Source organism: Myotis nattereri (genome assembly GCF_964212035.1).
Source record: "Myotis nattereri genome assembly, chromosome: 8".
NCBI lineage: Eukaryota > Metazoa > Chordata > Mammalia > Chiroptera > Vespertilionidae > Myotis > Myotis nattereri.
Window position 1 is genome coordinate 70,444,923 of NC_138083.1, and position 287,430 is coordinate 70,732,352.

At 48.5% G+C, this 287,430-nt stretch overlaps 5 protein-coding genes across 13 annotated transcripts; 3 read left to right on the plus strand and 2 right to left on the minus strand.

Annotated features, from left to right (window-relative positions):
• The first annotated feature begins 396 nt into the window (after positions 1–396).
• FITM2 (fat storage inducing transmembrane protein 2) lies at positions 397–12,678 on the plus strand. Of its 3 annotated transcripts, none has more exons than XM_081096673.1 (3): positions 397–644; positions 2,577–3,226; positions 3,594–6,019. In XM_081096673.1, exons 1-2 carry the CDS (start codon positions 472–474, stop codon positions 3,190–3,192), a joined length of 789 nt encoding a protein of 262 aa, XP_080952799.1. In that variant the 5' UTR covers positions 397–471; the 3' UTR covers positions 3,193–3,226; positions 3,594–6,019. The 3 variants fall into 3 exon arrangements, with proteins under 3 accessions (XP_080952799.1, XP_080952800.1, XP_080952798.1); XM_081096674.1 differs by lacking the exon at positions 3,594–6,019 and adding an exon at positions 12,329–12,678 and having other exon boundaries at positions 422–644; XM_081096672.1 differs by having other exon boundaries at positions 422–644; positions 2,577–6,019.
• Positions 12,679–13,661: 983 nt separating this feature from the next.
• On the minus strand, positions 13,662–52,045 carry GDAP1L1 (ganglioside induced differentiation associated protein 1 like 1). Of its 6 annotated transcripts, XM_081096669.1 has the most exons (8): positions 51,983–52,045; positions 47,604–47,797; positions 43,966–44,151; positions 27,201–27,393; positions 25,954–26,127; positions 21,177–21,274; positions 20,275–20,389; positions 13,662–15,084 (listed from the first exon to the last, which is right to left on the minus strand). In XM_081096669.1, the coding sequence occupies exons 3-8, from the start codon at positions 43,969–43,971 to the stop codon at positions 14,741–14,743; spliced, it is 930 nt and encodes a 309-aa protein (XP_080952795.1). In that variant the 5' UTR covers positions 43,972–44,151; positions 47,604–47,797; positions 51,983–52,045; the 3' UTR covers positions 13,662–14,740. The 6 variants fall into 6 exon arrangements, 4 of the variants coding, with proteins under 4 accessions (XP_080952795.1, XP_080952793.1, XP_080952794.1 ...); XR_013996282.1 differs by lacking the exons at positions 43,966–44,151; positions 47,604–47,797; positions 51,983–52,045 and adding an exon at positions 33,714–34,010 and having other exon boundaries at positions 13,662–14,328; positions 14,427–15,084; XR_013996283.1 differs by lacking the exons at positions 43,966–44,151; positions 47,604–47,797; positions 51,983–52,045 and adding an exon at positions 33,753–34,007 and having other exon boundaries at positions 13,662–14,328; positions 14,427–15,084.
• A 180-nt stretch (positions 52,046–52,225) lies between these two features.
• On the plus strand, positions 52,226–63,422 carry OSER1 (oxidative stress responsive serine rich 1). The gene is made up of 4 exons (XM_081096671.1): positions 52,226–52,354; positions 55,867–55,982; positions 59,078–59,191; positions 62,220–63,422. Exons 2-4 carry the CDS (start codon positions 55,906–55,908, stop codon positions 62,905–62,907), a joined length of 879 nt encoding a protein of 292 aa, XP_080952797.1. The 5' UTR covers positions 52,226–52,354; positions 55,867–55,905; the 3' UTR covers positions 62,908–63,422.
• Positions 63,423–69,310: 5,888 nt separating this feature from the next.
• On the plus strand, positions 69,311–130,181 carry JPH2 (junctophilin 2; the record flags this gene model as incomplete). Its single annotated transcript, XM_081096463.1, has 6 exons — positions 69,311–69,689; positions 90,078–90,864; positions 124,340–124,458; positions 125,638–126,353; positions 127,130–127,224; positions 128,495–130,181. The coding sequence occupies 5 exons, from the start codon at positions 69,311–69,313 to the stop codon at positions 127,208–127,210; spliced, it is 2,082 nt and encodes a 693-aa protein (XP_080952589.1). The 3' UTR covers positions 127,211–127,224; positions 128,495–130,181.
• An 11,241-nt stretch (positions 130,182–141,422) lies between these two features.
• Positions 141,423–257,843, minus strand: TOX2 (TOX high mobility group box family member 2; the record flags this gene model as incomplete). 2 transcript variants are annotated; one of them, XM_081097520.1, is made up of 9 exons in its annotated part: positions 141,423–142,355; positions 143,735–143,862; positions 144,557–144,952; positions 145,743–145,823; positions 146,253–146,480; positions 147,866–148,105; positions 180,323–180,568; positions 212,942–213,007; positions 257,790–257,843. In XM_081097520.1, 8 exons carry the CDS (start codon positions 212,978–212,980, stop codon positions 142,319–142,321), a joined length of 1,395 nt encoding a protein of 464 aa, XP_080953646.1. In that variant the 3' UTR covers positions 141,423–142,318. The 2 variants fall into 2 exon arrangements, with proteins under 2 accessions (XP_080953646.1, XP_080953647.1); XM_081097521.1 differs by lacking the exon at positions 257,790–257,843 and adding an exon at positions 235,781–235,906.
• Between the last annotated feature and the right edge of the window lie 29,587 nt (positions 257,844–287,430).

Below are 287,430 nucleotides of genomic sequence, written 5' to 3' on the forward strand. Positions count from 1 at the left end.
AGCTAACTTTTGGGAAGGACTATTCTCCTCTTGTCTCGCCATTTTACAGGAGGCTCGGGTGGAGGGGGTGCCTCGCGTCTGCAGGAGAGACTAACTGGTGCTGTGGCCGCCGTTCTAATTCCCACAGAGCGATATTTATTCTTCCCACCTCCAGCAAATACTCCCACGGGCGCCTTTTCCCCAGACCAGAGCAGGACGCGGAGGCCGGGGTTCGAACCTGCACAGTCGGAGCGTGTCGCCCGGAGCAGGACAGAGGGAAGCGAGAGGCGGGGAGCCCGGAGCTAGGAGACCGGCGCGCTCTGATGCCGCCAACGGCCGAGAAGGGGAGCGCGCGGGCGCGAGCGCTCCTCGGGGGCGGGGCCCGCGGGCTGTGCGCATGCGCCCGGGGGAGGCGGTGTTCTTGACTAGGGTCAGGGCGAGACGGTGGCCGAGAGCGCACAGGGCGGCGGACGGTGGCCGACGAGGTCCGGCATGGAGCACGTAGAGCGCTGCGCGTGGTTCCTCAGGGGGACGCTGGTGCGAGCTGCCGTGCGGCGCTACCTGCCCTGGGTGCTGGTGGCCTCCATGCTGGCGGGCTCCCTTCTCAAGGAGCTCTCCCCGCTGCCCGAGAGCTACCTCAGCAACAAGCGCAACGTCCTCAACGTGTGAGTGCGCCCTGGGTCCTCCTGCCCCCGCCATAGCCGCCCAGCTGTCGCCTCGTCCAGAGCTGGGGGCTAGCTGCTCTGATGGCCGGGTCAGTGGAAGGGGAAGTCCTCCCGATCGCGAGAGCATCTGCACGCGTGTCGCGGCCGGCGGACCCCGGCACAGCTAGTGTCACCAGCAGCTCGGCGTGCACACCCAGTCCGGACAGCCTGGGCGGGTGACGAGCAGGGTGGTGTGTGACCATGTGTATGCAGGGGCGCAGGGCGGGGAGCGGGTGAACCCGCCGAGGTCGCTGCTCCCCCGCCTCCCCTTGCAGTCAGGAGTTGGCCCCTGGCCTGGGGAGATGCCCCCTCCCTGCTGCCTGCCGGTGTCAGTCCCCATGCCGCCACCCTGACCCCCGTCCCCCCGGCGTCTGACAGTTCCATCACCGCCGGTGAAAGACCCGCCCCCGCTCCGCTTGGAGAGCCGGGTCCCAGCCTAGGACGGAGCCCGCCCTGCAAGGTAGCCTCGGAGGCGTGGAGCCCTCCAGGCTCTGCCCTTTCCCCTGGATCTCCTTGGACTTTCCCAGCCACTCAAAGTTCATGGCAGGGACCCAGGAAAGCCATCCAGCTGGGCTCTTCCAGATATCGCCTTCACGGCACCCACTCACTGCTTTTGATTTCTTTCTTTTTTAAACTCCTGGACTGTTGCACAAAAACACTACGGCAGGAGGTAAACGCTGAACGCTGACATTTCTTCCTGGCGCTGGGGCCCTAGATTCTTTAGAATTACAGTGTCAGCAGCGTCTCTCCAAATCAACCCGACCTCAGTTATCGACTTAAAACCCTGCCTGGTTTCTGTCCCCAGCAGCCTGGTCAAAAGCCTGCCAGGTGTTGGCTCTGGCAAGATCTGTGCGTATTCGTCTCAGGGGAAACGTTTAGGAGAGGCCCTGGGTGGTGTCTCAGACACCTTTGGAACCCAGGGCAGGGTTGCCCTGTCCTTGGCCGCCTTCCTTCCTCACCCATGTGGAGGCTGCACTAAGACTAGGTGATGAGAGTGGTAGTCGCCCCACATCTCTTGCCGCTGGTCCCCGGGTCAGCCACCTTTGCCAGCACAGGGGAGGCAGAGGAGGCAGCTGCTGCTTTATCCGGCCTGGGAGAGTGGGAGCCCAGCAGCCTGGCAGACAAGGCCCTGTTGTTTGCCAGTAGCCATGGATCCTGGCGTTTTGTACCAAGCTTCTGTGCTAATTCACGGAAAGGAACCAGGGAGTCATAGGCTCGGGAAGGGATTTTAAAAATCACTGGGTTCCCTCAGTGCTATTTGATAGCTGAGGAAACAGGCCTAGAGAAGTGTGGCAATAAGGCACGTCAGAGTCAGGATTTGAGTCTGATCTTCTAGTGTGAAGTCAGGCTCTTTTCCGAGATGGTTTTCTGCCACACAGGAAGGAACCCTGGTGTAGAAAAAGCATGGGCTTTGGGACTGGCCAAACCTTGCTTTCATCTGCGCTTGTGGGTTGAGTATGACCCTGGGCCAGTTTTTCAACTTTTCTGAGTCTCAGATTCTTTAGCTCTAAAATGGGGAAACTGATACCTTCCTCCCAGGGAGTGTGCGTGTTCTGTGGGAAAGTGAGGTGGGTGAAAGCTCTCGGCCTATGGTAGATGCTCAGTTACTACTACCTTCCTGAACAAATAGCATAGTGCTTAAGGTCACAGACCCTGGGTTTGAATCCCAGCTCCGTGACTTGTGGTCTCCACGTTAGGCATGGTACCTCTCTGGGCCTGTTTTCTTGTCTGTAAATGGGAATACTAATAGTCCCTACCATATGCAGTTGTTAAGGACTAAATAGTTAATACATTTAACATATTTAGTAAGTTGTCATCTGTCGCTTTGGGTTGTGACATTGTTTCCTCTCTGCCATGTGCCCTCTCTTCACTTCCACTCTCCTCCTCTGCCAGGTATTTTGTCAAAGTGGCCTGGGGCTGGACCTTCTGTCTCCTCCTGCCTTTCATTGCCCTCACCAACTATCACCTGACAGGCAAGGCTGGCCTGGTCCTGCGGCGGTTGAGCACCCTGCTTGTGGGCACGGCCATCTGGTACGTCTGCACGGTCATCTTCTCCAGTGTTGAACACTACACGGGCAGCTGCTACCAGTCCCCAGCCCTGGAGGGGCTCAGAAAGGAGCACCAGAATAAGCAGCAGTGCCACCAGGAAGGGGGCTTTTGGCACGGCTTTGACATCTCGGGCCACTCCTTCCTGCTGACCTTCTGTGCCCTCATGATTGTGGAGGAGATGGCTGTGCTGCATGAGGTGAAGACGGACAGAAGCCACAGCCTCCACACCGCCATCACCGGCCTGGTCGTCGCCCTGGGCTTCCTGACCCTCATTTGGGTGTGGATGTTTCTGTGCACTGCTGTTTATTTCCACAACCTGTCCCAGAAAGTATTTGGCACCCTGTTCGGTTTGCTGGGCTGGTATGGGACATATGGGTTTTGGTATCTGAAGTCTTTTTCCCCAGGACTTCCTCCCCAGACCTCTCGTTTGAATTTGAAGCAAGACAGTTATAAGAAATAAAAGAGAAACAAAAGGAGTGACAGCAGGACAATGGGTAATATATTTTTTCATTTATTTTTCTTAATTATTTGGCTAAATTATTGATCCTACATCAGAGAGGAAGCTTACCAGGCAGTTTTGGTGGGTGATGGTGGAGTCTGGGAAGTGAGTTCACCCTCCAGACTGTTCTTGGCGACATCACTGTGTGTCACAAGTGCCACCATTTCCAGTTAGGCACTTTTTGTCCCTGGCAAGACTTGACCTTAATCTGGACTGTCCCTTTTGTCCCTGGAGGGCACTTAGGCTCAGTGAGAGTGCAGAATCAGGAAAGCCTCCTTTGTGTGGCTGAAGGGGAGGCCCGGGCCTCAGGACTCCTCTGCTGCCATTGTTCTCTCCCTGATTCTGGTTTCCTTTTGTTTTAGTGGCTGTTGATGCTGTTATTTGACAATATTTCCCTCGGGTCAAAGTAACCAACTGTTGCCTGAAAGACAGTGGTTTTAATATTTGTTTCATCTGTGGAATGTTAAATATTACAACTGGCTTGTGATTAGCTATCAAAACACTTAAACTGGAGTGCCTCTCCAAGTGAATATTGGATGCTTTTCATATAATGAACGGAGAGAATCTTCTGTCATGTTGTCTACTATATATATTGGTGTTTGAAGCAATAAGGTTAACTTTTCTTTATTTTGAGTGACTGCTTTATAGTTTTTAATAACAACTCTGCATTTGTTCTTTGTTGACAAAACTCCTGAAAATAACTCAAACTCCACTGCTGCACTTTGGCACATGTGTGTAGATTGCTTTGAGGGTTTTTTTTTTTAGAACACTAACTTTTTATAAACCAAACTCTTGGCTTTATGGTAATAAATTCTACCTTGTGAGGCTCTTTTCTCTGTTAAGAATAAAACCAGGAAGTAGACATTTTAATAACAACTTGATCAATTTTAAGCCAAGTCAGAGTAATTTTACAAAATGTGTAATTGCACTGAAACTTTCCTGATCACATGTCATTGGTATATAAACTGACCTATGCTTCAGAGACATATGTATGTTGATCATTTGCTGTGGCCTAAAGCATTTTTACCTTTTGGATATGATTATGATAAGCCAGAAGTGAAGGGATATGTCTTCCATTGCCTTTGATGGCAAGAAACTAAGCTGTTTGCACAGATGTCCTTATCAAATGTTGGCATGACTTTGGTTCCACCCTCCTCTTATCTGGGCCTATTCTATTGGTCTTGGAACCCCCTTTTATGTCCCCTTTGCAGCCCTTCTCAATTTCCCACCTTGTGATTCTGTGGTCTTGATTGTGAGAATGCTGGGAAGGTACAGTTACACCCTCTTCCCCTCCCCCAGGCTGTCTCCTTAAGCCTTTTAGACTGAACCCCTTGCATATTGGATAATCATCTTTGAAGCTTCTTTGATCCCCCCATTCCCTCCCAGTTAATAGCATACAGATAAGCACTGCACTCACTGGCTTAACTCAAGTTCAGGTGTTAGAAGCTTGAGCTCTGGAAAACCTTCAGGGTACGTTGTATTTCATATAATGATTTATTTAAAATAGGAAGTTCGTATCCCCTGTGTATCCAGTTGAGCTGCAAGTTACCTTGTATCAATCAAAATGTGAGGTGGCCCGGGGCTGGTGTGGCTCCGTGGTTGAGTATCAACCTATGTACCAGGAGGTCAGGGTTTGATTCCCCATCAGGGCACATGCCCAAGTTTCAGGCTTGATCCTCAGTGTGGGATGTGCAAGAGGCAGCCAGTTGATGATTCTCTCTCACCATTGATGTTTCTACCTCTCCCTCTCCTTTCCTCTCTGAAACCAATTAAAAAAAAAGATGATTATTAAAAAAAAAAAGTGAGGTATGTTACCTTGTACCCGAAGAAGGTAACAGAAACACTGGCAATGAAATTTTGGAGGTGTCACCCTGGTGATTTGGGGACATTGGTAAAGGGCAGTGGCCCCAGAAGATTAGTTTTGCTCTGTGGAGTGGGAGTGGGGTGGAAGTGGGGATGGGGTAGGTAGCAGGATCTTGTGGAAGGGATTGAAATCTCTCCAAAGTTTCATGCTCAGCACCAAAAGGCAACAGGCACAAGGTGACTCCAGAAGTTCATTTGTCACACTTAAATCTCTAGACATTTTTCTCGTCTGGGTCTGAGTCAAGCTCAGCATTCAATAACTCTGCATAAAGTATCCATTACTGAGCCTTGCACATTGATTAGTCTTCCACTGCTTCCTGCTCATTCTTAGCACCCTTGCCTTTTTCTTGGGAGCATGCCCTCTGTCCCTATGTGAGACTGTTTGGTGCAGCTGAGTTTGGGCTTAGGCAAACGAGATGTGGGTTCAACTCTTGATACCACTGCTGAATGCCATCTGACCATGGGCAAGCCTCATTTTCCTGGTGTAATACAGAGCTGATGCTGTTAGGATTCAGGGAAATGATGCGTGTAAAATGCCCAGCACATGTATAGTCCCCTAACCCTTTTTCTTGATTAAGCCCTTTAAAATTTTTTGGCTCCTCCAGAGAAGGCAGGGAAACTAATATCTTTTGAGTGCCATTTGGGGGTCTGTGTCTCCTGTTGAAATAGGCTTGTATTGTCTTTTGAAAAGTGTGTTGTCCCCAGGCGCTGAACAAGAGGCTTTTGAGGGCATCTGTGATCCCAGAGTACCGCCATGCTTGTTTTGCCTTTCCACATGGAGGTTCATTCACCGACGCCTCGTTTTCCACATGCATCTGTCATAGTCTGAGTACCAGATTGTATTTAGAGAATGGCTCTTGCCACTGTTATATACACACAGACCGTATGTGTAAACAAGCAAATTAAGTAAACTGGAGATAATGAACTACCGCATTCCAGCTTCTGCGTGTTCTTTTCCAATACCCTCAAGGAAGTCTGCAACCAGTAAAGCTCAGCCCACTTTATGAAAGTGGCATTAATTCTTTGTTGAGCTACTCATTGTACATAGAGTATTTCATGGCTGTAGTTAATTTTATTTTTTTTCTCCTAAGTCCTGTAAACTAAATATGTGTTCAGTCATGTATTTAGCGTGATTTACTCCTTCCCTCCCCCATATCCGTGTCTTGGAGTCCTGGCCTCTGGATCAGCCAGATGTGGGAGCAGTTTTCTTGGCAGGAGAAGAGGTAAGCCTCATGGAAATAACACCAAAGAGCATTTACAAAGTTCACTCAAATGAGGTCATCTTTGAACGTGCCTCAGAGCCTGGAGACCTAGATGCGGGTGAAGGCTATTTGTGCCTTTTCGTGCCCACTCATTTGCCAGCCTGACCTACTTGGGCAACCCCAGGTAGTGTCTGTCGAAAGCTCAATGGCTCCAGGATTAGAATCTCCTCACACAGCAACTTTCCTGTTCACGTTCTTTCAGCAGCAATGAACCCTTCTTGAGTTCATACTGTGAGCCAGGAGCTGGGAAGGATGGTAGATTCCCTCCCTCTTGGACTTTGTGGTCCGAAGTCAGTCCCTTTGGAGCCTAAGGTGTGTGCTGGGGTTGCAAAGGTAAATTAGATACACCCATTCCTTCAAGGAATTTTCACCATAAAGTGTCTGAGTGCTGGTTAAGGTCAGGGCATGGGAACATAAAGCAATGGACAACCAGCTGCGCTGGGAAATGAGGGAATGTTTTCACAGAACCTAACAATTCTTTTGGGTCTTGAAGGATGAGGAGGTGTTCAAGCAGTTAGACAGAGAAGGGCTTCCAAGGAAGTAAGAACAGCATGCCCAAGGACACAGCTATGCTGCCATAATTTTCACTCAGATGTCCCTTCTCAAGAAACCTAACTCTCCCATCATTTTCAAAAGCCACGGAGATGGAAGGAAGGCAGACTGACAGGACTGTTTGAGCCGGCTCCCACCACTGCTTTTTCGGATTTTCTGTGTGACCTTGAATCAATGACTCAACATCTCTGGGTCTCCATTTCCGTAGCTAATAAATGATGATAGTGGACTAAACAACCTCACCAACTCTCCTACTCTATTCTGTTTCTCTGTGCTGTTTGATGACAAGTTCTTCCAAGCTGGTTATGACTTTTATTTTAGGAAACAACGTGAAAAGAAACTCCCACTCAGAGCTGAGGTGGCAGCTGGTTTCCTGGGTGAGTGACGGAGGAGCGGCCCTCTAGATGCACTTATCACAGCCCCCCCTTTTCTCTGCATTGGCAGCCTGTTGTCGTTCAGACCTTTGCATGGGTTCATACGGGGTTTCTGGACATGGGAAGCTGAACCTAGTTCCCAGAGGGGTGACCTACAGAAGTCCTTTTAAAAAGTCTCCAAAATCAAACCATTTTTCATAGCTATTAAGGAGAAGGTAGTTTCTGTTAAGAGAAACCCTGTGCAGTATAGTCATCTTCAGAAATTGTCCCCTCTGGCAAGTTTTAAAGTTGAACACACAGCACAGAAAACAGGTGCTCTCATACCGTGGGGTGTGGTGGTAAATTGGTACAACCTGTTTAAATGATAACCTAGTAGTAGCCAAACTTGAACTGTGTAGACCCAACAGTCTCAGTCTAGGATTTGGGCTATGGAAATGCTTGTAGAAGTGGACAAAGATAAGCTGCAAAGTTCTTATGCAGCTCTGTTACAGTGAAAAATTGTCAGCTCAAATGCCAATCAGTTAAATAAATTATGGTAACTCTGTATTAGCAATATAATGCAGTCACCACAAAGAATAAATGTTATATTTAGTGTGGAATCTGCTGGCAGGAAGACTTGGTTTTGTGCTGACTGTAACTCACAGCTGTGTGCCCTCAAACAAGTTAGTCTCTGAGCCTCTGTAAATGGGGATGATAGTGCCTCACCTCTTTCAACATTCACTGCCCCAGTAATTGAGGAGCTTCAAGTAAACCAGGCACTGCGCTAGGCACCCCATTCATTTGAAGAGACATGGTGCTTTCCGGGGGTTTACACTCTAGTTGGGCACAGACAATAAAATGAGCAACTCCAAACAGGGTGCTGGGCTCAGAAGTAGAGTGCCCCCCAACTGCCCTAACATTGTCACAGCTCAGGCAGATGATTTACACAAAGCTCTTAGACAAACGTAGGAGTGGGGGAGGTTGGCATGGACTCAAGCCAGACTGCCTGGGTTCTAATTCTGGCTCTGCCATACACACTGGCTGTGTCACCTTCAACAGTTCCTTAACATCTAGGCCTTGGTTTCCTCATCTGTAAAATGGGGTAATATAGTACCTACCTCATATAGCTGTTGTGAGGACTAATTGAATTGATATTTGTAAAGTCTTAGACTAGGACCTAGTATATATGAGGTGCTATATAAATGTCTTTCAAGTGCACAGTAAGTCCCTAATGTGCCCTCATTACTGTAACCACTTTAAAATCGGGACAGAGGAAACCCCATTCCTGTAGGTGTTTCCATTTTGATCCACTCAGAGGTAGTTAAAATGTAGTCAATGAATGGGGAAGGCCATGTCCCAGTGATCTAGCATGGGAACGGAGTCTCTAAGGCAGCATTCTAGTTTCCAGATTAACTAGAGGGTGAGGGAGAGCAAGAGACAAGTTTTCCAGGAGAGCTAAAAGGAAAGGATAGTCGTGTATCCATGGGGTCCTTTTGGCCAAAGTAAAGCATTCCCCTTATTTACCCCCCGTTTGAGGTGCTGTCCATTCACAGGCAATCCAAGGGCTGCCTGGTCTTGGTTTCCAGGCTGCATATTTTGGGGAGACTGACTGGAAGCCTTATCATGGAGCCTTGTTACTTCCCCTGTCTTCTCTGCTTTGGCTGCTTGGGGAATGTGTGTCTGAGTGCTCAGGAGGTAAGTAGGTAGGGGTGCCTGGGAGTCACCCTGATTAGCATCTTAATTACTGGAGCAAAGTTATTCAGGCCTTGCCCTACCAGGCTGCTGTGGCCCATTTCCCAACCACTCCTTTCATCCCTTCTTGCCTCTGCTTGCATTGACTGAGCATGCTGTCTTTGCCAGGTATCCCTGTGCAGCTGGGGACTGAGGCAGGGGTGAGTGGGTGGGGTATAAACGGACTCTCATCTGGAGTTTTAGAGGCATTGCACTTGAACAAGTAGATTGCATCCAAATCCTGCCTACCAACTCCTCAGCTGTGTGATCTTAGGCAAGTAACTTAGCTTCTCCGGGCTTGTTACTCATCTATGAAAGGGGGATAATTCTTTCTACCTCACTAGTCTTTAACTGGCTTAATGAAATCATAGATGGGACAATATATATTTTTTCAATCTTTATTTCTTAATTGATTAAAGTATTACATATGTGACCTCATCCCCTCATAACCACCCCCCCCCAGGAAAATAATTTATAAGCTTTAAAATATTGGGCAACTATGAGGGCTGCTTATTGAGATTTATCTTTACCTAATGAATCTCTCTCTCATAAGCCTGGGCACTGTAACTCCATCAGGTGGTACAATTTTTTCGGATGTGGTTTCTATATAAAAGCAAATCGGCATCATCTCTGACACTTAGCATTCAGCTCTTGGTCTGGAAAATGTTATCCTATCAGTGGGGGCCACCAAAAGCCCTTAGCTCTACTCGGCAGGGCAGATATGCAGTAAGCAGCATATCTTCACTTTCTTACAGTGCATGTCAGCTTTTCTGTTCTCTGTCACCATCTAGTCCAGCAGTCGCCAAACGGTGGTCTGCGGATCACTGGCGGTCCGTGAGGTCTGAAAGGTTGGCAACCACTGGTTTAAGGAAACCTTTGGAGCAGCAGTCGCCAACCGGTGGTCCGTGGACCACTGGCGGTCCGGGAAGTCTGGAAGATTGGCCACTGCTGATCTAGTCTGTAGAGACCTGGATTATCCTGACGTCCCCCTAAGGAAACACTGATCCACCACATTGACGACATCTTGCTGTACCCGGTGAGCAGGAGATAGCAGGTGCACCAGATGCTTTAGGAAGACCCAGGCATGTCAGAGGGTGGTATATGAACCCCATGGACATTCAGAAGCCTGGCACCTGGTGAAGTTTCTAGGGACCTAGAGGTTAGGAAACGCCAGGTTATCCCTTCCAAGTAAAAGGCAAGTTGCTGGTCCCTAAGAAAAAAGCACAACTGGTAGCCCTCTTTGGATTTGGGAGGGAATGTACATGCAATTGTGTGCTGCTCCAACCCATTCACTGAGTAACCCATACATAGGACAGCCAATTTTGAATGGGTCCCCAAGCAGATTTAGGCCGCAGTGCAAGATGCTCTGCCAATTGAGCCACATGACCCAGTTGATCCAATGGTGTTTAAGTTGTCTGTGATATTTAAAATTTACATTTCCTTTTAGCCCCCAGAAGCCCTAATAGGAAAATCTCTGCCCATCCCTAGAACTTGGAACAAAGTCATGTCTTCTTCTACAAATAACAATTATTCCTTTAAAATATAGTGTCTGGCTTGCTACTGGGCTGTGGTAGAGACCTAATACCTGACCATGAGACACCAAATGACTATGCAAACTGAACTGCCCATCGTGGACTGGGTGTCATCTGATCCATCAAGTTATAAAGCTAGACATGTACTGCAGCATTCTATCAAGTGAGACTGTCACCTATTCCTACCACACTGCCACCTCTTCCTCAGTCAATACCTAAGGCCCCATAACAAATACCCTGTGATCAATTGATGGAGGAAGAGAAAGCTCAGGCCTGGAACCAATTGGAAGTGGATGGTTGCAGCACTATAGGAAGGCCTGAAAGATACTGGAGAAGGGAAATCCTTTCAGTGAACAGAACTTCAGGCAATACAGTCAGCCCTCCATATCTGCTGGTTTTGCACCTGCAGATTCAACCAACTAGGGATCTAAATATTTGGGGGGAAATGTTACTTTAAAAAATTGATTTTAGAGAAGGAGAGGGAGAGGGAGAGAGAGAGAGAGAGAGAGAGAGAGAGAGAGAGAGAGAGAGGGAATCACTGACTTGTTCCACTTATTTATGCGTTCATTGGTTGCTTTTTATATGTGCCCTGACTAGAGATCGAACCTGCAACCTTGGTATATCAGGACAATGCTCTAACCAACTGAGCTACTTGGCCAGGGCACACTGTTGTTGATATGTACTGTGTAGTTAAGCCTACGATGGCTACATCTGTACTGAACACATACAGACTTTTTTTCTTTTCATTATTCTCTAAACAATACAGTACAACAACTATTCATATACCATTTACATTGTATTAGGTGTTATAAGTAATCTAGAGATGATTTAAAGCAGACAAGAGTGTAGGTTATATGCAAATACTATGCCATTTTATATAATTACGAGCATGCATGGATTTTGGTATCCGTGGGGGGTCCTGAAACCAATCCCCCACAAATAATGAGGGACAACTCTACATATGGTTGTCTATCTAGATGGAGATAGAAGTTCAGAAATATGGATCTACACATATTCATGGGATGGATAGTTCAACTGTATGATCAGGATTGGAGGATTGGTAATAAGGAAGTCTGTGAGAGAAGGTACGTAGATGGATCTTTAACAGTGAATACAGAAGAAGAGGATAATTGTATTTTATGCAAATATTCCCCCTAAGAAACCCACTTCAGAGGAGACTCTCAATAAATAGGTGAACCAGATGACTTGTTCTGTAGATGTCAGTCTTTCCTTTCCCCAGTAACCCCCCTGTCCCATCACTTGTGGGGTGCCTCACATGGGACAGGTTTTGCTCAACAGGCTCACATATGAAATGGCCAGTAATTGAGCTAGAGGTTATATGCGGACACAATAACATGGACTTCTCTTATCAAGACTGATTGAGCTAAAACCACCATTGAGGGCCCACCTTGCATGAATTCCCGATATGGCACCATTCCCCACCTAGTGGCAGGTTGATTACATTGACCTCTTCCATCACGCAGGGAGCAGCAATTTGTATATTCTGTATATGGGTTTGCCTTCTTTGACCACATGCACAGACACCTTGGTTCCAGTCTTGATATTCCATACAATACTGCTTCTGACCAAAGAGGTGACATTACAGCGAAATAAATGTAGCAGTGTGATTATACCTATGGAATTTTCTGGTCTTATCTAGAAGTAACAGACTTATAGAAAATTGAGATGGCCTAATGAAGACTCCCTTATAGGGCCAGCTGGAAGACACTGCAATGTTGGGACGCTGTCTACAGGACACATCATATACTTTGTACCAACCATAATGCTGTTTCTCCACATGCAGGAAACACGGGTCCAGCAATGCTGAGGTGGAAATACTTTCACTATTGCACAAAATAACCCATTCACAAAAATGTTGCTTTCCATCCCTGAAACTTTGGACTTTGATGGCTAAATATTATAGTTCTTAAGGAAGGAATGCTTCTATTAAGGAAAACATTGATTGCCACTCAGTTGTTTTGAGCTCCTCGTACCATTGCAACTATAAGCAAAGAAGTAGGTTACTCTACTAGCTGGCATGATTGGCCTGATCACCAAGAGTAAATTGGATTGCTGCTACAGTGGTGGCATGGAAGACTACATGGGAACTAGAAGATTCTCTGGGTGCCCCGTTATACTTCCACACCCAACAGCAAAAGATTAATAGAAGACTACAACAGCCCAAGTCTGAATCATTTCACCAGTAAAATACCCTAAACATGAGGTCCAGGCTGGGGGCAAACAAAAAAACCCCAAAACATAGAATAGCTAGTGGAAAAAAAGAGAAATTATAAATATCAACAATGGCCTTGGTATCAGTTACAGAAATGAGGGCTGAAGCAACTATGAGTGTTTTCTTTTTTGTTTGTCATATACGTATATATATTGCATACAAGGATTACTGGTGATGGTTAAATTGATGTTTTAATCTATATATTACAGTATATTGAGGGGTGCCTGTGATCTCTGGGACTAGAGGTGGACCAAAAAGGGACTCTGACATCATCCAGAGTGATGTTACTGACTGGTGGGGCTTTGTGGGTCTCATTTTTAGAGAGAAGTTGTATCCTCATTTCAGGAGAGCATTGGTCCCGTTAGAATTAAGCATGATGTTATTGTCTTTGAGTGGAGTTTAATTATGAGTGGGAGGGTCTGTGTGGATGTTTAAGTAGCCAAGGGGTGGACAGTGTTAGATAATGCCTCAAGTATCTAAATGCTTGCCCTGTCTCGGCCCTGGCTATTTTTTTCTTTTCATCTTGATGGAAAAAAATTCTTTTACATTTTAATAAAATAAATAAAACTATGCCTTATGTTCCACAAATTATACCTCTGGTTTAATGATCTTGGGGCATTTGAATACATTTTACTCTGGGAAATTGTGAGGACATGTGCCCTGGGAGTCCCCTGACAGTCCATGTACATAAGCAAATGGCTGTGAGCATGCTCTGTAAACTGTGAAGCACTGTCCAAGTGAGGTGGGTTTATGTCAAGAGCAGAACTTTGCAAAGTCTATCCAGGAGCCATCCCTACACTCATCAACTTGAAACCTGAACTCACGGATGCTGAATCTTGTGTCTCCACCCCTCTGATCCCAGCCTTTGGAAATGAGAGCTAGATGAACAACACAGGTTTACAAATGAAAAGCAACTGCTTCTCCTGGATGCTTTATTGGGGGCTTTCAGTGGTTTCTAAGCATGAATGGCAGTGACACTCAGACCTTCTCCCAACATGCAAAAGGCACAGGAAAGTGAGACAGGACCAGGGTGGGCAGCATAGGTGAGGAGATCCCCCTGCGTGGCATGGTGGGGCATGCGAGGCACCCCATAAGTGATGGGACAGGTGGGCATTAAAGGAGATGGCTTTGGCAGAGGCTAGGAGAGGGACTTGAGGTTCATCTACCTCCAGACCCACCCCTGCACTCGGGCCGGACTGACCTTCTAAGACTGTGAACTTGGCTTTTGCTGAAAGTCCACCTCACATGATGGGAAAAATCAGCTCCAGGTGGGAAGAGGATGATGGATGCTGCCTTCAGGGATTACTGGTAGAGTGCCAAACCAAACTCACTGGCCACAGCAGGAGGGGAATGAGGGTGTGCTCATGGTGTCCGTCCTAGTCCTGGTTTGGTGGTTGGGTGCCACTGCCTTGGCTTGAGCCACTGCTGTCTCAGTCCATGTCCAGGAGAAGAATGAAGTCCCTTCCGATCTTCACGGGCCTCCCATGGAGTCTCCGGGTCTCTAGCCCCACCCAGAGGTACCACTTAGAAGAGTTGAGTCTTGATGTTGGCTTTGTCCTGTGGAAAGTTCCCTGGGCAAGAGGGAAGGGGAGGCGAGGGGTCAGGCCCTCGGAGCCCCCAGCACCTCCCAGAATCTGGGCCCTGATGGGTGAAATGGCCTGGGACTCACCTCAGATCCTACCCAGTCCCCACAGTTCCATCTCGAGACCTTGAATCAAAAGAAAAGGCATCCGTGCTTTGTTTCTGTTCTCTCTCTCACTCTTTCTCTCCGTTAGTAGAGCCGTGGCTTCAACTCACGGCATTGGCAACGTCTACTTCTAAACTATGGAATGTTTTCACACCGACAATAGAATTACTCCGAACAAGGGGTGGGGAAGGGGCTGTTCAAGTGTTCATGAGACAGTGCATTACTGAGAGCTCATTGGGAATCACACAGCACAGAGACAGTGACAGTCAGACACCAAGCCTAGGCCTGGCTCAGCTCTAGATGTATTTTTTCTTGAGGTACCAGTAGGCAAAATAGCCCATCCCGCCCAGGGAGCCCATGAGGAAGGAGGCCCCAAAGAAAGATGGCGGTTTCCGCTTGACCAGCCGGAATGCATTGGGGATGACGGCCGATAGCAGGGTGGTATGAATGTCGCCGAGAACTTTCCGGAAGGCAAAGCGCTTCTGGACCCTCTCAAAGAAGGACTGCAGGTTGGGCCGGCTGCCGTCCTCCCAGTATTTCTTGGACAGTCCCAGGAACTTGAGGCGGTGCAGGGTGGCTCCCAGAAGGACGTCGGCGAGAGTGAAGGCACAGCCGCAGAGCCACAGCTCACATTTCTGTCCTAGAGTGGAAGAGAGAGGAGATGGGGGCAGGAGGGATCAGCTTTTCAACCCCATGCACTCGCTCCTCTCTCCTTGACTCCTTTGATGTTTGTCCACCTGCCATGCATGGTGTTTCCCCAGGGTCATTCACTCCTATACAACTTTAATGATTTTGCCACATCCTTTTACTATCCCTATCAATTTTTTCTTTAAATCAACTGAATTTTTAAGTGCAAGCACTGAGCTTTGTGGCTTCAAGATTTAGATACTGGGAAAGAGGAGAAACCACTGAAGCAGCATGAGAAGGAGTGGCCTGGGAGGTGGGAGAGGCCCACGAGTGTGTAGCGTCGTGGAAGCCAAGATGAGAAAGTGTTCCAAGGAGAAGGGAATACTCAGCTGTGTTCAGAGGCTGTGGAGAGGTCAAGTAAGAGGAGGCCTGAGAATGGAGATTATACTTGGCAGCTGGGGACCTTGACAAGAGCAGCTGGAGTAGATGCTGACAGTGAAAGGCTGGTTGGAAGGAGTTCAAGTGAGAAAGGGAGGAGAAGAATTGGAGACGGTAAGCAAAGATCACTCATTCAAGGGATTTTGCTGTAATGGAGAGGATACACTAATAATTTGACACAGGTCAAGAGTGTTTTTGTAAGTTGGGAGGAAAAGCTAGCATGTGGACCTACTCTCCTCCCTTCTCCTTGCTGCTCTGTGCCCCTAAAGAATGACTCTGGTTCCAGGGGGTGCCGCCAATGGGGAGCAGGGGCAGGAGGGAGGACAGTGGTGAGAGTGAGGTCAGAGTCTTACATCCCTCGGTTTCCTCTCTGCAGGTCACTGTCGACTGGCTGCGTCCCTAGAATGAAAGCTACAGCTTCTGTCAGGTGGCCCTCTCTATGCAGTCTGTCTGTCCAGTTCCTGAAACTGCTCCCACCTCTCACGACCTCAGGCCCAGGATACCACGCTTTTCCTTGTGGTTTCCCTAAATCCTGCCCACATATTTATAAACAGACCCTATAATAAGCCTCCTCGATTACCAATTTGGGGTCACCCTGTGTCCTATGGGGTCCTGCCTGGACCACACGCCTTCTGTCCTTTCATGGACTTTGCATCATTGGTCCTGCATCCTTCTCCTTTCACTGGGTCCTTTCTGCCATCCTGAAAACACACCTTGTATCTACTATAAAAGAAAAAATCCCTCCCTTTGCCCCGCACACTTCTTCAGCCCCCACCCCATTTCTCTATTCCCTTCTACAGACAAACTTCTCAAGAGTTGTCTCCACTTGACCACACTTCCTCCCACACACTCTTCAGTCTTTTGTCACGAGTTCAGTGAAACTGCTCTTGGTAGGGTCACCACCAAAGCCATGGGACCCAATCCAGGGGCGCTTTGCTATCCTTGGTGTACTCAGCCTCTCAGACCCCTTATGGGAGCCCATGACACAGGCTCCTCCTACCTCACTGGCCACTCCATGTCAGTCGGTTTTGCCTGTCCCTCTGCCCCTACGCCTCTCTGAATGTGAGGGAACCTCAGGGCAGGCATGGAGTTTTAAAGTGTCCACAGATTGATTCTCCTCCCCAGGACTACGGGCCGTATTTCAGGACTTGTACTAAGGAAGGGAGTGTGGCAGAAGTGACAGTGACTCCCAATGGTAGGTCACGAAGGAACTGTGGCTTCCGCTGCTTCTCCCTCCCACGGGCCACTTGTTCAGGAGAAAGCCAGCTGCCGTGCTGCAAAGAAACCCAAGCAGCCCCATTGAGATGCCCACGTGGTGAGGAGCCGAGGCCTTCTGCCAATGGTAGGACACGAAGGAACTGTGAGCAGCCCCATCGAGATGCCCACGTGGTGAGGAGCTGAGGCCTCCTGCCAATAGCCAGTGGGGAACTGAGACATCTAGTTAGGAACCCTGAGAACGAGCCATCTTGGAAGCCAATCCTCCAGCTCAAATGACCAGAGCCCCAACCAACAGCTTGACTACAGCCTGCATTACAACATCCTTAATTAGACCACCCAGCTAAGCTGCTCCAAAATTCCTGCCCCGTGTGTGATATAAGAAGTGCTTTCTGCTTAAGCTACTAAGTCCAGAAGCAATTTGTTATGCAGCAGTAGATAACTAATACAGCAGTTCTTGATCCCCCTCTTTGTCTCCACTCTCTCCTAAATGAAATCATTCAATTCTGTGGCTTTAAGCACCACATATATCCTAAAGACTTATACATCTTTATCTCTAAATTCTGACTTCTCCTTTTAAAATGATACCAGAATATCCAATGGCTTATGTGATACCCCCTTGTGTGTCTAAAAGGCATCTCAAACTTACTGTGTCTCAAAGTGAACACTTGGTCCCCCTTGTCCATATCAGGACTCAGTAGCTGGCTCTACTATGGGTCTTAAGTATGACATTACAATACCTCTGCCCCACCCAGAGAGAAGTGGAGGTTTGGAGGTGCCCTGGTAGGTGACTGAGCACCAGAGACCATGTGGGCCCAGCCAGTCTGACCTTTAAAACTGATAGCCACCCCCCTGGGCCTCTGCTGCCTCCCTCAGCCTGGAGGGACACAAGGACTGCCCACACCTCTCCATCTCAAACAACCCCATTCATCTGGCTATCGGGCAGTGCGATGCTGCCTGCTCTTGGAAGACCTCAGGACAAAAACAGAAAGCGAGGGCAGGAGGCTCACAGGCTAGGACCACCTGAGGAATGTGTCTACAGCTATTCCCCAGGACCGTCAACTCTGGCCTCCATCTAGGTCACACTCCATGTCTCCCTTGATCATAACAGCAGCTAATATTGGCAGACACTTTTAATGCCATGTGCCAGGCAATGTGCTGAGCCCCTTACATGCATTTTCTCACTCATCCTCACAACACCCCTGTGAAGTAGGTGCTCATTTAACACCCTTTTACAGAACAGAAGAGGAGCCAGAACTAGTGCTTAAGAATGACTCAAGGAGGCAGTGTTTGAATCCAGCCTCCACCACTTCTATCTGTGTAACCTTGGGAGATTATTGAACCTCTCTGTGCCTTAATTTTTTCATCTGTTAAATGGGGTTACTCATATTACATACCTCCTAGAGTTATTATGGGATTAAATAAGTTGAAATATGTGAAACACTTAAAACAGTGCCTGGCACACAGTAAGTGTTGTTAAATACATAAATCATTATGGGCTGAATTGTGTCCCTCCAGAATTCATATGTTGAAGTTTTAACCCCCCAGGGTCTCAGACAGTGACTGTATTTGGAGAAAGAGTCTATAAAGAAGTAAGTTTGCCCTGGCTGGGTAGCTCAATTGGTTAGAGCGTCATCCCGATATGCCAAGGTTGTGAGTTCAAACCCGGGTCAGGGCACATACAAGTATCAACCAGTGAATGCGTAAGTAAGTGGAACAACAAATTGAGATTTCTCTCTTTCTTTCTCTCTCTCCCCTCTTCCTCTCTCTCCCTCAAATCAATAAATAAAAACAAAATAAAGAAGTAAATTAAAATGAGGCTGTTAGGGTGGGTCCTAGTCCAATCTGGCTGGGGTCCTCATAAGAGGAGGACATTTTGCTGTGCAGACACCAGGGGCACAGAGGAAAGACCATGTGAAGACACAGCAAGATGCAGCCATCCGTAAGCCCAGGAGAGAGGCCTCAAAAGAAACCGAACCCCAGAAGAAACCAACACCTTGATCTTAGACTTCTAGCTCCAGTTCGTGAGAAAATAAGTAGGTCTGTTGTTTAAGCCATCCAGTCTGTGGTATTTTGTGATGGCAGTCCTAGCGAATTAATGGATAAATATATGAAATACACCTGAGAATTAAGGTCACCCAGTGAGAATGGCAGAGCTGGGGCTTTGCCCCTAAGCACTCTTCTGTACTGGCTCCCTCAGCACCCTCTCTGACAGAACTGAAAAAGTTCCTCCTGGAGGGATGTATTATTTTCCTCTCTTAGCCATACCATACTTTTTTCTAGAGGGGATTTAAGGCAGCTGGCTTCATTACACACGACAATGTCCCTGTTGAGGACTTTAGGGACCTGTGTGTGCTTTGTGCTCAAGGCCTCAGTTGTGAGATGCTGGAAGAACACTGGACCCATTAAGAAGGAACCTGTGCTTGCCCTAACTATGCTGTTTAAAAGCTGTGTGCAAGTCACCCTGAACAAGTCACTTCATTTCTCTGAGCATTAGTTTTCTCATCTGGAGAATGTACACGTCTTTAGCTGTCATATGTTCTTAAACTACTATGCTCCTGGCACTTTACTGTGTGCTTTTAGGTTTCACAAGAGTCCAGCTAGGTGGGGTTAACGTAAGTTGCATTTTTATCATCCCATTTTACAGATGAGGAGACTGAGGCTCCAATAGGGAAAATAACCTGTCCAAGTCACACAGTACAGGCAGCAAAGCTGGAACTCTAACTCAAACCTGTCCGACTCTCAACTTATCTTCTAGGTCACTGTGCTCCTAGTAGAAGTGTGTGTGTGTGTGTGTGTGTGTGTGTGTGTGTGTAGCTATAATTGTAGCAGCACCTATTGCACAGGCTCCATAAATTGCATAGTTGAATAGAGAAGACTAAGTCTGTCTAAAAGAAAGCAACGGGAAGGTCCAGAATAAAATCTGAAGAAGAGATGTGGCAAAGAGATGTTATGTAAGAGGAAAAAGGAGAGGGTGGATAGGGTCCTCCAGGCTGGAAGTACTGCGGGAGCAAAGGTATGGAGGTGGGAATGAAGCTGGTCTGCTCAGGATCCAGAGAAGAGAGCCACTTGAGAACAGAAAGAGTCAAGGTCAGAGAGTCTGGGCAAGCCTGGATGTCTGGCTGCAGCACAAAGAAGCCATAATATTCATATCTGATCAGGGGAAAAATCACCATCACTATCACCATCACCATCATATCTTCACCAACCTTTATTAAATACCTACTGTGTGCTAAGTGATCTAAGCACTCTACATGTATTATTTTATATAATTTCTCATCATCTCTCTTAGGTAGGTCTTATTATTATCCTCAGTTTACATGTGGAAACTGAGATCCAGGGAGGTGAAGTACCTGAACCATGGTCACTCAACAGTAAGTAGCCAAGCTAAGACTTAAACCTAGGTCTGCCTGACTCCATGACCCATGATCCTAGCCCTGGGAGGGGGTCCTCTGAGATCTTTGGGGAAAAAAAAGCTGGTCTGGTCAAGGTCAGGGTGGGGAAGAGTGGATGGGCAGCAGCACCCACCTTACCCAGGGCTGGTACCCACCCTCATTCTCAAGTTTCCTCTTCTCCAGCTCGGCTTCTATCTGGTCCAGCACCATGGCCAGCTCCCCAAGGATCTTCTTCAGGTAACTCACATCATCATGCTCCAGGATCTTGGCCTAGGAGCAGGGTAGGCAGGAGCCAGAGAAGCTGAGTTGGCCTCAATAGAGCTGGGATGACCAGCTCTGCAAATCCAATCTCCAAATATCCCCTCAAGAGTATAGGATGCCCACTGTTATCATAGCACCCTCAGCTGGAGCTCACAATATTCCTGTAAGCTTGGCTGTCCTGCCCAGATCCCTTTCATGGGCTGGTACTCTCATACACCAGCTGCTATGAAGGTTGGTTGATAGTGGCTCATAGCTGACCCTTCTCCAGAGAATTGCTCTTGGCCAATGAGGAGGTGCCCAGAAATACTTGGAAGGTTATCCCACACCCTCTCAACCCTTCAACCCCCCGCCAGGCAATCTGTAGCCAATGGCTGATTGATATAAGGGTATAAAAGGCTGGCCCCTGGCCTCAAGGGGGATGGACCTTGTGGTGCCATTTGTGCTCCAGAGCTCCCTGTGGAAATAGATGAACTTGGTCCTTTCCTCTTTCCATCCCTCCCATCCTTCTGGGTTCTCCTCAGAACACTCCCTCAGTACCCAAGAACCTCTGTCCAGTGCAGGCTCTGCTATTAAGAACACACCCAACACATGAGGAAACCGAGGCTCCAGGAGGGAGTGGCTTGCCCAAGGTCAAATAGCCAGTAAATGACAGAGGAGACAGGACTGGAAAAGCAAACAACGGATTTCCCATTTCATGTCACCAACGATCCTCCACCTAGGACCAGCTTCTCCCAGTTGTCCTTTTCCATGGAAAAGATGGTGGGAAAGAGGAATGAGCAGGGCCGGAGGCACTCACCATGAGCTTCTTCTGTTTAGAAAGATAGGGCTCGGAGAGCTGGGGCTCCTCTTCATGGTCCAATTTCATGAGGTCCGTGGTGGCGTTGGCTAAATGTCCTGGGAAAGAACAGGAAAGGTCCTGTCCTTCTGCTACTCAGTGTACCCCATCCCTTCCCCCACAGACTTGGAATAGGTCCCATGCACACATTGGTCTGGGAAGTAACAATATCAACAGCCAACACTTGGTAGGCACAACGGGCTGCAACATAGGGATGGGTGAGATGCCAACCTGCCGGAGGCTCAGGATAGTGGGAGAGACAGACATCTAAAGAAACCCCTATAAAACAGCATGGTCAATCTGTAATGAAGAGTGGACAGAATGCTGTGGGACCCACAGAGCCGCCTGCCTGGGGGACAGGCGTCAAGAAACCTCACTGAGGAGGCCACTCTATTCTTGGGGATGATCAGGAGTTTGTCAGGCATGAATATAATGCTAAACTTGGAAAAACTCCTACTTTAGTGTGTCCCCCAAACCCTTTCGGTAGTGAGGAAACAGGTTCTGAGGGGCTAAATAATGTTCCACACACACGAATAACAAGCATGTTTTGAACATGGGTCTGCCTGATTCTTGGTCTAGTGTTTATTCATTGAACCCCCACAAGGAAAAACTTGTTTATTTCAAGAAAAACTGTAAGAGACTTTTGGTGTCTTGAAACTTCCACCTATGGTGAGGCAACCTCCCCGAAGATTTAGGGACTCGATGACCCAACTTTCCTTGGAAAACTGACCTTGATGCCAAAAAGGCAAGGGTGAAAGAAAGTAGGTCAATGATGGGAATTCAAGCCAGCATCTTGAGAATTATCCTTAATGGGAGAAAGGTAGTGTCCTATAATCTAACTTTGAAAATTTTTAACTTTGAAAGTGTTAACTATGAATTATGGGTTTTACAAGAGGAGGTGGAAATATTAAGTGGGATAAGATCTTGGGTTCTGTTCCCTTATTGGGGCAGGATTCTCTGGAATTCTTGGTTAATAAGTCTTGGACATGGTTGATCAAGCACGAGATGGCACCTCAATCCTGCTCTGCCCCCTCCCCTGGGCCCCAACTCAATTTGGACATCCTGGCCCAACCAATCTCATCATCTTCCCTGCATTCTCCCCAGACTGCAGCATCCCCACACACACTAAGCAAAGCCAGATGCCTAAGGATTGTCCTCAATCCCTCCATCTCCCTCCTCCCCACACCAAATCAGCCTAGGTCCTATTGATTCTTCACCTTAATATTTTTCATACTTACCTTCTCCCTTTCAACCTTTTCACTATCCCTGTTCATCTTTTGCTTGGATGATTATGATTTACCCCTGTCACCTGCACTTTCTCCACTCTAAGCCCTTTCCCACTCTGGCAGAGACATCTTCCTCAAAACACATTTGATCATGCCACTCCCTACTTAAAACCCGTCCCAGGCTCCTCACTGCCCTCAGATAATGTCCAAGCTCCTCAACTGGTCTTAAAAGACCCAGCAGGATCCACTTCTTCTCCCCACATTGACTCCATCTTTCACTGAGCTCCCCCAACTGTCCCTATCTCCAGACAGTAATATTTTAGCCACTCTACTAGTAAATACTTAACATTTCCTGAATGTGCTTGACCATTTCAAACCTCCAGGCCATTGCTCACATTCTTCTTCCTCCCAGAATAGTCTTCTGTATTCCTGAAAATCCCCTTCCAGATACAGCATAAGAACACCTCTTCCATGAAGCCTTTCCTGATCTTCTAGGAAAACTGATCACTCAGTGCCTTAGCCATCCAGTGTACATGGTGCAGGTTTCTGCCAGAGAATGCAGACACACTACTCAGAGCTGCCACGCACAATTCCATTCACGCTGTCGTCTATGAGAAAAGTGCCCCCTGGATTGTGCAGTGTACAACCTGTTCTGCTGCACATGGAGATTTGATGCTCATGTACTTATCTCTGGATGTTTGTGTCTCCCACTAGAATCTGAGCTTCTGGAAAGACGTGGCTATGTCAGATTTATCTCTGTTCTCTTAAAACCCAGTACAGACCTGGCACAGAAAGTGCTCAGTGAATGTTGAATGAATAAAGGAATGAATGAATGAATGAATGAAATGTTTAAGTAAACAGATACAAAAGTTGTTAAATTTCTGACTTCTGAGATTTCTCCATTCACTACCCTATCTCCTGGCCTGATAAAAACCCAATAAACACATTCCCAGATCTTTCCACTTTGGGGCTATATTAAGCCTCATTGATGTTTTATGAATTTGAAGGTCAAGTACAGCATCTTCTCTCTTGCTAGTCACTGGGGTTGCCCTATGGCTCTCTTCAGACACCAGGGAAACAGACCAGGCCAAGGGAAGACCTTGGACTTTTGTATCCTGTGAGGTCTCTCCACCCCTCTCCAGCTGGGCTGGAGCCCTGGGATCCTTTCAGCCTCTTCAAAGGAGGAAGCAGGCTTGGCCTGCTCTGGACCCCCCACTGCCTTCCAGGTACCTCCAAATGGCCCAGAGTAGGAAGGGGGAGCATCTCCAGCCTCCAGAAACACTTAGGGACTACCTCTGTCTAGTCCAGGCCACTATCATTGCTCACCTAGCTGACAGGACCTCCTGACTGCTCTGCCCATTCTCAGTTGGGTGATCTTCGTAAAATGCAGATCCAATCATGTCACTTCCCACCACTGTTTCTCCACTCACTGCTCTTTGGATAAAATTCCAGTTCTGCCAGACCTGCTCCCCAGACTCACACTATCACCCTTGGGCTATACTGCAACCACATTGAATTTCCTTCGGTCCCCAGAACACACCATGCCCTCTCCTACCCTTGAATCTGAAAGGACCCTCCTTCTCCTTCCCCTTTTAACTTATCCCTGGATGTGGGTCATCCCTGGACATTGCTGCATTTCAGAATCCTCCATGACCCCAGGGGTTGGGATGGGCATCTTCTATGTTCCCACAGCCTCCTTATCAAACAGTTTGGTTCTGAACAGATTATGCATACATATTTGTTTAAAAATTCTAACAACATTAAAGAATGTTGTGTGAAGAGTAAATCTCTCATTCTGTAGTCCCTTATTTCCACTCCCCCAAAGCAAGCACTACTGGCAGCTTCTCATGCATCCTTCCAGAAATACTCCTTGCTTTGCAAGCACTTGTGCATCTAATTTAACCTCTTTCTAAATATGCTAAATAGCACACTGATGTTTTTTTCCCCTTCACTTTTTTTTTTTTTGGTAATATATTTTGTTGATTTTTTACAGAGAGGAAGGGAGAGAGATAGAGAGCTAGAAACATCGATGAGAGAGAAACATCGATCAGCTGCCTCCCGCACATCTCCTACTGGGGATGTGCCCGCAACCCAGGTACATGCCCTTGACCGGAATCGAACCTGGGACCCTTCAGTCTGCAGGCCGAATTTCCATCCACTGAGCCAAACCGGTTTCGGCTCCCCTTCACTTATTTTCCCTACTCTCTAATACATCTTAGCATTCTATATGCTTCTTTATTTTTTTAAACAGCTGCACAGTATTCTATTGTGTGAGAGGTCTAGAATTTATTTACCCAGTTCCCAACTCATGGACAACTGGGTTACTTCCATCCTCTTGCGAGCACTTCCTGTGCTGCAATGAATATCCATGTACATACTTCTTGGCGCACACACCCAAATGTAACTGCAGGATAATCTCCAAGATCTGGTCCTTTCTATGTTTGATATAAAGGGTTAGACTGTCCTGGAGAAGTTGTTCAAATTTACTTATCCCACACTAAGGAGTCCAGGAAGGGTATAATTACCTGGTCATTTGTCTTCCTGCTTCCATGGAACTGTGACCCTGGGATGATAGACGCTATGTCTGTCCTCATCTGTCCCAAGCCCCCGGCCCAGGGTTTGGGTAATAAAAAAACCTCATAAATATTTTTGATTGAATGGGGATGGGACAATATAGATAAATCCTGAATCTTGTTCAAAGATGAGCTTGGGTTCCACAATCTTCCCCCTTCCCATCTTTAAACATTAAACTTATTCCTTTCAGAGGGGGTGACCATTTACCGGGCACCTATCATCTACTTCGAATTATCATGCTTTGTCTGTCTGTAGGACCCCATGGTTTCTGCAAAGAGCCTGGACAAAAGTCTGTAAACACTTGTTGATGGGTACTCTGATTTAATCTAACCCCCATTTACTGGATGCTGGAAACAAAAGGATGAACTAGGCCATGGGCACGTCCAGGCTACCAGCACATGGGTGATGCTTGAATTAGAAATCAGAAACCCTATAGGGGGCCTTGCCATATCTGGGCAGCCTTCCTTGGTGGTGCCAACACTGATGTCACTCAATGCTGGGCCACCAACCATAGCCCTGACCTCCCTGGGCCCCAACCCTAGGTGTCTGGGGCTGGGACTCCTGTGGGGAGGTGCCCAATTCCCATGAACAAGACAGGATTCTAGGGAGATAAACAGCCTTGTAGCCTCTGTATGGGATGGCAGGACAAGAGTAGGGGCAGGAGATGTGAGAGGCAGAGACTGCAAGAAAGGGAGAGACACTCAGTGTAATGCAGGGCGAATGAGATGGAAGGCCAGAGAGATGTAGAGAAAACGAATGAGAGAGAGAGACCCAGAGAGATTAACTGAGACAGAAAGGGACAGAGAGAGGAGAGAAGGAGGGAAAAGGAGAGTAAGATACGCCAGTGAGAGCAAGAGGAGAAGGGCTCCCATTGAAAGGGAGCAGGCGGGCAAGGAAGGGGGTGAGCAAGGGGCTGGTGCACCTGCCCCGGCACTCACTGCGGATCTCAGCCGTGGCGTACTTGGGGATCATGGAGTCGGTGGTGAGCTCGGGGTGCAGGATGCAGCCGTGTGTGTAGGCATCCATGGGCAGTGAGTCCAGCAGCTCGCGGTACTGCAGCACCCGTGCGTGCTGTGGGCTGCCCGCCTCGGGCATCAGGGCTACCACGTGCTCTGCGAGACACAGCCGGGGCTGGACCAGCGGCATGAGGCCTGATTCGGCCACCTGCCCCTGATTCAGAGAGGCCAACCTCTGGCACCCCAACTTCCAACCCCAGCATCCTGGAAATCCAAAATGTTGTGGCCCAGAGGTCCCCGGCCCACACCCTTTCCCGGACTCCTTGAGATACAGTCCTCATCCAGTTGACAGGGGATCCCAGTGGTCCGGCCCACCACCCCTCCTCGCTGGAGACCTCCAAGCTGTCCTCTGAGGGGCAGGCGGGAGCCTGGGCTCCTTCCTGCCAGCCTTCAACAGAAGCTGGAAACTTGGACGTTTAAAATGCAACTCTCTTTGATTTTTATTGTTAATGCTCGAGGATATTTTTCCATTGACTTTTAGAGAGAGTAGAAGAGAGAGGGAAAGCACATCGATTAGAACTCCTTGATTTTTAAATGTTGGCAACTAATTCATATTCTTTTTAAACTGTGCATGTCTGGTCCCTGATCCCCTCTCAGCTGCTGTTTGCAGCTTCCACTGTGGGCTGTGAGCTCCCAAACCGAAGCAAGGCCAGAGGGAGGGAGGGAGGGAAGGGGACATAGGATTGTATGGGGTTCTGGAGTGTCAGCCCTATTCTTGTCTGCAAGGTTCTGGGATATCTGGGCCCATGTCTGTGGGCTTCCTGGAGTCCACGGCCCTGACTATGCTTATAGGTTTCAGGGGGCTGGGCCTGCTGGTGCCCTGGCATCCTTGGAAGATCTCTACCCTGACTGTGGGGACTGTTCATGCCCGAGGGGATCCCAAGGGTCTGTGGCCATGCTTGTGATTCTAGAATTTTTGAGGAAGGAAGCTATAGCCCCAGAGCTTCAAGGGGGAGGGTGTCTGGACCATGCCCTTTCTCTGTAGTAGTACCAGAGTGGGGGCGTTGTGGAGATCTGTGGCTATGCAGTTCCTAGGGGTATCTGAGCCCGTGATTCATCTTGAGGGAGACTGAGCCTTGCCCATGGCTCCAGTGGGTTTCCGAAGGCTTTCCAAGGCTCTGGGGCCCCATCTGAACCTGCAGGGCCTCTGGTGGGGGCGGCAGCCATACCTCCTGTGAAGGTGCGCTCCACATAGTCGATGATCTGGTCGTAGTCACTGATGATGTTGTCGCGATGGATGATGACGGGCACCTCCTCACCCAGGTTGAGCCGCATGAACCAGGGCTCCTTATGCTCACTCTGAGGCAGGCTCACATCCCGCTCCTCACAGGCCAGGCCCTTCTCTGCAATCACCAGCCGCACCTGCAGGGGCCAGGGTCAGAGCGGGGAAGGCAGGTGGACACACAGGGAAACTCTGCCCAGGTGGGATTGGGCATGTGGGGAGGGAGGTCAGAGGTCACACACAGGAGGGGACACTGTTTCTTCCAGGCCATTCTTGGGCCCCTGGGTAGGGGGGCTATCTCCCAGGGGCCTAGGGCCTGGTGGTTATGGGGCTGGGTTTCACAGCTGGGCATACCTGGGGATAAAATTCCTGGCTCTGCTATGTTTGAGCAGATTCCTTAAACTTTCTGAGCTTCAGTCTCCCTATTTGTGAAATGGAAGTATTAATAGTACCAATCCAGTGTCTGGTGTATAGATGGCACTCAATTCCCAATTATCATTATCATGATTGGACTCTCAGCCTGGTCTCCAGGGGAGGAGTCGGTCAGGAAATTTGCAGAAATTCTTATCGTCAGCAGCTAAATTTTTCAAATTATTTGAGGGGAAATAATGAGGAAAAAAAGAACTTGCCAACATCTACCGAGCCCTTTACTGTCCCCAAATACCTTCCCATCTGGTTGCTGGATGCTCACAGTAGCCTCCCAGAAGAGGGCAGAGCAGGGACTATCTCCTTATTTTTACTGATAAGAAAACTAAAGGCCAGAGAGAGTAAGTAACTTACCCAAAGTCACACAGCAATTTAGTGGCAGACCTAAACCTGCGAGCAATGGTTCTTGACCCTCCAGACCAGCGCTCTCTGCCCTGGGGGCTCCTTCCAGGGAATCCTGGATCTGCACCCTCCTTAGCTTTCCTCCTATGTCTCCAGAGGGTCCCAGACAAACATTTGAGCTGGTAGAAGCTAATGGAGAGCCTTGAAGTAGGGGCATGTCCTAACCCAGCCCAAAATTTCTGAGCTGGAAAACAGCAATCACCTCCTCCAAATGTCCCCTTCCTGTTGACTGAGACTCAGAAAGAAGGCTGGACTTACCCAAGGGCCCCCCCCCACCCCCGCAAAAAGATGGCAAGTGCCTCCACCCCTCCTGAGCATCAGTGTCCCACAGCCAATAGGAAGCTCTGGGAACTGGGCATCCCCAGCCTCCCTCCCTGATGTCCGGAGTTAAAGACCCAGAAGACACAGCATGGGGTCATGTTCAGAAGGTTGGGCTGGGTGCCACACTGTGTCAATTCAAATCCCTATAGCACTTACTTGCTGAACTTGGCTTTACAAATAGCTTTACATCTGTGTGCCTCAGTTTCCTCACCTGACCAATGGGAGTCCCAATGGCAATTCCCTCAGAGGACTGTTGTGAGAATTAGATAATTAGTTCCTGTGGAACAGTGCCTGGCATACAGTAGAGGTAATGTATCTTAGCTACTTGCATTGGACTAGGTTTTGAAGGCAGACAGACATGGACTTAAAACCTGGTTCTGTTGTTTATTTGCTGTGTGACTTTGGGCAAGTCACTGTACCCCTCTGATCAGTTTCTGTGAAATGAGGAATTTAATCCACTTCCAGGCTGGCTCAAGGTGGAGATGTGGGTAAAGTCCCAGACAGGAGGTTAATACATGGTTTTTAACATCGCTGATGTCACACACATATACACACATATGCACACGCGCGTGCGCACACACACACACACACACACACCACAACCCCTGGTTGATGTCTTAGAGTGCTTCATGCCCCATGCTCACAGCTAACATGAACACCCCTTTCTGTTTAGTGGACTGTGGGGAGGGAGAGGTAATTGGCACCGAAACTCACAACACTCACTCACAAATTCATTTGCTGCCTTAGCCAGAGCAGGTCCTGCAGATGGCACTGGGAGGCAGGCTCTCAAATCCTCACCCTGGCTCTGCCATGTCAATGCTGTGTGACCTTAGAGCTATCACTGCCCCTTCCTGAGCCGCCTCTTTCTCATTAGTAAAACGAGGGGCTGCAGCCCTGCAGGGAGCTGACACTACATTCAGACCACGCAGGAGACAGGCCGTGGGAGGGAACTGCTGGGTCTGTCTGAGAAGGGGAGGAATCGTGGCAGAGAGTGAGCACCCGGGGGTGTATCTGTTGGGTCTGGGTGTGTTAGTGTGTGTGCCTGAGCGTGAGTAGCAACTGTGTGAATGAGCAAATGTGTGTGTGTGTCTGTGTGTGCATATGTGTGCATGAGTGTATATGGATGAGTGTACCAGTAAGTGTGAGTCTTCAAGTATTATATGAACACGTGTGCATTAGTGTGGACAGGAGTGAGTATGCATGAGTGATAATGCCTATGTATGTGTACATTTGAGCTCATGGGCAGTGACTGCCCTGGAGAAGCCCCAGAGTGGTTGAGGCTGGAGTTTGGCTGAAGCCAAACCGCCCCGTTCCCTTCTGGCCTATCCTGGCATCCTCCTGCCTCAGAGGTCAGGCTCCGCCCAGTCATCCAGCCTCAGGGCCAAGCTGGGGCCTCTGAATGGATGGAAACAGAACCCAAACCAAGCCTTTGCCCTTGGCAAGTCCAGACATTTGGCCTCTGTCCTGGCAGGGTATCTGTCCTGCCCTGGGATTCCAGTGAGGGTGCCAGGTGGGGCTGCTGCCTGGGGAGGGGACTATCTTTAGAGGTGTAACAGTCCTGCTTGGAGCTGCCTCAGGTCACATGGGCAAGCGGCCAAGGAGACTTTCTCCTTTAGCTGAGTTGAAGGCCAGAGCCCATGCGCCATCCTGCAGGGGAGGGGAGGCAGGAGGAAGCCAGGCCCAGGGGAAGGGCATGCAGTCGCCAAGGCCATCTGCCATCTCTGCCTCCTGGGGGCCGGAGCAGACTTAGGTGGTCACCACTCAGTGTGACCAGACATCAGCCATCTCTGGGCAAATTCTCTTCACTGTCATGGTCGGGCACTGTCCCCCCTCACCAAGCCCTTGTTTCTGAGGCAACTGTGATGGGTTGAATTGGTGTCTCTTCCCAGGCATTTAGTTGCTGTGTGATTTTGCAAAAGACAGAGTCTCTGAGCCTTAGTTTATTTATCTCAAATACCTTGGTTTTAAATTAATAAAATTTATATTTTAAAGCAGTTTTAGGTTGACAGAATCAAATACCTTAAAAAAAAAAAACACCTATGGCTTATAAATTCATCACTTTCCAACACTTATTTATCAAGTGCCTACTCTGTGCCAGGTCTTGTTCTAAGTATGGGAGACTCAGCAGTGAACAAGGATGTCTGTCCTCAGGAAGCTGACATTCTAGTGAGAGAATACAGATAAACAGTTAATATGACAGAATATGTTAAAAGATGGTGAGTGCAACAGAAAAAAGAAAAAATACATCAGGGTAAGAATTGGGGATGTCAGGGTACAAGGGAGACAGGTGATCATTTTAAATAGGGTAATCCATTGGGGCAGCCTCTTTGAGAAGGTGACCTTTGAGCAAAGGTTTGAGTGAAGTGAGGCAGTGATCCACACAGGGATCTGGGGAAGACTGTTCCAGGCAGAGGGACAGACAGTGCAAAGGCCCTGGGGTGGGAGCATGTCTGCAGTGTTTGAAAAGGATGTGTGGGAGGAGGCCAGTGTGGCTGGAGCAGGGTGGACGGGGAAGAGGACAGAAAGGACCATGCACAGGGGCTTATAATTGAGACTCCCAGACCCAGGGTTCTAGGAATAAACTTAGAGAGTCCTTGAACTAGGATGGAAATATTACATGTTTATTTTCAGTAATCTCAAACTGACATTTAGCTTTTTCTTCAGTTATGAGTGTAGGCGATAAAGCATGGTAGTGTTAGCATGCCTGGAATATTGTCAGCCCTAGGAGTCAGATATCTTCATAACTTCACAGTTGTGCCAGTTACACTTATCACGACTTCAGTATCACAGCTGCTATCAGTCCTGCCACTAGACTGTGTTATATAATGGGTTAATATAGAAACATGTCATTACATAACAAATTTGTTTTAAAAATATGTCAATAGCTGCACTTCAATACAATTGGTTTCCCTTCTAACCCAATGATCCTGTGTATATAATTTTATTCAGTTAAAAGCATTATTCTGAGAAAGGTCCAGGGGCTTCCCCTGACTGATGAGGGGTCCATGACCCAAGCAAAGTTAGGATCCTACAGTAGGGCCTGAGGCCATGATGAGGACTCGGGCTTTTTCCCGGAGGGACCTGGGGAGCCACTACAACAGTGGTTCTCAACCTTGGCTGCACATTAGAGTCGCCTGGGAATCTTTTTAAAATCCTGATTTCTGGATTCTAATGTGCAGCCAAGGTTGAGAACCACTGCACTACAAGCTTCTGAGCAGAAGAGTGAGATTGCAGTTTTCACCTGTGGGCCTCCTGCGGTGGGGTAAATGGTCAAGTGCAGCAATATGGACATAGCTGGGGGTCAGTGCCCGAGAGCTTGAAAGGCAAAGGTAGAGGTCATTTACTTTCCTGCTGCCACATCTGGGAGGGGGCTTCTGGGAGACCTGCTCCATCTTGGGTGTCAGGACTGGCCCACGGCAGGACCCAGACCTGGGCCTATTACTCCTGGCAGGGGCTCCCCACAAGTAAATCTAAGACAAGGGCAAACTCTGAGAGGATGAGGACAATCTTGAACCAGGCTCTCATACCATCCCTCTGTCTCCCATCCAGTTCCCACCACTGGGACCTGGCTCCCAAGGTTCCGGGTGGGAGGAGATTCTAACATCTGGAGATCAGGCTGATTCATCTCCAAACCCCCAACAACCTGCACAGAGACTGGCACACAGTAGGTGTTCACCATGCATGTATAAAACTTATGGACGAGTCCCAGTGGGACCTTGGTTAATGTGACCTCTCCTGTACCTAGTACTTTATCGACATCCTAACACCTATTAGTAACAGAGCCTGACTCCACGCCAGGCACTGCTGTCAGCACTTTTTGTGCATCATCTCATTTCACCATCAAAATAGCCCTCTGATGAAGGTACTGCCATTAGCTCCATTTTACAGATTATAAAACTGAGGCTTTGGAGAGACAAGCGACCTGTCCAAAGTCCCATAGCAAGTTCTGAGGACGATGGTAATCCCACTAGAGATTGTCTGGCCTCAGAGTCTATATACCCTAAACTGGGATCACTCCCACGGAAGACCGTGGACCTACAATAGGGCCTGAAGCCATGATGAGGACGCAGGCTTTTTCCCGGAGGGACCTGGGGAGCCACTACAAGCTTCTGAGTAGAATGGTGAGATTGCAGTTTTCACCTGTGGGCTTCATCAGCATCACCTGGCAGCTTGTTAGACATGCGGTACATTGGGTCCCACGCCAGAACTACTGAGTCAGAATCTCTGGGGTGGGACCCAGCAGTCTGTGCTTTAACCAGGGTCATGCAGTGATTCCAATGCACGACCAAGTTTGAGCAGTGCCATTCTAGAACAGTAGTCACACTGCCTCTTCAACAAACCTCTCAGCAACCCCTAGAGGGGTTGGAATTAAAGTAGCTATCATTATTACCCCATTTTCCAGTATATAAAACTGAGCCTTGACCAACACCCAAACCCAAATCTTTTGGTTCCAAGGCCCTTTTTCTTTATAGAATCCGTTTCTCCATCTGGGAAATGAGTGAATGGAACAAAAGGATCTTCCAGGGACAGGCAATGGGGCCTAAATGCTGGGCCCTGACCATGGTGCTGAATCCATGCCCCACAAACACGACAACACGACGGTTACCCTGGGTTAGGAATTACGCCCCTAGAGGCACTCCTGTCTTACAGGCGCAGTGCTGGGCCCTCACCCCCACTCCCCCGAAAGCGGGAACCCCAATAACTCAGCACCAGGCTGTATTACCAACTGCCCCCTAGGTCCCCTGAGTCTGAGAAGTGGTCGAGAGGCTATCTGTGCCTTTAAGAACAAAACACAGCTCATCTGGACTGGTCTAAGAAGATGTGTTAACTCCTTCCTTCTCAAGCAAGGGGCTGGGGATGGGTGGCTACAGACAGATCCCCCAACCCCCAGTCAGAGGAAGGCCCCAAACCGTGCAGAGGGCAGAGAAACTGAAACTTGAAGGGCCTGTAGTGTCTAGGACAGCAGCTGGGAGGCCTGGCCTGCGATGGGACTACCCGGCTGGAGGCTGGACCCCAGGAAGTGCTCCTCCTCCCTCCCGCAGCCGCCCCTCCAGCAGGCGGCCTTCCCAGCAGTGCCCATTCCCTTCCCCTTGCCTTTGTCTCTCTTCTCCATCCTCGAACAGATCTGGCCTTTCTGGGAGGGGAATAGGATGGATATTCCTAGAATAGGGGTCGGTGCTCCTGTCCTCTGGCCTGGAAACCCCAGATTCCACCCTCCGGTCTTACACCAGGTCCCCAGGCCCCTTAACCCCTCCCCCCAAGCCTCCGAGCCACCAGGCGCATCCAGTTCCTCTGCTTGCTCTGGCTATACCTTCTGGGAGCTGAAGGACTGGGTCCAGTGGTACAGTACCAGGCTCTCCTTGGGCCAATGGGCGGGGCTGGCCGCTTGGGGAGCGTCGGGGGCCTCCGCAGGCTTGGCTGCATCGCTCTCGAGCGCCGAGATGGGCCACCAGCTGCAGTTGGTGGGGGTCAGGTTGTTGGGGGTCGCCATGACAGCCGGGATCAGAGGGAGGAAGGAAGGAGGCTCCGGCAGCAGCAGCGCGTCTCTCTCTTGCTCAGCATCACATGGCCTCGTGGAGCCGGCCCCTCTCCTTCGCTCCCTCCCTCCCTCTCCGTGAATGTCATCACTCACCGGGCGGTGGGGGAGGCGCTAGGGGGATCCCGGGAGCTCCTTCCCTCCTCCTTGCCGTGGCCCGCCCCTGGCCCAAGAGAGACAAGCTACCATTGCTCTCCATCAGGCTCGCGGAAGGGTGCTTGGGGCCCGGGGGAAGGAAGCCATGCCGCCCAGGTAGCTCCTATCTGGTCAGTCCCCTGCTGATAATTCCACCATTGTAAACAAATTCTGCCTCGATCTTCTAAGAAGAAAATATTTCTTTAGGAGTACTGGTGTTATAGAGATTCGTTCTTTTTATAAATTGTCTGGAAATAGTTTGTCTCTCTTTGAAGCTGTTACTTTCTAACTTTTCTCCTGAAGGACCTCTAAGAGCAGAAGAAGAGAACAAACTATGGTTTATTGTGCATCCCGGCACTGTTCTAAAGGCTTTACAACCATCTACCCATCTAGCCCTCACAATAATCTGATTAGCCTCATTTTACAGAGGAGGAAACTGAGGTACAAAGAAGCTAAATGACCTTGCCCAAGGTCACCTAGCTAGTAAGTGGTGGAGTTGAGATTCTAACTCAGGCTATCTGGTTCCCAAGTCTTAGCCAATACGCTCTTAGCCATAAGACCATGAGAACATATTAATATAAACAGCAGCACAGCAAGCAGTTATCAACCCACATACTTTATATGCATCATCTCATTTCATCTGCACAATAATCACTTTTCCCAGATGAAGAAGGGGAAGCTCAGAGATGTCAATCATTGGCCTAAGGTCACATCTTCACCCCAGGAGACTGAGGCACAACCAGAGGAGCCCAAAGAAACAGAGGTTATCCTAAACATTCATGAGAACTTTACATAAAGTTCCTTAATATCCTCTTCTTCCCTTACTATAAATATTGTTGTAATTTATTTACCATTGAGCAAATAGATGCACCAGAAAAATAAGCTTCTAAGTTTCCAACCCCTCCCCCAAGTCATACTACCAAGGACCCCTGGCCACATCACCCACCAGGCAGAGAAGCATGGCTCTTGAGGAATCAGTGGTGTTCCTTCCGCCCATTAACAAAAGTTCTGTGGCTCATGGGTTTCTCTTTTTTCTTTGGCTGCCAAGGAAACTTGGAGCTACATTTTCTGCTAAGTCCCAGTCACCACATTAAGCCAACCTCGTTTAGAAAATTCTCTTTTTCAAAGTGTCTTGTTCAGTTTTATTGTGCAAAGAAGGATATACTGTGTCTTGAGGGAAAATTCAAATGTCTGTGAATTCAGGGGAATAAGGCTTTAGAATTTGATCAAGGTGGAAAATCTGGCCCCTGTCTGTGTCTTCCACCTGATGTATCCAGGGAGCCAGACTCAGCATCACACTCAGTGTGTGTTCATACCCTCAACAAATATTAATTGTGCACCCACCATGTACTAGGCACTTCAATGACACAAGAGATATAGTGATAAATAGACGCTGGTCTGCTCATTGTTTTTCCCTAGCAATATATTTTGGAAAGAGTTTCTTATCAGCACAGGTCTACCCCATACTTTAAAAGATCCAACACTGTATAGATGCACCATAATAAATTGAACAACTTCTACTGATGGACATATATAGCTGTTTCTAATCCTTTGTTATTAAAAACAATGCTGCAGTGAACGTCTTTATTCATATGTATTTGTGCACATATTTGAGAATAATCTGTATGATAAATTCTTAGAAATGGAATTGCTGGATCAAAGAATATGTCTTTGCCAAAGTTCCTTCAGAAGAGGCTGTCCCAATTTATACTCCCACTAACAGTCTATAAAAGTGCCCATTGCCCTACACCCTTGCCAACACAACCTATATTAAACATTTTAAAAACTCTATGGGTGAAGAATGGTATCTCACAGTTTTTATTTGCTTTTTGCCTTATTATAAAAAACATTTTCAGCCCTGGCCAGTTTTCTAAGTGGTTAGACTATAGGCCCATGGACCGAAGGGTTATGGGTTTGATTCCTGGTCAAGCGCACGTACCTTGGTTGCAGGTTCCCCAGTCCCAGCAGGGGGCTGTGCAGGAGGCAACCAATTGATGTGTCTCTCTCATGTCAATGTTTCTGTCTCTGCCCCCTTCCCCCGCTCCTTCCTCCCTTCCACTCTCTAGAAATCAATGGGAAAAATATCCTCGGGTAAGGCTAAAAAAATTTTTAAAAAATATATTTTATTGATATTTTACAGCAGCCGTGGGCAAACTACGGCCCGTGGGCCGGATCCGGCCGTTTGAAATGAATAAAACTATTGAAAAAAAAGACCGTACCCTTTTATGTAATGATGTTTACTTTGAATTTATATTAGTTCACACAAACACTCCATCCATGCTTTTGTTCCGACCCTCCGGTCCAGTTTAAGAACCCATTGTGGCCCTCGAGTCAAAAAGTTTGCCCACCCCTGTTTTACAGAGAGGAAGGGAGAGGGATAGTTAGAAACATCGATGAGAGAGAAACATCGATCAGCTGCCTCCTGCACACTCCCCACTGGGGATGTGCCCGCAACCAAGGCACATGCCCTTGACCGGAATCGAACCCGGGACCCTTGAGTCCGCAGGCCGATGCTCTATCCACTGAGCCAAACAGGTTAGGGCAAGGCTAAAATTTTTAAAAAATATTTTCAAACACATGAAACAGTAAACAAAAATAGCTCAATGAGCACCCATCATCTAGATATCATCATTCTAAAAACTTGCCAAATGTTTAATTTGGGGGAGAGGGTTTGAAGTATTTTGAAATAAAGTATAGGCATCATGATATTTCACTCACTAACAACTTCAGTATTACTTTATACTTAACACAGGTCATTTTCTTACATAAATCAACACATTTTTCACATTAAAAAAATAATAATAAGGCCCTAATACCTAGCTCATAATTAAATTTATCCAGTTATACCAGAAATGAATGTCTTCATTGCTGGTTTCAACCAAGATCCAATCAAGGACCATATGGTAAATTCTGTTGTTACACCTTACATCCTAGAATGGTCCTCACTCTTTTTAATTTTTTTCCCCATAACCTTGACTCATGAAGAGACTGGTCAGCTGTCTTGTACAATGCTTCACTTTAGGGAGCATTGGTTGGTCATTGTGGTATGTCCTTTAACTTGTCATACTATCAGCCTTGTATTTCCTATAAACTAGTACTTAGATTTAAAGGATAGATTAGACTCAGGTTAAACATTTTGGGGGCCAGAATTTAATACTTGATAGGCTGTGCTGTGTGCTTCATTTTGCCTCACTTCAGGAGGTCCATAATATCTTGTTGTTCCACTATTTTTTTTTAAATATATTTTATTGATTTTTCACAGAGAGGAAGGGAGAGAGATAGAGAGTTAGAAACATCGATGAGAGAGAAACATCGATCAGCTGCCTCCTGCACATCTCCCACTGGGGATATGCCCGCAACCCAGGTACATGCCCTTGACCGGAATCGAACCCGGGACCCTTCAGTCCGCAGGCCGACGCTCTATCCACTGAGCCAAACCGGTTTCGGCTGTTGTTCCACTATTAACGATGCCAAGTTTGATTACTGGGTTATGGTGGTGACCACATCTCTCCATGTTAAATGTTTATTTCTCCTCTCCCCATCAGAACCTTGTGGGTATCCAGTTCCTCATCAATTGATGGTCCTTGACTGAACCAATTATCAGGGATTGTAAAACGATTTTCTAATTTTGTCTTTTCATTTGCATTTATCGGTTGGCATTCTCTATTTGAATTTCATTAATTATGAATGAAGCTGACCATCCTTTTAAATGCTTAAAAGCCATTTACATTTCTTTCCCAGCAAATTGTCTGGGTTTCCGTGGGACCTGGGCAATTATAACACAGCATGATGAGTGCTGACTGGGGTGAGGACAGGGGTTGTGGCAGAGCTGGGAAGGAACATCCAGCTTGCCCTGCCTCCTCAGGTGCTGACGTGCCGTCAAGGCTTTCAGGTGCAGTGGCTCTCCGTATGGGTTTCTCTGAAGCAGATCCTGAGACAAGAATTCAAAGACAAGCAATTTGGGAGAGAAGGGAAATCCCGGGAAATGAGACAGGAAAGGCAGCCAAGGAAGGTGTGTTGTCAAGCAAGTTAGCACTGTGAGCAGCTGGAGCTTAATCACACAGGGAAATTCTGAGGCTGGTATAAAACACCTTGGCATTATCCCACCTGAGGAGGAAGAGAGCTGGGGAATTTATATACCCAGTTGTCAGTCATTGCTCTAGGAGTGCTCCCAGGAATGTTAACTCCCCAGCAGTTCAGGCTTGTCCTGCAGTTGGCAGAATGGGTTCCAGTGACCACAAAAAGCCCCCTGGCAATAAATACGGGTGCTAGCAGCTGGGGGTTAGCTTGTGTGCACTGAAATGGTAAAAGTGTGTGTGTGTGGGGGGGGGGGGGGAGATTTGGGGAGAAACCAGTAGGGCATCTGTTCAGGGGCCTCCAAGCGGAGATGCTAAGGATGAAGAGGAATTAGCTAAATGAAGAGAAGATGGGAAAGGGATGCATGCTCCAGGCAGAGAAAGCAGGTGAAAAGGGCCAGAGGTGAGAGTGTGGATGGTATATTTGAGGGACTGACAGCTATTCATCTGGCTGGAGGCAGAGGTGAGAGATGAGGCTGAGTGGTGATGCCAGGCCTGTTAAGCCACCTTTAGGAGTTATCACATGTTGAGGGTACTGGGAAGTTTTAATCAAGGAAATAACATCCAGTTTGGGTGCCAGAAATCTTAAACGGCCTGAAGTACTTATACTGACAGTCCCATGTATTAATTCACACTGGGAGCTAAATGTTCCTTCTCAGTGATGGGATTGTTCATGCCCTTTTTCCATGGCAACTAGGGATGGACTTGCCACCAAGAGGTTGCCATTGAATGTGAACTCGGGAGCCTCAAGGAAATATTTCACTTAGGTCCACTACTGGTAGATTATAATATACGCCACTATCCTATATAATAAAAGGCCAGGGACCATAAGCATAATGACCGAAACGACTGCTCAACCAGTCACCATGAGGTGCATTGACCACCTCTCAGTCCCTCCCTCCCCTGCCACCCCGAAGGCTCCCATCACAGCATGGCAAACAGGGAACCACAGCGAACACGAAGGGGGGGAGGGAGAAGGCGGGGGTGGTGGTGGGGCAGGACTGGGGACTGGTGAGCGGCAGCAGGGGGTGGCGAGCGGCGAGGCGGTGGCGGCGAGCATCGTGGGGAAGTGGCAGCGAGCGGCATGGGGCAGTGGACATGGCCCTGACCACAGGCTAGGCCTAGGGACTCTATGTGCACACGATTTTGTGTGCTGGGCCTCTAGTCTATAATAATAAAAGAGTAATATGCTAATTAGACCAGACAGCCGAATGACCTTCTGGACAAAGCTGTGGCAGTAGGGGCCAAGGCAGAGGCGATTAGGGGCGATCAGGCAGGCAGGCAGAGTGGTTAGGAGCCAGCGGTCCCGGATTGCAAGAGGGATGTCTGACTGCCGGTTTAGACCTGATCCCACAGGGATTCCTGTGGGATCGGGCCTAAACTAGCAGTTGGATATCCCCCGAGGGGCCCTGGATTGCGAGAGGGTGCAGGCTGGGCTGAGGGACCCCCCTCACACCCCATGCACAAATTTCGTGCATCAAGCCTCTAGTAATATAGTAATAGCCATGAGGGTTTTCCTGTGAAGCACTTTACAATCATTATTTGAGGTGATATTTTTATTATCCTGATAACACAGATTAGGAAACTGATGTTCAGATGGATGAAGTTATCATTGGCCCGAAGTCAAGAGCTAACAAACACCCAAGTCTATAGACAACAGAATTCTAAGTGTCCAGACAGATAAATGAGAGTATATTCATTCCATTAAACAATTTATATCCACTGAGAAAAATTACAATTAAAAGATTACAATTAAAAACAGGTTATCCTATATAATAAAACTCTAAAATGCAAATCGACCAAACAGTGGAACCACTGGTCACTATGACATGTACTGACCACCAGGGGGCAGACGTTCAATGCAGGAGCTGCCCCCTGGTGGTCAGTGTGCTCCCACAGGGGGAGTGCTGCTTAGTCAGAGGCCGGGCTCATGGCTGGTGAGTGCAGCAATGCTAAGGACTCCTTGGGGGATGTCCGCCTGCTGTCTTAGGCCCACTACTCCCCGACCCCCCCAGGAGCAGGCCTAAGCTGGCAGGTGGACATCCCCCAAGGAGTCCTGGACGGCAAGAGAGGGCATAGGCCGGGCTGAGGGACCCCCCACCCCCCAGTGCATGAATGTTATGTACCGGGCTTCTAGTAATAATTTACTCTAAAAGTCCTCTTTAGCTTAGGTTACTATAATAGTTAAAATATAAAAGGCTATCAAAAAAGTATGTGCAATTAAATTTTTAAATATTATAGAAGGATAGTCAATAAAGTAGTTATGTAGTTAGACTGGGGTGGGTATAGACAGGAGTAAAAGGGAAATTCTGAGTGATTTTTTAAAATTGGATTTTCTGGTTTTTCTAGTATTGTGAACTGAATTATAGCCCCACAAAATCCATATGTTTTAGTCCTAAACCTAAATGTGACAGTATTTGGATATAGAGCCTTTAAGGAGGTGATTATGGTTAAATTGGGTCATAAGGTTGGGGCCTTAATCCAACAGGACTGGTGTCTTTATCAGAGGAAGAGACACCAGAGATCTCTCTTCTCAATCAAGCACCAAGGAAAAGCCATGTGATGACATAGTGAGAAGGCAGTCATCTGCAAACCAGAAGAGGTCTCACCAGAAACCAACCCTGGTGCGACCTTGATCTTGAATTCCAGGTTCTAGAACTGTGAGGACAATACATCTGTTACTTAAGCCACCCAATTTGTGGTATTTTGATATGGCAGACCAAGCAGACTAACACACCCAGATAGAAGTGCATTATTTCTATCTTAAAAAAATATTCAAAATTGTTAAAAAAGGGATACTGCTTGATTTCTGTCTTATATTATTAGGGACAAGCTGGCCCTGGTCTTTGAACTACAGGAAAAAGGGAAGGAATTAACATGGTCTGAGTGTCCTTTAGCCAGATCCTTTACAGAAATCCCACAAGAAGAGTATAAATTCCACACCTGACAGATGGGAAACTGAGGCTCAAAAACACTAAACGCTTGACCCCAAATCACCAGCCAGGAGGCAGCGGAGCTGGGAATGGGGTCCAGATCTACCTGATCCTGATTCACCCGAGCTCTTTCTCCTCACGCCACTGCCCCCATATGCAGATGCTGAAATGGTCAGACACAGATGGGGTGCGTGTGGGTGACATCCTTCAGCCTGGACGGACACTCAGGAGACTTTGCTTCCAAGTTCTGAGCAGAGAGATGGCTCTCCTGGGAGTTAGAAGGTGCCTGAAGGAATTCTTTGTGAAAAATCCTACTGGCTAATGCATCTAATTTCTACATCTATTACATCAGGGCCTGCCGACTGAGGAAGCTACAGAGACCAGAGAAATGCTATAAACATGAGGCAGACCAGGTATGAACCCACAGGATGTGGTGGAGACTGTGAAGACCAGAGCATGAGTTCCACTCTACAGGGACAGCTGCTCCTGGCTATAGCCAATAGCTATTCTGGATTTTCAAAAACCTGGGAATCCAAATATTTGTTTTGAAATTGCTCATTTTAAAATTTGTTGATAAATTTTTAAGAATCAGGCGTAACAAAATATATTTGTGGGTTGCATCTAAGCCTTTACATTGTCCGTTTGTAGTTTCTGCTTTAGATGATTGCTGTCACAATCCTGGAGGCAGTATGCTAGTTAACACAGCCCTGTAACTCATAAACTGCGCAATCACAGCAGCTTTACGCAGAAGCTGATTTTTCAATCACATAAAGTCCAATTAGCAGCATGGGGGGGAGGAGCAGGGAGTTCTGTCACTCTGCCCATGTGGCATCCAAGATCACCAAGGCACTGATATCCAATGGTCACTGAAATCCAAAGGGCAGATAATGAAGAAAGAGAGCAGAGGACCATGGAAGCACTCCTCCTCCTGCCCACCTTCCCTCAGTCAGAATTCAGTCCTGTGGCTGCCCCCCTAAAGCCTAATCGGAGCTGGGAAACATAGTGCCTGGCCTGTGCAGCCCCTTTCCAACAACTCTATCCTATGGACTGGGGACACAGATATCTGGGGGATGGTTACCCATCTCTTCCTCATGTAGTTACTATCATCTCCATTTTGCAGATGAAGAAACAAATCTCAGCTAAGTGAGCTATGAGAAGTTATGCAGTCAGGAGCGCTGTCTGAGACCAATCCAGGGACATTTTCTCTATCTCAGTGTTTCCCAAACTTGCCATCTCATAAGAATCAGCTACATCACTTGTTGCACATACAGATTCCTGAACCTTGCCCCAGACCTTGAATCCGAGTCAAGGAAGACTATGGTAACCTGTATTTCCAACAAGAATCCCAGATGATTCTTATAGCAGGCTCTACACCAGGGGCTACAGCTTAGACCAGCCGTGGGCAAACTACAGCCCACGGGCCGGATCCGGCCCGTTTGAAATGAATAAAAGTAATAAAAAAAAAAAAAGACCGTATCCTTTTATGTAATGATGTTTACTTTGAATTTATATTAGTTCACACAAACACTCCATCCATGCTTTTGTTCCGGCCCTCCGGTCCAGTTTAAGAACCCATTGTGGCCCTCGAGTCAAAAAGTTTGCCCACCCCTGGCTTAGACTCCTCTGGGGAGCTTTGTGAATGCTAATCTCTTGGTCCCAACCCTAGAAATGCTGACACTGACATTTTGTAAAACTTCCAGGTGACAGGTGACTGTGATGTGCAGCCCAGACTCAGAACCACTGCCTCTGCTCCCACACCACACTGGATGGTTGTCAGAGCCACCTGAAAGAGCTTTTCAAACTAAAGCAACTAGAGAGAAAGAGCGAGACAGAGAGGAAGAGGGGGAGAGAGGAGTATCAAGGGGAGAGAAATATATACAGAGAGATACATGAGTGGGTATTAGCAGTAAAAAAAAAAAAAACCTCTTCAAAAGATTCTAATGTGCAGTCTGGGTGGAGACCTACTGAAGAAATGGATCAGAAGATTCTTAATCAGTATGTTTGGATAAATCTAACTTTCCGTATTTTTAAAGCATCCCAAGGAATTGTGATACCAATCCCTAAGGCTCTGCTACTCCAAGTGTGGTCTAAAGTATCAGCACACTGCCCTGGCCAGTTTTGCTCAATGGTTAGTGTTTGCCCTTGGACTGAAGGTCAATGGTTCAATTCCTGGTCAAGGGCACAAATCTCAGTTGCAGTTTCGTGCCCCAGGGGTGCATGCAGAAGGCAACCAATCGGTGTGTCTGTCATATCAATGTTTTTCTCCCTCCTCCTCCTCCCTCCCTCCCTTCCACTCTGAAAATCAATGGAAAGAATATCCTCGGGTGAGGAAGGGAGGGAGGGAGGGAGGAAAGAAAGAAGAAAGAAGAAAGAGGGAGGGAGGGAGGGAGGGAGGGAGGGAGGGAGGGAGGGAGGGAGGAAGGAAAGAAAGAAGAAAGAGGGAGGGAGGGAGGGAGGGAGGGAGGGAGGAAAGAAAGAAAGAAGAAGAAAGAGGGAGGGAGGGAGGGAGGGAGGGAGGGAGGGAGGGAGGGAGGGAGGAAGGAAAGAAAGAAGAAGAAAGAGGGAGGGAGGGAGGGAGGGAGGGAGGGAGGGAGGGAGAGAGAGAGAGAGAGAGAGAGAGAGAGAGAGAGAGAGAGAGAGAGAGAGAGAAAGAGCACATCACTAGGAACTAGTAAGAAATGCAGAATCTCAGTCCTGCTGAATCAGAATCCACAGTCCAACAAGACCCCTGAAGATCAGCACACAGCTTAATATGAGGTGTTGATCTAAGGCACACAGGCTCTTTCTGGGAGGACAGCAGACCAGGTCTTCCAGTCAGGGCTGGCTTATCTGTTCTCCCTCCCCACCCACCTCCTGAAGCTGTAGAACCCTTTCAAGTGTTACCAGCATAGTCTGTCCTCAAAGGTTTGGGCTTCACTGTCCCCATGCTGTGGCCATCTGTTCACGGATATTTTGTTGGAAGGTCTGAGCACGTGCACTGTGTGATGAATCAACAGGGAGCTTGCAGGCCCTTCCTGCCAGGGAAGGACAGCACAGACGACTGGGTGCTTCACCTGAAGATGTAAAGATCTGTAGGTTGAACAGGCAGACTTGCTTTATGAATTTCTGGGGCCAATCAGAGGAAGTTAGGGGGAGGGAGGTTACAGTTTACTGTGCCAATCAGTCATGAAGGCAGTTTGGTTAGACACAAACTATTGTTCATGCACAATTTCTGTGTTGGTCTCTACTAGTTTAAAAGCTCAGTGAGGTCAGTGGCTGAACTACCTTTGGAGTTCATATTATACGGTCTAGCATACTATAGCACCTGCCCAGTAAATATGTTTACTTAAACAGCCGAAATGCCCATTAAGCCCTTGTCTCTCACTGGTAATTTTTGTGCACTGTAGGATAATTAGGCATCTTTTTGTGCTCTTTAAAGTATTTCTGTCAGGTGTTCAAGTTCTTCTTGTTTTTCTTCTTGTTTTCTCAAGTTCTAATTCCTGCACATTTCTTGTAATGGCAAAACAACTAAAGTATCTCAAATGGCCAAGGAAAAGGGGTTTGTTAAATAATCCAGGAGCTCTCTCCCACCAAAGTCCACCAGTCCACCAATTAAGAACCTCTTATCTGAACAGATTCCACTAAGACATCAACAGTATGGTTTCTGAGTGGGTGGAGTTATGGGTATTCTCTATGAATTACTTTTGTTTGGCTGTATCATCTGACTTTTTCCTCCTGTTCTGAGCATCTATTACTTTTGAGTAGGAAAAACTAACCAATAGGAAGTGGATTGTTTCTAAACGCTATTTTAAATCTCTAAACCATTGTAGCCAGCTTTATATAATTGGGAATATTTTTGAGAAACACGCAAGTTGAAAAACAGAGGGAATGTTTCCAATTACCAGTTAGCAAGGAAGTTGAGGCCCAAAGTAGTAAAGTGATTTATCTGTCTCAGGGTACACAGCCAGGCAGGAGCAGAACTCAGGCCCTGACTTGCAGACTGGTGTTCCTTCCTTCTATCACTCCCTTCCCTTTCCACTGGGAACCCCTTACTGCTTTCTCTTTCACTAAGTCAGCAGTGCAGGGGTTATCTCAGCCATTAATGGCCTCACAGATTGTACACTCCATTCCATTGTCATGATTTGTGTGCATTCTAGAGAGTGGAGATCCACTAGACCAGGCAGGCAGCCTCCACATATGCCTTTGCCTACTGGAAAACCATAGCACAGATCCAATGCACACAACTGCTGGCAGAAGTCCTGTTCCTGGGACCAGGGCAGGAGCTGTATGCCCACTTGCGAATCTATTATTGGGTGATCTGCAAAGGCTGCAGGTAAGCCCAGGCCATTTTGGCCAAATGGGACATTTTCTTGGGAGTATCCAGTTATTACTGACAGGTCCTCCACGGACACTTCCTCCAGGCTGGCTCTGGCTTGCTCTGAGCTAAATGAAAGGAGGGAGGCCACTTCTCCAGGAGTCCTTGCCATGTTGAGCAGGGCTCAGGACTGGGCTCCACCTTTTTTCCATTTGACAGGACACATTGGAGGGTGTTCGAACATATTCATGCTGCACCTGAGCCTATGCCAGCAGCTCGGGGCTTCACAGAAGCCCCCAGGGCTTGGCTCAGCTGTGCCAGCCTGGGAAATTCACAGGGTAAATAGACCACAGGTTTCACAGAGAGAAATGAGAATGAGGATTTCTTTCTGGTGTTAGGGAGATGAGTCCATGGTGGGTGTTGTAGGCCAGTGCAAGAACATTTTCTTTGGAGCAGTGGCCTGTGGTCAGGAGTATCTCTGGGCTGTGATGATGATTCTTAGAGGTGGCTCCTGGGTCTTGGTGTCCACTGGGAGAACGTGCTTTGTAAGGGCAATAGAGCAATTCTGAAGGCCAGAGGATGGAGACCTAAACCTGAAGTACTGATGACTTCTTAAGGTCTATATTGAGGATTATTTTCTATACCTATCAGGGAAAAACCAGCAGGCATGTACATAATTAAATCTTAAGAATAGACTGCATAGTGATAATCAAAGACATAGATTTTTTAAAAATCTTTAATGGTTTTTCAAAAACAAAAATAATACATGTTCATTATAACAAATGTAAATAATACATAAAGTAAGAAGTAAAAGTAAGCCTATTCTCCAGAAGAGGTACAAAGTAAAATAAGGTATCATTTTTCAAATGACCAGATTGGCAAGTTTAAAAAGAATGGCAATATCCAGCACTGACAAGGTGTGGGCCAGGGTTTGCCAACTCCAGCATTACTAACACAATTTTTTGTTGTGAGGGGACTTTCTTACTTTAAGATGTTTAGTGACAAGTAAATATATCCCCAGACACTATCAAATGTCTACCCCAAACACCACTGGTGTGAGTGGAATCTGACATTTGATATATCTATTAAATATTAAAATTTGTGTCACCAGCAACTTTACTTCAAAATACACTTATAGAAGTAGAAACTTGTTTAACAAGCATTTTCATGCGTCACTGATAACGTTTAAAAAAATTAGTAATGATCCTAATGACATCTGTTCCTAGACTATATACATGCTCAGATATAGAAAAAAAATTAAATAGCTCTGATGTATAGAGCTCTTCAAGATAAAACGGTTAAGGGTGGAGGGGAAGGGGAGGAAAGGTGCTGAACAATTTCATTTTTGTGAAATCTAAAGAATAAAGTTGTATGAGCAAGTGCATGTGTATTGAAAAATATATATGTAGATACTTATACACATATATTTTTTTAAATACTCACCTGAGGATGTTTTATTGATTTTTTTATTTTGAGAGAGAGAAACATCAATCATTTGCCTCCTGCATGTGCCCTGACTGGGGATCAAACCTTCAACCTAGGTATGTAACCTAACTGGGAATCGAACCCACAACCTTTTTAGTGTATGGGATGACCCTCCAACCAACTGAGCCATCCAGCCAGGGCGGGGTGTGTGTGTGTAATATTTTTTTAAAGCCTGGCAGGAGGTGTACTAATCCCCAAACACTGGTGATCTATCTGTGCAGCAGGATGGAGGGCTACAGGCAGGTAGCATATGGAATTTTCCATTTCTACCTTAAATATTTCAGCATCACTTGTATCATTTTACAACAAGGACATTGTAAAATAATATAGATAAAAATACGAAGTAGAAAAGACAAAAAAGAGAAAAGGAAAGAAGCCCTCATTCGAGTCCTGCCTTCCCTCTCTTGGGATAAGTAAACTTGGCTTCAGGGGTTCCTCATGCTGCACACTTTAAAGTTCTCAAGGCAGCTTCATATGCACCACCTCATCAGATCCTCAAAGCAATTCTCCTAAGTTGGCAGAGAGGGGTAGTTATTTCCATCTTGCAAATGAGCAAACTGAGACTCAGAGAGTGCAGTGACTTGTCCAAGGGCCAACCAGCAGAGTGGGTGGCCCAGGAGAAAGCAAGTGGGAGCCCAGCCACACAGTAACAGGAGCACCCCAAAGTAACAGGAGCAGGTCCAGACACACAGGCTCTTATAACCAGGGGCCTAACATGCTTGCCCTGCTAAATCACTCCTACCTGTGGTTCCAACTCCTTTAACTTCTCTTCGGTTCTTATTCCTTCAACCAAAGCTGGTATTCATCTCTCAAAATAATTCTCATCCTTCTGGCTCTCCTTTGCTGAAGGCACCATGCTTTGGGAAGAGCAGGGATTTGAGATCTGACTCTGTCACTCCTCAGTTCAGGAAGTGGCTTCACCTCTCTGGGCTTCAGCTGTAAAATGGAGATAAACATAATAAACTCTGAGTTGTTTTAAGGGTCAAAGAAATCATGTGTGTGAATGCATTTTATAAATTATAAAAGACTTATAAACATTAGTTAATTTTTCCCGGCCAGAGTGGCTCAGTGGTTTTTAACCTGGAGTTTAGGTCAAGAACTAAAGGGGTAAAAAGAACAGCTCACCCTAATCTAATAAACATATCTGTGGCATACACACAAATATTTGTTTAAAGCTTTTCACTTTTAATTGACATTTAACATACACACAGAAAAAGGTGCATATTCGATGTGTACAGCTTGTGAACTGAACACACTATGAGCAACATCAGATCAAGAAAGAGAATGTTACCAGCACCCCTGAAGCCCTGCTCAATACTCCCTTCCAGTCCTTACCATTTACCCATTTTCTTCTGTAGCTTTACTGCTAGATTTATATTTTGGCCTTAACACCTTCCTGATGTCATCATACAGATTAAAGTTCAAATGAATGAACATTTGAGAGAAGGCAAGACCCTGGGTCTTTAAGTTTTGAAAACTCACTGTCAAGGGCCTTATCACAATGAAGGAAAGAGAATCTGTAATCCTGGGCTCCCTCTGCAAGTGATCAGTAACTATCAAGAAAAGCCTCCCATCCTCCTGGAGCGCTGAGACTAGGACTGAAGTTGCTGCAGACTTAATCCAAACCAGTGCAGAGGGATGTGGCCAAGTCATCTGTCAAGCATTCCAAAGTCCTCCTTCATTCCCCACTCTGACCCAACATTTCAGAAAGGCAAGTATCAAATAGCAGACAGCTTTGGGGCTATGTAGAGAATGCCAGTTAAGTGCAGTTAATCTCTCCCCCAACTTTCACCAATTTGTCCCCCCTCCCCACCAAAAAAAAAGAGAATGTTCTAGTAAAAGGCCCTGCTGCTAAAATCACTGTCAAAGGAGTCGAGATCCCAGTATGGTTCTAAAAAGCCAATAGGCAACTGTAAGTATTTGCTGAGATGACTGACTTACTGATGGATTCACTCCCTCATTCAATACATATGGTGGCAGACCGACCCTGTGCCAGGTACCAGGGACACAAGATGCAGCTCCTGAGATGATGAAGGAAGTGTGAAGTACTATGGATGCACACAGTGTGGGGGCATTTAACCTACACCGAGAGAATAGGAGCTGAGGAAGGGAAAGTTGAGAAAAATGTAACAGATAATTCTTGCCCTCCAGGGGCTTAGAATCCAAATGGAGACACAAGAAATGTATGGGCACCTGGGCACATGTATGGCTCAATGGTTTGAGCATCTATCCATGCACCAAGAGGTCACCAGTTCGATTCCAGGTCAGGGCACATGCCCGGGGTTGTGGGTTCATTCCTGGTATGAGCCATGCAGGACTGCCTCAGTTCCAATTCTAGCTCCACCACTTAATTGCTGTGTAATCTCAGGCAAGTTACTTTACTTCGGTTTCCTCATTTGGAAGAGAATTGTACTAGTAATCTCATAGGATTGTTGTGATTAGAATGACATCTCTGACACAAAGTATGAGCTATAAAAGTACTATCTTTTACTATTATTTTCCATTTTAAAGCTGTTCTGCCCAGCCAGTGTTGCTCAATGGTTGAGCATCAACCTATGAACCAGGAGATCATGGTTTGATTCTGGGTTAGGGCACATGCCTGGGTTTCTGGTTAGATCCCCAGTAGGGGGCAAGCAGGAAGCAGCTGATTAATGATTCTTCCTCATCATTGTTTTCTCTCTCATCATTGAGGTTTCTATCTTTCTCTCTCCCTCTCCCTCTCCCTTCATCTCTGAAATCAATGAAAAATTATGTATATAAATTTAATATAAAAATTGTATATAAAATTATATATAAAAATTATATATGTTGTTTTTCATCTGCTCCTTGTCAGCTAGGTTCAGTAGTTACATGAGAAATAGGCAACAATACCCATTCAGTTGCTCAAACTAGAAAGCAAATTGTCAGCCCACTTTCTCCCACTGCTCCTTCTGCACACAATCTCTCACCAAAGCCTGATCTATACAAGTTTCAATCGGTTCACTTGTTCTCCATTCCCACCGCCACCTGCTCTTGAGAGCACTGCCATCTCAGGCCTGGATCACTGTGCCATCCAGGTGGAAACCAGAGTAATCTTTCTAAAATAACACGGTCCTTCCTCTTCTCATCCACAGCTCCCATGGTTCCTAGAATAAATCCCTTGGCGTGGCCTTTAAGACCCTTCCTAACCTGATTCCTACTTTCATTTGCACTTCAAATTCCTTGTGTCCAAAACTGAACTCTCTGCCCAAACCGGCTGGCTTCCTGGATTTCCCGCTTTAGTGAATGGTGCCACCTACTGACCTCCCAAGGGATCCTGCCTTCCAAATACACCGAGTAATAAACCACATTCTCAAAAAACATCTAACTTCATGGAGATATGCTTATATGAAGCACTTTAAAACATTTGGGGCTTTAGTATTTGATGCCATAATGGGTAGAAGTTAAGGTAAACTGAAGAATTCACCAAAATTACATTTAGCATTTACTAACCTCCAGGAATTCATTAATCTAGACCAGCGGTTCTCAACCTGTGGGTCGCGACCCCTTTGGGGGTCGAACAACCCTTTCACAGGGGTCGCCTAAGACCATTGGAAAACACATAAATAGTTACATAGTTTTTGTGATTAATCACTATGCTTTAATTATGTTCAATTTGTAACAATGAAATTGGGGGTCACCACAATGAGGAACTGTATTAAAGGGTCGCGGCATTAGGAAGGTTGAGAACCACTGATCTAGACACAGTCTTTGCCCTCAAGGATATGTTTTAGCTGAAGAAATATTTTGAAATGATAGTTTAAAACACATATTTCATCTTGATGCAGGTCACTTGGCAACTCCTGGGGGGAAAAAAATGTCCATTTTCCTTTTCTACTCCTTTCTAAGAGATGTTGAGAGGCAGGCGTTCAAGAGATGAAATCCCAGTCACTTACTAGCACTGTGCGACACAGGCCAAGGGGAGCAAGAACAAGTTCTCTAACCTCTGGGCGTCCCAGTCATCCTCCGCTGTAACAGGTGTAAAACCGCAGGTGGAGAACGTGTACACAGCTGCTGCACCGCAGAGGGCCGCCATGATTATTACCGCCGTCAGGTTTTATGGTGGAACTTTACCATGAACAGGTAGCTATTCTTTCGTGCCCTATCCGTGGGGCCTCTGGTGTGAACAGGAGACTTCTAAACGTTTCACCGAGGCCGCATGACATGCTTTGTGTGTGACCGCCTTATACAATATCCTGTTGATTCCACTCCCTGACGTGGGTCGGGCGCTCCAAGGTCTGTCCAGTTAGGTGACGGCATCTAAGTACTGGGGAATGGAGGTGGGAGGGTCCAGTTGGGGTTCAGGCAACAGCTCCCACCCTAGGCTGAGCCGAAACCACCTTGACCCAAGTCTGTTGAGGAAAGCCATTCTTTCCCACGAAGCTCAGAGAAGCGGAGACGTGGAGCTGGTGGGTGAGGGAGGGGAGGAGGCACAGCCAGAACAGCAGGCTCAGTCCCAGTGATGGCGGGGCCGCCAGCTGTTGCCCAGCTCACCCCTTCCCCGCCTGCCATCGGGGCAACCATCAGAATCATCAAAGTGGAAAAAATCCCTAAAATATCACCTATCTGGGTGGACTGCCTAAAACGTTGCTAAACATTTAGTGCATTTCTCTGCGAAGGGTCTATTATTTCTCACCAGGTTCGGAAAGGAGTCCATGCCTGAGAAAAACGACACTGGCTGTTAAGATTCTTCACTTAAGAATCTTGGAGAAACTGAGGCGGAGAGAGGTGAAAGCGGTCGCTCCAGTCAAACAACAGGGGCGCTAAAGCGAAGGCTTTTCAGTGGCAATTCCGGCCTCCATGCCTGGCCTTGCCCCCCGGTCTGGCACCGCCTCGCTTCTCCGCAAGCCCTGAAAGACCCCCAGGAGGTGTGGTGCCCCCGAGTCCTGGAGACGTTGCAGGCGGTCCAGATTCTAACACCCAGGGGACGGGCTAGGGCCTAGCCCGCTGGGCGCTCCGAGGGGCTCTGGAGCCGTGAAGACGCCCACCCTGGCCTCACCCCAAGGAATCCCGTTGCCTTGGTGGCTCAGCTAGAGCTCCAAGCACAGTGAGCCCCGCGAAGTGGAGGCTGCTTCGCGACTGTGGAGAGCAGCGCCTACTCACGCGCCCGAGGAGGAGGAGGAAGACGCGCCCCGCGAGCCGGTCCAGAGCGAACCCACTGCGCACGGAGGAGGGAGCAAAGAGAATAACAGGAAATGACGCAAGCGCACGTGCTTCCGAGAGGGCCGGTGCGAGGCGTCTGAGAGGCTCGGCCGCCGCTCCGCACCTGCGCAGTCGCCGCCTGCCGCGCTGCCGAGTCACGGAGGCGGGAGGAGCATAAATAGAGGGCGGGGCGCGTGCCCGAGTGACGCAGGCGCAGTGCGACTCGGAGGCGCGGGCCGCCCCCTCCGCGGGTTTGGATCCGGGTCAGTCGGGCTCCGTGATCCGGGACGGACTAGCTGAACCGACGGGACTGGGTAACCAGAGTGCGAGAAGGTGAGAGTCCTGACAGGGAGGGGTCGCGGCACCGCCCCTCGGCCCCCTGGCCCAACCCGGCCGCGGGCGATTTCCTCGGGCCCGTCCGCCTCCTGTCGCGTCGCGCCCGGGCGGGCACTGACGGCGGGGCCGGGCCGGGCCGGGCCGGGCTTGGGCGTCTTCGCCACCTCCTCGGGTGCTGCGGCCTGGCCCTGCCCAGCTCCGCTCTATCGCCCCTTCCCGCCTTCCTGTTCTCTCGTTGCCCCTGCCCGGTCTTGCTCCTCCGCCTTCTCCCGCTGGGCGGTAGCTTCCCCTTTTCACCCTCCTCGGCCGCCCTTTGCCCCTTCCCGCCCTTTCCCGCTCGTTTCTGAGCCCCAGTCTCGTTGGCTGCCTCTTTGCCTCCTCCTGCATCCCTGGCGCCTTCGCCCAACTGAAATCTCTCATTCTGGACGGGGGAGTGTCCCGGAGGGGCCGCCTCCCAGCAGGAGACCCCAGGCAGCCAGACCTGGGGGCTTCTGGACAACTCCCCGCTCACCGAGCCCCACTGGGCTCTGACCTTTTCTCCCGATCGTTCCCAGCTGCGACCCCTCCAGATTCTGGGTGAAAAGAACAACATTGTGCTCTGGCTCTAGCAAGAAGAGCGTGTGTCGGGGTTGAAGTGGGTGTGGAGAGAGAGGGGTGACTGTGTTTCATCTCGGGGGGCGGGGGGGGGGCGATGGTTTCAACCTCGTCTTGTTGGCGACTTAGAGACTCGCTGGACGGGGCTTTCTTTCCCCGACTCCGTGCTTGCTTCCGGGGGGGGGGCCGGGCAAGTTCCTAAATCTTGAACATTGTGATGACGCGCTGACGCGCGGATCGTTTATTCTCCCCCAGGTCTCTCCTAGGCTCGAGGTTGAAAGAGGTTTTGGTGAAAACGGCAAGATAGAAATAAGATTGTGACACATGCTATTGGTTGAAAGTCAGAGAAAACCAGAAATTTTGATGGAGGAACTTAGGAGGATTTTGCTTGTCATTTTTGAAAGGTTGCGGGAAACCGGAGGCATAAATTGCCCTGTGTGATTTGACTTAGAGCAATACAAAGTAACTTCGAATAGGCCTTTAACAGTGTGATCTTTTGGGAGACTGTTCAAGAAATCAGCGCTGTGAAAACGGCAAGGAAGTCTCCCGCAAGTTTAATGTGAATTGTGTTCCCCGGAGTTTGTCCCAGAGCTCTTGATGTGAGTGAATAGGAAGGTCGGAATACCGAGGAGCATAATAAGCCTTTTGTGAATTACACACAGGCTCTGATTTAGCGCTTAAGATCGTGCTGGGTTAATACAACCGAGAGAAAAGGTGAGTACTCAAAGATGCTGAAGTCTGAAAATAATTGAGATGGAACTTCGTTCCTAAACGTTTCCTCTGCAGCCAGTTTTTATTTTGGTCTGTTTTGGCTTTTAACTTTGAGTGTGTCAACAAGAATGTTAACTAAGTTTGTGTTAACGTCTAGATTTTAGAGGTCACCTGCAGTGCTCTTAAATCAGCGCTGTATAATTAAAAGTTACCTATTCGGGTATAGAGCTTCTTAACACCGTCTTCGGGCAGGAACACAGGCAGGGGCTTCCCGGCCCTGGTCTGTGTCAAGTCCCCCCGTGTACCCCTAGTCCAGCCCAGTGCTTGCGCCCATGGTAAGAGTTCTGTATTTGTGGGGGGAGGGAACTTCCGCCTGCAGAGTTCAGCCGTGTGCATCTAGAAGTGATGTACTGATTTCCAGCGAGGCGGGAGAGGGTTAGTGTGGGGTCTGCAGGGCTGACTCAGATGACTTAACTCTATAAAGGCCACTCCTCCGAGTGAGCATTTGACTGACTGGTTATAAAGTAATTGAGGAAAACTGTAAGTCAAGCTTTACTGTAGTTCTGCCCGCAGGATGAATTTGTTTACAACATACGATAGCACTCTTTCAGATGCGGTGGGCTTTAAAATTATTAGAATGTGGTCTTTGCTCACCCCCCTTCCTAGGTATGTAGGACATTAGTGTGGGAGGAGGGGGGGCGGGGAGGATCCTCTACATCTAGAAGATTAGAAACCAGTTAAGTATAGAATTGATAATGTTCATACACTGGTTAAATAAACCAGCAAAATATATGTGGGAATGTATTTAAATTTTTTGTCTTGAGAAGTTGAGGTGGAAGCTAGCTGAGTTCTTTTGAGACTGTTTTCAGTGTTCAATGTTTCATTCCCTGGAGAGAGCTGACTAAAATATCTTCCTCTACCTAAATAAAGGAAACGAGTTGTCTTGATTCCTTGCTTCATTGGTACTACATGGTCACATTATGTCTAACATATTACAACACACTCTGACCTTTGGAATATTGGAGGTCTCACAATGCATCAAGCCCACCCTGAGAAATGAGCAGAGAGGGACTCAGAGGATCCAGGGCTCTACAGGGAGGCACTGCTCTCTGGGAGCCCCCAGGGGGGTGGGGGGAGGGTAAGGGGTAGCAAGCAGGTTAGGAATAAAGAAAGAAGAGGTAGAGTGACTCCTTCGCTTCAAAAATTCCCCATTTTCTGTTTTTTGTTTGTTTTAATGTTTTTCAGATTCTCTGTGACATTACAGATACTAGTTGAAAAAATAACTAGTATCTTTTACCAAGTGAAAAAATAATTGGGAAACTAGATTCAAAGAATTTATTAACATACTTCAGTGGTGTTTCTTGTTGCTTTGGTTGGTTCCCCTTTCCCTTTTCTTTGTTTAAATGTAATAATCGGGGTGGAAAGAAAAAACTTGATTATTTGTTTTGTATTTTTTGGCTTTAAAAAATTGAACATCACTTAAATGTTCATCTATAGAACAGTAATTTCTCTTTTTTCTTCCTACCTCTTTTTTGAGGGGTTAAGTTCTTTATATTTTTTTGAATTGTAAGTATAATTCATTTTTTATCTTTTATAATAAAATATTCGAAGCTGTTTAAAAAAATGAAGGTATCAACCTTATAGGTTAACTGTGGAATAATCAGTAAATATGTTTGTAATTCTGCTTTGATATTCATATCCAGTTTGATATCTGGATATGAATAATGATATTCAGGTCAGGATTGCTTTAGAGAAATGCTGCCATGTATCATGAAGTTATACTTAACTAGAATTTTTAGGGTAAGACTAGATAAATAGTAGCATTTTAAAGAATCAGAATGCTATTCGTTTGGCTTTTCCCTTTTATTTCTGATGCAAAGGTTATTTTGTCTATAGGTTTCTAGACCTCTACAAATGGAGAGATTTTCCTCCCTTTAAAAAAGTATATTTAAACAGATTTTAGGTGATATTGTTTCCAAAACTGTGTAATAGGATATTGGCATCAAGTATTTGGGCATTTTAAATTCTATCTTAATAAATTCAAGAAATCATCTAACACTGAAACTTCTTTTTAGAAATAGAAATTTGTTCCCCTCTCCTCTAACAAACAGTAATAGTATCAGGAATAAAGATTTTAACAAAATATATACTTCTGAACCCACCTGTTGTCACTGTGCTCATTTTATTTTGATTTTCTTTTTTAGTGTAAGCGGGAACATCATAGTAGTGTAAAAAGTTTCACAATGAAATCCGAAGCCAAGGATGGAGAGGAGGAGAGTCTACAAACTGCTTTCAAGAAATTAAGAGTGGATGCATCAGGGTAATTATATATATATAATATGTTATTTGGGAATTATTCACTAGACTTAAATAGCCTTTTTTCTGAAGAGCTTTTTCTCTACTAAAATTTCTCATTATTTGTAGAAGATATAAATGTTAATAATGTGACATTCTACCAAATTTGCACAGCATTGTATTTCTTGTAAAAGAAACTCTTCCGTTAAATTTTGAAAAGTTGTAGTTCATTTGTACTCTAAGGTTCCGTGGTTTGATTTTCCTTAACTTTGAGGAGTGCTTTCCCCCTCTTTTTTAATCAAACATTATCAAGCGATGTCCCATTAAGGATTTTCTCGTATATCTCTAAGGAATCACAGTATTTTTCACTAAAAGTGAATTACCTCAATAGAAATCTCTGCAGACATTGTCGATTTCATGGGCTCTATTGCTGAGATTATCACTATGGAAACCTATTCATTAGGGTTCTGTCACAGAGATCAATAATCTTGGACCCTTTGGCCAAAATAATTAGAGCACCTACAGACCAGCTGCTGTCTGAATGTTAAAATTTCACCCTTTGCAAAATGTTTTGTGCAGTATTCTTCTCATCCCCATTCTTTGCCCCAGGCCAGAAGAAACATCAGATTTTTAATGGATTTAAGAATATTTATTTTCATGAATGGAAACCAAACACTGGAAACTCAAGAGTACAAAACTCCACAACAAGTAATAATAATAATCACTAAAAATTATATCACTATGTCCTGGACACTAGCCTGAGTACTTTACATACATTATTTAGTCCTCACTACCAACTTAGAAGATAGTTATTACTGTTATTCCAGTTTACAGACAAGCCACAGATGATTTAAGCTACTTCTTAAAGGTCACATCGGTAAGAGACCTAGACAGTTTGTCTCCAGAACCTGTGCTCTTAACCATTCCTTTATATGGTACCTTGAAGACAACTTGGAAGAAATGCATGCAATACCTGGCAGATAGTAAAAATTAAATAGATGTTGTTATAGCTGTCTGCTTATTGCTAACACTCTTTTGGCCTACCAAATGAGATTTATACTAATAGACTGATTTATGCTAAATATACTAATTGTGTAATAGCTGTTACAGGTGCTCACATTTGCTTCCATACTTCAAATAAGTATCTCTCTCTTCCCAGTGGTTTTTTCAGTATTGTGGTCATTTTGCCATGAAAGTTGATTGGCACTTTATAAGCCATTTTGGGAAATGGAAACAAAGCAGACAAACAGTTCCAGATTGTGGTCATAGTGTATGCTTTCATGATTTTGGGTACAGTAAAAAAAAAGTTTAAAGCAGGAAAATACTAGGAATGCTGCATATTATATGTATACATACAAAATTTCTTAGTATATGCATTTATATAAATAACTCTTGATATACAGATTCTTTTCCTGGTATTTTAAGAAGTTGGGTCCTAGCTGATTTGGCTCAGTTGATAGAGCGCTGGCCTGCAGACTGAAGGATCCCGGGTTCGAGTGTGGTCAAGGGCACATGCCCAGATTGTGGGCTCCATCCCCAGTAGGGGATGTGCAGAAGGCAGCGGATCAATGATTCTCTCTCATCATTGATGTTTCTATCTATCTCTCCCTCTCCCTTCCTCTCTGAAATCAATAAAAATACATTAAAAAAAAAGTTGGAGCATAAAATTAAGCTGTTTCACTACTCTTAAAAATTACTTGGAATGTTACAAAAACCTTTCAAAATATCTGTATAATATATGACCAAATATTATATATTTGTAGCATGTGATCTGCTTTGAGTACAATTATAGAAAGAGAAGTAGCAGTGAAGAGCATTTGAGAAAACTGAACAAATAAGAGTAGAAGGGGTGAGTCATTACCATGAGTAAGCAGAATAAGACTTGTATAATGTATCATACATCTCTACTTGTTTCGTATTGTTGCTGACTTACAAATGGGACATCTGAGGTACTGACTCATAAACTAACCAAGCTTGCCTGGAATTTAGCGCAATCCTGTTAAGCAGGTTTTGATTTCTAGTGGTATTTGTCTTATCAAGACAAATCTCTATATATTTATTATAAAACAACATAATCCTTTTTATCTGACTATAAAATAATACATGCATATTATAGACAAGTTCACAAAAATAAAAAAGGAAGTAAACACATAGTCACTGTTAATATATAGACTATATATAACACCATATACTTTTTGTACACAGTTGAGATCATAATGTATGTATAGGTGCTTATCCCTGCTGTTTCCTCTTAATATTATGAGCATTCTCTCATGTTATTAAAAGGTCTTTATACACTTAATTTTTAATACATTTCTAATATTCCATCGCATAAATCTGCCATAATTCATATAATGCAGTATTTTCTGTTATTGGATATTTAAGTTATTTTTAGTACTTTATATTTTTAATTATATTTCAGTGGACATCTTTTTATTTTACTTTAGTAGGTTTTATATTTCTAAAGGGTTTTTATTAGTACCACAACATGTGAGGTAGGAGCCGTGTGTGTGTGTATGTGTGTTTTGAAAGGTCTGAAAGGATTCATACCAAAATGTTAATGTTGCTAATCTCCAGGTTGTGAGATTATAGATAATTATTTTTTCTCTCTTTTAAATTTTTTCATCTTCTTTACTGGAAACCCATATTGTGTAATTTCAAACTGCCAAGATTTAACTCAGTAAATATTTCAAGTTTATTAGTTTTAAAAATTAGAATATTTTTCTAACAGTTGTATAATATTTGAAAATGTATTCATTTTCAAGTTAGATTGAGTCTCCTAAAGCTTTTGCTCCTAAACTTAGTTTCCAGCTCTGGTTGCACACATAAAATAAGTGGTCAGTGTCATTAGCATTCTCCCTGGACATAAGGCCTGATCTGCCCCAGATAAACAGCCTAAAGTCTATTTTTATCCTGCTGCTGGCTATACTTAAGAATCATTCTTTGGCTTGTGATTTTGCAACAGTGGGCTTTTAAGGGATCCTCTAAATTTGGTTCCAAAGGAAAATTTGCACTAAAAGCTGAATAATTTTTGAGAAACTCAAACTAGAAAGAAAAGTTTTGCTTGGGTTGGTGAGAACAATAAGTGCTGTAGCTGTAAATTTTGTTTCTTTTCTTTAGGTCCATAGCATCTCTGTCTGTTGGAGAAGGCCCAAGTGTCAGAGCATCAGTCAGAACAGCAGCAGATGATACCAAACCTAAAACCACATGTGCATCTAAAGACAGTTGGCACGGGTAAGAGCTGCCTCTTGCAGATGATTTTTAACTCAATACCTTAAAATATTACTGGATTTTCTTTCCCATGTATCCAGAAATGGGTATGTATGATACGGAACCCAAGACTCAATGTTTAGAGAAGACCCATTCTTCCCAATTATGGATGTGCTGAGATTTGCTCTATGTTCTGGTACACAGTCAATTTCTATAAATGTTCTATGTTGTTTGAGAATGAGTTTTTCTCTAATCATTCTTGAGTTCCTTGTATGTCCATTAAATTAAGCTTTTAATTATTATTTAAAATAGACAGTGTTATTTGAATTTTTTAAATTTTTTTGTCAGCTTGACCTATCAATTATTGAGAAGTATGTTGAAATCTCTATGGGTATCCACTTGTCTGGTTTCCCCTTACGCTCTATATTTTTGCTTTATGTATTCTGAGGCTGTTTTGTAGGATCATACAGCCTACATTCGTGACAGTTTAGAATGTTTTCTTTGTGGTGAATTGAGACATCATATAGTGACATTCTTAATCCCTCATATTGGCTTTTGTCTTAAAGTCTATTTTGTCTGGAATTAATAGAGCTAATACAGTTGTCTTTTAGTTAGTATTGCCTAGTGTATCTTTTTCTAGTATTTTCAATCATTCTGTGTTTTAAAATTTTAGGTGTGTCTCACAAATATATATGACTTGTTTTATTTAATCTGATAATTTTTTAACTGCTTAAACTCATTTACATTGATTTTACTTTATGCTATTTATTGTCTTTATTTTTTATTTCCTTTTCTCATCTTTAAAAAAATTGTTTGAAATGGGTTTGTTTTTCCCCCTACCATTGTCCCTTCTATTGGTTTGGAGATTGTATACTTTGTTTCTATTATTTTAGTAGTTAGCCTTGAAATTTTACCATACATGCTTATTAACAAAGACAATAGTTAGTATTTGAACCCTTTTTCTTAAAACCCATTTACTCTGATCTGACTTCCATGATCTAGTTGCCCCGTATTTTAGTTCTATCACTTTTTAGACTTACAAATTAGGTTTTATTTAACGTCATTATTATTTAAATAGACAGTGTTTATTTTGATTTATCTCATTTACACTTTATTTGCTCTTACCATTCTTGCATCTCACACCTTCCATAGGATCACTTTTTTTCTTCCTAAAGTACTTTCTTCAGAGGTTCCTTTAGTGAAGGTCTTATTGGCAAATAGGGCCTCTGTGTTATAGAACTCCATATAGAATAAATTTAATGCCTCTGGAGTTGTATAACATCATGTTCTATTGGTAAATATATTTTGTTTTGATTTATCTGAAAATGGCTTTACTTAATTCTTGTTCTTTGAAGATATACCTGAGTTGATATATACCTAAAATCATATTCTAGATTGATAGTTATTTTCTCTTAGTTCTTGTCTTCTGGCTTCCATGTTGACATTGAAAAGCCTTCTTTTCATCTAATTGTTCTTTTGGAAATAATCTGTCTAGTCTCAGGCAGCTCTTCGGCAGTTCCTGTTGGGTTTGGTATTCTATAGTTTGCTCTAGTGTATCTGTCATTTGCTTTCTATATCTATAGATTCCCTTTCATCAATTTAAAAAATTTACCAGCTGTTATCTCTTTAAAAATCATTCTCTTTCCTTTTCTATAATCTTTCTTTCAGAGATTCCAGATTTCTTAGTCTTACATCTCTTAACTGTTACTTTTTTCCAGCTCTCCACATCTCTGTGCTGCCTTCTTGGTCAGGGGTCAGCAAACTTTTTTTTTGTAAAGGGCCAAATAGCAAATATTTTAGGTTTTGCCAAGCGAGAAGTGAGATCTGAGGATATTATGTAGATACTTACATAAGTGAGAAAACTCCTGCCCTACCTGCCTGATGTGGACTATCTTGACTGGTGGACACACTTTGTGTTCTGCTGCTGAGAGTCTCAGGATGAAATGACTAGACTTGTGGGATGGCTGGGTTGGGGGCAATCCCAGGGTCAGTTTTATTTCCTGCCCTAGTGGTACTCAGATTCTAGTATGTCTTTCTCTCTTCCATAGGGAGCCTGGCACAGGCCAGACGCTCAAACTGAGATTCTGCTTCTCAGTGCCCAGTGATTGCCGACAGCAGAGCCCTAACATGTAAATAGTAGCCAGCATGGACCCTAAGCAGAGGTGTGGCATGTCTGATGTCTTTTGGCCGGGAAGGCAGGCATGGGGAGTGACGGGGAGAATGGCCAAAGAGGGAGGGACACCTCACCCTGGTCTCTGTGGCTCACAGTGCTGGCCCACAGGCTGTAATTTGCTGACCCCTGTTATAAATAATTTAGATATATCTTCTAATTTAGTATTTCTTTCCCTAACTGTATATATTCTGCTTAGCCCATCCATTTAGTTTAATTTCAAATGTAAAGTTTATTTCTTAAAGTTCTATTTGGTTCTGTTTTCAAACTTGCTTGGCAATTTTGTCTCCTTTTTGCTTTGCTTGGTTCTTTTGTTTATTAAATTTTTTTTTAAGTTATGTAGTTTATCTAATATGTCCCAATATCTGAAAACTTCAGGTGTCTAAATCTGTCAGCTGTTAATCAGTGATAGAAATGAACCCTAAACCTGCTGCTCTGTTTAGAGATCATGCCATAATGGCCATTTGTAGCATTAGCCTCACAGTGATACTGAAGCTGCTGAATTCAAGGCATAGAAACATTTAGTTTTTACACCCTACAGTTGTCTATGCAGGGTGCTTCTCTAAACCTGTTGGGTCACAGGTTCCTGAGCCAAGGGTTGGGACAGGGTGGGTGTTCTGCACTAAATGTTTGGCTCAAGAAATGCAGGTAAAAACTACCCTTTACCTCTCCTGTTTTTATAAATGGCTAATATGGAGATGTTGACGTTTTTGAGACACAGAGACATAGGCAGCTTAAAAGGGAGGTGGGCACATCCCTTTGGGGAAAACTTATGACCTCTTAGACTCATAAGTCTGAGAGGGGGCAGATTTCCAACTGTCTTAAAGCATTTGTTTAGGAGAGCTCTGTATCCCAACATCTTGTACATTTTTTCCCTCTTAGCTCAACACGGAAGTCTTCACGAGGAGCAATGAGAACCCAACGTCGTCGACGATCTAAATCTCCTGTCCTTCATCCCCCAAAGTTTATACATTGCAGTACAATAGCATCTTCTTCCAGCAGCCAGCTCAAGCACAAAGGCCAGACTGACTCCCCTGATGCCAGCAGTGGGCTGGGAATTTCAACCCCTAAAGACTTCAGTGCAGGAGAATGCTCTACTTCTCTCGATACTAATCACACAGGGGCAGTTGTTGAGCCTTTGAGAACTTCGGTTCCAAGGCTGCCGTCAGAGAGTAAGAAGGAAGACTCCTCTGATGCTACTCAAGTCTCCCAAGCAAGTCTCAAGGCCAATGAACTCTCTGACTTTCAATCTGTTTCCAAGCTAAACCAGGGCCAGCCATGTGCATGCCTAGGCAAGGAGTGCCAGTGTAAGAGGTGGCATGATATGGAGGTGTATTCCTTTTCAGGCTTGCAGAATGTCCCTCCCTTGGCCCCAGAACGAAGATCCACGCTTGAGGACTATTCTCAGTCGCTTCACACCAGAACTCTGTCTGGCTCCCCGCGTTCCTGTTCTGAGCAAGCTCGAGTCTATGTGGATGATGTGACCATTGAGGACCTGTCAGGCTACATGGAATATTACTTGTATATTCCCAAGAAAATGTCCCACATGGCAGAAATGATGTACACCTGATAGCAAGAACCAGCTAATATGCTTTAAACCAATGAAGGGCTGTCAGAGAGAGGTAGTTAATGGCAGACCTGGCAGCCACTTTGTGTGAGAAGACACCTCCTGCTCACTGTGCTTGCAATAAAAACTTTACCTGGCATCTCAGTTCATATTCATTCTTTAAACTTACTCTCGGAGTTCTTACATACCTACAAACTGATCAAAGAAAAAGTCCTTTCACTTAGTGATGTTCCTGGGGGATGAAGAAGCTATAATTACGTGACTGGTAGCAGTGGGTACATGGTAAAAGCATTTTTCAAATCTGTGAAAGATTTTGTGGCCAAGGAAATGAAATGTGGTTTTGTAACTGGACTGAACATTTGTTATGCAGTAATTGCCAGCTCAGAATATTAGAACTTCTATGACTGATTTAAGCCATCTCTGATTTAATGCAAAATTTATTGTCTTTACAAGTTTCTTATGTTATTAAGCCAGAGATCCAGAGTTTAGATTTAATATGAATAAACTAGCTGGCCTACCCTGTGTTGTTTGAGAGAATCATTAGCCATCACTAAGCAAACCCTGCTGGTGGTGGTCATCCTGAGGCGTGTTACATGACGTCTCTCATGGAAGAAGCAGCTTGGAATGGGCTGCTTCAGTTGGAGTGGGGGGATGTAATATTTGAAACTTGTATGTGTCTTCTCTGTCTCTCACATTTTAATATATATGGCATGTTTCAGTCCCTTGTAATGTAGATCTCATACTTCAGTTTCAAACGCTCTGGATGGATATTATCTTTGCTCTGCCTTCCTACCCCAGGAACCCCTAAGAGAATTTTATACATGCCATATCCTGTGTTTCTGGTCAGTCATCCCAAAATGCCCTCTAAAGTTTGGTTAAAAAAAAAAAAATCCTCAATTTCAGCTGGAGGATGAATCCCTATCTTTTTCATGTAGTCCCAAAGTGATTTTTACATATGCCACCTAACTTTTGATTCAGACCATCCTAAGCATGCCCATTGAATGTAGTGAAAATTTGTCTAGCCATTTTAACACCATGTTAACAAAAAGTTTGTTTTACGTAGATTACAAAGTAAGGTTTACTCTTTACTAAAACATCCCACTGTCTGCGGGGTTGATTCATGACTGGAGTTTGGGCTTACAAATAGGTGGACTTGTACTTGGGAGAAGTGGGGAGGGTATTTACTGGAAAAGCCCTGAACTTTAGTGAAAGACTCCTGCTAGTTACTAGTTTAGTGTGGATTGAATAGTATCTGAAGGCTGTGTGCATCAAGCAAGGCAGCAGAAGGCCTTCCATCACAGCCCTAGGGACTGTAACAGGTACTGGTCTCATAATGCTAACAGAAGGTGCTTGTTCATACAGCAAGCATTCCGCTAGGCCACTCATGCTGCCTGCTCTCAGCGGCCGCCCCCTGGGACTCGGGGGCTCCGGTGGGGCTGAGAGGACTGGTTACTGCCATCTTGTGGCTATGGGTGCCACCATCTTTGTGACAGAGTGATGGTTAATTTGCATATTACCCTTTTATTAGGATACTAGAGGCCCAGTGCACAAAATTCATACATGGGTAGAGTCCCTAGTGGCTGCCAGCTGCTGGCCAGGGCCTTCCCCCAGCTACCAGCTGCTGGCTGGGCCTGCCTGCGTTCTGCACCACCCCTTGGTGGTCAGCACACATCATAGCGAGTGATCGAACTCCTGGTTGGTTCAACTCCTGAGGAGACACTTTGCATATTAGGTTTTTATATATATAGACTCTAAATTGGAAAACAATTTTTCCAAAAAAAAGTATTTAATGAGGAGAGTTGCATTGTTTTACATTTTTGCAAATCCCTGTAATGTTTGGCTTAATTGAAGACAGCTAGATTCTCATGTCTGCTTCTGCATTTAGTCTCTTGTGACATTGCCTGCCATGTGACCTGGAAAACCACCTGTGAGACAAAGAGTTTGAAAAAATAATGTTAATTTTATATATGTCACCTAACTTTTAATGACAATAGCTTTGGCCTTGCAGATCCTCTGAAAGAGTAGATTCCCAGACCACACTTTTAATTTTTTTAAAAGTATATTTTATTGATTTTTTACAGAGAGGAAGGGAGAGAGATAGTTAGAAACATCGATCAGCTGCCTCCTGCACATCTCCTACTGGGGATGTGCCCGCAACCCAGGTAACATGCCCTTGACCAGCATTGAACCTGGGACCTTCCAGTCCGCAGGCCAAGGCTCTATCCACAGCCAAACCGGTTAGGGCAGGATGCTTATATTTAAACTATGAGACTGAAGGAGATCACCTCGGAAGCAAATGTAGATAATCAGCTCAAGGACCAAGCTCTGGGACATTCTCAGGGTATAGAGGGCAGGGGAATGAGGAGGAACCAGCAAAAAACTGAGTAGTATCAGCAGGAATAGAACCAAGAGAGGAGTTCTAGAGGTCAAATGAAAAAGCATTTTAAGAAGGGAGCTGTCAGCTGCCAAATGCTAAGGAGAAAGAGAGATTAGGGGCAAGGGCATACAAAGATGAGCCAGAGTGCCAGGCACAGAGTAGGTGTTCATGCATTGTTTTGGAATGAAGATAATCCTTGCTTCAAAACACCTCCCAGGTGGGGGGAGGAGCCAGCATGGGAAGTTACCTAACCAGCCAGGAGCCTTGTCTGGGGAGATGAGGCTTCTTCAGCCGAGTCTTCAGCGCTGAGAACTCAGGTGGGTTTCCATGTGCAGTCCTCTCTGTTCTGGATTTTCAGTTCCCTTCTCTCCATTATAAAGGCTTGGACTCAGGAGGAGATAAGGAACCAGTCAGCAGTCACGCTTAAGTTGAGAAGGAAACACAGGACACAGTGACTACCCCATCTGACCAAAGAACCACAGAGCAAGAAAAGACCCGGGAAAAAGAGGAATGAGGTAGATACTTTTTAAAACAGTTTAAATTCACTCCAAGTTTTAGTAAATTCCATTTGGTGGAAAGAACTTCCTTTTCCTAAGGAAAAGCTGTTTTAACGCACCTCTGGCCACAAGAGGTCTCCCTTTCCCTGAACCTTATGGGTTTAAAGGGCAGGGCCAGAAAGTGATGGCGGGGTCAAGAAGCTCAACCTGGTCCCGGTAAGGCCAGCAGCAAATTTGGCAAAGAATTTACTTAAATTTTTAAGAAGTCAAAGTGTCCCTTTAACAGTAACATAGTTTATCAGTTTAAAAATGAAAAACCACAGGGTAATGTTGAGTGAACACATACTGGGAAGAGTAAGGAGTACTTCACTGTACTTAATATTTAGGGAGTGATCGCTCCCCTCTGGTGACTATTTTATTAAGCGTAATAGTTTGAAAAGTAACATCAGGTGGAGATAATATTAATAATACCTAAAGTTTATTAGTTGTGTAGTGTGTTTTCAGTCTTTTTAAAATAGTATTGTCATATAATCTTTACCCAGCCATATAAGGTAGATACTTTAGCCTTAATATTAATAACCCTTTGAGAAAGGTACTTTTGCAGGTGAAGAATTTGTGGCTTACAGAAATTAACAATTGGTTCAAGGTCACACAGCTTGGGATTTGAACAGAAGTCTAACTCCACAATTATTTACCCCAAGTGTTAGATAGGACAAGGGTCTCAAGGTTTGGGCCATTCTTACTAAATGTTATTTCTTGCTAAATGTTAAAATGCAGCATAGTATTTTGCAGATGTAACAGTAAACAGGATGAGGTGATGAGAACTTCAAGGGGATGAAAGTAGCCAACTGCAAAAAACCCCACACAAACATCAAAAAACAACATGAAAGTCACCAAATAGTGTCTCTAAGCAATGGCTAACCCTCCCTTCCAGGAGACAGAGCTTTGGTTATAACTCCTCATCTTCTTGCTGCAAGTAAATAAAACTACCTTGGGACAACCATGTCTCATTTTTGACTAAAGTACCCCAAAGCAGTGAACCCCTTGAGTTTGGTAACATACATAGCCTATGTTAAGTAAGTAGATTCATGAATATGTAAGTGTTATATTAAGAAACAGTTTCTTAATTTGACATTACAGTGGTTCTTAACAAGGAATGAGAGTCAGATTTGTCTGATCTTTTAAAAAGAATTTAACTGTCCTGGCCTCCACCCAGGACAATTGAATTCAGTAGGTTGGGGGTGGGGGGAGGGGTCTGGAATCTGTTTGTGTCTTTTGAGTTATACTGGTGACTGTTATGTGTACAGGCCCTTGGTAGGGAACCACTGTAGGGAGCTGCATGGGGGAGCTGGCTAAATTTATGTAGGTGAACAGTCCTCTAGGACACAGCAGCCAGGCAGCCTTAGAACAGTACTGTGGTGATTTGCTCAGCATTTAACTACAAAAGGCTTCCAGTGTAAGATGTCCTTTCCCCTCCCTTGGAGAGCAGAGCTAGAAAGAAAGGGGGGATTCTCCAGGGACTTAGGTGAGAAGTGGCAAGAGCAGAACTCTCTGGGGACAGCATTGAGGTGTTGTTCTTAGCGAAGTGTGCACGCAGGCTGTCAGTCAGCCTGGCCAGGTGGTGAGACAAAACCCAGATGATACAAGTCTTTATCTATTGCTACTCGCTGTCAGCTTGGCAAACAGCCAGTGATAGTGCGTGCGGAGGCTGGGTGTTTCTACTTGGGGGTGAAACGTGGACACGAAAGGGGCCCTTCAAGGCAGGGGGGCTGTGAACGATGAAGGAGCCAAGTCTTAAGAACTAGGAATCAGCTGGGAGGAAGAAAACATTTTCTATCCGTTTCTGAAATGAACAAACTTCTGCCGTGATTTTAAGTGGCCTAAGTCATTCTGCAATTTGGGTATGATAAGTTTGAAATCAGATAATCGTGTAATGTTCTCAGAGACTTCCTGTGCTTGCTTTCTTAATGGTCTCTATCCTCCCCTCCCCCCCCTCTCTCCCCCCCCCTCCCCCACGCCCCCCCCCCCCCCCCACACACACAGAGCTTCCTGTTCTTGGTGGTTCCCACCTTCCTCGGAGTTACTCCATGCTCCTGTTAACCCTGGGCTCAGTTGGGATTTCCAGTCATTAGCCCCGGCCACAGCTTCATGTCATGGAGATTTATGTGTCCCTTTCGCTGGAGCTTGGGAACCTGACCTGCCCCAGGAACTTTATCAAGTCTGGCTTCACCGGCTCTTAGGACACCAGAGCAGAAGAACTTGGAAAGAGAATTAAACAAAAAAAAAAATATCATGATCCTTGAGTGTTTCTGAGATGAACTCCTTCTAACACAACTGGCAACTCTGTCTCAGAGATGGAGGACAGACAGACTCCTCGCCCTTCAGAGGAGGTATTTACCCCGCAGGAGAGAGAACGGGAGTGATCCGAGCCTTTGCGCTGGTTCCCCCCGGGTTTTCTCAGAGTTCCTGGGTGGGGGGAATTCGGGTTGTGCATGAGCTCTGGACCCAGTCCTGCTGCAGCTCCAGACTCCGCTTCTAGACCCTCACTTCTCTGCTTTCAAAAGCATCTGTGAAACCAGGCCCCATTCCTTTCTCTGTAGTCACTAGATTCCTTTTTTGGGGTTGGCAGTGGTGCCGTAGCCCCAGGACCTGTGCGGGCATGTGAGTGGCGGTGGGGCTGAGATTTGCTCTGGGGGGTTCTGAGTGTGCCAGCACAGGGTGTTCTGCGAGTCTCCCTCCCCTCCCTTCCCAGTTCCTCCGCCCGCTCGCTCCCACAGACTCTGGGAACCCTGAGGTGGAAGAGAGCTCTTACCCAGGGGAAGAGGAGCCATCAGATCGCCCCAGCTGCCTACACTTTGTTCTCAGCTTCCCTTCCTCATCCCTCCAGCCCCTCCCAGGGTCTGAAGCACCAGCCCCATCTGAAACACCCCTCCCACTTTGAAGGAGGCTGGGCTGGCCAGGGGGTTATTTTGGGAGCAGCTTCTGAGATCCAATGGCCTTGTTAGGGCAACACTGACCTTTCTGTCCCGGGAGGAGGGCAGGATTGGACAGGGGCGGGGCAGCCTCGAGGAGATCGACAGCCCCGCACACCCCACACCCACGGGTGGAGGAGAAGGGGCCAGCGGGCTGCAGGAATTCAGCCTGGGGGCTGGGACGGTCACCGAGGGGAATTTCCCTCTTTGAGACGGACTGGGGACCCCGCCACCCCACCCTTTCGCTGTGCTTCTTAAAGGGATCACAGCGTTTTTCCTTTGACTCCATGGAAGCCAGACTCGGGATGCTCTGTGGAGGCTCTGAATCTCTCCTTCCTGCTTCCTTCCCAACTGGCAGCCTTCCTCTGGCTGACTGAGGGGGCCTCCCAGGCATGGCACTGACCAGCCCACCCAGTGCTGACTTGGCTCCTGGGCTCACTCAGCCTCTGGTGGCATCTTGCTTTCCCCCTGCTGGGGTGCGGCGGTGGTGAGTGGGGGCACCCCCATCGCCCTCGACCCCCAAGCTGGAGGGCAGTCAGGTTGTCGGGGGCTATGATGAGATGAGTGGGGGCCGCTTTGACTTTGACGACGGCGGGGCGTACTGTGGAGGCTGGGAGAATGGAAAGGCCCACGGGCACGGGCTGTGCACAGGCCCCAAGGGCCAGGGCGAGTACGCGGGCTCCTGGAACTTTGGCTTTGAAGTGGCGGGCGTCTACACCTGGCCCAGCGGCAACACCTTCGAGGGATACTGGAGCCAGGGCAAACGGCATGGGCTGGGCATAGAGACCAAGGGACGCTGGCTCTACAAGGGCGAGTGGACACACGGCTTCAAGGGACGCTATGGAACCCGGCAGAGCAGCAGCAGCGGAGCCAAGTACGAGGGCACCTGGAACAACGGCCTGCAGGACGGCTACGGCACCGAGACCTATGCAGACGGAGGTGAGCCCAGCCGGGGCCTGCAGGGGGGGTAGGGCCCAGGTGGTGAGGAGCACTGGTGGAGGCGGAGGCAAGGGGCACGATGACACAGAAGCAGAGGGGCCAGGGAGTTATTTACCATGTGACTTCAGGCAAACTACCTCTCCAGGACCCACTCTCTTGTTAGGAAAGGTGGGGCCAATCAAGGCCTATGGAGAGGACTGGCAGGAGTGCTTAGGAAAGGCCTGCCATATAAACACACACCCAGCACACATTCATTAAGATGTAACTGCTGCTGTTCACATGCTAGGTTTGCCATCCACTGCGGAATAGACTCTAGCTTGTACTCTAGGAGAATCGGGGTCTCGGCTCAACTTTGCCAAGAAAATGATTTTCAAGGAATAGATCATAAAACATTCATTCATTCATCCACCCACCCGTCCATGCATGCAGTCTTTTGTTCGGTGCATATTTCTGTGATACTTCCTATTGGCAAGCCTTGTAAAGGGACATAAAGAGGAATAAGAGACAGCCCAAGGCTTCAAAGATAGGCTTGTAGACAAACCATTATATACAAGTATGTACAGAGTGCTGTGGCAGTAAAGAGAAGGATGCTTTAGAAGAGGGGACGTGTGAGTTGGATCTTGATGGGGAAATTGCATTTGTGAGGGCGGGAGTGGGAGAGAGAGAGAGAAAAATAAGTAAAAAGCTCAGAAGCAGGAGAGAACTCAGTGGGTTCAGGAAATGGAGAGGAATTTTCTGTGGCAAAACAGCCCTGGGAATTGGCAGAATAGATATCATTACCTCCTCCACTGGGGGTAACTTTGAACATATCACTTATCTGAGCCTCAGTTTCCTCATCCATAAAATGGGGTATTTTCAAACAAGCACTCAAAATGTAGTCAGTGGACAGGTAGCATCAGAAATAAATGCAAATTCAGGGGTCCCCCCTAGACCTGCTAAATCGGAATCTGAGGGTCAACCCAGACATCTATTTTAAGCTCATCCAGCAATTCTTACGCACGTTAAAGCGTAAGGAGTATTGCTTTAAAACGGGGGCTTGCAAACTTTAGAAAGCAGGCCAAACTGGCCTGCTGCCTGCTTTTTGCAGCCTGGGAGCTGACAGTAATTTTACATTTTGAAATGTTTGGGGGAGAAATATCAAAAGAACAACACTGTTTGTGAAAATGATATGAAAGTCCCTACATGACATCCTCAATTTTGTCTCTTGGCTCAAAAGCCGAAAAGATTTACTATTCGACGACAGGAAAAGTTTGCTGGCTCCCGCTGTAAGTGTTCATTCAGGGTCCTTCCAGCCCAGGGTCATTCTAGGCCTCCCTCACGTGCCCTGTTGGGGAGAGGCGCTGACACAGATAACTCAAAGCTATGGCTCATTGAATAAAACACATATTTGGCGCCAGAGGACACTGGAGCCGGGGGCAGGAAGGACATAGTCAGCCCAGGGTTTGCTCAAGCTGAGGCCCTTGGGCATGTAGAGAGAGTGGTCCCCGGTGCAGGATGGGCTGACTGGGCTGCCAGTCGGTGGGTATCTGGCGAGGGCCCACCCTCGAAAGTGTCTGGATGTTAACGAGGTTATATCCCTGGAGTTTCTATGTGTGCCATGGCGGTGGCACAGCACTGGCTGGAACTGGACAGCACTGCGGACAAATTCTGGTACCACACTTCCTAATTCAGTGACCGTGAGCTGTTGCTGAACTTCTGCAATTCAGTGCAATGCAATTCACTAGGTGTTTGTGCCCAGTACTATGCTAAGCACTAGGGACAAGCAGAGAGCAGGCCTCGATTTCTCTGGCTGTAAGATGGAGATAACCCTTGTGTGCTTGCCAGGTACCAATTCCTTTGCAAAGTGGTGCACAGTGCATGGGTGTCAAATGTTTCTTCTCTTTCCTCTTGCGAACCAAGGTGTGTGTGATTGGGGCCTGGATGTGAGTCACGGGGACACATATTTTGGGGAAGCTATAGGTTGATCTCCTGATATGTCTAAAGGGAGTGTGTGTGGGGGGGGGGGGAGGGGGGGCTCATTTATTCATGCAACCAATATTATAGAGCATCATCTATATGCCAGGCACCATCCTACACAAGTTCCGGGGGCTGGGGCAGTGAACAAGCAAAGTCCTCAGGAGCTTCCTGTCTCATGAAGACAGAAATAAACTGGAAAACACATGTAATTTCCAGAAGTTGCGAGTGTTATGAGAAAAAAAGCAAAGAAGGAAGAGGGTGATGTTTTGGATAGGGTAGTCTGAGAAGCAGGATGGAGAGTTCTAGAGTGAAGACTTCCCCTTGCAAAGGCCCTGAGGCAGGACTGGGCTTGGGGTGCGTGAGGAACAGCAAGAGCGCCAGGGTGTCAGGAACAGAGGGACCGAGGGGAGCAGGCAGCGGCGGCCGGGAGATGTGGGCATGGGCCAGATCAAGGAGGCTTTGCAGGGGCCTGGGTATGATCCGAGGTGTAGTCAGGTGACAAGAAGACCTGGTCCAGCCTCTTTCCCTAATGAGAGAACCCCACTTTCAGGCAGCCTAGAAACCTCACAGATCCTCTCTCCCAAGCCACACACGAGGTGCAACTCTCCAAAATTAGATGTGGCCACTGCTTTGGAAAATCTCTTTAATCAACCTGTCATCGGTTCCCCGAGGGTTTGTTAAGGACCTGCCCTTTGCCCCATTCTGGTAGCGCTGGGTGGAATGTGGACAATTAAGATCCTGTGCTTAGGAAGGTTGGGAGTCGGGTAGCCCTGGGTTATTACACATCCTGTCTCCATCACATTCTTTAATCTCTTAGAGCCTTAGTTTCCTCATCCATAAAATGAGTTTATCCTAATCTCTACTAAGACTTCTCATGGGATAAATGGGCACTCAATAAATGGTAGCTGCTGCCCTGGTTGGTTTTCTCAGTGGTTAGAGTGTCAGCCTGCAGACTGAAGGGTCCACGGGTTTGATTCCTGGTTAAGGGCACATACCTCAGTTGCAGGCTCAATCCCCAGCCCAGACCGGGGTGTGTGTGGGAGGTAACCAATCAATGTGTCTCTTTCACATCAATGTTTCTCTTCTCTCTCTCTCTCTCTCTCTCTCTCTCTCTCTCTCTCTCTCTCTCTCTTTCCCTCCTCCCTCCCCTCCACGCTCTCTAAAAACAAATCAATGAAAAAAAATATTCTCGGGTGAGGAATAAAAAATAAATAAATAAATGGTAGTTGCTATTATTACTATTAACTATCATTAATTCATTTACTAAAAATGTATTGAGTGATTTTTATTTAGCCAGCACTACACTACACTGGGTGGTGGGGGTAGAGTAGAGAAATTAACAGAATGAAAAAGGTACCTGCCTTCCAGAGACTCTAACATGAAATTTTACTAAGTGCGTTGACTACCAGGCAGGGGAGTACCCACCGGGGACTAAGGGAGCCAGAGGCAGGCAGCTAACCAGGCAGGCATTCAGGGAGGCTTCCTGGAGTAAGTGGCAAGCCAGGCTCCTATGAATGGAGTCAGCCAGGTGACAAGGGTGGAGGACGAGTGCTCCAGGTGGAGAGGAAGGGTACAAAGCCAGGAGGTCCAAAACTTGCTGTCCAGCCGGAGACTGAGATGAAACTTGCATCTTCTCCTAAGTTCTGAGATGTCGTGATCAAAGGGACCATGTGCCCCCTTTCCTCCACTCCCCACCTTACCTGGCAGTCAAATGGTATAGGTGCCTGCTGTAAACCGAAGAAAACTGCACTCTTCCAAAATGGAGGTGTCAATCCATTAACAGGTGGCACAGTGGGTCATGACCTGCATTTTTTCTAAGGAAAGAATAGAATAGAAAGCATCACAGTGTTTCATAGAGAATAAGATAAAGCATTGTTTCCTAAAATATTTGTTCAGTTGGAGACATAGTGTGTGTGTATGTATGTGTGTGTGTGTGAAGTGAATTAGTTATGCAAATAATAATAATAATAAAACCTTGAGAGTATTTGCTTAGGAAGTTTTTAATATTCAGTATTTTTGGAAGTGTCAATGAAGTACTGATGGGGTGGTCATAATAATCTGGCTGGTCATAATAATCTGGCCACTCAGTGTATAAATGTCTACGTTTATGTGTGTATTATAATAGCAACTTTATTTCTTACTAAACTTTTGTATTGTGGTCAGAAAGTTTGAAAATCATGATTCTAAAGTGTCTCTCTGGCTGGAGGGTAAGCCCTCCCGTTGTCTGGTGGGAAGGGGACGGTGGTACAGGCACAGGGGCTCTGGCCCCTAAACCTGCTGTAAGCCTCTTGGCACCCTCCCCCTGCCTATAGCCCTTTACTCCCCTGGCCATATATAGCCAAACTAAAAATAGCTGCTGACTTACGGTAAAACTCCAAAGCAAGCATAGCCTGGGCCCTCCAGTAGTACACTGCGGGGTGCCTGGCTGTTCCCAGAGACCCACAGACTTCAGGACTAGAAGGGCCTTCAGTGAGCGATGGTTTCTGAGGTTGTGGACCGGGGCCCCAAGCCTTGGCCTCAGAGACCTATAAATGCCCTAAAGCTGAGGCGAGATGTATGCAATGCAAGATGTGTGCATACGTGCATGGACTATCTGTGTTCCTCTGGGAGGTGTTTCCTCAGAAAGCCTCAGATTCTCAAAATAATCCGGTGCTCAAACAGGTTATTAAACAAAGTTCCCCAACTATTGATCTAACTCAATAATCCCCTCGCCCAACTGTGCAGTGGAAAAACCAGCTTTTCCATAAAGCTATTAATAATAATAGTAATAATAACAATAATAGTTAACACTTGGGAAGTGTGGACAATGTGCGGGGTGCTGTTCTTGGCATGTGGCACATGTGTTACTTAAACTCTCACAGCAACCTTACGGGGAGGTGCTAATATCACTCCTATCTTATTTTACCTTATTTTATGAGAAAAGTTAAAATAATTGGTTTAATTGGCCAGGAAAAGAAAAGACTAAGGGATGAGTTATCTTCCGTAGTAGATGAAAGGTTTTAATTTTTTTATTTATTTTGTTTTCAGGTAAGACCATTTGTTGAAAAAACTATATTTTCTCTGTTTCTTGTATTAAAAAAATATTTTTTAAATTTCCATCCCCCCACCCCCACCCCTCTTTTTTGGCAACCATCAGCTTGTTCTCTATGTCTATGGGCCTACTTCTGTTTTGTTTTGTTTATTCATTTTTTTAATGTTCCACATATAAGTGGGGTCGTACGGTATTTGTCTTCCTCTGACTTATTCCACTTAATATAATGCTCTTAGGATCTATCCATGTTGTTGAAAATGGCAAGATTTCATTCTTTTGGTGGCTGAATAACATCCCATTGTATATATTCACCAATCTTCTTTATCCATCCATTTATTTGTGGGCATCTAGGTTGCTTCCATATCTTAACTATCACTAATAATGCTGCAATGAACTAGGGGTGCATATTAGTATTATTTTCAAATTAGTATTTCTGTCTTCTTCCTATGAATACCCAGAAGAGGAATTGCTAGCGTATGGCTGCTCTGTTTTTAATTTTTTGAGGACTCTCCATACCGTTTTCTATAGTGACTGCATTACCCCTATTTTATAGATGAGGAAACTTAGACACAGATTATTTTAAGTATTCTCACTCACAGCCCTCTAGCTAACAAGAGACAGAGGTAGAATTTGATAATACCTGATAATATTTCATAATATAAGTATTTTAACGAATGAAAAATGACTACAGAAAAGAATCAGGACGAGCAGTGCCAAATGAACATGTGGGGCCCCTTCTACCAAATCAGTAAGAACTTCAGATGGCGACAGCAGAGCATTAAACACGTGCAGGGCCCTCTAAGCTCAGGGCCCCATGCAGCTGCCCAGGAAACATGAGTGAAGCTCAGGCTCTGTGCTAAGAACCTTCCATGCATTATATGATTTAGGCTTCTTAACAACTCTCTCATTGACTACACTAGCAGCTTTGAAATGTTCATGATTGCAACCCACTGTGGGGTATGTACTTCATATTTTGATCCTATGCGCACGCACACAAGTGTAAAATGTTCATCATAAGACATCATAAGATCATCCCTTTCTCAATGCAGTACTTGCTATTTTCTTTTACTCGATCCTATTGATAGAGAACTATTATTCTATCTTGCTGAGAGAATTAAATGATGCCCGGATATATGTAAAAGCATTTAGAACAGCGTTTGCCATCTGTTTAGCACTTTTATTATTATTACATGCTGGAAAAATTATATTTATGTGTTTAACTATGACAACTGGGTCAAAAACCCAAGCTTCTATGTTCTAAATATGTTCAATTTTTTTCTCCTCCCCAAAGTGGATAATTTCAACTCATTTTAGCCCAGCTGACTCTGGACATAGAAGCTAAATGAATTTGCCAGGATTAAGTCCTAAGCAGTGATGCCTGGTGTCACATTATCTAGGCCTGTGATATGTGTTCCTTGAATCAGCCTCCATATTTATTTATTTAATTACTCCCCAAAGAAATATTTTTTCTATTGATCTATTTGTCCATCTTTATGCCAATATCACGCTGCCTTGGTTACTGGAACCTTATAGTAAACTTGAAATCAGAGTAAATCCTCCAACTTTGCTCTTCTTGTTCAAGATTGTTTGGGTTAGTCTAGGTTAGTTCCATTTCTATTTCCATTATAAAACCAGTTCATAGAGTTCTATTACAAAGTTTTCCGAGAATTTTACTAAAAATGCATTTGATCTATGCATCAGTTTGGAGAGCATGGTTATCTTAACAGCAATGAGTCTTCCAGTCCATGGACATGGTATATATCCCTATTTATTCAGGTCTTTAATTCACTCCGCAATGTTTTGCAGTTTTCAGTGTCTTGCATATCTTTTGTTAAATAAAATTAAGTATTTTTTATGATGTAGTAAATGGCATTTTAAATTTCATTTTTCTAGTTGTTCACTGCTAAGTTATAAAAACAATTAATTTTGTATATTGGCTTTGGATCCTTTTACCTTGCTAAATTAATTCTTCATTCTAATAGTTTTTTTGTTGTTTGTTTTTGACTTTCAGATTTAAGAAAAACATCTTTTAATTGAAAATTTTTTGATTGCTATTAAACATCATGTGTAGTAGTCCTAAGAGAGTCTGATAGTACTAAAGGGAGACACATGGTCCTTAAGCACTTGGGGCTTAGAGTAGCCAGATCTGAGTTCAAATTCCAGCTGTGGCACTTTTTAATTCTATGAACCTGTGGACATTGTGTAACCTTTCTGAGCTTCCATTTCCTTTTCCCCATTAAGGATGTCAAACTCCTTCTTAACATATGATTGAAACAATGAAATGAGATGATACATAGAGAACCTAGCATAATACTTATCACATAGGAATACTGAGACATATATTCTCCTTTCTGTATTTCTGTGTACAATCCAAAGGGTGAACTAATTCAGGATGGCCTGCAAAATTAGCTTTTGACTTTGGAGCAGTTAATAAGCCACGACTTTGATTCACTTAGTTCTGCCTTGAGTCCTGCCAATGTAGATGAAATCCATGCCAGGCATGGTTCCATTTCGAATGTAGAATCAGCATAATTTAACCTCATCTTGAAAATCTCATGCCTCAGTTCACAGCCAGGCGTCAGTGTGACAGCCGGCTGAGTTGCAGTCATGCCAGCTCCCTGGCATTATCTGGGACCCCGGGGGGAGCAGAGTGGACCCTCAGCAAGACAGGGAAATGGGCGTAATTACTCTTTCCCCTCTGTGGCCTTGTTTTCTGTGATGCATGTGTCCAACTGGCCAAGTCCCCCATCCAAGGCTGGTCTCCTGGGATTTGCTGAGTTTCCAGGGCCTGCTAATTCCATGTCCCCAGCAGCTGTTGCCTGGACCAGCCCTTGCTGAAACACCCTTGCAAAGAATGTGGAGTCTCATTTTCTGAGGGCCCTGGCGAGGGTGGGGTGCGGGGTGCAGGGCTTTCTTCCTGCCATAGATCAGAGTGTTGTCCTGTTGTCTCCTATCCTTCCTAAGCAGGTGAGCAGTTAAGCCTGGTCTCGAGTGCAGCATCCAGGGCCCCTACTCACTCCTGTGTAACTGAGAGTTGAGGGTCTAGACCTAGCTGACAGAATCCATAGAGCGACCCCAGGGCAGTGAGAACTCCAGCACCCCTCCTCCTGCCATTCGCGTAGTGAGCACCCTGAGTCTGGGAGTATTCAAGCACATGCTGCTGAGGGCTCAGAGTGGGGGTCACTCACCGAGGCCTGCAGGAAATGCTGTTTGGCATGCACAATCGTTTCTATTCCTTTTATTTTTTAATGACATTAGAATCCTTTATGGATACCATCTTCACAAAGTGATCAACTCTCACAGCATCAATGATAAGACAACCTGACAATATGGCCCTTGATGAAATGTATAGGGAAGGATGCAACATCACCCATATCACATCCCTGCCAGGAAGAGTGGAGTGGGGACAGTTCATGCAGGGACCTGCAGGCCACTGTAAGAATCTGGCTTCTACTCTGAGAAAAGTGGGGGCTCTAAAAGCGACATGATCTGCCTTGGTTTAAAGGGATTCCTTTGGCTACTGTTACCTATACTAATAAAAGGGTAATATGCTAATTAGACCAGGAGACCTTCCAGGAGACCTTCTGACAAAGCCATGGTGGCGGGGCCAAGGCAGAGGCGGTTGGGGTGACCAGAACAGGAGGGAAGGGCAGTTGGGGGTGAGCAGACCGGCAAGGGGGGGCAGTTGGAGGCAATCAGGCAGGCAGGCAGGTGAGCAGTTAGGAGCCAGTGGTCCCAGATTGCAAGAGGGATGTCCTGTGGGATCAAACCTAAACCGGCAGTCAGACATCCCCCGAGAGGTTCCAGATTGGAAAGGGTGCAGGCTGGGCTGAGGGACATCCCCCCCCGCCCCGAACCCCACCCCATGCACAAATTTCGTGCACCGGGCCACTAGTGTGTGTGTATATATAAATATACACTGAGTGGCCAGATTATTATGACCGGCCAGATTATTATGACCACCCCATCAGTACAATGAAGTGAATTAGTTATGCAAATAATAATAATAAAACCTTGAGAGTATTTGCTTAGGAAGTTTTCAATATTCAGTATTTTTGGAAGTGTCAATGAAGTACTGATAGGGTGGTCATAATAATCTGCCAGTCATAATAATCTGGCCACTCAGTGTGTATATATTTCATAGAGGAAGGGAGAGGGAGAGAGAGGGAAACATCAATGATGAGAGAGAATCATTGCGCGGCTGCTGCCTCCTCATGCCCCACACTGGGGGTTGAGCCCACAACCCAGGCATCTGCCCTGACTGGGAATCGAACCGTGACCTCCTGGTTCAGAGGTGGATGCTTACCACTGAGCCATGCTGGCCGGGCTTGGCTACTGTTTTGAGAAACTGGGAGAGAGGAGGTGGTGCAAGAAGGGTAGAAGCAGGGAGACCTATTAGTGAGTTTAGGCAATAAAACAGATGAGAAGCAACAGTGGCTTGGACCCCCATCTCATCACAGCAAGGGCAGAGAGAAGTGGTTGAACTCTGGATCTTTGTGGAGGTAGAGCCCATAGGTTTTGCTGACTGGATGGGAAGCAAGAGGAAGAGAAGTCAAGGATGGTTCCATGGCTCTGGCCTGAGCCACAGAAGGGCAGTGTTGCCCTGAACTGAGATGGGATGAGGGTTCGAATAGGGAAGGTCAGGAGCTCAGTGTTGGACACCGATGCCTGTTGGACATGCTAGGCTGTGGGACTGTTACAGGAAAAACAGCTCAGTCTACATGCTCACCCAAAGGGACCATTCAGCTCACTCACAAACCATGCCGTGAAGTACAAATCCAGTAAGAAGACCAAGGTGGACCCACCCACACCCTAGAAAGGAATCTAAGACATTTAGAGTGAACAAGAACCATTCAACAAGTGTTCATTGAGTGCCTAGTATGTGCTAGGCAGTGTTCTCAGTGACAGGGATAGTGGTAGAGTGGGGAACAGCTAACTTTTTAGTCTATTTGTTATTCGTATAGACTTGTGAATGAGAGGGAAAAAAACCCAGAAGGAACTAAATTCTTAACAGCGATTACCCCTGGAGAAATGATATATTATTTTTAGTACTCTTCTATTGTTAGAATTTTATGCAAAAAGCATATATGACTTTTATAATTTTAAAAAGTGCCTTTCCTCCCAACATATAAATGACATTAATATACAGACATTCAGGATATAAAAAGCATTTGGGGGCTCTAAGCAGAATTCTCTAGAATGTAGGCTCAGATCCCATAAGATTGCCCTTTGTTCTTCTCTCCACTGTGGGATTCAGCTCTTCAAAGCAAGGAAGATGGAAGAACAATCAAGGCAGGAGATCTGTTCTTTAGTCCCAGCTGAGCCTGGCTGGTGGTCTTGGAAAAGTCCCTCTACTTCCCTGTGCCCTAGCTTCATCCTCTGTATAATGAGAGGCTGAACTGCACTTACTTCTAAGGGTAAGTGGATTTTCTTTCATATGCAACACCAGCTAACTGACTGTGTCTGCCTAGAGATGTGGCGAGGGGAGACAGCACGACCACATTAGGAGGGTCCAGCACTGAGATCAAGTAGCAACGTCTGTTGTGGACAGAGCCTGGGGAAGAGGTGGCCCATGTGGCAGATTACGTGTTGCCTTGGACTAGATGGTCTCCAAGGTCCACTTCAGCAGTGACCTTGGGATGGAGACACCCTCACTTACTGCCAAGCTGAGGTTGTGTATGAACATGTTGCCTATTTGCAGATATCAGGAACATGACAGTCTGCATTAGACACAGGTGCCGGTGCCAGCTCCTACCAGCTCATGAGAGCCCACTGTTAAATTTCCAAGACTCGTGCAAGCTGGCTGATCAACCATTGGTAGCTTGACTGGCAATGATGGGAATATTTCTATGATGGAAATTGGCTAAGGTTACAAATCAGGGTTGTTTATTTTTCCCAAAGAGCTGTCTTACCAGTGTACCACTGAACACTGTGCTAATATGAAACGCCCTTTATTCCTTCCCACCCAGATTTAGGGCGTCCAGCCATCCCCAAATCCGTTGCCTTGGAACTGTCCTGCTTTTATATTGAAAGTCTCACCCTGGAGGAGACAGCTCAGTCTCAGGCAAACTGGGATGACTGGTCACCTGCAATTCTTTCCCATGAAGCGAAGATAGCCCACATTTTAGAGCCTGCAATATCGCTGGAGGCACTACTCACAGCCACCGCAGAGTGGGCTTGCTAGGCTTGCGTTGCCCGGCAGAGAAATGAACTGGGGTTGACTGGGTGCCAGGAGGGCCACACTGTGCCAGGCAGAAGGCACATCACGTGCAAAGCTTTGGGGGTGGGATGGAGTCTGTTGTGTTTAAGAAAAAGCTGGAGCACAGAGACTGAGAAAGAAAGTGGGATAAGATGAGGGTGCGAAGGTGGCAGGGCCCAGGTCATGCGGGCTTCATGGGTCACAGTGAGGAGTGTGATGTCATCCTTACGGTAGGTGTTGCAGGACACCCGCAGAGCCCAGTCAGGACCAGGGTCCTCATTCCCTTGGCTGCTGATGGCTCAGAGCTGGACACTGCCCTCTGTCAAAGAGCGGTGCCTCCCTCTGGGGCAACCCAGCTAATGACTGGTTGATACCAGAATACAAAGACCCAGCCTTCTTGCTTTGATTTGGGGCAACTCTGAAGGGCCAGCTCCAGAGAGCCTCATGGGATCAGCTGACGCCTTGGTAGTAACTGTTCAAGTTCTTCTACTGTTGATTCCTGCTTCCTTCCTTACAGCTGTTTGATCTGAGAGCGCTCACCACAGAATCACCCCCACTCAATCTTAGTCTCAGAATGTGTTTTCTAGGACCCACGACAATCCTCCTCAAGGGGCTGGGAAGCCATTGCAGGGTTTTAAGTGGGGTAACCAGATTAGATCTGCATCTTATAAAGGCGATGAGGCTGGTGGAGATAAGGGTGGATTGAATTACGCGCCAGGAAAGGCAGGAGACCAGGGAAGATGCTATTGTAATCAAGCAGGAAGGACTGGTGAGGCCTGGACTAGATGGATGTGTGGGAATAAAGAGAAGTGGAGGGGTTACAAGGATATTCACAATCGGGTCTGTTTCCAAAGCCCAGGCAATTTCCATTATTCTTTGCTGCCCCCAAATATGTCCCAGGCTTGACTTGCTTTCTCTGGAGTGCCAGGTCCACGGTCTTTATCAAGGTGGATTAGAGCCAAGCTCGGATCGGCCCTCTAACCTCAGGAGGACCTGTATGGGTGACTATGGCATGGACAGGTATGTTCACCACAATGTACATTCCTGGTTTACCTGGTCTGATTTTGCTGTGCCAGGACAGGAGCCACTGACCCTTGAACTCTCTGGTGCGCACCCTCCATTGTAAACCCCAGGTGAAATCTGTTGATGCTTCCACGGTCCTGCCCAGTGATCTTGGGCTCACATCTGAGACATCATGAGAGGACGTGCAGAAGGACCAGGGATGGCTACTAGATGAAATAGGCAAGATATAGGCAGGATAGTTGCCACAGGAAGTAAGAAGTGATGAATGTCTGAAGCAATGAGACCGTGGTGGGAGACGGTGGCTTGGGGGGTGTCCTAAGGGAGGTGGCTTTGAAACTGGGCTTTGGCAGATTTAGGAAGACAAAGCTGAAAAGGTAAATGGGGTCGAGGTCAGGAAGACACTGGGCTGTTGGGTAAGGACTTCCATAGGCAGTGGAGACCCCTGGAGAAGAGCTAGTCCTGATTCCTTTCTCTCCATCTCTGTTCAGTCCTCCGGGGACACTGACCTTTGGACCTCACACAGTTTTCTAGAAATAGGCAGGTGTCACTGGCCAGAAGGGACGGTGTTCTGTGCCCATTCTCTATTTGGAGGCAGAGTCCCTGGTCTGGCCACTTGTCTCTTCTCTGTCTCAAAGCGAACTCTGGATTTCCTAGACTTCCTTTGGGTTTCTGAAATGGCCAGGCTTTCTTCGGAGCTGAGGTTTGACTTGCAAGGGATGTTCTCAGCTTTGCAGTGGTGCAGAGGCGAACGCACTGACCAAGTCCCTTGTCTGTGACCACCACCCACTGCCACACCTACGTGATCATGAGCAAGCCATTTAATTCTTAGTTTCAATGTTTCCAACTCTAGAATCCTAACCCATATCTGTTAGGATGTACAGGGGTGGGCAAAGGTGGGTTTACAGTTGTGAATACACGAAACAGAATTTATTCTTGTATTATTGATTAATTATTGTATTATTTTTCATACAAACAACTATAAACCTGTTTTTGCCCAACCCTGTATATTTTTTGGCCTGCAGGCAGCAAAAACTAACTCTCAAAGACTTAAACCAGCACTTTCCATAGAAATATAATGTACGTAGGCTATGTCTATAATTTTAAATTTTCAAGTAGTCAGATTAAAAAAGGTAAAATTAATTTTGATAATATATTTTATTTAATATCCAAAATATTATCATTGCTAAATATTATCATTATAATATATAATTATTAGTGAGATATTTGACATTCTTTTTTGTACTAATTCTTTGAAATTCAGTGCTCAGTAAACACGTGTGTCTAGTGACTACCATATTGGACAACACAAAGTTAAACAATAAGGATATTTATAATCTCACATAAACAAAAATCCAGAGGTAGAGGTTAATGGAAGATCAACAGCATCAACAAGGACTCAGGTTCCTGCCACCTTTTGCTCTGCCACCCGTACAGTGTCACTGTTGTTCTCAGCTACCTCCCCTCATGGCTCCCAAATGGCTGCCACTGCTCTGGGGTCATCTTCACACACAACAACATCCAGCAGCAGAAAAGGGCATGTTTCCCTATATATTTGTCTTTATAAGAACTCTTTCCTGTCTCCCTCTCGCCACCCACCCAGCCGACTTTCCCTCAGGTCTCAATGCCAGATTTCATCACATGGTCATATCTGATCCAATCGTTGGCAAGGTGGGTAGGCCTGAATGTCTGGTTCAGAGCAATCAGGATTTACCCCTGGATTGGGGACCTTTATCTGGGTCCCATGGAGGAGACCTGGAGCCTGGAACAGAGTGGAGGTTCTATCAGCAAAGAAGGGAGAGTTGCAGTTGGGTAACCCACAGTATTGGCACGATACCTGCTCCCCTGTCCTCCCCAGGTTGAGCTGATGGAGTTTCTCCCTACCTGGCATTCGTATGTCATCTACAATGTCCAGTTTCTGTCGGTTTCTTTAGAGTGGAGTGAGAAGTTAAAGGCACTTGCTGAACAATGTCAGTGTAGGAAATGTCTAGATTTTTATAATTTCATTCCCAACCTTTTATAATTATTAATACTGAATTTGACGGCGATATTTTAGGGACTGTCCTTCATGGACACCCAAAAGCATTCAGTTTGTTTTCAGAGAAATAAAACCCTCTTTTTATTTAAAACCATTTTTAAAAATTCTAAGCTCTTAGGCTTAGATATAACTATTAGTGAATCACAGAACTTCCATAATGAGCACAGCTGACTTGGGAACAGTCTTAAATAAACATGCAACTCCATGTGGTTTCAGAAGTGTCAGTTCAGGACTATTAGAACATGGCCTGCCCGCCAGCACATCGGGGGCTAAGGGCATCAGTTAGCAGGTTTTACAGAAGGAACAGAGCATGTTGGTTAATTGGAGATTAGTGGAGAGGTTTCACAGCTCTACTCCAAGCGGCACATTAGAATCCCTTAAGGTGCTTTTAAAAACTCCAGTATCCACATCAATTCAACCATAATCTCTGGCTTGGCGACTGGGTCTTGTACTACAGATGTGGATTCCACAAACTACGCTGTAACGTGTGTGTTTAGGGGATGTGGAGGCAGGTCTTACTGATGAACAAACTCCCAAATTTTCTTCTTCCCAAGGATGGAGGCACGTGGGTCTCCCTCAGTCAGGGGTGTGCCCAAACCAGCGACCGCTGGGCCTTTCAAGGCCCAAGGCTGCTTTCTTACAAACAAGCAGACCAAGGCAGAAAATGGGGGCCGGTCTCATTCCCTCCCTTTGATTTCTCTCTGTCCTCCCTGGGTCCTTTTCATCTTTCCAGTTAATCCTTTCTGGGCCAGCATCTCTAAGCAAAGACTCTGACCTGTCAAAAAGCTGGCCTTTAATCTTGGCCAGTGTGGCTCAGTTGATTGGGCATCGTCCCATGCACTGAAAGGTCACTGGTTCAATTCGCAGTTGGGACACATGCCCAGGTTTCGGGCCGGTAGGGAGCATGCAGGAGACAGCCTATCGATGCTTCACTCTCACATTGTTTCTCTCTCCCCCTCTCCCTTCCCCTCTCTGAAATCAAATAAAAAATTAATAAAAATATTTCTTAAAAAGCTAGCCTTTATTGAGCACTTACTTTGTTCTAGCTGCTTCCCATATAGTTCAATTAATCTTTGATCAACCAACCCTCCATACTCCATTGCCGAGTCCCAGCCCGTCACCTCTCTGGACCACTGCTGTGGCTGCCTAATGTTTATTTCTGTGCTGGTTGGTTAAATGTAGTCTACCCCTGGCACTAGACTCCAAGCCCCTGAAGGCAGGGACCATTTCAATTTATTTACTGCTGTAGCCCCGGCACCTAGCACCAAGATTGCAGTATCCACAGCAAATAGTTGTTGAATTCAAAGGAATAAATGAAGTAGATCTCATTACCTCCAATTTAGGACAAAACAAGGCTCCGCAGGTTTAAATAAATTATGCCTATTTTAAAACTATTCAGTGTCAGAGTGAAAGTTAAAACTTGGGTCATTCTCCACTAAACCAGAAGGGCACTTGTGAGAGAAGGCGATATGCAGGTTTTATTAAGTTCAGGAGCCTGGCCTGAGGGACTGGACTGTATGTACCATAGTTATGGCCCTCACTAGCCTTTTATAAGTATCCCTGTAGCGCCCAGAGTTTGAGCTGCTGAGCCTCAAGCCCTGAACAAGGGTGGCAGTCACTGCCAATCACTACTGAGCACTTACCATGTACTGAGTCGTGAGGAAAAGAAGATGTGGTCCCTGCCCCTGAGAGAACATAGGGTGGCAATCAGGAGAGATACAGATTCATCAGGTGTTGGCTGAGGGCTTCCTGGGGCCTAGTAACTAAATGTGCTAGATGCTGGGATCATAGCGGATTACCTAGACAAGGCGCCCTCTCTCTTGGAAGCCAAAGTCTGGTAGGAAAGGCTAAAGGTGAACAAATGATCACAATAAGTTCTAACTGCAACTGGGGAAAGTGCCAAGAAGTACGAGTGACACGACACCACGTGGCAGTACTCAGGGAGTGGAGTTCAAGAAATCTTCCTTGGGTGAAGTCACATTTAAGCCAAGGCTTGAAATATCAATAGAGTTGGCCAGGGGAGGAGGGAGGCGAAGAGCACGCCAAGAAGAGGAAGGAAAGCATGTGCAAAGGCCCTGAGGCAGGAAGGTGAGTGTGACTAGAGAGCTGTTCGAGATGAGTCAGTTCAGGTGGGCAGCCGCAGCCCATGCCAGGCCACGTAGGCTGCCGAGAACCTTGCTCCTGACCCTGAGGGCAGTGGGAAGCCCTGCAGTGTTTACAAGGCCAAGTGAGGGGCCAGCCCTAAGGGGATCAGGAGGCACTTCCTTCCACAGAGGGCCTCTGTCAGCCAGAAAACCGCGCAGGGTCCCCCTTCTCTCCCTCTTCCAATGCGTTCTTCCTGTCCCCCAGAGAGCACTGCCCTGTCTTAGAGAGAGTCAGGCTGCGATGGCCCTAGCACTTGGCTTTTCCAATCCTTCCCAGAGAGCCGTCACTCCCAGCCTCCCCTGGGTGTCTGTGCCTCTTGACACTTGCTTGTAAGTTTCCTAATATAGTCAGGCTGTTTCCTCCGCAACTGGTGGCCAAGAGCTGCTCTTCTGTTGCAATCTTAGTTTTTCCTGGGCTTAAAGGGACCATGGCAGCCCACCTCATGCCAAATTTAAGCTAAAGGTAGTAGGGCTGACTTAATTTCACAAACTTGTCCAGCCCAGAGATTAGATGTCTTCTCTCTTTCCCCAGTTTACCACCTTCTCTGCTCTATTCTTGTTCACTTTTCCTTCCCCCCACTCCCCCAACCCTTTCTTCCGAGACAACTCAAAGGCACACAGCTAGACGTGGGTGTGAGTTTTGGTTCTGGTGGGTTAATTAGCTGTGTCATCCTGGGGGAGTCTCATAGGAATCATTAAATACCTCTGCAGTCATTTTCACAGAGCTCTTTTCTGATGGATAGAGCAGAAAGGAGAGAATAAACAGTTATAGAATGCATGTTGTTCATTATTCATTCACTCATTCAACAAATATTCACCGAATACCCATTTGGTACTGTCCAGACACTGAGGACAGAAAAGAGTGAGTCCATGTCCCTATGGAACTTACATCGCAGTGTGCCTGGTCACTGAAGGGACGGGAGCCCTGATGTCCCTCTTACCTCGGGCTGCTCCTGCCCACTTACAGAGGGGTTGCAAGTACCAGGGTCCCTCTCCGACAAGTTAAAGCCGAATTTCTGGTGGTGAGGCCCAGGGGGTCTGTATTTTATTTTCAGAACTTCTAAAGTGGGAGTCAGGATTCAGAACCATGGGCTCAGAGCATGAGCTCTGGGTGTCAGAAGACTTGGGTTTGGATCTACCTTCTTAGCTCTCAGACTACCAACCTCCTCTCCTATAAACCAGCATCATTCTGGGACCCACCTCACCGGACCCTGAGGGGTTTAAGTGAGCTCTTGACACTGTGCATGGTCCTGATGGGGTTCTTGGCGAAAGGCTCAGGCAGGGAGGAGTGGGGGCTTGAGCTGGAGCTGCCTGTGCTGCGGGTGACCAGGCAGCGTGGAGTCATGTGGACACACTGTCCTTCCCCTCCAGAGTCACAGCGCCCCAATTTCTAGAAGCCAACGTTAGGATCAACCTCAGTGAGCTTCATGGCCAACCATGCCATTGGCCAAAGGGCAATGGAGGCCTTAAGAAGAGAAGAGAGTTGCTCAGTGTCACACAATGAGATGGAGTTTCTGTACAGGTTCAGACAATCGGTCAGCAAATATTTGTGGAGCACCTTTCTGTGCCAGGCACTGTTCCAGGTGCTGGGGATACATCGGAGAACAAAACAGGAGAGAGCCCTGCCCTCACGGAGCTTCCATTCTAGCAGGAAGAGAAAGACAATAAATATAGTAAGCCCGTCATATGGCACATTAAAAGGTAATACACACAATAGAAAAAAAAGTAAAAAGAGATTGGGGATGTCTGGGTGCTTGTGGGGGTGCAGGCAGATTGCCATCAGGATAGGGCTCATTGAGCAAAAGACTTGACAGTTATCTGGAAGAAAAGAGACCCAGACACAGGGAACAACCTATGCAAAGGCCTCACTGGGAGCATGCCTGTTCAGCTGACTGGCTGTTCAGTTATCCAGACACCCGGGGCAGAAGGATCTAATGAGGAGAAGGCCATTTGGGATTATTTGGTTAACCAGGGGGAAAGTATAGGCATGTGTTTAAAACAAAAGCTCTGGATTCCCTGCCCCCAATTCAGTGAATCTTGTGTCAGGTACTGTTCTATATGCTGGAGGCATGAAGATGAAGGCAGAGAACTGGCTCTCAGTGGTGCTGTTGGGGAGAGACGGTGGACAGTGTGTGTGGGTGGGGGGAGATGATGAGTTGGTGGTGGCTGAGTCACACCCGGGGCCTTCCATCTCCAGGCTAACATGTGGAGCTAGAGAGGGGATATAGAAGATATACAGAGAGTATATAGGGGGATATATAGAAGATGTATTTGGGGCAGAGGGAGTCAGCAGGACATAGATGACAGTTATAAAAACCCGATGGCTCAATCACCCAGGGAGGATGGGGAGAAGGTTTTGAGAGCCCTGGGGAGCACAGCACATAAGGGTGGTGGAGGAGTAAGAAGATATTTTGTCCGCTTTGTATTGACCTGTTCATACAATTCAGGTGACCTCACACACTAGCACAGCTTTGCAGAATCACGTTATTACACCCGTACCTTTTCTTTCTGAGTTTTTCAGCAATCTTAGCTCATTTAAACCTCAACCCTATGAATTAAGGGGCAATTATCTCTGTTTGACAGATGAGGAAGTTGAGGCACAGAGAGGTTAGGTCGCTTGCCAAAGGTTGCACTGCTAGTAATGGCCGGGGCCGCATTTGGACCCAGCAGCCTGGTTTCTGTTGTCTGTGCTCCTAACTACTACTCTGTGCTGCCTCTTTGCACATGGTGGCCCACTCACAGTCGTATTCCCAGGAACACACGTGCTCACTCATGGACACGCAAGGTCTCCTTGACACACCACTATCCTGCATCCACATGGTCTTACACGGTCTCAGTTTCACTAATACCCACAACCTCACATGCTCATTTATCCTGGAGTATCTCCTCATATTGTGCTTTGTACTCAGATGGCTTGAACACCCAGAACCTCTCACACACCCATGATGGCACCTCCATAGAACCTTGGGCACTCACCCCACTGTAGATACACTGCATTGCACACTTATGATCTCATATAGTTACATGGCCTTGCACAAATACACACTCTCCCATGCTCTCCAACAGTCACATGCTTTCCGACATTCACATGACTGCAAACTCACTGTCGTATTCATTCATGAACTCTGACATTCACATCACCTTGCACACTACCATGACCATGCACACACATTTAACCTCACACACTGACAGAGCCTTGCGTGCTGCACAACTTTGCACTCTGACCCTCTAACAGTCTTGCACCCTCACTCAACTTTGCCTTTCCTTGCACTCAAGACCTCGAATGCTCTCATAAGCTTATGTTACATCATTATGACAGATGCACGTGATCTTGGTCACCTTCTGTGCACGCACTGCCTTGCACATTCATGATTGTTCATGTTCCCGCTACCTTGCACACCCCCACAAGTGTAAATATTCACAATACTGTACAAACCCAATGTCTTGCCTACTCACTCTTGAACCATCATTCTCTTGTGTGCAATTTGAAATCTGCGCACACATTTAAATTCACACACACAGTCTCACCTGCTCATACAACTTCACACTTAAAATTGACTGCTAACCTCAACCTTGCTCTATTTTGCAGACTAAAAACTTTGGCGTGTTCCCACCAACAGAAATATCCGCACCATGCAAACCCCTTCTGGCTTGCCCATTCATGTTCTCGCACATTTGTTTAAGCTCACTCCAGGGCCTCACCTGCTCACACAACTTTGCACTTTGACGCTTTTATTCTCCCAACCTCACTCTATCTCGCACACTTGTGACCTTGTCGTGTTCACCAATGAAACTATTCATACCACTGCACAAACTCCTTGTGGCTTGTCCGCTCGTTCTTGCACACGCGTGTAACCTCACACCCTCAGAGCCTGGCCTGTTTTCATGACTTCGAACGCCTTGCCCCTCCCGCCCTGGCACACCCAGGCCACTGTGCACTCGCAGGGGCCCCATCCTGCCGCTCCACTGACTCGCCCTCTCGCCCTCTCCCCGCCCGCAGGGACTTACCAAGGCCAGTTCACCAACGGCATGCGCCACGGCTACGGCGTGCGCCAGAGCGTGCCTTACGGGATGGCCGTGGTGGTGCGCTCGCCGCTGCGCACGTCGCTGTCGTCCCTGCGCAGCGAGCACAGCAACGGCACGGTGGCCCCCGACTCGCCCGCCTCGCCGGCCTCGGACGGCCCGCCGCTGCCCTCGCCCGCCATCCCGCGCGGCGGCTTCGCGCTCAGCCTGCTGGCCAACGCCGAGGCGGCGGCGCGGGCGCCCAAGGGCGGCCTGTTCCAGCGGGGCGCGCTGCTGGGCAAGCTGCGGCGGGCCGAGTCGCGCGCGTCCCTGGGCAGCCAGCGCAGCCGCGTCAGCTTCCTCAAGAGCGACCTCAGCTCCGGCGCCAGCGACGCCGCCTCCACCGCCAGCCTGGGCGAGGGCGTGGAGGTCGCCGACGAGGCCGCGCCCTTCGAGGCCGACATCGACGCCACCACCACCGAGACCTACATGGGCGAGTGGAAGAACGACAAGCGCTCGGGCTTCGGCGTCAGCGAGCGCTCCAGCGGCCTCCGCTACGAGGGCGAGTGGCTGGACAACCTGCGCCACGGCTACGGCTGCACCACGCTGCCCGACGGCCACCGCGAGGAGGGCAAGTACCGCCACAACGTGCTGGTCAAAGGCACCAAGCGCCGCGTGCTGCCGCTCAAGAGCAACAAGGTTCGCCAGAAGGTGGAGCACAGCATGGAGGGCGCCCAGCGCGCCGCCGCCATCGCGCGCCAGAAGGCCGAGATCGCCGCCTCCAGGTAGGACCCCGCGTGGGCACCCCTGGGATGGGCCCACTTGAGGAAAGGGGTCCTGGGACCGGGCCACCTAGGAGGCCATGTGTCCACAATGCTTCTGCCCCCGCCCCCCCCCCCTTTTTTTAACCGTCAGAACATCTTCCAGGATCTTTAGAGAGTTCATTGGAGGCGCTTCGGATCTGGTGTCACCTGTTCTCCTTCAACTACTCCCATCCACCCATTTACCAACCCCTCCATACACTTAATCCTGCCATTCACCCAACCTTTCTAATATTCACCTGAACAACCGATCTTCACCAAACGATCCACCCTACCACCCACCCACTCCACTTTCTGTTTATCAATCCAACTACCCAGTCACCTACCCATCCACCCGACCACCCAGATACCCATCCAATCACCCAGTCACCCATCTGTTCACCCAACCCCTCCATTCACTCAGCCTCTCCATCCATCCTACTCAACCTCTCCAACATCCATCTGAACAATTACCCATCCACTCAACCATTTCTTCATCCACCCATCCAACTTTCCGTCTCTTTACCTACCCAACCATCCAGCCACCCCACCATCTACACACCCATCCAAATATCCAGACACCTTTCAACCATCCATCCATCTCCTCATGTACAATGACCCACATTCACTCAACTGCTTCCATCTACAAGGCACCCATCCTAATATCCAACCATGTTTCCATCCACTGAAACAACATCCACTTCCACTCACCCAGTCATCCATCCATCCATCCATCCATCCATCCATCCATCCATCCAACCACCTCCATCTCCCAACCATACTTCCATCCAACCATCTATCCATACTTCCATTTACTCAACCACTCTCACCTACCCATATGCCAGCCCTGCCTTCATCCATCCTCCTTGCATCCATATTCTAATATCTTTATGTCTTCTCATTGTACTTCAGAAAAAGTTCTAATGTTGTCTTCAAATATTTATAGCATCTACTGTGTGCATGGCACTATTTTAAATGGTTTACGAATATTGACTCATTCTGTTTCCTTCAGGACCTTGTAAGATCGATATTATTTTTATTTCCATTTTACAAATGAGCCAAATGAGAGTTAAGGTGACTTGTGGCAAATCATCCATGTAGTAAGTGGCCCTTCATAATTGAGTTCCTACTTTCCTATTCAGCCTCCTTTTCTACCGTTCTTGACCTGGACCTGGATTTTTTCTCTGTGCTGGTCATGCTGGCCTTTTATCAGTCTTCTTTAGTTCTCCTGCCAGAGGGCTTTGGTTCTTCTGGTCCCTCTGTCTGGATGGCTCGTCTTTCCTCTTGCCCCTTAATTCCTACTTTTTCAGAGCTCAGGTCAAACCTGAACCACTTAGAGAGCTGATGGTGCTCAGTCCCTGTCACAGATCGACTATTACTCAGCCACATGGACATCTTCTTAGAATGTCTCTCAGCAACGTTATGCTGCTTAGGTACTTGTTTTTATCCTACCACTTAATAGAGGGGTCCCTATGCACCAGTCATCGTTCTGAGGTCTTTATGGATATAAATTCATTCTATTTATAACAGCTCTTGATGAGGTAGGTACTGTTGTTATTACCTTTTTGCAAACATGAAGTGAGCTGCAGGGACAGCAGTGGGTGTGGCAAGACAATCATAAAGGTACTTGCCTGTCCAGTGCCTGTAGCAATCCTGCCGGTGGCTCTACATGGACTGGGCTGGATGGAGGCTGTGACACTGTGGTCTTTAGAGTAAAGCAAACCTAGGGTCAAATCTTGGCATTACATTTTTTAGCTCAGAGACTTGGCAAATCAGTTTGCCCGTCTGAGCTTCGTTTCCCCATCCGTGGCACCGCTGCTTCTCAGTTGTGTGTTCTTGGACAAATCAGTTTTCTTCTTCAACCTCAATTGTGTCATCTAGTCAAATGGGGTTGGTCTAAGGGTTGAGAAAGATGGGTGCAGGTCCAGTGGCTGGTTCACATCCTGTAGTGGGATGAGTTCCTTGGTAAGCCGACTTCAAGATGGAGATTAGTGTTCTGGAAGTTTCTGCGGAGTGCTCTGAGGATCAACACTTGTGGAGAAGAGAGGGAAGCAGGATTGGGCAGAGGGAGATGGGGCAGTCCCCACAAAGGCCTGTGCCAACCACACGGCCGTGCTGCAGTGGAGATGATCTTCATAGTCAAGTTGAGGTGAAGGAGCTGGATCTTTACATCCTCTCTGCTGGATGCAGGCAGCCCTCTGGAAAGGGGCATGACCTGGGGCCGGACGGTTCTCTTCAGCCAAGGGCAATCCCTGGACAGGGCTGACAGCCGGCAGCACTCTGAGCAGCTGGGGGTGGGGTGTAGAAATAATGTCAGTCCTGAAGGGGGAGCGGAGTGGCACGTGACAGTATCCTTTACCGTCTAGACACGTAGCAAAGGCTCAATAAGCCTTATTTGTCATGGTTGTCATTCTGTGGGAACTGAGACCCTGAGAAGGAATGCAATATGCTCAAGACCACCTGGCAAGCCAGTGGGAGAACCAGGGCTTCAGCCCCTAGCTTTCTGATTCCAAGCTCTCCCCAGCACATCTTAGTATCGCTAAACTTTGTAAACTTTTAATTGTTGTGAACGTGTGAGCAGTTAGTAACACTGAGACAGAAAGAAGGCATGGGTAATGTTCATAAGGCTTCTTGGTTAGGGGCAGGGCCAGGCTGATGACCAGGGTGATCATATAATTTGTTGTTTAAAATTGGACACTTTTATGAGTTAAAGGGGGCACTTTTAAAAAATGAAACTTACATATTAGAATAATTTTAGATTAAATAATTTTAGAAAAGTTGCAAAGATAGTACAGAAAGTTCCCATATGCCCTCTGCCTGGTTTCCCCTAATGTTAACTTCTTACATGACCACAATACATTTGTCAAAGCCAGTTTGTTCGTTACTAGTAACTAAACTCCAGACTTTGCTTGAATTTTGCTAGCTCCCCACTAGTGTCCTTTTTCTGTCCCAGGACCCCATATTGCATATAGCTTTCAAGTCTTCTGAGTGTCCTCTGGTCTGTGACAATTTCTCCGTCTTTCCTGTTTTTCTTGTCCTTGACGGTTTCAAGGAATATTGGTCAGGTATTTTGAGAATGTCCCTCAATTCAATGCGGTTCTCATAATTAGGCTGGGGTTATAGATTTGGGGGAAGAAGACCACAGAAATAAAGTGCCCTTCTCGTCACATCATATCAGGAGCACATGATCGCGACATGACTTATCACGGAAGATGTTGACCTTGATCACTTGGTTAAGGTGGTGCCTGCCAGGTTTCTCTGCTGTAAGTTACCATTGCCTCCTTGCCGTTCTCTGTTCTTTGGAATACATTAAGTTCAGCCCCTACTTGAGGAGGAGAAGGTTCTGGAATGAAGCTCCAGACGGAGGAGCATCAATATGTATTATTTGGAATTCTTCCGTAGGGAAGACTTGCCCCTTCTTCCAAATGGGACATTTTATTTATTTATTTTTTATTCATCTTTATTGTTGAAAGTATTACATATGTCCCCCTCTTCTTCCATTGACCCCTTCTGGCCTGCACCGCCCCCCACCCCAGGCCTTCACCACGCTGTTGCCTGTGTTCATGGGTTATGCATATGTACATGTAAGTTCTTTGGTTCATCTCTTCCCACCCCCACCTTCCCTTTGAGATTTGACAGTCTGTTCCATGCTTCTACGTCTCTGGATCTATTTTGTTCATCCGTTTATTTTGTTCTTTAGATTCCACACATGAGTGAGATCATGTGACACTTGTCTTTCTCTGACTGGCTTTATTTCACTTAGCATAACACTATCCAGGTCCAAATGGGACATTTTAAATTATTGTACTAAGTGCATATAGTTATGACAGGCATAAGCAAGGACTGTCCTGGGACATGGCAGAGCTTAGAGTAGGTAAGAGTGTAGGCTCTTGACTCGAAAGGCCATGAGTTGGAATTCTGGCCCCTGCACTGAAGAGCTGTGTGACCTTGCCAAGCTGCCTCACCACTCTGAGCCCTGGATTCTCGTTCCTCCTAGTGCTGTTTTGAGGAGTAGATGAGCTAATGCCTGTAAAATCCTGGCACAGAGCAGCCAGCGCTGAAAGCAGTCATTGTCATCATCTAACATGTTTGATTTAAAGTTGAGGAAAAGAAGCTTGGGGACAAGGAAGGATTTCCCCAAGCTCTCACCTGTTGGGGCAAACTCTTGCCCCTCCCTGCCCCTCTGCTTTCCCTGCCCTTCTGCCCTCGGATGTGAAGGTGTTGAGCCCCCTCTGTGAAGGCTGCCAGGCCCAAGAATGAGAAGGTGGTATCCAGCTCCCTCCACACGGTGCTGCCAGGAGGAAGTGCAGGGACATTTGGATTCCTCTTGTGTCTGAGTAACTTGTCCTGTGTGCCATGCGGGGTGGAGAAGGGGGGAGAAGGGGCTGGGGGGAGGTGGGGAGGACGATGACTATTGCCTGGCTCAGTTTAAGCTCAGAAGAAATTTCCAATTAAGGAAACCTTTGGGATAGGAGGAAAAGCAGGGTTGTCTCCCTCCTGGGGGCGTTGGTGAGGAATCGGCCACAGAGGAACAGAAAGCTTACCCTGCAGCCACAAGCCTCCTGGGCCCTGGCAGGCGGGGGCGAGGGTGGGGGGTTGGGGGGATGGGAGTTCTCTCCATTGTAATGTCAGGCTCCTTGTCCCGGGCCTACCTGGAACTTGTCAGCTCAGAGTCTAGGATTAAGATAGCTTTCCCAGAGGGAAGGAAGGAAACTGGGATGTCTCTTCCCCCTAAAATGGGCTTGAAGAAGATTCTAGACCTGCACTGTCCACCTGCCATAGGTGGCTGTTGAGCTCTTGAAATGTGGCCGCTCTGGATGGAGATGCGCTTAAGATAAGCCCTGGAAATTCCCAAGTTCAAGTGTGAAACAGGCACTGGGGTCCACAGACTTAGTAAGAAAAGAATGTAAAGTAACCCATGAATCATTTTTTTATATTGATAACATGTTGAAATGGTTCTATTTTAAATATATTGGATTAGATAAAACATTGTTATAATTAATTGCACCTGTCTCTTTTTTACTTTTGAATGTAGCTACTAGAAGCTTTTTAAATGACATGTGTGACTCACATTATATTTTTATTGGACAGTGTTTTTGCTCTAGACCAGGGGTGGGGGACATCCAGCCTGTGGGCCATATAAGGCCTGTGAAATCATTTGGCCTGGCCCTGCCCAGGCATTAGGGGTGAGTTAATTAAATGTTTGACCAAATATAGCAGGCTAATTTTTAAATCGATACTTTTGTATGGCCTGCAAATGATGTTATAAATATCCACATGGCCCTTGGCAGAAAAAAGGTTCCCCATCCCTGCTCTAGACCCACTCAGGCCCCTAGGAGCTAGTCCAACCCCCTCACTGACCAGATGGGGAAACTGAGGCCTGGAAAGGGATGAAAGGAACCCTAGCCACTACGTGGCCAGTAGGGAACTAAGCCTCCTGCTTCTATTTTGTGGTGAAGAACCCTTTCTGTAATACCTTTTAAGGTCATAAATACTGGGCCTGGGAGGGAAGCTGGGATGTTTGGGAAGGTGTCTAAACTTTTCTGGTTGTCATGCCAACGCCCTGATGAATGGCTCTCATCTGGAAGGAGCACAGTGAGTGGTTAACAGTGAGGCTTTGGGTCTGCCTCTCACTTACCATATCTTGCCTTCTCTCCAGACTTCTATGCTGTCATCTCTGGAAAGAGAATAATGATCTCTACTTTGAAGTGTTTTCACAGGAGTTAAATCAGAGACTGTGTGTAAAACCCTCAGCACAGGGCTGGGAGCAGAAAGTGCTCAATAAATGTGAACTGCTATTGTCATTGTCTGGTTTTCTTGTTCTTGTGTCCCAGAAGCAGAGGCAGGGGCTGGCCTGCAGGGGTTCTCAGCTGCCCCAGGGAGTGAGGTTCGGAACATCAATGTTTGTTCCAGGGTGGCCTCAGTGTGGCCCTGAAGACAGGGCATCCTGAACTGGTCTGTATTCTGCATCTCCACCTCCACACCTCCATCTCCTCCCCAGGCCAGCCCTGGGAATTCCCAAGTTTAGTGCAGGGTTAGAGCTGGCTTTGTGAGTTACTGAGAAAGGAATTTCTCAGGTGAGCAGGAGCCCCTATGGTACAGTAGCTAAGAGCTTGGACTGTGGAGTTGAACAGACCCAGGTTTGAATCTGGTTTCAACTTCCTGTAAGCTGTGTGACCGTAAGCCAGTAACCTCACCTCTCTGGATCCCATTTTCTTCTTTATTCCTCAAATAGGAATTAGATTAATTCTTCCTTCAAAGTATGGCTACAGAGTAAAAGAACGAGCCCATTAAAGGGCCTGTGCTTTGAAGGCGTGCAGGGAGGTAGAAGCTGTTCCTATGAATCATGTATTGTTCTGTACTCATCGAAGTGTCTCCCCTGAGAAGGAAATCACGCGAGGGAAGGCCTGTCTTCTCTCATAGTCCCTGCAACTGTTTTCCAAACTGGCATCTTCTGCACAATTTCAGGTTTTTTTAAATCCATGCACCACCTCTACTTACCATTTGTTCCTACTTACCATTTTAGTCTCTGCCTTTAATTCAAATTACTTAAGAACATATGCATTTATTGAAAAGGAAGACTTTTGAGTCATTGGTCAAAGTGGGAGACCCATACTTGGGAAATTCGGAAAAGAGAACGCTATTATTCAAGTCTGAGGATAAACTCTTAGTGCCAGAGGTGCTGAGCCCGAAGTCTGCTCTCCTTTTGCTCAAAAGCAACATTGGCAAGAGATCGGCAGGTGTGAAATACCTGTGGGCACCTGACCGAGGTTTGTCCTTGACTCACAAGAAGAATGGACCTGGTACGGTTTCAGGCTCAGACTTTGCACTGCCGGCTTCCGTTTCCCTCACCACCAAGGTACGCAGACCACCCAGGGGGAAGAGGGCCTGACCCTGGGCCAGGTCTGAGGGGAGGGTCTTGGTAATTGCCTGAGTTCGAGCCTGTTTATTTAGTTTTATTTCATAAATACCCATATAGTCTTTATTTCTGGGTTCCAGGCAGGATTCTATTTACCTTACATATAATAACTTACAAACAGCAACCCTGAGGAAGGTTCTCTTATTCCCATTTTACAGATGAGGAAACTGAGGCACAGGCAGCTTAAGTATCTCAATCGAGTAATGGCAGAGCTGGGAGTTGAGACCCCAGAACCAGGAGACCTGGTTCTAGAATGCTCTGGACCAGTGTGACCTTTGGACAGCATCTTGGTGGGTGAAAGGGAGGCATGAGCAGAGTGATTAACTGCCCCAGGGGTGGTCTGGCAAAGGACCCTGAAGGTGGTGGATGACGCTGGTTCAGAACTTGCCAATTGGAGAAGAGGGAGAGAAAGGTCAAACCAGGTAGAGGCATGGAGGTAGGAATGTGTGTGGTGTATTTTGGGAGCAGCGAGTCATTGGGGTACTGGCGTGTATGGGGAAAGAGATTAGAGATGAGGCTGGGAAGGCAGCCTGGGGCCAGGTAGGGACGGGCTTTGAGTGCCAGGTTAAGGAGCTTCAGATTTATTATGTGGCGGGCACCATTTGAGTGCTTAGCTGAATACTCTTATCTAATTCTAACTGCAGCATATAGGGATTTTGCTTTTAACATGGCCTGAATCACACAGCTAGTAAATGCTAGAACTGAGATTCTGGCCCCAGTGGCCACCATTCACTGCCCATGCCCATAGAGGCAAAAGTTTGCCCTTGCTCGCTCTCTCTCTTTCTGGCTCTTGTCCTGAGATTCCTGAATATGGGGCTCTATTGAGGGGATAAAACTCCCTTGAAATGTTGGACAGACACCCCACCCCAGACTCCTGCCATCCATCACATCCCTCCTTCTAGAATTACCAGATGGACAGAATCCCTTTGATCCCAGAGACTGGAGGCCCCGGGTGAATGGAATGTCCTGAGTTGCCAGAACCAGACTCTCGTGACATACACGAGGCAACTGTGACTCCATGGACAGCCTCTGAGCTGAATGGTCTGGGGAGAGAGAGAAGAGCTTGCCTGGGTCTCTGGAAAAATACAGGGACAACGTGTTTAGGGGAGCCAGGCCTTCCAAGCTTGGGGAGTGGAGAACCAGAGGAAAGACCCTGAGAGCTCCCATCAGCCCTCAGAAAAAGCTGGTCAGAGTGGAAATGCACCTTCGGGAAGATGCAGCCCAATGTGCTCATTTCACAGGTGGAGAAACTGAGGCCTGGAAAGGAACGGTGACTCAGGGTCAGAGAAGAGGAGGAGTGTGGCCAGAAGGCTCTTGTGAGACCTCAGTTGGCTTCTGGGTCACATTGAAAAAATCAGCTAGGCAGGGGACAGGGCTCTGGGAGGCCGGGAGGAATGTTTTTATCTCTCCCGGTCCCAGCACTCTATGAAGTGTGCTTACGATCCAGCTCCAGAACCTTTCCAGCTTGATGTTTTCAGCCTAAACAGCAGAGTTAGAAAACAGACAGGCAATAGCCTGCAATTAGAGAGAAAAACGCCCCTTTCCTCCAATGCAAGGGTTTCCCTACGTCTCAGTGAAAGGTCCAACGCCTGAAGCCGGTGCTTGGTCCCAACCAGTGTCAGGGACTCAGGGGTCAACGCCAGAACAGCCCAGACAGAGGTGTTAGACTAACAGTCATCATGAGAATGGCAGTGGCTGCCGCAGGGTACGGGCTTGAGGGCTCAGACTCAGAGTCAGGTTGCCTGGTTCCTTCTAGTCCTGGACACTTGCTGCCTGTGGTGGCAAGTGACTTTCCCCGGAACCCTCTGTACCTCCATTTCTTCATCTCAAAGATGTGGATCACACAAGAACCCACCTTATGGGGCATATGAAAGGATCAAGTGCTTCGGACAATGCCAGCACAGCTCAGTGCCCCGTTCTCACTACTGAGTGCCAGGCTCTGTGCCAATTCCCTATATTGCATCATCTCATGTAATCCTCACGAGGGAGGTGCCATCCTCTCTAATAAAAGAGAAACATGGTAATTAGCCGTACCTCCGCTACCCTTCCCATTGGCTAATCAGGGCGATATGCAAATTAACTGCCAGCCAAGATGACGGCCGGCAGCCAGGCAGCTTAAAGCGAACATGAGGCTTGCTTGCTTCAGTGATGGAGGACTCCATCGTTCCCCGCCTGCTGCTGCCGGCCTCTGAGCTTGCAGTTTGAAACATTGTTACAAATATAGAAGCTAAACAAAACCCCAGAAACCTGCTTTCAGCCAGCCGGGATCTCAGAGCTGGAGTTGAAACAGTGTTTCGATTATAGAACCCAAAAAAACCAGATACCTGCTTTCAGCAGCCGAGGCCTAAGTGCTGGAGCCAAGCCTCAGAGCTAAAGCTGGCCCAGAATAAAAAAAAAAAAAAAAAAAAAAAAAGGAGTGGTTGGGAGCTTTAGTCATCCCCAGCCTGAAAACAGCCCTCAGCCCCTCACCCAGACTGGCCAGGCACCCCAGTGGGGACCCCCACCCTGAAGGGTGTGTGACTAGCTGCAAACAGCCATCATCTCCTCATACAGACTGGCCAGGCATCCCAGTGGGGACCCCCACCCTGATCCAGGACACCCTTCAGCGCAAACCAGCTGGCCCCCACCCGTGCACCAGGCCTCTATCCTATATAGTAAAAGGGTAATATACCTCCCAGCACCAGGATCAGCGTGACAGGGGGCAGCGCCCAAACCCCCTGATCGCCCTGCGGCTCTGTGTGTGAAAGAGGGCGGGGCCACAACCTCCCTATCCGCCCTGCTCTGTTCGTGACAGGGGAAGGCACCCCAACCCCCTGATCAGCCCTGCTCTGTGACTGATGGAGGGAGCTCCCCAACCCCCTGATCGCCCTGCAGCTCTGTGTGTGATAGGGTGCGGCGCCCCAACCCCCTGATCGGCCCTGCTCTGTGTGTGACAGGGTGCGGTGCCCCAACCCCCTGATTGGCCCTGCTCTGTGCATGACAGGGGGTGGCATCGCAACCTCCCCATCGACACTGCCTTGAGTGTGACGGGGCGGTGCCCCAACCCCCCAATCGGCCCTACCCTGAGCGTGACTGAGGCCGGCATCGCAACCTCCTGATCCGCCCTGCTCTGTGCATGACAGGGGGCAACACCCCAACTCCCCAATCAGCCCTGCTCTGAGCCCGACCAGGGGCTGCACCTAGAGATTGGGCCTGCCCTCTGCTACCCGGGAGTGGGCCTAAGCCAGCAGGTCGTTATCTCCCGAGGGGTCCCAGACTACAAGAGGGCACAGGCTGGGCTGAGGGACCCCCTCTCCCCCCCTGAGTGCACAAATTTTTGTGCACCGGGCCTCTATTATATTAACCCATTTCACAGATGAGGAAACTGGCACAGCAAGGTTTCACATTCCCTGTTGGAAGGGAAGTCTTTGAGCTCTAGTGTTTCATGCTACTCTCCTGCCTCGACCTTGGCGCGTGGCCATACTCTTTTGTATGCCAGAGCTGTTGAGAGCTTAGGCTGGGGAGGTGGAGAAATAGAGGTACAGACCCCGCTCTGTTGCTCGCTGGCTGTGTGTCCTTGATCCACTCTGAGCCTCACTCTCCTCGTCTATAGAATGGGGGCAGTAACAGCTTGCCTCCCAGATTATGGTGAGGACTAAATGAGATAATGTGTGTAGAGGACTTTGCACGGTCTTGATGCTCAGTGGGTGCTGGATAAGGAGAGGCCTTGGCCAGTTTTATCATCATTCTCCTTACCCCGAGACTCAGTGGCTCAGAGAGGCCAGCAGGCTCCTCCTCCAAGCTTCATCTTCCCCCAGTGCTATCTGTTTTGTGCCCCTGGGTTTCCAAAGCCCAGTCTAACTTCCACCTGACTTCCTAAGTTCATACCAGTGAGTCTGTGCCATTGAGAGAGGAGTTAAAAATAAAGCCCAGCCTTCAACTCCTTCAAGTAAACACCAGCTCTCTAAAAATAGCTCCCTTGCCACAGGTCTCTCTCTGGAGCCAGGCTGGCCCGAGGGATGGAACTTGGAGAGGCTGTTGTCACAGCCAGGTAGGCCCCAGGCCAAGCGTCCACATCACCCCACCTGGCCTCGGAGCCTCTGGTCCTGAGGGGACCCAAGTGCCCCTTATTGTCTCCAGCCTCTTTTCTGTCTCTCCTGCCACCAGCCCCTCTCACCACACCACACTCAGGGCCCCTCCTCCTGCCCTATACTCTTCTCCTCACAGACGCTGGAGTGAGCTTTCCCGCATGTAAGCCTGGCCATGCCACTCCAGTGAGCAAAACTGTCATGGGTCTTCAGTTGGGTTTCCCTGAAAGCAGAGCCTGAGACAAGGATTTGGGTGCAGGTAAGTTGAGTGGGAGGTGATGCCAGGAAGGAGGAGGCGAGAGGAAGTGAGTGGGTAGAGTGACGCAGGGAAGAAGGAAAAGCCCATATAAATGTCTGTTATTGAGTCGTCACTGAAGGCCAGAGACTGGGACCTCATACAGAACACCTCCAGATTGTGCGCCTGTGGGGTGGGGGGTGGGTGGGCAAAGCATTACCCATTGGCTCAGTCCCCCCTTCTCTGAAGATTCCTCCTGGGGGCATAAGCCCCCGGTGCTTAGAGATGTGCTTGTACTCGGGGCCTCACACAGCATCAGAGCAGGCTCTGGGCACAAACCGGAAAGTGCCAGGGGGAGGAACTTCAGCCATAGTCCCGTCAAAGGGCCATTTTCTTTTCTGCCCATCATGCTTTTTCCTGGCTCTTTATCTTGCTAATTCCATCTTGTTCATCAGGCCTCACCCGGCTCAAATGTTCTCCAGGGAAGCTCTGAGCTCCCATCTAGTCTGGGTTCCCTGGCACCCTGTGTGCTCCTGCCTCAACGGCCACCTCCTGCCCTGTCTGTACTTACACTGTTTTCCTGTTTGGTTGTTCACTACATGAAGCTAGGGGCCCTGTTTGCCATGTTCACTGCTAGGTGCCAGCACCCAGCACATATGTGAGGCTCAGGGAACATGGTGAGCGACTAGTATGAGGTCTCAACCATCTCATAATAGGAGGCACCTTCCACTGGACTCATTTAAGCCTTCAAACACATTCAGCAAATATTTGTTGAGCACCTGCTATATGCCAGGTCATGTTCTAGGCTCTTAGGGAAGAAAACCGAAAGATCCTGGCCTGTGTGGAATTTACATTCTGTTTGGGGAGATAGCATAGCAGACATAATAAATTACAGAGCAAATTGCCTTTATTTTTTTAAAAATTTATTGATTTGAGAGAGAGAGAGAGAGAGAAACGTTGATTTGTTGTTCCACTTATTGATGCATTCATTAGTTGATTCTTGTATGTGCCTTGACTGGGGATCGAACCCGCAACCTTGGTGTATCAGGATGACGAACCAACGGAGCTACCCGACTAGGGCTGCAAGTTGCCTCTGAATAAATGTCCTCCTTGAGAAAGTGACATGAAGGAGTTGGAAGAGTTAGCCAAGGGGGTATCTGGGGGAAGAGCAGCCCAACAGAGGGCAGAGCAAGGAGAAAGCTCCAACGTGGCCGCAGGCCAGGCATGCTCCAGGGACAGCAAGGAGACCGGCATGGTTGATGGGGGCTGAGAGAGGAGGGCGAGACTAGAAGAGGCCAGAGAGAGTGTGGGGTGGGGGGTGGGGTGGGTGGGGTGGGGACAGATCACTATGCCAGTATGGGAGCCTTTAGCCACATGCAGCAATTTAAATAGAAATTAATTGCAATGAAATAAAATTTCCATTCTGGAGTTGCAGTAGCCACAGGTCAGGTGCCCGACAGCCGCCGTGTTAGACGGCACAGATATAGACCATTTCCCTCATTGCTCAAAGTCCGAGGGGTCATGCCTTAGCAGGGCCCTGCAGGTCATTCATTGTAGGGCAACAACCTTGCCCACGCATAACTGGGCACACATCCTGGGGTCCTTTCCTCACCTCCCAAAGTGGGTATGATTAAAGCATGCAAGGCCATTTGGTCCAGCCCCAGACAATGTCCGAATGCCTTTCCCAGCATCCTTGCCAACACAGCCCTGCAATCACTGCTTCTGTATCTCCCGGCATGGGAAACTCACCACCTCCTGAGACAGCCCAGGCCGACTTCGGACAGCTTTGTTGTTGGACTTGCTAAAACCAGAAGAATGTTCTGCCTCTTTGTCGCTTCTAAACATTGGTCCCAGTTCTGCCCCGGGGACGGTGTCATTAGAACTGTGGTCAGTAACAGGGGACAGAACCTGCCCGTAGTGTCTTAGCCACTGGGATTATCTTCTCATCAGAAGATCAGAGAGGCAGCTCCAGGATGCCCTCAGGGACCCACGTCCACCTTCTGCTCTCCTTAGAGCGTGGCTTCTGGTCTTTTACCCAAAGATGACCCCTGCATCCCTAGCTTCACCTCTGTATCCAGGGCAGAGGTTGAAATGCAAAACTTCTCTTCAGGGGAAGTAAAGCCCACCGGCTTTGTACCTCATGCTCCAGAATGGATCACGTGGCCTTCCTTTGATGCAAGGAGTCCGGGAGGTGAATATTTTTAGCCGGACACATCGCTTTCCTGAGCAAGATGAGGCTCTGTTAGTGGGGATGAAGGGGAGAATGGGTGCTCGGTGAGCAGCTAGCAATGTCTGCAGAGACAACCCTGCAGAGATTTGAAGATTGTGACCTTCACAGCCCCAAGAGTCTCCTCTGATCTTGACTTCTCCAAGCCCTGCCCTCGGCTTCCGTTTTCACGTCTCTCCACTTTCTCCGTTTTCCAGTTGGAGAAACAGAGGCACAGGTTTGGTGATCAAGAGCTGAGGTTTGGGGGTTGGACGACACTGGTTCCTTCTGCGCGTTGCTCTCCTGAGCCTCAGTGTCCCAGCAGGTGGAATGTGGTTGAAATCAGTGTAGTACTTACTGCTGAGGGTGTGAGGGCAACAGGAGATAGCCCACGTCAGGGGCTAACCACAGTGCCTGGCGCGCCGTAACGGACTACTCAGCAGTGGCGGTTGGCATTTTTATTATTCTAACTACTATTGCCCTTGCCTCATCGGTTCCTTCTGGTGTTGTTGACGGCAGAACCAGAGAGCCCACATCAGTTGAACACCGCTGGGATCGCTGCGGTGTTTCCATCATCCCAGCAATCACCCCCGGGAGAGCCTCTCCCCTTCCATGGAGAAGGGGGGTGTGGAGTGGGACTGCAGAGGGGGGGGAGGGGCTGCCGTGGGGATCCAGCTCCAAAGCCGCTTGAGCCAAGCCACATCCTATCACATTACTGCTGAAGTGCCGTTCCCATCAGTCAGGCTCGTGAAACCCTAGCTGGGAAGGGGTATTACCGCAAGGTCACGGCTGCCCACTGCCAAAAGCCATAACCCCACAGGGGTTTGCTGTAGCTTTGCCAGGAGCCTGGCCAAGGGTGGGGTCCCTGAGCTCTGACCCGCCAGGTAGAGGGTCAGAAACGCACACAGTGGGCCCGCTAGAAGGGAAAGTGTCAGAGGCCCACTGGGGCAGTCCCTGGGCTCCAGACCTGCAGAATTCTTCCCTGGCCACCCCCTGGGGTGGAAGCAGAGACCAGCATTGTGTGGCAAAGAAGCCGCCCTAGAGCCCTAATGATTTCCTCCTTTATTTGTTAATAGGTTACACGTCCACACCATTCCAAATCCCATTTATAAAAATGTAGTCTGTCTCCTTGTCCTGCCCTCCCCTCGTGCCACCTCCTCACCCCATGGGCAGCTACTGTTTGCAGTTTCTTCCCTTCCAAAGGTACTTGCTGCCTATATTACGGTGGAACTTAGGAAACTGCTAATATGAGACCATGTTTGACTTCCAAAATGTAAACTTATACAGTTCCACCTAAAATAAGCAAATGCACATTTAGACGCCAGTTTTCTCCTCTTTCTTACACAAAAGGGAGCATGTTAAGCATACAATTCTGAATCTTGCCTTTTTCTCTCCACTGTGTATATATCAGAGATCTTTTCAAACATAGAACTTCACCAGTTTTTAACACCTGCACCGTGTTCCATTATATACATAATTTATTTATTCGGACCCCTGTTGCTGAACAGGAGTGCTTGGGTCGTTTCCAGAATTTAGCTGCCAGAAAAAAGCTGTACACTCACCATTTCACCCATGGACTAGTATTTGCTAGGATAAGTTCCCTGAGGCGTCACTGAGCAAAGGCCCTCTGTAGTGGTTGTTCCTCTTTATCTTCCTTTCCACCATGTATGAGGGTGAGAAGACCCCGCAGCTGACTGCTAAGTGACTTGGGCAAGTCTCTGCCCTCTAAGGGTCTCCGTTTCCTGGGGCACTGAGCTCTCTTTGCCTTGTCCTTGGGAAAAATAGCTGTCTCAGATTCGCCTCCTTGCCTGGCCTTTCCCATGCCCCAGAAACGCGCAGCTACTGTTGCTATGGCTTCTTTGGGAGATGACTTCAGCCCTAATGGAGGCGAGGCAGCCCATGGAAGAGCAGGCAGAGGGGGCCAGCATGGGCAAAGGCGCAGAGGTGGGAGAGTATGGGGTAAGGCAGAATTCCCAAATGCCAGTCACTGATACACTTTCCTGAGCCATACCATATCCCTGTGCCATCTGGGTTATTATTTCCTTACTAATTTAAAATACTTTAACTTTATTAAACCTACATTTATAGCAGTGAACTTTATTTAGTTCATTGCTTTAAATAGAAGTCAGTGCTATATAAAGAGTAGTTAGGAAAAAACACACAACAACAACAGCAACAACCAGAAAATACATACACACAAGGAAAAGATAATACAATGAAGTAAGCATCATTAAATCATCCCTCAGCCCAGCTAGCATGGGAGGTCACAGTTCTATTCCGGGTCAGGGCACATACCCGGGTTGCGGGCTGGATCACCAGTGCGGGAGGCAGCTGATCAATGATTCTCTCTCATCAATGATGTTTCTCTCTCTCCTTCTCCCTTCCTCTCTGAAATCAATAAAAATATATTTAATAAAATAAAATAAGACTTTGTCATTTTCCAAGAACTACCCACAGGGAGAAGAGTGGACACCTGTATAGAGCTTGGGATGGGGTGAGGGTGTCTTCAGCTACCCCAGCTCCTTCATGAGCAAATTGCAAGGTTGTTGTTGGTGTTTTTTTTTTGTTATTATTTTTTTTACACTCAGATGCTGCCCAAGACTCACTCAGAAAATTATCCTATGATAAATAGGGGAGAGGAGACCTTGTGGTCAAAGATAGCAAACCTCTAGAGCAGTGGTTCTCAACCTTCTGGCCCTTTAAATACAGTTCCTCATGTTGTGACCCAACCATAAAATTATTTTTGTTGCTACTTCATAACTGTAATGTTGCTACTGTTATGAATCGTAATGTAAGTATCTGATATGCAGGATGGTCTTAGGCGACCCCTGTGAAAGGGTTGTTAGGCTGCCAAAGGGGTCGCGACCCACAGGTTAAGAACCGCTACTCTAGAGCTTTTTTTTAGTAACCTGTTTTTCTAAGGGGGGTTGCAGAAATTGTCCAGGGAGGAGGTGAAACATAAAGGTCTGAATTTGCTGAGACAGTTAACTATTTTCTAGTTAATGTCTATTCTGAGAAGTAATATGCTTATTAAATAGCTCTTAGAGGGGTTGGGTGTGTGTGTGTGGAGAACCCTGCTTCCTGGAGTTTGCCAATTTCCCTGGTGTAAATACTGCCACTATGGCTGATTTCAAGCTATCAATGTACCAGCCACTGAATGCAGAGCTGGGAAGACATGTGCTAATGTTGCTCTCTTGGCAAGCAGGGCTTTAATGAGCAGCTCCAGCACACCCTTAGCTCCTGGCTTGATTTCTGTATGTCTGTTCTGCTTCAAGCTGTAGCTCAGAGGTCTCTTCTGCAGGGAAGCTTGCCAACCCCTTTTCTTCCACTGGGTTCCCTATTCTAGAAGCTGCACATTCTGAACTGGATTGTTTTCTTATAGATCCTCTCTACTAGACTGTAAGCTCCTATGGCCAGAATTCTGATTCCAAGTTTCTTTATAGCCCTATTGCATTGTCATATGCTTATCCTTGGTAGGCAGGCACCTAGAAAATGCTTCTAGAAGGCAGGCAAGAAAAAGGACAGAAGGTGATGGGGTTGGAGATCCTGTCCAGGAGCCAGTTTCTGATCTGTGACTTGGTGGCAGTATGACCTGTTTCCTCATCTGTAAAAGGGTCTCTTTTATTTTCCTCTGCTCCAGCCAAGTCAGGCCTATCGCTGCATAGTAATTACGGTAATAATAATAATAGTAATAGTAATGGCTACTGATTATTCATTCAGCACATTTTTATTAAGCACCTTCTAGATCCTGTTCTAGCTGCTGGGGATTCATCAGTGAACAAAATAGACAAAAATCCATTCCGTGTGGCCCTTCCATTTCACATTTGCAACATGCCACAAACTGAGCAGACTTTCACAGGCACCATTTCATTTGCTGTCTGGGCAACCCTGAAGGGCAAAGGTATCATTAGCTCCATCGTACTGCCGCGGGAAGTGAGGAGAAGTAGAGTCACATGAATTACCAGAGGTCAGCTGGTGTGTAAAGGGTGGTGATGGGTCTAGGACCCTGGCTTCTGGTCCCAGGAACTGGTTCTTAGCCATTGTGACATGCCCTACTCTGCCCACAGGCCCCTGTCTGCCCACTTCTCTGCCTTTGCTCAGGCTGTTCTCAATGCCCTTCCCCACAGTGCCCTCTACCCATTTGATCTGTTCCATGGATGCATCCCTCAGGCCCACTCATGACCTGGCCGCTCCCTAATGGTGTCTTCTCTGTCTCTGGCCCTGCCTCCAAATCCTTCCTCTTTATCCAGCCAGCCATGGTTGGTCACCAAGAATGGAACTCTCTACTTCTTTATTTTGCTCCCTTAGACACCTCTTTCCCTTCCCCACCAGTCTGCCATGCCAGGGCTCAGGAACGGACCCACATGAAGAGCTCAAGAAATATCTCTTCATTAATGCATTAAAATCCTTGACTTTTCCTTGACTTCTAGCTCAAGTCTCAGTTTGAAATTCTTCATTGTAAGCATTATTTATTTTTCCTGGGAAATATGAAGGTAATATCTGTTAAAAAACAAACAAACAAACAAACACACAAAACAACAAAAACAAAAAAACCCCAAAAACCTCAACAGCCCTGTGTACCTACTCTGTGGGGGATAGAGTGCTCATTGCTGCAGAGGTCACACAAATGACAGGCATACTCGCTGACCTTCAGCCTCAGCTGGCACCATTGTGTGGTCGAGGCTGGGATGACCACATGCCCAAGTGCCTGGAACAACCCTGGTTCCTGCTAGATATTAACAGTTGCCTCTTACCCTCAGGCGCCCAGGTTTGAATGATAAGCTCTCCAGTCACTCCAAACAAAGTCTGAGGTCATAACCGCTATTACTGCTCTAAGCACTTTGCAAATACCAATTTATTTAATTCACTAACCCTATGAGGCTGGTGCTATTATTCTCCCATTTCACAGATAAGAAATGGAGGCACAGGGCAGTAAAATAACTAGCTTAAGGTCACACAGCCAGGAAGAAGCAGGGTAGGATTTGAACCCAGGTCATCTGGTGCCAGAGTTCTCTCGCTCAACCACAGTCTCAGCAAGAACTTCTCCATGAGGCCTTCCCTTACCAGTGCTTGGGCGAGATGTGTGTCCCCTGCCCCACCTCACCAGGAGCCATGGGCTTATCCCAGTCCTGACTGCTGTGACATGGTTTTGTGACAGGAAGATAGCAGTGGGGGGTCGGAATCTCCTCTGGAGACCTCCTGCTTGGCATAGCTCCTGGGGCCAAATAAAACCTCTGGGAATGCTTTTCAACCAAGGGATGTGGGTTTTCCAGGGCTGGGCTGGCCCCTCCCTGTGGCAGCCGGGATGCCAGCCCCCAGGAGTAGATGTAGCTGCCTGGAATTCCTTCCCGAGGCTGAGGCTCCGTATCAGTTTTCAGAGCAGCCTGGAGTGGGATGAGAGGGGTCAGGGACACTGGGGGCTGCTCTGGGAAAAGCTGGAATGCCATAGTGGAGTCCCACCTGGGAGGGGCCGGAGGCGGGGGAGGCTGCTGGGCAGGGAGGGCTCAGCTGTCACATTCCTCAGGCTCACAGAAAGCTCTCCTGGGCGCCTTGTCCTTATTTAGGCAGGAGATGTCTGCTGACTCTGGGCCTGTGGGATGCCATTGCAGGCTGGCTCCCTGGGCGGGGTGGGGCAAGGTGGGGGTGCACGCCCTGAGCCAACTCTGTGAGCCGACTCTGCAGGCTCTCTGGGGCAGGCGACCCAGCTCTCCAGGGTGGGAATTTCAACCCCTGGGGAGAAAAATTACTTCCTAAGTAATAATGATAAAGATAGTAGCTACCATTCATGGGGTGTACCTACTATGTGCAGTGCACCACGCTAGGCTAGTCTATAAAACTCCATGAGATGAGTTTCTCCTGTTCACTGCTGCACCCCCAGATCTAGCCCAGGACCTGGCACACAGTAGGTGCTTAGTAAATACTGGTCACGATCCGATAACTATACACCTCCCACAGGTCCTCGCAATAATTCTAGTGGTAACTAAGTGCTGTTATTAACCCATTTTACTGGTAAGGAAACTGAGACTTGCAGAAGTTCCATGACTTGACAAAGGTCATGCAACTTGGAAGTGGAGGAGCTGGGGTTTGAAACCAGGTTGTCTGACTCCAACACTACACAATGCTTCCATCTTCTTATTTTGCTTTTAGTCTCACTGGAATGCCTGGCTTTCTCCCTTCATGGGCTGTGTGAGTTGGATGGGTTACACACCCTTTTCACTCTCAGTTTCCCTCATCTGTGAATTGGGAATTGATAGTGATATCTACCTTAGAGAATATTGTGGGGACTAAAAGAGATCAAACAGGCAAATGTCTTAGTGTCATGCCTGGTACACAGAATGCGCTCAACAGCTATTACCTATTGATGGTGATGAGGCGGAGGAGGAGGAGGATGGGCCCTGGGAATTCAGCATCCTCCTGGCTGGATTGGACCCAAGGAGCAGAGTGGGCAAAAGGTGAGGCCATTCCCCAGCAGGCTTTGTCCCCTCGTGGAGCACAGAGACAATCATGGCCATCTGGAGAGGGCCACTCCTAGGCCATCTGAGGCCGCCTGTGTTTTCAAAGCAAGAGGCTGGAAGGGGCCTCTGTTACTACTTGGTACACAACCATGATCTTGTGTCACCTTGATTTCCATGAGCACCTACTGTGTGCCCAGGCCTGGGGCGGAATCCATAGAAGAGACAGAAGCAGGGCCTGCTGCCCTCTTTGGTAGTGCCTGTGGCCACACTGTGGAGTGGCAGCAGAGGGGAGTGTGGGAGAAACACGGATTCTGGAGCCACTGTCTGGGATCCATTCCTTGCTGGCTGTGTACTCTTGAGCAAGTTGTTGAAAAGCCCAGAGCCTCCGTTTCCTCGTCTGTACACTGAGGATGGCAACAGTCGTCTTTCTCTTACGAAGTTGTTGTTTGGGTTAAGTGATGAAATAGGTGTAAGCACTTGGTAAGTGAGCCTCTAACATGTCTGTGACAGAGTAACCATCACCATGATCAATTTTCAGTTCTTGGAAATGATCACACATGCTGGGGTCCAACCCCAGCAGATCCAGGGGTCCCCAAAGGTGTGGACGGAGTTGGCGAAGAAGGAATGACACGGAGACAGCGTTCAGTTGATCAGCAGCCTAACCAGGATCTCTAGCCAAGTTCTGGTTAGGCTCTCCAGCCAAGTTCTGTGTCCATGTTCTCTCGCTAGGTTCTCCAGCCAGGTTCTCCAGGTTCTCCAGCCAGGCTCTGTAGCCATGTTCCCTCGCTAGGTTCTCCAGCCAGGTTCTATCCATGTTCTCCTGCCAAGTTCTGTTGCCATGTTCTCTCGCTAGGTTTTCCAGCCAGGTTCTGTCGCCAGGTTCTGTCCAGGTTCTCCTACCAGGTTCTCTCGCTAGGTTCTGTCTCTAGGTTCTGTGGCCAGTTTCTGTCCAGGATCTTTTGCCATGTTCTCTCCAGCGAAGTTCTTCTGTCTCTAGGTTCTGTGTAGGCTCTGTGTCTAGGTTCTGTGTCTAGGTTCTGTGTCTAGGTTCTGCCTAGGTTCTGTGTCTAGGTTCTGTGTCCTGTTGTCTTGTTACATCTGTATTTATACCAGTTGATTCCAATCCTATCAATCTCTATTCCAAAGGTTAGGGTGTTTCTTATCTCCGTTCCAGGGAGTAAAGATTATGTAGCTTAAGCATGATTGTTCATAGTTAAAGTGATTAATTACCGGCCTGGCACTTAGTTAAGGGGTTTTATTCCCTCCCTAACTTCAGGGGAAAATCCCTACCTGGGGAAACAACCTTTCTCAGAGAGGTGACCTTGGTTAAAACACATAGTGCCAAGAAGGTGAGCAAACATATTAAGAACAGTATACCTTATATGCCAGGTCCCTTGAAACAGCAAGGATGGACCAGCTCCCGGCACACACAGGCTTCTCTGGGCCTCAGTTTCTCCGTCGTGTTGCTGTGTTGTTATTAAATGAGAGGAGGTGCTTTCTGAGGTTCTTTCCAGCTCTATGAGTCTCACAGCCAAGTATATGTGACCCATTCAACACAACATTCACCTAACAAATACTTATGGAGCACCTGCTATGACACTGGGAAGGACACTGTGGAGTCTTGAACAGAAGGTCGAGATCATATTTCCTGGGGGTGGCTTCTGGGAAAGGCTTCCTGGACCAGATGGGGCATAAGAAGGAAAATTTACATCCAGAGTTAGTATTCAGCTGGACATTCCAGTACTGTCATGCCAGTTGTTAAAAGCCTGAAATACTCCAGTTTGTATCGGTTTGTAATCAGCAGCTGACCTGGGCCCCTTAAGTGCTCCAGCCACCCCATTACTGCCCTGTTCACCTGGCCTCTTGCCCAGGACCTTGACTTCCCCAGGACCCAGCTTCTAGTTAACCATATGGCACAGCAGGGGGCCCCCACACATTCTCTTTGGTTAGCTACCCCCTGCCCCCCAACACCGTAGCAGTTGCTGGATATTTTTAATATCGCCCCAATGCCCACATTTCAGTCAAGCCCTCCAGCTCCAAGAAAGCATTAGAGAACATCAGATAGTGCAGGACCAGCTCAGGAAACCCTAGTCCTAACCCAGTTCATGTCCTCTTCCTGCGGGGGTGGCAGGAGTGAGACTGGAATGCCCCCTAAGGCCCATCGCATGCTGGCTGATGCAGGCTTGGGATCAAACCAGGACCTGGGGTCCAGCTCCAGCCCTTGCACTTCCTGATATGTGGCTGCGCTTAGTCCAGGGGTTCTCAACCTGTGGGTCGCGACCCCTTTGGGGGTCAAACAACCCATTCACAGGGGTCGCCTAAGAACATTGGAAAACACATATATAATTTACATATTGTTTTTGTGATTAATCACTATGCTTTAATTATATTCAATTTGTAACAATGAAATTGGGGGTTACCACAACATGAGGAACTGTATTAAAGGGTCGCGGTGTTAGGAAGGTTGAGAACCACTGTCTTAAGCCATGCTGCCTCTTGGAGCCTGGTTTTCCTGTCTATTTAGTGATCATGGTAATACCCTTAGGGTTTGCTCAGGTGCAGCCGACCTCGGTCATAGGTGGTCCTCCAGGTGAGGGATTAGCTTTTCTTCGGGGGAGAAAGGGCATCACTGCTGGTAACCATGAGCCTGGGGCCTCCTGCTCAGATGGTCAGGGTGAAGGTGGGGATGTAGAACTCAGGTCACACCATGCCCCAGGCCCGGCTGAGGACAGTCCCAGCTGCTGGGCCCTTCTGGAGAGGGAACTTGAACTGAAGCAGCCTAGCAGATGCGTGAGTCAGCCAAGGCTTTGGGACCAGACAGACCTGGATCTGAGGTCCAGCTGGCTCTGGCACTTCACAGAGCTGTGAACCTTGAGTAAATGATTTTCTGAGCCTTCATTTCTCCTCCTGTAAAGTGGGGTGTCTTGAGGATGACATGAGATCACACAGATTGCTTTAGTTTCCTGTTGTTACCATAACAAATTGCGGCAAATTTGGAGGCTTAAATGACACAATGTATTCTCTGCCAGTTCTGGAGGTCAGAGCCTGAAATCGGTTTCACAGGCTGAAGTGAAGGTGTTGGCAGGGCTGGGTCCTCTGGAGGCTCTGGCAGGGAATCCAATCCTTTCCGCCCCCAATCCTTGGCTTGTGGCCCCGCCCTCCATCTTCCAAGCTTATCACCCCAGTTTTTACTTCCATCCTTACATCGCCTTCTCTCATGTCGTCACATCTCCTCCCACCTCCCTCTTAAAAGGACACTGTGATTGCATTTAGGGCCTGCCCACATAATCCAGGATAATCCCGGCATCGCACGATCCTCGGTTAATCACATCTGCAAGGCCTCTTTGCCGTATAAGGTCACATTCGCAGGTTCCAGGGGTTCGGACCTGGAGATCTTTGGGGCGGCTGCTCAGCAGGCCACACGAGTCAGGTGTCTGCCATGCACTGAACACTCAGTAAACAGCAACTCTGTTGCTTTGCACCCCCCTCTCTAGGCTGGGGCAGGGAGCACGCACTCAGTCATATGTGGAGGAGACTTCCCAGCCAGGCTGGCATTCTTTAAGAAAGGGAGAAGGGTCACCATAAAACATGATCTGAAAGAGGTCACCTCCATGGCCTGGGGATTTCAGGCTGGGCTTCCGACGGGGGAGGTTCTACATAGGAGGTGCCACAGCCCCAACCCCCGACTCAGAACCCATGCCCATCCCCCCCAACCCCGCCACTTCAACTAGAACGTACCCACTTTCTGAATTTTCCAAACACTTGCAGAGAGCTTACTGTGGGCCAGGCCCTGTTTTAAATACTTTGTGTACAATTTAGTTCGCTCTATTCATTCCAACAATCCTGTGAGGTAGGGGCTATTCATGTCCCCATTTTACAGATAAAAAAACCTCAGCACAGAGAATTCATGTAAGTTACCCACAGGCATGTTCTTCAAAAGGTCGGTCATACATGGAGTTGCCATATGACCCAGCAAGTCCACTCCTAGGTATACATCCAAGAGAAGTGAAAACATACATCCGCACAAAGACTTGTACGTGAATGTCTGCAGCAGCCATGATTCATAGTAGCCAAATAAGCTAAATGTTCAACTGAAGAACATTAGCAAACTAAATATGGTTTATCACACAATGGACCATTATTTGACAATAGACAGGTATATGACACAAGGTGGGTGAACCTTGAAACAATGTTTACATCCTAATTTGCTGGCAGTCCATAAAGTTTTGGAAGGGAATTTCTGGTAAGCATTGTTATAATAATAACAAACACCGTAATAAAAATGATAGCCAACATCTGGTAAGTGCTCAGTTTATGCTAAGCACGTTTGTGTTATCTCATTCCAGACTCCCAGTAACTTTGTGAAATGACTATTATCCCCATTTCACAGTTGAGAAAATTGAGGCCAAGAAAGCACAGGTCAGATGGTGCTACAATTTGAACTTGAGCTTGTGCCCTTAGCCCTTCTGGGGAGGGCCTTCTGGGCAGGGACTTAGCACACATTTGCCAAATGGAGCCCAGGGGTGTGATGGGGAGGAAGGTCCTGTCAGTCAGGGCTCCCTAACTGGGCCCTTGCCTGCATCCTTGGGCAGGTAGGCGTTTTTTCCCAGGGAGCTCTGGGCCGGTGGCTAGACACCCCAGCTGTGGTTCCTCCTCAGGTTTACTCTGACCCCAGTTGTTCTGGGGAAATGGCTATGGCCAGCCAGAGCCAGGGCGAGAGGCTATTTTAGGGGAGGGCGGGGCAGCGGCATCTGAAGCATCCCACCTCGGGAAGACACTTGGCAGCCCTGTCCCTGTCAAGCACCTCTGCAGCCTGCAGATTATCGCCTCCTCACCAACCACGGACATCTTGTTCTGAAGGCCTTTTTTCTAATTTTAAAATGAGCAAACCAGTGTCATTGAGTCCATTCAGGATTTCCTTGTAGTCTTCCTTCTCCAAAAAACACTTACTATTATGTGCTTCTTACTTATTTTATTTACATGCACCTCTATAGCATTTCCTGTGCTGGCCACTGTTCTAAGGGCCGTATGTCTGTTCATTCATTTATATTTTACAGCATTTTGCCCAGGTGGGTGCTGTTATTATCCCCATTTTACAGACGAGAAGACGAGGCTCAGGGGACTCAGACTTGCCCAAGGATACAAGAAGCAGAATCAGGACCTGAACCCAGGCCACCTGGCCAGAGCTGCCCCTTCTTAGCCACTCCACTATGTGGTCTAGAGGCTTGGCTCCACACCCCTGTTCCTCTGTTGATTTTCAGAGAGATTTCATGGCTGGGTCCTAGTCATCTCCAACCCTGGTCCCAGCAGAGGGAAGACCTGGCCAGAGTTAGTAGCTGTATGACCTGGAGAAAGTGACTCCACCTCTCTGAGGTCATATGTGTAAAGGTGGCCATAGCACAGAGCTGGGCAAAGTGCTCCAGGAATAACAGATTATTATCTACACTAATAAAAGAGAAAGATGCAAATTAACCATCACTCGGCTACACCCACAAGCCACACCCACCATCCGATCAGGAGCCAGTATGCAAATTAACCCAACTAAGATGGCCATGGAGCTAGAGCGAGCAGGAGGCTTGGGTTGCTCCTGGCAATGGAGGAAGCCAAGCTTTCCATCTGCCCTGGCTGGCTCTGGGCTCCGCTCAAGGCTACAAAGTTTCAATTATAGAAGAAAAATAAATCCCAGATACCTGCTTTCAGGCCGCTCTGGAAAAAAAAGAAAAAAAGAAAAAGAGAGGCTGGGAGCTTGGGTCACTGGGGGGTATGGCCAGCCTGAAAACGGCCATTAGCCCCTCACCCAGGCTGGCCAGGCACCCCAGCGGGACCTCCCCACCCTGAAAGGGCTGTGGACAGCCTAAAACAGCCCTCAGCCCCTCATCCAGGCTGGCCATACCTCCATAGGGTGAGGGTCCCCACTGGGGGGCTTGGCCAGCCTGCAAACAGCCATCAGCCCCTCACCCAGGCTGGCCAGACACCCCAGCGGGACCCCCCACTCTGATCCAGGACACCCTTCAGGGCAAACCAGCTGGCCCCCATCTGTGCACCAGGCCTCTATCCTATATAATAAAAGGGTAATATGCAAATTGACCCTACCAGCAGAACTACTGGGAATGTCTGGTCACTATGACACATACTGACAACCACAGGGCAGATGCTCAATGCAGGAGCTGCCCCTTGGTGGTCAGTGCACTCCCACAGGGGGAGCTTTGCTCAGCCACAAGCCAGGCTGACGGCTGCCAGCACAGCGGTGGTGGCGCTAGCCTCTCCCGCCTCCTCAGTAGTGCTAAGGATGTCCGACTGCAGCTTACGCCTGCTCCCCACTGGCAAGTGGACATCCCCGAAGGGCTCCCAGGCTGCCAGAGGGATGTCTGACTGCCAGCTTAGGCCCGATCTTCCAGGGAGTGGGCCTAAGCCAGCAGGTGGACATCCCCCAAGGGGGTCCCAGACTGCAAGAGGGCATAGGCTGGGCTGAGGGACCTCCCCGAGTGCACAAATTTTTGTGCACCGGGCCTCTAGTCCTATACAATAAAAGCCTAATATGCTAAGTGTCCGATCGGCAGGTCGTCCATTCAACCAACCAAAGCGTAATATGCTAATGATATTCTAAGGCCGCTCAACCGCTCTCTAAGACGTGCACTGACCATCAGGGGGCAGACAGTCGACCAGTTGACCAGTCCCTATGACGTGCACTGACCACCAGGGGACAGGTGCTCTGACTGGTAGGTTAGTTTGCTGCTGGAGTCCGGCTGATTGGGACTGGGCTAGACAGGCTGGACACACCCTGGAGCCCTCCCACGGTCCCTCTCAAGCTGGCCAACCTCCTGCGTCCCTCCCTGGCCCCATTCGTGCACCGGTGGGGTCCCTCAGCTTGGCCTGCACCTTCTTGCAATCTGGGACCCCTCAGGGGATGTCAGAGAGCCAGATTTGGCTCGATCCTGCAGGCCAGGCCGAGGGACCCCCCACTGGTGCACGAATTCGTGCGCCGGGCCTCTGGTTATTAATAATAGTAGTAGAAGAGGCAGTTGTTGAGTAAATACATTAGAACAGGGGCTGACAAACGTTTTCTGTAAGGGCCGAACTGTAATTTTTTTTTTAAACAGGATATTCCCTTCATATTTTAAAATATTTTTATTGATTTTGGAGAGAGAGAGAGAGAGAGAGAGAGAGAGAGAGAAACATCAATGATGAGAGAGAATCATTGATTGGTTGCCTCCTGCACATCCCCTACTGGGGATCAAACCTGAAACCTGGGCATGTGCCCTGACCAGGAATCAAACTGTGATCTGGTTCATGGGTTGATGCTTAACCACTGAGTGACACTGGCCTGGCCAGAGTGTAAATATTTTTGACTTGGCAGGTCATACAGTCTCCATGGCAACTATTTAACTCTAGACAATAGATAAACAAATGGGTGTGGCTGTGTTCCAGTGAAACTTTATTTATATGGACACTGCAATTTGAATGTCATATGAAATTTTCACGTGTCAGAAAATATTACCGTTTTTCCCCCCAACTGTTTAAAAATATAAAAACCATTGTTAGCTCACAGGCGGTATAAAAACAGGCAGCTGGCTGGATTTAGCCTGTGCCTGTGATTTGCCGACCCCTCCTCTGCAAAAGAATGGGAGCTCTACAGGGATTTTTTGATGCCTGGTTTGTTATTGTATCCACAGTACCAGGACAGTGCCTGCCATGTAGCAGGTACTCCATGAAGTTGTATGAAATGAATGAATCCATACATAGAAGGGTCTTGAGCTGGTCTTTAGGGCTGGGAGTTGGAAGGAGGGGAGAAAGCATTCTAGGAGCAAAGGCGGGGTGTCAGGGGTGAGCCCAAAGAAGCCATCAGGGCCTGGGGAGACAACTGGGCAGCAAGGCCGGCTGTCGCCAGGCAATGAGGGGTCTGGGATGGGATAGGAGGCAGGTGAGGGGGTGGATGCTCCAGGAGTGGTTCCCTGGGGTTCAGACCCTGCCCCTATCCCTGAACCACCAGTCTTATTTTTAACCCTGCTGACGAAAGAGAAGAAAGATCATCCGAATGAAATCAAGAAGAGTGACTGATCCCTGCCCCTCCCTCTGCCCCAGTTACTGCTCCTTCCCTGCACCCAGCGGGGTCAGAGCCATCCTCGCCCAGAGGACTCATCCCTGACACCGTCAGTGGTCACAGCAGAAGAAATGGCTCCTGCATTTGCCTGGCAGGACCTGGGAGAGATCCTGGTGCTTCGGGAGAAATCCCCGAGGCTCCCAGGGGCTGAGCAGGCTGGAACTGCACTAGCCAGAGCTGGATCTCGCTCTGTCTGTCTAGCACACGCTTCTCAAACGGTAGTGAGCAGCGGAAGCATCTGCAGGGCTTCTCAAACAGCTTCCCAGGCTTCTCCCCAGAAATTCTAGGGCGGCGGGTCTGGGGCGGAGCCCGAGAATCTGTATTTCCAACACGCCCCCGGATGCTGGGAGGCTGGGGAGGGTGCACTGCACTGCGAGGCACTGAACTAGAAGAGGGTCCTCTGGGTAACAGCCTGTCTTCACCTGTGAGCTGCCAGGTATAACCCCCCCGAGACTGTCTCCGGCCCAGGGTGCGAGAGCCTGAAGGCCGGCCGTGCCAAGTAATGAGGGCTGTACGTTGAGCACCACAGGAAGCCTTGCAAAGACTTTAAGCAACAGGTGAAGCCCTCGGCTGTCTGGGTTAAGCAGGCTCACCAGGCACCACTAGTGCCTTTGCATGCAGTCAGTGGAAGGGAGCGGGCCTGGAGGCAGGGATGGCAGGTGGGGGGGGGGCGGGGGGTTGGGGGGGGGCGTTGGGGAGGGGAGGGCGGGGCTTTACAGGATAAGTGACAGAAGAATGGAGAGACGGGCAAATTCAAGAGCCATAGGGGGACCAGAAGAGACAAGAGGTGGTGATTGATGGTTGTGGATGCTGAAAGGAGATGAGGAGGGAGGGTGCAGGAGAATGCTGGGACTCCTGGCTTGAAGGCTGGGACACTGGGGAGCCATACCAGAAATCGCAGGCAATGAAGAGGGGGGCTGATAAAGGAATCCGTTGGCCAGACTGCTGGACATGGGCAGAGGAGTGTGTTGTGTGGCCACCCCTCTCTGGCTCCGTGGAGGGTCCACAGATGACCCCCCCCCCCCGCCCCCGCCTGAGAATCCTCCAGGGCGCAGTATGAAGGCTGCCATTGGGCCTAGGACCCAGCAGCAGAGCCTCAGAGCACCAGGAGCCAGCTCACCAGCTCGCTTTACCAAAAAAGGACATTTTCTCAGTTGGAAGGTTTGCCCAGCCCGTTCCCTGCTCCCCCCACCTGGGGTTTCAGGTTTCCAGAGACGTACGTGTCTCTGAAAAGTTTAGAACTTTGAATCACACGTACCCATGGACCGGCAAACATGAGCCTGGGAAATGCATGTAGCACAGTGAGTTTTGATGTCACAAATGTCTCCTCCTCCTCCTCCTCCTCCTCCTCCTCCTCCTCCTCCTCCTCCTCTTCCTCCTCCTCCTCCTCCTCCTCCACCACAGCCACCACAGCCACCACCGACAACACCATTATCATCGTCATCATCATCATCACTCAGCCCATCTTGGGCCGTTACACGCTTTCATGTGCGGCCTCTCCATTTTCACAGCACCTCCAAGAGGGGAGAATTATTATCCTACAGTTGAAGAAACTGAGGCACAGAGAGGCAAAGCCACTCACTCACCCGAGGTCCTAGAGTCCCAGTGGTGTTGGGACAGAGGTGAGGAGAGCAAGGGGGACTCGTGCAAGTGCTGGGTCTGACCTGATCTTTATTTAAACTTGTTATAGCTTTTCATCTAAGATTTTTCTTTGCATGAATTTTGACTTTTAAAAATATCTCATTAAAATATTATGTATCTCAATTACCAATTTTTTTGGCATCCCCCTAAATTTAGAGTCCGAGGTGGATGGCTTTTTGCGTCAGCCTGGCCCCAGCCTTGGCAGAGCGAAAATTGGAGTCCAGGGCTGCTGACTGCAAAGCCACACTCTGAACTGTCCCCTATGCTGCCCCCTTGCCTTACATAGGTGCATGGTGCATTCGTTTATGTATACTTCCATTCGGTAAAACATGCTCTCCTTCAGGAAACATTATTATGGCAGAGTGGAGCGGCCAGGGGCTTGGAGCTCAGGTAGTTCTGGGCTTGAACTCCACTACTCACTATTTTTAAAAAATATTTTTTATTGAAGTAGAGAGAGAGATGAAAGGAGAGGGAGTGAAAGAGAAACATCAATGTGAGAGCGAAACATTGATCGGCTGCCGGCTGCCTCTTACATGCCTCCTGCCAGGGATTGAGCATGAAGCTCGGGCATGTGCCCTGACCAGGAGTCAAACCTTTAGTACATGAGATGATGCTCAACCAACTGAGCCACTCCAGCCGGCTCCACTACTCACTATCGAGTGGAAGCATAGCCTGTGGTTAAGGACACAGACTCCAGCTCCCAGAATGCCTTGGTTCAAAATCTCACTCTGTCACTTGCTGGCTGTGTAAGTTTGGGCGAGAGCCATAAAAGCACTCTTGTGGCCTGGATTTCTCCTCTGTAAAGGGGGGGTGATGGCGATAACATTTGCCACATGCAGTTATTGGGGAAATTAAATGAGTTAATTTCTGTAAAGTCCTTGGCATATAGTAAATACTTTGTGTTAACTATTATTTTGCATCCTTGGGCAGTGTACCTGTCTGAGACTCAGTTTCCCCACCTGTGAAGTGGGGACAGTAAAAACTACCCCCCAGGAAGTTTTGAGGATCAAAAGGGACAACATAAAGGGCTTGGCACATGGTAGGAGCTTAGTAAAACGTACCTCCCTTATTGGGGGCCCAATTCTGTGCTGGAGATTGAGATACAGAGATACAGGGGCACCGCTGGCTGAGGAATTAACTCACTGCACATGTGAGCACTAATTTGACCTTTCAGTTCCCCAAGGCACTGTGCTCTTGCCCCTCCCAGGGCCTTTGCACATGCTCTTCCCTCTCCCTGGCTTGCTGTCCCCACCTCACCTCTTAGGGGCCTAATTGAAGTATGTCTTCAGGTCTCACCGCAGATGTCACATCCTCAAGGAAGCCTTCCCTGACACCCCCTCCCATCTCTAACAAGTCTCTCCTCTACATTTTCATTGCCTTCTCTATTCTTCCTTCATGGCACATCTCAATGGCCCACAGTGAAGTACTTTCAATCCAGTTCCAGTTTATTAAATAACTAGAGGCCCGATGCACGAAAGTCCTGCAAGGGGCTCGGCCCTCGCAGCCTCAGCTTCGTCCGGAAGGACGTCCGGAAGGTCATTTGGCTGTCTGGTCTAATTAGCTTATTACGCTTTTATTATTATAGATTTTTGTTGTTTGTTTGACGAGGGCAGGGAGTGGGCTTTTCTCGTCCACCGGGGTCTCTGTCCTCAGCTCCTGGTCACGCATGGCACCTGCTCATGCACACAGGTCTGGAGTCACCAGGCTCACATTCCCAGCTCCTGCACTCATGACTCTGTGGCCAGGGGCACGTTTAACCTCTCCCCGCCTCAGTTTCCCTTTCTGTACAATAGGGAAAACAATGACAGCACCGGCTTTTTAAGGCATTGTGATGATTACGTGAGATATTTTCCTAGTTCCTTTAGAGCGGTGCCAGCGCATTCATCAATGGGGCTGTTACTGTTTTAGTAGGTGCTTCTATTAATCAGGCTAGAGCAGTGATGGCGAACCTATGACACGCGAACTCATTTTTTTGGTTGATTTTTCTTTGTTAAATGGCATTTAAATATATAAAATAAACATCAAAAATATAAGTCTTTGTTTTGCTATGGTTGCAAATATCAAAAAATTTCTATATGTGACACGGCACCAGAGTTAAGTTGGGGTTTTTCAAAATGCTGACACGCCGAGCTCAAAAGGTTTGCCATCACTGGTCTAGACTAACAGCTGAAATAAGCATCCCTTGAATCTCAGGTGTTTAATGCAATACACGTTTAAGACTTGCTTAAATGTTCTACATTTAATGTTTAAATTTAATGCTTAAACATTCCAGTGTGGGACGGTGGGAGGGGACTTTGCTCTGTGTTATAGTCATTTATGGACCCAGGTTCCTTCCACAGTGTTTCTTAAAGTGGAGTCCACAGAGGGTTCTCTGGATGCAATCCAGGGAGTCCACGGACTTGGATGCTGTTTTAGGTTAGATTCCCTAGAAGCTGAGTCCGAGGTGGAGATTTTTGTGCACATGGTTTAATGAGGAAACACTCTCAGGAGAGAGGGCAGTGAAAGAAGCAGGATTGGACAGGGAATGGCTAAGCAGGATGTGGTCTTACCTGGCATCCTGCTTTAACCTGACCCCACAGGCACTCTTGAGCCTGGCTTGTACCATAGAGTTGGTTCCTCTAGGTGCAAGAGGGAACTGGAGTGTCATCAGTCATTGGGTTTGGGCTGCCTGCCTGTTTGCAGGGTAGAGAGGTTGTTTTGGCCTTGGAGCAAGGTGTCTTCTATTGGTTGCAATTCTATGGGACAGCAATGAGCCATTAGCAGGGAGTACAGCACCTAGGGGTGGGTACATCTGCCCACTAAAGGGATCCTGGTGGAGCACCAAGCGTTTACCACAGATGGGAAAGCTACATCTTCATTTTTATCAGCCTCTAACTGAAACTTAGCATTTTCCTCAATCATGGAAATAAGCAATAAACTACAGTAGTATGCAGGGGTCCTCAAACTTTTTAAACAGGGGGCCAGTTCACTGTCCCTCGGAGGGCCGGACTATAGTTTAAAAAAAAAAACTATGAACAAATTCCTATGCACACTGCACATATCTTATTTTGAAGTAAAAAAACAAAAAGGGAACAAATACAATATTTGTATTTGCATGTGGCCCGCGGGCCGTAGTTTGAGGACCGACCCCTGTACTAGTGTATCTGTGACGCTGTCACCAGTAGAAATCACATGTCACATTACCATTGTTGCAGACCCTTGAATTATCCGTTATGCTAATCTGTACTTTAAAATTGCAGTAGGTAATAGACCTGCTAGTATTTTGTTTAATATATTAATAAAGAATATATTGTATTACAAATGTGGTCCTTTAAATATTTTGATAACTGCGGGTCAATATAATGGCATCTTTTTGTAATCATATATCCTTTTTGCATTTTAAAACATTTTGAGAAAGGGTCCATAGGTGCCACCGGATGCCAAAGGGGTCTGTGACACAAAAAAGATCAAGTACCCTGTTCTGGGGCCTTGGCCTCCTTTGCATTTCACCAGCAACAGGAGACAAAAGAGAGGAAACAGAGAATCATAGGAGAAGTTTTTATGGTCCAGGCCTGGAAAGAGCATACATCACTCCTTCCCACAATGCATTACCTAGGACTCAGTCACCTGACCGTGCCTAGCTGCAAGGGAGGCTGGGAAATGCCTACCTATATGCCCAGAAAGAAGAGGAAATGGTCTGGGGAATGCACAGTATTGGGCCACAGGCCTCAATAAATATTCATTACAGCCTGAGTGAATGAATGCTCCGTCCAAGGTGTCTCTTTGAGAGTTGGGGAGAAGGGACAGAGGGCTGGTTTTCCGGAAGGATGCTGAGTTTCCATCATGTTGTCTCCTAGGACAAGCCATGCCAAGGCCAAAGCTGAGGCTGCAGAACAGGCCGCCCTGGCTGCCAACCAAGAGTGCAACGTTGCCCGCAGTTTGGCCAGGGAGCTGGCTCCAGACTTCTACCAGCCAGGTAGGGCCAGCCGAGGAGGGGACAGGCAGGACAGGGTGGGGGGAGGTCCCCAAGGGCGGACACTTTTCTTTGCTGGAAAGCTGAGATGCCCAAGTGTGTTCACGATAGCCTGTGAGTTCTAGAAGCTGTGGGCATGATGCAGGCATGGGGTGGTCTGACACAGGACTCGTGCTGAGATGTGGTGGGGGTATCAGAGGCCCCCAGTTGCAGACTGGACCCGCTCCAGGCTGTCTCTTCTTCCTGAGAAATGAGGCTGCAGAGTAAGGAGGACCTCCTGGCTCTGATACAGACCTTGTACTTAGAGTGACGGGAGCCCCCCAGAGTGGGGTATTGCTGTTCTCTGCATGGAGGGTTTTAAGGTGAGTGGCCTGATTAGATTTGTTTTCTAAACATGATTCTGGCTGCAGCAAGGAGACCAAGGGTAAACTAGATAAAAGAGCTGGGAAGCCCTAACCAGTTTGGCTCAGTGGATAGAGCGTCCGCCTGTGGACTGAAGGGTCCCAGGTTTGATTCCCGTCACTAGGGTGCGGGCACATCCTCAGTAGGGGGTGTGCGGAAGGCAGCTGATCTATGTTTCTCTCTCATCGATGTTTCTAATTCTCTCCCTTCCTCTCTGTAAAAAATCAATAAAATATATATATTTTTTAAAAAGAGCTGGGAACACGGAATTGGGCCTGCGAGGCTAAGTCGCTTCTGGTCCCAGCGCTCCCCCTGCTGGTCCCAGGAAGAGCGACACTGGCTGGCTGCCTCTGCCTTGGGTGGGACAGGCCCTGCATTTTTTTCACCTAACTACTGGTAATCCTTTTACTAGTATTTATGAAATAGGCATGATTGGGCCAATTTTTCAGATAAGGGAATGGAAAGAGACCAGGGTGACCGTTAAGAGCGTAAAGTCCGGCGCCAGACTCCCTGGGCGCTCGTCCCGGCTCTGCCCTTTGTCATCTGGGCGCCTTTGGGCAATGACTTCGCTTCTCTGAGCCTCCCTTTCGTCATCTGTAAAATAGAGGCCAATAACATCGACCCACAGGGTTACTAACACCATCAGGCGAGTCAGTGTTTGGAAACATGTGGCTCACGGTAGCTGGTGGGTAGGCGCTCGGCGCGGCTGAGCAGCTTGCCCAGGGCACCGTACCGGGCGGTGGGCCCGGGTTCGAACCCGCGCCGCGTTACCTCCCGCAGGCCCGGAATACCAGAAGCGCCGGCTGCTGCAGGAGATCCTGGAGAACTCGGAGAGCCTGCTGGAGCCCCCCGGCCGGGGCGCCGGCGCCGCGGGCCTCCCGGGGCGGCCCCGCGAGAGCCCGCAGCTGCACGAGCGCGAGACGCCCCGGCCCGAGGGCGGCCCCCCGTCGCCGGCCGGGACGCCCCCGCAGCCCAAGCGGCCCCGCCCGGGGGCGGCCAAGGACGGCCTGCTGAGCCCGGGCGCCTGGAACGGCGAGTCGGGCACCGAGGGCAGCCGGCCCGCCACGCCGTCCGGGGGCCGCCTCAGCCCCGCGCGCCCCGCCACCGAGCACATGGCCATCGAGGCGCTGCAGGTGCCGCCCGCGCCGTCGCGGGAGCCGGAGGTGGCGCTCTACCAGGGCTACCACAGCTACGCCGTGCGCACCGGGCCCTCCGCGCCGCCGCCCTGCGAGGAGGAGCCGGCGTCCGAGGTCTCCGGGTCCGACTCCGCGCCCCCGTCCCCGGGCGCCGCCCCGGTGCAGGCCCCCGCGCTCCGGGCCCCGGAGCCCGCGCCGGAGACGCCCGCCAAGCTGGAGCCCAAGCCCATCGTCCCCAAAGCCGAGCCCAAGGCCAAGGCCCGCAAGACTGAGGCCCGAGGGCTGACCAAGGCTGCGGCCAAGAAGAAGTCTCGGAAGGAGGCGGCGCTGGCGGCGGGGGCCGAGGTGGAAGTGGAGGAGGTGAGGCTGCTGCAGGGGCAGGGTCCCGGGAGGGTGGCTTGCTGCGGGGTGGGGGGCGGGGGGCGGTGATGGCACGGGATTGGGCTGGGGGAACCCCAACAGGGATGTGGGCTCAGTCAGGGACAGCCTGATCCCTGGGAGATCTGGGAGCATGTTACACTGCAGAGTCCCCCATGGCGGGACAGAGGCCTGGCCTGTGGACCTTTATCTGGTCAGCAGGGGGCAGTTCTCTGGAGCCTGGGGCAGCTGGGAGCCTAAACAGCTGGCATGGCCGGGAGTGAGGGGTGCATCTGCAGGACCAGGGGGATCCTCTTCTACAAGGTGTAGCAGGGACGGCTTACCTGGGGGGAGTGGGGGGGTGGGCCGGGAAGGGCCCACTAGGGCTTGTTAGAGGAGGCTAGGACCTAGGTAGGAATTGCAGTGACAGTGACACTAGGCTCCTAGGATCTGATGAATGCAGCCCCGGAGGACTTTGAGGGAAGGCCCGTTCCTGGGTTCCAAGCCCAGCACTGCCCGCCGAGTGCTTGGGACACGGCCTTGCCCGTCCCGGGACCCTGAGTGGTTCAGTTAATTATTTTCAAGAACTCTTCCAGCTCTGGTGGCCTCCGTCCTGGTGCTGGACACAGCAGGGAGCAGGCGGGGGGCGGGGGGGCGGTGCTCTCAGGAGGGCCCTTCCGAGGTTCCTGCTTTCTGTCCGCCCTGTAGTGATGGGGAGGGGAGGAGGGGGTGGTTCAGAGGCCATGGGGACGCAGGCAGCCTCTCTCCCTTGCTCCCAGGTCCCCAACACCGTCCTCATCTGCATGGTGATCCTGCTTAACATCGGCCTGGCTATCCTGTTCGTTCACCTCCTGACCTGACCCTCGTCTGCCAGGTGAGGCTGGGGGAGGGGGTGGGAGCTCATCGAAAGTTCTGGGCACCAGGGTGTTGGAATTGCTGGAAAAAACGGCCTGTTGCCTCCTGGGCCTTCATCTTATGGTTAATTGAGCCCCACCCCCCATCAGAGGCAGGGATCTAGAATGTGGATTTGATAGATCATGCCACACACACACACACACACACACACACACACACACACCACGTGCACCTCTCATTAGCTCAACATTTGTGAGCACCTGGTTTCTACCAGGTGAGCACTGGGGGCTTCTCTCATTATCCATTCATTAGACAAACATTTACTGAGCAACTGCTTTGCTGGGATCTAGGGAGACAGTAGGGACTCACTCCTGGACTCCTAGGGAATGAGAAATGGGGTGAACACAGTGGGAGTAAACCCTTAATTTGCAGCTCATTATGTAACAGTCTCGCAGCTCAAATGTCAAGCAAAACAGCTCTTGCCCTGGCTCCCCAGACCCTCACAGGTCTGGGGTGAGGTCAGCTGGGATGGCCGCACCCTCTTCTCTCCGCCTCTCTTTCTCTCTCACCCCCCAGCCCCCAGCGTTCCTGAAACCCTCTGTCAGTCAGTTGGTTCCGTCCATTGGTTTTCTCCCTGTGATGGAGCTGGGAGGGCGGTCTGGGTAAGGTCCCGTGAGAAGGAGGTGAAGTGGGCTGGGTTAAAGGATAAGTGGTTCTCACTGGTCTCAGGCTGAAGTATCTACCAGACAAATAAAATCTTTCTCCTGCTAGGACTAGTCTTTACAGGGTAAGTCCTGTGCTTGGTGATGCTAACAGGGTGTCTGCCTCCTGCCTGTCCCCCCGAAGGCCCTCCTCCCAGGTCCTAGCTTAGTGTGGGCTGGGGGATCCACCTCAGTCCCCGAGAAGAAGGAATCCCTGTCCTGTCACCATGTAAACAGCCAATGACAACATTAGCCTGTAGGTGCCGCCTGGGGTACATGTGTGTTTCACAGGGGGTTGGGAATGAGTGCGGCAGGGACCTGAAGGAGGGAGGGGGTCAGCTGTTGGCAGTGGGGAGGAGAGAGGAAGGGAAGCGTGAACCAGGCAAAGGGAACAGCACCTGCAAGTGAGCAGAGGCAGCATCTGGAGGGAAAATGAACTGTGTCTGATCCACTGAGTCAGAGCCGTGGGGCAGGTATCTTGCCCCAGAGAAGATCAAGCCCGAGGCTTGAACCCTGCCTTGAACCTGGCCCAGCCTCTGTGTACCCTCCCTCCTTCCCTCACCTGACCTTCTCGCTGTCTCTTTGCAGAGCCAGGAGTTCCTGCTGAGGACACAGACACCCACCTTTCTGCAGTGCTGGGCAGGGTGGCCAAGGAGGACTGGACTCTGGACCCGGAGCCCTGGGTCCCAGCTCACACCCACGCTGCAGACATTTAAGGAGGCCTCCCATGGTGCCCGTGCTGGGTGATGGAGGTGCCCAGAGGGATAGAATGTGCTGGAAACCCTCCTAGAGCTTTGCCCAGGGGCAGGGAAAGCCCTGATTGCTCCTGTCCCTCATCCTCATCCACTCCCTCACCTTGTCCGTAGGTCACCCCCTCCCTGGGCTTTGTGTGTTTTGGGAGAAGTCACCAAACCAGAGTATTAATATGAAATCCCAGTCCCTTTCTTGTTCCTCCTCTCCTGCTTTAACTTAACCTCTGGCTGCTGGGCTGACAGCTCCCTGGGTGGGCCAGCCGTGAGGGAGACGCTCTCAGATGGTCTTGACCCAGCACACACTCTGTCCCCTGCTTACAGGTGTTCTGGATGACAGTAGAGGAAATGGACATGCTCTGTTTGAGTATCCCCGAATGCAGTGCTCCTGTCTCCTCCCACCTGTCCAGCTAGCTTCCCTTCCGGACCAACGGAAGAGGAGGAGACGGGAGGCACTGGAGCCTTTGGCTAGGAAGCTACTGACCAGGTGGCCAGGGAGTGGGGCTGGGGAGTTAGGATGGCCCCTGTGTTTGGGTGTGTCTGAGCCTGAGGCTGGCATTGAACTTAGCGTTTCAAGTGTGCTCAGGGTGCGGAGGTCACCGTGCCAGAGCCTGGGCTGGCGAGATAAAGCTGCTGTGATGCCCGGTGAGTTGGTTTGGCCGCTTCCCCCACCAGGGCCCGCAGCAGGCTCAGGGGACATTGCACATGGAAGCTCTTGGAAGCCCAGACAGATTCCCCTGGGCCAGACGTTCAGGCAGGTGCTGAAGACAGGCTGCTTGTCAGCAAGCGTTTCCCAGGGAGAGGACCGGGTCCAAGGCTCCCACCCGGTGCGTCTGTGTGATGACGAGCCCCCGGCTTGCGTGGCAGAGAGGTTTGCATGCAGCTCATCACTGATGTTTGGCACCACCTGGGTCTCGGGCCTGTGCTGGCTGCGGTGGGTAGAAGCTGAGGGCTGGCAGAAGCTGCCCCTGGGCGGATGGAGTGAACGTTCCCGGCCCCCAGGCGGGAAGGACGGGACAGTGACGTCCAGGCAGAGCTGACCGGCTGCTGCTCTCCTTCCCTCTGTTCCTGTGGACCCGGGGGCCGTGGAATGGTGGCCCGGCCTCCCTAGGCCAGCTCTGCGGCCTGAAGTGCCTTCTGATGGGTGTGCTTTCCCTTCCCCCTCAATACTTGGGACCTCTGTCCAGCTTCACACTTGCCGTTCAGCCCTGCGGGGGCCTCGCCGTGTGGCTGGGTCATGGACTGCATTTCTGTGGAGAGAAGCCTGCGGATTCGCCATCCTCCACTGGCCAGGGCCCGTGGCTCTGCCTCTGTGTTTGGGCTTTTCTGGACTCCTAGGGAATCAGGGGCAGGTTGGGCACTGCTGAGGGCTGCCAGGCTCCAGGCCTGGGCTCTGGGTCGTTGTCCAGGTTTCTTGGTCTGGCCCAGGCTGTCAGCTTCCAGGCCTGGTTTGGGGGCTGGTGTTTGGGGCAAGGGTTCAGGATGCTGCAATCTGTGCGATAATAAATCTGCATCTGCTCACAGGCTCCGGCGGGGCTGCGGCGTCTGCTTGTGGGCCCGGGATGCGGGACTGGTGGAGGGAGTGTGAGAGGCTGGGGGCCCTGGGCCATCCTGGTCTGGGCTCCATCTCTGTCTTACAGTTCCCATAATACCTTGCGAGGGGCAGCTCAGGGACCACAGACTTTGCTGGGCAGACCCTGAATCTCTAAAGCTGAGTTCCAGAAGCTTCCCTGAGCAGCATATGGTAGAAGAAAGAGCCCACCTTTGAGGTCAGGTCTTCCGGGGCTCCAGTCTCACCTACCTATTTTACTTCTCTGAGCCTCAGTTTCCTTATCTATAAAATGGGGAAGGCGCCCAGCCGGAGCGGCTCAGTTGATTGAGCTTCGTCCTGTGCATGGAAAGGTAACCTGTTTGATTCTTGGTCAGGGCATATACCTGGGTGTCTGTCTCTCTCTCTCTCTCTCTCTCTCTCTCTCTCTCTCTCTCCCTCTCTCTAAGTGTGTCCTCGGGTAAATGGGGAAAGGTAATAGAACCAGGTAGCTCCTGGGGTGGTGGTAAGGATTACATTAAACGCTGAAGCTTATGGGGGCCCAGCTATAGAAAGCAGTTGAGAATGGAGATTGGTGTCATCACTACTGTTGCACGACAGTGCTACCATTAGCCCTGGGCGTTTTGATCGAAGACCTGGGAAGCCCCAAAGGGGTGGAGATGATTCAGACCCCAGTGAGAAGGCCACAGGATGTCTCAGAGGGGGGCCCAGGGGCCATCTTCAGAGTCTCCAGAGGCGCAGAGAGACTTGCCCCAGGTGGCACAGCAAGTCAGTGGCAGGAAAGCAGTTGTCTTGACCTGTTTGTGAATCAACACTTTCCATTAAGTTTCTCCCAAAGACGCAGCCCAGGTGACATGGTTGTCGGAGAGGCCCCTCGCCCGTCAGTGGGCTGGAATTCAGGCGGGTCCAGGAGGGTTTGGTGGCCTGGTTCTCTCCCCGGTGCCCCCGGTGACTCGCTGTGTGTCGGCCATCGCATCCGACCGTGCCTCAGTTTCTGCTGCCAGGGAGGCCGTAGTCCGCGCCCTCACCTGTTCCCTGGCAGGACAGCTGTGAGCATCGAAGGACGTGTATTACGGCGATCAAGACGTTTTCAGAACCCCAGAATGACCTAAAGATCGCCAGAAAGAAGGATGGGCTTGGAGGAGTGGAATGAGGAGAGAGTTCTAATCCCCAGGACTTTGAAAATACAATCAACAAGGAAGGGGTGGGCAGCCAGCCCAGTTGGCTGGTCTGTAGACTGGCTGTGTGTGCGTGAGCGTGTGCGTGTGCGTGTGCGTGTGCGTGTGTGTGTGTGTGTGTGTGTGTAATGGGAGAGAGGGGTTAGGGACAGCAGGATGGGTATATTAAAATCACCTTGGGTGGTTTAAAAGGAGGCTCATTCCTGAGCCCCTATTGGAACCTGGGAGTCAGGTAAGATTGGTCGGAGCCGGGCGCCCCCTGGTGGCCCAGGTGCAGCCTGGTTGGTGTCTATTCCAGTCCAGGCCAATGGCAGCTCCAGGCAGTTTGGTCCTCCGCTCTGACTGGATTCATTTCAGGTGCTTGTGCTGAAGGGAACTAAAAACCACCTTGTGGGCAATGCCCAGGCCCATGATCACTGACCACTGGCTTGGGGTCTCAGCAGGACTCATCCACGAAGAGAAAGGGAGGGGCCCTGGAGCTGTGGGTTCAGATTTGGGATTTGTGGCAAGAAGGGAATTTTCATAATCTCTGATGGAGCCACAGAGGATTGGGCTGTGCTGCAAGAGATGTTTGGCTGCATGTAATAGAAAGCCAGCCAGATTACAACCAGATTACAACCTTAAATGGAAAAAATTAGATGGAGCCTCTAACAAAAAATTATATCTACCCTCTAACATACAATGCAAACAATACCTAAACTGTACAACACAAAACGTGCACATATGCTGAAACTAAAATAGGCTCTTAATGTTTTTTCTTTGTGCAAAATTCTGACTGTGCCTGTGGAGGCTGAACATCTCCCTCCCTCCCGCTCTCTCTGCCCCTGTCTTTTTTTTTTTTTTTAAATTAAATCTTTATTGTTCAGATTATTACATTTGTTCCTCTTTTTCCCCCCATAACTCCCCTCCTCCCAGTTCCCGCCCCACCCTCCGCCCTCACTCCCCACCCACTGTCCTCATCCATAGGTGCACGATTTTTGTCCAGTCTCTTCCCGCATCTCCCACACCCCTTTCCCCCCCAAGAATAGTCAGTCCATTCCCTTTCTATATCCCTGATTCTATTATATTCACCAGTTCATTCTGTTCATCGGATTATTTATTCACTTGATTCTTAGATTCACTTGTTGATAGATGCATATTTGTTGTTCATAATTTGTATCTTTACCTTTTTCTTCCTCTTCCTCTTCTTAAAGGATACCTTTCAGCATTTCATATAATCCTGATTTGGTGGTGATGAACTCCTTTAGCTTTTCCTTAGCTGTGAAGCTCTTTATCTGACCTTCAATTCTGAATGATAGCTTTGCTGGATAAAGTAATCTTGGTTGTAGGTTCTTGGTATTCATCACTTTGAATATTTCTTGCCACTCCCTTCTGGCCTGCAAAGTTTCTGTTGAGAAATCAGCTGACAGTCGTATGGGTATTCCCTTGTAGGTAACTGAGTTTCTTTCTCTTGCTGTTTTTAAGATTCTCTCTTTATCTTTTGCTCTTGGCATTTTAATTATGATGTGTCTTGGTGTGGTCCTCTTTGGATTCCTTTTGTTTGGGGTTCTCCGCGCTTCTTGGACCTGTAAGTCCATTTCTTTCACCAGGTGAGGGAAGTTTTCTGTCATTATTTCTTCAAATAGGTTTTTAATATCTTGCTCTCTCTCATCTTCTGGCACCCCTATAATTCTGATGTTGGTACGCCTGAAGCTGTCCCAGAGGCTCCTTACACTATCCTCGCATTTTTGGATTCTTTTTTCATTTTGCTTTTCCGGTTGGGTGTTTTTTGCTTCCTCGCATTTCAAATCATTGACTTGATTCTTGCGCTCCTCTGTTCTGCTGTCGGGAGTCTGTATAATATTCTTTATTTCAGTCAGTGTATGCTTAATTTCTAGTTGATTCCCCAATATAACATCGAGGGTCTCATTAGTTTTCTTGTAGATCTCATTAAGTTTATCGGCGGCTTCTAAACAGTTCTTGAGAGACCTTAAAAGTGTGGTTCTGAACTCTAGATCTTCCATTGACAATTTTGTCCTGTTTCTTTGTCTCCGCATTTTGTTATGCTTCCTTGGTGCACCCCCTAGTGGTCTTTGTTCGTGGTTTTATAGTTAAATCTTGATTGCTGTAGCTAATTCCAGGGAGGGTTTGACCTCCAGGCCAAGTGGCTATGAGAATCAGCTGTGTCAGCAGTGAGAGAACTTCTGTCCTCTAGGGAGGTGCTAATCTGGCGTTTGCCTGAGGCTATCCGGCAAATGCCTCTGTGCAGGGCTTGGGCGGGGCGGGTCGCACAGGATCAATAGGGTGGGCCGGAGAGAGCAGTGATGGCGGCTCTCAGTCCTGTCCCCAGGGGCTCTGCCTCTCTGAGTCCCAGCAATGGCTGCAAACCTCGGAGAGAAAGCTGCACTCGCTCTGACCGAAGCCAGACAGTCCCGCTTCTCCCGTTTGAGTCTGGGTCCCTAAAGACTCGCCCGTATCTGGAGCTCAGAGTCTGCGACTCCCTCCCGATTGAAAACGCCAACCGCGCCCTCCGCCGCCAGCCCGCTCCGTGCACTCCGCACCTCAGAATTTGACTTCAGCACTGCGCCTCCTCTGAGTGTCCGTATGCGTTTCTCTTTCCTCCTAGTTGTAGGACTTCCATTCAGCCAGCGTTCCAGTGGTTTTGGGTGATGTCCGTTCTGTCTTTTAGTTTCACTTTTGAAGTTGTTGTTCAAAGCAGCAAACTCCGGCGTTAACCTATGCCGCCATCTTGGTTCTCTCCTAAAAATCTCTGCCCCTGTCTTGCTGGCCCACCAAGAGAAGGGAAGCCCCGTATTTGATGGAGTCAGGTGGCTGTGGGTCAGACACTGCTATGTGGTGGCAGAACAGCAGTGTGGTTTGGTGCAGAAGCTAGGAAATCGCGCCGCTGGTTCAAATCCTGTCTCTTTCCATTAACATCTCAAAGCTTCTTGGCTTTCTTTTCCGAGATGATGAATACCGTTGTCTGACCCTAAAGCCCAACTTGGCTCTGAAACCTCTGTTAGGCTCGCTACACTGCGCTGCAGTTCTTAATGATGAGCACGAGGTGGCACCACTGCTCCAAATGTGAGGGAATCTCATGAATTGGCTCTAGAGGCCCGATGCACGAAAATTCGTGCAAGAGTAGGCCTTCCTTCCCCAGGCTGCAGACACTGGCTTCCCTCCAGCCACGGCTTCATCAGGAAGCATGTCCAGAATGATGTTCGGAAGACATCTGGTCTAATTAGCATATTACCCTTTCATTATATATAGACTATTCTCTGATTCACCACAATAACAGCTATTATAAATTAAACCTTTACTACATGCCAGGCCCTGCACTAAGCACTTTTCTTGCATTATTTCATATATTCCTTACAACAGCTCTATGATTTGAAACTGTATTTTACAGATAAGAAGCTAAGAGTCAAAACCAGGTCTGTCTGCTCATCTGTCTGTCTTCAAAGCCCATACTATTTTGTAATTTTTAAATCCTCACCTGAGGATATTTTTCCATTGATTTTTAGAGTGGAAGGGAGGGAGACAGAGAGAAACATGGATGTGAGAGAGATAATTGATTGGTTGCCTCCTGCACACGCCCCTCCCAGGGCCAGAGATTGAGTCTGCAACCAAGGTACATGCTCTTGTCCAGAACTGAACCTGGAACCCTTCAGTCTGCAGGCCGGCACTCTATCCACTGAGCCAAACTGGCCAGGGCAAAGCCCATACTCGTGACAATGTCTTCAGTGGATGGCACAGACTAGAGGCTTGGAGGCTGCGTTTGGCTGGCAAACTTGTTTTGGCCAGCATGGTGCCTTAAAACACATTGGACTTAAAGCTTGGGACTGTGCAGACACTCGCCACTTAACAATAGTCCTCACCTCATTGGTCCAGGAATGAGACCGAAGTTGGAGGGAGAGCCATCTGTCCCTCTTCAGACTGGAAGGGTCTACCTACGGCCAGCATAATGGAAAAGACCCGCCCACATGGACACCACGTATGATTTCAAGACTTAACAAAGAGAAAGCTAAGCGCTACCAGAGAGAGGGAGAAGGCAAGCAACATGCCAGGAAGAGGGGAACAGGGCCGCATTAGATGTTCCAGCAGCCATTGCAGAAGCTAGACGACAGTGAGGCCTCGGCATTCGCAGAGAAAGTGACTTTCAGCCCAGACATCTTCGCTGGTCAAACTATCAGCCGAGTGTGAGGGGAGAACAAACACGCGCAGACCTGCGCATTTCTCTCCCATCCGCCTTCTCGCAGAAAGCTAGCCCCAGCTGTGCTCCAGCACAACAGAGGAGCACACGAGAGAGGAGAAGATGGGACCAGCGAGAAGACCCTTCGGGGGAGAGGAGCAGAGGGATTTGCTCAGTAGCATTGGAAGGAAGTTTCCGGCGACGGTGGTGAGGCTGTGAGAAAGCCGGAAAACTGGGCATCGAGTGTCGGTCCATAGGCAGAGTGAGTGCCTAGTGCTGTGAGATTTGGGGACAAAAGAGGGACACGGGAAAATTACACACGAGAAGAACAAAAACAAAAACTTACTCAAGAGGAAAATATGAAAGAACTCAACTTGGCCCATCAGTAAACATGAGTTTACATAATAATGATGTCAACCCGGAGTATTGATTTAACCACACCTATTATGGAGCTTCGTAGGGAGGACAGGGGAAGAGGAAGCAAAGAGAGAGGTGTATGAGCACTAAATCCTTTTTTTTCCACAAAAAGAAGCGAATAAACTTAAACTGATGTGTCACAAATGAGTGACCTATACCCATATTCCTACCAGGACCACCAGCAGCTGGGGTCTGGAGCAGGCGGCCTCCTATTTACAGGGTCAGCCAAGGTACCAAGGGAGGCCCTGCCCAGAGCCCACCACCTCCCTCCTCCTCTCAGAAGCCTCCTGCAGCGGAGGGGCCGTGGGTGTGCCTGTGTCCAGACCACACGGTGTGCACGCCCAGCTCCGTCCACCTCCCTCTGCCCTGGACGACACCGTAGCCGCCTCTCAGGGGCAGGAAGGCACACCTAGCAGCCTGGAGAACTGGCCGCAAGCCCTTGTGGGCCCTGGGAAACGCAGTGTGGCTCAGAAAGGTGGAGTGCTGCAGGTGGCACGACTCCTCGGCTCCACGGACCCCTAGCCCTGTAGGGAGGGCATCAGACAGGACGGGACCCCCGAAAGGCAGAACCCTGTTTCCTGGCCTAAGGCAGCAACCAAAAGCCCAGCCGAAGTTTCTGCGGCATCTGTGGTTCTCAGCTGGGGTGGTGTTTCCTTCTACAGGTCAGGTGGCAACGTCTGGGGAGATAGATGGTTGTCACTCCTGGGGGACTGGGGTGCTACGGTCACGTAGCACGGAGAGGCCAGTGATGCCATTAAACTTCCTACGACACACAGGATAGCGCCTCCCCGCGCCCTCACGCCTCCCAAACGAATTACCCAGCCCCGCTGCCTGTAATGCCAAGGCTGAGAAACCCGGTGTGTGTGTGTGTGTGTGTGTGTGTGTGTGTGTGTGTGTGTGTGTGAATCTGGAGGCCAACAGACTTGGGGCCAGACTCTGGCTCTGCCACTGACTTGCTCTGGGACCAGTTGTCCCATCTCTGTGCCTCAGATTTCTCATTTGTAAAATGGGGTGAATGGCTTTTATATCAAATGAAACGGACTTGATGTATGAAATGCCCGACACTTAGGCCCTCAGTAGTGTTACAGGTGTTCCCTCGATCAGCGGTTCTCAACCTGTGGGTCGCGACCCCTTTGGCGGTCGAACGGCCCTTTCACAGGGGTTGCCTAAGACCATCCTGCATATCAGATATTTACATGACGATTCGTAACAGTAGCAACATTGCAGTTATGAAGTAGCAACGAAAATAATGTTATGGTTGGGTCACAACGTGAGGAGCTGTATTTAAAGGGCCAGAAGGTTGAGAACCACTGCCTTAGATGGAGGATAAAATAGATGCATAAACAATGTGAACCAAGAAATAGCCGATGAAAAGAGACTTGGGGTGATCACACAATACAATATACAGACGATGTGTTATAGAATTGTACACCTGAAACCCATATAATTTTATTAACCAGTGTCACCTCAGTAAAAAATAAATAGTATATGCATATTTATTTGTTAAATAACCGAGGAATGAGCTTGAGGAGTTGAGTGTGTGGTGAGCTGGTGGAGTCGGACGGCGGCGGACAGCATGTCGTGGTAAGCTGCGTGACACGGCTGACTTTTAAGCTACGCACGTGTAGTGCTGAGGTTTTTAAATTGAAGTCAAGGACCTTGGACTTTAACATTCTTCCTCCCACGTGGGTGCTAATTGCTGTTATAAAACAGCATGAAATGACTGTGTCGGTGCCCCACGGCAGGATTTCACACGGCTGAGCCCGCGGTCCTGCTGCTCTGGGCGCCGCGGGGCCCTGCCCCGCTCTCCCGGCCCCTCCGAGCCCTTGCTGACGCGCAGAGGAATCGTTCAGCTCAGGCGCCATCGGATGCCACCGGCGGCTTCGCCAACAGGACACACCTCACAGTCCAGAGGCGGGATGTCCAGGATCAGGGTGCCACGGGTTTCTGTGAGAGCTCAGGTGGCAGATGGCTGTCTTCTTCGTGTCCTCACAAGGCAGAGAGACAGACAGAGAGACAGACAGAGAGAGAGAAGCTCTCTGGTGTCTCTTCTTATAAGACAGTGGTTCTCAACCTTCCTAATGCCGCGACCCTTTAATACAGTTCTTCATGCTGTGGTGACCCCCAGTTTCATTGTTACCAATTGAACATAGTTAAAGCATAGTGGTGAATCACAAAGCAATATGTAATTATAGATGTGTTTTCTGATGGTCTTAGGCCACCCCTGTGAAAGGGTCGTTCGACCCCCAAAGGGGTCGCAACCCACAGGTTGAGAACCGCTGCCCTAGCCCATCCTGACTAGTACATAACACAAGAAACTTTACCTTCTGGGTAGAGATTAAATAACACGACCATAATCACTGTTCTAAGAACTCTGTGTGTTAACTCATAGTTACAACAACCTTTGAAAAGGAGACTGTTACCCCCCCAAGTTACACACGAGGACACAGAGGGTAAGGAACTTGCCAGAGGTTATACCACACAGTAGGCAGCAGAGTTGATATTCCCTGGGGCAGGCTGCACCCTAAGCCTGCCTCCCTCCCTGCCTCCCTCCCTCCCTTCCTCCCTCCCTTCCTCCCTCCCTCCCTGCCTCCTCACCCCACCTCCCCCCCGCCCCCCAGCCCCTTCTCAATGAAAGGTTGCTCTCCAGCATCTGGTGGGTTTGGGGTTATTAGTTTCAGGCAATTTGGGGAGCAGAGCTAAGTAACAACTGATGTGTTGGGCATTTTTAAAAAATTTGAACCTGTAATAGCATGTCAGATCTTTTCTGCATGTGAGTTCTTTCAAACTTCCTGGTGGGATGTGGAAATTCGTACGGGAGGGATGATGGCTGGGTGATTTTAGGGTTATTCCTGCCTTCCTCCTGGGGCGGACGGCTCGGCCTTTACCCACGCTGTGCCTCCTGTGAGGGTCCCCAGGCCTGTGTGGGGGGAGCTGTGAGATGAGGAATTGAAGCAGGTGCCCTCGATGGGAAGGGCACGTGGTTTTGGTCCCTGGACCAGCTCCGTGGACCGTGGGCGGGCTGCAGGCAGGATCTGAGGGCCCTGCAACGTCAGGGGCACCGTCAGGGCCAGGCAGGAGCATGTGGCCCTGAGGTGTGGCGGGCCCAGGCCACAGCCTGGCCTTGGCAGATTGGGGGTGCCACGGCCACAGTGGTACCTGGTCCTTTACGAGCCTGTGGAACCCAGGGTGGCAGCTTTGGGAGCACAGGGCCCGGGGGGCGGGGGGTGGTGCAGGGTGGGCGGTGCAGGGGGGCCATCTGTGGCAGAGGCCTCAATGCTTTCATGGTGGGTGTGGCACTGGGCCCTCACAGCTCCCTGGGTTGTGGCCATCACCGGCCCCGGATGGCTTAGAAAGGAAGCTGCAGACCCTTCCCAGGGGGAGGCTGCTTTGTGAACACGGGGAACCCGACCTCCCTCAGGCCAGGTGGGGGCTGGTTTCAGGGGCGGAGTCTGTGTTTGCAGGTAGGGCCCGAGCCAGTGAGAGAGGGACACTGCCGATGACATGGCCCCACTGCGCTCTGCTGGTATCACAGGTTTCCCCAGAAATAGGCAGAGCCCAGGCGGGGGTTCTGGCCAAGTGACTTACATATGGGGAGGGGCGCGCAGAAGGCGAGGGAGGAGGCAAGTGGCCGCAGCCTGACCCTGGGGGGCTCTGGGGCGGGACTGGCGCCGTGGAGTTGGCTGCTCCTTTGTTTGGTCACGAGCTGGGGGCAGCGCTGGGGGGAGGCATCGCGGGCAAGGACCGGACAGAGTGGGCGGCTGTGCACAGTGAACAGCCGGCACGCAGGAGCCGGGACGGGCGCTGGCGATGAAGGGGTCTGGGTGGGGGGGCGAAGTTTACTCCATGGCCCCCACGTCAGCGCTCTCGGACTTTCCACGGACCCCTCGCTCTGTTCCCATTTCCTGGGGCCACCGGACGCACCCACTTGGCAATCCCCTGCCCTCTGTAGGCCGGGCATTCGGACGCAGCGTGGGCCTCTCTGAGCAGCCCTGGCAGCGGAGAGGCCAGCCTTGGCGCCTGGGCGTTTCCAAAGGACTCCTGGGCTCCTGGCGAGGCGCTGGGGGGCCGGGCTCTGCCTCGGGGCAGGAACCCAGAGCCCGCATCATGTTGCTTCGGGCTGTTCCTCCAGTGCAGAAGCAGGACTCGAGTACAGTGGGCCTTGACTTACCAGTGTCCCAACTAACGCGTTTTTTGAGATACCAGCTGTCTCTCAGCCGATTTTTTGCATTGAGTTGACAGAGTAATTTGAGTTAACGAGCTCCTTAACGAGCTCGGTCTCAGAACGAATAAAACTCGTAAGTCAAGGCCCCACTGTATTAAACCGTCTAAGGCGTCACCGCGTTCCTGACAAGCTCCTCAGAGGAAGGGAATTGGAACCCCATGAAATATTTATGCTTCATGTTGCAAAGACGTTACCGCCATGACAGTGTGTTGCTTTGTCTGTTGGTTAGGTTTTCTTTTTTAATTTTAGAGGCAGAGAGAGAGAAACAAATTTATTACCCACTTATGTATGCATTCACTGGTTGATTCTCTCTTGTTGTTGTAAATCCTCACCAATGGATGTTTTCCCATTGATTATTTTAGAGAGAGTGGAAGGGAGGGGGAGAGGCAGAGAGAGAAACATCGATGGGAGACACACACATCCATTAGTTGCCTCCCACACGTGGCCCAACCAGGGCTGGGGACTGAGCCTGCAACCCCAAGGTACGTGCCCTTGACTGGAATTGAACCCGGGACCCTTCAGTCCACAGGCCGATGTTCTATCCACGGAGCCAAACCGGCTGGGGCCAGGGGTTGATTCTGGTGTGTGGCCTGACCAGGGATGGAACCCTAAACCTTGGTGTATCTGGACAACGTTCTAACCAACTGAACTGCCCCGTCAGGGCTGGCTTTTCTTCTTCCAACGTGGATTGCAAAATGCCCTCCAGTGAGGAAAAGGCTCACAGAGAAATTGCACCCCATTTGGGGCAGAAGGGGGGCGTGTTACATGATTGGAGGATGAGAGGCCCCGAGAGCTGCCAGAGAAGTGGGGGGCTCGTCTGTCTAGGTCACCTCAAAATAGCTGTGTTGGGCCCAATACCCTCAGCCTCCTAACAGCGCCTCCATTCCAGGCATTGCTGTTCGTCCCAGGTACAGCTAAAGGGACAGAATTATTACTCTTTTTAAAGTAGCACTACCTGTGTGGCCAGCACCCTGCCCCACCCATTTCATCACCACAGGAACCCTGTGTGTTCCCACCCTCGTCATCCTCCTTCACTGATGGCAAAACTGAGGCCAGAGAGGCCCCGTCATCAACAGACACCCTCAGGGGCGGGTGAACGGGCAGCTGAGACTGTACCTGAACCCGACTGGCATCAGGGGCTCTGTCCTGGCAAAGCCACCGCCGAACGCCACACTTTGGGAGGCCTGGCCCTGGCTCACGAAGCGCAAGAAGAGACAGACCCGTTTTCAACGTTTCAGAAGTTTTATTATAAAGGAATCTGAGAGAAGCACTGGGCACTGAGCCAGGCGGTCGCCAGGGCCAGGAAACAGCTGCAAACACGAGGAACCCAAACCCCAACCAAGCCCCAAACCACACACACTTTCTGATCAACTGCATTTCTGTCCTCAGGTCTTCTTCATAAATAGACAAAAGTCGTCGTTGGCAATTTTACATAGATGGGCGTGTGGTTAAAAGAAAAAGCGCAAAGCCTCCGAGTGTGGCGGGAACGGCCGGCTCGTTGCTGTACAGACGACGGAACGGTTTGGCGGCCGCTCTGTGCACGTCTCCCTTAAGATAAAACTTAAAAAACATGTGCTAAGGGTCATAGAAAACGCTTTTGACCTTAAAGGAAACTACTTTCCTCCCCCCCGCCCCAAAAGAATCTTACAGATGTGTTCAGCACAGCTCTAAAACACGTAGTCAACTACTCACACAAAGCCAACAGCGTATGGGTTCATAATCTCTCATTCAGGCTGTCACACCCTATGTGCGCGTCCGTGGCCGGGCTGGCCCTGCCCCGGGCATCTGGGTGGGTGTCTGTTGGCAAGCGACCCCTGCAGGGGCAGCCCACATGAGCTGGGCTGGGCCCAGACATCCAGACATGGGGTACGGTGTGCAGGACGAGGAGTGGGGTCCACAGTGGCCCTGGAGCAAGCGGTCAGGGGGCAGGAGGTGCCTGCAGGCTCTTTGGGCTGGCGGCGGGCGTGGGGCGGCCTCTGCAGAGTCTGGTAAGAGGTCGAGGAAGAGACTCAGCCGTGGGGCATTAGCGTGTCGCTGTTCTCTCTTCGGGCCCCTGCTTCCTGCCAAGGCCTCTTGCCTGCTGTGGCCCCTCCGGCAGCCTCAGGGAGGAGAGGGAGGTGGGGTTAGGTGAGGTAGAGAGATTTATCCCTGGGGAGCAGGCTGTGGGAGAGAGGAGGGGCTGTCAGAGCTCACGTGACCCCACCCGGCGCCACGGGCTCTCGGGGGGCCTGGACACTGGGCCAGCTGCTCACCTGCCCTGCACCCCAACCCTGGATGCAGCCCTCCTGCGATCCCAGCAGGCCTCCCCTCCCCTCAGTGCTGGGGAGGTGGAGGCCGTGTGTCTGTCCTTCTAACACCACCATCACTCTAGGTTAAGTCGGTGTTTCTTTTGTAAAGAAAGGCGAGCAGGTGCTTTCTGTGTTTCTAAGTCGGGCCCTCACGCCTGATCGGGCTGCTCCGTTGCTTAGGGCGCCGTGAAGTTACACCACGGTTGCGGGTTGATCCCCGGTCAGGGCACATACCGGAATCAACCCATAAATTAATAAATAAGTGAAACAACAAGTCAGTGTCTCTCTCTTTTTGTCTCTCTCTCCCTTCCTCTCTTTCTTAAATAAAAAAAATTTAAATTTTTAAAAAATATGTTAAAATAGGGCACTCATTCATGACAACATAGATGACCCTTGAAGGCATTATCCTCAGTAAAAGAAGTCAGACGAGGAAAGACAAGTGTCATAGGATCTCACATATGTGGAATCTAAAAATAACACCCCCCCCCAAACAAAACAAAACAAAACAAGCTCATAGATACGCAGAGCAGACCGGTGGCTGCAGAGGCTGGGTGGGTGGGCAAGTGGTGGAGGGAGTCAAAAGGCGCAAACTTCCAGTTATACTGAGGTGCTGGGATGTAACGCACGGCACAGGGACTACAGGTAACAATGCTGTGCTGCATGTTTGAAAGGCGCTAAGAGCGTAGATCTTAACAGTTCTCATAAAGAAAAATAAATTATAGCTGTGTGTGGTGACGCTCATTGGACTTATGGTGGTGACCATTTCACAATACAGGTCAATATCGAATCATTATTGTACACCTGAAACTAACAATGTTATACATCAATGACGCCTTAATAAAAATGCAAACATAAACCAGGGCACTGCTGGGGTCTGGCCTCCCTGTCGGGGGGAAGCTCGGACATGCTGTGAGGGCCAGTCAAGACCCCGCCCCCCAGTGCTCTGGCTCTGGGGGAGGGCTGAGCGCGAGGAGCTGTACCTCTCAGGGTGGGGGAGGGCATCACTGCTGAGCTGCCAGCCCACCCAGGTAGACCCTCTCACCAGGCACGGCAGAAAGGGGGGCACATGCCACGTCTGCTTGCTCACCAGAGGGCGTGGCAGGGTGAGGACCGGGAGGCGGACAGCTAGGGCCGGGGCAGTGGGCACCGGCAGCTGAGAGGGCCACCTGTCCACCACATCCCTCCCGGCTCTTTCCCGTCCCATCATCCCAGGCCTAGGGCAGCACCCACGTGAACGGGGCGAGGACCGACCTACAAGTGCTGATGCCACACTCCCCGCTGGCGTAACTGCTGTCCCAGTCTCCGCTGTTCCTGGGGTTGGATGGGCCAGGGGAGCGGGATCCGGAACCGCCGGGGAACTCGGAGATGTGAGGGAAGTCCTGGTGAGGAGGAAGGAGGAGGCAGGTGAGCGAAGAAGAGAGGACGGTTGCATGTCTCAGGCAGCCAGGGTGGGACGGGGACTGCCTGTGCCTACGGTGTTCACAGGGCACGCCCTCCGCTTGCACACGTCTCCGCTCTGCCGGGCATGGCATGCTTTTCCTTTTCCCAGCGGAGCGCCTTTTAAAGAATTCAGCCCGGTCCTGGCTGCACCATGTGGGGGAAGGATTTTGCACTCAGGGCCTTTCCTTTTTTGGGGGCGGTTTCCCAATCTGTTCCTGGGCTGAGTGACCGCACGAAAGTCTTGGAACAGTGTCTGTGGCACCGTTACTGGGGTCAGGCCTCGAAGGCTTTGGGGAGAGCCAGGGCCAGGGCTGACCTGGCAGAAACCGCCGTGGCCGCAGCCCCTCAGGCCAGACAGACAGCAATAGACAGAGGATGAGAGGAGGGGGGCCTGGAACGTCTAAGGATCCGAGCAATCTATCTGGCAGCTTCTCAACTCCCTGCCCCCGCGAGTCCATGACAGATAAGGAGCACCAGACCCGTTTCACTGACATGGTAACTGAGGCTCCGAGAGGTAAGGTGCCCAGGCTGTGGTTACAGAGCTGGTGAGCGGCGGGGCTAGTATCTAACATCCCGAGCTGCCCGCCTCCACAGGGACCCCGGAAGGGCAGGTTTCCACTCAGCCCTGCTTACCTGTGGCCCTGGCGGTGAAGGGCTCATCGCCAGCTGCACCTGGAGTGCCATGGGGGTGGGCAGGACAGGAGGCTGGGGTGCTGGGGACATGCTGACAGGCGGGCTGAGGAGGGCGCCCTGGGCGTGAGGGGGCAGCGGCAGCTGCTGGTGCAGCGGGGGGCTGAGCGGGAAGGAGGGTGGTGGCGGCGGGGATGCGCTGAGGCCTGGCAGCAGCGACTTGGAGCCCAGCGTCCGGGCGAGGCTGGCGGGGGTGGCCCCGCTGCGGAAGGCCTGCAGGTCCGAGGGCGTCAGGAAGGAAGCCAGGCCTGGCATGGCGTACATGGGCTGCTTGGGCGGGAGCATCTTGGCTGGCGGGTTCACCTGGGCGCTCTTGGTCTCACCCTGGTCCGGGGAGCTCTGGAAGGGGACAGACACCCGTCACTCTGGAGAAGACGGAGAAACTAGACTTGGGCCGTGAGACCAGGAGGTTCTGCAACCCACTGACATGACCCCTGGCTGGCTTCCTGGCCCCTCAGGGGATATCTGTAGACTAACAGAGATAATTCTGGGTCCTTAGTGCACTTAGCTCTAACCATCCAACCAGCCCTGCTTTAATCCTTGGGGCTCCCCTGCCGATGGGGGACCCACGCTCCGCAGCCTGGCCAGTGAGGCCAGCATCACCCAACGGGGCCGTCCTCTATTTTTGCTCCTGCCCAGCCTCTGTGCGTTCGCATGTGCTGTTCCCTTGACTTGGAGCACCCTCTCTGCTTGGCCCTCTGTGGCGTAGCCCAGTTGCCACGTCCTCTGTAATAGCTTCCAGACACAGCCCTGCCCCCCCTTGGGCCACATGTCCACCGCCATCCTGAGCCTCCTGCCTGCAGTGCTGGTGCTGACCGAGGAGGCCGACAGTGTGGTCAGGGGTGAAGGCCGAATTTGAAGAGTGGCCAGTCTGGGTTTGACTCTTAGTACAGCAGCCTAACACACTGATAATTTCAGGCAAGATGCTTCACCTCTCTGAGTCTTGGATTCTTGTTGGAAGAATTAAATGAAACGAGATACATGTCAAGTGGCCAGCATGAGCCCGGCACAGAGTAGGTGCACTGGAGAAGTGACCTCGGTGTCCATCCTTTCCCGAGGGCCTCAGTGCCTGCCCCACCCCTCAGTGGCCCCGCACTTTACGGGCTGTGCCTAGGATTCCAGGGGTTACCTTGGAGACCAGGCTAGCCCGGTAGGCTGCCAGAGCCTTCAGATACTCCTTTTTCGCCGCTTCGGTCTTCCTCTTGTAGGCCTGAAAGATCCAAGACATGAGCAGCCAGGGAGAGGTTAGGTGTTCAGCCTCAGGTCACACTGCTGGGGGCCTTTGCCTGTGAGCTCTGTCTACTCCCAGTTTTCTCTGGAAGCCCCTGAGAGGGCCCCGGGCACATGGTCAGGGGTATAGGAAAGCCCTGGTCTGACCCCAGACTCTGAGAGCTGGAGGACAAGATGGACTGACATGTTCTCGCTTACCTAACAGATAAGGAGGCAGGGGCCCAGGACAGTTAAGTCGCCAGTGAACACAGCTGGGAAACAGCAGAGATGGAAGGGACCTAACTTCCCATCTCACAGATGGGCAAACCAAGCCCAGCAAAAGCCCCTAGTTCTAGGCTTCTCAAGTCTGTCCTTGGCTCTGGGACCCCAAAGCCTCAGGGCTACGGCCCGGAAAGAGATGGAGACTCACCTGCTTCTGCTCCTCTCCCAAGCTGTCCCACATGGAGGCCACGATTTTGGACACGTCCCCGAAGGTGGCGCTGGGGTTCTGTCCCTTTATGGCGGCCTGAGTGTCTCTGAAGAAGAGCGCGTAGGCGGACACTGGCTTCTGTGGCTCATTGGGGTCCTTTTTCTTCTTCTTCTTTGGGTTCTTGGCCTTTTTTCCCGGGTCAGCTGAGGGTCTCTTCTCTCCCGACATCTGCCCGGGTGAGAGGAGTCAGAAAACTTGAGATGTCCAGGGACTCCTGCCAAAGGGGCCCCGCCCCAGCCGCAGGCTCAGCAGGCCCACTCACGGGCGGCAGGCCCTGCTCGCACACAGGTACTGACCATCCCAGGTTTGAACACGGAAGCTTGGGCCACACTGCGGGGCCAATCACTCCCCAGGTTGGGGAGGCAATGGACAGGCAGACAAGACAGACAGACGGACCGACAGACACACATTCTGGACAGGAGCCCTGGACTTTCTTTGTTTAACTCGTTAATGACAATCAGCATGATGGTAAAGTTGATTCAAAGAGAGAAACTGGTTAGTGCCCTATGGGTGGAGTAATAAAAGGATCACTTTCAGGACTTCGTTTCATCTTCTCTGCTGGACAGAAGTCACTTGCATCTCTTCAGGGAAAAATCAGTCCGCCTTGTAATCAGAACTCGCGTACGCCCCCATCGCCTTTTCCTTGAGTTAATCTTTACCGAGGATAAAATATCCCAGTCAGTAATGAAGAATAAATCAAAATAAAGTGACTTAGCCTCTCCATGCCTCAGTCTCCCCATCTGCCAATGGGAGATAATCATGGCACCTGTCATAGGGAGTTGTGAGGAGGATCACATGCGTCAATACTTATGCGCTTAGAACGCTGGCCCACGGGAACTGTTTTAGAAATGTTTTCTCAATAAAAAAGAGAAGAAAAACCACCCCTGCCTGGCCTGTGGTAGAGACCAAGTTATCGTGGTGATGGAGCTGGACCAGGATCCAGAGGCGCCCACCCCAGCCAGGAGGTCAGGGTCTCTGCCAGATGGCGTGGGCGCCATGGCTACTGCCCAGGCCTCTGCGGGGCCACCCCGTGGACAGAAGAAAGAGGCAGGACGTGTGGGATCAAGTCTTGATTCTGCCACTAGCACGTTGGGAGACTCCCAGCAAGCACGTCCATCGCTGGCCCTTCTGGGCCTGTTTCCTGCCCCAGTTAAACCGGATGCTCCCCAACAGGGAGGGAGGCTTGGTCAGTGTCAAAGCCTGGCCAGGGCCAGAGCCTGGGCAGCTGGTGAGCTCGCATCCTCACATGTGCAGGGGTCATGTCCCCAATGGAGGGGTCATTTTTAGAGCACCATCCCAAGGTCAGTGCTGCCCAGAGGCACCCTCTGCTGGACCACACATTTTTGCCAGAATATGCCACTGAAACGGCCCACTGGCCATTCAGAAATAAGACTTCATTTTCTCCCAAAATCCTCTACCTCCTTGTTTTCCAGCAAAGGGTCTGTTTAGACTCTTGCATCTTTTCTATTGGTAGGTGATGCCTGTTTCCATGCAGGCATGTCTTCCTGCTTACGGAAGGGCATCCCAAGGCTTTGCATGGCCACCCTACCTACCTTGAAATGCGCTTCCGATTCCTCCTCCTGAGTTGAGCTGGAGGGAGAGGGGGTCGCTGACTTGCTCCCTGGGGGCGACGGGGAGCTGTGGGCGATGCCACTCCGGATGCCCATCTGAGAAATGAGCTGGGACTGGCTGAGGGCACTCATGTGGCTGGCCAGCATCGCTGGGCGACCGAGTAGGGGCCCTGGCCGGCCCGAGTCATAGGCAGCAACCTCTGAGTGGACCATCTCCTGGATCTGAGAGAGGAGGACAGGGCATTTTGAATTAGAAAGGACCCGTCCTGCCCCATCTTCATATCTGAATTGTGGGGGCCAGGGGAGGGGCATGTAGGGGAGAAGTGGGTGAGTGCCCTGCAAGATTTGGTGCACCCATGGGGGGGGGGGGGGGCTGGCACCTTGACAGTTTGCCATTCTGCTGACATTCAGCCTGGACAGATGATCAGCATTTCAGCCCTCGCTGGAGCGCTTGGTCCAGCTGACAATGAATCATTTTATGAGACTGAGTCTTCCCTCCTGGCACATGGTACGTCTCTGCATTTATTCACTATGCAGCATGATAGCAAAGGACAGGCCCTGGAAGCTGACCTGGTTTGGGATCCTGGCTCAGTCACTTATAAGCTGGGTGACTTTGGCCAAGTGACTTAACCTCTCTGTGCCTTGGTTCTTCATCTGAAACGTCTGGGTAATAATTAAACCTGCCTTTTAGGGCTGTTAAGGATTAAATGAGCCTAGCACATAGTAAGCCCTACATTGTATGAATAGGGTTTGTTAAATACACAGAATAAAAAAATCCCTTAATAAGTTTTGCATTTTTCTTCCTGTAGCTCAGTAATATTTGTATTAATTATTCCCTATGATATTTTCTAACTGGTTATTTTGGGGATACAAGAAAGCTACTGATTTTACATGTAGGCATTTCTCATACTAAGTACATGTTGAGAATAGTGTTATACCTTTTGCTTAAACATTAGAGATACACACACTTCAGCGAGGCATACCGATTTGAATATTCTTTCAATTGTTTTTATTTTCTCTGCATTTGTGGTTATTTTCTTTCTAATTTCTCATCTCAAGTATCTGCGTTTTCCTCTCACTTTTTCTCTACTAAGCAAGCTCATGGGTTTTCTATTTTATGATGTAGGATTTCTATTTTCTCCCCAAAAGAATCAAATCTCACATTTTTTTTGATCTCTCTAATCCTTCTCTGTTTTCTATTTCTTTAATATCATTTTAACCTTTATTGATTCCTTTCTCTAATTTTTAAAGATTTGTTACTGTTGCTTCCCTCTCATTTTAGTTGTACTTTTAATTCAGTTCTTTGCATGTGGCTTCTCATCTTTCAGGTCTAAATTAGAATGTCGCCTCCTCAGAGAAGCCTTCCCTGACCACTTTGTCTGAAAATCCTAACCCCCTACCTTTATGTTCCATCATCATATTGTTTGTTTCCTTCACAATTTCAAGCTACAATTACGTTGTCCATCTATCTGTTTATCATCTCTCTTCCCCTCTGGAAACTCGATGAGCAGAGGACTTGTTCACTATTGTATCCCTAGTGTCTTCGGTAGTGCCTGGAACGCAGTAGGTCAGCACTTTAAAAATATTTGTTAAAGGATGGAAAAAGGAAGGGAGGGGAGGATGCCGCTCCTGGTAGGTAAAACTCCCCAGCTGCCTCTTTTCTTGAGAATGTGATGGAATGAGAGTTGTTTATGCAGCAGCACAGGGCACAACTGGCGAGAATTGGAGATGTGACATTAGTTGGCTATTTCCTTCTTTGAATCAGACTTGGGATAGGACGCAGTCATTCCCTATCGAGTCCATAATCTCCTAAGATTAATGAGCTAGATGAGATTCGATCTTCTCTGAATCTTTTTTCCCTCAAGTTTCCTTTACCCTCCTAGCAAAGAACGCCTAAATAACACAAATAATCCAAATAAAATCCCCCTTGAAAGTACAGAATAAAGTGGTAGGAGAATAAACAAGGATATGTAAGTAAAACAGTTTCCAGTGTATAAAAATATCATTTAAAAATCAGAAAATTTAATCCATGCATATCATATATATAAAAGGCTAATATGCAAAGTATCCCCTTGGGAGTTCGACCCGGAGACCAGGAGACCAGGAGTTCACTCGCTCGCTATGATGTGCGGTGTGCTGACCACCAGGGGGCAGCGTGGAACGAAGGAAGGCCCCGGCAGGCAGCTGGAAGGCCCCAATTGGCCCTGATCGCCAGCCAGGCCTAAGGACCCTACCCGTGCACGAATTTTGTCCACCAGGCCTCTAGTTTATTATAAAGATAGAATCATTTGTTCATAGATATTACAGTTTGTTTTTTTGATTCTTTGAGTTTCCCTGATCTTTCCTTTGTTGATCAAATTTTAACTAGTGATTTTTCTCTAATTCCTCATGTAAGAAGAAAACTTAAGCTTTTAATTTTTCTCTCTATCAGTGGTTTAGGTTCCAGATGAATATTTTTTTTTGCTTTTCAGTAAATAATTTATTTCAATCATTATTCTGACAGTTATATTATGTTTCATACCATGATAACAACAGTACTTTGACATTAACTTTGGATTTTGCTATTTTCATTGCTCACACCACTGCATTTTTTTATACCATATATTTCCCATATTTCATCTATTTTAATTCATTTCTCAATCAAAGGTAATTGCCTCTCTAAGTAATTTTTTTTAACCCAAAGTTCCTTTGAAATAAGAAAAATTTGCATGAGGCTATTTTTGTATGTAGGCCGCATTTATTTAATTTTGTCTGATGCTTGGTAAGCTCTTTTGAGTTGAATAATTCCCACTTTTTTCAGATAAGTGATATTTTCTATGGTTATTTTTTGGATTATTGCCCCTTTTCCATTGGCCTTTTAAAAAGAATTTTCCTGTTAAAAATCCATTTTGAATCATCAGGTCTTTTATCTTTTCGGTCATAATTTTGAGCTCTTTAAGGTCTCCCTTGGATTTGGGGAGAAAATCCTGTTATTTGATTATCGGTTTTCACTGCATTTTAAAGTCCAATAATCACATATCTTACCTAAAAACAATCTTTCCTGATTTCAAATTTTTCTCCTCACATTGCACGACATAACTGAAGTCTGTAACTTATGAGCGGTTTTCCCCCATTCACTGGAGCAGGAGCTTCAGAATGGACCTCCTTTAGAACTATCGTTTTTGTCCCTGTATCTATTTCTATTTCTAATAACTAGATCAGCACCTTGCACACAGAAAAATCAAATGCTTGTTGGTCCTGTTGAATAAAATTAGAGAGAGAAGAGCAGAACTGGGTATGATCTGGGAATGATGTCAAATTTAGCTCAGTGAGTCCAGGGTCACCATGGAGGGTGGGTGGGACTCTGGGCCACTTCACTCCTGGTTACAAAAATATTCTCAATAAATGGGCGTCAGGCCTTTCATGAATGTCTGCTCTGTGACGGATATAAGCAGACAGGAGAGCTCTGGGAATGAGAGAGCCCCCCTCGCCGCCCCCCTGGCCCCCTCCTGCGCCCCCTCCCCCCCCAACACACACACACAAATGCTCTGCAGGGCCTCACAGCTAATTAGGGAGACAGACCCCTACATAAAGAGAATATATGGCTGGCTATTAATAGATACAATCCAACAAGACATGGGTACAGCCATTACGCATCCTAGATTTTCTAGGGCATTGAAGATTTTTATCCTAATCTCCCCAAAGTAGAAAACATGCCTCTGATGTGAGGTCTGAGGATATCACCGGCGTAGGCGCTGGAGGGCCTGGCCCAGATCCTCTCACCGTGCCGCTGCGCCCACGTGGCCCCATCCCCTTCTCCAGACAAGTGCCACTGCCAAGCGGGAGCTGCCTTCCTCCAGAGGCTATGACACCCCACAACCCACGCCCCACCCCGCAGCAGACCTCAACCCCTGCTGGACTGACACAGGGGCACGAAACTCCTTGCCTGCGGTGCAGGCGAGCCCCAGAGCTCCCCACGCCCAAGGCCAGTCCTTGCTGGCTCCTTCCTCTGTAGACCCCGATCCCTGCAGCCCCCTTCTCCTGAGAGCGCTCCCTCGATAAACAAAGTCCACAAGAACCCTCAGCTCGGGGTCTGCTCAAGGGGCCTCACCTGTCACCCTCCACCAGACTGGTTCCCCCACTTTCGGGGACTGCATCGCACCAGCACCCAATCATGCTCACCCCTCTCCCAGCTTTAAGTGGAAACCTCCCTTACTTCCAGGTCTAACAACTTCTGTCCCAACTTTCTTCCGTGCAGAACCATCATCCTCACTGCCCCCGGGACCTCCCTCCCATCAGCGACTCACCCGGCGCGGGTCTTCAATACTGTCTGTACCACTAGAATCATCTTCATCCTCCTCTCCACCATCCTCCCGGGGGGAGCAGTTTGTATTAAGTACTTAATGTGTGCCAGAAACAGGGCTAACTGTCTCTATTATAACACTGATCGCCCCAGCTCCCCTAGGAGGTAATATAATCACCCCCAGCCGAGGAATCATGGCTCAGAGAGTTCAGCGCTGGCCCATGACCACAGGGCTACCGACGGGGAAGCTGGGTTTCTCCAGGCCACCGCACTTCCTCTCTTAGCGACGCCTTCTTCCCCGAGACACTCCCTGGTCCTGGACTCCTGGGCTTGCTCCTCCCCTCACAGCCCTCTTCCCTCTGTCCAGGGCCAGCTCTTGGCTGTTGGCTACCTCTCTAGCCAGTCCTTCTTGGTCTCCTTCAGTCCACCCTTAAGCACTGGCATTCCTCAGGCTCTCTCCAACCCCTTCCTTTCTACACCCCCAGCCCCCACTCACCACCACCTTGAGTCTGTGGCTGCTACATGGTAGGGGGCGACGCCTGGTGATTCCTTTAAATTCTGATATCTCACCTAAGAAAGTGTTTCATTTAAAGCCAATGTCAGGCTTTAAAAGACAAAAAAGTGAGCTCACAGGATGGATACACAGAAGTGGCCAGACCAGGGGTGGGCAAACTTTTTGACTGGCGGGCCACAATGGGTTCTTAAACTGGACCGGAGGGCCAGAACAAAAGCATGGATGGAGTGTTTGTGTGAACTCATATAAATTCAAAGTAAACATCATTACATAAAAGGGTATGGCCCGCGGGCCGTAGTTTGCCTAGGGCTGGGCCAGACAATGGCCATCCCTTCACACATTCTAGAACAGTGGTTCTCAACCTTCTGGCCCTTTAAATACAGTTCCTCATGTTGTGACCCAACCATAAAATTATTTTTGTTGCTACTTCACAACTGTAATGTTGCTACTGTTATGAATCGTAATGTAAATATCTGATATGCAGGATCGTCTTAGGCGACCCCTGTGAAAGGGTCGTTCGACCGCCAAAGGGGTCGCGGCCCACAGGTTGAGAACCGCTGCTCTAGAACACCTATTAGCTCACAGAACCCCTTTCCCAATTAGACCCCACCCTGCTCTGCCCAGCACGCTCAGCAGCCATTGCCTTTTTGTCCTAACCAGCGATAGCTGATGCTGTTTATGTCCTGCCCTTTGACCTTGGAGGACCCCGATTCCCTGCAGAGTGTTACTGCACCTGTTGATGGCTCCCTGCCTCTCACCGCCGGGAATGATGAGCAATTAAGGCCCCAGGAGCGACCCTCAACCTCCGCGTCCACTCCCCTCAACGGGACAATTCTGAGTTGTGTCCCATATGCCTCTTGGAGGGTCTGCAGCAGGATTGCATCCCAGTTGCCACGGTGATCACAACTCATCAATCCGCCCCCTACTGGCTTTCTTCCCTTCCAATCTCACCTCCCTTCTTCCTTCACCGGGCTTCCTGCAGACTCCCCCCAAACAAAATACTTGCACCCAAACCTTTGTGTCAGGGTCTGATTGAGGGGGATTCCAAAGAGACGCCAGCCCTCTCTCAGCCTCCTGCATGGCTTCCTTGAGTCCAGGTGCCATGCTGGCCACCAGAGAGCCCTTCTGGAGAATGAAAGGTCTCCCTGCTTAGAATGTTTCTGTCGCTCCCCAGGGCCGCTAGCCTTGTCCTCGCCTTGTAAGACACCCACAGAGATTCGTGCCATCTCGCTGGTCCTACCTCTCCAGCCCCTTCCCGGAGCTCCCGGGACATGCGGGCTTCTCTCTAGGACGGAGCCTTTGCCCTGCGGCTCACTGTTCCTTTCCTCTGTGTCATCCTTTGAGACTTAGCTGAAATGTCACCTCCTCAGAGAAGCCTTCCCTGACCTCTCTCTCCTCTCTTCTCCTCTGGCCACTGCCTCTTCCTGAGACTTTCCCAGGGCTCAGCATGGTGGGTGCCAAGCATCTGCTTATGTGCAGACACATAACGTGCCTCCCCAGCCCTGGCAGGTTGCCTGGCGCACCGCTGGCACTAACGAGATGTCTGGTAACCAACTGCACCACGCCTCCTGCTTTCTCCTGGAAGCATATGGACACGTCCAAGAGCCACGCGTGCACCCTCTCCAGGGAGGATGGAACAGAGGAAACAGTAACGAGGAGCCGCTGTGAGCATAATTGGTTCGCCTGGCTTAATAGACGCTCAGGGTTCAGGAACACAAAAGGGACTTTCCGCAAAGTCCCGAGCCGCAAGCCCTGCGGGAGCAGCCCCGGGTGCTGCGGGCCCCCACACCGCAGGGAGAGGAGGAGAAACCGCACCTTCCTCTTTCCCATCTTCTGCAGGTTCACAAAACGAACACCCTGCCTGCTTCCCCCGAGGCCGGACGAGGCGTCGGTGGACACAGCCTCACACTCGGCCTGGGAATCGGAACGCCTCCCGGAGGCCACAGCGGTTCTGCTCGTTGTGGCCCCTCCCTGAAGCCCCTCTTTCCCGAGGGTCCAGAAACTTCTCCCGAGCACAGTCAGATCCCAGGGGAAAATTACCAAGCCCCTGAGAGCGTTTTACCGTCCCTTCCACTGTCTCAGAGCAGACCTTCCTAATAGGTCCTAGCCCTGTTTGGGTGACACTAGTAACAATGACAATAATACTTGCTATTACATTTAGTGAGGCTCACTGTGCGCCAGGCATTTCATGAACAAATCTCTGACAACAGCATCGCCCCCATTTTACAACAAAGACACTAAAACTCAGAGAGGTTAGCCACTTGCCCAAGGTCACACAGCTAGGAAGTAGGAAAGTCAGGATCCTGGCTGTTTCTCCAGACTGGGGTCTCCTCCCCGCACCCACACAGACCCTCACGGCTCTCCTGGAGGGAAAGGGGAGGAGCCTGCGCTCACAGGGCAGCGGGAGGATGCAGCGAAAAGGTAAGTTAGCACAGAGCCCCGCACACAGTAGGTGCCCAACACAAGGAGGTTTTCTTTCCTTCACTCAAACCTCCTGAAGGTCCGAGCTTGAACCTAATCTCAAGTGGGCTACGAAGAGGTGACAAATGCTGGAAGTTTCTAAAATACGAGAGAAGAGGGAAACCAGGAGGAAAGGTCCAATGATGATAAAGATGACAGCACAAGCCTGGCACAGGGGTGCTTCGCAACCTGTGTTACATTTATTAGGTCAGTAATTGGCAAACTGCTATAAACGACCAGGTATAAGATATGTTGGGCTTTAAGGGCCAGATGGTTTCTGTCATAACTACTCAGCTCTGCTGTGGTAGCACAAAATCAGCCATAGGCAATATGTAAACCAATGGGTGTGACTGAGCTCCAATAAAGCTTTATTTACAGAAACAAGCAGAGGGCCAGATTTGGCCTATGGCTATGGGTTGACAACTGCTGTGTTAGTCAACTGTTGTCAAATAAAAAGAAATACTGGTTGAAGCACTACCTGTATTTGGCAATTACCATCTGCCGGGCACTGATCTCCGCACTGTTCTCCCGACCACGTTTAATTCTCAGCCAGCCATGGGACGAAAGGTGTGTTTATTATCAGCATTTTACAGACTAGGAAGCTGAGGTTCAGCAAGGGAAGGAAATGTGCCCCAGGCCTTTAGAGCTGGGATTCAAATCAAGGTCTGTCTGGTTCCCACCCATGTCCTCAGGCACTGTATCACCAGGTGTGCTGCCCCTCAGCTAAACCCCACCCTGGCCGCCACTGGGCTCTAGCTCTGGCTCACACTGCAGCCTCTCTTGAAAATCAGAAAGACCTGGACTGGTGACAGAGATCTGGTAGTTGGCCACTGAACTCCAAATCTGAGCTTCCGTTGCTGTCTTGAGCCTCCTCATGTCCTTCACTGGGCCTCTGCCTTGAGCTGCTTTCATCAGAACGACCTCTGTGGTCATTTGAGTTCTCTAATCTTCTCGGGTCCCCAAGACTGCTCCTGCTACTCATTCACTCACTCACACATTCATTCATTCATTCATTCAAAAACATTCCCTAAGAGCTCTTATGCCTGAGATTCTGGGCTAGATGCAGGAGACCAAGATTAGACCAAAAGCACCCACCTGAGTGCAGTCTGATGGAGGAGGCGGAGATGTGCCCATACTGTTGTAACCAGTGCAGCAGCACAGGTGTTCAGAGGGACCTGGGCCAGGCAGAAAGGGGTCAAGGACTGGACAGCCAGAAAGCCTTTCCCTAGGGCAGTGGTCGGCAAATTGTGGCTCGCGAGCCACATGCGGCTCTTTGGCCCCTTGAGTGTGGCTCTTCCACAAAATACCACGTGCAGGCGTGCACATACAGTGCGATTGAAACTTCGTGGCCCACGCACAGAAATCAGTATTTTGTGCAAGAGCCACACTCAAGGGGCCAAAGAGCCGCATGTGGCTCGAGAGCCATTGTTTGCCGATCACTGCCCTAGGAGAACGCTCTGAGCTGACTCCTGAAGGGGAGGTTTGCAGAACAAGACAGGGTGGAGGGTGCATATGCACGGGCACAGAGGCATGGAGCCATGTGAGGGTTAATTTTATGTGTCCATTGGACTGGGCCAAGGTTGCCACGACATTTGGTCAAACTTTATTCTGGGTGTGTCTGTGGGGTTATTACTGGATGAGATTAGCACCTGACTCAATGGATGAATAAAGCAGGTTCCCCTTCCCAGTGTGGGTGGGCCTCATCCAGTCATTTGAAGACTTGACTAGAACAAAAAGGCTGAGTAAGAAGCAACTTCTGCCTTCGCTTCTCCTGCCTTCAGAATCGGCTCTCCTGGGTCTCCCACTTGCTGACTGGAGATCTTGGGACTTCTCAGTCTCCGAAATCAAGTGAGAAAATTCCTTTTAATATCATCTATCTATCTATCTATCTATCTATCTACCTACCTACCTAAATTATTTGCTCTGTTTCTCAGGAGAATGCTAATATAAGTGGCATGATGAGCTTTGCAAGCTGCCCATCATAGCCAGGAACAGCTAGAGTGTCAGGAAGAGTGGGAGGTGGGGATCAAGGGGTCCCCGAGGTTAGGACTTGGAGGGCCGGTGTGTTCGGCAGAGAGGGACCGTGCCTGCAGGTGCTAAGGGGATGGCCACAGGCTTCAAGCAGAGGGTGTCAAACCCAGGGCTGTGCCCTGTGCCGACAGCTTCCGGGCAGTTCTGGGATCTGCAGCAGAACCACCTCCCTGGGGAAAGTGGTCTCAGGCCCCTGGAAACAGCAGAGACACTGTGTTAGCTTCCTATGGCTGCTGTAACATGACAGCACAAACTCAGTGGCTTCGAAGAACGCAAACTCATTATCTTCCAGTTCTGGAGGCCAGAAGTCCAGGCAGTCTCAGTGGACTCCAAGGGAGAATCTGTCTAATTGTTTGTTTTTTGATGAATGTGGTGCTTGTGCCTTGTCTCTTGGCCCCACATCACATGGCCTTTCCTTTCTCTGCTTCCATCATCACATCAGCTGCTCCAGGTGTTGGACTTGTGGGCAGTTAGATAGACATGCGCAGAGCAAGGACGATGGGCCAGGTACAGGAGGTCACCAGGGTGGAAAGCCCAGGGTGACTAGCAGAGGGCAACTGTAGATGGGAACTCACCCCCAGGAAGAGCTTTCCTCCCCTAGCATAGCGCCGGTTTGGACCCCCTGACCTTTCCTCCCTAGAGATAACACGTAAGCCTCAGTTGTATTTCAGCTCCAGGCCCAGAAAAGCAGCAAAACTAGACAAGAGACACCATGGCTGACCTCAGGACCAGCTGCACTGGATAATGACCCCGCCCTGGCGCTGACCAGTTAATCAGTGGAGACCCTGACCCTGAAAAGACACACCTGGAAAGCTGCTGAATAGTCTATTGAGATCTTCCCCTGGGACCTCCCCTAAAGTCTCTGCCCTTAAAACCCTCCTGGGAGCACACCTGGGCCTTTCTCCCCCGCCCCCCCCCCCCCAGGTGTGTTACCATTACCCTCCTCACTCCTAAGTTCCTAAGGCCCTTCCTTTGTTTTTATAATTTGTTTCCTAAGCCCAGATCTTCTACAAATTACTTCTTCCACCTCTGTGATTATATATATATAATTGGAGAAGAAAGGAGAGGGAGACAGAAACATTCAATGATAAGAGAGAATCATTGATCGGCTGCCTCCTGCACACCTCCCTACTGGGGATCAAGCCCACAACCTGGGCATGTGCCCCACTGGGAATCGAACCCTGACTTCCTGGTTCATAGGTCAATGCTCAACCACTGAGCCATACCGGCTGGGCGCCTCTGTGATTTTATAAATAAAAGTTCTCTTAGAGTTTGCGTCTTGGCTCTGAATTCTTCCCTAGCCAGAACTCAAATATTGAGTTCTTGAGTCTGGTCTGACCCCACCAGTCTAACACCTGGTACTCTTGGGGCCTACAGCAGACTCTCCAGTCCCCTCTTATGAGGACTTGTGATTATATCACTGGGCCTACCCAAATAGTCTAGAATAACCTCCCAATCCCAAGAATTTTAACTTAGTCTCATCTGCAAACTCCCTTTCCCTCTGTAAGGTAACATACAGGCCCAAGGGATTAGGGCGTGGGGGACATCTTGGGGGGATTATTCAGTCTTCTGCACCCCAGCTACCCCTCCACGCCAACCTTTCCAGGGGCACACTGCTCTGAGGTTTCCTCGGGCTTTCAGAAGCAACTATTTGAAAATCATTTTCCTTTAGGACGAAAAATTCCAGCACAAAAGAGGAGAAAAGAAAGCCAATAGGAAGCCTTTCCCAATGGGAAGCCTTCCCTTCGCCCGGAATCCTTGCAAGTATTTCTAATAAACTTTCATGCTTGGCGAGAGATTCTTTGCACGCTGACAAATTTCTCCTGAAATTTGAGATGTCTTGTTCAGAGTAATAGCTACAGCGCACAGGTGCCCAGCTGCTATTGTAAAATCAGTAAGCATTTAATTGAAACAAACGACTATAATAATAGTACATTATCCCTGCAGGCCAAGCGCCATCACAGTTTTAATTATTGAGTTAAGAGTCAGACTAATTTATCCTTTAACGCAACAGCCCCATTCCTGGTTACGCTGATCATCCTGTTATGAATATGTAGGCACCAGCAGGGAAGGACGTGAATGCAAAGCAATTTGTCCCCTTCTGGCTGGTGTTGTGTTGGAAGGAAGGTCTGCAAACACTGGGCGCTGAGACATTGGTCTGGGGTTACCTGCCTCGGGGTGAGAGATTTCCGCTCAGGTTGGGATGGGGCTGTGTCCTTATGCTTCCCATCTTTGGCGCACAGGCCCACACCTCTGCTCAGCGCCTGCACCAGCTCCCTCCTTCACTCAAGAAGACGCCTAAGGCCTTACTAAGCAACAGACACCTAGAACAACACCCCCCCCCCCCGCCCCCGCCACCTGCTACCTCTCTGGCCTTCTCCCCTCTGTTCCTCCACCCCCTCCACTCCACACCAGCACGCTCACCTCCTTCTACCCTTCAAACCAAGCATGCTGCCCCCTCAGGACCCTTCTCCAGCTTGGTGTCATTTTGCCCTCTAGGGGACACTTGGCAGTATTTAGAGACATCTTTTGGCTGTTACAACTTGGAGATGCTACCGGCATCTAGTGGGTAGTAGACGAGGGATGTGGCCAAACACCCTACAATACACAGACAGCCCCGCCATGGAGAATAACCCCGCCCAAAATGTCCACAGCACCGAAGGGTCTGATTTAGGGGGATCCCAGAGACCCCAAGCCCTCTCTCAGCCTCCAGCACTTAACCACACACTTCTCCCCAATCTTTGTGCACTGGCCCCTTTCTCCGTAACCTACCAATGACAGATGTCCTGTGGCCCCTTCCATCCAGCTACCTTCCCAGTCCTATTGAGGGTTTAGTACAGCGGTTCTCAAGCTGTGGGTCGCGACCCCTTTGGGGGTCGAACGACCCTTTCACAGGGGTCGCCTAAGACCATCGGACAACACATATATAATTACATATTGTTTCTGTGATTAATCACTATGCTTTAATTATGTTCAATTTGTAACAATGAAAATACATTCTGCATATCAGATATTTACATTACAATTCAAAACAGTAGCAAAATTACAGTTATGAAGTAGCAACGAAAATAATTTTATGGTTGGGGGTCACCACAACATGAGGAACTGTATTAAAGGGTTGCGGCATTAGGAAGGTTGAGGACCACTGGTTTAGTAGGAACTTAAGACTTTGGTTTTTTGGTGTGTGTTTTTTTTTAACTGCACAGGTATATGCATTAGAATCCTTACAGTTTTCTGGTAGTGCTCTGGTTATAAAATTGTATAGACCTTGAGAGGTTTGCCCCAGCTCCATTTTTTTCTGTAAGCTCTGTTATTTTAGTATTTTGCAGGTTTTTTAGGACTGCATCTATCTGCATTGTATTTATTAAGCTGTTGCCTTGTGTCAGGTGCTGTGCTGAGCACTGGGATTCACAGTGAATAATGCGGGTGAGTCCCCATGGAGCTCACAGTCCCATGAGGGTGCAGACACCGATCAATTCCACACCCAAATCAACATGTGGTCACAGGGGTGATTCGTGCTGGGAGGGAAGCCACCGGCCACTGTGAGGGTGTCAAATGCAGACTGGGGATCCAGAAAGGATAGTGGATGGGGTGAGGAAAAGGGGAAGGATGAGCTTAGAGAACCAGGCACAAGCCAGGCTGGGCAGGGCCTGAGTGCCAGGTGAAGACCTCTGGCTTTATCCTGCAGATCACTGGGAACCCAGAAGGGTTTTAGGCAGAGCGATGACTTGAACTTTAGAAAGGCCAGCTTGGCAGGTGGCAGCTTCCAGGTGAGAAGTGATGCAGCCATCACTGGAGATTCAGATGGAAAGAAAGAGATGAGTGTGAGAGATGCCGTGGGAGAGGGTCAGGGTTTGGAACTGGTGGTCATGGCAGGTGGTTAAGGATGACACCAGGTCACTGATGACATCCACAGGCTGGTCCAGGGAAGGAGAGACATGGCCAGCCATGTCGGGGGTGGGGGGAGTGGTCAGCGTGAGCAGGCTGAGATTGGGCACTGCTTTCAAGTGGGGTCGGCAGGTGGGGATGGTTGATTACATGGTCCGGTGCCCAGAGGGGGACCAAGCAGTGGAAACTGACCTGGGTCCCCAGTGGTACCAACAATAACCATGGAGAGTCAGGCAGAGAGAGACGCAGGAGGGGCCTGCAAGGAGGCCAAGGAGAGGCGGTCCAAGGGCAGAGGACACCAGGAGCATTGAAGCACCACAGTCACATCAGGGGAGCAGAGGAGGGGGAGTTTCAGGAAGAAGGAGGTGGCCGGCTGGTCTAATACAGCCAAAGGTCAAGTGTGATAAAGGCAGCATGTGCCCCATGCCTTTGGCAAGGAGGCCACCAGGGCCCTGAGTGGAGCCGTTTCATAGTCAGGGGCGGGCAGAAGCCAGCGTGAATGGGACCGGGGGGGGGGGGGGGGGACACAGACAACCGGGACCGAGGACCTCCCTGGAAGCTCCCCTGGGACCCTCAGGGCTGAGATGGGACAGTAGGCAGGTGTCCAAGGACAACTTTCCACTCGATGCTAAGGGGAAAGTGCCGTCGTGGAGGGCGGGTGCTCTGGTCACAGAAATGCTCCCAAGGGACCCTAAAGACAGCACTGATGGCCACAGCCTGGCCACGATGCTCATAGCCATTCTTAGCGTTGGTCTCCTGGGAGGCAGCTGCTGTTCTTCCCAATTTACAGCTGAGCGAAGGGCGTCTCAGGGAGGTGACGTCCACTGGTCCCTGTCCGCAGCTCATGCGGAGCAGCGCCAGGTCCCAACTCGGGTCTGCCTGACCCCAGAGTCTGAGCTCTTTTCCCCACTGAGGGCATCGGGGCGCGGTGTGGGCTGGGCCGGCAGGGACAGAGTGCCCGAAAGGACAGTTATCACCACACGGAGTCGGCACAGCGTATCTGTCCTGTTTTGACTACTGCTGAACTCTGGGGGAACCGTTGGACAAAAACAAAGGAACTGGCTGTAAGGCAAGGCTGGGGGTCCTGAGTCAGCAAGATGTCCCTGAGTGTTGGGGCGGGGGGCGGTTCTAGGACTTCAGGGTACATTGGGGCCAAGGCAGGGACGAAGCTGGGGGAAACGCCAAGGGACAGATCACAGGGGATGAGGGTGGTCCTGCAGAAACTGGGGAGCCTGGTGGCCGTGAGTGGGGGTGGCCTGGCAGGTCTCCTGTGCTCAGGGTCAAAGGTCAGGAGAACTTGGCAGCTGTGATGGGCCAGGGTGAGCTGAGGAGGTGGAACTAGCGCCCTTGGTCTCAGAAAGCAGATAACCAAATGACCTGTCTGAGCGTGAATCTTCCCTCTTCCCAAATCTGACCTTCGGTTCCTATTTTGAAGGGGGGAGGGGAGGGCTGGTACCCTGGCCCATGGGTTGGGATCCTGGCGCTGCTCCTGCAGGGGCTGAGACACAATCTGGGAGGATGCGTCTGCTTATCTGGCAGGAACCTTTGCCTCTCCATCTCAGTGGCAGGGAGGGTGTATTTTACTCCTTTATCTCGTTGTCTGTCTGTCTGGAATGTAAGGCCCATGGATCAGGGACTGTCATCTGCACGGGGCCTGGGAGAGCATGTGGTACAGAGTAGGGGCTCAATAAACGTTTATAGAATAAATGAAAAAGCACACGAATGAATCTTGATGAGGGGAAGCTGAGAAACTTCATGTCTTGCTCAAGGTCTTGTACCTTTAAGCACCAGAGCCAGGGTTTGGGTCCAGAAAATGGGGGGTATTTCCCCGCCATCTCCCCATACACAGGCACCTCTTTCCTATTACCAGTCCAGCTCCCCACCCCTCCACCCCCAACCCCCGCCAGGCCACTGCCAGGGACTGCCCTAGACCCCCGTCCTCAGCATCTCTCTCTCTGCGAGGGGCAGCTCTGATGCCCAGCTGGCCCAGCTCCCTCCTCCTGGAACCCAGTTTGCCTCTCTAACCCCTACTCACTTTTCAGTCCTCAGCTCAAACGTCACCACCTCCAGGAAGCCTTCCCTGGCTCTCCTACCTAAACCAGGGTCCCTGGTTATTGCCTCTCATGGCATCTTGTGGTTTTTTATTGACCTTGACATCACTGCAATTATACACTCACCCTTGGGTGAATGATTCCAGTTGTGTGCTCTGTCTAGGAAGGAGGGGACCTGCTTTGCTCAGGGCCACTTCCCGGGTGTCCAGCCCCAGGCCTGCACACAGCAGGCACTCAATAAATGTTACAGGAATGAGCCTGATAGGCCTCCCCAAGCTCCAAGTCAGGCCCATGGATTCGAGCCCCTAAGTGGGACTTGTCTCCGCCATGCCCCTCTCCAGCCATGCCCCTCTCCAAGGGTTTGAAGTATGGCATGGCCAGACTCCTGCTTCCTTCAAGCCTCCTCGTCCTGCTCCTTACCGGCCATCCACACACTGCATGCTGCTGCCTCTCTGCCTTTGCCTATGCTGTTCCTTCTGTCAGGGCTGCCTCTCCCGTCCCCACACCTCGCCTGTTGTACCTCCGGAGACCTGAACGACCTTGACCAGCCACTCCATCTCCTGGGCTTTCTCACTTGAGGGGCTCTACAAGGGGCAGGAGTGGAATCAGATCTGCATTCTGGAAGCTACACTGGAATGAACAGCTCATGAATGAACCAGAGGGGACAGACAGAGCAGAGAGACCAGGCCAGGCTTCTGCACCAGCAGGACCGTGACAGGATGTCTGAGCTGGATGGGCAGTGGGCCTGGGGCGGGGCAGTCAGGCGGGAGGGATTCAGGAGGCAGGCTCAGCATGGCTCAGAGACTCTTGGCAGGTGTTCAGACCCCACATGAGAGGGGAACACAAGAAAAGGGAAGGGTTCCTCACCTCCTCCCCTTAACGTTTAACATTCTCCATTGTGAATTAGCACACACGCTAATTAAAACCATCTTTCCAAAGAATTTATTATAGGATATTCCAAGCTAATTATAAATTCTCTGTAGCTGATCCCGAGCAGTTGGCTAATGTGGTGCTGAAATCTCTTTGGCCACCCTCGTTTGAATTATTCATCCGGCCCTGCAACAGTTGTGAACTGTAATTTAAACAGTCAGCTCATGAATATTCAATCAGCACAACAAACACTGGTGTGTTTTACTGCCTGGCCGCTCAATAGCTCAATATTTTGTATCCTCACCCGTGTTTACATGTGTTCATGAACTCCCGAGAAAAGCGTTGCCTATTGAAGTCCCTGGTTAAGCCGAGATTGAAATGCCCAGGAGAGGGCTGGAGGCTGCAGGCCAATATCCAATATCCTTTCTTAGAAGAGTTGCGGGTGGTCCGGCCGGAAGGGTGCAAGAATGGGAGGCCCCAGAGAGGGTAATGCCTGGCCTGAGGTCACACAATGGATCCAAGGCAGACAGGATTCAGAGTTCTGAGGTGGTTCCCGCTGCCTCATCGGCCACAAATTAATTGGTGCAGAGGGCTGGGGACATCTGTCCGGAGGCAATGTCAGGGACACAGAGGAAGCCAGGCACTCCATGCAGTCCAGCCACTTCAGGGCAATGGCCAGATGCTGCCAGAGCAGGTACAGCAGCTCTGGGCAACAGGCTGTTTCAGAATCCAGGCTGAGTCCAGCCTTAACAGTCAGAGTGCCCACCCCGCCATGGCCAGCTCAGAGGGATACGTGTCCCCTCTCCCGCTGTCAGCATGAGGACCCCCACAGGCTGTAAATAGTTTCAAAGGCTCCACAAACAGATCCTCACTGATTCTCACACCCCTCCTCTGAGGCGGACACTAGGATGAGTCGCCTTGTTACCGATGAGAAGGCTGGGGCTCAGAGGGCTAAGAAACTTGCCCAAGGTAGAGCTCTCCTCTCCTCCCTCTCCTGACAGCACCCCCTCAAGAAGTCATTTTCACAACTTTTAAGGAACCCATCCCAAGAGAATTTTATAATAGAGGAAAGTCAGACACAGCCTAAATGTCTGCCAATAGAACGTTATTTACATTTATAACGAAACATCCATTGTGACATCGGAATGTTATGCAGACCCTAAAAATAAGGGCATGAACTATAATTACCGACAAGAAAATACACCCATTACAGACTTGCAGACAATGGGCAGGTCCAGAACAGACAAGAGAGCACAGGAAAAGGCACCATAGCATGGTCCCATTTATGTCAGGTATATGTGTACTAGTATAATGCACAAAGGTCTGAGGGCAAAGATGCTTAGCAAGGGGGTAGCTTAATCCTGGTTATTGTGGATGGTGAGGTTTTAATGATCTTTTATTTATTTATGTTTACTTTTTTTATTACAATGAACATGTGCCATTTTTAGAAAAATCAATAAAGCTATGTTTTTGGAAGAATTTTGTATTCATTTCAAAAATTATAGAATAAAGGCAAAGCCAAACTCCAAAAAGATGTACAGCCATACATGTTTTATTATTAAACAATAAACAAAAAAAAGTGAACTAAAGAATCTAAAATAAAACATTTACACATCTACAGAAAGAAAGATTAATAAACATAAAAGGAGAAATGAATAAGTTAAGAAAAAGAGAAAAGTAACAGAATTGAAACATAACTCTGATGGCTGGTTCCCCGAATAAAATTAATAAAGCAAAGTAGATAAGTGAGTAACAGGGATAAAGCTCTGGTAAAAATACACATGAAATAAGAGAGAAATTATAATACACAATTTTAGGGATATGAGTGGGGAATAAGCCTATAAAAATTATAAGATAATACTATATATAATTCAATGGCAATAACTATAGATCTCAGTGTAATAAACTTCATTTTATGAAGATGGTACAACCTGTATAATGGTTATGTAGATTATAGTATAATCTGTATTTTGATACAGAATTATGAGAAAGCTATCTTATAAAATGAAAACTATAGATCTATTTCACTAGAAAAATATAAAAGAAAAATATTAAGTTAAATAATAGGACATTAAATCCAGCTTCATATTAAGAAGTATATATGTGTATGTATGTTTCAATACGTAGGTATACATGTATCCCATAACCAAGTAGAATATATCAATATTGGGGAATCTATTAATAAAATTAATCACTTCAATACACTAAGGAAGAAAAACTTTATGATCAGCTCAATACATACTTAATAGGCACTGGCTAAAACTCAACAAAAAATTATAGGTAAACTGAAAGATTAAGAATTTTTTAAAAGTATGCTTAAGAAACTGGCTTCAGCCTGGCCAGCATGGCTCAGTGTTTGAGCATCAACCTATGAACTAGGAGGTCATGGTTTGATTCCTGGTCAGGGCACATGTCTAGGTTGTAGGCCGATCCCAAGTGTGGGGCATGCAGGAGGCAGCTGATAAATGATTCTCTCTCATCATTGATGTTTCTCTCTCTCTCTCTCTCTCTCTCTCCCTCTCCCTTTCTCTCTGAAATCAATAAAAATTGTTTGTTTGTTAAAGAAACTGACTTCAAGCTAAGGGTGGATTTCATTCCCATTAAATTGGGGGAGAAGCAAAGATCATTGGTCACTGAGCATCACTAGTTAGTGAAATCTGACCCAATGCAGTGAAACAAAAAGCAACGAATTACAACCACTGGAAAGCATCTATATAGATGTGATAGAATTTCTAGAAACCCCCAAAGCCTCAAATTCTAAGAAGTTAGAATTTGAGACAGTCAAAATAAGTAAGGAATACACTGATTTCTTATTTACCCATAAAAAGTTAGAAAACAGAGTTGAAACATTCTAACCACAAAGCAATGCAAAAATATAAAATTCTAAGGAATAACATTTATAAGAAATATGTTGGACCCATGTAACTATAAAGAGAGGCAAATTTATTTAAATAAATGGAGATTCACATTGTGTTTCTGAATGGGACCACTCAAGAGTAGGATGACATAAAATCTCCCCATTTTATTTGGTGGATGCAATGAAATAATTTCAATATAAAAAATGAATGGTTTTTGTCAAAGTGACTTAAAAATTCATCTGGAAGAAGAAATGAGTGAGATTTGTCAGAAAATAGTTGAAGAGCAAGAACTGTGGAAAAGTTGTATTGCATACTTCGAAGCCAGAGGAGTTTAGACAGTGGTGTAAGGACATGAAAAAAGAAAATAATGGAAAAGTGAAGGAAACCCATGTATTTTTTTAGTATATTTCTGTAGCATATTTATTTAGTAACAAATCAAGTCAGTAGGAGAAAGGATGAATTTTAAGTAAATGATATTGATAACCATTTAGCATTTGGAAAAACAATATTAGAACCAATGTGGTATTTCATTGGAAAAGGGCTCCATAGGTTCCCACTGAAGGCAGAAATCATAAAAAAGAACACAGATTTAGGTAAAAGAAAACGTGGAAAAGATTTAAAATTAGAACAACAACAACAACACCATTAACTAGTTGAGAAGGAAATAAGCTGAGAATAAATACAGTGGGGCCTTGACTTACGAGTTTAATTCGTTCCATGATGGAGCTCGTAACTCAAATTACTCGTATGTCAAATCATTAAAGTGAACGAGTGAGACACGTGATGCTGGGCTGCTGATGTGGCGTTCACTGTGACGTTCGCTGCACCAACTAGCGGTGGGGTATCTGAAGTTGGCTCGTAACCCGAATTTTAGCTTGCAACTCAAAGCAGAAAATCGGCCGAGAGACGGCTTGTATCTTGAAAAACTCGTTAGTCGGGACACTTGTAAGTCAAAGCCCCACTGTATTTGCAATATACATGACAAAAGGAATAATATCCTTAATATATAAAGAGCTATGCTAAATCAATAAAATTTCACAAACGCCCCAATGGAAGGTTGGACAGTGTGAGAGAAAAGACCAACCACAAGAGAATAAATTAAAATGCCCAGCTCCTGTGCTGGATGGATGCCACTGCTACAGCAGATTAATAAGGCCTGGGTACATGGTACATGACCACTGATGTGGAAAATGCATCAGAGTCAGTGTGGCCCAAAGGGGACTTGGGAGCAGAGATCGCTTGCCTGTGGTGGGTACCCCCTAAGGCCCCCAGGGAATTGACCTTGTCCCTCAATACTTTGGCAGAAGAATACCTTGGGGGAAACTAGGAAGGACACAGAGTTGTCCATGTGGGTTGGCAGGGAAGAAAAACAAAGGCAGCTCATACACAAAGTGCTTAGAGACAAATAGTAGCATTGCTATAACTACCGTGCTGAGCATTTTATAAGCATCACAGCATTTAATTTTCAAAACAGCCCCTTAAGGATTATTAACATAGCCATTTTACACATAAGAAAACTAAAGTTCAGAGGGGGTGGATAATGTGTTCAACATGGCGAGTAGCTGGAGGAGCTCGTTTAAATTCAGGTGCCCAACGCCAGTGACATTAATTCTGGCAAAGTACTGACCCCTTTCAGTAGGGCAGTGACACCATGTGAGTGTCCACATTAAGGGGCCACAGTGGCAGTCAAGCCCAAAAGAGTACTGTCTCGTGTCACTGGCTGGACACAGGTCACCAGTGCTGTTGATACCGGCTCGAGTTGCAGCCTTCTGCCACGTGCTGGGGCACAGTGGCCACGGTCCCTACCACGCTTGGGGATCGCTTTGGAGGAAGGAGTGGGAAGATACAGCTCCAGTTTAGACCAAGGTCCCCATGGTAGACAATAGCAGGAGGATGTGGCCAATTTGCTGGCTACCAAGACAGACTACGTCAAGTTCATAAGGCAGATGAGAGAGCAGGGAAGAGGGGTCTCGGGGGCAAGGACATGGGGGCCAAGGTATTGGTTCCCAAGGACGAAGAGGAGACCTGTGGGATGGGGAGTGACCACCTCAGGCTGACCCTTTGGGCCCAGATTCTCGGGTGGGGGCCCCACACTCGGCTGGCACGCAGAGATCCCAGCGATCTCCCTGTCTGGGTTTTCTTCTCTTCTATTGCACTCGTTCTAATTCTGCACAGTGACCCACGAAGCCTCCTAAGGATGAGACGTTCCACAATCAAGGGAGAGATGGCCTGGCCCCCTTCTCACCACGGGCTGGCGACGGTCATGCCAGGCTGTCTGTTTCAAAGCCTGTGCCCATAGGAGGCATGAGGGGCTGGGAGGAGTCAGGAGCCACAGGCAGAGCCGTGGGTCCTCTGGTTTCTCTGGGGGGAAAGTTTGCACCTGCAACAGATGTGCGGAAATCCTCAAGGCAAACAGACACACAAGGGGCAGTTCCGTGAGTCCTGAAAACGTTGGAGAGTTCAGGACTCAGCTGAGGGTGACGGCCGCCCGCCCGGAGCCCTGGTTAAGCCTGGGGCTGGGCTCGAGGGTGGGGCGTAAGAAGCCTGTCAGTCACAGGTTCCCAGGTGAGGCGGACCCTGCTGGCCTTAAGACCTCATTTTAGATGCAGATGCTGCTGGAGTCCCCCGACCCCCACCCAGACCAACTCCTGGAAGTGCTGGCTGTCAGAGGCTCACAGCTGCCTCCCTCTCCAAGACCGGCCCTTGGCCAGTGAGAGCCGTCTTGCCTAGAGAGTCCTGTAGGAGGCACACTCCCCTTCCAGCCGGTCACCCGTGACTGACTCACACCTCACCCTGGGGACCAATGCGGCAACTCTGGGGTCTAATTCATGCCTGAGAGCTCCCTGTGGGACCAGGCCCACCTTCCCCCTCCTGCACGGATCTGAATACCGTCCGGAATATCTCGTGTACTCCTTGCAACAGCCCCCGGGGGGCACTGTGGCACAGAGAGGTTAAGTGGCTTGGCTAAGGTCCCACAGCTGGTGACACATGCAGCTGTCTGGCCCCGGAGCACTCCCTCCCAACCCACCAGCTCTCCGACCGACCTTGGCTCTGATCTGCCACCCCAGTGACAACAGCCCCCTGCAGGGCCCATCCATGAAATGCCTTAGAGACCTCTCTCCCTTGATCTCTACCACTCTCCTTGGGAATCGGGGCTTTGTCCAATCAACAGATGAAACAGTTGAGGTCGGGAAGAGAGCGACCTGCCCTGCACAGTTGCTAGTGTTGGCAGACAGGACGGGAACCCAGGTTTCCCGACTCCAGTCTCTCCATCCGTTTCTGGAAGAACTAGCAACGGCTTATTCAGGACAGACTCTTCAGGACGCCAGCATCCCAGGCCCACACTCCATCCAACAGACCAGGGGCTGGGTCTGACTACTCACCCCAAACTCCTCCCCTTTTCCTTTGCTACCAAGACTTTGGGAAATGGCCATCCAGGCTAACGTTTTTGCCCCTACCGCCTATCTCAGTGAGAGCTCTGACCACCTCACACTGGGCGGACGGAGGGACAGAGGGATAGGGAGACAGTCCCACCTCCCAGCTCAGAGGCCCGGGGGCGGGGGTGAGAGCTGCCTCTGCACCATGAGGGCGTAAAATACTTGAGGTCAGGAGAACAAGGTCCTCCTGTTGCCGCCACAACTTCCTGGCTGTGCGTCTCTGGACAAGCCCCTTGCCCTCTGCATCTCAGGAACACATCTGGAGCCCAGGATAACCCCATCTCCTCTGAAGTCAGCGGGAGGGTTAGATGAGAGAAGGTGGATGCTACTCTAAGACAGAAAAGGCTAGCCAGCACCCACTGGCTTACCTGCCAACAATGACATAACAGCACTCTACAGTCTGTGATGCATTCACAGAGGCAGCCTTTATTTTTCATTCATGCATTCATATGTTCCTTCAGTCAGTCTGTCAACAAACCCCTCTCAGGCACCTGCTACATCCCCGACACAAAGCTAAGCAGTATTTCAATAGCACAGCCACCCTGTGGGTTAGATGGCATCTTACTTAAGGCTCAGAGAGAGAGAGAGTAATGGCCAGGATCAGCCAGCATGGCAGGATAGGAACCCCAGGACTCCAGACTCCGGTTAAGTGCCAGGGCAGGGACAGCAGGCTGCCATCATCACAGCCGGGCCAGGGCCCGAACAGCTGCTGTGCTAACGTCTGCCACAGGACACCCCTTTCCTCGAAATGCTCCTGGCCCAGCGGTGCATGGACACCGTCTTTGGAAGCTTTAACATGTAGATGAGCTTTATTTGTCTTGTTGGCGTTTATGAAGACACCGGGTTCTAAATGGACAAAGCCGCAAGATGAGAGAAGGAGCACCCGAGACGGACTTTTTATTATCCAGCCGGAGCAGAGGGAAATGACTCCAATAGATCTCAAGTTTATGTGCTCCAGACACTCCACGGAGCCAGCGACGGTCTCTCAGCAATGCCAGCGGTACATTAAAAGCTCATTTTCCCCAACATGGCACTGAATATGCAGTCGGAGCAAAGAGCCATTATACAGGGTAATATCGAAGCTGCAGCTGACGAATGTTGCCGCGATTTTTCCTGAATCCTCCCTCATGACTCAGGAGCCAGTCTCAGAGGGAAAGGTTCTCTGCCAAGCTTGGCACCTCGCCCAGAATGAAAGTTAAATGTCTGGCCTGTGCAGCCTTCACAGCCAGAGGGTCAGGACTCCCATTAGGAGCCTGGCAGGGGGTTGAGAGGATGGGCACCAGAGGGCGCCGAAACCTTCATAATACATCACAAGCTGTTCTGTGAATCCCAGCAGAAAGGGTGGCGATTGGGTCCGAACAAGAAAGTGTAGGCAGGTATGATGCTCCCTCCTCTCAGGCTTCTGCTGCTGTCCTCTGCCTTTGAAGGCTTGGCCCCAAGGTCACCACCTCCAGGAAGCCTTCCCTGCTACTCTTCACCTCTGAGCTCCTCAGTACTCATCTGTTATTCATTCCTAGCAAGCACCTTATGCTTCATGCTGTGGTTACTTATGAATTTGAATGGCCTGACTCAGAGTCGGATAAAGTGGGTCTCAATCCTGGCCTAATCACTCCCTTGCTCATTCATGCTTTCGTTCACTCATTCATTTGAAGCCTGTACAGGTGAGCTATGGGGTACACAGGCTGGGTAGTCAGCATGCCTGCGTTCGAATTTTAGTGCCACCATGAGAGTTGTGTAATCAAGTGGTTTACCTCCCCATGTCTCTGATTCTCCTCTGTGAAGTGGCCACGGTGACAGCTCCTCCTTCTCAGGATGAAGGTTTAAATGAGATACAAATAAAAAGGGCTTAGGTGCATGCCAAGCACATAATATGTGCCAAATAAATGTTAGCAAATTTCAGCTGCTGATAATTCATCCATTCATTTAGGAAAAGTTCACCAAGAGGATATGGGGTCACACAGGTGTGGTCCTTACCCTCCAAAGATCAAGATACTCTGCCACAGTGAGCATGGGCAGCGTTCCACGGCATGGGCCTCACCGTTCTATTCTTGGAGACGCTCTGCTCTTGCCTGGCATGAGGGTAGTGAGGCTGAAGGGAGCCAAGTGGACACTTGGCTGCTGTTACCTGTCCCCCTCCCCCAGACTGAGTGCCCAGGACATCTTTGAATCCCCCGTGGCTTATGCACCACTCTGCAGGCAACCTCCATTCACACGGAACACAGCCTGAAGGGTGCAGAGAGCGCTGGGCTTAGCGTCAGAGGCCCAGGTTCAAGTTCCAGCTCTACTCTTTTTCTCTATGTGGCCTTGGACAAGCCATCTCTCTCCTCCCACTCATTCAGCCGATAAACAGCCACTGAGGGTTATCTGTTAGGCAGGCCCTGTGCTAGATGCTGGTGCCAGAGACAGACATGAAGCATAGACCTAGCCTTCAGGCTGTCCCAAGCTGGCAGCACAGACAGGAATCTAAATGGACAACTACCAGTTGTCATGAATTCAGGCTGGTCCCACCTCTATTCAAATTTTTTAATTTACTGTTCATCATGGCTTTTTGTGGTAATTTTATTTATAAAAATACTATATGAAAATATTATTAATCTTGATTACTGAGTGTTTTGGCACTCCCTTAAGTTTTGTAATCAAGTCCAGTGTCTCACTTTCCTCACCTTCCTCCCTGCCCAGATCATCCAGACAGCCTCAGAGAGAAGATGACTTCTGAATTGGGCTCTGACGCAGGAATAGGAGTTCACCAGATTGACAAGGGAGAAGAGCCCTTCAAGCAGAGGGAACAGCAGGCAGTGGTTTTCAACCAGGGGTAATTTTGTCCTCCAGGGGACATTTGACAATGACTGGAGACATTTTAAATCTTTATTTCGACTGGGGGTGTGCTTTTAGGGCCCATGAATAGTAGGCAGAGGCCTGGATAGCCTACAATGCACAGGACATCCCACAGCACAGAATTATCCCCCCCAAAATGTTGGTAATGCTAAGTTGAAACACCTCATGCCAAAGCACAAAGATGTGAAACCTCATGGCATCAGGCTACCATGGGCTGATTCCTTGGCCTCTCGAAGCCTCAGTTTCTGCATCTGAAAAATGGGGATAACAACAGTTCCTACTTCAGAAGGTGGTTGACAAGAGGCAATGATACCAAGTCTGTGCACAGCAGGTGCTCAATAAATGTCCATGCCCCGTCCAGCCCCCTTTGAACACACACTTCAAACTTTAAACAGTTCTCCAAAGAGACAGCATCCCACAATTCCAAAGGAAACTGGGACATGGAAAAGAACACATTTTGTTCTCTTCCGACCTTTCTCTTAGTGAAAACCATGAGTCTTATCTCTCCGCAAACGCCAGCCTGTTCACAGAGAGCTAGCCTGTGTTGGCTTATCACTGGCCTGAGTTTTAACAGGGAGTGAATTTTTATGACCAAGTTCTAAACCTTTGCAAAAGCCATTTTTAAACTAAAAAACGCTGACAGGTTCTTAACTACTATAGCTGCTAAATTAAGCATGAGGGAAGGGGGAAGGGGGGTGGGCATGTGAAAGAAAACAAAAGTGCCCTAAAAGAGTTAGTGGAGGTAAAATAATGTTCATTAAAAATAGAAAAACAAACACACAAAAAAACCCTTTTGTGTTCAACTTCGCACTCGTACATCATAATGTTCCAGTAAAAGGCCATTTCCCCCTGAGATAATAAAAGAATTGAATTTTTCCTTATCGGTCATCTATTTTTCTAGCTGAAGCTATTACTCCCGCTCTGGGGTTGCTAGGCAACAAGAAATATTAATAGCAGCTTTTATTAGCTTAGCTTTTGCAGCCGAGTACCAGAATGAGAAAATGGGAAACATAAATGTGTTACATAAATCTTTCAACCTTTCAGAGCCGGTGTTACTCTCTGTTTTCATAATGATTTATTGAAGTGATGGTTCATTTATGAGAAAGAGGAGTGTAGGATAAGAAAACGGAGCAGTCCCCTGAAGGAGTGTTTGGAAATAAATAATTATAGCAGGGGAGCAAAAGCTGTTTAAAGTCATTTTTCTGAGTTTTATAAAATGTAAAAAGACATATTTCTTTCGCTTACTGCCTCTGAAAAACGGGAGGGGGGAGGGAGTTTCATCTGGACGCTGCCGAATATAAAGGAACCTCCGGGCCTTGGGTTACCCCCACTGGGGTCCTCAGAGGCCCATTTGGGAGGTGAGCACTCCCAGTCCCACTCCCAGGGGGCAATGAGACAAAAGCATGGCACCCAGGAAAAGGCCAAGCAGGAAGTGCCCTGCGGACCCCTGCTTTCGCCAAGGTGGTCCTGCCCTTTGGTCACCCAGCCGGAGGAGTTGGGGTTGGGACCTTCTCTTCTTCGCAAGCGGGGGGACTATCATTTTGCTGTTGCTCTCAAGCTCCGCGCCCCGACCGAGGTCCTGGTGGACTTCATATGCCCTCCCCCCCGCCCCCCAGATGATGCCCTCTCCCCAACCCCAACCACCTCGGTGTCTGATCCACCTCTGACACCCACCTCTTGCTTGGACCAGCCCCCCACTGGGGAGCCAGCCTGACCAACTGCCCCCAGCAAAGCCGACCCCCAGCAGGTCAGACTGGACAAACGAAACTGAAGCCACACAAACCCTGTCAGTAAAATGAACCAATTAATAAACAGAGTAGTTTACATTTATTGAATGCACACAGTAGGCATTCAATAAATGTAAACTACTTTTCCTACAGCTGATGATTGAATCTTCCTGAGTTCCTATGAGGCAATAATATTGCCTCCGTTTTACAGATGAAGAAACTGAGGCTCAGGAATGGAGGGTAACACATGGTGGAGTGGGATTGAACTTGGGTTGGCCTAACCCCAAAGCCCATGTTCCTAACTACTAGGTGATGCCATACGTCAAAAACAAACAACAAAAAAACACACAAAAAAGTAAAACTTTATCACAGTAGATTACAAAAATGGCTACACATCCCTGCCTCCCTGCCATGCCCTTCTGCAATAAGACTCTTCCATTTCTTCCGTCAAGAGGTGGGTCCATTTCTCTCCCCCTTGAATCTGGGCTAGACATGTGACTTGGCTAATGGGACAATAGCAAGTAAAGATTTGAAAGGTGCTTGCATATTGGGGCCTACTCCTTCTTGATGCTCTTGGGAACCCTGTGTCACAGCCGTGTGAGCAAGTGCAGGCCACTACGAGATGAAAGACCTGCAGCCAAGTCATCCCCACTGGCGCCAGCGGACACTGGGCCAATTGCCGAGATGTGAACAAGGCCATCCTGGACCCTGCTGTCCCAGCCGAGCTGTAAGCTGACTCCAGAAATCAGCCAAGCCAGGCCAGTTCAAAAGAACGACCTTGCCCTAGCCGGTCTGGCTCAGTGGCTGGAGCACTGGCCCTTGGACTGAAGGGTCCCGGATTCTATTCCTGTCAAGGGCACCCGCCTCGGTTGCAGGCTCAATCCCTGACCCTGGGTGGGGTGCATGCAGGAGGCAACCAACGCTGTCTCTCTCACATCGATGTTTCTCTCTCTCTGTCTAGTCCCCTCCCTGCCACTTTAAAAATAAATAAATAAGTAAATGGGAAAATACCCTAGGGTGAGAACTAACAAAACAAAACATAACAAAAGAGCTACCTTGCTGCCCAACAGAATTACAAAAAATAGTCAAAGTTCATGGTTTGCTTTAAGCCACTAAGTGTTGAGGTGGTTTTGTTACACAGCAAAAACTGATACAATCCTAAGACAAAACAAAACAGAACAAAAAAAGTATGGATTAAGGGCAATAAAATGACTGGGTTTGATTGTGGGGGTCTCAACTACCACCAAGTGCTGAGGGTCTTTGGTCTCTTTTCCTCAGACTTGGGAGGGGATCCTCCCTCACCTCAACCTGTAAGAATCAGAGGTAGACCAAGTCTCCTGGGGGGAAGAGGGATGAGGAGGAGGAGGAGGGAAGAAGAGGAGAGAGAGATTGGAGGGGAAAAGTAGAGCACAGGAAGAGAAGAGGGTAGGTTTTAGGGGAATTTAAAGGAGCTCCCAGAGTCAATACACAGGCTGTGGCCCTGAGCCCTGAGCCCTGAGCCCTGCCCCCAGGCGCCAAGCCCTAACCCAGGCTCGCCCATGGGAACCATCTCTAAAGCAAGGGGTGAAGAGGAACTAAGGTACTACCCAGCCCTCTCCCACAGTCTACCCCAGGAGACCAGCCTGGAGAGACCCCTTGCTTGGCATGGGGGTTTTCCTGGGCCACGGCCCCTGCCCTCTCCCAAGGACCAGTCCTGGCAAGATGCTTTGGGACAGGGACCCAGAGCACAAAGGATCTGCCAACGGTGTAAGGTCCCCAGGGAACTTGTCTGGGAGCAGCAAGCTTTGTCCCTTCCCAGGATAACTCCTCTAGCACGCAGGGCTTTGACCCAAGTTCATAAGATGTAAACGCCAGGTCAGAGGCACGTGCGATCCTGCCAGTGGAAGTCTATCTGACCTCACACCCACACACTTGTCCAGCGTGTCAGAGCTGACAAAGCCACTATTCCCATTTTTCTAGGTGTGAGTTTGCCAGAGTTGGAATCCCAGTTCCCATTCCCTAGATGGCAAAACGCGGGCTGGGAAAGAAGTGACTTGTCTAAGATCCCAGAGGAAGCAGGCAAAGCTGGAGGAGGAGGTTTGAATGACAGCTGTGACCGTCCCCTGTATTAATCGAGGCCGGAGACGGGACCACACAGCTCCGCCTTGGGAAACCCTCACTTCCCGAATCACCAGGACCCACGGCTGGTGCAGGGAGAGCTGTGCCAGCACTCATTTCCCGTCAGGCCCCGTCTCCACCTGCCCCAGGCTCTCCGGGGTTTCTCTGGTCCTGCCAGGGGTGCAAGGTCCCCGGGGAACTTGGCTGGAGCATCATGCTTTGTCCCTCCCTAGGATAATTCCTCTCCCGGGTAAACCAGGACTATAAGCTTGAACATTTCCCAAGGACGACTCCAAAATAAATTATTTCAGACTTACCAGAGGCCCCTTAATAAATTCCACTCTTCTGGTTTCTTTGGGTATTTTAGAAGCTGATTTATACATACAATATCTCTCTCAAAATGAGACAATCAACACAGGATAAAATTATTGAGTTATGAAAATAGGGGTCAGATGGAGGTGCAGCGCTTTAAATTAAACCGGCAAAATATATCTTTCATACTAAATTGACTCTTTTTGTCTTGGAAATGAATGTTTAATCAGTTAAGACACAGAAGTCGAGGGAGAAGCCTTCAGCAGATTTAATTCTGTAAAGGGGCCCTGTTCCACCACTGTACAGGATTCCCGCCCGCAGCCATACCTTTAGAGCAGAAGGACCGACTCCCATACAGGTCAGGAGGCTGCTAGGGCCAGGGCAGCCTCTGGGTCAGAGCCACAGGGACTCAGCATTCATGAGATGGATGTCAGACGACTTAGCCCCACCCACGTCTCCAAGGACAATATGCATTGCAGTCTGTGCAAACAGTGTCTGTGGCATCCTGCCCATCAGGGCACCTCGGTGCCACCTGTGGCCCCCCAGCCCAGCTGCTCCAGCCCTCAAACACCTGGTAAAGCTGAGAGGTGCATGGTAGGGGACAGAGCTGGACTTGAATTCTGTTGGTTTTTGTGTTTTTGGTTTTTTTTTACTTAATAGTTGTATGACATTCATTCATTTATTCATTTATTCATAGAGCCTACTATGTGTCAGGCCATCACTTCCTAAAGGTGCCCCTTCTGGGTGCACATAGCACCATACACTGATCTCATCAGAGCATTTACTACATTTTCAGAAATGGAGTTTTCACTCATCTCTCCCCCGGCAGGAGGAGTTCTTTAAGGGCATCTCATAGACCTGGGCTCAGAACAATGCCTGGTCCCTGGTAGGGGGTCAATAAAGGCTGCCACACAGCTGATCACAGGTAGGTTGAAAAATGGTTCTCTAAGCACATCAGGTCCTAATTCCTGGAACCTGGAACTGTTACTGTATTTGAGGGGGAAACCCAACAGTCTTTGTGGGTGTGATTAAGTGAAGGCTCCAGAGCTAAGGAGATTCTCCTAAATTACTCCTAATGCCATCACAAGCATCCTTCTAAGAAAGGCAGGGGGAGATTTCACTGACAAGAGAAGGTGACAGTGATGTGAAGACAGGTTAGACGGATGCGGCCACAAGCCAAGAATACTGGCCACCACTAGAAGCTAGAAGCAGCAAGGAACAGGTTCGCCCCAGAGCTTCCAAAAGAAGCTCACCCATCTGACACCCTGATCTGGGCCCAGTGATACTGAGTTCACCTTCTAGCCTCCAGAGCTATGAGAAAGTCTACTTCTGGTTGTTTTAGGCCATCAACTTTGTGACTATTTGCTAGAGCAGCCACAGGACACTGACACGGTCACCTACCTGGTCTGAGCCTCCATCTCCTCATTACAGCAATACCTGCCTCACTCGGTTTGGGGAGCATTATGTGAGAACATGTTTGTAAAGCCCTCTGCATGGGGCTTGATTCCTAACAGGTGATGACACACATTCCAGCATCACCCACACAGAATGCACATCCATCCATGCACAGACACACACCTGCTTCCTGCAGCTCCGACAAACTTAAGAATCTGTCTTTATGGTGCTTGTCTCTCTTTGCTAGAGTCCCGAAAGACGGACATGTTCTTACCTGGTTTCCTAATTGGTCCAGTAGCCCTTCCCTGGGTGAAAGGCTTGGCTTATCTTTCATTACTTAACAAGGGAATATAAAACTCAATGGGCCCTTGAAAACGCTGCCTAATGGAAAATTAAAGCAATCTGAATTTGTGAAGCAGCTTTAACATGAGCTTGTTTGAAAGAAATCTGGAGAATGACTGCAAAGTGGCTATTTGGACCGAGCCCAACAGAAGCATTTCCTAGGAGGAGCGATCAGGGGGTCATCTTTGATAAACAGATAACATCTCTTGTAATTATCAGAGCTATAATAACCAGGTGACCCTACAAAAGTACCCGAGAGCCTGTTCCTTTAGCTAAATGCGACTGACAGGCACACACTGCCATTTAGTTACAGTGGGAATTCACTTTTATTGATACTCCTACTAATAGCAAATATCCCCCGATGGTTTACTCAGGGGCAGACACTGGCTAAGACTTTGCCTACGTTATCTCAGGTACACTTTACAGCAACCAGGAGGTGGGCACTATGATGATTCCAAGACCAGGGGACTGTAGTGGGAGAGCGGAGCTGAGATCTGAGGCAAGTCTGTAGGACGCCGGAGCCCGCGCACGGCTCCACATGGTCGCCACCGATCACCACAGGCCTGTGACACCGTGGCCCGAACCACAACCATCCTCACCTCTGCACTCACAGCCCTACCCTGGCTCGTGTTTGCATAAATCCCCGAACTGGGACAGTCTAAAGGGGGGGAAGCTTTTGTTAGGAAATTGGCTGCCAAGCAGCTCAGGTATAAGCATTCTGTCAAAGTGGAATGAAAACCATACGGCTGTGGTATCTTTAGTTCTCCTAGAGAGAGAAGAGGAAGCTCAGGCCCTGCATTATTGATGGGCCCACAGAAAATTGTTCCTCAAGAAATGGAGCATCAATTTCCACTGAGCTCTTTAGCCAGACCTCCAACATTATAAAATGTGGATCTTGAGTTGGCTTCTTCCCTCCCCCCTCCTTTCTCTCCTTTTATTTCTCACTCAGATTTAAAAAAAACAAAAACATAAAGTGGATTGTATTGACAGTTTCACAACTTGGATATACTAAAAGCGACTGAATTGTACACTTTAAATTGGTGAATTATAAGGCATATGAATTAGACCTCAATAAAACTGTTAAAAATAAAAATTCAGGTAATTTATACTACTAAAAAGAATACAAAGAATGCTAACCAGGGTTCCAGAAGTGAGCAGTGTGAAGACATCCACTTTCCTCCATGCCCATCCCCATAGTCTGCAGATGCCCATGCAAGCAACCCAGATCCCAGACCCTGCACAGGAGCACAGGGTCCTCATCAAGGCACTAACATTCTGCTTCCCTGCCAACCCGCTTCCCTGCTGGAACTGGCGGGAACTATGGTGAAACAGCAACTCACCGTGGGCAGCTGGCCCGACAGCAGGTGGCTGTCTTGGGCCAGCATGTTGGACACCATGATGGCCGGAAGGTCCATGGCCTGGTAGGAGTAGGCAGGGAGCAGTCCGTTGGGTGCGAGGCTGTGGCACAGCGAGTGGTAGCCAGCTTCGTGGTCCCCTAGGTGCAGGAGGGATGGTTCTGGCAGGTTGGGAGGTGTTATCGGGGGGATCTCATAGTCTTCGTTGCTCTCGTTCTGGCTGTTGTAGGTCTAAAACATTCAAAGGGCACGTTGTCAAGGGTCAGTGACTTACAAGTGCAGGACATGCTCGACAGCACCAATAACAACGGTGATAACAAGATGGCCCCCTGGTCAGGCTCCTGCCCCGTCCCCAGATGGGTGCAGCCTCCTGCTCGAAGGTCTGCGTACCAACACCTGCCCGCCTGGTGGGGCCAGCTCCTGTTCACCTGCTCTGTTTTCCCACCAGATCTGGCCACGACAGCCCACCATGAATCCATTGTCCCAGGCCACCCATTTTACAGATGGAAGAACTGCGCATCCCACCATCCACCATGGAAGGGCAGTGGCTCACCCCAGGTTAGTATATGAGTTGGAAATAAAGCTAAAGTATCCTAACTCTGGGCCTGTGGTTTTCCAGGGCGGCAGGGCGACTTTCTCTTATGTGCTCCCAATACTCGGCCCAACTGGGTTCTCACCTTGAACAGTACAAACTTTCTCCTCGGAGCACAAGCTAGGAGCCATACTAGAAACCTCCCTTTCTGATCCTGATTTGTTCATTTTCCCCCTCATTGCTACTCAGACCAGGATGTCCCAATACAATGTTGGAAAGAAATGATGCGCATTCCCTCTATTGGAAGATCTGCCCCACCCCTTGCTCCCCCTTCATCTGGCTCATTCTTACTCATGCCTCAGCAGGTTTGGTGTGAATGTCTTCTCTAAGACTCTCCAGAGTAGGTCAGATCCCATAGTACATCCCCAGGTTGCCCTGCGTTTCTCCTTGGAAGCACTCATCGACCTTGTGGCTAACTAACTTCTTGTCTAATTATTTGTTTCATGTTTAATGTGAGTTCTGCCAGGACGGTCCTTGTATGTCCTGTTTTCCAGAACCTGGCACAAAGTAAGAGCTCCAAACCAATTAGTTGAATGGATGAATGAGCCAGTTCCTAGGGCAGGTGCCATAAGCATGCATGTTGGCATCCCACCTATCCCTCATGATGCCCTGGAGGTGGGCGTTACCGCCCCTGTTGTTCAGGAGGCAGCATGGCGCAAGCGGTTAAGAGCCAGAGAGCCTGGTTTGAATTCTGGTTTCTCTGTGCACTAGCTGTGTGACTTTGGGCAAGTCAGTTAACCTCTCTGTGCCTGTATCTTCATATGTGAAAAGAGGGTGATAACAGTACATACCACAGACTTGCTATCAAGAGCATATAAATCAGTACGTGCAAATTGCTCAGGACACTGGAACATAGCCAGCTCTCTGTGTTGGTTGTTATTGCTGTTGTTGTGTTGCCTGGAGTTTCAGAGACGTTAAGAAACTTCTCCAAGGACACAGAGTGAGCACACAGCAGCCCATGCACTTGTTTTCCCCGCTGTGAATGTTCCTAACGCCTCACAACACTGGTCTGTGCACGGAGAGGTGGTCTGCCTTCAGCCTAATCATGGAGATGGGCTGGGGCTGATTTTCTTTAGATGGGACTCAGCCACCGGCATCGTATAACTCAGAAAACAGGAGTTTCAGGAAGCCCTCCCCAGCCCCCTACCCATCCTACAATAAAACCCCCCTCCTCTCATCCCCCCTCGCAGCCCATTGTATGTGCTCCCCATAGTATCATTGCCTCCTGAAATTATGTCTGATCTTGACTTACCCTCTGCTGCCTCCTGTCCCCCAGACCTCTGGCTCCCTGGGGGCAGGGTTAAGGCTGTCTTGTCACCAGTGTGCCTGGCACACAGTAGGTGCTCAGTTAGAAGGTGCTGAATGAGAACATGAAATCGGGGAGTGCACCAGGCTTTAGGTTTAGACCTGACCCACATGTTTTCAAATCTATCCCTGCTGACAGATCCTAAGTCCCTACGTGACCTATTGTTCATGTTTGTCAGTGTCCCACCTTTTGCTCTGCCCACCAGCACCCAGAACAGGTGCTGGCACATAGCACGTGTCCCGTGGATACTAAATGGCCGCACAAGTCCATTCCTTTCACTTGAAAACCAAAACCTCAGCACACTGGAACCGGCCCAATCAACCAGAAGCCTTTTGCAAATGCAAGCATATGTTGTATCAAAATATTGGAATAACACAGTTATGACAATTCATTTAAAGAGGCAATTAGCACACTTAAAAATAATTAGACATGCAAACACGTACATGCCTCCTTCGAATGCAATCAAACTCTAAATACGTGACAACTGAAGACCAACCCCTTCTGCTACGGACTCATACTGAGCCCTACTGTGTGCCAGGCATCAGACTCGGCTTTTCGACATGCACTGTCCATGGAATCTGCATGAGTTCTGCAAAAAAGTGGTGATTCTCTCCATTTTGCAGACAAAGATGAAGCTTAAAGAGTGGAGGTGTCACAGAGCTAGTGAGTCTTGGGTGGGATTCACACCCAGGTCTGTGACTCTGAATCCGGCATTTTCCCACACTCCAAGATTCCCATTTCGCACTTCCCCTGAGTCAGAGACAAGGCACACAATGGTGCCTAATTTGCTCTCTGGCACCAGTGTCCTCATGAGAATGAAGAAAGGGATCCAAGTTGTAAGAGTTCTAGAAGCTAAAATTATTAGCAAAGCCTTATAGGGAAACCTCTGGAAAGAGCCATCTCTCCCTTCCACCCGCTTTCGCACAAACCCACTGCAATCACATCTTCATCCCACCGTCCACCAAAACTGCTTGGCAAGGTCGCCAATAACCCCTGTGTTACTAAATCCAATGGTCAGATCTCCGTCCCCACCTGACCACCTTGATCTTCTTGGCAGCATTTGACCTAGCTGTCCACCCCCCTCCTCCTGGGAACAAATTTCTTCACCAGCTTCTGGGGCACCACACATGTTGATCTTCCTAAATCGCAAGCCATTTCCTCTCCATGTCCTTTTCTGGTCCCCATTCTTCCCCCCAACCAATAGTGTTGATGTGTCACAGAGCTCAGATTCCAAACCTCTCCTCTAAGCACACTCCGTCCTTTGTGTTGTCATTCAAACCCCATCGATGTGCTGCTGGCTCCCCAGCTCCTATCTCCAGCACGAACCTCTCCACCGAATCGCAGATTCACATAGCCCACTGTTATCTGACACCTCTGCTTGGCATTTAATAGACTTCTCAAACTTAACATGTCCAAAAGAGAACCTGCCCATCCATGGTTCTCCCTTCCTCAACTAATGGCAAGTCCAGCCTTCTGGTTGCTCAGGCCAAAGGCCTTGGGGCTATCCTGGACTCCTTTCTTCTTCTCACATCCTACACCAATTCTTTCAGAAAATCCTACTGGCTCCATCTTTGGAATAAGTATTAAGGTGTGACCACTCTGGCCCAAGCCATCATCCTCTTTACGGGAGTCTCCTATCTGATTGCCCTGCCTCACCTATGCTACGGTCTGTTTTCACCCAGGGGCCAGAATTCTCCCGTTAACATGTAAGGTCGCATCGCTCCTCTGCTCACCACCCTCCAGTGGCCCCCCTCTCACTCCCAGTACGAACAGGGTCTTTAGAATAGCTGGTCTAGTGCCCCCACTCCCACCTCTGCGCCTTTCACTTCCTTCACGTCACCTCCTCCTACTCTCCTTGTTCATGCCACTCTGGCAAACTAGGCACGCGTCTGCCTCAGAGCCTTTGCACTGGCTGTTCGCTCTACCTAGAGCAGTGGTTCTCGACCTCCCTAATGCCGCGATCCTTTAATACAGTTCCTCATGTTGTGGTGACCCCCAATTTCATTGTTACAAATTGAACATAATTAAAGCACAGTGATTAATCACAAAACAATATGTAATTATATATGTGTTTTCCGGTGGTCTCAGGCGACCCCTGTGAAAGGGTCGTTCAACCCCCAAAGGGGTCGCGACCCACAGGTTGAGAACCGCTGCCCTAGAGGATGCTTCTCGCAAATACTCACACAGCTCATTCCATTGCCCCGTCAGGCCTTGACTCAAACATCTTCTCAATGAAGTCTATGCTCACTGTTCAATTTAAAATCGCAAAACATCGGCCATGCTCTAGTATTTCCTTTTTACCAACTGTCATCTTCTAACATTCAATATATTTTGTCTATTTATTGTGTTTATTAATTATTATCTGTTTCCCTCACTAGAATGTCAGCTCCATGAAGGAGGAGGTTTTCATATGGTTTGCCATTGCTTTATCTCCAGTTTCTTCAACAGTGCCTGGCATGTAACGAGTGCTCAAAACTATTTGCTGAACGAATGAACTAATGAATGAACGAATGAATGAATGAATGAATGAATGAATGAACAAATGAATGAATAAACAAACGATCTACTCACCAAATGCCAGAAGAAATAGTGGTAAGAAAATGAATGGATTGGCTGACCATGAAGATCCCCTGTCTAGGAGAAAGCTTATTCTTGACTCTGGCCCAAGGGTAAGACTCAGATTGTTTGATTCAGTCCAGCATTCCTCACTTCATGGAAGTGGTGCATGAAAAACGATAACTGACTGTTCTTTGTGGGAGTGAGTTGGGGGGAGGAGGCATTGAGGCAAATGTCAGGGCGAGGAGGTTGCCAACACGCAAGGTGGTAGAGAGCTCCATACCAAGCAGATATGGGTTATGCGGCTACTACAATAACCTTGTTCCTCAATTCCTCCATTTGTGCTTCTCTTTCCAAATCAACTATGGGATTCAAAGCAAAGCAACGTGGCTGGGATCGAAGGGGACTTGAGAAGGAGGCTATTGGGTTTTTCCTGGACCAATCCAGGGAGGGAAGAATGCTGGACGGATTCAAATGGCCTGTGGCTTTCCCTTGGGTCAGAGAAGGCTAAGCCTTCTCCTAGGATTCCTAGGAGGAAGGGTGTTAATAAAATATTGAAGGCAGCCTGGCCAGTTTGGCTCAGTGGTTAAGTGTTGACCCAGGAAACAAGAGGTCACCAGTTCAATTCCCAGTCAGGGCACATGCCCAGGTTGCAGGCTACCTCCCCAGTAGAGGGTGTGTAGGAGGCAGCCGATCGATGATGTTTCTCTCTCATCGATGTTTCTATCTCTCTATCCCTCTCTTTGCCTCCCTCTATAAAAATCAATAAAAACATATTTAAAAATACTGAAGGCAATGACTCCTCAAGGCAGGGTAGAAAATGGGCAGAGGGTAGCCCTTTCTCTGTTCTTGGGGAGGTGGTGGAGAGGAAGAAATCTAAGAACATCGAATGGACCAGAAGCGTGTTGCAGAGATAAGTGTATGTTCTATAAAATTCTCAGAATAAATTCATTCACTTACCACAATAAAATAAAATGACAAAGGAATAGAAAAATCAAGGATAGGAAGTAAAAAATATATAAATTCTTTTAAATAATTATTTCTGAAACAAATACTCAAAGCTTGAACTTCGAGAAAAAAACGTAAACCCAAGAGATTTCTAGGAGTGGTAAGCTGAAAAAAGCAGCTGTTCCTAAGATAACTGCAGGATTTAATGTGACAATTTTATAGATTCCTAAAATAGAAGAGGTATGGGATTATAAATTTAATAATGATCACAAACTAAAAACCTAGAGGATTTCAGCTAGAAGTTGTGCCGTTCTTAAAGGAGAAAATTACAGATACTGACCAATTATTGATATTGCAAGGAAAAATATAAGTTTAAATACATTTGTTACCATTTCTTAAGGTAAAATTTACATTAAATAAAATTTACCATTTTAAAATGAACACCTCAGTGGCATTTAGTTCATTTACAATGTTTTACAATCATTATCTCTATCTAATTTCAAAACATTTCATCATCCCCAAAGGAAACCCCACACCCATTAAGCAATTTCTCCCTATTCCCCTGCCCCCCCCCAAATCCCTGGTAACCACCATCTGCATTCTTTCACCTACTCTGGATAGTTTGCCTACTTTGTGTATAAATGGAACCATACAATATGTGACCTTTCGTGTTTGGCTTCTTTCGCTGAGCATAATGCTTTCAAGGTCCATCCATGTTGTAGTATGTATGCATCATTACTTCATTCCTTTATATGGCTAAATAATATTCCCCTGTATTGTATATACCACAATTTGTCTATCCATACATCCATTTATAGATATTTAAGCTGTCTCTATCTTTTGGCTATTGTGAATAATACTGGTTTGAGCAAGTATGTACATCTGAGTCCTTGTTTTCAATTCTTTTGGTTATATAACTAGGAGTGGAATTGCTGGGTCATATGGTAATTGTATGTTTAACTTTTTGAGAAACCATTCAAATTTTACATTCAACCAGCAATTCAGGAAGGATTCCAATTTCTCCACATCCTCACAGACAACACTCAGGGCCCACTGTTTTCATTATAGCCATCCTGGTGAGTGTGAGGTGGTATCTTGTGGTAGCTTTGACTTGTAGTTCCCCAATGACTAATGATGTTGAGCATCTTTTCATATGTGTCTTGGCCATTTGCATGTCTTCTTTGGAGAAATATCTATTCAAGTGTTTTGTCCATTTTTAAATTAGGTTGTTTGTCTTTTTGTTGTTGTATTGTAACAGTGCTTCTTTATGTATTATAGATACTAGACCCTTATAAGATATAGAATTTGCAAATATTTCTCTCCCATTCTGTAGGCTGTCTTTTTACTTTCTTTGTAATGCTCTTTAATGCACAAAAGTTTTTAATTTTGATAAAGTCCAGTTCACCCATTTTTTCTTTCATTGTTCATGCTTTTGATGTCATATCTAAGATCCACAGCCAAATCCAAGGTCATGAGGAATTACTCCTATGATTTCTTTTTTTTTTTTAAATTATCTTTATTGTTCAGATTATTACATTTGTTCCTCTTCCCCCCCCCCCCCCATAACTCCTCTCCTCCCAGTTCCCGCCCCACCCTCCGCCCTCACTCCCCACCCACTGTCCTCATCCATAGGTGCACGATTTTTGTCCAGTCTCTTCCCGCATCTCCCACACCCCTTTTCCCCCCAAGAATAGTCAGTCCATTCCCTTTCTATGTCCCTGATTCTATTATAATCACCAGTTCATTCTGTTCATCAGATTATTTATTCACTTGATTCTTAGATTCACTTGTTGATAGATGCATATTTGTTGTTCATAATTTGTATCTTTACCTTTTTCTTCCTCTTCCTCTTCTTAAAGGATACCTTTCAGCATTTCATATAATCCTGGTTTGGTGGTGATGAACTCCTTTAGCTTTTCCTTATCTGGGAAGCTCTTTATCTGACCTTCAATTCTGAATGATAGCTTTGCTGGATAAAGTAATCTTGGTTGTAGGTTCTTGGTATTCATCACTTTGAATATTTCTTGCCACTCCCTTCTGGCCTGCAAAGTTTCTGTTGAGAAATCAGCTGACAGTCGTATGGGTATTCCCTTGTAGGTAACTGAGTTTCTTTCTCTTGCTGTTTTTAAGATTCTCTCTTTATCTTTTGCTCTTGGCATTTTAATTATGATGTGTTTTGGTGTGGTCCTCTTTGGATTCCTTTTGTTTGGGGTTCTCCGCGCTTCTTGGACCTGTAAGTCCATTTCTTTCACCAGGTGGGGGAAGTTTTCTGTCATTATTTCTTCAAATAGGTTTTCAATATCTTGCTCTCTCTCATCTTCTGGCACCCCTATAATTCTGATGTTGGTATGCTTGAAGCTGTCCCAGAGGCTCCTTACACTATCCTCACATTTTTGGATTCTTTTTTCATTTTGCTTTTCCGGTTGGGTGTTTTTTGCTTCCTCGCATTTCAAATCATTGACTTGATTCTTGCGCTCCTCTGGTCTGCTGTCGGGAGTCTGTATAATATTCTTTATTTCAGTCAGTGTATGCTTAATTTCTAGTTGGTTCCCCAATATAACATCGAGGGTCTCATTAGTTTTCTTGTAGATCTCATTAAGTTTATCGGCGGCTTCTAAACAGTTCTTGAGAGACCTTAAAAGTGTGGTTCTGAACTCTATATCTTTCATTGACAATTTTGTCCTGTTTCTTTGTCTCCGCATTTTGTTATGCTTCCTTGGTGCACCTCCTAGTGGTCTTTGTGCGCAAGTCTTATAGTTAAACCTTGATTGTTGTAGCTAATACCAGGGAGGATTTGACCTCCAGGCCAAGTGGCTATGAGAATCAGCTGTGTGTGCAGTGAGAGAACTTCTGTCCTCTAGGGAGGTGCTAATCTAGCCTCTGCCTGAGGCTATCCGGCAAATGCCTCAGTGCAGGGCTTGGGCGGGGCGGGTTGCACAGGATCAACAGGGTGGGCCGGAGAGAGGAGTTATGGCGGCTCTCAGTCCTGTCCCCAGGGGCTCTGCCTCTCTGAGTCCCAGCACCCGCTGCAAAGCTCGGAGAGAAAGCTGTACTCGCTTTGACCGAAGCCAGACAGTCCCGCTTCTCCCGTTTGAGTCTGGGTCCCTAAAGACTCGCCTGTATCTGGAGCTCAGAGTCTGCAACTCCCTCCCAATTGAAAACGCCAACCGCGCCCTCCGCCGCCAGCCCGCTCCGCACACTCCGCACCTCAGACTTTGACTTCAGCACTGCGCCTCCTCTGAGTGTCCGTATGTGTTTCTCTTTCCTCCTAGTTGTAGGACTTCCACTCAGCCAGCGTTCCTGTGGTTCTGGGTGATGTCCGTTTTGTTTTCTAGTTTCACTTTTGAAGTAGTTGTTCAAGGCAGCAAACTCCGGCGTTAACCTATGCCGCCATCTTGGTTCTCCTCCTATGATTTCTTCTAAGAATTTTATGATTTTAGCCTTGAGACTTAGGTCATGGGCCCATATATATGGCATGAGGTAGAGTACAACTTCATTATTTTACATGTTGCTATCCAGTTGTCCCAGCACTGTGTGATGAAGAGCCTGTTCTTTTCCTATCCAATGGTCTTGGCATTCTAAGTTCAATTGACCTTAGATATTAGGGTTTATTTCTGGACTCTTAATTCTATTCCATTGTTCTAAATGTCTATCCTTATGCCAGTATCACACTGTTTGGAATACTGTAGCTCTGTAGAAATTCTGAAGTGTGAGCCATCCAACTTTGTTCTTCTTTTTCAAGATTGTTGTGGCTATTCAGGGTCCCTTACAATTCATATGAATTTGAGGATCAGTTACCCCATTTCTGCCCCAAAAGGCTGGTGGAAATCTGATAGGAAATGCACTGAATCTGTAGATCACTTGGGTAACATCACCATCTTACCAATAGTAAATCTTTCAATCAACAAATATGGGATACCCTTCCATTTATTTAGGTCTTCTTTAATTTATTTCAGCAATGTTTTATGGTTTTCAGTGTTCAAGTTTTTCACTTTGTTGGTCAAATTTATTCCTACAGATTTTATCCTTTTCAATGCTATTATGTATGAAATTGTTTTCATAGTTTCCTCGTGGGATTATTAATGAATAATCCCTGGTGTAGAGTAGCACAGCTGATTTTTGTGTATTGATTTTACACTTCAAACTTTGCTGAATTTATTAGTGATTTATTGAAATTTTAAGGGGAAAAAGAAATTCCACACCACTGGAGAAACAAACAAACAAAAAGAAAGGGGAAAAAATAGAATCTAATCAATCTAACAAAAATCTGAAAAGAAATAAAAATAGTAATGAACTATGAAACATGATAATAAAAACCTTCATAAAATGACAGTACTAACACTAAATATTAGTAATAACAATAAATATTGATGTTTTAATTCCATTATTAAAAGAAAAAATTAATATTTTGATTAAAATAAATGAATCTATTATATGAGATTTATAATAGCCACATATAAAATAAAATGACACAAAAGGCTAAAAATTAGCAAATATATCAGGCAAATAAAAAGCAAAAATGGAAAATTTAATAACAAATTAAGTACAATTCAGGGCAAAAAGCATTACAGAGACCAAGTGGAATACTTAAGCTGACAAATGATATAATCCACTAAGAAGAACTGAAAGACAAAAATTTTTATGTTGACTAATAAACCACAGGAATATAAAATGTAAAATACTTTTAGAAGTACAAAGAGGATTTAATAAAACCACTAACACATCTCTGCAAAAATGGACAAATTAATCAGATAAAAATCAGGAAGGATAGAAGACTTGCATAACATAATTTCCCCCCTTGATCTGTCCCAATATTTAAAGAATACATATTATTTTCAAATGTCCATGGAACAGTTAAAACACATGATCATGTACTAGATACACAGATCATCTTGAACTTTTCAAAAGGTTGAAATGATACAGACCACACTCTAGGACAGTGATGGCGAACCTTTTGAGCTCGGTGTGTCAGCATTTTGAAAAACCCTAACTTAACTCTGGTGCGGTGTCACATATAGAAATTTTTTGATATTTGCAACCATAGCAAAACAAAGACTTATATTTGTGATATTTATTTTATATATTTAAATGCCATTTAACAAAGAAAAATCAACCAAAAAAATGAGTTCGCGTGTCACCTCTGACACGCATGTCATAGGTTCGCCATCACTGCTCTAGGATCTAAATGCACAAACCTAGTTTTTAACAAAAAAACAAAGAAGGTAGAGCACAAAGGAGCAGAAAAAAATAATGAAGGGAGGCAGATGCTCCTAAAAACTTAGGTGCTTTAAGAGCAATCTTCTAAATAGCTTTGGGTTGCAGAGGAAATCACAACTGATATCACAGATAATGAAAACACTGCCTGCAAAACCTGTGAGAGATGAACAATGGAAAGTTTATAACTTTTCACCTAAATACATTTACTAGAAGATAAGAAATACAAAATAAATGAGCTCAGCACTCAACTCAGAAAGCTAGAAATAGAATAACAAAATAAACCAAGTGTCCGTTGAAGAAAGAGTAATAAAACAGAAAACACATTTTAGATAATCTAAGGAAGAGCTGCTTTTTTGAAAAGGCTAACAAAATAGTAAACCACTAAGAAGAAGAAAAAAAAAGCTCTTTCATTCCTCTTTAGATACCCTAAAAGGAATGAAAGATATATTGATTCTTTGAAAATCATTGAGTTCTTTTCTAACACAGTATAAGGCTAATTTGCATAAATGTTTATTATTTCCAGCTTAATTCTGTTGTTTAAATCTTCTAAATGACCATTCATTTTCTTTTTCTGCTTGATCCATTGGTTTCTGAGAGAGGTATGTTAAAAATGTAATTGTAATTTTATCTATTGCTTCTTGTATTTCTGTTCAATTTTTTTGCTTCATTTATTTCAGATCTATGTTATTAAGTATTTACAAATTAATGATCATATCTTCTTGGGGAAATATAATTTTCATTATTCCATGGCTTCCTACTTTATCCCCATTAATGGTTACTACAAGGTTCTCTGACTGACACTTTGACTATCCATTTCCATCACCCACCCCAACTCTGTATGAGAGCAAGGCAGACGATTCACTGAGGGAACTGTAGGAGGGTGATTTGCCTTTTCTCCCATCCTGCCCCCCACTTTCAAGTCAAGTGAGAAAGGTCCCAGGAGCACAGCTGGTGGGGACTCTGAGTACAGCACAAAAAGGAAGTGGCATCGCACTCCCTGGCAGAGCCTGGTGAGAGAGCCCTCAGGAGCAGCCACCTTGCGTCCCCAGAGTTGAGAGGCTCAGGAGTCAGGAGGACACCGTCGCTGGAAGATTTTGGAAGATGGAGGATAATAGGAGCTGCCTGAAATGAAGAGAGAGACAGAGATAGAGATAGAGATAGAGACAGAGAGAGAGAGAGAGAGAGAGAGAGAGAGAGAGAGAGAGAGAGAGGCAGAGAGAGAGAGAGAGAGAGAGAGAGAGAGAGAGAGAGGCAGAGAGAGAGAGAGAGAGAGAGAGAGAGAGAGAGAGAGAGAGAGCAATCTGCACGTACATGGGTTGCCAAGCAAAGAGGTGGGAGTTGCTGAGGGGCAAGTGAAAGCTAAGGAAGACAGGCAGCTGAAGGCAATGAGAGGGCCCCACTCAAGACAGTAGCCTGATAGGGTTGGGGACCTCAGCAGTAGGAGGTATGTCAGCAGGTGTACTAGCTGCAGAGTGAGTCCCCAGCTCAGCCTCGTGGAAAACAGCCAGCATGAGACAGCCTGCTCTATCAGTGGGCACCAGTGTGGCCATCAGCAGCAGGCCACCAACAGTACCAGTCGGCAAAATGCGTGACCCTGGTCCTTTAATGACACTGCACCCTGTCCTGATCCCAGGGTCTCCCGCAGCTGCAGAGGACCACCCCAGTCCCCACTTCGGATTTCCGAGACCACGAGCTGAGGAGGGAAGAAGATGCGGGGGGGTGGGGGGGACTCCTCTGCTTTCTTGTACCCTGTGGAGTCCAGCCCACTGAACAACCAGAAGTAACAGCGGCAATACCTTAAGTTCACACAGGACTTATGGGTTCCAAATGCTTTTAAGTATTTCAAATATTTTTTCCCCAAAAAGCTTGAAGATTCTTAGAATTCATAATCAGTGAGTACTGTTTTTTGGATCTGCAGAAAGAATGGAGGGCCTGAGGGAGTGTCAGTCCTGACACTTACTTGCTGAGGGACCTTGGGCAAGTGATCCCACCTGCTCACTCCTGACAGCTGAGAGAGTCACTGGAGGAGACAGATGTGGAGACACATGACAGGCAGTCACCACGATTCCCTCCTCCCTACCCAAGGACGGGAAGAGAAGACCTGAGGTGTAAGCAGACGTGTTCAATATCTTTTCCATTTTGGAAACTGAGGTTCAAAAAGGCAAAATGACATATCCAAAGTCACATGAATAGCATTTATGGAAACAAGGACCAGAAGTCCTGACTATCCAAAGCCAGCGTGTGCTCTACCACTATTCACACACACCGGTCCTCATCAGCCCAGGACACTCCTGGTTTTTGCCTCTTGTCCCAGGGTATTTTTTAAAAAATATGTTTGTATTTATTTGAGAGAGAGGAGGGAGTGAGAGACACATCAATGTGAGAGTAAAACATCGACCAGCGACCTCCTGCACGCCCCCTACTGGGGATCGAGCCCGCAACCTGGGCATGTGTCCTAACCGGGAATCTAACTGGCAACCTCTTGGTCCATGGGACGATGCCCAACCAACTGAGCCACACTGGCCAGGGCTAGGGTGATTTTTAATAGTGCCCTCTTTCACTTTAAAATCGTCCTGGTTTGGACAACAAATAATATGGCCACCCTCCCATCCTACCATTTGAACACATAAAACCCATCCCCTATAGGTGAGCATCTCAGCTAAGGGACTGTCCTTCAGCTCGGTGTTTTCTGACTCTGTTTCGAAACAAGGAAAATGGTACCTTATCCAAACCTGAAACCCAGTCCAATGGAGAGGGCACCCAGCACTGTAACTTATTACATGTACAGTGATTTTACAAATTCAGCGGGGAATGAAATGCAATTTTGTCAGGCTCGTCTGTGTCCATAATAACCAAGGCGAATTAATCATCTTGGATAATACCCTGGTGTCACCCGTCCCAGAGATGTTTAATAGAATCTGATTCATGCCTCGCTGTGCATCAGATCGGCAGTATTGCCACACTCCTGAAAATCAGTACAGTTATGCCTTCTTGTTGGGCTGTCATTTTCCTGCTCTAAAAATGCTTCTTTAAAAAAAAAAAAAAAAGTCCTTGCCATACATAAGTGAAACGGGAGTGAAAACGCCATACTGTTAGAATTACATATGGATGCTGGAGGAGGTGGGGGTAGAGAACGTACGACCTTTTAAGCCTCTATTTACAGGCAGAACCTCCCGGCCGTGGCGATATGGGTGAAGGAGGCTGTATAATGCCCTCCCGTTGCCGAGAGAACCCGGACATGCTTGCATCAGAGCAGACAGAGGCATCAGACTGGGACAATGACAGTCCCATTAGACATGCGTTTTGTTTACTAAAACTGTATCTGGAACAAACGTGATAATCCCCATGTGTTCTTGCTCAGAAAATAATCTGAGTCCTTCTAAGTTTCAGACAGCGTCCCGGACTGATGCCCCGTGGAGGGAGGAGGTCTAGAAAAATGAGCGACTGACTGTGGGTTTCCTACTTTAGGAGGACGTAATCCCAGCAGAACTGAAGGAACAAGGCAGGGGATGACTTGGGGCACAAAACTGGAGTGCGGGTGTGGCGTGAGCACCAGGCAGTACCCTGTTTTACAGAAAAAGAAGCTCACTTTTCCAACTGCCTCTATGACACTTCCCCTTAGATGTCCTAGAGGAGAGAACTTTTTCTGCAAAGGTCCAAATAACAAATGGTTCTGGCTTTGTGGGTCATTCAGCTATTCAACTCTGCCTTGTAACATGAAAGTAGCCATAGTCAATTTTTAAAAAATATATTTTTATTGATTTCAGAGAGGAAGAGAGAGAAACATCAATGATGAGAGAGAATTATTGATCAGCTGCCTCTGCACACCCCACACTGAAGATTGAGCCCACAACCCAGGCACGTGCCCTTGACCGGAATTGAACCTTGCACCTTTCAGTCCGCAGGCCAATGCCCTATCCACCAAGCCAAACCAGCTAGGGCCATAGTCAATATTTAAACTAACAGGTGTCGCCGTGTTCCAATAAAGCTTTATTTACAAACAAATAAGAGGGCCAGATTTGGCCCATGGGCCATAGCTTGCTGATCCCTTCCTAGGGGTGCTTTTGCTTCCTCATATAACTTTTACCATCTAAAAGGAAATATACTTGATTTTAAAAATACACTTATTGCCTGTTCCCTTTACTAAAATATAAATTCACTGTTTGGTTGCTGATTATCCCAAGGGCCAAAGACAGTGCCTTGCACATAATAGGCCCTCAATAAACATTTGCTAAATAAAATAATACATGAATGACTCATAGAGGTTTTGGACTACTGTGTTCACAGTTATATCCAAGCACCCTGAGCACTGCCCAGCGCACAGTGAGTACTCAGTAAATATGTTTTGAATGAATGAATGAATGAATGCACACATTAATTTATTGATGCTGCTGTAGCACAGGGCTGGGTGGGCTCTGTACCACCTTCTCTGTAAGCTCTAAGAAGCCAGAGAAGGTCTGAAGTGGCCTTCCCCTCAGAGATGCTGCTCAGTACGAAAATATTCTAACTTGACTTCTGAGGGTCTCCTGGTTCCTCATAGAAATCACCTCCCCATGAAGGGTTGAGCCCCTTCAGCTATGCCCCTGAGGGACTGTGACCTTGGGACTGGGCCTCAGTGACACCATCTGTGAAAAGAGGGAGTGGACCAAGGGATTTTAGTTCATGTCTGTACCACTGGTTTGCAGGTAAACAGCCAGACACGAGGCAGTGCTGATGTTAAAAGCATTTTAAAATGATGAGTAGGCTCTCCAGTTGTTTCCGTGCTAAAATAGCTTCTGGGGGAAAATTATGTCTATTTGCAGCTTTTTTTCCCTTTTCCATTTCCACCTTTTGAAAACTACAGAAGTAGCATCGCCTAAAAATATGCCAGGCCAGCTGCCTAGGGATGAAGGTGCTGAAGTTCTCGGAGACAGCCTTTGTGAAGGCCTGTAATCTGTGCTGAGCAGGGAAGCCCCCAGGCCACGCTGCTCTGGGGACACTGGCCTGCTCAGACCCTTCCAAGGCTCGCTGCCTTCGGAGCAGCGTTCCAGTATCTGTCTGGCAACCGAGGCCTCCTGGACCAGATCCTGCAACGTCACCTGATGCCAGGCACAGTGAGCCCACTGCAGCCCCCAGACACTGCCTGCTCTGGTGTCACCGCGTCCCTGGGTGTGCCAGACCCTCTGAGTGAGCCATTGTCCTCCCGGTGATACCACTCAGCCTCAGGACTGTCACAACACCCTTCTGCCTTCCCAGTTGGCAGCAAAAAGGACTGGGCTCAGGACTCTAAGCCGGCTCTGAGCAGAACGGAGAAGGCCTCCTCCTAGAGCCTGAACCCCATGCTCCTATTAATATGCCCCTGAAAGTTCTATCAGGAAACTGCCATCCAGACACCATCCACCCCTTAAGGTTTATTGATCCCCCTCTGTGAGCCAGGCTTGTGCTATCCTGCTTCTGTGCAGCTTTGGGGGGGAAATAATAACATCAAGAATTTATACAGCACTTACCATGTGCCAGGTACACCCCTGCTTTATGTGCTTTCAACGTGAATTTATTCATCTTCACAACAACTCTATGAGCCAGGTGGTATTATTATAAGCATTTCATGGAGGAAGGAACGGGGACACTAAGATATGGAACTTGCTGAAAGTCACACAGCTAGGAAGGGACAGAGCCGGGATTCCCACTCAAAAGCCTAGCTCAGGGGATCCAAATCCTGCCAACAACTCCACATGCGCTTGGAAGCAAATCCTCCTTCAGTCAAGCCTGCAGATGAGACCACAGCCCATGAGCAACACACTGGCTGCAGCCTCACGGGGACTCTTGAGCCAGAGGCACCCAGCTAAGCCACACCTGGATGTCTGACCCACAGGAACTTCAAGACAATTAATACGTGTTGTTTTTAAAGTAACAAGTCTCCTCGTGAACTGGCACTCTTAACGACGATGTGATTCTGCCTCTTTATGACCAGCAGGTTCTGACTGAGGAGGTTGGGGCCGAGATGCTGCATGTCCAACACGCCCCTGGGGGTGCTGCCGGTCCATGGATCACACTGGACAGCAAGTCCTCAGGCCTTCAAAGCACAGACTTTAACAGACATACCATGGTTCAAACTCCAGTTCTGTCACACCCCAGCTAAAGACCCCTGACCTCAGAGAGGTGACAAGACCTACTTACAAAAAGTCACATAATAAATTAGAGTTACCTGGAGCCACAAACAGAACCTTGTATTCTGACTTCCAGTCCAGAGCCTCGAAACTGCAGCTAAACCCATCCTTCTGACTAGTCTAACTAGTCTAACTAAACTACACTACTGGGCCTGCCGCGTGTTGGGTGTGTGTGCATGTATACCCCCGTATATGTCTATACACGTGAGTGGATGTGTCTGCAGACAGGTACAAACGCTTGTACCAATGTGTATGTGACTGTGTGTAAATGTCAGCACGTGTGCCAGTGGATTTGCAAGAGTTGTTCATTCATTCATTCCCTCCCTCCTCTCTCACCAAGTATTAATTCAGCTCCTACAATGTGCCAGGTCCCTGCACCTGTGAAACCAACAGTCTAAGAGGGAGGCGGCCATTAAAAACATAACACAAATAAAAATCTCATCCGTGTGTGTGTGTGTGTGTGTACTGCTCACAACAACCCCAGATCCAGGTGATATCATTACCTCCATTTCACTGAGGAAACTGAGCCCTGAGTAACTCGCCCAGAGTCACACAGTGATGCTTAACATGTGAACTGGTGTCTGTCAGCAAGCATGCCTGTGTGAGCATGACGGGGACGTGTGCTCATATGTGTGCATGAACGTGTTTGCATACAAGCTTGTGTGTGTGTGCGCGTGCGCGCCTGGAGGCACTTTTCCAGAGACATCTTCAAATATTCCATAATCAAGATTTTCTGGCACTACGATATTGTGTCACAAACACACACACCCAGGCATACACACTTTAATTTTAGGTGTTCATGTGGTCAAACCTTTCTGAAAACTCTGTCCACAGAGAAACGGGCATGAAGGTCAGAGCCTGCAGAGCTGAGCAAACCCGAGAATCCCATATCACCTGGTTCCCCAGGGCAAGCCCGGGCTGGAGCAATCTCACAGTTCGTCATCCCTTAGGAGGCTCACACCATTCCTCCCCTCCGAGCAAGTTCAATAAAGTGCGCAGGCTGTCAAGGGCTGGTCATTCACACCGGGAGTGAACACACTGATTGGCACAAGATGCAAATGAGCTGATCTGGCCAGGTCCCCTTTCCCACCCGCCACCTCTCAACATGGAGACACTTGTACAAATGCCTTGATGAGTTTTTTACTCTTTATTGAAGCAGAGGATGCCAATAGAAAATGCACAGGTCATAGTGTACAGCTCGATGATGAATCTTGCCCAGGCAAACAGGCTTGTGTAAACAGCACCCAAATGAAGAGAGAAACCCCTACCAGCATCTCTGAGGCTCCTCTAGGCCCCCCGGTCCCCATCCCACCAGCATAGCCACAGTTAGAGTTCTGTCACCGTGGGTCAGCTTTGCCTATGCATGTGCCTTATGTAAATAGAACCATCCAGAAGGTGCTGCGTTGGTGCCTGGCTCCTTCCCTTCAACCTGGTGTCTATGAGACTCGTCCGTATTATTGCGTGTGTTATAATTCACTCATGCTCATTGCTGCATAGTATTCCACTGTGTTAGAATATTTTGCAATCATCTATCCAATCTACTGTTGATGGACACTTGGATTTTTGCAGTTTTGTGCTTTATAAAAAGTGCTGCGATGAACATCCTTATACGTCTGGTGAGCAGATGACTGTATTTCTGTTGAGTGAACCCCTAGGAGCTGAATTGCTGGGTCACAGAGCTTTAGGCCATTTTTCAAAGTGATCATACAATCTACCCAGCAGTGTGTGAGGGCATCAGCCACTCCACATCCTTGCCAACTTGGTGTTTCTGCTCTGTCCCATTTCCTGCATTGTGGTGGTGGGGCGGGGGGCGGGTGGGGGGCATTTCAGAAATCAGAATGCTCCCCACCTTCTGCTGCTCGTCCCCTCCCATTGCTACCGCTGGTCATTGCTGACTGAGTCCAGCAGCAGCAATAAAATTACAGCTGCTCTGTGCTTGCTTATTGCACAGATACACCACCTGCCCTGAGGGCCATCCCAGCACAGGGAACAGCCAGAGTGGCACAGACCCCCCCCCCCCCAAAGACCCTGAGCTGTTACACGGAGCTTTAAGGTCTTCTTGAGGGGACTCGGATGAGGACAAGCCCAACTCAGTGCAAAGCAAGGCTTCCGCAAGGCCCTGCTTCCCCATCTCCCTCCCACCAGTCGTTCCCATGGTCCCTCTCCCTGCCCTTCCCCAGCTGACACAACCTCCCCCCGGGCTGTGCACCCCAGCGCTCCCAGGATACCCAGCTCCGTGCCCCTGGGCGACGGTTCAGACTCTGCCACCAGGCGAGACCCCAGCACTTGAGGGCTCCTGGGCTGGATTTCTATTTCCCTGGCACGCAAGCCCCATCTCATTCATTCCATCCCAGCGCTGTATAAAAAATGGCCACAGAAAACAGGAGCTACCAGGCATTTTCCTCGCTCCTCCACGAACGTGTTTCTCTTCTCTACATTGCAAATTGTTACAACAACAAAAACTTTATCAAGCTCCTATCATAAGCAGCATTGTCTGAACTGGTTACTTAATACCCACTTAACCAGTCCTCTTAACTAACCTACACTCACCTAACTAGTCTAACTAAACTACACTACTTAATTAAACTGCATCCACTTCTGGTTTTCTTAACTAACCTGCAAGGGAGGTAGTAACACTCCCATTTTACAGAGGTGGAAAGCGAGGCCACGGAGGTTAAGTAATTTGGTTGAGGTCACACAGTGAGAACAAGGCAAAAGCAAGAGTTCCCTGGAGCACAGATCTGCAACGGAGTCCCTCGCACTCCACACTCCCATGGGAGCTGGCAAGAAGGATGCCAGGTCTGGCAGGGCAACGACCTCAGGCCTAGGCCTTTGTTCCCATCAGAGCCACGGGCTTTGAGTATATAAGAGACAAGAAATTGGCTGTCTGGACCCCATGAAGGCCTTTTCATGTTAATAAGAGTGAGATATGCATCAAGGGGGCTTGGCAAGCCCAGCTGTTCCCTGAGCGCTGGGCTGGAGGGTGATCAAATGGGCAGAGGGGGTGGGAGTGAGGGTGGCACATCTTCAACAGGCTGAGAATGATCAGGAGGGGAGGGTGCGTTTCTTGGCACATTTTAAAAGCAAGACAGTTCCAATATCATCACTCTCATTTCAAGCCTTAACGTAATTTGATTTTCATGAGATAGAACAGCTGAGTGCCCTCCCCTCTGCTGATGTTTCTGATGCTGCATTTGACTTCCGTGCCCACCACGTCCCGGATGGGTGACCTTGGCAGGTTGTTTGATCACCTGAAAATCAGTTTTTCATTTACAAAACGGATACTTTCATAGACCTCATGCCAACTACCATTTGCCAGGTACCAAGCACTATAACGTTGGGTATAAATGTATCTTACTTCTCCCCACATCCCTTTGAGGAGATTCTAAAGACAAAAAGGAGGCTCAGAAAAGTTGGTTCAAGGTCACCAAGCCACGAAATGTCAAGATCAGAATGTGAGCCCAGGTCTGTCTGTCTTCTGTGTCCTTCTCCTTATAACCCACCGGACCAACAACGCCTCTTTGAAACCTCCCTCAGAGCCTCAGGGCCGCCCTCAGCATTGCGCCGGCTCACCCAGGTCGGGGAGGTCAGTCTCTGGTCTGCTGGACAATCACTGTCCCTCCTTGGGACTCAGGTGGACGGAGGAGGCCAACCCCTTGGCCACAAGACATAACCTAGAAGGTCCTGCAGACACCCATTCAGCCCCCATTCACAGGTGCAAAAACCAGGGCTCAGAGAGGGCAAATGACCCACCCAAGGGCCCACAGCGAGAGAGGCTGAAGAGGGCCAGGCCCAGGCTCTTGATCCTCCAGAAGCTCAGGACCAAGCACCGTTCCGGACAGGCCCCGCCTCTGGCCTCCTCTCTACTCCTGGGTCACATGCGTGGTGATGAGTAAATGTGTTCAGTCAGGGACTCTCCACCCTCCCCAGCATAGACCCAGGCCCGGCAGAAGATGCTAAGATCGGGATGGCTGGGAATGGGAGAGGCATGCCGTTTTAAAGAAAATCCTTGAAATCCCATTTCCACCTCACTGCTGCTCCCTCCCCCACCCCATAAACTTCCTGCACCATCTTCATTGTTTCCATTCCATTTAGAGAGAGTGAATGTTTCCAGGGATTCAATTTCTCTCATAATAGTTGGAAGGAAACAAAACTATATGCTGTAAACATTCACTGCATTGTATGAAAAATGTCTTTATGGCGGGGGAGGTGCAATAAATGCAGACAAAGACCCCCCTCCCCCAAACCTGCCCCCTGATGCCTCCATGCCTGTGCCCTCAAATATTTCAACATCTCATCTTACAGCTGGGAATCTAGAGCTTTAAAATAAATATATTTTCCGCCACTGGAATGCAAAATTAAGATTGGTGAGGTGTAAGTGCCAACTCCTTCTCAGCACTGAAAACCAGAGAGGCTATTCCATTTTTCTGAGCCCGTGTGTAAGGACTGATGTGAGGAAGCTCATTAGTTCAGTCTGACATCTACTCAATTCTTTCCATATACATAGGAGGATGGGGTTTCCCCCTCCTCGCATTTTATCCTCCAGCTGCGCAATGATATTAAATTTCATCAGATTTGAGCAAAATCTATGGTCTTGAAACCGTTTCCTTTAAGGCCCCTCATATTTATTCAGAATTCATGAATCATGTTCCGATAACACAACCGTAATTATTTTTAAAGTGTGATGTTTGTGGCTTTAATAGGAAATGCTTGCAAAAGGCCTTTTCTGTTTGATTGTTTGTAATCTTAGCAGTAATCGCTGCTGTTCCCTTCTCTGCACCACAGCAGGCGAAACACAATTTCATTTTAATATGAATCGCGAGCCCTTCACCCAGGTTTTAATTAAAGCAACAAAAGCCATGTGGTCTTTGCCCTTTAGGAGGTACACAGACTCAGAGGCCAGAGTTGCCAAGCCTAGAATCTTAGATTTCGACAATGGCAATGGCAGGAGAGCCTCCTGCCTCTCAGTACATTGGATGGGAAACATTTTTGTTTGTTTGTTTGTTTGTTTAAAAAAGACTCCATCACCAATCTTGTCTTTTGTGTTGCGGTTTCCTCATCTGTAAAATGGGAGAGCAACAGTGTTTACCCGATAGAGTTCACAGGATGAAATGAGACCAGCTATGGAAAACATTTAGCCCCAGTGCCTGGGCCCAAGGAATTGTACTGTACATGTCATTATTGTCAGCCTCATTACTATTTAGGGTTGGAAAAAGCCAACAGGCCATCTACCCTCATTATCTGCATGAGGAAACTGAGGCTCAGAGAGATACCAACACAGGAAGAGGGTATAGAGTGGAGCTGAACCTGAACTCAGCATTCCCGGCTCTTTCCCCATTCTGGGCATCTTACACTGCCCCCTGCTGGAAGGAGGATGCGCCTTCAAGGCCACAAGGACAGCGCCCAGGGACTGCAGGCCTAACTCTGACCAGCTCCTGGTCTTCTGGCCTCATGATTATACCATTGACGCCCTGTAGGTACAGAAATCTTGGCCTCTGGGATACGATAACTCCACTCCAGCACATGTTCTGCTGGTATGTCTAGGAAGGGCCCATGCTGGGCACTGCTCACACCTGGCAGTGCTCCTAATGGTGGTATTCACCACTCCATAGGCCTAGGATTACCCAAGGAGCCCCCTGAACCTTACACCCTACTGTACAGTACCTCTCCCCTAGCACACAACCACTGGGGCCACTGGGACTCCCACTCTAAGAACAAGTCCTCTATTTCTCCAGATGCTTCTTAGAATACACCTTCCCCTCCATCTCCTGCCACAGTGGGAACCTGTCTCCTCCACATGTTCTGGGATGAGCTGCCCATTCCCCCACTGCCCACGTATCTCAGGTGGGAAGGCAGGACTGATCCTCCTCCCTCTCCACTGCCCCAACCAGACCACTATCACCTTCCCTGCAAATCCACCCCACCCCACTCAGCTCCACCAGCATCAAGCCACTCACGTTGCCCCCACATCTCCTGCTTGTCCCCTTTCTCCATCGTGCTTCCGGCCGTCAGCTCTGGGCTCCAGCTTCTCACCCACCCCACGCCAGCACCAGCCTGGGTCCCTTTAGCAGCCACCATGATGCTACTGGGCTCTTGGCTTCTCGGCTCCCAGGAGCTTCGGCTCCACTCTGTCAGCTCCCCTCTCCCTGGACACACCCAGGAGCCCGTCAACGCCCAGCCACAGCTGCTCACCTTTGAATCACCACCCCACATCCACTCTGTGACTAACGTGTCCTCACCATCCAGCTCCTTCCCTCTTTCTCTCCTTACCCCGCCTAGATTCCCTGATCCTTCACTTCAGTCTCTCTTTGGGGCAAGAAAAAGCTGTGTCCTTTGGGTACCGTGCCTGGCAAGTTCCCTGCCCTGATTCACCCAACTGTCTGCACCCACAGCCCCTGCACCAACAGCTCAGTCTCTTGCGCGCCACAACCAATATCCCGGACCTTCTCCGCCTCTCAGACCTCCAGGGCCAGCCCATCAACCTCTCTGAGGAAGCAGATGCTTTCAGATGCAGCCGCCCTCTGCTCTGAGCCATCCCATCTACAAAGGTACTCTGTCCAGCTCTGAGCAGGACCCACCCACTCCCACCTTCTCCCAAAACCGAAACCATCAATGAACCCTTCCTCTCTTGAACCCTGAGCATTACCCTCTCTTCTGGACTCCTTCCATCAACGATTAAACATTCTGAAGACAACTCTTGTCCTTCAAAAAAAATCTCTTCTAAGGAGCCCTCATCTCATTGAGCTAAGGCCCTCGCCCATGTCCTGCACAGCCAGACTTCTCACAGATTGTCCATACTTACAGTTTACATCCTTACCTCACCGCTCCTCCACCCACACAACATCCTCTACCCATCAAAATTGCTTTTTTTTTTCCAAGGGCTCTCTTTCTAGAGCATACCCATGCCTTTCCCCCTTAGGGATGTATCTCTTCTCTCCTCCTAAACTCTAAGGGTCCCCACAAGACTTGCAACTAGGGGAGCAGTGGGCAGAGGCAGCTCGTCCTGGGCTCACGCCCTGAACCTATCGCTCACTTCTGTCACAATGAGTTTTATTTCTCAGTGAATTCATGCAGCTCATGTGCCTACTTCTTTCTTATAAAGTTTCTAAAAAGCCAAAGAAGCCCACCTAGGCTCTCAACTGTTGATTTTTCTGTCCTAAACCCTTCCTTCATTTCACTGTCCCAGCTGTAACAAACATACTCTCAAAATCGCCTGGACTTGCGGTGTGAACTCTTTCCTGCCTCAAGTCAAGAACCCACACACTGCCGCCTGGCCCAGGGCAGACCTGCCCCGGACCCCATCTAGCATTAGAAAATAGTTTGAAAGTAAGTTTTAATTTTTTAAAATTGAAATAAGTTTTAATTTTTTTTAAAAAAAGAACAAAAATAAACCTGCTTTCTCTGTGGTCCTGGGTAGCTTCCTTTTCCTAAAACTATTAGATACATTTTACTCTTATCTCAGCCAATCCCTCAGAAGCATTTGAGCCTCTCCTTCTTGTTTAAATTTTACATAACTTTTTGAAATTATAACAAATCCCTATGGTTTAAAACCCCTGAAATGTAAAAAGGTACAGTGAAAAAGTCTCTTTTCTACCCTGTCTACCTGCCCAGTTTCAATATTATGCACAGACAACATGTACAAACACACACAGAATATACAAAGCCAATGTTACTAGTTTCCATGTGTCCTTCCCGAGTTGCTTTAATCAAATATAAGCACACAGAAATTTACATTCTTATTGCCCTTTTTTTGCACAAGTGGTAACATACTGTACTTACTGTCCTCAACCTTGCTTTTTTCAGTAAGTAATGTATCTAAGGAACTTCCATATTTCTTCCATTTCCTCATTCTTTCTGACAGCCACACAGTATTCCACTTGACAGACGTACGGAATTTCTTTAATTAGTCCCATATTATTGCAAATTGGGTTGTTTCCAATCTTTTGCCATTATTAACAATACCAAAATGAATAATCTTGAATATGTCATTTCTCATGTGTGCAAAGATATCTGTAGGATATATTTCCAAGAAGGGAACTGCTGGGTTAAAGGTTAATGCATTTGCAATTTTGATAGATGTTGCCAATGTGCCCTGCATAGGGGTCACACCAACTTACTCTCCTTGCGTTATGTGTGAAGTGCCTGTGTCCCCACAGGCGCTCCGGCAGAGTGAGCATGTTATCAAACCTTTGGATTGTTGCCACTCTAATGGGTAAAAAAAATTAATTTGTTCCTCTTATAAATTGTTTTTAGCATCTTTTCATATATTTAAGATTCACTTGTATTTCTTTTTCTGTAAATGCTTGGTTCATATCTCCTGCCTGTTTTTCTACTGGGTTTTGAATTGATTTCTAAGGACTTTTTACATATTAAGGAAATTAGTCCTTTGACTATATTGTGAGTTGAAAATACTCTTGCCCAATTTTTCATTTGTCTAGCTGTTAAGGCCATGCAAAAGTTGTTTTTCATTAATTTATGGTCAAATTTTTAAGTCTTTTCTTCTAGGACTTTGAGGCATAAAAAATGTCTTTCCCACCCCGAAGTTGTAACATATACCTCAAAGGCTTTATTTCTGGTGCCTTTACAGTTTCCTTGAGCACATATAAACCTTTCAATTACTTAAAGCTGATTCTTTGATAGGGAAGTAGCTGTGGCTCCAACATCATTTCTCCCCAGATCCCTTCCTCCTTCTTGGAACAATCTGCCCTCGGCTTCTAAGACTCCCTGTTCTGCTTCGCTAGCACTGCTTCTCCCCTTGTTTCACGGTCTTCCCTTCCTCCTCCACTCTGTTTTTAAATGTGAGAGCCCAAATGTAAGGGTCGTTGGTTCTCTGCCCTTCTCACTCTCCCCTCTTTCTGCAAGTTTCAGCCTGTCAAGGTTTTAATACCTCCAAGCTCACTTCCCGCAGGAGCTCCAGAATCTGGCAACTACCTACCTCCTTGGACAAGCCTCTCAAATGTAACATGTCCAAGTCTGACCTCACCAACCTGCTCCTCCCCAGCTAAGAAAATGGCACCACTGTGCTGGGAAATGGGTCCACGCTGGACGCCTGAGTGAGAGGCGCCCTTTCTCCTCCATTTCTCTGCTCCTCCACATCCATCATCGTCAAGACCTACCAACTTGATTTCCAAAACGTATCTCAGATCCATCCACTTCTTTCCATTTCCTCTACCACAATCTAGGACACATCAACCTTCCACTTGGCCTATTACACACCCTCTTGTGTGGTCTCCCTGTATCCACCTTTGCCACTGAGAGCTTTTAAAACTGCAAATCTGATCACGTCATTCAATATCAATCTCTCTCTTTTCTCCTTCTCACTAACAAAGCCCAGTGACTTGCTTTGACTAACTGAATGTGCTAGAAATAGTCATGTTCCAGTTCTCTCTCTCTCTCTCCTCTCTCTCCTCTCTCTCTCTCTCTCTCTCTCTCTCACACACACACACACACACACACACAGAGTTTTTTCAATAACTCCTAGGACAAAGTCAGAAATCCCTAGTAGTAGTATTTAGAGCCATGAGAGTGGAAACTCTACCCACAGCCAGGAAGGCTGTACTGAGGAGGTGACATTTGCGTGTCCCTGAGAGAACAAACAGGCATGTGCTGGGTGAATGGCTAGGGGATGTCTAGCAGAGGAAAGAGTACACACAAAGGCTCAGAGTTAGAAATGAGCACCAGAAGTGAGCAGAGATTTGTCTTCCGCAACCAAAGTATTGTTTATGGTAATAAAAACAACAGAAACAATAAAGTGCAGCACAGGAAATATAATCTATAATATCGTAATAACTACGCATGGTGCCAGGTGGGTACTGGAAATATCAGTATTTTCTTTACAATATACTTTGTAAAGTATAGGACTGTCTAACCACCAGGCCAGTGATGGCGAACCTTTTGAGCCCGGCGTGTCAGCATTTTGAAAAACCCTAACTTAACTCTGGTGCCGTGTGACATACAGAAATTTTTTGATATTTGCAACCATAGTAAAACAAAGACTTATATTTTTGATATTTATTTTATATATTTAAATGCCATTTAACAACGAAAAATCAATCAAAAAAATGAGTTCGCGTGTCACCTCTGATACGCGTGTCATAGGTTCGCCATCACTGCACTAGGCTGTACACCTGAAACTAATGCACAATAATAGGAATGTAAACTGTCATTGAAAAAATTTTAATAAAAAAATAATACAATCACATCCTCAAATAATTTAAAATGATAGCAAATTAAGTTACAAATAATTTTTAAAAAATAATTTAAAAAAATAGAAATAAGTCCTCAAACAGACTGTCAAACTACAGCAGGAAGGCTGGGGAGGGTTGGGGGGCAGTAAGAGATCAACCGAAGGACTTGTATGCATGCATATAAGCATAGCCAATGGGCGCAAGACACGGGGTGGGGGCTGGGGGGAGGGCATGTGCGGCGGGGGAGGGGGCGGGGGGGTGGGTAGGGGAGGCTGGGGGAAGGTCAATGGGGAAAAAAAAGAAGACGTATGTACTACTATTTGTAATACTTTAAACAATAAAATAAAATGCAAAAAAAAAATCCTCGGGAGAAACTAAGATGGCGGCATAGATAAACACCGGGAAATAGTCGCCCCACATAACAATTGAAAATTAGCCCAAAGGACGGAGCAAACATCGTCCAAAACAACAGGAAGGCTGGCTGAGTGTAATTTCTACAACTAGAAGAAAAGAAAAGCACGCTGAGAGCCAGAGGAGCTGCGGAGGCTGAGTGCAGAGGTACGCGGCGGCTCGCGCACCCGGAAAGGGGGTGGCACCTGAGGACGCGGCTGTCTTTTTGAATCACAAGCTCCCGACTGCTCTGATCTCCGGTTCTGCGAAGTCTCTGGGGACCCAGGACTCATACGGGCAGAGGCTGCTCTCTCAGGCGGCAGCGGGCGAACTTGGGGGCAGATTTCCCTCGGAGGTGCTTGCAGCCATTGCCGGGACACTGAGACGCGCCACTCCGGGCGCGGAGAATCAGCCATAGCTTCTTTCCACGGCCTTTGACTCCCTGAGACCCCGCCCCACCCGGTCTGCGGCAGAGGCTTTTGCATGTGAATGCCCCAGAACTTTGCAACCTGATAATTACCTAACTGCAGCCGGGCCAGCCAGACCCGGAACTTCCAAGAGAAGGCCCAAGGCCCCGCAGCGACTTGCATTGCTTCACAGCTGAGCCTCTTCGAAGTTCCTGCTGTGTGGCCTCAGGCAGGGGCTGAATTAGCACCTCCTTAGATCCAGGAGCCACTGTACCCAGTGGTCAGAGGGGGTCCATTCTCCCACTTCAGACATAGCTGCTTCCCACAGCCAATTGGCCTGGAGGTCAATTCCTCCCAGTGATCCTACAACAAGCCAGGCACCAAGAGTGCACCAAGAGTGTCCACCCCGGGTAACTAGGGAGGCTGAGCCACTGGGCCCTACAGGACACCTGGCGCGCAGGCCACTCTATCAACACAGGGAAGCAGCCAAAATGCGGAGACAAAGAAACAGGTCACAATTGGCAGAAACGGAGGAGGCCAGACGACTGGATATAGAGTTCAAGGCCACGTTTATAAGGTTTGTCAAGAATTTTATGGAAACCGCCGATAAATTTAATGAATCCCTCAAGGAGTATGGTGAGACCATGGAGGTCATGAAAAAGGACCAATTAGAAATTATGCATACACTGACTGAAATAAAGAATACTTTACAGAGCTCCAACAGCAGACAAGAGGATCCCAAGAATCAAGTCAAAGATTTGAAATGCAAAGAAACAAAAAATACCCAACCGAAAAAGAAAAAAGAAAAGAGATTCAAAAAATATGAAGATAGTGTAAGGAACCTCTGGGACAACTTCAAGCGTACCAACATCAGAATTATAGGGGTACCAGAAGGAGAGAGAGGGCAAGATATTGAAAACCTTTTTGAAGAAATAATGACAGAAAACTTCCCCCACCTGGTGAAAGAAATGGACTTACAAGTCCAGGAAGCGCAGAGAACCCCAAACAAAAGGAATCCAAAGAGGACCACACCAAGACACATCATAATTAAAATGCCAAGAGCAAAAGATAAAGAGAGAATCTTAAAAGCAGCAAGAGAAAGACAGTCAGTTACCTACAAGGGAGTACCCATCCGACTGTCAGCTGATTTCTCAACAGAAACCATGCAGGCCAGAAGAGAGTGGCAAGAAATATTCAAAGAGATGAATAGCAAGAACCTGCAACCAAGATTACTTTATCCAGCAAAGCTATCATTCAGAATGGAAGGTCAGATAAAGAGCTTCACGGATAAGAAAAAGCTAAAGGAGTTCATCACCACCAAACCAGCATTATATGAAATGCTGAAAGGTATTCTTTAAGAAGAGGAAGAAGAAAAAGGAACTCTTACCATTTGCCACAGCATGGATGGAACTGGAGAGCGGATAAATACCACAAGATCTCACTTATTTGTGGAATATAATGAACAACATAAACTGATGAACAAGGACTGATCCAGAGACGGAGAGGCATTGATTGGACTGTCGGGCCTTGGAGGGAAGGTAGGGGAGGGTGGGGGCAAGGGGGAAAGATCAACCAAAGGACTTATATGCAAGCATATAGGCCTAACCAATGGACACGGACAACGGGGGGGTGAGGGGGTGAGCGGGGAGAGGGGGGGGTAGAGGGTACACATATGTAATATCTTAATCAATAAAAAATATTAAAAAAAAAAATCCTCACTAGTTTTATGGAACACAGGTACTTTACAACAGTATGTAAAGTATACTGTTGTAGCTAGATTCCCTTGACGCTGAACCTGAGATGGGAATTGCTGAGACAGTGACTTACTGAGAAGTGACTCTGAAGGAAGGAAGGGAGAGGAGCATTATGGGGCAGGAAGGAGCTGAGCGAGGACGTTCTGGGAGAGCTATAGAGTTGGTCTCCCCTTGAGACAAGGGGCCAGGTCTCCCCACAGCTCATGGCTCCCATTCGGCAGAGGCCAATTCTCCAGAGAGGAAGCAGCTGCAAAGAGCTGCCCTGGCCTGGTGAAGGGAAACTGGGAGGCACAACAGAATTCACAACACACACCTCATGGACCTCTCACAACAGCCTCGGGGTGGGTGTGGCTCTTCCCATTGGACAGGAGGCTGGCATAACTTACGTGAGGGCTCCTGGCTGGGCTGTGGAAGAGCTGGGATTTGAATGCGGCCTGCTGAGGTCCCAGGCCAGTTCCTTTCCTCTTTCTACGCCTCCCAGGTCACACAACCAGGAACCAGGAACCCCTGTAACTCCTGCCGGGTCTGCTCCCAACTGGGGAAGAGCTGATCTCTACCAGGCCCTCCACCCTCCGAAGATGCTGATGGGCCAGAAACCATGCCTGAGAACAGCAGCAGGTCTCAGACCACCCAGGCAAGTCTAGTACAAAAGAAATGCCAGCTCCAGGGAGGAGGAAAAAGTGATCATATGTAAACGCTAAAGCTGCTATGCAGGAATTTTGTGGAGACTTGCAAAAGCCAAACAATGGAGCATGAATTTGCAAAAGAAACTTCAAGCCCAAAAGAGCTGGTTTGAAAGTTTTTAGAGGAGGATCCAGTTGGCTGATGTATATCCTGTCAGAACCTCTGTCTCAGCTGCAGTTTCTAAATAAAGAAGATGGGGTTTCAGGAAGAGCAGGTTTTCAACATGATGAAAATGGATGTTCTAGAAGCAAACATCTCCCAGAAATGGCTTCCAGCTGATGTCCAGAGCTTTGCACATAATAGCTGCCCAATAAACATTTGCTAAATGGGTAAACATTGTACTTAACTGTATTTATAAACTGCATTTTATGCCATTTAGAGTGTTTATCCTCTGAATCCTCTATTGGCTACAAGACTTTCATTTTGCCACATGTTTATGTCAATCCTTCAGTAGCTGGGAGAACACATTTCCTGCAGTGGATGAGGCAACACACGGTGATTGCATGTTTGTGTGCAAATGTTGTGTGTGAGTTCAAGCAAGCACTCCAGGGAAAATACTGGAAAGAAATATACAGAATTTTTGCCATTAAGAACTAGAGGCCAGTGGAGCCCAACCAAGCCACTGGGAGCTGTAGGTCCCAGAGAGTCCATTATTCCTCAGCAAAACGGCATGAATAACATGCCACAGGTTTCCCACGTGCTAGTTTGTGGAAAGACCACAATACTTTGCAGCACCTCCCATTAACAGGTGGAGTCTATTTCCCCATTCCTTGAATTTAGACTGGCCCTATGACTTGCTTTGACCAATCGAATGCCCTGGAGGTAGTCATGTGCCTGCTCTACGCCTAGACTTCAAGAGATCCTGCAGCTTCTGCTCTTCCTGCTCTGGGAACCCTTCTCCCACTGCATGAACAACCTGGGGCTAGCCTGCCGGAGGACAAGAGACCATCTGAGTAGAAGTGAGTCCCTCAGACTAATCAGCTTACAGCTGACCTGGCAGCTTCCTGCTGTCACTTAAACGATCCTAGCCATGACCAGAAGAGCCACCTGCCTGAACCCAACCAAACTGCCAACCCATGAAATTATGAAGTAGGTAAATATTTACTGTTTTAAGAAACTAAATTTTTTGGGTGCCTTGTTATGCAGCAAAAGCTAACTGATACACTATACGAAGTCTATATTATAATCACCAAATCTATTCACAGCAAGGTTGGCTCCTGCCACCAGGTGGACTTAGTCAATCTCAGGGGATCCTGGTGTCTTCTTTACAAAGTTCTAAGTTAAGAAGACTCTCCGAGTGATGACTCAGGAGTCTTGGAAAGACCCTTGTGAGTCCAACCACCTCATTCCACTGTTAGGAAACTCAAGTCAGAGAAAAGAAGGAGCCACATTCACTCATGACGCAAATCTTTCCTGAGTGCCTTCTATATGCCAGGCTTTGTGCTAAAATGGAGGACACAACCGTGAAAAAGAGAGACCAGATCCTGCCCTCTTGGAGGACACAGTCTGGAGTGGAAATCAGATGTTAACCAAGTCATTGCACAAGTAAGCAGACAACCACAAACGGTGGCAGATGTCGTGAGTTAAAAGGAAACGGTACCATGAGAGAGAATCATGCGGAGGGGACCTAATTTGGATTTTGGGGTCACCAAGAGCTCTCTAAAGAATGACATTTAGGCTGAAACAAGTTGGTGGCAGCCTTGAGGTGGGACTGGAGCTCTCCACATACACAGCAAGGTCATGTGTGCAGCTCTGAGTCCCAGCTATGCAGGTTCAAATGCCAGCTGGACTGCTCCCAGGATGAGTCAGTAAACATCCTTGAGCCTCAGTCGCTTGATCTATAAAACGGGGTTAATAATGTCTCCTCCTCCTCAAGACAGCTTGCAGCGAGGGCCCTCCCCGGAGTCCCAGCCTGCAGTGAGGAAACTCCCGGCATCAGAGTGTCTGAGGATGCTCCCAGCTGAAAAACACCTTAATCTTCAGAGACCAGGCTTTCAGTGGAAAGTCAAATCCCAGCAGGAGAAACCCACGTGCCTTTGGATGAGGTGTACGCCTCCACGCCAACGTATGCCCCCATGGGTGCTGTGTGGTGGCAAGGGTCCGGCAGCACCAGGGAACATGTGACATCTCTACTCAGTGCTGCTAAAATTTTCCCCTCTGTGCATGGGGAATATGGACAACACATTTGGAGTTTTATCCTATTTTTAGTAATGGTAGGTGATTTACAGAAAACACTGTAGTCCTGGTTTATCATCCCTTTTAAGGGGATTCAACTGATATTCTTAATTATTCTGCAAGAGGACGACAGTGGTGGGCTGTGCCTCCACTCTGTACCCCTCCCACCCCAGAGCAGCTTGGCTCCAGCCAGCCCAAGGCTAGACACCCCCCACCCAACTCAGAAAGGACGGCGCACCCACCTGGCTGGTTGATAGAAGCTCTGGGTTTCCGTCACTCATCCCCACGTAGGCACTGTCACCATCGAACTGGAACACAGAGAGAGAAGAAGCTCTGAATAGAATGTTCTCAGGAAGGCCCAGGAGAAGCCAGAGGTGGCCAGGGGACTGGATGCTCGGAGGGGAAAGAAGCAAAGACGGAGCCCAGGCTTCCCTGTCAGCAGGGATCCCTCCAGGGTGGAGCAGCAGCCCCAGCTCGCTGAGGGTGAGCATCATTCATCACAGGTAGGACGAAGTGAAGAGAACCTTTCTGCCCTTTATACCTTGTCCACAGAGGTGGCAGCCTGCCTTGCCTGATACTGAGCTCCCCATCTCTGGAAGTATGTAAATCTCTCTCTTGGCCAAAATGACCACAGGCTACCAGCGAGAGTTGGAATTCCACATGATGGAGGGAAGCTGAGGTCTCCAGAGCTTTGGTGTCAAGACAGCCTGCCCCAGATGTGCCCTCCAGGTCTTACCATCCTAAGTTGCTCTGCCCCCTCACATTTGCCCCTTAGGCCACCGCTGGCTGCAGCAGTGAGGACCGTGGTAGGAACCATGTAGAGGAACTACAGTCCTATGTTCTGAGCAGCTGCCAAGCCTGGATTCAGGAAGAGTTCTGTGCAGAGGGAGCAGGTGCAGTGGGAGAAGCGTGGGCTCTGGGGCCACCGGCTGCCCTTTTCCCTGATGTGTCACCTTGAGCTGGTGATGGAACTTCTGAGGTTCCTCATTCATTGAACGGGGATAATGAGAGTCCCCTCTTCATGGGATGTGGCACTGACACCCGCAGAGCACCTGGTTCAATTCCAGGTAGTTCCCTTCCCTGAAGACAGGTGACTTGGACCATGTTCCCTAGAAGCAGAGCCTGAGTCAAAAATTCAAATGCATGTGGTTTGGGAGAAGTACCCATTAGGAATAACCATACACGGAAGGAGGGAGGTAGGACAGGGCAGTGCAAGGAGCTAAGCAAAGGATGTGGTCTCCGCTGGAGACTTGCTGCAGCCTGATCCCATGGGGAGCTCTGCGCATGAATTGCACCATCCAGTTAGTCCCAGCATGAAGCGAGAGGCTGGCTTTTGTAGCTCCACTGGCTGTGGGCTGCCCCTAGCAGACAGGTGGAGGCACAGCCATCTGAGTAGGGCAGCCCCTGTGTGGCCAAGGACAGCTCGCCAGAGAACTGTGCCAGCTGTGAGGAATTTGCAGCCAGAGCTCACGACAGGTGGGGGATGGCTGTGCTCGCTAGTGAAGTGTCTGGGTGGGGCACCAACAGCAGCTGGCCATTTTCATTGGAAATTTCATTTTATTCCTTAGGTCCATGGTCGGCAAACTGCGGCTTGCGAGCCACATGCGGCTCTTTGGCCCCTTGAGTGTGGCTCTTCCTAAGCCTTAGGAGTGCCCTAATTAAGTTAATAACAATGTACCTACCTATATAGTTTAAGTTTAAAAAATTTGGCTCTCAGAAGATTTCAATCGTTGTACTGTTGATATTTGGCTCTGTTGACTAATGAGTTTGCCGACCACTGCCTTAGGTGATAGGCACATGGTTCAAAATTCCCAAAGTACAAAAAGCAACAGAGTGAAAAATCTCTTCCCACCCCACCTCCCAGCCATCCATTGCCTCTCCAGGGGCAGTCGCTGCATCTATCAGCTTCCTTTATATCCTTCCGGAGATGGCCCGCATGTATACATTTCATAGTCGTTTCTTTCACACACATAACAGCATATTATACACACTGTTTTGCACCTTATGTTTCTCCTAGCAACACATCTGGGAAGCCTTATTTTTATTTTTGGAATATGTTTTTATTGATTTTTTTAGAGAGAGAGGAAGGGGGAGGATAGAGAGATAGAAACATCAATGATCAGAGAGACTCATTGATTGGCTGCCTCCTGCATGCCCCCCACTGGGGATCAAGCCCGCAACCCAGGCATGTGCCCTGACTAGAAATCAAACCAGCAACCTCCTGGTTCATAGGTCGACGCTCAATCACAGAGCCACGCTAGCTAGGCTGCGAAGGTTTTTATATCAGCACACAATTCTGTCTTCTGGTACTTAGTACCCCACGGGATGGACGTAACATATACATGGGACTGGTTGGGCACAGGGCAATTGACTTGTTTCTATGAATAGTTTTGTGCATCCATCGCTTCGTCTGTGTCATCGCTGGGTCCAGCTGTGTGTGCATTTGTAACTCTGATAGACATTGCCAAGCGGCTCTCATGGAGGCTGTGAAGGTCCACACTCCCACCATCAGGCACAAGATGTCAGTCCATCCAGACCCACTTCAGTCAGAGCGGCTTTCCTCACAGCCGGCTCAGAGGCCAGTCTCCACCACCACCACCACCAGCCCCAGGTCCCCTTGTCGTCCTGCTCCTCCCTGTTCTTTGCTCCATAGCCCCCTTTATCTTCTAGCATCTCCATAATTTACCAAGTTCACTGTTTATAGCTGGACCCTCACACACATACTAAAATGGAGGCTCCCAGACACCTAAAATAGTGCCTGGCACACAGGAGATAATAAATGCTTATGGATGGGTGGGTGGGTGGATGGAAAGATGGATGGAACACATTATCTTTACCAGGGCAGTCTTCCCATCAAAGGCAGTGGAATTGGTGGTTACACCCAAATGCCTTCCCAGCACAGGGTCAGGCAGAGATCCTTCCGTGGCTGCTGAATTAGCTAAAGAAAAGGCCATGTCATGCCTAGGATCTGGGCAGTGACTCCAAATGCATAGCCCCGTCTACACACTGGACATAGAGCTCATGCTTCAAGGCCCTGTTCAGAGATCACCTCCTCCAGGAGGTCTGCCATGCTGTCACCTCCTCTGACTTACAACATAGATTGTCTGCACGTCTGTCTTCTGCCCCTGTGTGGGAGCAACATCGAGGCTGGCACAGTGTTCTGGTCATCTCCAAGTCCCAGCACCCGCCACAGGCTGGCATCAGGAATGGGACTGTGAAATGGGCAGGGCAGGGAGCTTTCAACAAAAGCTCCTGGGTGTCACCTGGGCCATCTATTACTTTGATAAAAGTGAAACTTTTTTTAAAAACCACATATAATTTATAGGTATGTTCTAAAAGAAAGAATGGAAATGGAGGGAGATGAAGTTTAACCAGGTACTTGAAACATTTGATAAAGCAATAGGAATCCAACAGTGCTGTCTGGGTTAAGAACATGGGCGCATGTACTGAAGGAGAAGGGGGAACGATGACCCCACAGGCCTGAGTGGTGGCCCATCCGTTAAACGCTGGCCGGGACGGGGCCACCCTGAAAGGAGGGGCCTGTCTGCTTTCTCCCTCGATGCACACAGCAGGCACTCAACAAACCCGAGTGTACCCACCACCGAAAAAACTCTCCGTCAAAGGTCTCATTCAAACCTGCCACAACCTAAAGCAGCCGGCGCTCTCTTCCCCGCTGAAAAGCGAGGAAACGGGTGGAGACCATAAGCAGTTGCCCGATGGCGCAGGTGGGGAGAGGCTGGACTTCCGAGGGTCTGTCTGCCTCTTCGGCTTGCTCTCCGGGCTGGGAGCTCCTTGGCAGCAGGGACCAGGCTTTGCTGCACCCGCACTGCGTAACTGACGATCAGCTCGGCCCTGGCACACGCTAGGTGTGTGAGGAGGATGTGTTAGTGGTTCGGGAGGGAGGACTTGTCTGCAGTGAGCAGCGGGGAATGGCGCAGGCGATGTGAGCCAGAGAGACCCTGGATTCTGATGTGTGTGCTGGGGGTAGGAAGGCGGTCGGGCAGTGGGTCCCCTGACATCACCAGAGCCTGCCTCCAGTGGACCTATTCTTTCACGCGTCTCCTCCACATGTGGCAGCCAAGCCTGCTTCCTGCTTTTAAGGGGCACCTGAGGAGTTGGTGGCAGTTCTCAAGGCAGGGCCTGGGTCAGCCTCCATTTGGGCACCCCGGAGCCTGGCATGGGTGCTGGGAGCACAGGGGGCTCGGGACCTGGCTACTGAGCAGCCATGAGCCGAGCCCGGAGGTGGGGGGACATCCTTTCTCTGTCCACCTCTGCCTAGGGTAGAAGGGGGGAAGAAAGGAGAGGGGGGGCCCCAAGGGCTCCCAGGCTTCCCAGCGCTTGTCTCCAGGGCACTAAGGCCTGGCTCACCCCTCCGCCTTCCCCCTGAAGGGTCCTTTCTGAAAGAAAGAACTTGCAGGCCACAGGGAGCTATCACTAAGCCAGCCTCCATGCTCACAGCAGGGCCACCTCCTTCTCTGCGTGCACAGGCACGATGGGAACACCACATCCACAACCACCACACAGGGAGTGCTCGGTGTGTGTGTGACCACAAAGGTATACAACGCATACAGTGTGCCCAAGCACGGTGACCGCATATGCACCACAAACCAGCGGGGGCCCATGTCACACGGAACACAGCGTTCAACACAGCACTTAGTCACACATGTACCACATCCATGGGTTACACAAACCAACACAAACAGGTGTGCCCACAGCATAAGCATGAGTGTGCACATACCAGAGACCATTTACAGGCCTGAGTACACAATACCCAGCATGCACACGTGGGAAAGAGGGGAGGCCCAGGTGTGTGGAAATACACCACGTGCAGCCGTGTAAATATAACTCACATGGATGTGCACCCAAACACGTGTGGCTTGAGCAGGTAGAGACATACAAAGCAAAGATGCACATGGACTTACAGTCTGTGCATAGCTCACAACCCATCAGTTTCTCAGTCAAAAACCTCTTTTCACACCACACAGCCCTCTGTATGCTTTAAAACGTGAAAAGAAAAATGTAGAGGGACAGATCAGTCTAAGAATTTCCATGAAGCGCCAGAACCATCCTCTTAGCACCGACTGGAATAGATTAATTTTCCCCATTTCATATTCTAATTATAATTCCCTTTCCCATCGCCATCCTCAGCCCTCATTACAGCTGGAAGATTGTTCTGCAAAAGCCAGGCCTTCATCTTCTCTTCCCAAGAGTTTTGTCATGGAAATGAGTTTTGGAATCTGAAAGAACCCACATTTTTGCAAACATCGAATGTGGGGTAACCCTTTCATGACAGCCACCAGGGACCCAGTTCACAGAGGCTTCTAAGGGGGCTTTCTCTCCCCACGCTGTGTAGTCAGTCCCCTTGGCCAGAGGGGCTCCTGGGCCCCTATTCCAACAGCCCCCACGCCATCTAGATCCCTTTTTTTAAAAATCTTTATGGAAACTGAGCAAACAGGGAGCCAAGGTGAAAGGTGAGAAGCCCCGATCTTAGTCAAATGATGCTGGCTCTACCTGAGCCACGTCCGGCAAGCTCCTTAACTGCTTGAAGCCTCAGTCTCCTCATCCTTATGGCCTGTAGAGCCACTTTTTCATAATAGGTATAAATTAAATATCTGTGGGATGAACAAATATGGTAAGTGGGTGGATGAATAGATGGAAGGAAGGGAGGATGGATGGATAAATAGATGGATGGGTGGTGGATAGTATAAATCACTGTAAATAGAAATACAACTCAAGCCACATGTGCAGTTTTAAATATTCTAGTAGCCACAGTGCTCAAAAGTCACATGTGGCTGGTGGTTGCCATAAGGCAGGAAATAATAGGAATTGATAAAATGAGTGAATGCATGGTCAGTAGGTATATGGGTGGTTGGATGGATGAATGGACAGATGGGTGGGAGGGGAAGATGAATGGTTTGGGGAATGAATGGGCGAGATGGGCCAGTAGGTGGATAAAAAGATGACACCACAGCTGGGTAGATGGAATCAGAGGATGGGATGGGTAAGTGGAATAATGGATGGATAGGCAGAAGGGTGGTTGGGATGTGTGGATAGTTGGGATTAGAGGGATTAACCGGTGGCTAGTGGATGAGATGGAATGGCTGGGTGAATATGAAGAAATAAGTGGATGGGAAGAAGATTGAGATGGTGGGTGAGATAAACAAATAGATGGTTGGGATGTGTGTGGGGGCTGCCTGGGTAGATGTCTGGGATGCCTGGGTGAATGAAATGGGTTGAATGGGTGGGTGGGATGAATAGTGGGTAGATAAGTAGGTCTGATATTTCCTCCTCACTCTATGCTTTCCCTGGACAATGTCATGGTTTCTCTGGGCTATGACATGTCACTGACTCAAATGTTCATCTTTAGTTAAGTTCATTCCAGATTCCAAGATACAGTTTCCCCTGGACATCTACCCCATTTGGTCCATGAGCATCCTAAAGTCAACACACCCAACACTGAACTCATGACATATGTGCAGGTCTGCTCATTTTCCAATGCTCCGCCATCATAAGAGAAGGGGTCACCTTCCACACAGTGCCACAGGGTGACTCTAGACCCCTTCCATCCTACATCCTCCTGATCCAATCACCTGCAGAAGATTTCTGCTCAGCTTCTCGCCGCGCCCCCCGACCCCCGACCCTCAACACCCAATCCATCTTCCACCCTGGCTATCACTAGGGATCTTTTGGCAATCACTCCACTGCTCAGATCAAAGCCCTGCAGTGCTCCACACCATGAACCCTGGCATCCAGGGAGCTCCATGACCACTGGCCCTGACTCTCAGCTCCTACAGCATCCCCAGTGTCGTAGGAACCCCCAGCACCCCTGCCTTTATGTTGTCCCATCATCAGCCTGGAACACTCGACTCCTCCTCCTTTCCTCAACCCACTGAAATCCAACTCTTTTTAGGTCTGTTTTTTTCTTTTCTGGCAATGCGCTCCAACCTTAACAGTCTTGCTTGCTTCTATAAACCCATATTCTTGAGCCCAACCTTAAAGCTTCCATCCCAAGTCAGCTTTGGACTTAATTCAACTCCCCGGTCTAGTGTGAAATACTGGGCAGTACCACTGACTGCCGAATCAGAGTATGGATTGGTTCCACGACTTATTAGCTGTGTGTGACCATCTCTTTGCCTTAGTTTCCTCGCCTGTAACATGGTACTGACGGCAGTTATTAATTCCTGCCTCATAAAGCTTTTTATATCTGTTATCGGATATTAGATATGAGTTAATATCTATAACATAATGCTTAATAATGGCAATTACTTTTGACAGGTGCTTAATAAATGTTACCTATTATTGTTATTATGTGCTAAACTCTCATCCCCTCATCAGCCGCATTCCCTCAGTCTAGCAGAGGACCACATCTCCTATGTCACTGAGCCCATCCAATACCCCCTCCCCCAACTCTCTGCCCTTCCCCACATTATATCACACCCAACCTGACCTCTTTTCCTTTAGACTGAAAAGGTAGAGTGTCTACCTCCTGTTCAAGGTCAGCTCTTTCACCTTGACCCCGTCCCTCCCATGTCTTCCCCCCATTCATTCCCACCCTGGGTCCTGGTCTAAGACCTGAACAATATGAAATCAGTTGGTTCCCTTGTTGTATCAGGTACTAAGTACCTACAATGCACTTAGTCACATGCTCCCAACCACTGGGGATTTACAATAAATAAAGTTTGTCTCAGGCGCTGAAAAGCAAAAAAAGGAAAGGGGGTGTGAGGTTACAAAGGGGACTCCCGACTGCCATTGTTCGTTGACTATACCTAGCGACTGCTTACTATGTGCCAACACTGGACTGGCCCCAGGCATACTGTCAGGGTGATGACACAGCCCCTGCCGTGAGCAGCCTCCAGTCCTCTGAAGCAGCTTGGGAGAATGAAATCTTCAAGTCTGAGAAAGGAAGACAGGCCAGTCTTTGCCCATAGTCCCCATACTAAAACGAGTAACTACAAAACCTGTGTGAAGCCCATTCCCATTGGTCAGTGACCACTAACAGTCTTACTTCGATAGCTATGTGTCCACACCTGGGGGTCAGCCAGTCTCAGACCTCCTGCTTCTGAAAGTCTCCCATCCCGGGACCCTTTGCTTCCCCAAATGCTGCAAAGATCATCTCTTGCTTGATTTGGAGGGACTAGCTTTGCAAAGCAGCAGTGAATTCAGCATCTTGTTTCAGATATCGAGTGATGGCAAACCTCTGACTATGGCAGGATGAGGTTATCGCAGGGGAGTGGAAGCAGGGAGGAGGGCCTTTCAGGAGAGGCATCCCACAAAGGTGGCTTGGAAGCTCCATGATCAAGCTTGGAGGACACCCAGGAGTTGGCCAGGTGAAGAGCAGGGAGCATGATACCCAAGGCTGATGTGAGCACCTACTGTATACCAGACCTCAGGCCAGCGCTGTGACTGGCTGTCTCGTTGGAGCCCTCCCAGATCCCAAGGTTGCATGACCAGCCCATTGTAGAGACGAGCAAGGGGATGCTCAGGGTGGTAGGGGAACTTACCCAAAGTCACACAGTTTGTTATGAACCTGGCCTTGACCCCAAGTATGAAAGCAACAGTTGTTCTGTAGAAGCTGCTGCCCCTCCCCTCTGCACAGACACACAGATCAAAGACCAAGGATGCACAGCCTCAGCCCAGCCAGTCACAGAGACGGAGAGATGAGCCTCACGAAGATCTACAGAGGAAGCAATCAAAGCCGCATACACTGCTCCCTCCAGCCCCCACAAGGGGCCATGAGAACACTCATTCTGCACAGATAAAACACGGCTCAAAAGATAGAGGCAGCGAATGTGCAGCTGCACGCTGGGCCCTGCCGAGAGTGCGGTTTTAGGTGGAAATCTCACAGAGATACACATCAAGACCAGAAGACGTTGGGGGAGGGGGACAGAGAGGCGCTGCACAGATGGAATGGGACAGGGATAGAGCCCCAGGCTCAAACCCGGACCAGGCCCTGTGTGCTTAACCCCAGGCCACTAGCACCCGGGGAAGGATGATAGCACAGCGGTTACAAACATGGGCTATGCTGCCAGGCTGCCTGGGTTTAAATCCCTGGCTTTTCAAGCTGTGAGACTTTTTAGCTAAGCTACTGTGTCTCAGTTTCCTCATCTAGAAAATGGGTATAACTACCCTTTAGCCTAAATACATTAATATCCAGAAAGTGCTTAGAACATTGCCTGGTACAGAGAAGCACTTAATAATTATTAGCTATTACTTATGTTATTATTTAATCCTCACAACAACCCTATCAGGGTGCTCTAATTGCCTCTCTTCAGTAGATGAAGAAACTGTGGGGCTTCATGCAAACTTTTAAGGTTCTAAGCGTGGAATAGACTTCGGATGCCTCTAGCCGCCATATGTAATTTGAAATAAAATTCATAAATTAAAATCTTCATAAGAGAGTCCAACTGAAGCCTGATTTTCCCCATGATGATGACTTCACGCTTTCTTCCTGAAAAATCAAATATCAATTTCTTTCCCCCAAAAAAGAAGTTTTCTCCTTCTTGGTGGTCCTGCTTTGCCAGGCATAACACACTTTCTTAGTCTGCCTGTTGAGAAATACAATCCAGTCTGATGACTGAGGCCCAGAGAAGTTAGGCACCTGCCCACGGCCACACAGCCAGGACATGCCCAAGCTGAGTGTGCAGCCCAGGCTGCTGGCCCCTCAATAGCCCACACTGGCTTCTCACTCCCACCATTTGCAGGCTGGTGACCTCACCACTCTGGGCCAGGGGCTCTGTGTACCTGTGAGGGGGAGAGCCTGCCGGAGGCGCTGGGAGCAGGCCTCCTGAGCAAGCCCAGCATGTGGCCACTGCAGGGCCCCTCCCCATGGCTGAGAATAGCCTCCGTGAATGGTGCCACTTGCTTTAGTCAAGAAAAAACACTGAGAGAGTGAGAGTAAACGCCACTGATCACTACAGCTCTGGTGGCAGAGGGCTACCAGGAGGCTCCTCCAGGATGTGGGAGCCACTGTCCCCAGATTACGGAGGAGCAAGCAGAGCCCTCCCACCTGGCTCCAACCACATCATGCTCCTTCTAGACCTGCGCTGCCTGGAATGGTGGCCACCAGACACATGTGGCTGCTGGGCACTCAGAACGTGGCCAGTCCAAACCGAGATGTGTGTAAGTGTGATATAGACATCGGTCTCAAAGACTTATTACACCAAAAGTGTTAAAAAGAATGCAAAATACCGCATCGATATATTTCTATTGAATATATGCTGAAATGATAAGATTTTGGATATATGAGGTTAACTAAAATATATTATTAAACTGAATTTCACCTATTTCTTTGTCCTTTTTTTAATGTGGCTACTAGAGCATTATAAGGTCCATATGCCATGTGCAGTATATTTCTACTAGACGGAACTGATCTAGATGCCGGCCCAGCCACCCTCTGCTCCACACCCAGAACCTTGGAGAGAGAAGTGCCCACATCAGCAATAGCTGAATCCAAATCACCTGATAGACATGGGGAAACTGAGGCCCACAGAGGGAGAGGGACTTGTTTCAGGCAAGAGTCTGGTACAAGGCATTCACTCATTCAACAAATGCTCATTGAGTTCTAAGCGCTGGGACACAGCAGAGGACAAAATAGGGAGCCACAACCCAGCTCAGGGTGGCATGGTGATGACACCGGCTTCCTCACCTGGCCAAGTGCCCCTGGGACCAGAGCACCAACCTCTCATCTCCCCACAGTCAGCCCCGATCACAGAGCTCACAGGCTGCAGCCGGAGCTCCAGGCCCGACCCAGAGCAGACACACCGCAAAGGCCATTAGCCAGCTGCAGCCGCCAAGACGGCCGGATGGCAGGACTGCCCAGTGGGCACAGCATGGCCGCCTGGCATGCCTGTGTCTCTACCTACTGTCCGCATTACCGCAGATTTATGGCAAAAATTATCCTCTCTCTCAGTTCCATTTAAAGCCATTTGGAGCTCACTCCCATCCCCGATTATAAATCTAATTGCACATTCCAAACAGACAAGTGCTCATTAAGCTTTAATTATGCACATGTTGTTTTCAACAAACATTTTCATTTGGTCGCTCTGAGGGGGAACAGTTCCAACAGGGCTGCCTGCGCTGGCAGGAGCTGCGCCTGCAAAGTGGGTCAGGGCGTGGCGGATGAGGCCATCCAAGGGCAGGGCCAGGACCCCTTCAGATTTGGTTCATGACTTTAATGACCCTGCGCCACCGGGTTCTGCTGCAGGAGATGCCAATGTGTGTGTCTTCTCAGCTCGTCCCACCTGCACCCACAGTGTGTCCGGTCTCGCCTACGCTGGTGCTAGTGGGCCTCTCTGGGTTGGGGAGGAGAGAGGATAGGGACCCACACTCCCAGCTCTGACCCATAAACCCATTCCCACCGGAGCTGGCTTCTTCAACGCCTTAGGGCTTTTCCCTGCTCCCCCCTGCCCACTCCTCCCCTGCAGCTGAAGCCATCTTTCCTCAGAACAATCTTCCATTCCCATTCAGTCATTCATTCATTCCACAACTATTCGGTGAGCATAGACTTGATCAGGCAGTGAGGGGCCAGTGGGGATCACGACAGAGAAGGCCCCTTCTGGCTCTGCCCAGGTCCCTCTCCTTCAAGCCCCAACTCCCCGCCCGAGGAAAAGTCCCAATTCTTTATTGTAGCACTCAATGCGCTTGGGAGCCTGCCCCCTGCCAACCTGACCGTCCAGGCTGGCCTCCGTGCCTCTTCCACCCGCCCCTGCTCTGCCTCTCTGAGATGTCTTGGGATCGCTGCATGGATCACAAGCCCCCACACGTCCAGGCCTCCACAGCTCTGTACTCCACCTGCACCTCCCTCCTCTTTCTTTTCCCTGCAGTTCCGCTCACTCCCATGCTGCCCCCTGCCAGGAAACCACTGCTGACACCCATCCCAGGCCACAAAGCTGCCCCTCTGCCGGGGACCATCTATGAAAGCATTGGCGGGACCAAAACACCGTAACCAGCTGCCCACGTCCACTTCTGAGCCCACCCCACCGCACTATTTCCCCAAAGGACCATCCCCCCAAAGCTGGAGAGAGGCACTCGTTCGCTGTGTGGCCTTGAACAGGGCCTTCCTCTCTCTGGCCTCAGTTCTTCATTTGTGTGTGAACGGGTTGAATGGGCAAGGCTCTCGGCCCCTGGGCAGTTCGGTAAGTTTAGACTTTTGTGGGTTTTCCAGAGCTAGACCTTCCTCTCCCCATCTGCACAGTGAGAGCTCCACAACCTGCCTTCAGACGTCCAGCCAGGCCCCTCCGGAGCACAGCGAGCTAGCCAGGGCACGTCTATCATGCATAAATGGCACAACCCCAAAGATGGGGCACAGGGACCGTGCAGGACCCTAAGGCTACTCCCCAAAGAGCTTCTGGAAGTACAAGCAAGTGAAAGGAATGTGTCTTTCACATGGATATCAAGATCCATTCAGCCCTGGCTGGTTTGGCTCAGTGGATGGAGCATTGATCTGCGGAATGAAGGGTCCCGGATTCGATCCCAGTCAAGGGCACATTGGGTTGCAGACTTGATCCCAATAGGGGGTGTGCGGGAGGCAGCCGATCAATGATTCTCTTTCAACACTGATATTTCCACCTCTCCCTCTCCCTTCCTCTCTGAAATCAATAAAAATACATATTTTTTAAAAAGACCCATTCGGCATCTGTGGACACCTGTGGATGTAGGGAAGGGTCCCGGGAAACACGCTGAGATGAGCAGGAAGTTCACTGGGGAGCCTGCAGGACAGTGAGGAGGACCGGGCAGAGGGAGAAGCTGAACTGTGAGAAGCTCACAGAAGCCTCAGCCTTCACTGAGTCTGGAGCTGGGACGGCTCTGCAGAGATGTCCCAAACTGAGGCAGGAAGCCGAGCCATTGCATTCCCAAGTGGGCAGTCACTGGATCCAGGCCGCCCTGGCGGAGGGTGACTGATGCCTTGCACAAGGCCCCCTCCTTCCACCAAAGGCAATACCCAGGGAGAGCTTAGCTGTGAGCCAGGCACAGCCAACATTGTCAACGCTGGCAAATGGGCGTCTCAGTCAGGTAGAGATCTGGGTGACTTACGACAGCATCCCCTACAGTGATGATCATCTATTCTCGTTTGGACAACATTTACATAGCGCTTATCAAAAGCCAGGCGCTCTTTTAACTGATTTACAAAAATTAGCTCATGTAATCCTCACAAAAGCCCTATGAGGCAAGGTACACTCCTAAGGCTCCCATTATACAGAAGAGGAAACTGAGGACACACAAGGTTAAGTGGCTTGCCCAAGGTCACACACACAGCTCGTAAGTGGATGGAGTCAGGATTCAAACCCAGGAACTGGAACTGGATAGAGTCAGGAAATGGACGGAGTCAGGATTCAGAGCCCAGGCTCTAACGATGAGGCTGGGCCTCTCTTGCGGTCTTGCCCTGCCGCCTCACAAAGACACAGAGCTGTCCACTTGCAACCTCCTCCCCAGAGGCTGAGCTGTGGTCAGCGGTCAGCGGCCCAAAGCCTCAGGTCACCCGGCGCTGCCAGTATTTGTGCCTGACAATTATCTATCATCTGAGCAGTTGGGAATAAGTCCCAAAACAGATCCTTGCCAAAGACAATTAACTAACAGCCCAGGAGCGTCCGTCGGGTGGGACTGTGGCACGGGGTTGGGGGCTGGGGGGCAAGTGTGGCTGGGACAATGAGCGGCAGATGATCTGGAAGATATTTTCTCCCCAGCGCTACAAAACAAGCCGCAATCATGCCACAAAGGGCTTGTATTGTTGGAAGGGAAATATGTCAACGACAGCGTTCAATCGTGGGGCGGTTAAAAAAAGAAGGGAGAAAAAAAAACCTTTTGAAAGTGTAATTTGACCTAGAAAGGTTTTCTAGGTCATCTGAACTTGGCACTTTTGCATCTAACCCCAAAACCTAACGCAGACAAAGTACCACGTTCACTTCCTTCTGCCAGTACCAGATAACACAGGAAATGATATTTGTAAACACTGCGGCTGTGTATTTAAGTGCTGTGTTAAAATCTGCCTTGGACCTGGGAGCCTAGAGAACACTGGGGCAGCCCAGTTCTGGAAGCCCGTGGACCCGGGTTCACGCCCGACTCCGCACCCACAGCCGCTGTGTGGGGGGGCAGGGGTCCCACCTCTCTGATGCTCAGACTCCTCTCCTGTAAGGAGGGAATGGCCCTGGTGGGGGTGTCCATACCGCCTGGCAGTGCGTGGGCACACCGAGGTGCCCTAGAAAGGCAGGGCCCTCTGTTCACCCCAGCTGCCCTCTGCTCTTGACTGTCGAACTTCCCTGCCCCAGGCCTGGGCTCTCCTTAGCAACCCTGCACCACAGGAGCCAGGAGGGCAGTGGGGTGGGGTGGGGGGTTCTGTACTAATCTGCCTTTTCTCTCCAGAAAACAGACAGAGAGAAAACTTGCTTCAAGGCACATCAGATGCCAATGAGTTCTTCTACTTCATCTTTACTACCAAGCCACCAAGTGTAAGATAAACCACAGGGACTCAGAGACCTTCTCATGATCCCATTGGGGAAACTGAGGTCCGGGCTGGTAGACAGCCCACAGTTACTGGCAATAGCATGCCAAGGGTTATAGCCAGCACATTACCGGGTCCCCAAGCCGTGTGTGTCCAGAAGAAGCCAGATTTAGCTCAAGGATGTGGGGAGCATCCCTGCCTACGCCAAGCCCCGACTGACCACCTACGATGTACCCAGCCACCTGCCAGTCTCTGAAGGGACCAGGGGCACAGAACAGATCTCCAGGGAAGCTTGGGGTCCACGGGGAGCAGAGGCATTAGCACTGATGACACCGGGGGTGCAGGGCACCAGGTGGAGATAGGCCCGGTGAGAGCAGTGGATGTACCCCTCTCAGGCAGGGGGACCAGAGTGAGCAAAGGCTAGGCATCCGGGAGGACGATAAAAGTGGGGTGTATGCTGCGGGGAGGGTTGTCTAGAAATCACTGAAGTGGGGCTACTGTGCAGAGTGGATGGGGAATAACATTCACTGAAAAGAAAAGAAAAAGGTGAGCGTCTGAAGCAATGTTTCTAAAAGAAGAGTCACGCTGGCCAGAGAGTAATAAAATGTTCTGTGAAGCAACAGTTAAATCGTGAAAGCCGTGTGGCAGTGACATGGACGGAGAACTTTAAATCAATGGAAGAGAAGAAAGAGGGCAGAATCAGACGCCCTGTATGGAAACACACTACGGCTCAGGAGGGTGCTCCCTATGTGCCGAGCCTCACATCCCATATTTCACTCAGTCTTCGCAACAAGCCTATGAGGGCGGCATTACGGTCCGTTTAATAGGGAAGAGAAGCCTCGTTGAAGCAACGTGCTCAAGGACCGCAGCCAGAGCGGGGCAAAGCCACAATCTTAACTGTGCGAGCTCACACACTCACACCACCACCCTATGTTGTCTCTCCTTTGGACAACAGAGAGACAAGGACCAATTACTTAATAAACAGAATGGGGCCAACAGGGTTAGCCTGTTCCCATTCAGGAACACTGCGCCAGATACCCGCTGCCAGCCGCCCACCGAAACGTCCTCGGAACAGATTAAAGGGTTAAATATAAAAAGTCATGTTTTAGGGAAATATCAGAAAACAGAACAGAATGTTTATCAGATGTGCGGCGGCGGGATAGCTTCCTCAGCCCTCGAAGCAATCACGGAGGAAGGGAGATTGACAGATTCAAATACACACGCATTAATATCTTCTGGAGAAGGAAGCATAATAAAGCCAAACGGGAAAGGACATCAGACTAAGAAAATAGCACCAACTATGAGACAGTTAATATATACGATGCAGAAATGGCTCCGTCAAATTAAAGAGACAGCAAGATGCCGAAGGACACAAAGACACGACATAAGCAGGAAAGCCACACAGGAGGCAATCTACCCAGAAACACACACACAGAACAAAATATACACTTGGTTTGATGACAAAGGGGAGACCGTACATAAACACAGATATTATAGTGAAACGGATACTTCCCACCTCCGCCATCAGGGAAAATAGTTCCTAGTCTACTGGGAAGCAATATGATGGCCACCCCCTCTATTCCATCCCCCACCCCCCACCCCAGGCAGAGAGCAGGGTAGACATGGACCCAAGACCCCTGCCTACTGCCTCAGGAGGCACCCCCACACCACAAAGCCCATCACGCAGGACTGCCCACTCCGTCTTGCTTAAAACAGCCTTCTGTTCTGAGTGCCGGGGAGGGCAGCAGTGATGGAAGGGACGCCGTCTTTGTCCTCCTGAAGCTGGGGTGCAGTGAGGGGAACAGGACTGAAATAAGCATATTGGGGACCAGAGTACATGGGAGCCCATAGCCTGCTCAGAGAAGGTGGGTGGCTTCCGAGCAAATCTACCTGCTGGCTGAACCGAATTAGCCAGGCGAGGGCAGGAAGCACCAAATGGAAGGGAGAGGGCAGTGGGCACAGCATCTGCCAAGGCGGAGAGCTGGAGAGGGGGGCTCATTCATTGGAGAGGAGGGCAGTGAGAGCTGAGATGCAAAGGCAAACAGGACCTGACCTGGGAGCACTCAGGGCCACACTGGGGAGCTGCATTTTGGAAACTGGCCTCTGGCTCCGGGACGAAGGGTGGGTTGGGGAGGGCGAGACTGGAGCCTGTCTAGGAAACCAGGCAGAAGTTGCTGTGACGATAAGGGCTGGGACCAGGAAGCAGGACCCTGAGGAGAGCCTGGGCAGGGAAGAAACATCCGATAAAGCAATGAGGATTACAACAGTGTGTCAGTGGTTCAGAAAGAGAAATCTACATCGGTGGTAGAAAGGGAGCCAGATCAAAACCACGACAGGCCCCAGTGTGTTTTCCAAATGCAGAACCCCGCGTCTCTGATGAATGAGAAGTGCCAAGAGCAAGGGATCCCCAGGAGTCAGAAGAGGGGTGACTCATGCAGCTTGCAAACCCTAATTTCCTCTCCTTGGTCACACACTTCCTCCTGATTTCTTTTTCTGATGATTCATAAAAAAAAATTTTGCCTTTTAAATCAAACCAGAAATGCTTGCACACCTGGGCTCATTCTGCCCAAGCTTTAACCTCTGCTCCTGAGCCAACAAAACCCAACTTAACCCCAGGTGACTAAGAAGACACTGGTTGCCGAGAAACAGAGGAAATGAGGTTTTTGGCTCTGCCCTGTGCCCCACGAGGGTCCTCAGTGGCAGCACACAGATCCACAGACCATTAGTCAGAACCCAGACTTTGGATTTCAGATGAGGTTGTTTAGAGCTGAATCAAGCACTGGGTACACATGTTGGGAGACCATCCTTCTGTATCCCCATTTTACAGATGAGGAAACTGAGGCTAAGAAAGGTAAAGGAAACTGCCCAAGGTCTTTTGTCTATTAGGTGGCTGAGCTGGGATTCAAACCCAGATCTGATCTTTTTCCACATGTACATGTGGCCCCTCAGGCTGCTAAAATGTCAGGCAGAGTTTTCACATTATGGAGACTATGGGCTGCACTAGGACTAAACCAAGAGCAGGTGTAACAGGAATCAGTCTGCTCCTCTTTGGGCACTTGTCTCCTCATACAAGTCCAGGAGCATCTGGCCATCCTCACAGGCCCAGAGCTCCCTGCATCCTCCACAGACACGGCCCCAGCCCCCACAGGTCTCAGAGTCCACTGGGGGAGGCAGGCAACAAACAAGCAGAAGATGACTCAGGCTGCCACACGAAGGATGGATTCTGTGAGACTCCATTCTGTGAGTCTCAGTTTCCTCATCTATGTAATGGGCTCATAAGAAACCTTGTGGCCCTAGCCGGTTTGGCTCAGTGGATAGAGCATCAGCTTGCAGACTAAAGGATCCCGGGTTCAATTCTGGTCAAGGGCACATGCCTGGGTTGTGGGTTGGATCCCCAGTAGGGGGTGTGCAGGAGGCAGCCAATCAATGATTCTCTCATCATTGATGTTTCTCTCTCTCTCCCCCTCTCCCTTCCTCTCTGAAATCAATTAAAAAAAAAAAAGAAACCTTGTGAAAGCACTGCCAAGAGGTTCTTGGCATAGAGTTGAAGCTTAGAGGGTGGAAGAACAAGGCCTGGGTTTTTGCACCTAATCACAAACCAGGAGAAGTCCATCCTGTCATCCATAAGTCACTCCCCTGCTCAAGACCCTTCGGAGGCCCTGCTGTCAGGATGAAGGCCCACATTTCCCCCTTGGTGCCCAGGCCCTGCTGATGTCTCCAGCCCCAGCCCTCCCCACCTCCCACAGGAGCGCTACTCTCCTGCCAGCTGAACCACGCCTGGACGTGCCAAGGCGCTGGGCCTGGAGCACAGGTCTCCTGTACACTGGCATTGCCGTCAGTCTCCCCTTCCTTCCTACAAACACTCGATGACCATCAGTCCCAGGCCAGCCCTGTCCTGAACACACAGAGGCTCCGAAAGTGGCTGAGGGCATGTATGTGGGTGTGTACATGTGCCCATGTGTGTACATGCACATGAAATAAGCATCCACACAAACCCAGCCTGACCCCCTTTTGCTGGGCTGGCTCTTCCCGCTTCACTCATGCCTCCGTATCCCAAAGGAAGATTTATTGAGCATTTGCTTGGTGCCAGGCACTGTTCCAGGCCCCTGGATACAGCACTGACTAGAGATCCCTGGAGCTTCCCTCTTGCATTGGAGACAGAAAGCAAACAAAAAGCATCGTCAAGAAGTCACTTGCACCACAAGGTAGAAGGTTCTAAGAACTACAGGAAGCAGGTGAGATGAGCCCAAGTGCTGGGATGGAGGACCTGCAAGTTAAACAGGTGGTCAAGGCAGTCCTCATTAAGAAAGTGACAGTTGAGCAAAGAGTAGGAGGAGGTGAGAGAGTGGGCCAGGCAGGTATGTGGGGGAGAGGCGGCCCGTGCACAGGCCTCGGGTGGGAGTGTGCCAGTGGAGAGCAGCAGGGTGGGCAGAACAAGCCAGGAGCGAGGGGAGGAGAAGGCAGGGAGGCAACAGGGGATGGAGCGTACCCCACAGATGGCACTCGATGACCCCTCCCCAGAGAAAGGAAGCCAGCACTTTTTCCGAGGCCTTATCTGATGCTGTGGTCAGAGGCGCCAGCGAGGGCAGGGGTGCGGCTGCAAAGCTCGGCACACACATCGGAGGAACCTCAGCGGGGCCTCTGAGCAGCTGACATCCGCTCGGCCTGCGGCTTCTTCCTGTGGCTTCTGCATCTCTGGTTGCCCCACGGCTGCTATTTTTGCTCCTGTTGGGGGTTCTATGCAGGGCTCTGCTGTGGACAGTACGGGGGCCACTGGGCTTGGCCCCTCTTTGGGTTTGCTCCGCTCAGAGCAAATGTCCTACGTGTCTTCGGGGACATTTACTGTCCGGCAAGTGGGAAAGAAGAAGGCGCTGGCTGTCGGTGTCATCTTGTCACTCCTCACGGCCCTCCAAGCTCAGAAGGGTTAGGTGGCTTGTCTGAGATCACACAGCCAAATCAGACCACAGGCTGAGGATTATAATCCAGTCTGTCTAGGTCTGAAGGCACTTAATCTGCAAGGATCTCTGCACTTTCTGCCCAAATTAATGTTCCCAAGCAACGATTCTGTGCTATCCAGGCTTCCAGAGGCGGGAAGATAAAGACGCATCATCGCGGGTGTGCCCCTCAAGGGCATCTCAGGACTGCTGGGGAGGACTTGACGGGGTGGGCACAGGAAAGGGTCCCTGGCCCACACGGTTGGAGGTGGGACGGGGGGCAATCGGAGAAGGCTTCGGGGAAGCAGCGATGCCACGCTCTGTCTACAAGAATAAGCAGGAGTTTGAGGGATGGAGGAAACCCTGCTTCTAGACCAAGGGGCTGCATATACAAAATCGAGAAGCATGACAGCTTGATCAGTGGGAAGGGGGCTTTCGGAAGCAGCAGGGCAATGATTCTGCTTGGCAGGGAAGAAGCAGCTTGCTGACTTCAGACACTGAAATGAGACCTGTACCCCAGGTGGGCAGATAGAGGGTATCCAAGCAGATCCCGCAGGCCACCTGGGACATCCAATCCAAGGCTATAAGCTGGGGCGGGGTTCACAGAGATGCCACTGGCTGCTGTGAGGAGAGCAGATTCCACGGGGGAAGGTGGAGTCATGGAGGCCTGGGGGATGCTCCCAGGTGAAGGGCGGAGAAAATGGTTGTGCCCTGAAGTTGGAGCCAGCAGGGAATGAGGCACCTGCAGGGAGTGGGACAGAGAGGGGAGTCAAGGATGCCTTAAGCCAAGGAGTGGACAGTCCTGGTGCTCACCAAATGGGCATGATGGTGGAGGGCATGTCCGGGGAGGGGTGTGAGTGAAGACAAGGACCTCTTAAAGCCACTGTCTCCTTCACATGAACCCTCTTGGGTGAGGACACGCAAATCAAAGCTGCCTTTCCATACGACGCCCCACCCTTGAGGGGCTGCTGCTCCTGTGGCTCCATTCTGCACAGGAGGTAAGCCCCGGAGAAGGTGAGTGAGTGCATCACCTAAAGCCTCAGAGCCAGAAATCAAGAGAGCGAAGCCCGCGGATCCAGGCCCACCTGATCCCACTCCCGGGCTCAGCCCAGCACACAGCGGGAGGAGACCCCAGGCCCTCCCTGGGAAATGGCCTCCAGGGTCTGGCAGAAGCTGGAAGCCACTCCCGGTCCATGATATGCCAGGGCTTCACTTGCGATTGTCCACACACGGGAACATTTGCCAGACTGAACAGAGAGAGATGGGGCCGCCCGGCCGCCCTGGGGTCCTGCTGAGGCCATCGGGGCTGCCGGCTGCCGCTGCAGAGCTGCCTCCTGGGGCTCCCAATTTCATTAATTACTGAATAGTAGGGTTTGTGAATGCACGAGGCAGCAGGGAGTGGAGTCCTCACGGATGCCACTAACCGAGGAAGGAAATGAATTTCAAACATGACGCTCAGCGTCCCCGGCAGGTGCCACCACAGCCCTGGTTTCCAGCATGGAGTAGAACAGTCGGGGTTGGTGGGGACAGCCTGAATTACTTTTCTGAGAGAATCAGAGACCAAAAGAAGGCAAAGAACTTACCCAAGATCACAGAGCAGTTACATAGCAGGACACACACATACAACCCCGGCCTCCCACTCCCTGGGCACCTTCATTCTGTCCATAAATATTCAGTGGGTGCCCCCTGTGTGCAAGGCCTTGTGCCAGCAGACAGCCGGGTCCCCTCACCAGGAGGGGAGCACATCGTTATTTACTAAGCACCAGCAATGGGCTTCCTAGATCTTATCCCATTTAATCCACCCAACAGTCCGCCCTTCTGTAGGCAAGGAAACCCCAGCTCAAGAGAGGTAAGGCGACCTGCAAGGTCCCACAGCAAGCAAGGACAGGGCCAGGGCTCACAGCCAAGTCTTAAACATGGGTTCGGCTTCTGTTCACCGTGCTTGGGGTGTGAGGGGGGATACTCCAGCCACACCCTCCCTTCCAAAATCACCTCCCTTGCAAGGCCGTCCTCCCCGGCCAGCCCAGGGCTCTCAGCAAGCACTGGTTCTGTGACTGGCTGTTCTCCCGAGACCCCAGCAATGCAATGCTGGTGACTAGTATTCAGTACGCTACTCAGAAAGTGTCCAAAATAAGAGTCAGTTCTGTTTCAAGACAGCCAGTAAGTAAGTCCCTGTTAATCCCTCTCCCAGTCAAGAGCCCATGAAAGTCACCAGAGAAAGTCCTATCAGCCAGGGCCAGGAAGCATACTGTCTGTCGCCTTACAGTCGCGCCCCCTAAGAAGAAAAGCAGAACACAGGGTCTCTGGCTATAAGCACAAGAGGAAAGCTCCCCAGGACACACACACACACACACACACACACACACACACACACACACACAGTGTGAGCCATGAAATCCTCTTCCCGAGCACAGCTGGATGTTCTGGGTCATTCGTTCATTCATTCATTCATTCATTCATTCATTCACATTTATGGAGGTCCTACTTGGTAGGCAAAGTGTTAGGCTGTGTGTATGTGTGCACATACAAGCATATACACACATAATCATCCTAACAGAGGGAAGTAGGTATCGATGTTCCCATTTTATGGATGAGAGTAAGTCTTGCAAAGCTCAAGAAGCTTGCGCTCTGTCATTAATTGTATTTGGGGCCCAGCGGGGATTTGAAACCTAACCCAGACCCTGGTACACAGTGGGCACTCAACAGCTATCTCCTCAATGGCTGGCTGGCTCCACAGCCTCACAGCAGACCTGGAGGCCTGTGGTCTTTGCTCTTAGACCTAGTGCGGAGAAAGTGGAGATCACCCAGGGGGTACAGCAGCCCATTTCTGGGTCTCTCTTGGTTTGCCCGGGGTTTTCCAGGCCTGACTGCGTCATTTCCATTTCTGGGACGCACGTGCATGACGCAGATTTTCAACAAGGGCTGTGGGAACTCAGCACCAGAAGGGGTCAGGCTCCTGCGCTGGGTGCAGCCCTGTCGACTGCGACAAGCCCCGCCCCCAACTCAGACAACTCCCGTCACAAAGACAATCTCTAGCTGGGGACGGCTGGAAAATGGCATTCATGTTAGGTTCCTGCATTCAAAATCTGTCACCTATTATGTGTAGATGTGCTTGTCCTCAAATCTGTGATGATGTCCTTCCTCGTTTTTTGCTGTCTTTTCTCCCACAAAAATGACAACAGGTGACCTCAACTGGTTATTTTTCAATATCCTTAGTGGACAAAAGAAAAAGGTGGCACTCACCAAATTTGGGGAGGAACTTTTATTGATTCCACAAATTCCAAAATCCAATGGAAGAGGCAGTTCGAACTTCATTCCTGGTGACGTCCCCAGCTACTCCTCACCCCACCTTCCTTGGAGGGCCCTTCCCACGCCTCACCCCAGGTATTTTCTGGGATCCTACTCACATGCTATCCCCATCATTGCTTCGGAGTGGGCTGGGGTCCCTACCCACACTTAGCCAGGCCCACTGCAAGGTATGCTGAACGAGTGAGTGAATGAATGACTGAACCACCAAATGCTTTCTGAGCACCCCAGGCACCTATCATACTCTGGCCACCCATGACCTTCTAAAATATCTTTGTTCTACAATGTGACAAGCACCTGTCCAGGTCCCTGCCTGTCCCCACCCAGGCATCGTGTATCTCTTCATCCCACAGCGACGATCTGACCACCTCCACCCCAGGAGCTGGCAGGCACCCCCTGATTACCTTCTGCTGAAACACACCTGCAATGCACCAGTGTCTTGCAAGTAGAAGGAGCCCGGGTCTCATTCCACAGAAGCCCAGACAGTGAGAGAACGCGCCCACGACAGTCTCTGTGCAATTCTGCTGCATAATCAGCAGAGAAAGAGAAAAAAATGCCAGAAATAGCAAGCTTTGTAAGCCTCCTGACAACTCTTGGTCCTCTATTGGCTGAAGGCCCAGCACCCCCACCCCCATCCCATTCCTGTAAGGTGAAATGGAAAAACCTGTTATTTAACCTCTCTTATCAAAATCCATCTTCTATCCCAATTTGGGCCATGTGTTCAGAGCTCCTGGCAGCAGCAGAGGAGGCAGCCTGTGTACACAGCTCAGCTCAGCATCACTGGTGGCTTAAGAGCCGTCTCCTCTCACCCATCGCCTGGGGCGTAGGGCAGTGGGTGTTGAACGGGAAAGGCTTCCCGAAGGCCATTGGGTGGCACCTGTCCGTGTGTGGAAATCATGTGCCTTTTCATTCAGCAATTAGACTTCTGAGCACCCCTCCTGCGGAAATGCCTGTACTCGTGTGCTCAATGTGCGCCCACAGGCGTCTGCACAGAGAATGAGAGGCAAGGCAAACGTCTAAAATCGGGTCGAGGGAGTGGACTGAGATACATCTATTCTGTGGAATATGATGGAATGAGGAAGGTCTGTAGCTGCTGACTTGGAATCAGTTGGGAGAAAGTCAAGGGCACGACCCTGTTTGTATAAAAGCAGTAACTGAATGTGTGTGTGTTTGGATATGCACTGTGAAAATTCCCAACTGTTAATAGTGGCTCTCCCGGGGAGTAGGAGAAGGAGGCATTTTCAGTTGCTTTTTTCTCTCCTGTTTCTTTTTCTTTTTTTTTAATTTTCCCCAAGCATGTATTATATTTGTAATTTTAAATGAAAACACAAGGGCCTCCCCTGGTTCCTTCCCACTCCTCTGAAGGCAGTCGGCCAAGGGCCAAGGTCACCTACCACCGACTGGACCGAGCTTGGGACAGAGCGGGCACTAGGGATCCCCCTGCAGTGTCCTTAGCTTCCGCACAAGAGCAGTTAGCCTGGGCTCCAAAAAGAAGGCAGATTTTTAAGTAAAACAGAACTGGATTCAACCCCAGCTCTGCCTGCTGACCTGTTAACTTCCCTGCGTCTCAGTTTCTTCATCTGTAAAACGTGGATGATAGACCTCTGACGTGCCATGTAGTGTGCTGGGCACTACTGAACCAATATTAATTTTATTTTTTGGATATTTCAGAAACACCAGAGGCTGCTGAGGAAGCATCGCAGATCAGAGAGCCTCCGGGACTGAGTAAGAGGAGTTCTGAGGAATCATCTCACTACTGAGCACTTGTAACAATAATAAATGAGGTGCAGAGAGAAGGGCCTACGAGACAGCCAACACCGAGTGATAAAAGGCTGGTACCCGTGTGTCTGTGTAAGGGGGCAGTGAGGGGATGAGAAAAGGTTCCAGGAAGGAAGAAGTCTTGCTTCCATGCCTCTGTACTTTTCTCATGCTGTTCCCTCTGCCTGGAATACGCTTGCCCAGACCTTCACAAAACTGACTCTTCATCCTTGGTCCCTACACATATATATCCTCCCTCCCCAGAGAGGGCGGCTCTGATTTCACCTGCACCAGATTTATCTTCGTGGCACACTCCTCCAGCTGATGGCTTCTGGTTGTTTGTTTTGATGGTTTTTATTTCTATGTCTATTGTGCATCTTCCTCGAGATGCTGTGAACTCTTTGATGGCCAGGATGACCTGTCTCATTCATCTTCAGGCCCCACCTCCTAGCACAGGGTCTAACACACAGTAGTAGGTTCATAACAAACAGGAAGTACACATAATCTGTAAGTCCAAGGCCAAGAGCCAAGCACACGGAACTTGTCTGAAGGAAAGGGAGCTGCGCATTTTGCACTGTGACAGAAAGATCATGGAAATTTCAGACATACTGAAGATTTGGAAACACACCCACAAAGCTGGATGGGTGAGAGAAGAAATCACCCATGAGTACTTATGTAAGCTTAAGGTGGAAAAAGATGTTGTAGGCCCAATTTCATATGAACAAGGACATTTATTTCTTCATTGCAGCATTATTTGTAAGAAAATGGAAATGACAATAAAACCCATTGACGGGGATCGGTTAAATAATCACAGCTCTCTGCCCAATGGAATACTAGGCAGTCATGAAAAATGACCGGCATTTACTGATACAGAAAGAGGCCCAGATTTGCTTGTTGAATGCTGAACTTGCTCACTGGAAACCAGAAACTCTGATAAGCAAAAGATATAACTGATAGTTACCGAGAAAGCATGAAGGTAAAATTCCTTCGATTATCACTTATTCATTCACTCAACAAACACTTTCTGTTCCTCTGCCTTCTCCCTATTCCATATAGGGCAACATGTGAACTGTCCTTGCCCTAAAAGACATACGTCCCAGCTCACGTAAGTAGGTGAGAACTTATGATGTAAGGGAGGCAGTGCTCACAGCTACGGCCCCAGGGCCATCAACTGACTGAGGACTTCACGAAAAGGGTGCCATTCAAGCTGGGGTTCGAAGGAGGGGCAGAGTTGGAAAGAGAGCAGAGAGGAAGCATGTTCAGAGGCAGAGGTGGGACAATAAGGGACAAGTCCCTGTACTCTCTGTCACTCACTAAATGCGAGCAAGTGCAGGAAACCAAGTCCGTGAGAACTGAGCCTGATGACAAGAGAGTCTGGACGTGATTCCGCCACATGGGCTGGAAGGAGGTATTCTGGGTTGTGACCATGCTGTCACAGGTGTGCAGTGACAGAGCAGTGTCCTGACCATGAGGCACTCACCCTGAGAGGGTGCCCCACCCCCCATGGGGCAGGCAGGGCTGGGCCAGGTGCACCCACCTGGAATGCGCTTAGTTAACTAAGGCTGAGGCAGCAGGACAAACCCCAGTGTGTGCGTTTCTTCATTCTGCACCATTTGGGCCAGGTACCCAATGCTGGGTGGAGGGGGTCCCAGCTCCACAGACCCTCGACTCGGCTCCTTCTGGGGAGAAGCCAGGGAGGGGCCGTGCACCCTGACGGAACTCAGCACTTTTTAGTTTTAGTTTTAGTTTTTGGATTTTGAGGCAGTTCGATGGTTCAAAACAAAGAGAGATGACTCAGCTTCCTGTGGAGGAGCCACGGCCTTTTGGAGAAGATATTTCTGTTTTAATGCTTCTCTCATCTGGGCCAAAGAGGCAGCTCATCCAGGCTGCCTGTTTTCTTGTTCAGCTGTTCCCAGAGGGAGGAGCAGGAACAGCAGCCAGGCTCGGGGTGTCGGACCCCCTGTGTTGGAATCCTGGCCCTAGTCCTACTCACATAGAGGATCTGGACAAGGTTATACCCTCTCTGAGCCTGCGTTGATTTATCTTAAGACTTCCTTTCAGGCTCTCTGTGTGACGCAGCCATCGCCTTTGGAAAGGGTCTGGTACAGTGCCTGGCGCAAAGTAGGTGGACAATAAATATCACTCTTCGTAACAACAGCCACTGGTGCTAAGGTTCTACTGTCCTAGACTATCTCATTTAATCCCCATCTGCCCAGCACAAGTTCCCATTTTACAGATGAGGAAACTGAGTTCAAAGCAATGAGTTGACTTGAGTTTCTATCTTCTTGTTCACGAGGGTCCATGCACATACCCCAGGCCAACTTAGAACTGAATCTGCACAAGCTTTACCTTTCTGTCTGACTCTCTCTGCACCAGCAGCCACATGCCCGCCAGCCTCTCACTGTCTTTATCTGCAAAATGGGCACAATGTCTGAGGTTGCTGAAACAGTCTAGTCAAGGCTTGATGAGAATAATTCCATGAAGGGCACAGAAACCTTCAACAATATCACATCATTGCTTCCTCTGGGACCAGGAGAGGCCAAACAAAAGCTGCGTTCTTCACGTACAACATCCTGGGAGGGGAGGGTGGGGGGTGGGGGTGGGGGTGGAGGCAGGAAGCTGTTTGGAAAACTGCTCACAAGTCTAGAGAAAACCCAGAAGCTGAGACAGAGGTGTGAGCTCACACACAGAAAAAGAAAAGGGCTTTTAAGTGAGCCATCATTCAGATGGCCACCCCGCATCATGATAGTAACACAGGGTCTTTCACACCTTTACCTGGTAACTCATGTAATTTTTTTTTAACTTGGTGCAGGTGAACACAAGGGAACCCAAGGCAGTCAGAACCCAAGTTTCTACCCCCTCCCCTCCCACCCCATAGCATATGCTGACAGAGCAACCTTAATAGAAACTGACTAATTTTAAACCCTGTGATTACCAGGGCTGATTTCCATGGAACCTTCCTTTCACAGCACCGAGAACCGCTCACGGGCGGTAATTGCCAAGTTCAATTTTAGCTCTGTCATACCCAACCATTGGTGCTAACTAAGGTGGCTGCTTCCTTGCCAAGTAAGCTGGAAATAAAGTCAGCTTTGCTGCCTAATTTCACAATATTGTGATGCCTCCGTCGGCACCTGTAAGTGCTGAGAAACTACAAGCTTCTATTAAACAAATCTCACCCAAGGGAAGTGACTGAAGCCACTCTGCGTCCCTAAGGTGCCCCGCCGGGACCCTCACGCCCACTGGGACATGGTGGCTGCTGAACCCCATGTGCCTCCTCGCTGAGCATGCCGAGCACCACAGGGCCATGCTGCGCGCCTGAGGACGCCCGAGCCTTGTCTCCCTCCGTCCTCTGTCATCACCCCCTCCGTCCCCACAGCCCTCCCAGAATTCGAATTCACACAGATGGTCAAACCAAAGGGGCCCTCATTCATCCTCCCACCCCACTACTCTGCGGGGCGTATGCACAACACCGTGTGCCAGCTTCATTTTGTCAAACAGCCCCACTGGCCTTGGCATCTATCCTATTATTAAGCAGCTTCCAACACCCCCACCCCAACACACACACACACACACACACACACACACACACACCCCTCCCCCTGCCTGGGTTCTGACAGCAGAACTGTACTCTGGGCAAGCCCGGGTGTGTTTGGGCTGACTTTGTGCTGACTTCAGTTTTTACCCAGAAGCTGTGACGGGGCAGAGGGATGGGAACTCTGTCCTCAGGGGCCCACTACACAGCAGGCATGCACCAGGTACTGTATACCCACGCCTTCCCCAGGATCAGCCAGAGAGGCAAGGGACCAGGGTCTCGGCCCCCTTTTTACATCTGGGAGACGGTGGCCTGAGAACCTCCGCGAGGCTGGTGAGAGACATTTCTTTTAGCTTCAAATGCCAGTGAAGGCTGTGCTTCCTGTGAGAAGCCGCCAAGCCTCTTCTCCCAAAGGAAGAGATCATGCAGTAAACCCATTTCCCTTTTCACTTGTCCGCCAGGAAGCCCAGAGCCAGGCTTGCAGGCCAGTTGCAAGAGCTGTAAGAAGCCTGAGCCAACATAGCTGCTTTCATTTCCCACCTAGAATTGTTTGATTTTATATTTTCTTTGGCTCTAATTCTGTAAGGGAGGGTATATACTTTTATATCTCATACGCATTCTTACGAATAAGTGACCAAAAAGAAACAAGCCACGCCAAAAGCAAGACTCAGAGAAGTTAGGAAGGTGCCCCAAGGTCTCACAGCTGGCCCAGTGTGTCTGTCTACCTGGTGTTCTCCCATTTCCTTCCTCCCCTCCTCAACCAAAAATGCACTCTTTCCGGCCACAGGAGCTCTGAGCCCCCACCCACCCAAAGGCAGAGTGAAAACGAGTTCTGCAGCATGAAGACCCGGTTCAAACCCCAGCTCTGCCACCTGCTAGCCATGCCCCTTTGGTAAGGGTGAGTGTCTCCGTTAAGTGGGATATTAATGCCACTCCCGCTCTGCATGTCTGTGGAGACTGCAGAGCCCACTGGCCTCGTGCCCTCCCTCCCACAGATTGCCAGCGTTTCACTGCCCGCCCCCAGCATCATCCTGGCAACTCCTTCCAGGGTCTCAATCAAGAGATGACAGAGGGAGGGTGAGAGTGGGGGGTCAGGGGAGGGGTGTGCTCTAATTTATCTCATTCAAGACAGGCTTTCTGGAATGGGACTGAAAAATAAAATTAAATAATAAAATTTGAGGTTGATGTGAAACCCAAAGTCCGTATTTATCTTCCCAGAACTTCTCAGTTCTGTCTCGGGCAGGGTGGGAGGGCTGAGGTTTCCCCGTGGGCAGTGCCACTGCTAGGAGGCATCTGGTACAGGCCCTTCTCCTGGCCAGCGGGTTGGGCTGCGGTCCCACGTGATACATCCCGGTTGCCATGGTTTCTGCTTATTCTAGGGAAGACAGCTTCTGGAACATCAGGGCCTGGTAAAGAGGAGTGTTGGCTGCACTCTGACTGTCCACTCACCGAGGTCCCCACACCGTCTCGACTGCACACAGGCTCAGCATCACTGGGACCTTGTTAGAAATGCAGAATCTCTGGCCCACCCCAGATCTACCGAATCAGAATCCACATTTTAACAAGACCTCATGCCATTCACGGGCAAATTAAGGTTTGACAAGCTCTAGCTTGAGGTCGGTAGTTACCAGCCCACTGTGGAGGTCATCTAACTCGGATGGTATTAACCTGTCCATCATAGCTCACATGGGTGTCACCCAACCCCGACCATCGACTGTGGAGGTGAGCCAGCTGATATGGACACAACCACCCGACCACCAGTGGTGTGACCTCCATGGTCCCGCTCTGGGTGAGTGTGAGTTCCTACATTACCGAGGTGGAAGCCCCATGTCCTTCTGGTTTGAGCTCCAAACCCACACACTTTTTACTCAGTCAACAAAATTCTACTTCTCTTTGAAGCCACAGAAACCAGTCCCAGTGTTTACAATAGTTAATTAAAGCCTTTACCTCTACCTCATTCTTTTTAAAAATATATTTTTATTGATTTCAGAGAGGAAGGGAGAAGGAGAGAGATACAAACACCGATGAAAGAGATACATTGATGGGCTTCTTCCTGCACACCCTCTACTGGGGATCAAGCCTGCAACCCGGGCACGTGCCCTGACCGGGAATTGAACCCGGGACCTCTTGGTCCATGGGACGACACTCAGTCCACTGAGCTACACCAGCCAGGCCACTACCTCGTTCTTAAAGGACTCCACCCCCAGCACCAGATAGCTGGGTAGCTGGGAAAGGTTCCCCAAAAGCACCCCTGGGGGAGGTGCTGGAAAGAGGGGTGGATGGGGTTCTCCAGGGCCCCACAGGATGCAGGGAGGGGGAGCAAGGCTGCTGATGTTCCTACCTGGAAGCAGCAGCTCCTGGCCGCCCTGAGTCAGACACCCCTCTTCAAGAGGCCCATCCCGCTTACCCCAGGGTGTGAGCCCCTGGCGCCCCCTCCACGGGAATGTTCATGACCTTTGCAAAACTGACTGCAATAACCAAGTCCTATGTGCTGAGCAGACCCCAGGGCCACCTCAGAGTCTGTAATAATCCAGACCTGTGTTTGGACAGGAGGCACCCTGCAAAGCTCCGTCAACTCTGCCTGTCGCCTGGGGAGGGAAGCGGTTCACCTTTTGCTAATCGCCCTAATTCATTTTTTATTATGAACTTTCCTGTTTTCTATTTGCCATCTGATTGAAGATATTACCAAAGGCATTTAAACAGCATCGGACTGTACCACAATGGCAAACATAACTCTTTTTATTGAAATCTGCATTAATGTACATATAATTCCCTCATCACAAAGACCTCCTGGTCCACAGGTGAGACTTAAGTGAAGGCAGATTGGGCAAGAGGTATATACACAATGGAGGGTTTTTCAAAAGGTAATAAGCCATGCAGAAGGGTGCAATAAATCGGGCGCGTTCTCGTGCTATTGCTGAACACGCATGACCCTCTTGGAAAATGGCAGGACATCTTAACAAGAGCCATAACAATGCTCACTCCTTTGACACAGGAGCTCTACTTCGGCCCATAGCCAACAGCCTGAGTCTTACCCCTGACACCCCATCTCTATAACACCGCCCATCCAACCCATCCCCAAATTGCATACATTCTCCCTCCTAATATCTCCCAAGCTTCTCCATGACCCTCCATTCCCACCTCCACTACATACCACACTGGAATGGGCCAACAGAGCTTTCCACGATGATGGGAGACTTCTGTATCTCCACGGCCCACTAGGGGCTAGTCTAGAGGCAAGCACGTCAAACTCAAAGGCTAACACGGGCCAAATAAACAAGGTTTAAGTTATGTGGGCCACAAAAAAACAAAAGCTTTGATTTTCATAGAAACGTAGGTTTATTTCAATAGAGACACGCTGAATACAAAGGGCTGAAATAAATGAGTCATCATTATCATAAAATAATAGAGCATTTTAATAAAAATTAACATTTTTTCTTGAACATTAACTTACCAGACACTGAATAACTGCACAAATTAATAAGCGTAATGCAAATAAACCTATTTTTCTTGTTCTCTGAAAGTGAAATATTTCCTGTTGCGCACACCAAACAAGTCAGTCCAAGACTAATGACGTGTGGCAATCGGCTGCTAAAATATTCGCTGCTAGTATTAGTGGAGAGAAATGGTGTGCCTGCGCGTAAGTCGTGTAAGGGAAATGAATGCAACACGATTATAGTAATCAGTCATTAGTGAACATTGTAGTTTGTTATTGGTAATTATGTGTAACAGGATATTGTAAAAATTAAGTTACGAAATTTTTATTGAAATGTTTCTTACATACCATTATATTGGCTGGGCCACAAATATATTCGTTGTGGGCCACGAGTTTGACATGCTTGCTATAGGAAGATGCCTGGTGCAACTGAGGAATGAAATCTGATTGGATAGGATTTTACATTTAAATCACCACATGTGGCTAGGGCTACCCTATCAGATAGGGCAACCCCAGCCATCATTGAGCCACTCCTATACCACAGTGATCACCGCACAACTGTCTTCCCACATCCACTCTTGCCCCATCTAGTGTTTCCCTACAGGACAGCCACAAAGATTGCTCTGAAATGTAACACACCTCAACTCCCACCATCCTGGAGGTAAAGCCCAAGCTCCTGGACATGGCGGTCAAGGCCCCATCTCCTGGGGACAGAGAGCAGCCCAGCTCCTAGGGAGCCTCTGGTGCTCCAGGTGCTGGGGTGGGGCAAGGAGAGAGGCCTGGGGAGAGCAGGGAAGGCCTCCTGAAGGGGGCGGCACTTGAGCAGAAATTTGAAAACATGTCTGTAGGAGTTTCCCAGGTGAGAGGGTAAATGCTGAGACCAGAGGCAGTTACCCTTGCTCCCACAGATACACCCATGAGCAAATGGCAGAGCCCCGCCCTCGTGAAGCTGGTGGCGGGGGTGGGACATAAACACTAAACGTAATAAATAGGTAAGTTACACACGTTGGAGGTTGGAGGGGAGAAGAGAAAGATGGGTAAGTGGCTTCTGGGGGACCAGGCTGGGGAGGAGCAGTTTGCAGCGTTAAATACTAAGCCAAGTGCCCAAGTAAACACTGTTGAGTCTGCCTGGGGGAGAGTAACAAGTCACTTCTCCCCATTTCCGAAACATAGTCTTCATTTAATAAAAAGGAAGGGTGACCATTTTAGGAGAAAAGTCCCCCAAAAGTGCTGCTTGCTCAACAGAAACTTCCTCACGGACTAGAGAGAGACTTGTGATCCCTGAAGGCCACTCTGGCTGCGCCCCAGATACCCCAACCCAAGCAACCGGGAGTGAAGCCTTCCCCTGCAAACGGCAAGGCCGCTAACCTTAGGGGGACGGGAAGTGGACAAACAGGGTGGCTGCGCTGAGGCCCGCCAGCCCTGGCCCAGGAGCCAAGCTTTAAGAACCATAATGGTGAGGATTTCCAACATCAACCCTCTGGACTCCCGTTTCCGTTTTCTTCCTTGGGCTGGGCTGGAGGTGAGGCATGGGGTTCCAGTGTTAATTCACAGGTACTAGCACTTGCAGCCCCCAGGCACCGGGCCTCTCACACAGATGTGTTTATGCCTCCTGGCAACGATGCCCAAATAAGTAAGGCCCAGAGAGGGTGAGGGAATTATTCCTGAACACACAGCCCGGGCTATGTTACAGCGGCCATCTCTGGGAATTATAACCACCACCTTGATTCATTCGTTCCGTCAACAGCTCTTTCTTGAGCACCTACGACAAGCGGACACCATGCTAAGGTGCTGGGACTCAGGGATGCAGCAAACAAACACGACTCCAGTGGTTTGAAAGCTCACTGTCCTCAAGGTGGAGCAGACACTCAAGTAATCTCACAGATACCTCACGCCATGGGAGGAAAATACACTGGAGGCTATGATAGAGAATCACGGGGGAACTGCACAGATTAGGGCGCCAGAGTCTTTGAGGAAGTGAGGATGAAGCTTAGACCTGAAGGATGAGTCGGAGCCGGCCATGCCCGCAAAGGGAAGGGCATGTGCAAGGCCCTCGGGCAATAAAGAGCAGGGATGAGGGTATCTGGAAAACTGCCCAGGCCTGGGGAGCTAGACTGGAATCACAGGGGGAGGGCTGGCTTTGCTCAGCACGGTATCCCCAGCACAAAGCCTGGAGTGTTGGACAGGCTGGCAGAGCAGGCAGGGGCTAGGTCACACAAGAACCCAGAGGCCAAGGAAGGCCTCTGATGTTATCTACACGCTAGGGGAAACCACGGGAAGGCTGTAAGCAGAGGTCGGATAGGTTGGTAAGAGTTCACCGAGCCACAAGGGAGACCCACTGGGCGGTACTGCCCAGAGAAATGACAGGATCCAATTTACACATCAGAAGGATCTCGATCGTGGCCAGGATGGCTCCTCAGCTCATCCTGATGTGTGGCTCGTGGTTACTAGATAGTAAATGCCCCCAAAGCTAAGCAAGCATCCCCAGCCGGTATGTGGGAGGTGGCCGGCCACCTTTGAGAAAAGCAAGACAAAGCAGCAAATGACAGGACGTGTTGACAGGGCATCAGACAGATGCGTGGCTGTCGGCAGATGGAAAATCGTCCCAGAGAACGCCCCAGCAGGGTCACGGCTTATTGTTAATGTCGAGCCATTAGGAAAACACAATTATGTGCTTCACTGATACTGTAAGACATAATCCAAGATAGCATGCCAACATTTAGTGCTTCATCCAAGAGAGATGAGACAACTCACAGAAGAGCCCCGGGAGGAAATGCTTGTACTGCACAGGCGGGTGGCCAGGCCCTTCAGTATGAAAATCAAAGCCTGGCCCTTAGGCATCCATAGACATATTTTGAAAGGAAATTAAAAATGATCCCAGGTGCTTAAACATGCATTATTGTCTCATTTAATTTCATAAACAGGGAAGCACTGTTAACCCCATTTTGTAGATGAGGAAACTGAGGCCCAGAGATATGAAGGAGCTCTCTAAATGCCCATGCTCCCCTCTCCAGCCTCATCACTTGACACTGTCATCTCTTCCCGTGCCTTTGCACATGCTGTTCCTTCTACCTGGAATGCTTTTCTCTACCTTCTTCATGTGGCAAATTCACCTTCAAATACAGGTCCATGCCTCCTCCTCTGAGAAGACCTCCCTGACGACTCCCAGCCTGGTGTGATGGGCCCGCACCCATTTGGAACTGCTTATTTTTGCCTGTCTCTCTATTAAGACAGTGGCTCCTCAGGAGCTAGGACCAGGTGTTAGTCACCTGCCCATGCCTGGCATCTAGCACACAGCCCTGCAGACAGCAGGCAGTGAATGTTCTTTGGGTAGCTGAACAAATGAATGAATAAATGAAATAACTCATTAAGTTAAGAAGCCAGTATTGGATCCGAGGCCAATGATCCCAAAGCATATCTCTTGTCCAGAATGTGTATATATCTTCTACGGATCAACCAGAAACTGTACAGAAACATGGAATATATTACAAAACACACTGAGGGGTTCATTCCTCCAAAATAGAGGCCAAAAAGCACCACCCCTCGGGAGAAATAGAATGTGAATCTGAGTAAAAAGCTAACCAAACCCTTTTCCCTTTTGCACAAGAATTTCACCTTTGTTATTGCCTAGCATAATTCCCCTGGAAATCTGATGAAGTTGGGATGTTAACTATGTTACTAGGCAACTCTGTTTATGTAAAAATGACCCCTGGTTGGTAAGTTGCATCCAGACTGGAAGAAACTATAAATAAATTATAAATATCTGATAAAGAAGCCACGCTTTAGGTTTTCCTGAGCACAGTGACTCTTGAAACTGGCACGCCCCTTGCAGGGACCCTTAAAGGAAAGAGAATGAAACTGCACCGAACAACAGGAGTCCTCTGGGGGAATAAGCCAGGGTGGCTTCCCAACCCACCCTCTGTGGGTCTCGTTCCCTTGCCCCTGAACTAAAACCTGGAATGGGGGTGGGGAGCCTGCAAAGATGCACGCCCCGCCCCCTCTGTGGGCGACTGCAGAGACCGAGGAGCAATCATGTGCTCTGCTGGCAGGTGCTGATTCCTGTCCCAGCTCCTTGGAGGAGACAGGTCCCACGTGTCACCTGTGTGAGTCTTGTGAGTCTGAATGTTTAATGGGACCTTAAAGAGTCCCTGTGGGAGCTGCAGTGAGACAAAAGGGAACCGATACAGGAGAGAAAAGAGACCTTCCCAACCAGAAGCACTACACCTATTCTGAACTGGGAAGCTCCTTGGACTCTATTGTTTATTTTAAAAAAAACTGGGATGGAGCCCACACTCGTTGTCCTTCGAGGGGCCTCGATGGCCTGAATAGCACCTGGCAGCAGGAATGAGGGAGGGGACGACTTACTTGACGTCCCAGAGGCCTCACCACAATCCGAGATGCAAGTGAAGGTCACGTGAGGAAACAGGGGCTCCATGAACTTAAGTGACAGGTCCAAAGCCACACAGCCTGCAAGTGCCAGGTTAGGAACCCAAGCACTTCCACTGAACTCGAGAGTCACATTGAAATCCACTAACTGGTTTTGCATAAAAATTAACTTACAGCTCAGGAGGACTTACAGTACAGAGAAAGCATGGGGGTGGAGGGATATTTTTAAAGAATATAGGAAGTACCCAATAGGCACTCGATAAATTTGCAGAATAAATTAGCGACAAAAGGTCCAGAGTCCATCTTCCACATTATCAAGTTCAGTTCGAGCCAAAGCACAGCACAACGGAACAGCGGAGTGTATGCATGAGATTGATCCTGGGCGACGCTCCTGGGTTGGATTCGCTTCCAACAAGTCTCTAAATCATTCCTGCAAATTAGGCCCCACTCTGAGATAAGCACGTATTAATTAGCTCTAATGTGGAGGCACTCTATTAGCAAATGATGTTTGTAGTTGAAAACCAAGGCAGGAGGCCTAGCTGGGAACCCCCTGGGCCCCGGAAGAGCCAATGCACCAACAGCAAAAACAAGGGCAAGCTGACCCCACGCCTCCACCCCTGCAGAGGGTGGCGCTCCTGGCACCTGGCGGGTGGAGGCTGCAGGGCAGAGGGGCAGAGCGCGCACAGGCCAAGCCCAGCTCTGCTGACCACTCCTCTGCCGCTTTTTGAACCCTGACCCATTTGGAGCTCACCCACAAAATGGGGACATATGTGCCTATCATAGTTCTTATGAAGACTTAATGAGATAATACGAGTGAATGTACCTGAGATGTGGTGAGAGCTCAGAGAATAGTCTGTGCTTATTTCTATCCCACTTTTCTCCATAAAATAGAATACATTTTAAAAATTAAAATCCATTAGCGGGGACTTTTAGTTCAAGATGGCAGATACAGCACATACATTTTACCTCTCCTCTCTTCCAGACCCCACTTTTCCCCTTTATTGTCTAATTTCTTATTTCTGTGTATCTTACGGAGAACAAAACACAATTTTTGTTGTTGTTAATCCTCACGCGAGGATATTTTTTTCCATTGATATTTTTAAAGAGACTGGAGAGGGAGAGAGAAAGAAACATGGATGTGAGAGAGACACATCTACTGGTTGCCTCCCACACGCACCCTGACCCGGGGCTGGGGATCAAGCCTGCAACCCAGGGACGTGCCCTTGACCAGGAATCGAACTCACAACCCTCTGGTCCACAGGCTGACACTCTAACCACTGAGAAAACCGGCCAGGGTCAAAAACACAATTTTTAAAATAAAGAATGGGGATACTCAGTATAAAAGGGGGAAATGATAGAAGAATGAAATGCAATCAGGAGTGAGTAATGAGCAAAAGATGTGCCATGATATCCTGTAATTATGGCTCCAAGGGACCCACTCTTTTGCCTCTGACCTTCCTGGGAGCTCAGGGATGGTGAAGGGCAAAGCCATGGACACTGACCTACATCAAGGCGGAGGCAGGGCAAAGAGCCTCTTGTTGAAGAATGTGACAGGACTCCAGCCCCAAGAGAAAGCCATGGTGCCCTGCCCAGAGGTGACCCCCTGAGGCATGTCCCAGAAGCTCATCAGAAACCAGTCTGGAGTCCTCCACACCAAACAGGAAAATGTGACATCACAGCCCAAGAATCTAGACTCCTTCCATAGAATGTTAGGAGAATCTCCTTGGGCCCCAGAAAATTCCATTGTGATCTTTTTCACTCCACTCGGACCTGAGAAGCAGTTATTCTGCAGCTCTCACTCACGCCATGAAATAGAGAAGAACCTTCAGCGAGTGACAGATGGTTCTTGGAAACAAGAGGAAGGTGAGTCTTCTCCCCAAGATGCATCCCCTTGATATGGTGGCGCTCCCCTTTGTATGCATTCATCCCCCAACTGCTGGGACTGTCATTGCTGGGCTCAGAGCTATAGCTTCCACTGGGAACTGCTCCCTGCCACAGGGAACTATCACAGCCACTGACAGGGAGGGCAAGAATCTAAGGCATGGGCAGCCCCCTGGCCTCCATTCGGGATAACTCTGAAGAGCCGGCCTAGCTCCAGAGCTCCCGGGGAGATGCCTTCATTGGTTCCCACATCCTGGGCCAGCATCTCCCTCTGATCAGTTAAGCTTTCCTCACTCCCTTAGAGGTGCACCTCCTAAGAGCATCCCCCCAAAGAAACCTCCCACAGCAACTCTCCAACTGAGTCTGTGTCCAGGGAACCCAATGTAAGAGTCTCTCCAAGGTGAAGGAGACTCCCCCATGACCTGCAGGCGGCCTGAAGAAGGCAGGAGTCTCCGGGATACCTGACCATGGCCCCGCCAGAGCTACATGCCCAAGCCAGCAGTGCATCCCTGTGGCCCTACGGCAAGGAGGGACAACCCTCCCATAACCTAGTCTAGAGCCGTGTTCTCTAGGTGTGCCTCCCCGCCCAGCAGCACTGGCATCATTGACTAGTTAGCAGAGCGCATTTTCAGGCCCTCCTGAGCCCTGCTGAGGTTGGGGCCCAGCAATCTGTGTTCTAACTGCCCTCTGTTGCACTGAAGCAGAGCATCCCTGGCTACTGAGGAAAGTCAAACACAAGTTATTAAACTTTCCCATCAGCAGAAGACCAAGGCACAGTTGCTGACAACAGTCTGAATCCAGCAACAGCTCTCCATACCTGCACCACACCTCGGGCTCCAAGGAACTCTGCTACTTAAAACTCCCAGTCTGGCCTAAGCCATTCTTCACGATGGTCTCTGCTGGTGTCCCGGCTCCCTGCAGGCAGGCCTCCCCACCCGAGGCTGACAGTAGCCCCAGACCACCCTCCAAGCCACCTTGGAACACTGCTCCCTCTACCTAGAATGCCCTTCCACCACTCCACACCCGCCCCCATGTGGCCTCTTGGCATTTCCTGTAAGACTCTGCCCTGTGAAGCCTTCCCACACCCCTGGCACTGTCGCTTCCCCCAGACAAGTATATGTTTACTTATGAATTACATTTTGAGTTACATATAAAATGAAAAACAAATTACAGATCCACGCAGCCTTTCATCCAGGAAGGACAAGTTTCCCCTTGAGTCACTGAGCCTTCAGGACATGGCTGAAACGCCCAGCACACAGTAGGCACTCAATAAAGACCTGTTGAACACCTGTAAACCAGCAGCAAACAGGTAAGTACATATTGGAAAATTGCAACGTTGCTCACTCTAGCAGACACCAGAAATCACAACTGTACAAGAGCAAGTTTAAGCTTCAGGATAATTGATCAGAATTTATTACCCTGTGTTACACCACATGTTTTCGTAAGATATAAAATTACAATTTACCACGACTCATTAAGTTAATAATTACTTACCATATGTTTTTACTGCTGCTCCTAACCATGCTGAAAAACCACTGTGTAGGTTTTGGGTCCATGTAAACAAGATGACTGTCAACCACATGGAGAATTTACTGACAGAGAGACACAGAACTAAAATACTGGAGAGAAAGCAAGAACCCTAAACCTCTGCCACTCTCATCACCTTTGCTGTCTACTTTGCCTGCACCACGCTTCCTAGATCTGTGGTTCTCAAATCGGGGCGATCTTCTCCCCCAGGGGCTACTTGGCAAAGTCTGGAGACATTTTTGGTTTTCACGACTAGAGAGGGGCTGCTACTGGCATCTCGTTGATGGAGACCAGGGCTGCTATAAAACATCCTATAATAGATGGGGTGACCGCCACAACAAGGAGCTATCAGGTCTAAAATGTCAATGTGCCGAGGCTGGGAAACACTGTTCTAAATTAAAGGGAACTCCCGTATCTGCGACTTCAATCTGAGCTTCCTAGCAATGCTATGAAGAAGGCATTAGGGCCCCTGGTACAGATGAGGAAACTGAGACCTGCAGTGGCTACGTGATGTGCACGGGCCACCAGTCCACGCCAGTGAACGGGGCAGCTTCGACGTGAACCAGTCTTCTCTGCCTCCCCTCCCACACAGATTCAAGAAGGGAACAGAAAGGCGCAGAGGAAATGAGCAGCCCCCTGTCCATTCATAATCCTGAACAGTCCAACAGGAGACCTCTTAAATCAGAGGCTCGGGAAAAGCCAATCCAGAGGCCAAGGCTTGGAAACACCTGATGTGAGGAGGACCCCCTGCACTGGGGGATGGCCCGTCCTCCAGCCGCCCTCGCTGAAACTAGGCTCCCCTGGCCTTTTTAACTTTCAATTGCGCTGCTCTTTGTGAATAGAAATGAATGCGTTTCCTGCTGGGCTACGTGCTGTACGTGCCTGATTTCCAGCCCTCTTAGCAGGCAGCCCACAGGGGGCAGGGGGTTGATGTGCCCATTCTGCAGAAGAGGAGACTGAAGCACAGGAGCTTTTTGACTTGCCTGTGCCGACCATCGTCAGGCAGCATGCACACCCAGGTCTGCCGGGCTCCAGACATACGCTGCCTTCCTATTCTGAGACCAGTTCTAGTAAATCAGAGAAGCAAAACAGATGGCCCTATGGAGTCACACAGAGTTGGCAGTCACACTGTAGGAGAGTCCTTGGGACAAGGGTGTAGCCTGGGGCGTTATCCTGCGTGCACAGACTCAAATCTGCTCATCCCGACGCACTGGCTGCTCCCTGTGCTGGGCTCTGTCCCGGGGGTCTCCTCTGTCAGGGATGGCCCCCTAAGAATGACAGGTCCGCCAAAAGATAGCTGGCCCCAGCCCTGTTGTAGACTCAATGTGCTCACCACAAAGTCTTCAGATTATGAGCCAAACAGATGCTAAGTTCCTCAAGCCACAGGGTACAACAGGCTACCCTGAATTCATTCATTCATTCATTCATTCACTCATTCAGTAAATACGGGGTGGGACAAAAGTGGGTTTACAGTTGTGAATATGGGAAACCGAGTTTATTCTTTTATTATTATTGATTAATTATGAACAACTATAAACCGACTTTTGCCCACCCTGTACTTATTGAGCACTTATGTGCCAGACTTATGGGGATACAAAAGTTAAGGTAGAGTTAGTGGTGACTGCCCTGTGAGGACTCATCATCATCCTCTTCCTTGCTGGGTACACTACACCGTTCAGTTATAAAAGACTTGCCCAGCCTTTATTTCCTTATGTTTCCACACCACAGCTCCCCATCTCACTAGGCTCATAGTCACTGATTTGCTCAAAGAAGGCCACTGCCATGCTCAGGGTCAGCCAGCAGACTGGGGGCAGCAGTCCCAGGCCTGGGCTACCCCTCCTGAGATTGGTAAGGTACAGAAGTGTGATCCTAGAGGATCCTTCAGGACAGGCTGGAGGAGGAGCTATAGATGGAAAGTAAAAAAGAACCCCCTAACAGAGATGCAGGCATCCTTCCAGAATTCCCTGGGACCCGCCATCTCAGCTCAGAGCTCACCTGGCCCAGGGCTCTTTCCACGTCCCACCCACATCCACCTGCGCCCCTGCAGAAAGAAGCTGTGGGGACCTCACCCAGCAGGGACACTGAGCAGGCCCCACGTATCTCCAGTCCAGATAAGGTGGGAATAGCAATTCCGACTTCATGGATTTTTATCACAGGAGACGCCAATCATTCATAACCAAACTTGTGCAGATCCCATCCAGGTACAAGATGCTGTTTCCAGAGCTGTGTGGGTGGGTGAAGAGTTGACTCATTCATGCACCAGCACATATTTCCTGAATAATTATGGGTCAGGCATTGTGCCAGGTGCTGGGCATGGTTCCTGCCTGCTGGGAGCCCACAAACAACCAAACCATTACTACCTACAACGTGGTTGCTGGACCAGCAGAAGCCTCACCTGGGAGCTCATTAAACATGCACGTTCTCAGGACCCCAGCCCAACTGAATCAGAATCTCTGGTGGGGGAGCCCAGAAATCTGTTTTTAAAATCTTGCCAGATGATTTTTTTAAAAAATCTTGAGAGAGAGAGAGAGAGAGAGAGAGAGAGAGAGAGAGAGGAATATCGATGTGAAAGAGAAACATCGATCAGCTGCTTCCTGCACACCCCCTACCAGGGATCAAGCCAGCAACCTGGGCACGTGCCCTGACTAGAAATAGAATCGGCAACCTTTTGGTGCACAGGATGATGTCCAACCAACTGAGTCACACCAGCCAGGGCCAGGTGATTCTTAACGTGTACAGAAATCTGAGAACCACTAGTTGAGACCAGAAGGCTTTCCCCAACCTCCCTACTTGCAAACCAGCACCTGGCCTTGGCACTCTTAACCCTCTTCCCGGCTTCATTTTCTCCATAACTGTATTGCCATTGGTCACAATACCACACATTTCACCCATATACTTATGACTTCCATACTATATATCAGCTCCAGGGGGCAGCGATCTGAGTTTGTTCAATGCTATAGCATCGATTGCCCAGCACAGTGCCTAGCACAAAGAGATGCTCAATAACTGTTGATTGACTGATGGATGGCAGAACATGCTGAATCCCATGCAGTACCAGTTTGGGGTAGCATGGAGAAGAAAGAAGGTGGTTGGCCATGGATCACTGCAGGGGAAAAAGTCATACCCAGGCTGGCCTTGAAGGATATTTGGACCAGTGATGAAAGATGCTTAAAACACAGATGCTAAGCCTCTTACCAGGATAGGTTCCAGGTGGTTGGTACCATCACTATGTAATTCATAGCTGGCATGTACCAAGGACTATCCTAGCCTACATCCTCATTTAACCCTCCCAAACCTCTGAGGCAGGCAATGTTGTCTTTGGGAGAACAACGAAGCTCAGAGATATTAAATTATTTGTCCCACCCACAAAAATACTTGTATAAGAATGTTCACTGCAGCTTTGTTTATAATAGCTCAGTCTGGAAACAAACCCAATATCTATCATCAGGTGACTAGACAATGCAATTGTGCTATATCATACAATGTAATATAACTTAGCCATAAAATGGAACAAACTATGGATATACACAATACAATGAATCTTAAAGACACTGTGTTGAGCAAAAAGAAGCCAGACAAAAATATATATGCTGCATATGAAGTTCTAAAACTTAAATATACTTCGTACACTTAAACTGAACTTGAACAAAACTTGATAAGAGAAATCAGATATGTAGTTTCTTCTAGAGGAGGGGGGAGGGGTATAGACTAGAAAGGAGTACGAGGGAACTTCCTGGGATGATGGAAATGCTTCTACTAGGATATCTGGAATGCGATGGTGGTTGCCATCAAAACCACTGTCCACTTAAAATTTGCATTTTATAGTATGTAAATCATATCCCAACAAAAAATGAGCTAAGAAACCATTTGCCCTGGGTCGCAAAGACACAATGGAGATTTGAACCCAGGTTTGCCCAAACCAATGGCCTTTACATACGTCTGCCCTAGTGGAGCAGGGGGCCTCAGGCAATGCCCAGTGTGGTGAAGTGCCCTGCCAAAATCTGAATGAAGGGTATTCACGGTTACCCTAGGAAGGCTGTCACAGCTCCGAGTCCCCCAACCACAACAGAGACTTGTGGGGAGGCCAGATGAGTGTCAAGCGGGGAGTCACGAAACCTGCGTTCAGGCCTCAGCTCTGTTCTCTTCTTGCTATGTAACCTCTGAGTAAACTACTCCATGACTCAGTTTCCCTTCTGTGAAGCAAGGAAGGAGGGGATCGATGGTTCCCAGAATGGTGCCCCAGATCCTAGGGGCCACAGGAGCACAAGCACCTCTGCTCACCAAGCACTGTTATTTTATATGCAATAAGTAATGTGCCTGCCTCACCTCTTGGTAAACTATTTTTTTAAATGCATGCTAATATTATTGATTAATAAAATACACATCTAAAGCAAAAATAGAACCATAGCAGCGTTTTGCCATTGTGTATTTTCTCAAACAAGAGATACCAAAAGAACAGCCACTGCTCATGACTTTGGTTTAAAGAGGCTGGAATCTCTGTGTAGAGGATCGCTAAGGGGACAGTCACCAAGGGAACAGTCGCCAAGGGCCCTTCCAGGTCAACTGCGCAGTGATTGTCCAGTATCACTTGGGCAAATGCTTGCCCTTGTGTTTCTCAGGCCTGGGTCCCTCGGGGACAAGCCTATTGTCTGGACACCAAGGACCCAGCCCCCAGTGTGCGGCCTATGTCCTGGTTCTGCAGCCCCATCTACGGCCCCTAAGCGTGGCCACGGCTGCACTTTGGTTTCTCCTCCGGTTCTGACAGTGACCAGCTGAAGGAGGGAGCCTGGGCATTTCCCTCCCCATCAGCTTCTGGTCATAACGCCCCATCCCCCAACCACCACTACGGAATGGCCCCGTCCACCTGGGATCTGCTTCTAACAGGCCCCTGGCCCACCCCTAGCTGAGCCAAGTGACTTGCCATGCCGCCCACGCCACAAGCCCGAAGGACCGAGAAGCATGTCGCACATCCAAGTGCAAGGTAACACCTTTCTTTCGCCCATCCTCTCGGCTCAGCTGGCCACCCTCCTCCACCTGGACACGCCCTCAGCCCTGGGACAGGTGCGGGTCCTAGACCACAGGCAGAAGCCAGCATCACCCGTTTCTCATTCCCTGCGCCTTTCCCTCCCGGCCAGGGCTTTCACACGGGTTCCTGGTGCTGAGTCAGAGCTTTACAGAGCATCAGGATAGATAGACCAGGGCCTTGGCCGAGTGCCGCCTCCCAAAGGCTCCCACACGGGACTGCCCTGCTCTACAGAAACACCACCCCCAAAGGAGGACTCCCTGGATGAGGGACACCCACCCACCGAGACTCTGACGCACAAATTTCCAGTCCCCAGACGGATCCCCAAACCAGAGGCTGGAGCCTTGCCAACTTCATATTTTAAAAAATAACAAAACCAAGGGCAGAAGACAGACCAGCTGCCCCCACACCTAACTGTCTTCTCCTCCCTGAAGACTCCACTTGCTACTTTTAATCAATTTTTCCTCCATCAGATTGGAAACAGCCAGAGAACCAGCCTTCTCCTCAGGACACACACCATCCCCCTCTTTGGCTTCCAACTTTGCCGGTCACCGGACAAAAGATAATCACCGCCATCCTGGAGAGCCCTCACTAGCCGCCCACCCCCACCCCGACCCCCACCCCCAGGCCGCCCCAGGCCCTATGGCCCCAACCCCACGCCCCGCCAGGGGCAAACTGCGGAGGGCTTTGCCAGGGCTCCTCCAGCCGCTCCCCAGGGCCTCGGGACGCACTCAGAGGCCCGGCCGCGGGAGCCCCGCGTGCCACAGCACCCCCCCCCCCCCACAGCCAGCGGCCGGAGGAAAAGCCAGGGGGTGGGGTGGGGCTAAGACCCTGGCAGGGCCGCGATCCCACCGCCCGACGCGCACTCACCGAGCAGCGCCACGGAGCCCGCGCATCTGCGCCAGGGCCGCGGGGAAACCCACGCGCGCCGTTCAATCCGGGCTCCGAGTGACGAAGAGCCGCGCTCGACTCCAGCCGGCCCCGGACAGATGCACCGACCCGCGGACGCACGGACAGTCTCGCTCCTAACTAAGTTTTAAAGTTTCCTCCCGGGCGAAGGAAGAGACGCAGAGGGCGCAGGTGCACCTAACGGGCCCGGGCTGCGGGGCGTGGGGAGCGCGAGTGGACGCCTCCTGTCCTGGGCTCCAGACATGCAGCGCCGCGGGAACCTGGCGGCGGTGGGGGGAGCGGGTCTCGGGAGGGGAGGGCGCCGCCCCGCACGGCAGCCCCGGCCTGGAGGGACGCCGTGCCCCGCTCAGGGAGGGAGCAGGCCTGGATTGGCCATTGCAAACTCGGAAGCCGAGGCCCGCCGGGCAGGAACAGCCAATTAGTCCGCGGCCCAATTAGTGCGCCGCGAAGCCCGAGAAGTTGGACTCCGACGCGCGAGGGTGGCTGACCCGGTGGGGGAGGGGCGGCGCGGGGCTGCGGCTGCGGCTGCCCCTGCGTGACCGCGCGTGGCTGTGGTCGTCAGGGCGGTCAGTGTGCCCGAGGGTCACCGTCCCTGGGCGGCTGTGCGCGGCGGTGTGTGCCCGTGGGAGTCGTCGGGAGTGCGAGCGTTTGGCTGTCGGAGCGCCTTCTTTGTGTGCCCGTCCCCAGTTGTGGCTGGGCGTGACCGCGGGCGGGCGGGCGGGCGTGGAGCGAGGTGTGTGGCGTGCGGGTGACTTGCGCGCGGCGGTGTGACCGTGTGTGCATGTGGGCGAGGGGCGCGTGTCACTGTGCGTGACTGCCAGGGTGGCTCGGGCGGGACGGCGAGGCTGCAGGCGGGTGCGTGGCTGTCCGTGTGACCGCGGGTCCGCTGGTGAATGAATGGAGGCTGTCGGGGGGGCATGGGTACGCGCGAGTGTCCCTGTCGTCGCGTGAGCGCCTGTCGGGGTGACTTCTGCCTGTGATGAGAGCAACTCGGGGCGTGAGTGTCACCGCAGGGATCCGTGCGAGCGGCGTGTGCCCGTCGGCGGGGCTGCGGTGTGCGCCTCTCCGCGCGTGGGCGCCGCCGGCACCCCCCTCCCCCGCGTGCGTCCCCGAGAGGACGCCGCCAGGTGACTCCAGCCCGGGCTCCAGCCCGGGGCGCTCGGGCTTCGGCCGGGTCCGAAGGCGCGGGCCGCCCCCCGCGGGCCCCCACCGCCCTACCTTGCCGCAGTGGTAGTAGTCCAGGTGCGCCAGGCCGGCCGGCTCGGCCCCGGGCCGCGCGCCCACCGGGGGCGCCGAGGGGTACAGGCGGACGTCCATGGCGGGCGCGGCGGCGGCGGCTCCGCGGGCAGTGCCTGGGCGGGCGGCGGGCGGCGGGTGGGAGTCGATGTGAGAGCGGGTGTGCGAGCGTGGGGGGCGGGCCGGGGGCGGTGCCCGGCGGAGCGCCCCGCCCCGCCCCGCCCCGCCCCGCCCCGCCCCCGCCCCCGCCCGCGCGCGCTATTGTTCCGGCCTCGGGCGCCGCCGGGGGCCGGGGGCCGGGGCCGGGGCGCAGAGGTGAGGCCCCTCCTCCTGGCCGGGCCACCGAAGGGTCCCGGGCCTGGCCGTCCGCCCGGGGAGTCCGGGAGGGCTGTGCGCCTGTCCAGAGACCCTTTCCGTCCCGCCTTTCGCCACCAAGAGTGAGAATAGAGAGAAGCCCCTAAGCCACTCCTCCCCAGAAGTGGGGCACCCCTCGCCCTAAATAGTTAAGGCGACAATGGGCCCCACGCGGCTTGGAGTGGCGGGGGAGAGGGAGGAACACCTTCGGAGATGGGTGCTGTCTGGGGGGGGGGGGGGCGAGGGGCTGCCTACTTGTCCCACTGATCCGAGTCCGTGCGAGAGGGGCCCTGGGAGATTGCTTGCTTAAACTCTCACTTTACAGAAGAGGAAACTGAGGAAGGGACCTGTTGTCAGTTATGGAGCTCCAGATGCATGGGCTCCGCTGCCTCCAGAGTTTCCAAGACGGAAACCACTGGGAGAAGGCAGAAGGATGCTGCCCGCTTTAATGACTGGGGTGGGAGGGGGGTTGTGGGGGGGGGTGGTATAGGAATGGTCTAGAAACTGAAGTTCTCAGGAGGGGTCCAGAACCTGCCCCACCTTCATGGGATCCTGGACAGAAATGGATGCTCCCATGGCCGGGCAAGAGGTGACTGAAACAGGTCTCTCTCGAACACCCACAAGAAGCCCCCTCACTCCTCACATCACTTGTGGGCAGCTGGTCTGTTGCTCCTCCCCTTTTCATCCAAGCGTTGTCTGCACTGGAAGTCTGCACTCCCTTACCTCCTACCGACCGCTCCACCACTGCCTGGCTGGGGAGAGCCAAGAGGCCGGAAGTGGGTCAGGATGGAGCAGGGGATGCTATTTGGAGAGAAGGGAGCCTTTTGCTCACTCAGGAGCCAGCGTGGAACTTAGCGCCCAGCTGCTACTTGGTCCTCTATTTGTGAGGTGGACATAAAAGGTGCTACGTAGCAGACCTGACAGGCTAACGTGGGGGGGGGGGGGCACCCACAAGGCAAGCCTAACTAACTCAGCGATGGAAAGTGACCACATAGGATGATGTGATCATAAATTCCTGATTGCATTCTAGTGGGTAGGAACATTTCAGGCCCATCGCTTCTTTAGCAAGGTCAGTTATTACCTTTAGCAAGCCCTGCCCATTATTTTGCATTTAGGATAACATACCTTTGAAATGTCAGAGTAATTTTCTTTTCCAGATCCCTCAGAGGCACAGCCACCAGCGCCAGAGCACAAAACCACAGGAGACCCCTCATTGTTATCTTGTTGCCTACACACCACCTCTAATTACTATAATTGTTTAATGTAAACTCTCCTGTACCCAGCAATGTAAAGAAGTGTGTATCTCTCCATTTACTTTTTTCCAGTCCTAGAGATTTCCCCACGTTGCTTTCTTCCACTTCCTTAAGCTACTGCCAATGGACTTCATGTAACTTTCCCTACATTCTCTCCTTTAATTCTAAATGCATAAAAAGAACTGCAAAACAGCCATTCTTCAAAGCATTTTCTTAATGCCTTGAGATTTTGCTTCTGGGTCAGGCCTCAGATTTGACTCAAACTCTTATAAAGTTTTTCTGTAGGTTTGGACTTTATTTTGTCAACAGTGGCCATAAGGATCCATTAATACAAGATATGTCTGAGCAACGTTTTCACCAAAGATTGTGGAACAACAGAGGGAAATTACAGCTCCGAAAGGAAAAAACTAGTAAATAAATTTTAGCAGTCATTGTTTCTAGAAATACATGGCCATATCTCATCAGAAGGAATTTCCCACTGGCTCCTTTCCTTTTTTCCATCTGGACATCCAACTGACCCAGCGTTATTTGTTGAAAAGATCACTCCCCCGGCCACTTCTCTGCAGTGTTAACTTTGTCATAAATCAAGTAGTCCGTGTGTGCATGGGACTGTTTCTGAACTCTCTAGTCTGTTCCATTAGCCTGTTTTTCTCTCCTTGTGCCATTCCCACACTGGCTGGATTACTGTAGCTTTTGAGTGTCTTAATGTCCTATAGAAAAGTCTACCTACTTTTTTCTTCAAGACTGCCTTGGCTGTCCCTGGCCTTTGCACTTCCATAGAAGCTTTAAAATCAACTTGTCTGGCCCAGCGGCATGACTCAGTGGTTGAATGTCGATCTATGAGCCAGGAGGTCCCGGTTCAATTCCCAATCAGGGCACATGCCTGAGTTGTGGGCTCAATCCCCAGTGTGGGGCATCAAGGGGGCAATGCTCAATGATTCTCTCTCATCGCTGATGTTTCTATTTCTCTCTCCCTCTTCCTTCCTCTCTGAAGTCAATAAAAATAAATATTTTTTTAAATCAGCTTGTCTACACACACACACACACACAATCCTGCTGGAATTTTGATTGCTATCACATTGAATTTTTAGATCAATTTGGGTAAAATTGACATTTTCAATATTGTCTGTCTATCCATAAACATAGTATGTCCCTTTCTTTGTTCAGGGTTGTTTTTTTTAAGGTTCTCTCAGCAATGTTTTGTAGTTTTCTATGTAGAGACCTTGTACATTTTTTATTAGATTTAGTCCTGAGTGTTTATGTTTTTGGTACTATTATCAATGGTTTCTCTATGTGGTGTTTTATTTTGTTTGTTGCCTGTATTGCATGGTGGCTTTAAAACAAGTCAACAAATTCTTTTGACACTCTTCCTAAGGGGTGGAGTCTAGTAGCCCTCCTCTTTAAAATGGTTGGTCTTAGTGTTGTTGTTCTTTTAATAAATAGAATGTGGCAGAAGTGATGCCGCATGACTTCTGACTCAAAGTCAAGAAAGTTGATGTATTTTCTAACGCCTTCTCTTGGGACATTTGTCTTTGAAACCCTAGGCCACATGCAGAGACCCTGAGACAAAATGAAGAGGAAGATGACTAGCCAGTCCTCAGTAGGGCCAGCCCCTGCTATTCCAGCTCCATCCACTGTCTGAATGCAACCAAATGAAAAACCCTGAAACATCCAGCTGAGCCCTTCATGAATCCAAAATGCACAGAAACCATGAGAGATGATTAAATGAGTATTGCTGTTTTAATCCAGGAAGTTTTGGGGTGGTTTGTTACTCGGCAATATAGGTCTGGAACGTATATAGAAGTAGACTTTTGTATAATAGCAACATTGCCAAACTCAATTATTCTAACAATTTGTAGATTCTTTGGCTTTTCAAATATATATACCATATTCTATCTCATCTGCAAAAATGAGTTTTAACGTTTCCTTTTTAGTCCTTATACATTCAATTTATTTTTCTCGGCTTATTACAATGGCTAGTATTGCTAGTACAATTTTGGAAAGAAGTAATGATAGCAGGCATCCTTGTCTCATTCCTGATCTCAAAAGTAAAGCTATCAATATTTCATCATAATTATACTACTTAGTGTAACATGGGGAGGTTTTATATGGGTGTTGTTTTGTGGTGGGGTTTTTTTTTTTTCCATTTTGTTTTGTTTTCTGTAGATGCCTGCAGTGTTGTGCATTAGGGAGGTCAATCTTCACAGCCATCGTCTGGGTCAGGAAATAGGACTGCTGTGGCCATTTTGTAGATCAGAAGAATGAGGCCCAGGCAGGAATGCTCAGCATCACAGTGTTAATAGCAGCACCAATTAGCAGAACCGAAGCCTGAAGATCCCACCTGGAGCACAGCACCAAGAAGGTCTCTGGGAAGTCTTGCAGTGAAGCCCAGCAGGGACGTTATGCAGACCCCAAATCTTGGACTTGCCCTCTTACGTCGGCAGTTGATCAGATAGGAAATTGATGACTCAGTTCTCCCAAAGAAACACCCAGCCTCATTTATTGTCCTCAGGATGGAGGTAGGGCTTGAGCCAGCCGTGGGCAAACTACGGCCCGCGGGTCGGATCCGGCCCGTTTGAAATGAATAAAACTAAAAAAAATAAAGACCGTACCCTTTTATGTAATGATGTTTACTTTGAATTTATATTAGTTCACACAAACACTCCATCCATGCTTTTGTTCCGGCCCTCCGGTTCAGTTTAAGAACCCATTGTGGCCCTCGAGTCAAAAAGCTTGCCCATCCCTGGCTTGAGCCCTTCTTCTCTCTTCCTCTTAACCCTATGTGGGATCTGTGAGAGCAGAGCCCCAGGTCTCAGACAGTGACCAGCTGGCTCAGGACAGCTTGGTCATGCCTTGCCTACAACAACCCAGTTTGGGAACCCAGAATATCTGCTTGTTCATCTTCTAATTCTCAGTTTTTTTGTATCATAAACAGATATCAAAATATAGATATAACTTACTATGTTTTATTATTATTTAGGTGCAGCAAGGCAAACACATAAGGAGACAGTTGCCATTGAAAAGATAGTTTGGCCGGGCCAGTATATCTCAGTGGTTCAGCATTGACTTATGAACCAGGAGGATGCAATTCAATTCTGGTTAGAGCACATGCCTGGGTTGTGGGCTCAATTCCCAGTGTGGGGCGTGCAGGAGGCAATCAGTCAATGATTCCCTTTCATCATTGATGTTTCTGTCTCTCTCCCTCTGCCTTCCTCTCTGAAATCAATAAAAACATATTTTTAAAAAGATAATTTGTTACAGTTCCAAAGAGGAGGGGGCATGCCACCCCCTGGGGGACCAGGGTCAGTCAGGAGGGAGAAGGCAGAATTGTGGTTTATGCAGGAAATAATGGATGAGGCCCGGTAAGCAGATTTAGGGTTGGCTAATTTGAATAATTTTAACAGGCTCTAGGGCCAAGGGGCTGTCCCTAGTTGTCTGATACCTGTCCCTCAGTGATGAGGGCAGGTGGCCTGGGGTATGAGAACTGGATGAAGGAGGTGGCTGGTGGTGTGGGTTCTGGATTGTTTTGTTTACATTGGAAAAGCACCTGCACAGGAGAATTGTTTACCTTCCCTAACCCTGGAAGGGTCTGTCTTCAAGGCCCCTGTTGTCAAAGCATCAAATACAGAAAAGACATAGTTAATACATGTGGTCACTTACCCATGTATTACCTAATAGTCCCACTCCAACCTTACCTGGGGAAAGTCTTGGCTTTAAATAAAAATGACCACCCACTAAAGAACAGCTGTGGCAGAGGAGCTAAGGTCTGTTCATAAATGGTCTGCCTTATAATAGAATTGTGCTTCTCCCACTTGCATTTAGGTATGACCATGTGACTTGCTTTAGCCAAGGGAACATGAGTGAAGTGGTATGTTACTTCCAGGTGGGAGATTTTAGGGTCTGGGTGTACTTAACCCCATTCCCTTCTTTTTTTAACCCTAGCAAATTCCAACTCATTCTTTAAGACCCGATTCAAGTAACACCTCTTTGGTGAAGACCACCAAGACTCCAACTCAGTGCTCCTATTTGCTGTTCCAATAACCATCTGCACACAGGACTATTAATGTCAATTCCACCAAACCATAATAACACGTTTGCCCTATGAGTGTCTCTGGGGCAGGGGCAATGGCTCATTCCTTTTGGTGCCTCCATTGACTAGCACAGGGGCTTACACCACACGGATGCTTTATGCCCTCCTCCAGAGGAGGCGAGCTTTCAAGTGCCTTCCCATCTAAGCACTCACGAGCTCAGGAAGAAGGAGCCTCCAAATTATTCAGATTCCAGGGCACAAATGGGCCACATTTGACAGTGACTGGAGTCACAAATTAGCCGGTAAAGTCCAGCCCTATCTGCCCCTCTGCCTCTTCATTCCCAGGAGCCAGGGTGCATAAGAGCTGACTCAGGTTAAGATGTAGTGGGATAGGTAAAGCCAGATTGGGGTGTGCAAAATGGAGGTTCCCTGGGAAAACTTACCTCTCTTAGTTGGGGTCCTCCAAAAGCCAATCCGAAGGCAAGGATCTTCTTGCAAATATTTTATTGGAGAGTGATTCCCAAGACACACAGGTAGGGGAGTGGAAAAGGAAGACAAGGAAAGGAAGATAGTCAACAATGGGCAAATTACCACCGTGGACAATTGAAGTTGAACTCCATGGGGAAATTCTGGAAAACAGTGTGAAACACATACTCAGAGTTATCCCACTTGAGAGGCAAGGAGTTGGGGTCCTTACCCACCAACTGCTGGTAATCGTGGTTGAAGGCTGCTCCCAGAGGGCATTAGTTCCCAGACAATTCAGCCTGCTAAGCAGACCAGGGCTCTAGCAACCAGAGAAAGACATTAGACAAAGAAATGCAGGTTAACAAATGTCAGAAGTTGGGGTTCCATGTGCTGAAATGGTGAGGTTTGTGTGAATGTGAATGTAGCACCTGTAGTGTCTGCCGCAGGGCAGATAGTCTAATAATAGAGAACTCTGCTTTCCTTAGGTAGTCTCACTTCATATATGTCTGCTGCATACATCTCCCTAAGGAACTTAGTTGAGTGGGTAGCTATTATCTGGGGCAGCAGTTGGCATTAGTAGGGTCCCATCCATTTTACCCACCAGCAGCACTCCAACCTGTTCTAAGGGTAGGGCCACGGGACACCCGGCTCTTTCACCTCGCTAACTCCCACTCATCCTACAGTGATCATCTCAGCGTCAACTCCTTCAAAAACCCTTCTTTGTATTCCCATTTCACCCTGTACTCTCACCTCCTTCATGTTTACTGCACTGTAGTTAGTTGATTATTTACTTGCCTATCTCCCCAATTCAGCTGTGAGCCTCTTGAAAGCACAAATTATGTCTTGATCATAGTTGAATCTCTAGTCTCTGATATGTGCTCAAAAATATTTTTTATATATTACTTTAACCAATATTTGCCAAATACTTCTAAGTGCCAGGTACTTTATATATTTTTTCTTTGTTATTTTCTTTTAAAAAGTTAATTATTTCTTTTTTACCTAGTCACTGCAGAAAATTTGGAAAACCATGGAAAATATAGAATATAGAAAAATATAATCTAATGAAATAGACAAACCATGAGTATAATTAATTAAGAAAAGAAGAGAAAAGGCTTAGGTAATAGATACAGGAGAGTTTTAAAACTATAAGATAATACTATAAATATATTTACATGAATATACTTGAAAAGTTAGAGGGAATAGGCCACTTTCTAGAAAACTATAATTTACCAAAATTTGCTTAAGAAAAACATGATGTAATAATCTAATTATAATTTTAGAAGTTGAATCAATTATCAAAAATTTTCTTCCCCAACTCAGACAAAATCAGTATAACCTTGACACATAAAATTTGGCAACAGTAGCACAAAAAGTTCAAGATCAATTTCAATTATTAATGTAGAGGCAAAATAATTCTTAATGAAATAACTGCAAATGGAATTTTTAGCATATTAAAAAATAAATTATGACCCATTAGAAGTTCTGACAATTATCTCAGGAATTCAAGGATGGTTTAACATGAATAGTACCTACTAATATAATACATCAATATATAATATCAATAGGTTAGAAGATAAAATCCAGATCATTTCAATAGATGCTAAGAAAGCATTGTAAACTATAACCAAATTGTGCCAATAAACTTTATTAATTGATGAAGAGGATTACCAAAAATTTACAATAAGTATCCTACTTAATGACTTAATGATGAAACATAAGCTGTGTGTTTATTGAAGTTAAAATCAATATAAGAATGACTGACTTTAACATTTCTATTTTACATCCATTCTAAGGAGTGCTGGACATGGCAATAAGAAAAGATAAGGAAAGAAATAGTAAGATGATTGGAAAGGAAGAGCAAAATCAATCTCTCTTCTCTCTCTCTCCTCTCTCTCTCTCTCTCTAAAGATAATATGATAATCTATACAGAAAATCCAAAAGACTCTACAGAAAAACTATTTAAAAATAAGAGTGTTTAATAAGTTTCCTGTATACAAGATAAACATTCAAAACTGTAATAGTATTCCTACACATTAAGAAATACATATAGTATATTATATATTCACATAGTGCATAAGTATTAATTAATATATCTCAGAAAAATATATAACCTCAATGGATATATATACACATATATATATAAAGCAACATAGAAAAAGTATTTTGCTGTAATGGTAAGTGAAAAGCAAATGACAAAATGATGTGTGTGTGTTGTGTGTGTGTGTGTCAGGGATTGACTGGGAAGGATGAGGGGACTTTCTGGTGTGATCCTAATGTTCTATATGTTGATAAAGTTTTGAGTTACACAGGCAGATGGAGTTGTCAAAACTCAGCAAATGTTCATTTAAAATTTGTACATTTCATTGCACATAAATTTCAAATCAAAAGAAAAAATGTAAACAAATATTGGACTCTAATTAATGATAAGTGGTCTGATGTATTTTAGGGGGAGTTAAAGGATCTCTGTGTTTGAAATTTATTTTAACAACAACAAAAAAAGATGGATTGATAGATGGGTAGAGAAATGGCTAAGTGGATAATTATGTGATAAAGCCAGGAGAGTAAAATGTTGAGGCCAGAATCTGGGTAGTGGATATGCAGGCACTCACTGTAATATTCTTTCAACATTGTTTATTCAACTGTCATAGTAGAGTATTAAAAGAAAGTTGTATGTTGTGGTGGCGATTGTGTGCAAACATTTATACCTGAATATTTATGATGTTATTTATGATGTTTTCCCCTTTAAAATAGTCTTTCTTTCCTTCTCTGCCTTTCTCCCTCATTTCATCCAGCAAATAGCAACAAAGTCCAACACTGGGTTGGCAGCAAATCCCTTCTCAGGTTCCACACCGGCCCATCGAGCCCTGCTCAGCCCCTTCCCCCATGCAGGATCAGTCACTCCTTCCCATGGGCAACTGCTTAGACTGCAACCGAAAGCGCATGGAGTTGTAAGGAGGTCACATGCACACGGGAACCCCACTACCGGCAACCTGGGACAGCAAGCACTGGATTTATCTTTGCGCCCCCTGCCCCAGCTCCTGGCCTGGCGTGCAGTGGATCTGCTAGGGGTGTGTAGGGAAAGCACAGACGGAGAGGAAAAAGTGTCCTGTGTCCCCCAGGTGGAATTCCAGATTTCCCCCCCAAACTTTCTTTAATGGTGTCCAATTGCCTTTTGGAAAAAAAGAACCCACAGCTCACCCAGGGGCCTCGGCGATGCCCTTGATGAGGCTTTTCACCAAGTTTTTCACCAAGGGAGGAGGAACTAGCATGCTGACTTGCAATGATGTTTGTTTGCTTGGCTGTGTGTTTATTGTTGGCTTACTTATTTTTCTCTTTTGTCTGTTGTATGGTTCCTTTAAAATATCCAGAGAAGGAAATCTTTATACATAAAGAAATTTGAAATTTTTGAATGCCCGCTTTCCCATCTGAAATGTCACTTGCACGTTAAGTCTGTGTCCCTGAGTTGCTGTGGCAACCTCTGCAGCACTCTTTGCCTGGGTGACAAAGGGGCCCTTTGTTAGCTGGGAGGCCAGGTCTGGGTGCAGGGACATCCTATTCAGCCCATCGCAACAAAGGAGCACACGTCCCACTCCCTGAGCAGGGCAGCCGCCCGCCCGATTATGCCTGCACTGTTGACAACCTTCCATAGGGAAACGGGGAAAGAAGCCCCCTATTATGGGCATCTTTGAACCAAAGTTGTTTTTTTCTTTTTTCTCTTTCTGTGCTGCTTGCCATACAAAAACCCCTGCAAAGGGCCCCACTCGTGCTCCCGCAAAGAAAAACACTGATTGTGAGGCCTCCCTGGAAGGAGGTGGGGGGTGGGGGAGAGGCTCCCAATCTTAATTGAGTCTCTTAAACTTGGTTATTAAATATGGCAACTCTAGCAACAGTGGTGAGGAGATGGGTTGTTCAAATTTTAGCAAGCAGCCTGACCCTGGCCCTAAAAGTGGTCCTGATGGCCCCTGGCTCTGGAGTAGGCTCTAGATCCAAAAGCAAGGGGCTTGCACTAAGGGCAGCCCCCCCTCCCCGCCCCCCGCCCAACCCCCATTACAGGGATGAGAGCTGGGGCTCAAGTGCCTTTCAGCCTTGGACTCCCCTTCTCCTTCAAAGTTGAAACCCGAGGGGCAGTGCCTTCCCCAAGCTGGCTGAGCTGGTCCCCGGAGAGCAAGGCTGGGGCCCAACATGTAGACGTCCAGGCCTAGGCTTTTCAAGGTCACAGGCTGGTAGGGAACAGCCCCAGGCCCAGGCTACAGGCCAGTGTCTCCTTCTGCTGCCAGATCCCTGCGATTCTACCCCCACCACTTACAGGTTAAGCCCATTTGAGGCTCTTGTAGCCCCTTTCCTTTCCTCTATCACTGCTCCCACCAGAACCACCTTTCATGGTTCTCTCTGATGCAGTGTTGTGTGTGGACGTTAAGACTGGGAGCTCTGACACAACCAGGAACGGTGTCTGTCTTAGTCACTGGGCATCAGGTGCCAGCACACTGCCTGGCACACAGTATGTACTCAGAAAGGATTTGCTGAACCAGTAAATCATGAATGAATGAGTCTACAGTATCAGTATGGACTCATTTCATCCTATCAGGCCCTCCTAGAGGTCGAAGCCATGTTCCTCATGGAATTCCATGTCCTGGGGTCCTCTGTGGCCAGGTCCAGAGCTGGGGAAGGCTACCAAGATGACAGATGTGGCCCCTGCTGAGAGGTGCTGCATTCAGACAGATGTGTGGGCAGTTGAGGGCAGCGAGTACCCAAAGGGGGTTACCCAGAATCTGTAGGAGCTGGGGGTGGCGGCTGCAGGAGGCAAGAAGGAAGGATGTAAGGAGTGCAGAAAGAATTCCAGGATGAGGACATTCCCAAACAAAGGAATGACCAGGAGCTGCCTAAGCAACGAAGAATGCTTCGGTCAAAGAAGCAGCCCAAGCAGAGACAGAGTGGTGTGCGATAGCCTGTTACGTACAACCTCCCTGCTCCTATGAAGCTGGTTATTGGCAGGGAGGGCCTCGATTCAGCTGGAGAGGCGAAGCCAGAGGGAGGGCCCTCTGAGCCAGGCTTCAGGGCTGGAAGCCAAGGGGGCCATGCACAGCTGTGTAGGTCGGGTACTGTGTAAAGGGGATGAGTGGAGCTGCCATCCAGCCTGCATTTGACTTTAGCCGGTGGCCATGGCTGGATCCTTCCACTTAAAGAGGCACCACGGTCAGCTTGCAAAGGCATCAGTAACTCGGGTGTCTGTTCCCAGGGGTGGGCAACAGTGTCCTCAGTCCAGGCTTCAAACAGAGCGTGTTGGAGGGAGGAGGTACCAAGTCCAAAAGGAGGCTGGGCAAGAATGAGGATAAATGAGAAGGCCCTAGCGATTCATGGGGGGCCATTTGGGCTGCCAGTAATGTCTGAACACGCAGCCACCCCCACCCCCCCGCAATCCACCCAGATTCTCCAGCCATCTGCACCAGTGGGTGAAGGCATTTGCAAAGGAGCAGTGGAAACTCTCAGCCTTCAACTCAATTCTAGATTGAGAGAGAAGACAAGGCAGGATGGGGCAGATTCTGAGAAAGGGAGGAGGTTCTGGTTCTGGAAGTCTCCATGGGATGGGGCTGGAGGAACAGTGAGAAGGCTGAGGATGATACAGAGAGGCCTACAAGTCGGGCATATTAATTCAAGATGGACGAGTGGCAGTACCAAGGGGGAGATCATCTCTAGGTGCACCCTCGGCAGTGAGGATGGGATGTCTTTGGAGAAAGGGAAGTCCAGAACCAGAAGACTGGATGGGCTAGATCCCAAGGTGGGAGAAGAAGACCTCAGGCCAGCAGCTGGACTCAGGGGTGAGGGAGCAGCCAGACCCTGGTCTTCTCAAAGAATAGGGGTGAAATCTGTACTGTGTCCCAGATGCTCATCCCTGCTCCTCACACGTGGTACATGAGCTATAAACATTTGTTCCATCAATGACTAAACTGATAACATGAGTGATCAAGATGTTCTGAACAGCATCTGTCTATGTCTGAGAGATTTGGAAGGGAAGGAAGCAGGGAAGGGTGTGCAGGAGAGGAGTCTATTTGGAGAATATGCATCTTTTAGGGTAACATTAGATGATGTAACAAATACCCCCCAAATTTCAATGGTTTAACCTCACTGGAGAGTACAGTCTAGTTCAGCCGTGGGCAAACTACGGCCCACGGGCTGGATCCGGCCCGTTTGAAATGAATAAAACTAAAAAAAAAAAAAAGACCGTACCCTTTTATGTAATGATGTTTACTTTGAATTTATATTAGTTCACACAAACACTCCATCCATGCTTTTGTTCCGGCCCTCCGGTCCAGTTTAAGAACCCATTGTGGCCCTCGAGTCAAAAAGTTTGCCCACCCCTGGTCTAGTTGTTCCTCCCTTGGCTGACAGCTTTCCTCCATGTGGTGATTCAGGGACCCAGGCTCTCTCTATCTTAGGTGCCACCATCCCTTAAGGCTTTGGAGTCTTTTGCCTTGAGCTGGCAGACAAAGGCAGGGGACAGTGAGAGGTCCCAGTTGCTTATAATCAGGAAATGATGCATGACTTCTATTTACCTTTCCTTGATGAGAACTAGTCCAGGGCTAACCTTAGAGGCAAGGCAGGCTGGGAAATGTAGTTCCAGACTGGCAAGGTACCTTCTGAAGACAGTGTTACCCCATGGATGGGCAGCACAGATTTTTGGCGCACCTACATGGGAAGTGACAGGTCTGTGAACAAATCGGAGGTTCGGGGAACAGATTTGTGGTAGTGGCCAAGGACAAGAGCAGCCACCAAGTGAGCCTTGAATGCAACTCTTGGCCTTGCTTGAGAGTCTATCTGGGACATGGAGATGAGTTGTGTGTCGGGGGAGGGGGGGGGGGCAGGGGGGGGGTGTTGACTGTCTCACCGAAGGTAGTTATGGTACATCTGATCCTCACTTAGCTTGGGAAATGGAGCTCATCTGCTCATTATTCTTTTTTTTATTATTATTATTGCTTAAAGTATTACAAAGGGTATTACATATGTGTCCTTTTTCACTATACTTTTTAAAATATTATTATTAAATGTATTGGGATAACATTGGTTCGTAGCATTATAAAATTTTCAGGTGTACAAAGTTAATTACCTTAAGTTTGACCTTCATTTTTTACAGATGAGGAAACAGATTCAGAGAGAGTGCACTAAGCAAAGTCAACCAGGGTGAAGCCAGAACTGGAACCCAGGGCCCTGCTGCTAGCCCCTCTGATCCACTGCATCCAAAGTAATTAAAACTGGCAGGCAGCCTGTCCCATCACACTTCCCCAGGCAGGAAGCGGGAGCAAGCAGCCTTCAGGACTCGCATTTTCTTTCCCCACCCCCCCAGTTGGGAGGAGGGGCCTTTGTGCCCCAGCCCCCGTGGGCGGGGCTTGGCCAGGCTCTCTCTCCCCCCCCCTCCCCCTCCCCCCCCCCCCCCCCCCCGCTGTGTCAGGAATTCTTCCCTTATTGCTCAGCAACTCCGTTACATAGTAAAGATCTCTGAACATGTTGTTAAACACTATCAGCTCTGTCCCTGTGTTCGTTACATTCCCCTTTGTCCTGAAGGTGGACCCAGACATCTTTCCCATCAAGAATTCAGTGGGACCCTTACAAAGTGACAGTGGATTAAATAGCAGCATCTATGATGAGATTTTCCCCCACACCCTTTTTATTTATTATTTATTTTTTATTTATTATTTTTTTTTTGGCACAGCACCAAAAACCAAAGGCCAAAAAGGCAACCGATCTCAGCTGCTTTGAAACAGGCTGTGTCCGTCCAGAGGTTGTTTCACTTTGGACACTGAGTTCGGGCCTCCTATTAAATTAACAGCCACATGAGGATCACAGGGCTGCGATTCCGGCGCTCCGCCCCGTGTCCAGCACACAGCAGGTCCAGTAAACCCAGGATACAAAACCACCTGAGCCCTCTGAGAGGAAGCGAATTCGAGTTGGCCGAGAAAACTGTGATTTGTGATTTCCCCATTTATTTTTTTTAATTTATCTTTGTTGTTGAAAGTATTACAGATGCCCCCTTCTCCCCACCCCCATTGACCCCCTCCTCCCCACTCCAGCCCCTCCCCAGGCCTTCACCATACTAATGGCTGGGTCCACGGCTTATGCATATATGCATACAGGTTCGTTGGCTAATCTCTCCCTTCCCCCTCATGCTTCTGGCTCTATTTTGTCAGTTTATTTTGTTCATTAGATCCCACATATAAGTGAACTCATGCGATATTTATCTTTCTCTGACTGGCTTATTTCCCTGAGCATAATAATCTCCAGGTCCCTCCATGTTGTCTCAAAGGGTAAGAGATTCTTTTTTATAGCTGCATAGTATTCCATGGTGTAAATGTACCACAGCCTTTTTACCCACTCCTCTACTGATGGGCACTTGGGCTGTTTCCACATCTTAGCTATTATAAATTATGCTGCTGTGAACATAGGGGTGCATATATTCTTCCTGATTGGTGTTTTAGGCTTCTTAGGATATATTCCTATAATGGGATCACTGGGTCAAATGGAAGTTTTTTGAGGAAACTCCACGTTGTCTTCCATAGTGGTTATACCAGTCTGCATTCCCACCAGCAGTGCACTAGGGCTCCTTTTTCTCCACATCCTCGCCAGCAATGGCTGTTTGTTGATTTATTGATGGTAGACATTCTGGCAGGTGTGAGGTCATTTTATTGTCATTTTAATGATTAGTGATGTTGAGCAATTTTTCATCTGTCTCTTGGCCATTTGTACGTCCTCTTTGGAGAAATGCCTCTTTAGGTCTTCTGCCTGTTTTTTAATTGGGTTGTCTTCCTTCTGTTAAGTTGTATGAGTACTCTATAAATTTTGGAAATTAACCCCTTACCTGATGTACCGGTGGTAAATATGGTCTTCCAAACCATGGGTTCACTTTTCATTTTGATGATGGTTTCTTTTGCTGTGCAGAAGCTTTTATTTTTGATGGAGTCCCATGTGTTTATTTTCTCCTTAGTTTCTCCTGCAGAGCTTTTTATTTTGACGTAGTCATATTTGCATATTTCTCCTTGGTTTTCCCATTTAAATCCAAGCAGTCTCACATTGCCTTAAAATTTATAAACACATCAATATGGAGAGCACCCCCAGGGCCTAGCTTGGTGTGGATTAGAGTTAAATAATCAATAAGTCGTTTGTTGAGTGTATGAACCAATTAAGTAATTAGTTTCAAGATGGGCTTTTCACGAATAATACTATTTCCTGAAAACAGGATACGAGAGTAACTTTACTGTAGCAAAGGAAGCGTGTTGCAAATCGGAGGATTGGAAGGTGCAAGTGACAGCGCGAGGGCCTGTGACCCTCCACCTGGGCTCTGCCTCTAAGCCCTCCCTGCCTGCGGCTCCCACCCCCACACCTCCCCCTCCTGGACAGCCTTCCCCACTGCTCACAGCCTCCACCGCGCTAACGGTAAGTGCATACAAGAAATTAAGCAGGTGAATGGCATGGAGTGCGGGGATTACATGTGCGGTGGACTATTCAGGAATGGACTCTGGTGAAGGCGACATTTGACTAGGGCAGGTCAAGGGTGAAAACAGGGAGACTGTTTAGCCTTTACAGCAATTATTCATAAGAGAGGTGATGGCGGCTTAGGATAGAGTGGTGGCCATGAGTATGGTAAGCTTTTCTTGAAATATATGTAAGTTTTCAGTTGCAATTAAGTTGCCATTGAGATTGAGGGGGAGGAAGGTTGGGGGGGGGGGATATCAGGAATTCAATCAGGACCAATTCCCTTGGGGATGTCTATTCAGTTCCGTGTGGAGAGAGCAGGCCAATAGCGGGATACCTGGGGCTCCGACTAGCAAGACAAACTTGGGGTAAAATAAGAGAATCAAATGAGGTGTCTAGGACACCGAGCATCTTAGAAAAGAGACACACAGGTCTATGCTGGTTCACTCCCTGCTAACTCGCTCCAGTATTTCAGTGTGCACACTTTAAATTGATGCCACAGCAACATCACCCATATTTTAGGGGTCTACGTCCTTCCAGGCCTCTCAGAGATGGGTTTTAACAAACTGTGTCTATCGGGGGCCTGCAGAACTTTCTCCAATTACCCATTCCTGAGTTAGTTTTGTCCTCATAGATTCCAACTCAGTGGATCTGGGTCTTTATTTTGTAAAAGTGTCCCAGGCGGCTTTGATGGGCACCCCACGTATATCCAATGGTCAGGGTCTTGAATGCTAAACTCCTAATGCCAAGAATATTGTAAAGGAAGAACAAAAGTAGAAACAATCTGAATATCGAAATGATAGAGGTGGGTGTTCTCATCCTCATTCTATAGACGAGGGACCTGCAGCTAAGAGGTTAAACAATGTTCCAAAAATCACATAGATGGTGACTGGCAGCCAGGATTTGACACATGTTTTAGGACCAACTGTATGGGTTTTTTAATTATGAGAGAGAGAGAGAGAGAGAGAGAGAGAGAGAGAGAGAGAGAGAGAGAAACATATATTTTTGTTCTACTTATTTATGCATACATTGATTGATTCTTGTATGTGCCCCGACTGGGGATTGAACCCACAACCCTGGCCGATGGGAATGCTGCTCTAACCAACTGAGCTACCCAGAGAGGGCTGCAAGTGTATGTTGTGTCACCGCACCATGACACTGCTGCCCGCCTGCCCTCTTGGCCAGCTTTCCAGCCTGGAAGAGGTGAGGATTTAGCCAGCGCGGCTCCAATCCTGGTACAATCAGAAGACCCCAGAGGAAGCCGTGCCTCAGCCCCCCCAGGTGTGCTTTATTCGTTCTGAGACACAGCCTTAGGGGTGGCATGCTGGCTGCCCCCAGTGCTCGGTCATTCCAGGGTCTCTCTCCCACTCCCCTGGTGCCAGCCCCAGATCCTCGCCCTCTCCCACCTCAGCGCCAGTCCTTGGGGTCCTGGCAGGAGAGGGTTAAAGTGCTGAGAACTCGGGGGCTCTTCTCTCATGAGAATGGAATGTGGAGGGGAGTGAGCTGAGCGGGGATGTGGCTGCCCAGTGCTGAGCATGGCCATTGTCACAGAACAATCGACCCCCGGGAACAGGACAGCAGACACTAATTATGGGCCACTTGTGTAGTCGTGTAATTAGGAGGCCTCTGTGGCCATCAGCACAAGAAGCTGAGCTCACCCGCTTGCTTGCTTGAGTCGTAACTTTCTCCAAACTGCTCAGGAGTTGGAAGAACTAAAACTGCTAACGCTGGGCATCGGAAAAGACAGCCCTGTTCACGTTACTATCATCCAGACTCTTGGCAAACATGCGGACGCTCAGGCCCCAGTTCCAGAACGTGGTGGGTCCGAGTGGAAATGAAGGTGGTCCGTTGAGATTGCTCGAAGTCCAAATCCAGCCCTCCTTGGGAGCGTGCAGAAGTCCCAGCAACCTTCTTGGAGGTGCTAAGAACCCTCGCCCCTCAGCGAGGACGTGGGTGCCCTGCTGATGTTCCCTGAGCCCAGTGAGTTCATAAATACGTCCTCAAACAGTGCTCACCGGGAAGACCAAGTCGGGGCCTGTTTCTCTGCTCACACAGAGTCTCAGACCCGATGGGAAGATATCACAGAGAGGACAGTAATATAGGCCTGGAGTGCTGCGGGCTCTGAGGAGGGGAGGGAATGCAGGCGGCAAAAGACTTCAACGGAGGGTTCCCCACCCCGGACCCCTGGAGTAGGTGACTTCATGCAAGAATCAGGACCCTATGGTAGCCCACCCTGGGCAAAAAGGATAACTGATGGCTAAGTTTGCCGAACGTGGAAAGAGCCGCAGCTGGCCTCAGAAATAACCAGAACCCAAAGTTAAGTGCGCCAGGACTCTCTCCTGACTGCGTTCTTACACACTGGCTTCCTGGGCCACCGATACACCAGTTCCCTCCCTCACATCTTCCAAGCTATCCCATCTGAAAGCTGTCACACCTCTTCCCCTACTCAACTTGAAAATTCCCAGGAAGGCTCCTATTGCCCCAACAGGATCTCTGCCCCGGGCTGTGGTCCAGCTGGGGAAGTAAGCTGCCATGATTGACAGCCCACAGAGCCACAGGGGAAATAGGATGGGAAGCCTCTCTCCCAACAACAGGAAGGTGGGACCAGGTAAAACTCGTTCCCCACAGCTTTCACAGACCTTGTTCCACTTAAATCTCACAACCACTGAGTGGGAGAGGTGGGCCTATTCCCCATTTTGACAGATACACGAATTAAAACCACCCGGCGGTGTGATGCAGCGGTTGAGTGCCGACCCACGAACCAAGAGGTGGCTGGTTAGGTTCTCTGTTGGGACACATGCCTGGGTTGCGGTTCAGTCAATGTTTCTCTCTCATCAATGTTTCTCTCTCTCTATCCCTCTCCCTTCTTCTCTCTAAAATCAATAAAAAAATACTTTTTTAAAAACATTAAACTAAAACTTGGGAAGTTGAAGTGGCTTTCTCACAGTCGCACAGCCAGCCCATGGCAGAGGTGGGCTTCCTGGCCAGGCGTCCCTGTCTCCCATGTCCACGCTGTCTGCTGTATTATGTTGAGCGCATATCAGAAGCACGAGGGAGAAGTGCGGGTTCGCGGACTGTTTGTCCGGGTGTACCAAAGAAGGATGGGTGATGCTGGGGGAAACTGCACAGGAGAATGGACAGGTGAGCTGCAGTCTTATTCCAGAGAGAAGTGAATGTGAGACTAAACTTGTCTCTTGTTGAGAAGCTGGCGAGGTTTTCTGAGTAAGGGTGTGATATTGGATCTGGGGCGCTAACCTAGATCTCTAAATGCTGGGACTATGCTAGTCATTGCAGAGCAGGGGTAGGGACCACACACTGTTCACAGAGCTGTAGACTCTCAGCTCCTCCATCTCAGCCACTGTCAGCCACCCTCCCCTGGACACCCTCCGTCCTCAGGTGGGCCAGATTCTGGACCCAATATCTGCGTGTCCCTCTTTAACCTCACAACAAGGGAGAAATCGGTGTGATGGTCCTTGTCATGGGACCCTGGCTAGAAGGTGGGAATGTAAAGAATAGCCCGTGCCCTAACCGGTTTGGCTCAGTGGATAGAGCGTCGGCCTGCGGACTGAAGGGTCCCAGGTTCGATTCCAGTCAAGGGCATGTACCTTAGTTACGGGCATATCCCCAGTAGGGAGTGTGCAGGAGGCAGCTGATGGATGTTTCTCTCTCATCGATGTTTCTAACTCTCTATCCCTCTCCCCTCCTCTCTGTAAAAAAAGTCAATAAAGTATATTAAAAAAAAATAGCCCGGTTGGCGTGAGCATCAACCTATGAACCGGGAGGTCACGGTTCGATTCCTGGTCAGGACACAGGCCCGGGTTGCAGGCTCGTTCCTCAGGGTAGGGCGTGCAGGAGGCAGCCAATCAATAATTCTCCCTCATCATTGATGCTTCTATCTCTCTCTCCCTCTCCCTTCCTCTCTGAAACCAATACAAATATATTTTTTAAAAATAGAGCTCCCAAAGGAGCCAGAAGAAGGAAGGTGGGGTCAAAAGCTGTCAACCAGACCAGAGTTCAAGGCAGGACTCTGGGTTCAGAGGAGACCATGCTCTTGACTTCTTTATCTTGAACAAAAATCCCGTTTGGGGAAGAAACATCAACCTGAAATGACCTCAGTCAGTGGTGGTTTGGAATGATTCGGGATGGCACCTGACAGAATCAGTAAATAGGGCAGGCAGAGGCATTTGACAGAGATTTAGTAATTATTGCTGCAGGTAGCACCTCAGATTCGCGAGTGTCAGATGTCTTCGTAAACAAGCCTTTGAAAGCTCCCTTCAAAATCAATACAGGAAATGGTTGTCTGTGGAAATCATGCACAGATGCCACCGGAGCAAATTAAACAACCCTGAACCCATCCTGACATAATGGATCACTGTGGCTTGGGACAGAGATTTCTGTGAGAGCAAACACACAGGTTCAAACATGAATGCATCTTGGATGCCCCAAACGGATGTGCGCACCACGCGCTGTGGAAAACCGTGTTGGATGATTCCCGGCACGGCTCTGTCGGGACAGACCCTGGCGTCCAAGGTGCCGGTGAAGGGTGGGAATAGCACCGCTTCTTTACAAAGGAGTAGAAGTCAGTATATCAGAATCGTTTATAACATACAAGTCACAATGTGTGTATGCAAGTGAAATTATTCCTGTAAGATTTATAAGTAAGTATCTATTTCAATGATGACCTAATGGTCTTTGATATTTAAGTTGGCCAAAATTTTGGAGGCTATTGTAAATTAGAAAATGGATTGGGGAGGGGGGGCTTAATAGTCTCGGTTGCCCGGTATTTAAACATATATGATACTGGATATTACTATGGCTGTGGCACTTCCCCAGCTCCATGTTACCCAGCGGGTTCAACAAATATAGAAAAATGTACCAAATTTCAGTTAAAAATGATGAATTGAACCTAAGCTTTGAGGTCCGCTCCCCTTAGAAATTCTATTAAAGTGACAATAAGGAATCTATCAACAACAAATAAAGCCTATATTAACAAGGATTAACAGAAGAAAAAGCAACAACAATATTTTGGAAGCTGAAGAGCAGATGAAAAGTAAAACTTATTTAGCCCAGAACTAAGAAAGCTGAATTCAAACGCAGCAGGAAGTAAATCCAAGGACAAATTTAATTTACACACAAGAATTCCCCCCAAATGCCAGCCATTGTTGTCTGGTATCTCTGGAAGTAGGATGGGGATTCAACTAAAAGTTGGGGGATGCGCTGAAAGTCTGTTTAAGAGACAGCCGGAGCCCTAACTGGTTTGGCTCAGTGGATAGAGCGTCGGCCTGAATGGTCTCAGGTTCGATTCTGGCCAAGGGCATGTACCTTGGTTGCAGGCACATCCCTGGTAGGGGGTGTGCAGGAGGCAGCTGATCAATGTTTCGCTCTCATCGATGTTTCTAACTCTCTATCCCTCTCCCTTCCTCTCTGTAAAAAAATCAATAAAATATATTTTTTAAAAAAGAAGAGAGAGAGAGACAGCTGGACTCTCTCTCCAGTCCTTCCCTGCCTCTTCACACCCAGGCCCAAGGCTGAATGTCTGCTCTCTGGGGAAGGCCCCCAGCGAGCCTAGTTGAAGAAAACAAAAGAAGTAAATGTACACATCCTGGATCTTGAGGTCCCCACGCCTCTTCCCCACTCAGCTGGCAAAACAGTGGTGGCCAATCCCCTTCCTCCGGGCAGGACACTCTCACAGTCTTCTCTTCTCCGGCGAGTCTGACCAGCCCAACGGGAGAGACCCCGAGAGCCTGACATTGGGTTTCTCCCAACGTGATACAGCCAACAAGCTCCACTCACTAATGTTTTTAAAGCTTCCAAGAAATTTCCTAGTTCCCTATTATTAACACATTGTTTGCGGGTAGTTTTTATCGCGCACTAACAGGTGGCGTGGGCCATTTTTGCTAATTTTTTTGGGCAAATGGCAACATTCAGTAAAATTACGATAACTTTAGTTTACGTATTTATACGTTACCCGCATTCTACCGCTAGTCTATAAAAAACGTATTGATACGTGTCCCGCGCTCTACTACACTGGTAGAACGTATAAATACGTAAAACATAGAAACACATTTCCCGCATACAATGTGTTAAATATGTTCAGGTAACTAAGAGCTACCAGACATCTGAGGAAAACCTTTCATGTGAAAATTAGAGAACAAAACAAAAAAAGGGGAGGATATGGTAGGCAAGATCATGCCCTCCCAACAACTCCATGTCCTTATCTACAACCTGGGCATATGTTATGTTCCACGGCACGTTTGCAGGTTAAAGGTTGCAAATGCAATTAAGGTTGCCGATCAACTGATTTTGAGATGAGATTAGCCTAGATTATCCCAATGAGCCCGATCTAGTCACATGCATCCTTAAAGGCCTGCAACCCTTCCTGGCCATGGTCAGAGGGAGATATGACGTTGCTGGTTTTGAAGGTGAGGAAGCTATGAGAGAAGGAATGTGGTGGCTTCTAAAAGCTGGAAAAGGCAAGAACACAGATTCTCCCCAAGCGCCCCGGAAAGAAACACGGTCCTGTAGACAACACGATTTAACCCAGTGGAATCTGTATTAAACTTCTATCCTACAGAATAAGAAGATAATCAATGTGTGTTGTGTTAATTTGTTTCAGCAGCAAGAAAAAAACCAATACAGGGGGATTTAAAGAAAGAGATAGGATTCAGGAAGAAGAAAATCTTTTTAAAAAGCATGAAAGGAATGAAGCATTGCAGGCATGAAATAGCACAGGATTCTGTTTTTTAAAAAGCAACATTCTGAGAGCAATAAGGTGCTGTTGAAGTTAAAAATATGATAGGAGAAATGTGTTCTTTTAAATCAACAGCAGGGTCAAAAGAAATATATGAGGAAGTTTCCCAGAAAATAGAACAAAAGGACAGAGATATAGAAAATAGGCAAGAAAAGAAAAGTCCAAAAGACAGCACCTGCAAAAAAGAGGAATTCCAGAGAAACAAAGGGTGTGTCCACAACAAAACAACTACTTGCCCCAAAGAGAAACACATCGATTCCCAGATTGAAAAGGGTCATTAGCAACCAGGGATGGGGACAAAAGCAGGTTCCCCATCTGCTTTTGTGTATCATTGTGAAATTTCAAAACACTAGGAGCAAAACCAAAACCAAAAAAACAAACACTGGGAGCAAAGAGAAGATTTTAAAAATATTCCTGATCACTTTTAGGCCACCTAACCTGTCCATTCTGAGAGGAGTATGTTAAAATGTCCAACAGTAAATAATGACTAATCAACATCTCCTTGAGGTTCTGTCCATTGTTGCTTCATATATTTATAGTGTATACTTTTAAAAATTTGTACTTTTCAATTACAGTTTACATTCAATATTATGTTGTGTTAGTTTCAGGTGTACAGCACAGTTGTTAGACAATCATATATTTACAAAGTGGTCCTGCTGGTATTTCAAGTACCCACCTGTACTGTACGTAGTTATTACGATATTATTGGCTACGTCCCCTATGCTGTGTTTTACACCCCCAGGACTATTGTGTGACTACCCGTTTGTACTTAATCCCTTCACCTTTTTTACCCAGCTCCCCAACCACCTCCCTTTGGCAAAGTGCATATATTTTTGTGTTGGTTATATTTTCTTCTTATATTGTTCCTTTTACTAGTTTACAACCTCTTGCTTTGCTCACTATGAAATATTTACATTCAATGTTATTTTGTCACATATTGAAATTACCCCCCTAGATCTCTTTTGATATTTACCTGGAAGCCAATCTTTGTCTAACTTTCTTTGCCTTTTGTATTAACTGTATTTCTTTTACTTCCTTCCTTCTTTTCTTTCCTCTTTCTTTCTTTCTTTCTTCCTTCCTTCCTCTCTTTCTTTCTTTCTTTCTTTCTTTCTTTCTTTCTTTCTTTCTTTCTTCCTTTTTTATTGATTTCAGAGAGAAAGGGAGAGAGAGACATCAATGAGGAGAATCATTGATTGGCTGCCTCCTGCACGCCCCACACTGGGAATCTAGCCTGAAACCCGGGCATGTGCCCTGACCGGTAATCAAACCCTGACCTCTGGTTCATAGGTCAATGCTCAACCACTGAGCCACGCTGGCTGGGCTTAACTTATTTCTTATTTTTGAAAAAACACACACATAATACTGACTCTTTTTAAAAAAATCTAATTTTAGGTCCCTGTCTTTTAATTAGTGAGTTTGATTCATTTTCATTTATTGCAATTATTGTTACATTAGAACATATTTTACAATATACACTTACAAGAATTTGAATGTTTTTCTTTTCTGCTTCCCATAAGATAAAGAGCATTTCCTTTTGTTGATTCAAAAGAATACATTTAGCTTTTGGTCTTGTGGTGGCTGTCCTTAGTTTAAGTCCCATACTCAAATTCATTTTCCCTTATTTGTGCATTGACCTTGACAATATTTATATCTATTCCTTATTTTCCATATTACTTCTTGTAGTCTCTTCATGTCAGTCTGATTTTTATTTGTTGGCAATCTACTTCATCTCCAAAAACATCTAGAATTTTTCCTTGCTGTTCTCCCTAATGCAGGTATAGGTTTCTTCTCCTCTCTCTCTTTTACTGTTTTTTTTATTGATTTTTAAAGAGAGAGGAAGGGAGAAGTAGAAAGAGACAGAAACATCAATGATGGGAGAGAATCATTGATCAGCTGCCTCCTGCACACCCCACACTGGGGATCGAGCCCACAACCCAGGCATGTGCCCTGACTAGGAATTGAACCGTGACCTCCTGGTTCATAGGTCAACCCTCAACCACTGAGCCACCCCAGCAGGGCATCTCATCTCTTTTGTTTGGTGTTCTATAGGCCTTTCAAGTCAGAGCCTCTCAGCTCGTTTTTCTCCTCTCCTAAAGTCCTTATAGTCTGAAAATTAGCAATTCTACTTCCACTCTCTATATTTCAAAGCACTTAAATATTTTTTTTCCTCTTTATCATTCCCTGGGACCTCAACATTATCTTCCATTTCATTGAATTTCTTCTTCAGCTGTTTCCATCCTGCTCTCAATCCCATTTCTTATATTCTTTACTTCAATTATTATATTTTTTCATGCTTCATATTTCCACTTGGTTTTTTAAAATATATTTTTATTGATTTCAGACAGGAAGGATGAGTAAGAGGGAGATAGAAACATCAATGATGAGAGAGAATCATTTATTGGCTGCTTCCTAAATGCCCCACAATGGGGACTGAGCCCTCAACCCGGGTATATACTCCGACCGGGAATCAAACCATGACTTCCTGGTTCTTAGGTCGATGTTCAACCACTGAGCGATGCCAGCCGGACTCCACTTGTTTTGTGTGGGTTTATTTAAAATCAATTCCCTACTTTTTCTTCATACTCCTAACATCTTCCCTTATTTCCTTCTTCTTATAACGCTTATTTTAAATTCCGGATCCACTGGTCTCAGTAGTTCTGTTTCAGTGCAGTGCATTCAGGTTCTTGTCGCTCTTTCAGAAGAAATGGACTTCTAAGGTGTCCAGTTCTTTCAGCCTGAGAGGTCGCAGTCCCAGAATGGCCGCAGAGCACCCAGCTGTTTACTGCACTGACACCGGACTCGGGCTGCTGGTCCTACCTCCACGGTGAAGTGGGCGCCAAAGATGCTATCGGGACATTTCTGAAGGAGTGGCAGGAGCAGAACTTTTTTTTTTTAAATATATATTTTTATTGAACTCAGAGAGGAAGGGAGAGGAAGGGAGAGATAGAAACATCAATGATGAGAGAGAATCATTGATTGCCTGCCTCCTGCACACGCCCCACTGGGGATCGAGCCCGCAACCCAGGCATGTGCCCTTGACCAGAATCGAACCCAGGACCCTTCAGTCTGCAGACCAATGCTCTTTCCACTGAGCCAAACCAGCTAGGGAAGAAGCAGAACTTTTAAAACCCAGTGGGTTTTCATCCTGGTTCTGCACTAGGATCACATATGGAGATTTTTTAAATGCTGCTGCATCACAGACTAATAAAACCAGAATGCCTGAGATGAGGCCTGGAGGGGAGTATAGATTTTCTCAATATTGTATATGGGGTCGGAGGGTGGGGGGGGGGGGGAGAGATTCAAATCTACAAAACAGTTGAAAACAATAGTACAATGAATGTTTGTATGGGCTTCACCAGGATTCACCAAATGTTGCCCGATTTGTTCTCTCTCTCTCTCTCTCTCTCTCTCTCTCTCTCTCTCTCTCTCTCTCATATTTTGTTAGGCTGAATCTTTTGAAACTAGCTGCAGACATCAACTTTTCATCCCTAATACTTCAACATGGATCTTATAAGAACAAGGACATCCCCCTACAAACATTGTTATCTAGCGCATGAATATGTAATGTGTAGTCAAGACGGAGATTCACTGCTCTAACCTACCTCCCCACCGTAGCCTTTGCTTGCCTTCTCCCCTTGCCCTCAACATTCATGAGAGCACACACATTATACACACACATCACACACGACACACACCATACAGGCACACACACAGCGCAAGGTAGCCTTCAGCCTCCCCAGGGATTTCTAACCATTCCACAAATCCACGTTTCCTCACATTTCTATGGTTTCTCCAGGGTAGAGTTTGAGGGCAAGAGCCCCCAACCTGGGCTACAAGGTCACCTTGACAGGAACTGGAAGCCCTCAGGCTCTGTGTGTGTCTATTTTATAATGTTGATGTGTTTGGTCAAGTCCAGCTCTTGATAAAGCAGTGGAGGGATCAGCATTCTAGGCAAAACATAACAAACATAACAGCCCAGAAAAACTGAAGGCCATCCTAAGGCAAGTAAGGTCTGATCTTGAATTTGTTCAGAGTGTTCTTTAAAGTATATAAAATATTTCTTTAGTGAAAACAAAATACACAAAGACTAAATGAACGCACTCTGTCCACAGTCCCATCTCAATCTTAAAATGCCTGACGCAGTATTGAAAGTTACATAATACGGTCCTTAAAACATTTTTTAAAATAGTGCATCTTGCCCCATATCTTTGCCATATTAGATTTCATAAAATTTTAATGGTTTTTCCAATTGATGTGCCAGAGATGATGTTTAAGTGTCATTTTAATTTGCATTTCATTGGAGATCAGCAATGTCAAGCATCTTTTTACATGGTAATTAGTCACTTAAAATGTTATCTAATATTCATAATGTTCATCTATTTTTTTAAAAAGAGATTTTTAAAGAAAAAGTTAATAGTCTCTCTCTCCTTCCAATTCTGCCTTGAAGTAACTAATATTTTCTGTTGGTTTTGTATCCTTTAAAATCTTTGTTTAAACACATCCAAATGTACAGACACTTATATGGTTCTAGTAAGATAATTCAAAGCTACTCAGAACAATAGGGGTGGAGTGTGAGGTGTAGGGAATCATCAAAGGAAATCTGTCCATGCTAGTCTGAGGCAAATTAAAAACCTAAATAGAATCCTATTTGAAGTTGAAAAAAGGAGACATAAGCAAAAACTTTACAACAGAATGAAATAAACACAGCAGCACAAGAATATGAAGAGTATGTTTCTGAAAAGTGAACCCATAGGACAGATGTAAGTTTGGGGCCAATCTACTTTCTACTCTCACTGGAATGGGGAAAAGGTCAAGGACTCCAAAGAAAAAAGGATGCAAAATGAGATCCTATAAAAACAGATCAGGATAACAGAATTCTAAGAAAAAATATTAAGGAGACACACAATGCTATTGTAACATTTTAAAAAATGGTATAAGAAGCAATGAAAAACAGACTCTCATTGAAGAAACCCAAATCAGTGAAGTAGAGGATAGACATGAGAAAAATAATGCAGAATATAGAGACAAATGACCAAAAATGAGAAAACCCGTGGAGAAAAGACAACAGTCAACATAAGATAATAGATATTCCTAAGAAAGAGATCAGAACATACTGGACAGAAAAAGTGTTGGAAACACAGAAGACCTAGAGATCTTTCCCAATATAAAACGGGGCCTCATACTGAAGCTCAAAACAGTCCATCACAGAGAGGACAAAATAAAAAACAAGACCAAGCCAAACTCTGATAAAAATTATTTCATTTTATGTAAATATCCATACAGAAGAAGCAGGACTCTGACTTTTCTGCCATATAATTCGCTGCCAGGAGACAAAACAAGGTTTAAAAGAATAAAAAGAATAATCCCAGAATTCTACACCCAGCCAAGGTGCCAGTCACCTGTTAAGAAACAGACAAGATGCTAAACATTGGAGGACATGAGGAGGAGAGCACCTAAACACTCTTTCTCAAGAACTAGTTGAATGAATAAGTATTTTTAAACATGAAAGTTGTGTGTGGGAGGGCTGGGATGAGAGCCAGATCCATCCAAATTCTAAACATGGAAATAAGACTCAGTCACTGTGAGAAATATAGTTATAAACTGAAAATACTAAATTCATTGACAGAGTAAGAAACATAATACAGTATTGATAATAATCTATATATATAAAAGCCTAAGCGACTGTTTGACCATTCAACCGTTCCACCATTCGACCGATAGCTCTGATGTGCACTGACCACCAGAAGGAAGATGCTCAATGCACAGGCATGGAAACATGGAATAGATTGATGACTCTCAGAGGGAAGGGGGGAGGGTGGGAAGAGATTAACCAAAGATCTTATATGCATACTAGAGACCTGGTGGGGTCCCTCAGCCTGGCATTCCGACATCCCCTGAGGGGTCCCAGATTGTGAGAGGGCACAGGCCAGGCCGAGGGACCCCCACGAATCCGTGCACCAGGCCTCTAGTTTCATTATAATACACTGGGACAGAAATTTAGGATACACAAATCTGGTGGAATCGATTTGGAGTTAAGCTTGACAGAGGAGA

What these genes read in the sequence shown, in the direction of transcription:
- GDAP1L1 (XM_081096667.1), bottom strand. Translation starts at nt 33,893, where the DNA reads ATGGCGACCCCCAACAACCTGACCCCCACCAACTGCAGCTGGTGGCCC. An exon ending in CTAAACAGAAGAAGCTCATG is followed by an intron (nt 20,390 to 21,176) that starts GTGAGTGCCTCC and finishes CCCTGCTCCTAG; the next exon opens with GCCAAGATCCTGGAGCATGA. An exon ending in GAGGAAACTTGAGAATGAGG is followed by an intron (nt 15,085 to 20,274) that starts GTGGGTACCAGC and finishes CTTCCACTCTAG; the next exon opens with GACAGAAATGTGAGCTGTGG.
- FITM2 (XM_081096673.1), top strand. Translation starts at nt 472, where the DNA reads ATGGAGCACGTAGAGCGCTGCGCGTGGTTCCTCAGGGGGACGCTGGTG. An exon ending in AAGCGCAACGTCCTCAACGT is followed by an intron (nt 645 to 2,576) that starts GTGAGTGCGCCC and finishes CTCCTCTGCCAG; the next exon opens with GTATTTTGTCAAAGTGGCCT.
- OSER1 (XM_081096671.1), top strand. Translation starts at nt 55,906, where the DNA reads ATGAAATCCGAAGCCAAGGATGGAGAGGAGGAGAGTCTACAAACTGCT. An exon ending in TTAAGAGTGGATGCATCAGG is followed by an intron (nt 55,983 to 59,077) that starts GTAATTATATAT and finishes TCTTTTCTTTAG; the next exon opens with GTCCATAGCATCTCTGTCTG. An exon ending in TCTAAAGACAGTTGGCACGG is followed by an intron (nt 59,192 to 62,219) that starts GTAAGAGCTGCC and finishes TTTCCCTCTTAG; the next exon opens with CTCAACACGGAAGTCTTCAC.